Source organism: Lynx canadensis, chromosome D3 (assembly GCF_007474595.2).
Source record: "Lynx canadensis isolate LIC74 chromosome D3, mLynCan4.pri.v2, whole genome shotgun sequence".
In the NCBI taxonomy this organism is placed as follows: Eukaryota; Metazoa; Chordata; class Mammalia; order Carnivora; family Felidae; genus Lynx; species Lynx canadensis.
The window spans coordinates 50,140,736-50,429,093 of record NC_044314.2 but is presented as its reverse complement, the minus strand read 5'-3'; the positions used below and the strand labels follow the sequence as shown (position 1 = coordinate 50,429,093).

Genomic DNA, 288,358 nt, shown 5'->3' with positions numbered 1-288,358 from the left:
TAAGCCTATATTGTATGAAAGATCAAGAACTGTGGGTATACAGCAGCGATTGAGAAAGCCATGTCTCCTGCCTTCCTGGCACATGAAAGTGTTTCTATGTGATTTTAAAGGCCGGACAATAGGGATTCAATTGTAAAACAAAACAAAAAGCCATTTCTCCTTCTTATCACCACCAGGAATGCAATGATTTTAAAGGAAATGGCAGTTGAGTGTGTCTTTCCAGTGCAGGAGGGAGAGAAGACAAATTAAACCACAAACAAATCGCTTGCCTAAACTTTTCCACCACTTCCAGGATGGAGCTGTTTCTTCCAGAGTGTGGGCAATTCAGTAAAGGCGTTTAGTAGCCTATCTCTGGCAACGACAGTTTTTTAAATGGAGCTACATCTCTAGTAACAGGAACCACCAGCTGTGAAAAGTGGAGCTAAATCTGTCACTATCAGCCGAGCATCTCTTGAGAACGTTTGCTCCTGCAGCACGCTTCATGCTCCAGGACCCATTGGATGTGGCTGCGGGTGGGGCGGACTATCCCTCCTGGTCCCTGAGGAGGCTCAGGACTAGCCCCGGCGAGCAGGCAGCCTCCCCCTGCTCTCGCAGGGTCCGCGGGCCGGAGGGCGGGCTCATTCGGGAGGTGCAAAAGTCGGCTCTGGCCGGGAGCTCCCGGGTTTGTTTGGTTTTGTCCGCGTCCTGCCCCCCGCCCTACCCCCCTTCGTGCAAAAGGCCAAGGGTTTTTGACCCACCATTGCCCAGGCCGAGTTCACACTTAGGGCCCTTTAGCCGCCGTCCTGGGACAGAGAAAGCAATCGCGTAATGAAGCGAGAGCACTCTGTGAATGAACGCGGACTCGGCGAGAAAATAATTTTTCTTCCTGGCTGAGTGCGTCAGCTGCACTTTAGGGGGCGATCCTCTTTCCCAGAAGACCCCCTTACGCCACCACCCTCCACGCCCCACAGTGGCCACAGACATCATTTGTGCCGTGGAGTTTGGAAATGGAGGCGGGAGCACAGGGGACTGAGGAGGGGTGGGGGCGTCCTTGGAGGGGGCGGGGAGGGAAATGTGCTCCGCTACACTCAAGGAGGGCAAGAGAGCCCTAAAGGCCACTCGCGGGCGCGAGGGCTGCAGGAGGCCGAGAGGCGGGGCGGGGCGGGGGGGGGGGGGGTCCCCGTCGCGGAGGTTCTGGGGAAGCGGGAGGGGCAGCACCTGAGGAATCCGCCTCCGGCCTCGGCGGCCGCCGCCTCGCTCCGCCCCGGGGAACTGAGCGCGCGGCGAGCGCGCCTGCCAGAGAGACGCCAGCCACCGGCGGCGCTAGCACCTCGGAGGAGGGCGGCCGGAGCGAGCGCAGCGCAGCGCTGGGACCGGGACTGGGGGTGGGGAGACCAGCCCCGGCCGAGGCGAGGGCCACCCCCTGGTCCTCTGCCCTAGCGCCCCGCCAGGGCCAGGTGAGCGGCTGCGGGGACTGCGGGGCGCGGGGGCGGGGGGGGGAGAGGGGGGTGGCGAGCGGTCGCGAGGCGGGCGTGAGCGCACGCCTCTGCCGGGCAGGAGCTGCCCTTTGGCGGGCTGTGGACACCCTGCCTGCGCAGGGAAGCGCTGCCGCTGACTTTTTGTGGAGGACCAGGAAGGCGGAGCGGCGGGTGTGAGCGCCACCGTGTTTGTGTGGCGAGGGCAGGCGCCAGTGGCAGCCCGGGATCCGAACCCCTTCTCCCCGCCGCCTCGCGTCAGCCCGCTGAGGGGACCCAGCCCGTGCGGTCCGCGCTCGGAGGCCAGAGGCCTGTCACCGCGGGCTCTTCTCGCTCCCTTTGTGGCGGGAGCGAGGAAGCCCGAGAGTGGGATGAGAGAGGCTGAGGCGCCGCGGGGAGCGCTGAGGCGGAGGCGGCCGGGGGCGCGCCGCGAACCGGCCTCCCCGCGCCTAAGGGGCGTGTGAGGGGGTCGCCCGGAGGGTGGACTTCGGGCGGGGAGGCGTGGAGGTGACGGGGGGGGGGGCGGGGGGAGGAGGATGGGGAGAGCTCAGCTTGGGAAAGTTGAGAGCGTCCGGCGGTGGCTGCGCGGTTGCTCCGCGTCCACGGGCTTCTTTTCCTCACATCCAATGTCACTTCGTCGCGAGCGCGCGCGCGGCTCCAGCCATCATTTCCATTTTTCTGTGAGTGCTGGAGGACCACTCTTAACCGGAATGAGACACAAAGGGTTGTGTTGACAGCTGACCCGGACACGAGTAGACAGCGAGGTGAGGTGTGTGCCCTGGCCTGCGAGGGTGGTGATGAGGCGGCTTGTTAAAGTAAATCAATTCCCTCAGTCCGTCTTCCGAGCTCCGTTAAAGTAAATTATCTGTACAGACCTCGTTCGTGGGGCTTCTGAGGTAAATCGAGCCCAAGTAAGGTCCAGAACGCGATTCATCGGTACGGGGACAGCTGCTGCCTCCAGCTGAGGTGACCGGGTCCTGCAGAAACTCATTCCATCCTGCTCCTTTCCTGTATGAATGCGACTGTCGCAAGGTCCTTATCCACCCTACCCTAAGCCTCTGTCTCCTGTCCAAAAGATAGAAACCAAATTTTAATTTCTACCTTTCACACCTTTACAACCGCTCCCCTCCCCGAAATCTCACTTAAATCTCATTTTAAAACCTAGCCATTTAAATATGGGGAAGAGCTTTTCTGCAAAAAGCTTTAAAATTAAATGCCCCCCCCCCACTTAAGAAACCTCTCATCCCTCTGTACATTTTCTTATGCTTTGGATCCTGGAATTCCGTTTTGAGTTTTGTGACTGTGCTGGTTCTTTTTCTTTCTGAATATTTCTATGTGATGTTCCAAGTTGCAATGCTGAAATGTTATGTAAAAGAGAAAAATAAAATAATTGTTTCGTTGAAAATACTTAATAATAGAATTCCATGGATATAGGCATGCGTTTAAAGGAAAATTTTAAATTGATATTGAAAAGTAATATGCAGTATGGAAACCAATTTGACAATAAATTTCATATATTGAAAAAAAAAGAAAAGTAATATGCATAAGGTAAGAATTTCAAACAGTGTAAAGTAAGTCTTCTCTCGCCCACTCCATACTCCCAATGTCCTCCTTCCCAGAGGCAACCACGGTTGTCCAGTTTTGTATATTCTTCCGTGAATCTTCTATTAAAATGGAATTACATTATGGAAATAAAGGCTGAAAAGAAATGGAGTACAAGTAGAGACCAACCTCCGTATCAATGATGATGACTATGTGATTATCCACTCATGATGACTTTAGAACCGTTTATTTGGGCTAAGGCACTTATAGTCGAAGATCAGTTAGAGTGCTAAAAATCTTGAAACATGTACACTGTGGAAAGCAGGACTATTAAACCATTATCCCTGCCCCTACCCCCCCACCCTCACTAAATTCTCTACACTGGTTTTTTATAACCTTTTTTGAATTTTTCCCTCCATTTTGGAACTCCTTATGAAGTAAAGGCTGAGCACTGTAGCTAACTCTGTCCAGTGCAGTGTATTATTAGACTTTGAAAAGACATAATTATACACTCCCATTGGCACAATATGAAAACTTAATGGTAAGGGAGAAATACGGAGGCCAAGTTTAAGACATTTGGTCACATCTAGTTCCAGGCTTGCATTTACCATAAACTAGCTAAATGAAATAACTTTCTTGGAAATGCTTTTTTTTTTCCCCCTCCTCAGTTAAATAAATGAAGTGAACTACTTGGTTTCTAAGAGTCCTTCTAATCCAAAATTTTGTGATGAAAATAATAGTTCTGCAGGTGTTCTAAGACTAGCTAAGGATAACCCAGTTGGACCTGTGTGTATTAGACAATAGAGTGACACACAAAAAAAATCCTGATTTGTAGATTCATAAAAAGGAAGTTAGAGGTGTTTAAACTACATTCCTGTTCTTATGAGATTGATATCATTGAGGAACAGCTACTTCACTTTCCCACAAAATGTCTGTTTATGTTACTGATAGAGGCTGAACTCTGCGCTGAATGGGCCTCTGTGTATCACCTTGTATGGCTAAGGAGAGTGAAATTTTTCCCTAAAAATGGTGCCATTTTTAGGGAAATTACTCTTACTAAACTCTTAACTTTTCTTTTTGGTAAGTGGAAATGAAGTTCTTTTACCTACTTCAAAGAAAGCTGACATAATTTAATTAGTAATTCTCAAAAGCATTTAGAATGTGAATATTCTTATAACTATTTTAGTTGTAAGTATTCACTTAGAGGTCATGTTCTTAACAGGAAACTTTTCTAATCTCTAAAATACCTGCAAACTCTGGGCAAATGATCCCTGATGGGTGCAGGGAGCTGAAGAGTGATTGCAAGGTTATGAGAGTAAAAAAAAATTAGTTGATTTTAGTCGCTATATATGATCTCAACTAAGGGGTTTCAAAAGTACACTGTAAATGGTGATTGCAAAAATCGTAGATGTTAAGAAGGAGGTTTCATACTTTAAAGCTTCAGAGTCACCAATAAGGAGTATTATGTAATTATTTTGAATAAGTCTGTAATATGAATACATTATTAGTGAAGTTTTAGGAATGTTTGGGATGGTAAGAATATAAGTTAGAAGAATGAGTTTGTAAGGGTGCTTAGAGTAATCTTGATTGACAAGACTGACAAAAACAAAAGAAAATTAAGTACTAGCAGTGAAGTTCTTCTAAAATGGTAATAGTTTTTGTTTCTTCCAGCTCCCTTCTCAGTCTTGCCATATGAAATATATATTTTTACAGATGTCGTATCATACTATAGTTATATTTCTACCCTGATTTTTTCCATAAACATTTTTTTACAATTTAGTCCCTATTATTTGTAGTAATTTCATAATAGTTTATCCAGTTAAGGTACCATAAGTTACTTAGCCCTTCCTCTATTAGGGAATTTTCCAGTCATTAAAAAAATATGATGACTGTCCTTATGAAGGTAACTTTCTTTTTCTTCCCCTTCCCCTCATTCTTCTCCTTCTTCTTCTTATTTTAACTTCTTTAGGATTATTTTTTTAGAGAGGGAGTAATGGTATTGTAAATAAGTGGGCTCTAAAATTAAAGGTTCAGGATTCAAAAAATAGCCCCATCACTTATTGGCAAAATTGGGCAAGTAGCTTATTTTATTGAAACCTTAGCTTCCTAAGTTATGTAGCATTCTACAGAGTTGTGAAGATAAAAAGCAATAGCATGATGAAAACACAAGTAAATGTTAGCACTTATTTTTAACAGGACATTTCCAGATTCCTGGTAATTTCCAAATTACTTTCCGAAAGGATTTTATAAATTTATACTGTCATTAACAATCTATGTGTGTGCTTATGTTGTAGTAAAACATATATGTTATTGCAACTAATTTGATCAATGTAAAATTGTATCCCTTTGTTTTAATTTGTATTTCTTTGGTCTTGTGCAAAGTTAGAGGTGGTTTTTTTTTCAGCAGTATTGCTACAGTTTTCTAAATGGAGTGGTAGACATTTTATGGCCTCAGTCATTTTGAACTAGACTATAAGACAGGCATATAGGACGGGTCAGTTACAACACCAATCAAGTGTCCCAATAGGTTCTTTCAAATTAATAGTACTGTTTTTTGTTTTTTTTTGTATTTGCCATCTATGTATCAGTATAACTAATTGTTATTAGTTATTATTATTTTAAATCTTAGAAAAGTACCTGTTAAGGTTAGTAATATATCAATTCTACTTAAGTGAAAATGCAGTCCTTTTCTTTCCCCATTGAAGGGCTGATTTATAATTAGTATTGTGATCACAATTTGGTGGATTTTTTTAGGAATGCTTCTCAAAACTTGGGGAAAAAATCAGAGAGAAAGTTTCACGAGCTCTAATCATGGTATCTTTTAGCTACAAATGGATAATGAAGTTATTCCCTCTGACTCGAGTTCTTATATAGTCAAGGTAATTTAGACTACACAAAAGCATGCCCTTGTAAATTCTGGAGTTCCAGCAGCCCTGATATTTCTGGCAAACACACACCCAATGTGGATAACAGCAGCTCTTTGTGCTGCTGAGCCCCAGGAGGGCTCCCTATTGTGTACTCTTCCTTCCCTCCCATTCTTGACTGACTGGTGATAGCAACTCCTCCAAGTCCAGATGTGAAGCTCCCACAGCAACTCCTCTCTTTTACCCAACTCTGTATTTACTCTTACTACCTACTCCTTCAGCATATTTGATTTTGTCCTATGATATAGAGAATTCAGTATCTTTTCAAGGTTGTGGTTTCAGATTTTATTTTTCAAATTTTCTGTGCTTTATGAATGTCTTCAACAGTCTTCTGAGTAGAGGCTATAGGCATGATTAACATAGATTAACACATAATCAACACTTGATAAATGTTTGTTGTTGTGAACCATCCTTGTATGGTCTTTTCCCTTCCTGGACATGGTTCTATTTTTATGGTACCAATCTGGAGAAGCAAGTTCCAGTTGTGTCCTGGGTTGCTGTGTTTGCCTGTATTACCCAGGTTAGGAGGTGGGAAACATGTTTGTTCTAGCTCTTTTAATTTCTTATGTGTTTGGGTAAATTCTTAACCCCGTGCCTTACTTTTCTTATGTAAAATGGAACTAACAATGACTGCTCTAATTGTCAACTTTCTGCATAGGATTATTGTGAAGATAAAATGAAATAAGTGTGGACATGTTTTGGGAAAAAAGGATGTACAAATTCATTTTAAAAAGGTTGTTAAAATTACACACAATCACTACACTTCTAGGAGTGTCCACAATTTTGAGAAAACCTCACCTCAATGTAGAGCTGCACTCACAGGTTGGAGTTAGATGAAAATTCTTGGGGCCCAACCCAACCTATTCAATCAGACACTCTGGGGGCAGGACCCACCAATCTGCACTTTAAGAACCTTTCTGGTGCTGAACCACTGCTCTAGGGAGTAAGAAATGTCAACAACCACTAGAAAAGTATTCTTCTGCTAGTTAAATATTAGCTATAAAATGACCCAGAAATATCATAACATTGCTTTCTATGAAATAAACGTATGAAATGAAATTTAATTATTATGAGTTGCTGTTGCCTTTTAATCTCTCAAAAGTTAACTCAGGGGAATTGTAAACTCAGGTGCCTGTAGGGGTCACATAGGTAATCTGAGTGAGTGAAGCAGAACACCTGTAAAATAATATGGGCTGATTGGTTCTGGTGGACAAAGAAGTCTGAAGGTGGCAGAATTTCTAAGGCTTCACTGATTTTGCTCTGTGGGAGTATGTGTCACTGTTGCCAGATCATTTCATTTTTCAAGTGGAGCTGAGAATTCATATTTTGTTATGCATTTAAATGTTGGCAAGAAATTTGTAAGAAAGCATATGGATCCAACAAAACAAATTTGGAAGCCAGATAATTTCCAACCTCTGAGTTAATTAACATGGGTGAAAATAATTTGCATTTGAATGAGTATGATGGCAGAAGAAACAGCCCTGTTCAACATTATTAATAAAGAAATGCATATGAAATGCATATGAAACCACACATTTTTAAACTTTCAGATTATAAAGATTCAATAGATCATTAACATCTAGTGTTGGCAATGGGGTAAAGAAATGGTTATTATTATATACTAAGAATGAAGCCAAATACTTACAACTTTTCTGAAAAGCAATTTGGCATCATGGATCAAGACTTTAAATGTCTATCCCTGTCCTGTCCAATATGGTACTTCCTTGTCACATGTGGTTATTTAAGTTTAAATTAATTAACATCATATAAAACTAAAGCTTTAGTTTCTCAGTTGTGCTAGTCATATTTCAAGTGCTTAATACCAGCATGTAGTTAGTGGCTACCATATTGGACTGTGAAGATAGAGGATTTCCATCATTGGTGAAAATTCTGGTGGACAGCTTTGGTTCAACTCTTTGACCCAGAAATTTCCCTTCTAAGAATTTGTTAGAAAGAAATAATTAGACACATGCACAAAGGAATATAACAAAAGCATTATTATTTATAAGAGTAAAAACTTAGAAACAAATGAAACATCATGTTTTTATTAAAAATTAGGTTGTAGGGGTTCCTGGGTGGCTCAATTCAGTGTCTGACTCTTGATTTTTGCTTGGGTTGTGATCCCAGGGTTGTGAGATCAAGCCCTACATGGGGCTCTATGCTGGGCATGGAGCCTGCTTGAGATTGTCTCTTTCCCTCTGCTTCTCTCCCCCACTCATGCTTTCTCTCTCTCTAAAATTAAAAAAAAAAAATATATATATATATATATATGTCATAGTATATATTCATGATATATTGTAAAGCAAAAAATATCCTTGTAGACTCATTTTATTTATTAGATACAGATATCTTGGATACATAGAGAGTAGGAGAACAATTTTTCCCTACTGACTGGCATATGTGTAGAATGAAGCTTTCTGTCTTTCAGCCTGCAGCTCTTCTCATACAGTAGAATGGGTTGCCTTTCACTAAAAAATGGGCACAGGCATTATCAGTATCACACAGGTTCCTGTTAGAAATTCAGAATCTCAAATTTTCTTCCGTGGTTAAAAAAAAAAAAAGAAAAGAAATTCAGAATCTCAGGCCCTAGTCCAAGCCTACTGTATCATCAGAATCTCTGGTAGGGCCCAGGAATCTGTATTAACAAGCTGTGCACCTTCTGGTTGTATTTGCCTCCTACTGCTGAAGGTCTCAAGCTTTATTTGTTTTATCTTGGCCAAGTGAAATCTCCTTGAACTCTAAGTACTATTCTAGGTGCTGTGGAAACCACAGAGAAGAAAACTAACGAATATTCCTGCTCTTTTGGTGATCAAACAATAAACAAAAGAATATGAGTAAACTCTGTTGTAGTTTAGATTGCAAGAAGTGCTAGAGAGGGAGATGAAGCAGCAAAGGGGAAGTAGAAAGTGAGATAGGCATTGTGATTCTCTACAAGGTGTCACTGAGAAGTGACACCTGAGTGAAGACCTGAAATCTGTGTGAATCATTGGAAAGTTGAGAGGAAGAGTGTTCTCACCTATTGTGGGAGGGCTAGCTAGGAGGCCAATGCCACTGAAGGGGAGAGGCAAGTGAGGGAGTGAGTAGGGGATTAGGTTAGAGAGGTAATCTAGATTTTTTGACTTCAAAATTCTTTGTTCTCTCTACTGTACCACACTTCTCAAATTCTTTGGTTAATCAGTTTGTAAAGAGATCAGACATCCCTAAATTCACTGTTTTTCAGGGCGATCTGTCAACACCTGCCTTATTCGCCTGGGGTGCTTGTTAAATGCGGATTATTGGTCTCTTGACCTAGTGAATAAGAGTTTCTGGGGTGGGACCCTGGAATGTGCATTTTAACAGTCTTCTCAGGTGGTTTTATGGACATAAAAATCTTAGAACCACTCCTCACATTTGTCATCCTGGACATTTAGTTTCTGTAGAACAAGTATGCCTAAAATTATCACTACTGTGACCTCTACTGTCTGTGGAGGTCACTATGTGAAAGAAGATGTAATTGGTATAATGTCTCATTTATTTCCTGCATTTTAAAACCAATTAAACCAACAGTACTTATACTTATGTCTACAGACATAGAGATTTATGTCTATATCTATATTGGAATATTCAAGGAGACTGTTACCATCATTCTTATCCATCACAGAGGGTGGGTGAACCTTTCTACTTGAAAGTCTGTCTCCCCCTCATCCAGTCTGTTCTGTTTTTTCAAAAGGGCAAATTTAAATTTATTTGATTTTTTTTTTTTACCATGTCTTCATTTCTCTCTCCTTCTCTTTTAACCTCGTTTCTTCTTCCCTTCTTGAAATCTAACCTTCCTAAGTTAAATACCATTAACATTTTGGTGGCAATTCTTTTATGCATCCCAAAGCATATTTATATATATTCACCAACACAAATAATTTTACATCATGGGATAATATTCTGTTTTGCAAAAAACTGTAGTCATATCTTTAAAAAAATTTTTTTTAACATTTATTTATTTTTGAGAGATAGTGAGAAACAGAGCATAAGCTGGGGAGGGGCAGAGAGAGAGAAGGAGACACAGAATCTGAAGCAGGCTGCAGGCCTGAGCAAGCTGTCAACACAGAGCCTGATGCGGGGCTTGAACCCACAAACTGTAAGATCATGACCTGAGCTCAAGTCGGATGCTCAACCGACTGAGCCACCCAGGCACCACTGTAGTCTCACACAGTTTTGACTATAGAGTCAGAAAAGCATTCATTTACTTCAGGTTAAACTGAAGAGGGTAGGTCCCTTTAGAGGAGGTACTGTGGCATTATATAGTCTGTGTTTTCCAAAATGTTTAATACAGTGTTGGATGCATGGTGAATACAAAGTATTCCTGATTAATTACAGAACTGACAGTCTACATTTTATATTTAATTGGCAATTCTTTGAAAAATCATAACACTGTCTGAAATATTGGAGATGGAAGATATATGATGATAAGAATATTTCCACAATATTCTTCCTCAATTTCATTTGCTGAGAATACACCTGAAAACTCTACATAGATTTCTGACACATATTATGTGAAGATATTCCCTATAAGGTTTAGATGTGCAGCATTTTTTTTAATGGCTGTTTTAAAAAGTGCTCTGATCCCTTGATTATCTAGTGGAACATAAGCTAATCAAACCTCTGGAGCCAAAGCTGATAGAGAAACTTGCTGTTGCAACTGAACTAAAGGTTTATCTCCTACTCAACTAGAGAATCCCAGGTAGTTGTTCACTCTGATGATTTAGTAATCACTTGAGAATTTTTGGAGCAGAGGTTAACGTCTTGGCATATTAGAGAATGGCTAGACCTATATCTTCACAAGTTGGGGCACCGTGAAAGATCAAAGTAGACTAGTAATATTACTACTAGTAATAGTAATAGAACGGCAGCATTTCACTTAGGACTAATATAGAAATGTTTTACATTCTCTCGTGCATAATTTCACAGGTTGTATTATTCCATGGGTAGATGTGAAAACAAACAACTGCATTTTCTGATAGGCTCATCATGTTATAATACAAAGTCAATCTAATTTCTTATTTAAGAAATAAAATCTCTATTGAACAAATAACTATTTTCCTCTGAAACTCTTGATATAGTTTTGACTCTGAGACAGATGATTCATAATTTGATTCCAAAACAGTCACATTTCCAAGATAATGGATCAACACACTAAGCACAATGCCTGGTACAAAATAGACCCTCAGGAAATGTTAGTTTTTTTTTTGTTGTTGTTGTTGTTTTGTTTTTCTCATCAGACTTGCTGAATTGCAGTCCCCCGACTTCATCAGAGAGTAGCAATTTATATTAACTGGTTTGCCTCTCCACTAATATTACCAAGTTCTTTATTTTCTAGAAAAGTTAGACCATGTAAAAACCAACTTTTCTCCTCCATGTTCATATAAATGGAATGATCTAATAACAGGTATGGTATTTTCATAGTGTTTTGGTCGAAGGATGTATAGAAGTTGTTTGATATTGCTATGTATTAAATGGACCATTTGCCCAATCTACTGAAGCTATGTTGGAGTCTGGAAGTAAGAGTGTCTGGGTTATGGTATTTCAGATATTTTAAATGTTTGAGGTTTTTTGTCATCATAAAAACTCATGAGTCCGTGGTATGCCTTATCTCAACCTCTCCCTCCAGAGCAGGAACTGTGACTGAACAGTGTAATACATGGAGTGGTGGCATATCTGGAATTTCAGAGAGTGTATGTATACATCAGAGAATGTGTGTATGCATAAAACATAGCCTTTAATAAAAAAACAACCATAAAAGTCTTTAAGACTCATATATGCTTCTCTGCTTAGTCCTTTCCTATTATTTAATCATTTAATTTATAGCAGGAATGAAGAATTTGATCCAGTAACTTAATTAATAAAAATTAACGTGCCCTACTTCAGGTATTGTGCACATATAATTTCTAATCCTCACAACAGCCTTGTAAAGTAGACATTGTGATTCTTATTTTTACAGCTAAGAAAACTAAGGCTCAGAAAAGTTTAAGTAAATTTCACAAGAGTCCATAGGTAGTAAGTAGAAAGATCAGAACTCAAACCTAGGGCTGGCTGATTCCACAGCCTTTGTTCTTTCCTCTAAGTCATACTCTTGGGTAAATGTCTTATTACTCAACTAGATTGTAAGATGTGGATGTCAGGAGTTGTACCTTATGTTTTGTATTATCCAGAAAGATAACTTTTGGCAAATGTTGCTGCTCCTGCTGAAGGTGGTGTAGAAGGTGCTAATGGGCATATTAACTCTTTCAGAGCACCAGGGCACCAGTTAGCACCTTATTTTGGAGAAACAGACTGTACCAGGGCTATAGCTTGGTTGGTAAGGAATGTAGTGGGGGGTCAAATCTTGGATGTACTCACAAAATGTGAATGAACACTCCATGAGTGCAAGTAGTTTGTCTCTTTTGCCCACTATTCTGTCTCCACACCTAAAACAAGCACATAATTGTTCCTTAATGAATATTTGGTAATGAATGAATGAGTCAGTGAATGACTTCTGTAGGGACATGTTCCCTTTTTTCCATGGCTGTGGAATCCATTCTTAACTTGAGCCAAACTTCTTTCATACTTAAGCCACTGACTCCAAGGGAGCTGGGAGAAGGGAGGGTAGACAGAATAACATAAGCTTATCACCTCTATTGGAAATACTGAAATGAAGCCCAGGCCCTGTGGAAACTAGGTCAGTAGCATTATCTTTTGCATAAAGGATGCTAACAAAAAAATAAATCCAGAACAATTCTGTGGCAGAGATGTATGGAGATGAATTTAATTTTCTCTTCTTTTTGAGTTTTACAAAATGATGTCTTTGTAATCCTTCATACATGATCAGTTTATCAATAAATTTACTTATTTACAAGTTACCTACATATTTTAGGTAATATGGGCTTTAAATTTGCCAAGAAGTGGCCTAGTTAATAAAAAATAATTGAAAGCCATTTATTTTCAGGATAATAATACATAATGGAATAGAGTCATGGTTTTAAAAGTCTGGAAAAAATGTTTTGAAAAATGTGATAAATCTCTTGTACTGTATAGATGTTACAATTAATTTTGCTCATTAGATTTCAAATTGATAAGACTTCTAAAATCAAGTAGCATGGGTTTACTTTAGGTACTGTTACAAGGGAGATTACCAGACATCTGTATGGTGTTTACCCTTGGGAAGCTAAAGTTCATGAATTGCAAACAGGCACCATAATTCTATCTTAGAGTAAAGTTTGTGTTTAACCTGTACTGATTTTTTTTTAAGGCTTTGAAGTAGTAATTGGCAATAGCAATTATAATATCAAACTTCCTCTCAGTTCATTTGGATAAAAAGTAATTACTGCATCAAATACATTTGTCATTTCCTTAAAAACAATTTTTCTCTTCATAGTTTTCCTAAGCAAAATGTTTATATTCAGAATTCTCCATTGGGCAGGAAATTAACAATGAAAGTCAACTTAATAAGTCTTTATCAAGTACCTATAATTAGAATTGTGATATTAGAGAAAGAGAAAGGAAAATAAAGAACTGTCTCTGACCTTAGGGTAGCCAACAATCTAGTTAAAACATAATTATGTGGCTTGTGGTTTTGTAGATTCAGATCTAATTTTGTTTTAACCGTGTTCCTGAAACCATTACTAATGTAGTAGATTTATATAACATGATATGTAAGTGTGCCATTTGTTCTGTTACCAAATACAAAAATTGTGAAAGAATTCAATTGCACTGATATCTAACAGAGATTTAGTATCCGTTAATTTTTTAAATTAGAAGACATTTTTAACTTTGTTCATAAAGGATTGAATGTAAAATTTGAAAGAGTGCTGGCGATGTCAAGGAAATCATGGTGTGAGTCTTAAGTTTGTTAGTGACACTTCATGGACATTAAGGTATCTATAAATAAAACCAAAACTGTGATATATATTTTGTGTGTGTATGAATTTGGTCACTACTCAGCTCATATCTTTTTTTCTTTAGTCTTATAGAGCAGAAACTAATTTTAGTAAATGAGCTCATTTTGGGGTGTTCTTTATATGGTAAATTTAAGGTATAAGAAATTATCATTTAGAGAGACAATGAGTAAAAGCTTATTTTGACCTTCAGTCTATGTTTAAAGCACATTTACAGTTATATGAGATTACTTACTAAATTGATATATTACTATTTTATTAATGCATATAGACTATATTGAGAAATAAACATTTAAAGATCAAAAAGCATTCCCTTATAAATACAAGTCACTCTTTAGAAATTTGGATTCTCATCAATTTTCATCAATGAAACGTATGCACACTCTAACTTGGCTCTTGATATATGTGTCTCATTATTATATACAGTAATAAAAAATAAGAGTAATCAGGACTATATTTACCATACTTTTGACTTGAATGGAATTGAATTTTATACCTGAGTTGTGGATACCAGAGAAAGGAAGATATGTATTAAGGAAAGAAAAAAAAATAAAGACTTAAAGGATTACTAGAGCTCCATGCTATCTATAGTAGTTTAGCTTTAAACTCTGTTATTCTTTTATATTAGGGCTTATTAAAGAACAAGATCATAATTTACTATGCTGAATTTTAACTCATTACATTTATCTAGTCATTTATTGTTGTTGATACAGTGTTTGTTTTTATCTTATCTAAAACCTGGTTTTCCAGAAACTTATGTGCATGAGAACTCTGTTCTGTGTTGACTTTTGTTAGTAGTTCTATTTTGATCTCTTTAGATCTGTTCCCTTAACTCTTATATTAAGTTAAATCATTAGCATATAAATCCTATTACAATGATGTGTAAATAAAACAGACTAAAAATAGTTGTGTAGTCACAATTTTCTCTCTCCTAAGAATTAGAGATTTAAATCTCTGAAAACACTAATGTGTGTGGGATGGTTATGATAGTCCAGCTGCCTTTGTGTGTGTTTCATTTAAATGCAAATTTATCTTAGAGACTCTAAAGATGAGCTCAGAAAGTAGAAAATTTTAATTTGAATAGTCATTTTCTTCTTTTTTTTCACAAATACTGAAATAAATCCTTATTTTATACTAAAGGAGAAAGCTTGTTAAACAGCCAAAACTCAACTACCTTACTTTAAAGGTTCTTAATGGATTATTAATTTTTTCACATTAACAATTTTGCCAAGATTATGTAATTATATTAAAAGAAAATTAATTTAGATGCTGTAAAAGCACAATATAACAACAGTTCAACAATTTCCAGTATGATGCTGAGTTTTATTTTGTAGTCAAGGAAGACAATAGTGTTTTAAAAAGAAATCAGGTTTGGAAATACATTTTAAATCATTAAATCTGAGATGTTGAAAAAAAAACTGAAGTATACTGACATGTATCACACATGCACATATCTGCATACTATGTTTATATTTAGATTATATTTTTAACCACTGCTTAAAACTTAGTCTGATACCATAATTATAAATCAATTTTCAGGAACAATTTCTGAGGGCAAGTTTTTGAAAAAGTTTCCACTTTTCACTATTCCCTTAAGACAGAAGGTCAAGATTCAAAGCTCTAATTTGGCTTAATTTTATACTCTCTTGTTGGTGTTGTGTAAGCTAGAATGCTCCCCTAAGGGGGGTTACCTTGTATTGACTTTAGCAGCTTTTTCTACTTCCCCTCAATAAAACAGACCATTTCTGTGAGTTGCTGTTGATTACATATTTTGAAGTCATTTTTGTCTTTAGCCATTGCATTACCAGCCTGTGATTATCTTGTGTAAAAAAACAAAACAAAACAAAAAACAGACAAAAAAACTCTTTGATCTACCCTAAATAACCTTTCTATATGTAAATTTTGGAAAAGTAGCTTCATAGCATGCCCATAAAATAATGTACTCCTGCACTGGTATTTTCAAAGTAATTATAAAAAGGATTATACAATTTACTAAAGGAATCACTCTTTGTTGGTTGATAAAATTTACTTAGGTCACATAAATGTAAATATTTCCAAGCAACTGCTATAGAGTCAGGGTTCTCTTCAGAGAAAAGACCTTTGTTTATAACCCAAATATCTTTCTTTTAGACAGTTAGGAAAAGTAAAGGAGTATTTTCTAAATATTTTTATTGAGAGATCTTGAATTTTTATTTATGCCATTCTTTAATATCTATGTTTCCATAGAGTGCTTGCAGATTTTAAGACATAGTTCTGTACTTTTAGCTTTAATTAATAGTTGCTGTTGAGAATTCAACTCTGAGTTTTATAGCAAGGGTGTGAAATGTGTATTTATAGCAGTATCATAATTTATAGATTCTGTGATATCAGGTCAGACACATTGGTTTATAATCAAAATCAGTAATTATTTTGTTGGTAGTTTGTCATTGGTAAAATCATGTCTGGGTTATAAACCACAAAGCTCTTTTTCAAGGTTGTCAGTGGTGGATCTGTAGAAAATTAGTGTAATAAGTTTTCTCTAGGTTAATTTCATTTGATCTCATGGTTTGAGAAAAAAACAGTAGATGAGAACAAATTAGTGTAAATATTTTTAATCATTCCACTTGGTAAAACTCCATGCCATGACTAAGAAACAAATGTTGGGTTTCAGAGGTATTTTCCTTTCAGTAACTGCTGTGTAGCAATTTCCTCATTTAACTTTTTATAAGGACATTCTATTTTAGTAAATTAGATGGTGTTGAGGTGGGAGGTGGTATAGGTAATTGCAAAAGGTTCATACCTTACATGTAGGGTTATTACCTGGTAACTGAAAATGATGTCTGAATCTATTTTTGTAGTGCCAGGGAGGGTGGGGGATGGGGAGAATGAAACTTGAATCAGTGACCATCTGGCCCAGATTTGGCTGATTTCCTGTGCACTGCCCTTTGTTTCAGCCAGACAATGGATTGTTCCTTTTACAGATAAGAACTCTGTTGATGACTTTGTGCTGAATCAGCAGGTTTGGTTTGGGATTTCAAGTATAGACTCATATTGAGGGGTTTTCTATTGTTCTGACATCACTGTCTTCAGGTATTATAAACATGTACTTAAGGTTGTTTTCTATAGTTTAATAGAGGGGTGGGATTGCAGACAAGTGAAATAAAATAATTGGGAAAGTAGCTTTCTGATTTGATATTGCCTTTCTCAAACATTGAAATTTTCCTTGTCCGTGGTTTCCAAAATTAATATCTCCCTGATTGTGATTTTTGATAAATCTTTATATAGCCTCTTCTCTATGTCTGAACTTGAATTTTCCACTTGAATCTTTGATGATTTAAATTTAATGTTGTCCTAAATCTGGGTTAGGCTTTTATGGTGTGGTTATGCAAACGGTAAATTTTCTATGACATCTGTTGTCATATATCTGCAAATTACATCTTAGGGTGTTAAAGCTATTTTCCTTACTTTAAACTCTACATAATCATCAGAGACTGTTAAAAAAAAAAAAAAAAGGTTATTGACTAGAAGCAGGGACCTTTGTTGCCCAGCATTCTAAGTAAGCCAACTGCAGTTTCTGTAGGTTATCTCAGAAGCAATAGAGATCAGAGTGTGGTTAAGTGTGTCACTTTTCCAGAAGACAAGAGGACGTTTCAGTGCTACTGTCTTGTTGTGTGGCCAAGAAGTATAAAAATAGTAGTTTTTACTTCTGAAATTTTAGAAGGATTATTGGCAGAGTTTAAGTCAATTTTTAGTTTAACTCATCTCTTTACAGCCGAATTGCCAGCTAGCACTCTAATATAGAATTTTCTTCAGACAACTTTTTCTGAAACTACTTATAACTTTGAAATTAAGCATCTGATCAAAATGGACAGCTTTGAGATCTAATCTGTAATTCTTTTGTGTAGATTTAGGAATGTTCTTTAGGTAAAATCAAGGGAACTGATTGTAAGAAAAAAGCTTCTTAATAGTTCCACAAGGATCTAATTATGTAGCAGATGGGAGCACACAGCACAGTGCACTGTCATTTGATGTAAGTAATTTTAGGTCCACATGCAGGAAAGGTGAATAACAACAAATGGCACAAAATGTTAGTTTGTATTCATATGGAGCACTGTCTATTCATATACATTGCTTTCCTTCTCTTTTAGATCTTTTTAATCGACTGTTTGCTCTATTTGAAACTAGTAGAACCTCAGAATTGCTTGCTTGACTTAAATGCATGAGTGGTTTGGAATATGAGGATATTATGGATTTTGATTGGAATAGCATGTTCAGATTTAGAGAATTAGTTAAATCTAGAATAGGCAGAGTTAAAAAGTGACAATGACAATCACACCAAGACAAATTCTACTTTATTTTCCCTCTTGCTTTAATCAGACTAGTTCAGGGAACTAGTTCGAGGTAGAGGATAAGGTCTTATCCTTCTCCCCCTCCCCCCTCCAGGTCACCCTTTACCCCCCAACCTCTGACTCTCCTTCAAATCTCACCGAGGAATTATAGTCTCTACAGAGGCTTGGTTGCAGATGCCTGGAAAGTTTACACTGCAGAGAGTTGTTTTGTTTGGCATAGCTAATCAGGAGCCAGGCTGGAATTGCTCATAGCTGTCATTCAGGTTTTGTTTCAAAGTCCAAGGACCTGCTGGGAAAAACAAAAAGCTAATGAAAGCTGACTGTATTTAGGTCTCAAATCTGTGGAATCTGAAATGATGTCCTGACAGTGTATTCTTATTCTTCCACATTCTTGCCGTTACTAAGGTAACAGATTTTTAGAGGCTTTCCATCTTCATTGTCAAGTATTTGCTACACTTATTGTTGTTTTTCAGATTAGAGCAATTCAGATTATCCCCTTTTGAGATGAAGGAAAAGAGAAAATAATGGAAATAAAATGTCTGAATCAATTACCCTGAATGCTAGTAAGATCTGTTTTGTTTTGTTTTGTTTTGACACCTTAAAATTTTTAGATTCATAGCACATATTAAAATTTAGGACAAGATCTCAATTTCCCCAAGTTTGTAACGGCTACATGTGTGAAAATCACATTCCTATAATATGAAATAGTAAATATTCATGTAATCACCAATGAATACATTTTATGGGAGAAAGAGATACTGGAACACCCTATCTTTAAGATCTTCCCTCTTGAATAACAAACCATATTATATGAAACACTGATGTGCTTCAGTTCCTGTCTGTAAATGGGAAAATTAAGTAACATGAAAAGATGGACTTTGACCAACACATTTAACAAAAAAGTGGCCTTTTCATATTTGTTTTCACAGGATGTTTTGCCTTCGTGGGTTAGCACTCATATATATGAAAATGCTGTTGTTTTTACAGTCAGGAGACCATTTGGGGCATGTATCACCTATGGTTTGATAAGTGACAAGTAAAAGATAATTTTTTAGAGAGAAGGTGTTCTTTGGGTTGACTTTAGATTTGAGAATCCTCAGGGATCCTCCTCAATAGTACTATAACCCTTATGAATCTTCTTGTTGAGATGTTGACTCATTGAAAGATGACATACTTCTTTTCAGACTTAATCATGCATCTTCACCAAGTACTTTCTCTCCTGTGGCAATAACTACAATATTGAGACGATCTAATTTTAGTGCTGCCCAGATCATGTTCCTCGTTTGGTATCAACACAACAGAAGCCTAAATTCATGGAGATAAGATCTGGCTTAATTTTCTTCTGAGAAATATAAGAGAGTGGGCAGCTGGCCGAGTGGAAAAGAACCAGTTAAGAGTCTGGAGGAGAAGTATTCAGAGTGTGTCAGGAAGACTCTCATTTTAATTTTTTGTATCTTTGTTCATGCTGGCTTCCCAGGTTGGAATTTTATCTTCTTTCTACCTAAAATCTACATTTCTCAAGGTCCAGCTCAGGTCCTTCTTCATTCACTAAGCCCTCTTTAACTTCCATTGCTGCCCCAAGAGCAAGAGAGACAGTATCCTTAGCTGGTCACAGTATCTAAAAAATTATGGTTTCTCCATTTTCAGAGGAAGAGTGACCAGGATGGGAGATATTTGGAAGAAAATTACATAAAGGGAATAGACAGTTTGAAAGGGGCAAGTTTAATCCCAGAAGATTTAGAGAGAGACAAGATAGCTGTTTTCAAGGGCTGATATGTGCAGCTGGAATCAGATTTTCTCTGATTACCTTTAAAGCAGTGGTTTTCAAATTTTGTTCTGCAGAGCTGTAGGCATTCTTGATGTGCCTTGGGCTGGAGGAGGGTAGAGCAGGGAGTACTAGGCGACATACTGAGGACCCCTTGCAGCTCCCTAACAGAAGAGTTCTACTTTTAACTGCTTTATATATTGGGCTTGTGCTTGATATTGCTTTTAAAGACATATCACACTGCTTTAAGGTTTTGAAATCATTGCTGTATAGAATAATAAATAAGGTAGAGTTTGCATTTAATGTAGTATAAAATGTTTTAGCTATAAGAGACTTCAAAAAATTAAATGGAGTATTATGTGAAATGTGAGCTCCACATTAATCAGAAGTTTAACGACCCCTGACAAGGATTTTGGAAGATTTTTGCGTACGAGGAGAGGTTGGGTTGGGTCCTCTCTTCCTTAGGTTTCCTTCAGTTCTAAGATTGTGTAATTGCTTTCTTCTTTTATTGTCAATATCAGATGATTTGATACTTAGCTGTTCTCAATTGGGTTTTTGGGTAAACCCTACCTGCCCATTAAATCATAGGTCTCCAGAGTAGGAAAAATGTCTTAACTGCTTTTGGATTCTTCAGATCCCAGCATAGATGTAGGGGCTCAGTAAATACCTGTAGATACAAGAAATAACTGCAAGAAGCACATGCTTGATTGCCTTATGACCTCTTCCAATCATAAAGTGTGATAAGGGAAGGTATTTGCAGGGATTTTTTTTTTTTTTCCACTATTGCTTTCTGCCCTCCGGGAATAGTAGAAATCACAAAGGAGATTTAAGATAAGCTTTTGGTGTTTTTTTGTTTTTTTGGATTTTTTTTTTTTGGACCAGAAGGCCAGAATACTACTGTGTCTGAAAAAGTGAACATGACCTCTCCCTTCTCCTCCCCCAAACCCCCTGAGGTCTAACAGGTGAAACCTAGAATGTGGAAATCGTAACTCTCCAAATTGAGAAACTGAGACACAATAGAAGGGCATAGTGAAATTTCCAGGTATCCCAAGTGCAGATAGGGAAATGTGTTATAAAAGGATTACATCATTAGCCTGGACTTCAGGGATTTATTGCTTTATGATTCATTTGATTTTGGTGTTGTTGAGAACTGGAATTAAAGGGTATGAATTAAAAAAAAAAAAAAAGGCAGGGGCGCCTGGGTGGCGCAGTCGGTTAAGCGTCCGACTTCAGCCAGGTCACGATCTCGCGGTCCGTGAGTTCGAGCCCCGCGTCGGGCTCTGGGCTGATGGCTCAGAGCCTGGAGCCTGTTTCCGATTCTGTGTCTCCCTCTCTCTGCCCCTCCCCCGTTCATGCTCTGTCTCTCTCTGTCCCAAAAATAAACGTTGAAAAAAAAAAATTAAAAAAAAAAAAAGGGGTATGAATTACAGGAAAAATTTCCAGATACAAAATTGAAATCCAGCAATTGTGATAGAATTGATAGGGGCAGACAGGTGCTTGATGAGCACAGTGTAATCTGAAACAGCCCTTTCATGCTTAGGAGACCTTTTCTATTTCTTCTCTTTGTAGTGGGTGGAAAAGCGGAGTGTTTCTCTAAGTTCCTGGTGCACTGTCTTGTGCCTAGTGGACACTTAAGAAGTACTTATTTAATTGAGCTGAATTTTATTAACGGGACTTTCAGAGCCAATTACCCGTTTCGGTGCACACCATTGTTGGTGATGGTATTCATCATTACTTGAAGTCTCCACCATACTTCTCCAAACTCAGGACCTGAGTTTAGGGACAAGTTTCATGATGTTAATATCTTACGGTTCAAATGGGGTGGCATCTGAAAGCAAATGGGCTTGTGAAAGGTCTCTGCCCAAGTTGTTCATTGTTGATAAATGACAAGGGGAATGCCTGGAGCTAGTAATGATTCCAGCATTAAGGAAGTCTTGCTATACCCTCAGGGAGCGGGATGCTTTCATTGGGTGAGTAGTTGGAAATCTCAAATATGTGTGCTATACTATCTGAGTACCTGTTGGGGTGAAGATGTCTTAAACAGAAAGCTAGATGGGTAAGGGCTTTCAAAAACAGTCTAATATCCATGCCTGTGTTACTGATGGAGAAGGAATTGGGTGTCCAGAGGTACTTAAAAGCCGGGATTAGAATATAGGTTATTTGATTCCTGAGATAGATACTTATTCATAATAATGAAAGTGTATCTTTATCCATTGTATAAATTTTTCATAATATTTAAGCATGCCCTGTCTTCTCAAGGCTGTTTTGAAATTTGGGGATTGTACAGAATTCTGCAACTGTTAATATATCCTTAAAGCTGCTAAACATGTCTTAGAGCTTTAGGCAATAAGAGGGCACTGCACATATTAAGAATGTCACAAAGCTGCTCATATAATATATAGGATAACATTAGGCAACAAGTATCTTATGCTGCTTTGGATGAAAATAGAATAGAAGACCTATGGAAACAATGTGAGGCAATTAAGATAACTGATTTGGAAATTGTGTATGTAAAAAATATTGTTTAAGCATATTAAAGCATATATCAGCCAACTTTTAACTCATTTAAGAGAATATGTTATTTTTAAGGGCTTTAATAGACCTTAGTTGAATGTGCCTATTTACAAGATTCTTAGCAACAGTTCATTAAAATGTCAGTTAATCTGCATAATTAAGTAATGTTGAACAGCTCCAGAAGCCATAAATAGGATCAAGATAAAAGTTTAAAACAGGAAGATTTAAGTATATAACAAGAAAGAACTTAAAACATATTTCACTTATTTATCATTAAATATACCAAAGAGTCTAATAGTGAAAATTAAGTCTTTTTCCATCTCTATCTTCCAGCCACCCAAATTCCCTGTCCAGAAATAACCCCAGTTTCTTTTTTTTTTTTAATTTTTTTTTCAATGTTTATTTATTTTTGGGACAGAGAGAGACAGAGCATGAACGGGGGAGGGGCAGAGAGAGAGGGAGACACAGAATCGGAAACAGGCTCCAGGCTCTGAGCCATCAGCCCAGAGCCCGACGCGGGGCTCGAACTCACGGACCGTGAGATCGTGACCTGGCCGAAGTCGGACGCTTAACCGACTGCGCCACCCAGGCGCCCCAACCCCAGTTTCTTATATATCCTTCCTGAGATATTCTGGGCAAGTACATGCATACGTAACAGAACATAGTGTTTGATACTTTGCATTTTTACTCACTTAGCTGTACTTTGGAGATTAATGGAAACCTTTCTATTAACTAGTACTCTTCAGCACTGGAACTCATGATTTAGCTGAGGAGTATCACTCGAGTGTTCAATAAAGGCTGGAGGATCAGCTCTGAGGAATGTCAAAGGGATGCCCATCCTGGATGGGAGTTGGCAATACATGATCTCAAGGGCTCCCCCTCTCAGATTCTGTAATATATTTTAGTGTCTACTGGGGACAAAAGGGAAATATAAGGAACTTACATTTTAGCTGGGAAGATAAGATATATGCTTACATATGAACCATCAGTGTAAATGTGAAAAATTCCATGAGACAAAATTAATCTTATCACAAAGCTACAAACAGTTATTGAATAAACCCAGTAGATGACAAGAGTACTATGAGTTAAGCAAAGGGTGGAGAAGTCTAAGAACATTTTACTTAGGAGGTATGACTGTACCTAAGCCCTGAAATTCGAACTTAGATTGCTAAGGAAGAGAGATAAAGAGTGCAGTTTCTCATTGAGGAACACTGGAAATGAATGCAGGGACAGTGGGTAGAACAGTACAGAAGTGGAGGAAATAAGTCGATAGGGAGTAGAGCTGTTAGTTGAGGCCATGTTATGGAGTAGGTGAATTTTAGGCTCTGAAGTGTAGCCAACATTGAGTAACAAGAGCCCACTGAAAGTTTCTGAACAGGAATGTGATAGTATTGTATTTTAGAAAGGTGAATCTGAACTATTGTCTAAATGTGGGCTTAGGGAAAAAAGGAACTGAATATTAGTGTTGACAATAAAAGAGAAAGAGATGCAAAATAAATAAATAAAATGAAAAGAGCTATGATTGCTGGTGGAATTTTGGAGTCAAGGAAACAGAGTGGAAGATTGATGATTCCATATTTTCAAGCCCAACTACCAGGGAGAAAAATGGTGCCATTGACAGAAACAGGGAAGACAGCAATTCGTGTTTTTGGGGAGACAGGTGATGAATTTTACTTTAGGTTAAGGTGACATTATGGGAGAGATTCAGATTAAAGTGTGTATTTGGAAGAATGGAACTAAATAAAATTCTTGAAAGAAATTAGAACTGTGTATGGCAATGTCCCCAACTCTGTACCATTAGGCCCACACTGTTCCCTCTAAGTGTACCACCTTCCAACACAAGAAGGTGAGCTATTTTCCTTCAGCTGAACTTGCATCAGCCTCCATTTTAGGAGGAAATTGTTTGCTAGTAGCAATGTAACTTCCTAATAGGCAAGTGTAAAAATAAGTGTACTTTTATCACTTTCCTCAGACGTTACATTCATCTCTGTAGGATGTACACAGTGACTGTCCATCCTTATTAAATCCTATTTCAGCTTGTTTAATTCTGAAAAAGCAATCTAGGATGGTGTTTTGGTAAGTTACCCTTCAAGATAGCATTATTGTCTCTATTGTTATTAATAAAATGCATTAGTTATATTTAAGGAGTTTGAAATTTAGTGAACTAGTTTGTATCCTATTATACATGCCTTAGTTTTAACAGTATCCACATTGAAATGTAATTATTTGAAACCTCTGTAACAATCCAAGGGTGGAAGTATATGATACTTTAGGGTGAGAGATAAATTTTATTTGCTTTGAGGAACTGGTATGTATCTTCTTCTGTGCTGCTAAGAGAATGTTGTGATAAAAGACCATTATGTTTCCCTTTTTATTTAGCCTGGTTCCCTAGGTGCTACAGTTGATGCTGAACTGTGTTTAATGGTTAGTATATTTGATTCCTTCTCTCTCCTGCACCTGAACTTTCTTTTGCTATTCTATTACATAGTATCTCTTCTTGGAGCCAGTGCATATCCCGTTGGGGAAGAGAGAAGGTACAAATAAATTCAATTTATTATAAACATTAAACTATTCCCAGAGAGTCAAGACCATGCCCCTCAGCACAATGAGATGGTTCCAAGGTCATAGCAGGTACTTGAAAATGCATTTTTGAATGAATGAAGCTCAATAAGGGTTCAAAAATGTCAGACAGACTATTTGAGAGGGAAAACTAGAGATGCTATCTTGAAAGAGGAGGTATTTGTAGAAAGAGGAGGTATTCATTTCTAGACTGAGAAATGAATAGAGTTTTGGTGAGCAGAGATGGGCTGGTGAGTTTGTAGGGAAGGGAATTGCATGAGTAGAGATGTGGAAGCAGAAAAACATGGCCCATGTCCTTGTAATGGTGAATAATCCATTTTGGAGAGGCACAGGGAAGATGAATGGAGTATTGAGAGGGAGCCTGGCCTACTACAGCTCCTGGAATGGCCACCTTGGCCATTACTAGCTCTCATGTCTTTATCATCTTGTCTGAAGGGAGCTTCCAGAGTCCATAAGCCCAAGAGTTCCCAGGGTAGGAAAGGGCACACAGACCATCGTGTCCTCTAGTGTCCCCTCACATCCTGCCTTTGACTCTTAGTCATTGACTGTAATCCTTTACTTAACACAACTTAGCTGTGATGTTATTTTAACCCTGCTTAAAACCCAAGCAGTCCAAAGGCTGTTGTGCATCTTAATTATTCTTTAGTTTACTTACCAGGAGACCCTGAACATAAAGCATATTACACCATAGGAAGAAGATACCCTCTCACAGACAATGTATTATTTCAGTACTTGAAGCAGTATGGCTGAAATTTAGAGGTAATAACAAAAAAGTATATATTTATTTAAAATTTTTAAATTTAATTTATTTTTTTAATTTACATCAAGGTAACATATAGTGCAACAGTGATTTCAGGAGTAGATTCCTTAATGCCCCTTACCCATTTAGCCCATCCCCCTCTCACAATCCCTCCAGTAACCCCCTGTTTTTTCTCCATATTTAAGAGTCTCTTATGTTTTGTCCCCCTCCCTGTTTTTATATTATTTTTGTTTCCCTTCCCTTATGTTCATCTGTTTTATCTCTTAAAGTCCTCATATGAGTGAAGTCATATGATATTTGTCTTTCTCTTACTATTTTTGCTTAGCATAATACCCTCCAGTTCCATCCATGTAGTAGCAAATGGCAAGATTTCATTCTTTTTGATTGCCGAGTAATACTCCATTGTATGTATGTATACTACATCTTCTTTATCCATTCATCTGTTGATGGACATTTGGGCTCTTTCCATACTTTGGCTATTGTTGATAGCACTGCTATAAACATTAGGGTGCACATGCCCCTTCGAAACAGTACACCTGTATCCATTGGATAAATACCTAGTAGTGCAATTGCTGGGTCCTAAGGGTAGTTCTATTTTTAATTCTTTGAGGAACCTCCATTACTGTTTTCCAGAGTGACCGCACCAGTCTGCATTCCCACAAGCAGTGCAAAAGAGATCCTCTTTCTCCACATCCTCGCCAATATCTGTTGTTGCCTGAGTTGTTAATGTTAGCCATTCTGACAGGTGTGAGGTGGTATCTCATTGTGGTTTTGATTTGTATTTCCCTGATGATGAGTGAGGTTGAGCATTTTTTCATGTGTCAGTTGGCCATGTGGATATCTTCTTTGGGGAAGTGTCTATTCATGTCCTTTGTCCATTTCTTCACTGGATTGTTTTTTGGGTGTTGAGTTTGATAAGTTCTTTATAGATTTTGGATCCTAACTCTCTATCTGATATGTCATTTGTAAATATCTTCTCCCATTCTGTCAGTTGCCTTTTAGTTTTGCTGATTGTTTCCTTCGCTGTGCAGAAGCTTTTTATTTTGATGAGGTCCCAATAGTTCATTTCTGCTTTTGTTTCCCTTGTGTCTGGAGATGTGTTGAGTAAGAAGTTGCTGTGGCCAAGATCAAAGAGGTTTTTGCCTGCTTTCTCCTCTATGATTTTGATGACTTCCTGTCTTACACTTAGGTCCTTCATCCATTTTGAGTTTATTTTTGTGTATGGTGCAAGAAAGTGGTCCAGGTTCATTTTTCTGCATGTCGCTGTCCAGTTTTCCCAGAACCATTTGCTGAAGAGACTGTCATTATTCCATTGGATATTCTTTCCTGCTTGGTCAAAGATTAGTTGGCCAAACGTTTGTCGGTCCATTTCTGTGTTCTCTATTCTGTTCCATTGATATGAGTGTCTGTTTTTGTGCCAGTACCATACTGTCTTGATGATTACAGCTTTGTAATACAGCTTGAAGTCCATAAAGTGTATATTTATTAAGGATTATGTGCCAAATACTTTACTAAGTACTTATACTGATTGTGTAGTTTAGTTCTTATTGCCATCCTTAGCATATGCTATTATTATTCTAACTTAATAATGAAAAAAAATGGACAGAAGTTTAGTATCATTTAAGGTCACACTGTAGATGCCAGAGCTGGGATCTGAATCTGGGAAGTCTGACCCCAAAGCCTAAGCTCTCAGTCAATATATTGTACTGATTTAAAGAAGCACATTAAGAAAGTATGAGAAAAAAGAAAAAAGAAAAAAAGAAAGCATGAGAGATAAACATGTTTTTCTGTGTTCAATAGATAATGACAAAAAATTAATAGTTAGTGTTAGTAGGCCTTTATATTTAAACTTTCATGAACTGAGTATCCATGGACCCATTGAGGCCTTTGTCATTTCAATATTTAAATTAAAATTATCTTTGAATGCCTTTAGATAGGGCATGTACTGTTCTTTTCATGTATATTCTATATCAGCCCACAAATTTATGGCATTGGCGAATTTGTTACATTAGTTCAGAATGCAGCCCCAGTTTGAGTCAAAGAAGAGGAAGAAGGGATGATGCCAGCCATGCAGGTCCCCTGTTATTAGGAAAGGAAAACGTTTTCTAGAAATCCTTGCAGGACACTCCCTGTAGGTCTCCTGAGCTTGAACTGGGCTGCTTGGCCATCCTTCACTGCAGAGAAGGCTAGAAAGGTAAGGAATAGGGTTTTCATGGTGCGCTTAGATCGGATCAGTCAAACTCCTTTACCTGGAGCTGTATGCACTGGCACCCCAAACAAAATTTGGGTCCTATCAGTAAAGAAGAAGGGGGTGTGAGTATTTGGAAAGGGACTAAGGGTATTTGTCATCCTCATGTTCTTAAAAATTCTGACTGACTATATGGGCGCCTGGGTGGCTTAGTTGGCTAAGTGTCCAACTCTTGATTTTGGGTCAGGTCACGATCACACAGTTCATGAGATTGAGCCCTGTGTTGGGCCTGTGCTGACAACGTGGAGACTGCTTGGGATTCTTCTCTCCCATTCTCTCTCTCTGCCCTTCCCCTGTTCACGCACTCACTCTCTCAAGATAAATAAACATTAAAAATAAATAAATAAAATTCTGGTTGACTGCATACTACCCTCAGCCTACCTTACCCTCACAGTAGAATGATTCATTAGGATAAGCTAACTTCTTGAACAAAATCTTCCAAAAATCAGTGGCTTAATTAGCTACTTGTTTGCACTGCAGTCCAACATGGTGAAGTGCTTCTTCTTGCAGTTGCTCAGGGATCTAGGTCTCTTTCATCTTCTGTTGGCATCTTCAAATTCCAGCCTCCAGGATCCCTCTAGAAGGATGAGAGTTTAGGGAAGGCACACAACACTTAACTGTCTTGGCCATCATGTCAGACACATTCCATCGTGAGAACTAGGACATGCTGTTTAGCCGTGTCTCCAGGGAGAGGAAGTGGGTTTGGTGAGCATGTTGTCAGCCTCTGCCACACTATGGTTGAATGAAATTTAGTTGTCTTGAAACGGTTGACAAATGGATAAAGAGATTCTTTATAAATGTGAAAAGTGAGTTTCACAAGAAGTTATAAATAAATGAGACTTACTAGCTTTTGTTATTTCTTAAAGATATTTCACCTAATATTCCTCTTTATAGACAGTTTACTATGTTTACTTTATAGACAGCTTACTATGGATAATAAAGTCTCACACCCATCATTTCCAAAAAACCTTCCCTGACCTCTTCAGATGACAAGGAGCCTCTGTATTTACTTCTGTGTGCTGCTCCTTGGCTGCAATAACTGGTTGGCATGTATCTCACTTGGCTATAAGCTTTCAGAGGGCATAGACCATGTACAATTTATCTTTCAGTCACCAGGACTTAATGCCTACAGGATAATCAACAAACTTGTGATTAATGATTGATTAAATGGATAAATGCATGAATGATGTATCAATAATAGTAAAACTTCAGACTAAAAGGATAAAAAACTGGTTTTGAATTCATAAAAATTTAGAATTTTCATAAAAATATGTTAAAAATTTTTAATGTTTATTTTTGAGAGAGAGAGAGATATATGAGTGAGCGGGGGAGGGGCAGAGTGAGGGAGACAGAGAATCTGAAGCAGACTCCAGGCTCCGAGCTGTCAGCACAGAACCCAACATGGGGCTCAAACTCAGGGACTGTGAGATTATGACCTGAGCCGAAGTCAGATGCTTAACTGACTGAGCCACTCAGGTACTCTTAAGTATATGTTTTTATCTGCAGCATAAATGATTATTTGACTAGCTGCTCACAAGTAAGTAACATATATATAGTCATAGTATCTAGTTATATATAAATGATTATAAGGCAAAAACCTTAAAATTTTTTCAAATATAACTGTATATTAACTAACTGGAATTAAAATTAAAACTTAAAAATTTATTTCATAAATAGATTAAGCATATAGTTCAATCCGAGTGACCCTAAATTTCACATATGTGGAGAATAGGTTAGTGAGATTTTTATTTCACTTGTAGTATTTGTATACTTATTAATTTTTTATTCATTAACCAATATTCAGTGAGTTCCTACTCAAAAAGAAGGTACAAATACACACACTAGTCTATAATTATGTAACTGTATGATTTAAATTTTTTTTTAACGTTTATTTATTTTTGAACAGAGAGAGACAGAGCATGAAGGGGGGAGCATCAGAGAGAGAGAGACACAGAATCTGAAACAGGCTCCAGGCTCTGAGCTGTCAGCACAGAACCCTGATGCAGGGCTCGAACTCACGGACTGCAAGATCATGACCTGAGCCCAAGTTGGACGCTTAACCAACTGAGCCACCCAGGCACCCCTATAACTGTATGACTTAATAACCAGGATGGGGGCTAGAAAGTCAAAGAGTATCCAGAGTGCATAATTTATGCTGGAGATGTAAGGAAGTTTTTGAGGAGTTACTGTCTGTGTTGAGATGGAAAGGAAGAGTGAGACAAAGGTAGAGAAGAGTTGGGGGAAGAGAACTTCACAGTGTGTGAAGGCACTGAGAGAGAGTACTTGACCTGTGGGAGGAGTTGAGAAGGAAGGCCAGGGCCATCTTGTGGAAGGGACTGGGGAGAGGCACAGAGGTAGGCAAGGACCAGGCTTCTGGATCTCAAGGCCCTGTTAAGACTTTGGAAAGAAAGAGAATGTACTGTTTGAGATGGCAACATGTAATAAATGTTTCAGCTGAGAAACATTTTGGAACAAAATACATAAATACCAAATATATAAATACAATTTTTATTTTTAAATTAAAAAAAAAACACTTAGGGGAACCTAAGTGGCTCAGTTCGTTAAGTGTTCAACTTTTGGTTTTGATTCTGGTCATGATCTGAGCCGGGTTTGTAAGATGGAGCCTCACATGTGGCTCTGCGCTGACAGTGTGGAGCCTGATTGGGATTCTTTCTCTCCTCTCTCTGACCCTCCCCCATTCCTCCTCACTCTCTCTCAAAATACATAAACATCAAAAAAATGATAAAAATAAAGCCTATTGAAAAATACCACTCTTGGAACAATAATGAAAAAAAATTAAAACTGTTGGTTATGCCTCATGAAGGAAGGATGAAAACCAACATTGACAGAAAGGTGGTAGGCGATGGATTTTCAGTAAGTGGGGGGCGGGGGAGGGTGGAGTTCTAGCTCCATCCCACTTTCTAAATCAGAGTAATTTCCAGATGACTTAAAGATATTAAGCTAATAATAGCTAACATTTGTTTAGCTTGTGTTATATGTCCAACCCTGATTTAAGCACTTTTTATTATATTGTACACATTTTGCTCATTCCATCCTTACAGCAGCCCTATAAATTAGGAGCTATTTTCCCCCCAATTTTAAGGCAATAGACACTTAGAGAGATAATGAGTAGTGCTATAGGCACTATAAACCTTGGCATTTTAGCTCCAGTGTCTGTGTTCTTATCACACACACATTCTCTCAAAAAGTTCTAGGAAAAAACAAAGGTAAATATTTGATATTAATCAAATATTTAGAAGTTCATTCTAAACATGATTATAAAACCAAAAGCAAGGAAAAAATTGATAGATTTGACTACCTGAATATATTTATTTAGTTTTGTTTTTAATGTTTATTTATTTTTGAGAGAAAGAGACAGAGTGTGAGCAGGAGAGGGGCAGAGAGAGAGGGAGACACAGAATTGGAACCAGGCTCCAGGCTCTGAGCTGTCAGCACAGAGCCCAATGTGGGGCTCAAACTTAGGAACCAGCAGATCATGACCTGAGCCGAAGTCAGACACTTAACTGATTGAGCCACCCAGGCACTCCTGAATATATTTATTTAAACTTTTACATTTCCCCCAAGTATCCAAAACAAAAAATATAAATAAGAAGAAAAAATACTGGCAGTATATATTATAGACTGTTAATAGTCTTCGTATATAAAGCATTCTTATGATCAATAAAAAAGAACAAATTCCCCAAAAGAAAATGGTCTAGAGGTCAACAAGACTGGTCCTGGACTAAAGCCCACCAGCTTTTTGGAAAATAAAGTTTTATTGGAGTACGGCCATGCTCATTTGTTTAATGCTCGTTTGTTTACATATTGTCTGTGGCCACTTTTGAGCTACAATCCAGAATTGAATAATTGTGACATCAAAACCTGCAGTGTTTGCTCTCTGGTCCTTTACAGAAAAAGTTCTCTGACTTTTGATGTAGAGGAACATCCACTTTCAGTGGTCTTGAAAGATAATATAGAATCTCTTCTCCTTGGAAGGTTTGGAATGTCCTGATTGGAGGTCAAAAAATGGAGTAGTTGGTCTTTTGAGGTCCCTCCCTTAACTCCATTCTGTTTCATTTTGAACTCATCTTGGGTTGAATTATTACACATGAGTTCCTGTAGGCATCTGTTTTTTTGTTTGTTTGTTTGTTTGTTTTCTTATGTACCTATTCCCTTTGGGTCAGTGTTCCTATCTTTCTCTTCTTTCTCTACGGTACCACCTCTTTCATGGTAAACAAACCCTAGAGTCTTCAGTGTTTTCAAGACACATTCTCTGGCTTTCATCAATACTTGACTCCCCAACCATCCACTTTTCTCATCCCTGTTGTTGACTTTTGCTGGAGAAATTCAGACAACTAGGGCAAATGATAACAGTACATTTATGGTCTCTCATCTCTGTGAGGAACTGTGTCCTCGTGAGGACATGATCCTACATGGACAAAATCCTACATGATCCTAAATCAGCTCCTCCCCAATTATATCTAACAGCTGGCCTGCCTAAACTTTCTTCTCTTAATTCAGCACCCCTGTTCCCTTTCTAGCTCTCTGAAAACGAACTTGCCTTCTACTTAACAGAAGAAAAGGAGGCCTTCCTGCAGTAAATACTGGGTTCCAACCTCTTCTGATTCCTCAGAGTGAGGAAGGCATCTGTGATACTGCTTTATCTTCAACATTTTGCCTCTAAACTGTTTTTCTTTCTTATAGCTTACAAATTAATTTCTATTCTTTCCACAAAAATGAAAGAGAGAAGAAAAGGAAGGAGGCAGGAAGAGAAAAATAAGAGATGAACAGAAATAAAGAAGGAAAGAGAGAGAGAGAGAGAGAGAGAGAGAGAGAGAGAGAAAGAAAGAAAGAAAGAAAGAAAGAAAGAAAAAGAAAAAGACAAATGAGATAAAGACAAAGAGAGGAGATGGAAGGAGGGAGGAAAAAAGGAAAGAAAAGGAAGAAAGAAAGCTCTTTGATATATTTTTAGGCCTTATACTCCTCACCAGCTGTTCCTGAACATCTCTCTTTCCCTTCACAGCCCAGTTTTTTGAACACATTCTCTCCTTGTCACTCTTTCCTCACAGTGTCATATGATTGAGTCTCCTGTGAGGCTTGTGAAGGTGCCCTGGCCAAGTTGCTACACTCAGTGTTTTCTTTCCATTCCTGTCCTGTTGCACTTATTTGAACTTATGATACAGTTGACTGTTATAATTCATTCTTAAAACCTGCTTTACTTTCTTTGTTGATTTTACCCTTTTCTGGTTTTTCTCTTTCTTTTTCCTCAAGTGCTTTGCATGCTGCCAGTCATTTTCCCACCTCTTCAACAGAAGACTATCCTCAGTCTTCCATTACATATTCTTCCTAGGCAGTCTCATTATCTCTATGCTAATGGCTCACAAATATCTATCCCCAGCCTAGATCTATTTGCAGACTTCTCCATCAAGTGCCTACTAGAGTTTCCACCTATCTAAATGTTCTAATGTCATCTCAAACTAGAACATAGCAAAATTCAGCTCCCCATAACCCCCTGCCATGCCATGCCATACTGTACCCTGTCATACTACCTGAACCACTGTCCCATAATACACTGTGACTTCTCTGTCTTCCCAATTTAATTTGGAGCTTCTTAAGAGTAGGGACCACATGTTTCATCTCTGTATCTTCAGTGTTCGGTACACTGAGTTTGTTGAGTCGGTGTATGAGAGAATGGAAGTAATAAAGATAAATGAAAACAAGAAAGGATGAAACTTATTTTCGATTCAGGTGTTCCTAGCAGAAATAATAAATAGTCCATCAGTAGATTATCTTCTGAAATGAACTGAGTCTAAGAAATTGGCTGGATGGTGAAGTACCAAAAAACATTCTCCTTACTCTAGAGCCTGTTGATAAAGCACAACAAAAATTCATGAGTCCTGTTGAAACTGACAAAGTAGCTGTGACAGATGACTTTTTATTCAGTATTTAAACCATTTAAGCTTATAGATTGTAGGATACTAAGACTACAAGAGCATTTTCCTCAAAATATGAAGTTTAGTATAAACATCAGAAATTTTACATTTAGCACAGAGCACAGTTTCATCTAGTACCTGAATTCTTGGTACTTGGCGGCATTGAGAACACTTAGTACAAAATGTTCTGGGTGTAAAATGTTCTGGTATCTTGAAGTGTTTAAGTCAGAATACTAATCCTCAAGCAATTCACAACACCAGCTACAAAAATATGCAAGAGAGAAAACACCTGTCACACTGTATTATAAAGTAGAGAAATTATGGTCTTCAAAGTACAGATTTGAATTAATAAAGTGGCAATCAGATGTCATAAGGAAAAGGTAATGTATGCCACACTCAGGCCAGAAACTGATCAATTATATAGTTTAGTTTTTTTTAATGTTTATTTATTTTTGAGAGAGACAGAGTGTGAGTAGAGGAGGGGCAGAGAGAGAGGGAGACACAGAATCTGAAGCAGGATCCAGGCTCTGGGTTGTCAGCACAGAGCCTGATGAGGGGCTTGAACCCATGAACTGTGAGATCATGACCTGAGCTGAAGTCGGATGCTTAACCGACTGAGCCACCCAGGTGCCCCTCAATTATGTAGTTTAAAATTCAGATTATCTTAATGCCAATAACAATGTTTTATTTTTTTAAAAGTCAAGTCAAGACTTTTGGAAATTTAAAATTAATGAACATTAAAATAGCCTAACTGTCACTTCCTATACAACTGAACACATGTCCTATAAAGTAATCTTATCTACAACTAACTCCATGTTTTTCTAAATTTTTCTGACAAATATTTTATTGTAAAAATCATTCAAGGTTTACATCTTCCGTTGGGTAAAAAAGTATCATTAAGATATTACCAAATCCGGGGCGCCTGGGTGGCGCAGTCGGTTGAGCGTCCGACTTCAGCCAGGTCACGATCTCGCGGTCCGTGAGTTCGAGCCCCGCGTCGGGCTCTGGGCTGATGGCTCAGAGCCTGGAGCCTGTTTCCGATTCTGTGTCTCCCTCTCTCTCTGCCCCTCCCCCATTCATGCTCTGTCTCTCTCTGTCCCAAAAATAAATAAACGTTGAAAAAAAAAATTTAAAAAAAGATATTACCAAATCCAATATTTAATTAAAATAATACTAACAACAGAGTTTGCCTCATCACTTCAAACCCTTTCCTTATTTAAATAAAATGTAACATTTTGGAAAATTTGGGAAGTATAGAAAAAGGGAATCTATAATCCTACTGACTTCACACTGCAGAAATATTTTTCATAATTGTAATTATTATGTAATTTTGTATTCTGCATTTATCCATCCTTCTTCCTTCCTTCCTTCCCTCCTTCCTTCCTTCCTTCCTTCTTTCCTTCCTTCCTGCCTGCCTGCCTTCCTTCCTCCCTCCCACCCTCCCTTTATGTAATCTCTGTACCCAACCTGGGGCTCAAACTCACAACCCTGAGATCAAGAGTCATATGCTCCTCTGACTGAGCCATCCAGGCACCCCTGTGTTCTGCTTTTAAAATTAGTATGTCGGGGTGCCTGGGTGGTTCAGTAGGTTAAGTGTCCGATACTTGGTTTTCTCTTAGGTCATAGTCTTGTGGTTCATGAGTTTGAGCCCTGCATCGGACTCCACAATGGCAGTGCAGGACCTGCTTGGGATTCTCTGTCTAACCTCCCTCCCTCTCTCTCTCTCTCTCTCTCTCTCTGCCCCTCCCCCTGCTTACTCTCTATCTCTCTCTGTCAAAATAAAGAAATAAACATTTTAAAAAATGAAATTAGAGGTGCCTGGGTGGCTCAGTTGGTTAAGCATGTGACTTTGGCTCAGGTCATGATCTTGTGGTTAGTGGGTTCGAGCCTTGCATCGGGCTCTGTGCTGACAGCTCAGAGCCTGGAGCCTGCTTCAGATTCTGTGTCTCCCTCTCTCTCTGTACCTCCCTTACTCCTGCTCTCTCTCTCTCTCTCTCTCAAAAAAGAAAAAAAAAAGAAGTAAATAAAATTAGTGTTTCTCTCATGAATGTATTTCTGTGGTGCTACTAAATAATTATGATTATAATTGTTTAAAGCAGACTGATGCCACCTAATGCTATACTATAATTTACTTAACCATTTACCCAATGGATAATTTAGATGAGATGCAATGTTTTACTTGGTGCTTACAGACCCTCCCCACCATACTTTGTACTTTTTTCTTATGGTAGATTTCTAAAAGTAAAATTGCTCAGTTGAAAGTTACTTTTAAAGACATAGTAGCATAAAGATCTCCCAAAGGAGATCTTTGAATTTATAGTTCCCCCTGTAATGTAAGAATACCAATTTCATTGCTAATTTAGCAGTATTTTAAAAGAATACTTTATTGGCTATTTTGTTTTACACAACAGACTATTTTTTTTAGAGCAGCTTTAGGTTTACAGAAAATGGAGCAGAAAGTACAGAGGGTTCAAAGATATCCCTCTGTACCCTTCCCTGTAGTTTCCCCTATTATTAACATCTTGCTTTAGTGGAGTACATTTGTTACAATTGATGAATAAATATTGATACCTTATCATTAACTGAAGTTCATAGTTTACAGTATGATTCACGGTATCTTACAGTTCTATGGATTCCCCCCCCACCCAAGTTCCAAAAAGGCCTTATTACAGAGGGGAGGGGTTCGGTCCTTCTTGGCTGCTGCTTTCCTCATTGCTGCCAGGACATTGCTCAGCTCCTCTCTCTTCCTCTTGGCACGGACGTGTGTCCCCATCCTTTCCTTGATGAACTTGAGAATGTGCTTGTCCTTAGAGACCTTGAGCAGCTCCATGGTTCGCTGCTCGCTCATATGGGGCAAAGCTGCACACCTCTTGGACCATATCCCGCATGAACTTGGTGTGCATGGTGAGGCGCCCCGGGCAGTGTTTGGGCCTCGGCTTTCTTGTGTTCTTAGTCACCTTGTGGCCCTTGTTGAGGCCCACGGCCATAGGGTAACAAGGGTAGTGCAGAGCCCTGGCTGCTGGTCCTCAATGGGTCCCCACAGCAGAACGCAGAGTTCTATGCATTTTAACCAATGTTTAATGTCATGTATCTACCATTACCATATTATACAAAATAGTCTGCCTGCCCTAAAAATCTCCTATGCTCTACTTATTCATCCTTCCATCCCACAAGCCACTGGAAACCACTGATCTTTTTACTGTCTGTATAATTTTGCCTTTTCCCGAATGTTATATAGTTGGAATCATATGTTAGGAAGTCTTTTCAAACTGGCTTCTTTCATTTAGCAATATGCAGTTATGTTTCCTCCATGTATTGATAGCTTTTTCTTTTTATCATTGAATAAATATTCCATTGTATGGATGTAGCACAGCTTATCCATTCAACTTTTGAAGAACATCTTGGTTGCTTCTAGTTTTGGCAATTATGAATAAAGCTGCTATAAACATTTGTGTGCAGGTTTTTTGTGTGGATATAAATTTTGAACTAATTTGAGTAAAGTATGTTTTCATAGCCACTTGTTATTGTTTTATGCAGGTATTCTATTCTATCTCTGAATATATTTATGAAATGAATGTTTAAACACACTTTTTTCTCCCTTCAGAGTCTCTATTTCTCCAAGTTGCTTTTTGTTTGTCTATTTTGATCACTATAGTCTGTGTTTGAGATGTTCTGCGGTTGTTTCGTGATTCTAGCTGCCTGTTCTTATTTAAGAGCAGTGCCCCATAAAGATGATAAGAAGCTGTGATCCCATGGTGAGACTTGCTACCTATGGGCCATTTCACTAAGAAAAGCTCACTGTGAAATATTTCATCTTGGACTGGTTAGATTCCCCAGAGTGAAATCTTCTGACTTCCTCCCTTGATGGTATAGGACTGGTTACCATCTTTCTAGAAACTGAGTTGGAGAAGAGGTTTGGAAGTAGGTGGACTCTGCTTTCAGTTAACAAAATGTTCACCTAATTTCCTTGTTTGTAGAATGGTACCCCCACTTTGAATTGTGCATGTCTAGTTTTCTGAAGAATCAGGGAGATATAGTTGCCTACTTGGACTTGGGGAAAGGATCTAAGGATTTATCTGATTCTTAAAAGAGAATTCCAGTTAATCCTCCTGTTTCTACTGTCACCTTTATCCTCATACCTGAAACCTAATATGGCAGTGCCTTTGGGGGAGATATGTGGTTTGCCGTGTAAACTGCTTGTTTCTAAGCTTGACTTGGGATTCAACTTTCTCAATGCTGTGAGGTCATCTGCTTATCCATCTGCTTTCCAGTTTGAAAATTTTGTTGGTGATCCCTTGCTTCTCTGTTCTTCTTTGTCCTTACAAATTCATGCCTTTAAAAAATCCTGTGCAATACTTTTAGTTAGGTTTTGGTAGGAAGTGAAAGTAAATGCATTTGCACAATCTGCCATAGTTCTGTGAAATTCTCATATATCCTTTTAAAACAGAAATCAGGGGTGCCTGGGTGGCTCAGTCGGTTAAGCCTCTGACTTCAGCTCAGGTCATGATCTCATGTTTGTTTGAGCCCTGCATCAGGTTCTGTGCTGACAGCTCAGAGCCTGGATCCTGCTTCGAATTCTGTGTCTCCCTCTCTCTCTGCCCCTCCCCTGCTTGTTCTCTCTCTCTCTCTCTCAAAAATAAATAAAAATATTAAAAAAAAAACCCAACCAGAAATCAAAACCCAAACCCTTCTCTATAGTCAATAGATGTTAATTGGTTAAAATTTTCAGAAAAAATATTTTAAAAATTTTTAGTTAATATTATCTATAAATGGACCACCACGTAAAATTTTGGTACTTGTCCATTATGACTTTTCTGTGTGAATACATAAACATTTGATTTATTTTTATTATTTTTTCACTTGTATAAAAAAATACAATTGTGTCTACAGAGATAGCAGTTCAGTGGGGAAGGGAGAAAGGATGTGAGTAGGAATTGACTGCAAACAGACATAAAGGAACTTTGGAGGGGTAATGGAGGTGTCCTAAACCTGGATTGTGGTGATGGTTGCTTAACTCTACAAATTTACTAAGAACTATTGATGGGTATATTTTATGGCATATAAATTATAGCAATAGATTTGTTTTAAAAATTCCACACTAACCAGCAAAAACCAAAAATATGATTTACTCAGACCATATCATACATCTTTGTTCACTTAAAAATTTATTATGGACGCCTTTCATGTCAACAAATTTATACCTATAAAACAAAATTGTAATTGTATAATTAACAAAATGTGTTTCTCCCAGATCTTTTCCCTTCACCTTGCAAATATAGAAGATCCCACTTTCATAGTACATTTTTTGTTTGCCTTTTTACATTCTTACTCATATATTTATATATTGATGCATAGTTGTCATTATTACATAGTTTAGCACTGTGGTTATAAAACACTATTCTAGCCATTTCCCCATATGTTACATAATTATTGTTGATAGTTACATAATCCTTCATAGGGTACATATGTCATGCACTAATTACCATATCCCTGTTTTGGGGGTCTTGAGCTATTTCAGGATTTCTGTTGTTAAAAATAATGATATAATAATAATAATAACTTTATGCATATAGCTTTTCCTTTCCTTTTTCCTTTTTTTAATTCTTTACTTAGGGTAAAGTCCTAGAAAGCCTCTACTGCTTTTGAACTAAAATAAACACAAATAACTTCAGAATTAAAAAAAAATTGGCTTTTATATAATTTCTTTTAGATGTGTTTTGGAAGATTCCTTATATGGAGAACCTATCATTTGTTACTATTACCTTTTAAGATCTATATTATGGCCTCTGATATTTTGCTGAACATACTTTTTTTTTAAGGTTTTATTTATTTTTAAGAGAGAGAGAGAGAGAGACACAGAGTGTGAGTTGGGGGGCAGGGAGTGGCAGAGAGGGAGGGAGACACACAATCCAAAGGAGGCTCCAGGCTCTGAGCTGTCAGCACAGAGCCCAACGCGGGGCTCGAACCCACAGACTAAACCGTGAGATCATGACCTGAGCTGAAGTCAGAGTCTTAACCAACTGAGCAACCCAGGTGCCCTGAACATACTTAAAAAAAAAAAAAAAAATCAGATATACTTATTTGAAGTGAAGACAGGCAGGAATTCTGTGAAGAAACCCAATACTGTTGTCTCTTGTGGAAAGGTAGCAGCAACCTCATAGTGTTTTCATCCTATTTAAACTTTACAAATGGAGGATTTTATAATACAAACTACAGAATCTAACTTTAGGTTGGGTGGCCTCAGATTTCTAAAGCCTATTCACCTTAAATAATTGTCTGTATTGGGATGTCTTGTTACTGATTTGCAGCTGTGCTTTTCTGGATACATGCTGAGAAGCCTTCTTTTAACTCAAAATGTTAGTTAAAAATTTTTAAGTTAGCATTAATGGCTTACCACATGACCAAGTAGGAAAGTGACTAGACATTCTAGGGAAGTCTCCAGGAGTTCTTAGAATCCAGGAAACACACGTTACACATACTCAGGTCACTGGGGACAGGCAGTCTACGGATTTTGTTCTTCTGAAATGATCAGCCACAACAGACTAAATTAACTGGCTTTAGGATACTGTGCTCAATGGATGAGTTAGATGTAGAATTTCAGGAAGCCCAAGGTCAAGTTAGTTCCTAAGGAACAATGCATGCTTTTTATAACCTTCCCTACATTTCCCTCTGTGCTATAACCAGGTCATGACAACTGGGACCTTGTCACCAATACTTTCAAAGATAATTTTAAAAGACTATTCAAACATTAAAGCTAGCCCCCTCCTTGGCACATACTCCCCCTTCTCTCCTCTCTTTAGTCCTTGGGTGGCCAGGAAAACCCAACATCAAGGGCAAGGGGCATTCCTTTTCCTACCCCTTTGTGTGTGTGGTACCTATCAGGCCCTTACCCTCTCATCCCCATTTTACCCCCAAATTGATTCAAGGACCAGTTTTTTTTTTTTTAAACAGCTTTATTGAGACTTAATTCACATACCATAAAATCCACTCATTCAAAATGCTTTTGAGTATTTCCACAGAGTTGTGCAACTATCACTTACCACAGTCAATTTTAGAACACTTTCATCACCTGAAAAAAGAAACCCATACTCATTATCAGTTAGCTGCATTCCACCCCCCAAATCTCCTAGCCCGTAGGTAATCACTAATCTGTATTCTATTACTATAGATTTGCCTAATCTAGACATTTCAGATAAATGGAATCATATAATATGTGACCTCTTGTGACTGTCTTCTTTCACTGAACAGTGTTTTCAAGGTTCATCCACATTGTAGCATGCATTGATACTTCATTTTTTTTTTTATTGCCAAATGCTATTATTTTGTATGGTTATACCACATTTTCTTTATCCATTCATCAGTTGATGGGAATTTTGGGTTGTTTCCTCTTTTTAGCTATTATAAATAATGCTTAACCCTGCTACCCACAAAATTTTATACAAAATTGTACAAAATTTTGTTTGATGTATGTTTTCATTTTTGGGGGGTATATACCTAGGACTGGATTTTCTAGGTCATATGGTAACTCTATGTTTAACATTTTAAGGAACTGTCAAACTATTTTCCAAAGTAGCTGTATCATTTTATGTTTCCACCAACAATCTATGAGGGTTGCGATTTTCTGACTTTTGTTATTGTCTCTCTTTTTTATTTTAGCTATACAAATGGATATGAGGTATCTCATTGTGGTTTTGATTTACATTACCCTAATGGCTAATGATGTTGAGCATCTTGTATGTCTTTTTTGGAAAAATATCTGTTCAAATCTTTGATTGGGTTGTCTTTTTAATGTTGAATTGTAAGAATTCTTTATATATGCTGAATACAAGGCCTTCATCATGTACATGATTTACAAACGTTTTCTCCCATTATGTGAGCTGTCTTTTCATTCTCTTGATGGTATCTTTTGAAGCATAAAGGCTTTTAATTTTTATGATTTCAAGTTTATCTGCTCATTATTTTGTTATTTGTGCTTTTGGTTTCATGACTAAGAAAGCATTGCCTAGTCAAGGTTCGCAGAGATTTACACCTATGTTTTCTTCTAAGAGTTTTGTAGTTTCTGCTTTTACATTTAGGTATATGACTCATTTTGAGTTAATTTTTATGTATAGAACAGTGCAGGGGTCCAACTTCATTCTTTGTATGTGGACATGTAGTTGTTTGGGCACCATTTGTTGTAATTCCTTCTCAATTATCTAGATATCATCAAATATCAACTGACCATTGGATGCCTGGGTGGCTCAGCTGGGTAAGCATCTGACTTTGGGACTTCAGCTGAGATCATGATCTCACAGTTTATGGGTTTGAGCCCCACATCTGGCTCTGTGCTGACAGTTCAGAGCCTGGTGCCTGTGTCATATTCTGTGTCTCCCTCTCTCTTGGCTCCTCCTCTGCTTGCACTCTGTCTCTCTCTCTCTCTCTCAAGAATAAACATTAAAAAAAATCAATTGACCATAAAGATAATGTTTTTATTTAAAAAAATTTTTTAATGTTTTTATTTATTTTTGAGAGAGAGAGAGACAGAGACAGAGACAGAGAGAGACAGAGAGAGTGTGAGCAGGGGAGGGGCAGAGAGAGAGGGAGACCCAGGACCTGAAGCAGGCTCCAGGCTCTGAGCTGTCAGCACAGAGCCCGACATGGGGCTCGAACTCACAGACTGTGAGTCTATGACCTGAGCTGAAGTCAGATGGTTAACCGACCTAGCCACCAGGCGCCCCAAGATAATGTTTTTTTCTGAACCCTCAATTGTATTCCATTGATCTATATGTCTACTTTTATGCCAGTAGCACACAGTCATGATTACTGTAGCTTTGGAGTAAGCTTTGGAGTAAACTAGAAGTGCAAGTCCTCCAGTTTTGTTCTTTTTGAAGATTGTTTTGGCTATTTTTGGTCCTTTGAATGTCTATATTAATTTTAGGATCTGTATGTTACTTTCTGCTAAAAAACCAACTGGGGTTTTGATAGGGACTGCATTGGATTTGGGGATCTCAAGGCCTATTTTGTGTGATTGCTTTGAACATCCAAATGGTACCTCCTGACTGTACCTTCCTTGTTCTTCTCCCACAAGACAGAGTAATTATTGCTCTTAGTCCTGAGAGAAAAGGAAGAATCTGTTCATAAATATTCATAATTAAGTGTGTTTTTTCTGCCTTCATTCTGATGTGAGATGAGGTCAGTAAGTGTACTTATGTCATAAGGATGTTGTGAACATTAAATAGGAAAATCCATCTGAAGCACCTAGCAAGCACTCAATAAGTGTTACCCACAATAATAACAATTATACTCCCAGGCATCTTTGGATCGAGATTGATTCTTGACATCCTTCATGCATTGACCTCGTCTCCCACTATTCTCTCAGGTATGATCTGAACTTCAGAAAAATCCACATCTGTCTGATTCTCAAAAGCCAGTGTGCTTCCAATTATATTAACAGGTGTTTGATAGATTAAAACAGAAAATAAGAGGCTGGAGCACCTGGGTGGCTCAGTTGGTTGAGCATCTGACTCTTGATTTTGGCTCAGGTCATGATCTCAGTTCGTGAGATTGAGCCCCACATCAGGCTCTGCACTGAGCATGGAGCCTGCTTAAGATTCTCTCTCTTTGTCTGTCTGTCTGTCTCTCTCTCTCTCTCTCTCTGTCCCTTTCTCTCTCTATCAAATTAAAAAAAAAGAAAAAGATAAGAGGAATTTTGCAATATGTAGGAAAAAGGAAAATTTCTATTAAGAAAACTTTAATGGAAAAAGTATAATTTCTAGGCTCCAAGTAAAGAAATAGCTGACAGATTTTTTTTTAATTTAGTAGATATTCATTCTTAGTAGACCAGGATGCTCATGACTTAAAACCAGTTGGGAGCTGACAGATACAGGGGAACCTGGGAGGTCTGCTGAGGTGAAGCATCAGGTAGAAGAAATTATGTCTGTTGGTTAGTTTTGTTGTAACCTGAATGTCCACATGTTCTCTAGCTTGGAGGGAGAGTTCCCACCCTTTAATACCCAGTTAAGTCTGTGGTCCAGTCTGGACACCTCCACAAGAATATGATAATCCTAGGTGATACTGACATATTCTCTTCTGTGTTGTCATTTCTCACTCTGGAATATAGATCTGGGCTTCTATACCTCTGATCAACCTGAAGAAGATGATGTTAATATTTTATAACTAAATGACCTTGCTAATATTATAAAATGTAAACTGGAATTTTCTTTTAGTGGACTATCCTTTTCCCGGCATTGGAAACTGATTTCTTACATTCACTTTTTGAGTTAACAATCACAAAATACAATATAATCCAGTGGTGAGTGAATGGATTTCCTTAGCAGTTTACAACTTTTATGAATGATGTAATAGTTTTTAGCACTAATGTTACAGACTTGAGAAGGATATTCATAGGTAATAAACTAATGAGTTGTGTTTGTGTGTGTAACTAATTTCATGCTCATTTTTTCATTCTCTTCTTAATCCTACTACTTATTGTCTTATCATCCTCTTAAGCTTCTCTCAATGCACTCTATTCCATAAAACCTATCCAGATCCTCCCAGCTAGATATGGGATTGTGTTCTTTGAACTTCTGTATAAACAGATGTTTATAAATCTCTCACAGCACCTACTAGATGTCACTTTGTGTAATAGTTATTTGTGTACTTACATTATTCCCCTGCTAGGTTGTATGCTCCTAGAGTCCAGGCTTAAGTGTGTGTTATTAATCTTGCTATAACTTAACCTCCTAATATAATTCGTTGAATACAGTGAGTGTTTAAATATGTTTGTCAAATTACATTTCTGGGTTAAGATGGGAGGAACTTGGCTAGCTACTTAAAAGGCAGCCATTTTTTATACTTGACTGGGGTAGCTCATCAAGAATCTTGAGGGGCGCCTGAGTGGCGCAGTCGGTTAAGCGTCTGACTTCAGTCAGGTCACGATCTCACAGTCCGTGAGTTCGAGCCCCGCGTCAGGCTCTGGGCTGATGGCTAAGAGCCTGGAGCCTGTTTCCGATTCTGTGTCTCCCTCTCTCTGCCCCTGCCCCGTTCATGCTCTGTCTCTCTCTGTCCCAAAAATAAATAAACGTTGAAAAAAAAATTAAAAAAAAAAAAAGAATCTTGAACAGAAGCTTACTGTACCTGAGCACCTGACCTGGACACTGGCTCTGTACCTGGGTGCTGGGGTTTATAATTCATGTAAAACACACAGGTAACAGTCCTTTACAGATAAAGAGATAATGTTGATGAATCTGCGCTACTAATAAAAGAACAAATGACCTAGAACTTCTCAAAATGTCCTCAGGGTTCGTGCAGTAGGAGCACTTATTTAAATATTTTTCTTTTGATACTTTTAGCACACTTGCCTGAAGTTAATTTCTAGCTACAGCATCTCATTAGAAGAGTGACTGAAAACTTAGGGAATGTTTGAAAGGGGCCGTAAATGGACTAACGTTATACTAAATTCCATGCCATAGTAAAGTGGTCATTTAGCAAAATCCAAGCGGGTAAAATTACAACTAGCACATGTATGTAAATAGATCACTATATTTGTCCTGAGATAGAGTAGGTTCTATATGGCTGAGTGTAGCCTTCAGTGTTCAGATTAGCTGGAATTCACCACATTGAGTAGGGGACTAGCTGTGACCTAGTTGCCTAGGAAGATAGCATTTAATAGAGCAGTGCTTCTTAAACTGTCTGTGGTGAAGCACTAGTTTATTTTCTTTGCAATTTAGGTAATTAATAATTTTGTAAAATACAATAATCATAAAAACTAAAAAATGAAATTTAAAAAGACATGCAAAGCACAACCCCCAATTTTTAAATATTATATTCAACAGACATAAAATTATTCTGTCAAATTGCTGTTCTGTACTTACCTGATCAGGGAACACCTCCAGTCCATGGATCACACTTTGAGTAACACTGGCTTAGAGGATGGACTGTCCTGATATGCCCACATAAGGGTTTAGATTGCCTGTCCATTAACACAATTCGGAGGTCTGTTTGATCCAAATGAGTGCTCAGCAGGGTGGGGCGGCGGTGCTTAGATGGATTAGTCAGTGGAACATGCAACTCTTCATCTCAGGGTTGTGAGTTCAAGCCCTATGTTGGGTGTAGAGATTACTTAAAAATAAAATCTAAACGTACATACATACAGGGGCTCCTGGGTGGCTCAGTTAGTTAAGCATCCGACTTTGGCTCAGATCATCATCTCATGGTTCATGAGTTTGAGCCCCACTTTGGATCCTCCTCTCTGTCCCCTCCTCTCTCTGTTCTTCTCTCTCTTTCTCTCTTATTCTCTCTCTTCTCCCCCCCTCAAAAAAATGAATAAACATTTAAAATATATATATATTAACAAAATTTAAAAAATACATATATACATACATAAAAAATGAATGCTCAGGGATAATAGGAAAAAATGCTATGTCTTGAGGTGAGACCAGGTCAAAAATTGAGCTTATCCCTCATTCTGTAGGGTGAAAAGACTTGAAGCAGAAAGGAGAGGGTGTAATATAATTGAAATGGTATGGTTAATGATTTTTGGTTTAAGATAGTTGGTAGGGGTAAGATGAAACAGTAAGACTTCCAAAAAAATAAGTCCTAAGAGTTCAGGCAAAAGTGAACAGTAAATCCCTGGTCAGATCTGAGGCTGTGGAAGTAAAAACGGAGCAGTAGCAGAAGTATTTACTGAGCCTCTTTTATGTCCTAAATATTGTACACACTAAGCACTTTACATATATATGCTAGCTCATTTAATCTTGACAACAATCCTTTGTGGTAGTACTATTAACCTCATTTTTCAGATGAGGAAACGGGCTCCAAGAAGTTGAATGACTTGTCCCAGGATTTTCAGATGGTTGTGATGTGTAACCCAGAGCCCAGATTTGTTAGGTTCTTAAATAATTGTCTAAATACAGTGCTTTTGCAAATCTTGCTTAACATTTTGGGCTGTTGAGTTGAGAGTTATCACTGTCCTTTGATACCAAATAGCCTGTTAACCACTATTATCAGCCTTTCAACTGCTTTGCCTGAACTTTTTTGGAGATTTGGCCTTAATTCTGATCAACCTGGTTGCTCCATCATTGGAGCAACATAACCCTGTGAAGTGGATTAAACCTAGGGTGGATGCTAACACTGGGGCAGAGCTGCTCAATTCTAATTTTTAGGTGGCATTTTATAAATCTGACTCTAATCATGTAGTTTTCTACTGTCTTCATTGCACATGGTAAAGTATTTCATGTAGGCTGCTTTAAGTCCTGGTGGTGCCATGGTTTTTAAAATAAGCTGACCCTTTGGGCACCTGGCTGGCTTAGTCAGTGGAGTGTGAGATTCTTAATCTTGGGGTTGTAAGTTTGAGTCCCCCATTGGGTGTAGAGATTACTTAAAAAATAAAAAAATTAAATAAACCGACCCTCTAAAAGATTAATTTTATGAAACTTTTCAGTGTGAGTTTTCTGTTTAATAAATAGAATAGTAATTATGTACTATTTTTTTCCCACACCAGATTGTAGAATAAGAACTTGCACACATTGTTCTAAAGAACTGCATACTCCATGCACCATTGGCACTCTATAAATGTTAAATAGTAACTCCTTGGAGAAGAGGGGAAGTCTTTCATTAAAACAGAATACAAAATGTTTTGGGTGCTTGGGTGGCTCAGTCAGTTAAATGTCTGACTCTTAATCGCAGCTCAGGTCATGATCTCGCAGTTCATCAGTTCGAGCCCTGCATTTGGCTCTGCACTAACAGTGCAGAGCCTGTTTGGGATTCTCTCTCTCCCTCTCTCTCTCTGCCTCTCCTCCACGCTCCCTCTCTCAAACTAAATAAACTTAAAAAAATAAAATACAATGTTCATTGCCAGTTGAAAAACACATTCCTAATAAATGAGCCAAATATTTGCAATTGTCTGTTATCCTACATTCATATCCTACATACATATCCTATGTTCTTTGTTGAAATTACCTTTCCTACATGTTACTAAAAATGAATTTTGATTTAAAATGTAGGCCCAGTATTTTTTGTTCTCTGTAACAGCCAAGTACCTTTTGAGTCATTCTTATCTTTTTTTTCTTTAAGTTTATATATTTATTTTGAGAGAGAGAGAGAGAGAGTGTGTGTGTGTGTGTGTGTGTGTGTGTGCAAGTGGGACAGGGGCAGAGAGAGAGAGGGAGAGAGAGAGAATCCCAAGCAGGTTTCATACTACCAGTGCAGAGCCCGAATCGGGGCTCAAACTCATGAACCATGAGATCATGACCTGAGCTGAAGACAGGCACTTAACCGACTGGGCCACCCATTCTTACCTTTAACAAGAGAAATCCTACCCTTGAATATATTTCTACGCCAAGCATGAGATTTAAAAGTTACTGTCTTTTGGGGCACCTGGGTGGCTCAGTTGGTTAAGCATCTGGCTTCGGCCCATGTCATGATCTCACAGTTTGTGGGTTCGAGCCCTGCATCAGGCTCATTGCTGACAGCTCAGAGCCTGGAGCCTGGAGCCTGCTTTGGATTCTGTGTCTCCTTCTCTCTCTGCCCCTACTCTGCTTATGCTTTCTCTTTTCTCAAAAATAAACATTAAAAAAAAAGTTACTGTGGTTTTTTTTTGGGGTACATTGTTAGTCTAGTGAAATGGAAGAAGAGTCTGTAATAGGCTTTGACAGTTAAAATTACTTCAACTTATTCAAAGCCAGTTTAATATTGTTCCTTTTTTTTTTCCATAGACATTTTGGGTCATGTTAGTTGAAAACAGCCCAAAAGAATCCCACCCCACCCCCCAGGTGAGCAAGACTATCCAGAAAAGAAAGAGCTATGCTATGGTTTTTCTGTCATTTGGGAAAATGGATGTGTGTCTGTCTGTGGAGGGAAGTTCTTTTTTTTTTTTTTTTAAACGTTTATTTATTTTTGAGACAGAGAGAGACAGAGCATGAACGGGGGAGGGTCAGAGAGAGGGAGACACAGAATCTGAAACAGGCTCCAGGTTCTGAGCTGTCAGCACAGAGCCCAATGCGGGGCTCGAACTCACGGACCGCAAGATCATGGCCTGAGCTGAAGTCGACCGCTTAACCGCCTGAGCCACCCAGGCACCCCTGTGGAGGGAAGTTCTATAGGTCCCTCATTTCTCCAATGAACATGTTTGTGCTGCTGCAGGGCTGTGGCCAGATTGCTGCTTTTAGACCAAGTACACTCCTCTGAGCTAACTAGTCAGCACTGCATATTAATGAGTGGTGGTAAGCTCAGTTTTGAAAAATGCCAATGGGATTATTTTTTCCTTTGCAACAACAAATAAATATGAAAAGGCTATATTTCATATTAATTGGAATGATTATTGTTTTCATGGTTTGTCTCTGAGCATATATTAGGAGAATTTTGAAAGCTGAGCTAAAAATGCCCTTTTAGCTATAGTATAGGTTCAATTTTTAGATGAATTGTGAGGATATGTGGGAAGTTATATTTAAGAAAAGCAGCTTTAGGGGCGCCTGGGTGGCGCAGTCGGTTGGGCGTCCGACATCAGCCAGGTCACGATCTCGCGGTCCGTGAGTTCGAGCCCCGCGTCGGGCTCTGGGCTGATGGCTCAGAGCCTGGAGCCTGTTTCCGATTCTGTGTCTCCCTCTCTCTCTGCCCCTCCCCCGTTCATGCTCTGTCTCTCTCTGTCCCAAAAATAAATAAACGTTGAAAAAAAAAATTAAAAAAAAAGAAAAGCAGCTTTACTGTACTTCCCTGGCCTGCTCTGGGTGACTTTTAACCTATCTTGACTTTAGCGGAGTGAATTAAATTATAAAATAGAACTTTAGGTAGTGGTTAAGAGCCAACTTTTTGGCCAGTAAATATTATAGCACTTATGTAAATGGACAATAATAAGCTCCATGCAGTTTTTTTTAAAGCAGTTAAAAATAATGGAGGGATGCAGAAATGTTCTGTTTAACTTTGTAGTGCGTACTCTGGGAGATTGATAAAGTATAATGCTAATAAGGTGACAACGAAATGTCTGTTCCAAGGCATCGTTACACTCATAAATAACACTTGAGGCAGTGTTTTATAAAAAGTGATTTATGCTAAATTATTCCTCACAGCAACCTATGTGAGGTAGATATTACTATCCCACTTTCAAATGAGGACATTGAGAGTAAAACTCAGCTTATCTGTAATGGAGCAGTGGTCATCATGGCAACCTGGCCTTTGATGAAAACACATATACCCATACACCGTGCGTCCCGAGACTGGTGTAATGAGGATGGTGGGGGCCATGTGGTAGCAGGGGGACTGCAAGTCTGAGACACAACAGGAAAGAGTCCTGCTTCCCAAGTAGAAAGACTCATCTCCACCTTGTCATTTTTCCTTCTTCAGGGGGCAATGGACATGGGTCCCTTTCTTCTCTGACTTCCCATTTCCAAGTCCATTCCTGGTGGGAAGTTTGGGGACAGCTCCCTATTAAAGAGGCTTGCTGTGACTTTAGAAATTACTCATGTTATCAGTTAGAGAGGGAGTCACTATAATTGATTTGTGTAGACTTAGTTCATGGTGACTTCTTGACTGAGGAATTGAAACAAGTGGTGTGGAATTTTGTAAGGCTGCCATGCTTTCTTTCCCTTTCTTGTTCACTGTCTCAGGGCTGAGGAGAAGACGATGAAAATTGTGCATCACACCCTTGGGTCAGAGATTGAGCTACCCAACTATACATTGAGGGGACACTGATTAACTGAAAGGAAACTACCATTTCTTTTTCCTTCAGTTACCCTGAACTATAATGATAAAGATTCACCAGAGGGAGCTTCAGCAAAATATGCTTTTTAGTCTTGACCTTAATACACATACCTATTCAAAAAAAATACATGTACCTCTTTGAATACAATGTAAATTACCACTTTGCTGATACTGGCTTACATAATTATTTTGTGCAGGTTGATTCCAGTTTACTTTGCATTTAGTCTTGTCCTTGATTCAGGATAGGAAGGGGAACAATCCATGTTTATCTGGATAATAAAAGTACAGTCACTATGATAATATGGTTTGTTTTCTGCTTTACCTTGGTGATTAAGTCCAAGTTGTATATATTTGGTGATAGTTTGTGGTGGTATGCCATTACCATAGCAATGGGCTATATTCTTGGTTGCCACTAATTGCCTCTAGAATTATGTGGGTATGAAGGTTTTCTTGTTGAGAATGCATAGTATTTATAGAAAACACAAAAGGGGCTGTATCAGAGCTACTTTATACAGAACCAACAGTTCCCTGGCTACAGTGACTGAAACAGATGGGTTGGAAGAGTTTACTAGTGACTTATTGCCCTGTCTGGGATTGCTGACAAATGCATATGCCACTACCTGGCTTCCGGGAAATGCAAAAGGTAAAATGGGCTTTGGCTTTGGAGTATTTCCGTGGAAAATATAGTAGCATGAATGCCTGGTTTCCTGTCCTACTTCTTCATTCAACTACCAAATGGATCGTTTTAATTACCTTCCAGATATAGCCAAAAAAGAAGTGAGGCAAGCTTCCATGAATGCTAATGGTAGTCCCACACTCCTTTCAAGGATAAAGTAAGTTGTTTTAGCTTTTATTTGTCAGATCAGTTGCTTATATTTTGTATGAAATGTATACATTGTCTTTTCATATTTGAGCCAGTTTGTTTTACCTTGATATCACATTCATCTAATGTAAATGTTGTTCCTTTAAAAAATTGTTGCTTATGTAGTGCTTATCTGATCCTTAACTACTGGGCAGATGGCTCTATTTCTCTTGCTAAATTGTGATTTGGATTATTTATTTATTTATTTTTTTGCCAAAAAAAAAAAAAATCCAGTTAAAATAGAACATCTCAAGTTTATGGTGAAGCTTTACTAGGCTCAGGGCATGCAATGCTTAGCAACCCTATATAAGTCAACATTTATAGCTGCCATTCATATAAAGAGACTTTCCCTTTTGAAAGTGCTTTATAATGAGCGACATTTGTCTTGTTGTAGGATTTTTTTTCCAGCCAAACAATGTATTTTCTCAATGAGTTCTATCACTCCATTGTCATTAAAAATGAATTTTAGCCTAATATTCTATCCTGTTCTTCAGCCAGGTGATCATTCATCATAATCTGGCCCTGTTTCATCTTTTCTCCCACCCCCCAGGCTATGTCCTAGCTACACTGAGGACTTGCCCCCCTTGTTCTTGAAACCCAAGCATTCTCATGTCTCAGTGACTTCACACACACTCTCCCCTCTGCTGGCCTGGAAAGAGCTCTCTGCTCCTACTCTCACAGGTCTGTTTGCCTGAGGAAAGCCTGACTTAGTACAGCTCCAGCGATGCTCTGTGGTGAAGGCTTCTCTGACACAGTTTACCCCCATTGTAGGGACATCTGAGGTATTTCCCTGGTGGGCACATGTCTGTTTTACCATTACAGAGTAGGTTCTTTTTCTCTTCTGTGTTCCCAACACCTGGTGCAATACCAGGTACTCAGTGTATATTTAGGCTGAGAACCCATAACATTTTTAGACTTTGTTTATTCCTTTATATTGCTAAAGAAGGAAAGAAGGGTGGAACCTATGTTACTCGAAGATGCTGTGAATATGGCTTTGTATTAAACAACATACTGAAATCATGAATCAATGAACCTGAGACAAAACTGTGAAGCAGGTGAAGAAGCTGGTTCCCTAGGCTTCCCTTGTAAAACTGAATTCATGCATCTCACTGGGGACTAAAACCTTAAAGAAAGAGTGGGGCGCCTGGGTAGCCCAGTCGGTTGAGTGTCTGACTTCGACTCAGGTCACGATCTCGCGGTCCATGAGTTCAAGCCCCGCGTCAGGCTCTGGGCTGATGGCTCAGAGCCTGGAGCCTGCTTCCGATTCTGTGTCTCCCTCTCTCTCTGCCCCTCCCCCGTTCATGCTCTGTCTGTCTCTGTCTCAAAAATAAATAAACGTTAAAAAAATTTTAAGAAAGAGAATAAATTAAGTATAGACTACTTTTGGGGGTGAGGTATGGAATTTCTGGGGGCCCTGAAACAACCACACCCCATGTATGCAGATATTTCTATGTAATGACACCAAAATTCTGAAAGATTTGTTGAGAATAACAGAACCCATACTGTGAAGTGAGAATCACTGGTCTACGTGGTTTACTCTAAATGTTTCTATAATATGAACTATAGAGTACCCAGGATAGATTTTGATGTTATTTTCGGTTTCTCTTCTCTGAAGCTGGTGATAGCCCTGAGTAGCCAGAGAACATTCTCTGTCATGATCTGGGTTGAACCGTCTTTGCGTTCCACACCACTGACTCTCAAGCCTTCTGTGTGGGGTTATCTGCTGCTTGAGAGTCTTAATTACAAATCATAGAAAAGTAGAAAAGTCTTTGTTTTTTACTGATTTCCTTGCCCACAGCAGTCTCAAAAACCATTTCTTTACACTAGATTTCTCTAGAAAGCTGTCATTTCCATAAAAATGCTTTGCCCAGTGCTGGTTGTCCACATTATCAGTTAATGGTGCCATTCTATGCCTTTCTCTTTTCAGTGGTGTCATGGTTAGATCCTTTTTTTTTTTTTTCTGTGAGATGAACGTGCTTTGTGCACTGTGGCAATAAGAGGGGTGTTTTAAGCCCTTTTTGAGAGAAGTGCCATTTTCTATTTCCAATTCCAGTTGAAAGCAGATCCCTCCGCTCCAATGCATAAAATCATATTATGTCCTGCTTGGCACCATTAGCTCTGCTCCAATACCAGTAGCTTCTGAGCATCCCTGTTTGAATTTTCTATGCCCAATACCATCTTGAGATATGTGTTTTTTGGTATGGTGGAGACAAGTGGAACAGAGAAGCTACATTTGTACATTGGTTTTAACTATGGAGCAACATTTGAAGAGTTATATTATCTGCTGGGCAGATTTTTTTAAGTTTTTAATTTTAATTCTACTATAGTCAACATACAGTGTTATATTAGTTTCAGGTGTACAAATAGTGATTCAACAATTCTATACATTACTCAGTGCTCATTATGATTAGTGTACTCTTTAATCCCTGTCACCTATTTCACCCATCTCCCCTGCCCCCACTTCCCCTCTGGTAACTATCAGTTTGTTCTCTATAGTTAAGAGTCTGTTTCTTGGTTTATCTCTCTCTTTTTCTTAAAAAAAAAAATTTTAATGTTTTATTTATTTTTGAGACATAGAGAGACAGAGCATGAGTGGGGGACACAGAGTCCAAAGCAGGCTCTCGGCTCTGAGCTGTCAGCACAGAGACTGATGCGGGCTTCGAACCCACGAACCATTAGATCATGACCTGAGCCAAAGTTGGACGCTTAACTGACTAAGCCACTCAGGTGCCCCTCTCTTTTTCTCTCTTTTTTTTCCCCTTTGCTCATTTGTTTTGTTTCTTAAATTTCACATATGAATAAAATCATATGGTATTTGTCTTTCTCTGACTGACTTATTTCACTTTGCATTGTACCCTCTAGCTCCATACATGTCATTGCAAAAAGGATTTCATTCTTTTTATGACTGAATAATATTTCATTACATATATCACTCTTTATCCATTCATCTGTCAATGGACAAGGGCTGCTTCCATAATTTGGCTATTGTAAATAATGCTGCTATAAACACAGGGGTGCATGTATCCCTTTGAATTAGTGTTTTGTATTTTTTTGGTAAATACCTAATAGTGCAATTACTGGATTGAAGGGTAGTTCTATTTTTAACCCTTCGGGAGCCACCATACTGTTTTCCACAGTGGCTGCACCGATTTGTATTTTTACCAACAGTGCACAAGCGTTCCTTTTTCTCCACATCCTTGACAACACTTGTTATTTCTCGTGTTTTTGATATTAGCCATTGTGACAGGTGTGAGGTGATATCTCATTGTAGTTTTGATATGCATTTCTGCTAGGGAAGTTTTAAGGCAAAATTTTTAAAGGCACAATGGAAACAACAGAATGAGAAGAAAACAAACTCTAGGTGTGATATGAATAGAGACAAAGTAGAATGATTTACTTGGGAAATCTTGTTAGATGCCACTAGGGTCAATAAGTAACTCTCTCCAGGGGTGCCTGGATGGCTCAGTCAGTTGAGTGTCCAACTTCAGCTCAGGTTATGATCTCCCAGTCCATGGGTTTGAGCACCATGTCGGGCTCTGTGCTGACAGCTCAGAGCCTGGAGCCTGCCAGATTCTGTGTCTCCCTCTCTCTCTGCTCCTCCCCACCTCACACACTGTCTCTCCCTCTCAAAAATAAACAAAAACATTAAAAATAAATTTTAAAAAAGTAACTCTCTCCAAATAAGTTTAATGAACTTCCTTTAAGAGGCTTTCCCTTGGTGGCTCTGAAACTTGTACAGAAAACTGTACTCCCAGTCAAAGGAAATAACTTTAGTTCTTTTTTAAATTGAGATATAATTTACATGCCATAAAATTAATCTTTTCAGTGGCCTTTCATATATTCATGAAGTTGTACAACCATTACCACAGTGTAATTCCAGAACATTTTCACCACCCCACAAGGAAACCCCATTTCCATTAACAGTCACTCTCCATTCCTGCCTCCTACCAGCCTCTCATATCTTCTATCTTTATGGATTTGCCTATTTTGGACACTTTATATAAATGGATTTATATGGTCTGTAACCTTTTGTATCTGGCTTCTTTCACTGAGTATAATGTTTTCAAAGTTCATCCATTTGGAGCATATATCAATATTTCATTCCTTTTTATGGCTGAATTGAAAAACATGTTTTTTTTTAATAAAAAATCAAAGCCAAATACATTCTGTAACTTTCTGCTATGGAAAATTTTATGGAGTGAAATGAATGTTGTTACAGGATAGGACCTAAAGCTTGGTCATAGGGAAAGACTGTGCGAATGCTACTGTAATCATAGATTTAGTAACTTGATGCAGCAAGGGAGAGATCGCAGCAGCAGGACTATGGGCATCCAGGAAGACAAAAATCTTTTTATAGGGTTTAGACTTGTGCTGAGTGATTCTAGAAGGGACTGGGGAAGAGGCAACCAACACTGGATTGAGTGGCATCATGACACAGGGGCAGTTTAGTAATTGGGTATCTCAGCAGTCTTTGCTTAGGGTGGGGGAAGAATAAAGAGGGGCCAGGGAATTCATTGAGAAGAAGACAGGATCCATAGTAGGAGTGGTTTTGCAGCTCTGGTTTGGCCTTAGGAGAAATATTGTTTTTTGTTGGCCATGCCTCTGGCCTTAACTGAGTCTACCAGAAATACTGCAGCGCAGATTTTCATGCTCTCACGTTAGGGGGATATGCTCTGGTTCTGAGATTATAGAAAAGATAGACTTGGCATGACTAGACAAGTAAGATGCAACCAAACGACCAAATAGGACTGACCATTTAACCATTGTCATGACAGTCCTTAGATTAAAATCTCTTTAAAGATATTCTGGCAGAATAATTAGGAATTATTGGAGGGTAGGGAGTAGGACTTCTCAACCAATTTGCTTGTATGATTAAGCACCTTTTATTCACTGCCTGCCTTGTGATGACCTTCATGCTAGGCATTTTGTATGTATTTTCTCTTGTAGGTTTAAACAATAATGAATAGTTCATCTTTCTCATTCAGCCAAAAGAGTGTGTATAAACATGACTGAATTAGTCTATATTGTCATTCATTTGTAAACACTTTAGTGAGTGCTAGGCTCTAGGAATGAATAAGACATGGTCCCTGCCCAAGAGATTGAACAGTGCTATTCAATAGAACATTCTGTGATAATGACAATATTTTGTGTAGTCCAATACAAGAGTAGCCACATGTGCATCTCAAACACTTGAAATGTGGCTCATGAGACTGAGGAACTAAATTTTAATTTTTATTTATTTTTGATTAAACATTAATAGTGGCATATGAGGCTAATGGCTATCACATTAGACAGCACTGCTCTAGAAATTCACAAATGAGAGAAAGAAACACAAGTGCTCACAATTCATGGTGTGATGTGGCTCCAACACAGGTTCTAGAAGCTCAATAAAGTGTTCTAGAAGCTCAAAAGACAGCCTCTGGTGGTAGAGACACCAGAGAAAACACCCAGGGAAGGGGAGGGAGCATGAAAAATGAGACTTGAGGGGCGCCTGGGTGGCGCAGTCGGTTAAGCGTCCGACTTCAGCCAGGTCGCGATCTCGCGGTCCGTGAGTTCCAGCCCCGCGTCAGGCTCTGGGCTGACGGCTCAGAGCCTGGAGCCTGTTTCCAATTCTGTGTCTCCCTCTCTCTCTGCCCCTCCCCCGTTCATGCTCTGTCTCTCTCTGTCCCAAAAATAAATAAACGTTGAAAAAAAAATTAAAAAAAAAAAGAGACTTGAAAACAAAATAAAAATAATAGTAATAACAATAATTATTATTTTGTCAGAGGATGAGGAGATGTTGAGTGGGTTCATTCTAGGCAAAAGGCATAGTCTGCAAAAACATTGAGGCATTAAAAATGTGTATACAAGTTCAAGAAAAGGTGTGTGGCTTGGTAGGGTCTAAATGTAGGTTACTGTAATGTTACCACAATATGACATAGCCCCTATGGCAAAGGTGTAATTGAACAGATTAAGAACAAATTTAACATTTTTGGCATTTATTTTGTTGTATACATTGTTAGAGAAGCTACCACATTTATCATTTAAAATAGATACATAAATTGCCATTATGATCCTCATTTCACAGAAAACTGAGCCGTACAAAGGTAAAGGAATTTGCCTGAGGACACAGAGTGAATGGAAAGAGCTAGGATTTGAATCAGGCTTATTTGATTTCAGAGATCAATCCTCTCCATCAATGACTCTACATTTCACAATTTAAATTTTTCTTAGTTTGAAATTGTGATGCATTTCCTTGGGTATGCCTTCCATGATTCATTCAGACCACACTATAAGTCTTCTACAAATTTTTTCTTTAATATTCTGATTTCATATTTAACATTTTTTCTGGCTAAGAGACTGATGTTATAACATATCTATTTTGTTTGTATATCTAAGCATTTCACAAGCTTGGGTTTTGGAAATAGCTGTCTTGACAATTTCCCTTCTTTTTCAGTATATTTATGGCACTAGGAGCCTTTTATATCGTAAAATGGGGTGGTTAGGGAATTAGTTAAATTGGAGGACCCAGTCCATTCATGCCCAAATTTGAATGAGCTCCTATGACCATCATGCCCAGAGAATTCTTCCTTCCGTGGGGAAGGTTGGAAATGGCTTGTTATTTGAGCCTCTCCACATCTTACCCTAAAGGTCATGACCCTGGGCTCTGACTTCTTTCTTCCTTTTTGCCCTTTCCTCAAAGTGAATCTTAGTGACTCGGTAGAGGCTTTGCTTTTCTTAACCAAGAGGAGCTAGATCTCTGCACCTGTTTGGCAGGCATGGTCATGTCCTGAAAATACCCCTTCCTGGCTGAGGAGGTACTTGTGATCTGCAAGGACGTTTTTGTTTTGTTTTGTTTTGTTTTGTTTTGTTTCCTTTTAGACTCAAAAGAACTCACTTGATGTTACTTGCTGAATTTCCCTAAAAGTCCATCTCAACGTCATAGCAAGGTGTAGCTAACATTTATACTTGCCAGGCCTGGAGAATAAGAAGTGTAATAAATAGCATCTGCTTCAAGGGGCACACCCTCCACTGCTAACACAGGACAGAGACTAAGGAATAGAACAGGCAGTACTAGAGGATCTGAGAGGATATAGCCAATATCCAGGGGTGGAGACAGCTTCACAGGGGAAGAGGGACTGACGTCAGGTCTTACAAGAAGGGCAGAACTTACCTGAGCAGAGAAGGGGTGGTCTGTATGTGGAATACGGCCTGGGCAAAGGTAGGGAGTAGAGGGAATCATGGAAGAATGGTTTGGCTGAAACAGAAAATGCAACCCTGGTGGCAGATTAAGATCACATGGAGAAGGGGCTCCTGGCTGGCTCAGTTGGAAGAGTATGTGACCTTTGATCTCAGGGTTGTGAGTTCGAGACCCACATTGGCTGTGGAGATTACTAAAAAAATTAAGTAAACTTGAAAAGAAATCGCAAGGAAAACTTTAAAAACTCCCCTAAAGATTCTGATTGAGCTGCGAGGTAGCCTAGGCATCCAGATTTTTTTAAAGTTTTACAGGTGATTTTAATGTACAGCTGCCATGGAAGACCATTGCAACAATCTCTTTACTCTGAGTGTGCTCATCAAACCAGCATACCCTGCCCCACCTGGAGGCTAGTTAGAAATTCTGAATGAATCTCAGGGAATTGGAATTCACATTTTTACAGGAGCCCTGGTGGCCCTATGCGCAGTAAAGTTTGACAAATACTGCGTAGAGAAAATGTGAGAAATACGGTTGAAGGTGGTAGATTACCTAACCAGATTTTCCCAGCCCCTGTGCTGGGCTAGGAATGAATTATAGGTGGGCAGTGATGTTGCTTTCCCCTCAAGCCATTAGGGAAGCTTATACTTCTTGTTGGCAAGAAGTCTCCTCTGGTTATCTGTAATGTGTTTCACAAATACTCTTGAATTTTCTCTGGGTGCCTTGAGGGAAAAAAGGCAGGGAATCACCAGCTAGTGCTGGACTGTACTCTGTCAGTAGTGGGAGATGCCCTGAAGATTTTTTATCAAAGGATGTTTTGTGTACCTCCTTTTGTTCTAGGAAGATTTTCCTGAGAGAGACCTATAGAATGGACTGGGAAGGGGTGCTCTAGGGTGAGAGGACAGAGGACAACTGCAACAATTCACATGCAAGGTGACAGTGGACAAGAGTAAAGAGTGTGGTTATGTTTAGGAATTTGAATAACACTTTAAAACCCATCCCCAAATCTTCAGAGCTTGGAAAGAACTACAAAGATTCTTTCGTACCTTTGTGGAGACACCTTGTAACTTTTTGTTTTGTTTCCATTTTTTCTTGTGGGGCATTCTCCCAAAGCTTGAGGAAAGTTTCTGATGATTAAAATCTACTTGGCATAAATAAGGTCATAAACATTCAGCCCTCACTCTGCAGGATCCCCTAGTTCTTGGTGGGTGGGATCATCTGACTTGAGGGTTATTAGTGATTTCAAAGGAGAAAGGAAAACAATGATGGTCATCATTTGGTGAATAGGCAGCCAGGGAGGATTTCAGGAAATGGAGAGGTTAAAAGTCCAAGTGTGAAAGACTTGCTGTATTGGGGGACTCAGAGCCATACATTTGATTTGGGACAATACTTATGGGGGAACCTGGATATTCTAGGAATAATTTTGTGAAAAAAATGTTTAAATTATTGGTGCAATAAATTGCTTATTCTTCAAGGCCAAGCTTAAGTTGTTCCCTTCCATGAATTCCTCCGTAACGCCAGTTTATGGCTTGTTTTCTCTCTCTCTCTCTCATTTTCTAAAATTCTCTCTAATGAGTCAACAAGTGTATTTTTTAGTCCTGATACTTGAAAAGTACTGTAGTGTGTACTTCTTTTCTAGCAACTCACTTAGGGTTGATTTTATTTTTCTCATTTATGAATGTATATTTATGAATGTATCCTGTCCCTCTAAACAAAATATAAGCTCCTTGAGGACATGGACCATGTCTAATTCTACTTTGTTTTTTCTGGGAATTTGTGACTTTACGAAACATCTGTTTTCATGGGTGCTCATAATTGAATATGAACAATTAAAAATAATTTGCCATATACTTCTTTGTTTTCCAAATTTGTTGATGTTTCTTCAGAAAAAAAAAAAGGCTAAAGAGTCTTCCAAAATATGTAAACATGCAGTGTGCATTTTAAACTATATTCTGTAGTTTAAAATTAAGCTAAAATAGTACTATTAGATAAATGTTGGAATCTTTCTGTATTTTTAGTGATTCATTTCAAAAGAGGAGGTTTTAAAAAATTATAGAAGAGGGGCGCCTGGGTGGCGCAGTCGGTTAAGCGTCCGACTTCAGCCAGGTCACGATCTCGCGGTCCGGGAGTTCGAGCCCCGCATCGGGCTCTGGGCTGATGGCTCAGAGCCTGGAGCCTGTTTCCAATTCTGTGTCTCCCTCTCTCTCTGCCCCTCCCCCGTTCATGCTCTGTCTCTCTCTGTCCCAAAAATAAATAAACGTTGGAAAAAAAAAATTAAAAAAAAAAAATTATAGAAGTATAGTATCCTAGTATATATCCCTGGTTTTGTAATCTTTTTATATGGTGCCTATTTTTCCTTAGTTGCTTTTCTCATCTTGCCATTTGGGTTTCCTTTTCTTTTTTCTTTCTGTTTGAAAGTGATACCATTTGTTGTAGGTTCCTGGCCATGTTTATAGTCAAGAGTGTCAGTAGTCATGTGAGTACTGGATATGACCCACTAACATAGTTAAACAGAGTGTATTTTATGGAAAGTCTATTGAATGGAAGTGCTTTAACAATTTTGTTTAGCTTCAAATTGTGACATGCCTTTTTCATGCCTTTTCTTGGAATTTTCTTGCCCAAATTCAAAAGCCATATTTATATTTTGAAACTTGGAACGCCGAAAAATTGTGTCACCTGAATTTTGGGGGGAGGGGGAAATTATTTTAATTCTAGTCAATCATGATACTTGACATTATGGGAAAAGAAGTGTGCATTACATATAGAAAACCAGCTAGAGCTTGACCAAAAAGAGTGAAGCTGCTATACCAAGATACCAAGATGAAATTAAAAAAAAAAAAAAAAAAAATCCCAAGATGGGGAAAACCTTTTTAAAGAATTCCTTAATGAATCAATCAGTAGTTTATATCCTTGAAGAATTTTTTATGGTATAATAATGAACATTTATAACAGAACAAAAATAACCCATTTCCTAACATTAGCCTCTCTGCCTACGGAGGTCATAAAAGTTGTTAATGCAGATGAGGCTGCCTTCTGTTGTGGGATGCTAATAGGAAATGGATCATTGCAGTTTATGGGGCACTTAGCCATTTTGGTTCATGATAAATGACTGACTTCAAGTGACATTCCTTCACTGGTTTCTCACTATTCATCACCTGAAAGAATGGAACCCAAACATGAAGTTGATTTTGAAGTTGTCAAGAGTTTCACTGTGGTATAAAATCTACCATAAGCCAATGTTTTAATTGATTTAGGAAGAAATAGTATGAATGAAGATGCTTATAAATACTTTATGCTCCTATTTTCTTTCGTTCAAAAGCCAGTTTTGTAACTCTGTTTTATCCTGCTCTAGCTTCTGTTACCTTGTCCTCTTCCCTTCCCCCTCTCCAAACATTCTCTGGTTTTGAAAACTCCCTAGATTTTATCTTCGCAGATGCTTTGATGTAATTACATTGTTTTGTTCTATAAAATCAGTCCAAAATAAGCAGAAAGAATGGAACATATTTCCAACTGATATGTTCACCTACATGCCAGACATTATACAAAACTGGTGTGGAAAACTTCTTTTGTGTGCTATTTTCACTGTGTTCTTGCTGTTGTCTATTTTTTCCTCTTCTCTTTTTTCTTGGAATATTACCCCTCACCCCAACACACAACAACCATGAGTAGGGAGGAAGAAGGCTACCTATTTGAATAAGGTCATGTTACCACATTATCCTACAATTAGGCTCTTGCTCTTAGAAAATTATTCTCTAGCTTATTTTCAGGGAGGCCCTGCTGGCACTGTAAGGGTTACCCAAGACCTAGTCAGGTCTAATGTATGCTTAAAGGATGCTTGAGTTTTTCCTGTATTGTCTTTATGTTTGGAATGGAGAGCCTGCATTTAACTCAGTATGCATGATGCTGTCCATTTGCTGGCATTTGGAGAGTGATATCTGGCAGAATGCTGTTTGGAAAAGAAAATGTAAATGTGCTTACAGATTGCCTAAGAATCATTTAGTGTAATTGAGATAAATTTGCCATTTATTTTATTGGTTCTTAAAGGAATTTTGACCTCCCTTATCTGTGTGCATTGTTGGAGTGTTGGTGACGACAGGTTATTTAGTTTGCTTTGTAGAACTGAACAGGAGGAAGCAAGCACATCCTTGGTGGCTTTACTTGAGGTGCTGGTATCCTGGAAGGGAAGCCTGCAAAACTAAACTCCAAGAGGCTGTCTTTTGACACAGACATTTTAGTTCATAGGAGATTCCCCTGAGAGCCCAACCACCTCTTTTAGCAAATGTTACCTGAGTATGCATTGTTCACAAAGAACTTTAGGCTAATAAATTGAAAGTATTGGAGTTGTCTGAACTCTTTCATGTTCTAGAATCCCAGGCACTGGTGACATTTTAGGAGAGAGCCTAGAAGTGGTAGAACTGAAATATTAATTAGGTCTCCTATGGTCACTTTTTTCTACTGAAAGCCTAGGAATGGTTCATGGGACGTAGTTTGATTACCTGGTTTTAGTTAAATCCTATCAGTCTTTTATGGCTGGCTGTGATACCTGATTAGAAAAAACAACACATCTTGTTTTCACATTTGTTGAATGAGCAGTCACTAATTTAGAATACTTATTTAGCTTGGCTCACACCAATTACCAAATCTTTAAAATGGCCAGTTCTAATATGCTCACTAATCTATTAAGATTGTTGAAACATATCCACAATTTAATTTTTGGTCTGCTTTTACATGGTGTGGCCACTGGTGGCACAGAGGCTGGGGCTGGGAGGAAGTTGCTAAAGGGAGGAGACAGAAGGAGAGATAAGAGAAAGAAGCTGCAAGAAGATAGGCTAAGATGCCCTGGTAGACTAGAAACTTCTGGCAGCATTAACCACTTCTTAACTCTGGCATATTAAAGTGAGCATTGATGGCCTTTACTTTCTTCCTTTCTCTTCTTCTTCTTTTAACTTTCTCTCCTCCATATGTGGGTATAAGTCTGTTGAAACTAAGGAAAAACAGACTAAGGTCTAAGATGAACAATTATTTCTGGGAAAGGAGGGGAGTAGATCAGAAGAAACATACCTCACCACCCAAAGAAAGTCTTTGGAATGAATTGTAGTGTTAGGCTTTTTCAAAGAGATGGAAGTTTTCTATTCACAGGATTTTAATGATCACTTTTCATCTGTGTAGCCAAGCCTTTTTTGAATGCAGTGTGTTCTTGAAGTCTAGGCCATCACCTGGATACCTTGAAGGTAAAACTTGCAGGTATTGTCATGTATTAGACTCATACAGAAACCACCAAATTATCTCTCAGAATTAAACTAAAAATAGAAAAAAAGGTTTCCAATGGAAATTACTGTTCTGTGGGAGTTTTTAAATTCTGAAATTTATTGAAAATAAAAGGACTAAACTATTAAACTATTTTAATAACTAAACTATTTTTCAGAGGCTTTCTAATTGGTTTTGAAATTCTCACTAAAAATAGGTTAGCTGTTAATGATTTTCTCTCTTCACTTACTGATTTGAAGGTGTGATGTTAGTTTTACCCTGTAGGCTGTGACTTTGCTTCTTTGCACTTCAAAAAGATCTGAGGTCACTGATTATGACTTTGCCACTTCCTGCCCTATTGCCCTTACAAACGGGTTTTGTGAATTTAGACCTTACTGTAAAGAAACCAGCCCAAGGAAAAATTCTTGATATTTGCATGTCTATTATATTCAGCATTTTTGGTTTTTATTTGAATCTGTTTGATTGTACAATTTATAAGAATACTTACTGAGACTTCAGAGTTCCTCTTAAGAGAGCTGAAATGCCTTTCGCTTCTTTCTTTTCATAGTGGATCAGTGAATTATGGAGTAAGAGCCAATCAACCAGGAGACTGTGGAGAAATGACCAGTTAGAAGATGTTTACATTTCTATGAAATTCTGTTGACCTATAACTCCCCTGCCAAAGGGGTAGGGGGAGCATTATTAACACCTTTGAGTCAGTTGCTCCTCATAGAATTTGGTCTTCTTTTGATGTAGCAGGACTGATAGACCTTTCCTGCATGCCACTTCGTAGATATCATCTGTGAGCCACTATTGTGTTCAGGCTTGAGCTAGTAAACTAGTGCATCTGGTTCTGACTCAGTCAAGTATTTCAAATCTTCATTAGCTAAGCCTGGATTACTGTTTTCCTCACTGTGGTAGTTCTCTGCAACAAATAATTATCAGGCATATAGTTTTGGTGGAGGAATACTTGAGCTAAGTTGGTAGGAGCATCAAGCAAACAAATCAAAGGTGATATTTTGGTTTTTGGTTTTATGATGACTACTTCACATCATCTTGTCTTTTTTTTTTTCCAGCACTTCAGTAAGTGAGGCACAATAGCCTATAAATTTGAACACACAATCCCCACTTCTCCAGTGTATGCTTCTTTTTTGTTTTTTAAAGTTTATTCATTTTGAGAGAGAGACAGAGACAGAGAGAGAGCATGAGAAGGGGAAGGGCAGAGTGAGAGAGAGAGAGAGAGAGAGAGAGAGAGAGAGAGGGAGCAGGGGAAGGGCAGAAAGAGAGGCAGAGACAGAATTCCAAGCAGGCTCTGCACTGTCAGCAGAACCAGACATGGGGCTCGAATTCATGAACTGTGAGATCATGACCTGAGCTGAAACCAAAACCTGGACACTTAACTGACTAAGCCACCCAGGTGCCCTTGCCTGTATGTTTCCAATAACATTTTTCATTTAGGATTAAAAAAAAAAAAGTATCGGGGCTCCTGAGTGGTTAGGCATCTGACTTTGGCTCAGGTCATGATCTCACTGTTTGGGATTTCAAGCCCCACATGGGGCTTGCTGCTGTCAACGCAGAGCCAGCTTTGGATCCTCTGTCCCCCTCTCTGCCTCTCCCTGGCTCATGCTCCCTCTCCCTCAAAAATAAGTAAACATTTATAAAAATAATAAAAATGAAAAAAAAATTAAAAAGTATGTCTGACCTTTCCCCAGAACTCCAGAAAAATAGATAACAACTGTCTACTTTATATTTCCATTTGAATATCTAAATAGGTATCTCAAATATTATATATACAAAATGCAACTCTTGATTTTTTTTTAACATAACCACCCCACCAACTTTATACCTCCTTTCTCCCATTTTTACCCCTTCAGTTTATAAAAATGACTAGTTGCTCAAGTCAAAAACCTAGGAGTTATTTTTTAATTTTTTTTCTTTCTTAGAACATATCCCCTCTTTCAGTCTGCTGGCAGGAATATCTCTAGAATAGGTCCCCAGTCTGTACTCATCTTCCCACATAATATTTTCCCCATCATGGTTGCAGCTACCATCTTCTCTTACTTGAGTGATCTGCAATGGCCTTCTCCCTCCTACAATCTCTTCTCTATTCAGAGTCAGAGTGATTCTTTTAAGGCAGAGATCAGATCCTCCCTGTCTCAAAAGCCTACAGCAACTTCCCATCACTCTGAAAAAAAATCCAAATTCCTTGCCTTTGCAAGGCCCAGCATGGTCTGGTTTCTGGCTACCTCTGCTGTCTTATCTCCTATCACTTTCCTCTTACATACTGACCTTCTTACTATTCCTCAGGCATCCCCAGCCTATTCCCACCTCAGGGCTTTTACCTCAGCTCTTCTCTGTCCTGGAATGCTCTTTCCCCAGGTCTTCACATGACTGACTCCTTCCTACTATTCAAGCTTTACCTAAAATGTCAACTCCTCAGAGAGGCCTTCTTGAACATCTCATCTAAATTATGTACCTCTCTCCCGTTACTCTTCATCCCACTACCTATTTTATTTTATTCCCATCAAAAATTATTATCTGAAGTTCTTATTTATTTACCTATTTATTATAGTTCACCCTCTCCCTTAGAATGTAAGCTCCACAAGGGCAAGGAACCCCTTATCTGTCTTGTTTGTTGATGTATCCTCAGTATGTGTAACATTGTCTGATATGCGCAGTATGTGCTCAATAAATATTTATTATTGTGAGGTACCTGGGTGTTTCAGTGGGTTAAGCATCTGACTCTTGATTTCCTCTTGAGTCATGACCGCATGGTTTCTGAGTTTGGCCTGCATTGGACTCTCCGCTGACGGTGTGGAGCCTGCTTGGGATTCTTTCTCCCTCTTTTCCCCCTTCCCCGGCTTGTGTGTGCTCTCTCTCTCTCTCAAAATAAATAAATAAACTTAAAAAAAAAAAGGAGTTAATTTAAAAAATATTTAATGGTTGAATTAGTGAATAAGAATATTTAGGCCCATGAAGAATATAAGCTACTAAATCATTATGTATTATATTTTAGTGAGAATGTTTGTGTCATATTTTCATGGTAATTAAGTGGCCCAAAGGCAAGGGAATGATTTTCTCTTCCAATTATTCTAGTAATCTGGAACAAGGCAGAAGAGATTGGCAATCACAGTCAGTTGGCTTTCCTTCTTGCAGTATCTGTTCATATAAACCGGACATCATTTATCAGTTGTGCATATCTTTTGTTTGTAACTTGGTGTGAGTGTTGTATGCTTGAACAACAGTACAAAGCGTACTCCTTGTAGATAAGAGTCTGAAATTGTGGTAAGTACTCATTATGATGAGAACAGCTTGCACTGAACAAGCAATAGCCATGCATATGTCTCTCTCAAGAAAGAAAACATCAAATTCTAGATTGAGTCTGGTAAACAGCAATAAATTTAATTGTACATGTTCTGAATATTTAGTTATTTTCCAGGAATTGATAAATATATAGATAACAAATACATATTTATTTTGTGAATGTAAATCTCTGCAAATCAAGTATAATTAATTGGATGTATGGCTATAATTAAGACAGGAAAAAACAGAGATATTTTTCTTTGCTTTGCTGTATTTTGATAATAAATGTCAGTAGGCCACAGGCCATATAGACTCATCAAAATTAAAATATGGTAAAGATGAGCTTTTCTCACTGACTTTCTTTATAAATTTCCTAGTCTTCAAATGTCTATTCTGCATGGTAGTAATTTTTCCTTTAGGAATTTTGGATTCCCTCCCTCCATTCCACTGGCAAAACCCCAAATACTGACTTCTGCTGTGTTCTCTAATAAGAGATGCTTCAGTTATATGCAGCAGTACAATAATCCTTTGATCAATTCCCCTGGTGGGAAGAACCACCATTTTCGTCTTTTCCCGGGAGTCTAAAGTTGTGGCTGAACTTCAGGTCTGGCAGAATTCAGGTGTAATATCTCTGTAATTTGAGCTTAACTTTCCTTTTAATTGGGATTTGATTTTGACCCAGATGAAATCTTATTTTTAAATTAGTGCAGTAATCCTAACATTCAGATTTTAACCATCAATAATGAATTTAAAAGTGATTCTTTCTCATGAGATCATGGATAAATTGATCATGAATTGGCATCTTAAAGATTTCCAAACACTACCAGTGCAGGGATAGCAATCACCTATTGCCCCTTCTGATCTCCTCGCCACCCTTCTCTGCCCTCCCTCTTTCTACCCAGGAGGCTGCCTGTGAGGGCTACACAGGGGCTCCTGTGCCCTCTGACTTCCGCCAATGGCAGAGTCCCAGCAGGAGATTCAAGGGAGGGAGGAGAATGAGGTCAGGCTAATTATTCTCCTGGTTCCCTCCTTGTGGGGTTGCCTTGGGCTGCCTGTGCCCCTCGACCTAAGGTCATGGTTCTTCACTATATGACTTTTCTCCTTTTGGGTTCCTGTAATCAATCCTTCCTCTCTTTTCCCTTAGGAGTGGTAACAGTTCTGCTGCTACCAACCCCAAATTACAGCTGTATCCCTTGTAGTTCCCCTACATGGATCCATAGCTTTGCAAATTGTCCTTTTAAATAAGTTTCTGGAAATTATCCTTATTTGAATGTGCCATTGGTTTACTGTTAGATTTTGGATACTAGCAACTATTTTTGACCAATTACATACTATACAGAGATCACCTAAGTAGTCAGTGGAGCAGACACAAAATAAAAGAAAAGGTCTGCCTTCTGGGGGATCTATCATGTGAGATAGACAAGCTTCTCCTTTACCTTATTCAGTATTCAATCAACATTTATTGAATAGCTGCTATAAACCAGACATGGTATATGAATCTGAAGCAAATATAGAGGTGAACACTGTTTGATCTTTGTTACTATGTATCTCTATTTTAACTGTGTATTTACTATTAAATACTTGAGAGCTTGATAAGAAAGTATAAAATCACCAGCCTGTCTGGTCGTGCCTGATGCTCGGTCCTGACCTGTTCTGTTCTTACTTCCCAACTCTTTAGTTCTGTACAGTGACCTCTGTGATTTTCAAGCATGACTATTTCCTGAGCCCATAACAGGACCTCTTTTGTGCCTTCATCTCTCTGAATGGAATCTTGTAGAGTGTCAAGGAAACCCTTCTGGAAAGAGACAGAAGATTTCAGTAGAGTATAAGTCTTTTCTTTATGTTAGCATTGGGTACAACATATTTGGTTGGGAGCACTTCGGAAGAAGGAGTGTATGATTAAATAGATTTGGGCAATTGTCTTTAAAAATTTTCTTCACTGTAGAAGACTGGTGACTTTTGGGGCATTTTGGGAAAACTTGCTTTGTGTAATTGAGTTGTTTCCACTAGAACCTCAGGTTGTAGTAATTTTTCCCTGTATGCCTAATAACCCAGAAGAGCTGGAAGGGTCAGAAGACACAGAATTAGGCAGGTCAAGAAGGATGTGGCACTCCTATCCTGTGCTGGGGAGGAATGTATATGAGTGACCCTGTGTAGTTAGTAAGGCCTTGTGGTCATCTTTAACATCATCATGTGATGATGTTCTGGCAGCCCTGTACCTCGTGTTCCTAACAGGAGACATCAGCAATTTACATGACAGCCACTGTTCTTCTGGATATTTCTGGGGATGGGATGGGGGCTTTGTACCCTATGATGACCTAGTCTGAGTAAATTCCAAGTGCCATAGGGGCACCAGAAGGAAACTCACTGCACCTTCCTGAAGGACTAGTGCTTGTTTTGTTTTGTTTTTAAGATTTTATTTGTAAGTACTCTCTATACCTAACATGGGGCTCAAACTCACAATCCCAAGACCAAGAGTTGCATGCTCCTCTGACTTGTGATGAAAAAGTTGTGATAGGCTGTGCAAGGGTTTTGTGGAAACCTTTTACTCTCTAGTCTCCTTTTGTTACTCTACCTCCTGTTCCAAGTGTTTCTCAACTCTTTTTTTTTTCTTGACTTATCTTGCTCTTTCTTTGTGGGTGAACAAAACATGATCGGTAGTTGTATGGTTTCATCTAAACCAGAGTCTGGGAACATCTGGAGACATTTTTGGTTGTCGCAAACGGGAGAGTGCTACTGGCATCAGTGCATAGAGGCCAGGGATGCTGCTAAACAGCCTACAATGCACAGAAAAGCTCCCCCCCCCCCATGAAGACTCCTCTGGCCCCAAACATTAATAGTTCCAAGGTTGAGAAATGCTAATCTAGACTCTAATCTGTTCAATAGAACTTTCTATGATGATGGAAATGCTCTATACAGTACTCATTACTTTTTGTGGCTATTGAACATTTGATTTGTGGCTTATAAAACTGAGGAACTAAATTTTTAATTTAATTTTATTTTAGTGACACAATACCTAGAGGTTACAATAGACAGTGCAAATCTAGACCAGGGGTTTCCTGTCTGAATATGTTGGCTTACAAATGATGAGCAGAAGATGGTGGTACCTGAGAGCAGGAGGGTCAATAAGAGAATTTAGGGGAAGCTGCAAGGGGAGCGTCTTCCAAAAAGCCCTGATTCTGAAGGCAGTTTTGGTCTCCGGTGGACAAGATGGAAGGTGTAGAGGGGCCCTGTCATCAGGAAATTTATCTGAGGCAGAGCCCAGAAAGTCATGTAGTGCCTTGTGTTTGAAAGATTAAGCCCATATTTATTTCAGAATGGACAGAGAGTTGGATAAATTGTCTAGAAGGAAGAAGAAACTTAAGTTAGTGCATAAAAAATATATATAGAGAGAGAGAGAAGAGAAGAAAGTGGCCAAAGTAATGAGGAAAGAGGATAAAGAGATGTGAAAGGGGAAAAGATAACCCATGTTGGGAGTGGAGCTGGAAGAAAAATGTGGACCAGGTAGGTGAAGGGCAGCTTTGTGGAAGAAAATTAGTTATCAGTTCTCCACTCCCTCCTCCTTTCCTCCATTTAGCTTCACTAAATTTTTCTTCTTTTTCTCCTCCCCTTCCTCCTCCTCTTCTTTTTCTCCTCCTCCCCCTCCTCTTCCCTCTCCCCTCCCTCTCCTCTACCTTCTCCTCTGTCTTCTTTTGTAGCCAGGTATATCATTTAGGGTTCCAGGAGGAAACACATGCCATGCTCAAACTGGAATGGTTTGTGTTCATAAAGTGGCTAGTTATGAAGGTGTAGGCAGAATGTAGAGCAGCAAAGGGGTAGTACAGGACCCCAAGCTGGCCACAGAGGTGTGTTCTTATCACTCCTAGACCCAACGTGCTAGGGGAGGGAGCCACAGAAGTTTCAGAGATCAAATTAGGGGAATCTCTGGTGTTCTATTAGGCTAGGGGGAATATGGGAGGAGTAAAGAATAAGAATTAGATAAGAAAGGGCACCTGGGTGGCTCAGTCAGTTGTGTCTGACTTCAGCTCAGGTCATGATCTCACAGTTTCTAAGTTTGAGCCCTGCATCGGGCTCACTGCTGTCAGCTCAGAGCCCACTTTGGATACTCTGTCCCTCTCTCTCTCTCTCTCTCTCTCTCACTGCCCCTGCCCTATGCATGCTCTGCCTCTCAAAAATGAATAAACATTAAAAAAAAGAAAAGAATTAGATAAGTAGAAGGAGAGTCTGTGCTATGCCATGTTAGCCAAGCCAAAGGTAGCAGAGTTAAAGTATGAAGAAGGAGGTGGGGGTGTGGAGGGAGTCTTGAGAATGTAGCAATTAATAGTATTAAATGCTGTAAAGCAGAGGTTCCCAATTTTTGTGGTCTTAGGAGTTCTTTACATTCTTAAAAATTATTGAGGATCCCAAAGAATTTTTAAGTGAGTTATATCCACTGGTGTGCTGGTAAAGCAATTCTCCAAAATGAAAGCCCTGATTTGTGGGTTTGCCAATTTCTGTGGTGTAAACTCCCAGCATGGACTATTTCAGGCTATGGACAGCTCTCTGAAAACTGGCAGGAGTCATCTCTAACACACCACTGTATATCTACTGATATTTACCATAATGATATCTAAAACTAAGATTTATTTCATTTGAAAATAACATAATTTATTAGATGCTAATACAAATAACGTAATTTTATGAAAAACTCTTCCAAAAGAAGAAATGTAATGACAAGAACATTGTTTTACATTTTTTTACAAACAGAGAACAAGTGTCTTCTCACATCTACTTCTGCATCAATCTATTACAATATCACATGTCAGATAGTCTCTGGAAGACTCCACTGTATATGGGAGAGAATGAGTAAAAAAGATAAGTTCCATCTTAGTAGTATTATGAAAACAGTTTTAATCTTGCAGACATCCTGAAAGGATTACAGATACCCCCAGAGGTGCCTATATCATTCTTTGAGAACTACTGCTCTAGGAGTGAGCCCCCAAATTTTATTGATTACATATATTCTTTTAATGTTTACTTATTTATTTTTGAGAAAGGTTGAGAGAGCACAAGGGGAGGAGGGAAAAGAGAGAGAGGGAGACACAGAATCTGAAGCAGGATCCAGGCTCTGTGCTGACAGTTCAGATGCGGGGCTTGAACCCACAAACTGTGAGACCATGACCTGAGCCAAAGTCGGATGCTTAACCAACTGTGCCACCCAGGTGCCCTAGTGATTACATATAATATTAATAAGGTTGAGTAGTTATTAACCACTTTTTCAATATGTTATACACGTTGTAAAACAATATACATATTAAAAGTTTTAAGGTTAAAATTTAAAACATTAATAAAAGTCCTCCAAGTATTGTATTGCATAGCACACATCCTTTAGAGACACGTTGTTGTGGAGGATGAAGATGAACATAAGGCCTCTGGGTTTGATAAGTAGAGGGCCTGTAATGTCAAATTCTGAGAAAGCAATAGCCTTATAATATATAAGTAATGTTTACAAGGAGTGGAGGGTAAAGAAGTAGAGACAAACTGCTCTGATGCTTGGTGAGGGGCAGAAGGACAAATTATTGATTTTCTTGGTCAGGCAAGGACTAGATAGACATTTGAAGCCCTTGAAAAGAATGGAATAGTCAGGGGTACCTAAGTGGCTCACTTGGTTAAGGGTCTGACTCTTGATTTCGGTTCTGATCATGGTTTCACGGTTCAGTTCGTGGGATTGAGCTCCACATCGGGCTCTGCACTGACAGCATGGAGCCTGCTTGGGATTCTATCTCTTCTTCTCTCTCTGCCCCACCCCCACCCCAGCTCACGTGTGTGTATGTGTATGTGCATGTGTGTGCATGCGCCTGCACACACTCTCTCTCCCTCAAAATAAGTAAATAAATAAAAAAGAATGGAATAATCAAGACCCTTTAGAGAAACCAATCAGCAATCAGTTATCTTTGATATCTCTTACAAGAGCAAAATAAACAAAACAAAGATATTTTGTTTTGAGAACTGTTTTTATAACAGAATCAGGCAATACAAATAGTTAATACTTGAGTAGAGCTTTGTTTATTTTAAGTAGGTCAGAACAAGTCATTCTAATGGTTTTGAATTGGCATGAACAGGCAGGACTGGCCTCTCCTTTTGCAGTTACTCCTCTTCGCACAAGAGCATATTTCTGCAAATGAGCCATTGGAGATAAATCTCAGCAAAATGATAAATTATGCCTAAAGTGGCACCTACCCACTTGTCTGCTAAATATTTCTTTCCCTCCTCCAGGCACATGTGCTCCTCAATACAAGAACTTTATTCTAAAGGCATTAGACTCAGCTAGATACCACTAATCCCAGGAAAGAGCTCAGCTAATAACATGTTAAGATGTCAAGCATTGGAGGCATATCCATTTTTGCTAGCTGCTCAGTGGGAGAGAAGATTTCAATAGCCATGGGAAGACATCTTTATTACTTGAATGTTAGTGAGTGTGAAAGAAAAATAGGAGTCAGGCAGATAATTGCCAAGCCAAGCCACAGAGGCAAGTGTCTAGCCCACTAACTCTGAGAAATATGTTGTGCGGGCTTTAACATATATTGTAAAATTATGACAACAACTACAAAAATATGTTTTATTTAGTATTGACTAAATGCCAGTAGCTGTGTTATGAGCTGACGTGTGTTACCTCCTTTAGTCCATGAAAGAACCCAGCAAAGTAAGTGATATTATCAACATTTTGCAGAGGATGAGGCTCTGAGAAGTAGAGGAACTTACACAAGGTTGCTCAGCTTATAAGAGAAGGAAGAGAAGGGCAAATCGACAAAGAATCTTCTCTTTTACCCCAATGACAATAGGATAGTTGTACCAGGGATGGTCCAAGACGACAGAGCAGTCAAGACATTTGCTTGTGGTTTGCAGTTTTCTAATGTAATTTTATAAAATTAATTGTGCCAAGAAGAAGTGAGAAAGTATCTGGGTTGTAAATAATTTCTTCTCCCGTTTATCTTTCCACTAAAACTAAAAAACAAAAACAAAAACAAAAAAACTCTCCTCACACTTGGATCCAAACCACATTTCTTCTGAAATAGTTGGCTCAGGCTTGTATCTTCTCTCAAAGCCAAATTACTCTGTTATTGTCCCATCTTTATGGAGAGTAAAACAAGAGCAATGACTTATTTCTCTTTACTCACTACACACACGTGGACTTTTTCTCATAAATACGAATTTTAATTTTTAAGTAATCAAATAGCCATTTACCAATCTTTTGCTCATCCTGGTGTCAGAAAGTGGGCAATTTTTTTCCCTGACTGGCTAAAGCTGAAACATCAAGGAAATTTCTATAGGAGGGATTACTTGATACATTGAAATTATTTGTTTTACCTACTCTTCCTGCACCTGCCATCAGTGATTTTTCACCAAGATAGCCTAATTATTGTGGTTCAGTCTCCAAGCTGCCTTAGTAAAGGTGCTTCCACTCTCTGCCACAGTTTCTTTATAATACTTGCTTTTTACACAACCCAGTTTTAGAATCTCAGAAGTGACAGGAGATGTTATAGGAAGACTGGAATGATCCCATTGGCTTTGTGAAATCTTGGACACACACACTTGGAAAACCAGTAAGCTCTTTGAGGCCAAAAACAATGAATTATTCTTCTGTTAACCTGGCATAAGAACTCCTTGACATATAACAGGCACATTTATCAACATCTTTAAGACAAAAATAATTAATTATCCTTGCAAAAGCTCTCACCACCTGGTGTAAGGTCTGCTGGATACATAGTAGGCACCTGGGAAATGTTTGTTAAGCAGAGGAAATATAAGCTGCTTGATCTGCAAGAATACCAAAGCAAACCTGGTCAGGCCAGGGCATCTGATTTGTGAAATGGGGGAGAACGTATTGTAAATGTATGACTACTCAGTATCTAATTTCCTGTTTCATGGTTTGTATTCTGTGATAATTTTATTTATTTTTTTAATGTTGATTCATTTATTTTTGAGAGAGAGAGTATGTGAGCAAGGGAGGGACAGAGAGAGACACACAGAATCCAGAGCAGGCTCCAAGCTGTCAGCACAGAGTCCAACACAAGGCTCGAACCCACAAGCCCTGAGATCATGACCTGAGCCAAAGTCGGATGCTTAACCGACTGAGCCACCCAGGAACCCCTGTATTCTGTGATAATTTTAGATCAAAGTCAGCAAACTTTTTCTCTAAAGGGCCAGATAGTAAATATTTCAGGCATTGTGGGTCAACCATATGTCGTCTCTGTTGCAACTACTCAGCCCTCCTATTATAGTCTGAAAGCAGATGTACACAATTTGGAAATGAAGGACCATGGCTGTGTTCCAATGAAACTTTATTTACAAAAACAGGCATTAGGCTGGATTTGGGCCAAGGGCCATGGTTTGCCTACTCCTAATTTTAGGGCTTGAAAGTTAATGGCTTTTTAAAAACGTATCAAAAAAATACTTAGTGGTTATTAACTGGACTTATCGTGGTGATCATTTTGCAACATATACAAATATTGAATCATTATGTTGTACACCTGAAACTAATATGTTATATGTCATTTATACCTCAATTTTAAAAAGGAGATACTGGGACACCTGGATAGTCAGTTAAGCATCCGACTCTTGATTTTGGTTCAGGTCATGATCCCAGAGTCATGGGATGGAGCCCCGTGGCAAGGCTTAAGATTCTCTCTCTCTCCCTCTCTCTCTAAAATTAAAAATAAATAAATAATCTGTTATTTAAATAAAAAGATACTTTGTGAGTCAGTTTCCTATCTTGAAACAAAATGACCATATGTAAAAGTCTTTAAAAGTAGACATGGCCTCTATAATCATTAATATAGGTCAATGGATTCAGCATGTAGGTAGAGGATAGAGGACATCTCATTTAGTGAGATGTCCCATTAATCTACTCATTAGTTTAAGAGGTTGGTTGTTAAGAGTCGGTATTCCTTGACCCACTAATTTTTCTTCTCAGACTGTATTGTAAATAATCAGCAATTAAGGTAAACATGTACAGATCTTTAACATATTATCACTTAAAAATTTATAGGAACCATTTAAATGCTCAATATTAGAAGAATAGTTAGGTATATTATGATATACCTACATGCAAAAATACATCATTACCGGCCTCCTGCCACATTTTTGGGTCCCAGGGCTAGAGGACAAATGGAGGCTCACATAACATGTCTAAATAAATATTTAAAAGTTTTAAATCAAGCTAACAGACTCTTAGAGAATGTTTCATCCTCCTACTTTGATAAATACACCTTCTAAATGGCCTAGAAGGCCAGGTTTAAATTTAGAATTCTCAGATTCTTTGGAATGCCATACCAGAATATATGGCATGGGGGAGAGCCAGCCCCCTACTCCTTCTAGTTCTGTTTCAGTCCCACCAAGAAGAGACTTACACATGCTTGTGAGGACACTCAACTCTCATCCAAAGTCCATCAACACCCTTGGACCACTTGGTTACTCCTTAGGTCTAGAGTGTATAGTGCTATGTAATCAGCCCTCAGGGGATAGACTAGAGAAGAGGTCTCAGCAGGGCCTTTTGGTCATGGAATTCCAGGATTCCAAGTACCTTGAGAATAATCTGGAAGGTTGACATAGATTCTGTGTGTATACATCCTCCTTTTTCTATGAACCCCTTATCTCAAGCTGGAGGAAGGCCTGAGCAGGGCTGCTGTAAAACACAGGGTCCCAGGCAACCCGGTTTAAGGGCACTACTGTCCATATGTTTAGTAAAAGGTTTTAGTAACATGATTTAGTAACATGAAAACATGAGAAATGTTTTCACTATGGTTTTATGTGAAAGAGGTTTAATGGTAAATATTCAGACTGATCTCAATTATGTGGAGAAAATGTACACAAAAAGAACTAGAAAAGTAGAACTAGAAAGAAACATGCTAAAATGTTAAATGTAATTGTCTCTGAGTCCTGAGGTTAGGGTGACTTTTTAAGTATTTGAAATGTTCCTCTACTCACCATATTTCGTATAAAGAGTATGTGTTGCATTGATAATCCAGAGAAAATGGCTTATGAAACGCTCCCTAAAATTTTGACCAAGAGTCTTAATAAATGCAGTAGAGTACTACAATAATTGTTTTTCATTATCATAGTTCTGAGGAGGCTGGAAAAGCTTACTTTTCACTCTCCTTTTGACCTTTAAAGTAGCATTTATTGCCTTTCTTTGGTTTAGATCTCATCCTGAGTTTTTACTAGCTGTGTAACATTAAGGAATCTTCTACCTTCTCTAAGACTCAAGTTTCATTTTTGGAAAATGGGGGCAATAATAGCTATATCATAAGATGTTTGTGGGGAGTCATGGTAATAGCATATGAGGAGGACTTGGGGTGCAGGAAGCCCCTTGTGCTGCTTTGCTATCCTTACCAGCCCCTCCCCCATTCTATGACCTGTGGGCTAAGGGCACAGCAGAAATAGAAGTGCTCTCTCAGGACATTTGCAAATTAACAGGAAAGATAACACGTAAAGCTTATAATGATCATCTAGAGAACAGTATTCAAACAAAATCTAAGTACAAAGAGTGAAACAAAGACGGTTGTGACTAGTGGTGGTGGGGCCCATCAGCAATTCATTTTTTCTGCAACCTGTGACAGTTTCACACACACACAGAAATGTTTATGCATTTATGTTAGGGTAACTTAAACGAGGTTTAAACCCAGAACTCCCTGAGACTATGACTGGAGTTTCCATGATCTTGGATACATTTGTTAACTGGATAGAAAGGCACACACAATAGAGACATCTCTTCAAAATTCACTTGGAGGCTGGGTGGAGGATGCAGCTATTAATTTTACTGTAGAGTGAGTTCCTACCTATAGTCTGCTTATGGCAGTAACCCAGAGAAGCATATATTTGTGACAAGCAAAAAACAAATCTGCCTCTTTTAGTACTTGTGTTATTGAAGGCATCAGCAAAACTAGGACATGAACAATGTCCTTTTGTTCCAGTCTTTGTCTAAGTGATGGAAGAGAGCTCTGTTTCACATTATAGAAAATCGGAAAAGGTGCAATATTATGTTTAAAACACTCTTAAGATTACAGCTGAAATTTGTCTCCCAGATCTTTTTGTCTCTACCAAATAGCAGTGACTCATTTTGATGGTGACTGAAGAGATGAAGCCGCTACTAATGGATAGAACACCAGGCACAGAGATTATTATTCCCACTTTATCCACAGGCTTTTGTGTTCTTGGGACTTCCTGAGCTTTCTTTCTCCCATGTTTACTGGCAGTAATAACCACCCCTTGCTACTGGGCTCTTATAAAAGATAATAAGTAATGTTTCCAGAAGTTGTTTTAAGTTGTTGAAAAGAGAGTGTCTATAGAAATGCATAGTTATATTGCCATTATTGTTACCATCACTAATTAATATGACTTTTTAAAAATTGATTTTATTACTGTTTCTTAGCAATTGGATATAAGTTTGTTGAATTAAACACCTTCTTTCCTAATACATTTTTAAAATTCTCCTATCCCAAGTTATGTAATGTTTAAAAAATAATCACAAATTCATTATACAATAATTTTGTAATAGTAAAACAATTATCAGTTTATTGAGTGTATTTCATGGGACTAACGATTATGATTTCATACTCCTATTCCTTCCAGCTCTGAAGTGAAAAGCACTGAGAGCAGACCTGGAGGCAGTTGAGGCTCGACTGTTTATATCTGAATACCCTTGGTTAAGTCTCTAACTTGGCTGATCTGTTTCTTCATGTAGAAAATGAGATTAAATCATGTCCCCTAGGATTGGTATAAGGGTTAAATGAGATGATACTTGTGAAAATGGACATTTTCAGAATTTAGTATGTATTAAGTATTCAACAAATATCTAGAGAATCTAAATCTGTTTTATCAGGCCACAGGAAAAGAAGGAAGTTAAGGCTAAAACAACTAATGGTGTACTAGTCCTGAAATTCAGATGAAGACTTCATGGTCTATAGGGAGTCTTGTGGGTTTTTTGTTTTTGTTTTTTCCCTGAGATATAGGCACCTAATGACCTTAAAAACTCTACCTATCCTTTCTACATTCTTGTAAGTGTATGCCTCTTAAACTGGTCCAAATTCTTCCAAGAACTAGTGTGACCTTGACTAGAAGATGCATATGTATGGGTAAAAACCAGTTATAATTGGTTTCCAGTTCCAATACCTAAAATTTAGAAAATTCAAAATAATGTAAATCTAATGCACATGAAACTCAGATACTTTTTTGAGCATATCCTGCTTTCTACCTTCATGAAGAAGGAATAAATGATAAGTTAGCATGCCAATGCCAGAGATTTATTCTAAAAGCAATATGTGGGATGTGTCAGATTCAGATTATAGTGATTATACTTTTAACCTTGTAAGAGTAACCAAGGCTCTCCATCTCATATGTAAAACATGCTTGCCAGATGCCCACAGACAGCACACTGATAGCTGAATGAATAATCATGGCTATTACCTAGTAGTCCAGGATTTTCTCTTTCCAGGTGTTATGTATGTTTGTTCCCAAGCATGTATTTGTTAGTTATTGTGCACAATTTACACAGTAAATAACCAATAAAATATAAATTTAAAAAATAGTTATTATGTCTGTGAAAACTAGGTTAAACAATTTGGACAGACACAACAAAGGTGAGTTACCAAAACAATTCCTGTTGAACAGGTGTGGCGAAAGTACTGTGAAAGGTCTTGATAGGGAGAATCATAAAAATCTAGAAGTGTTCTGGACTTACATCATTTGATAACTGTATTTGAATTCTTATTTCACTCTAAACACATGGAAATTAGAAAGTATAGATAATTCATGAAGGATGTAGTTCATCAGAGGAACCACCAAACTGTTGACTCATACCCAAAGTACAAGACCTTTCCTTTCATTCAAAGATTGGTAAATGAATTCATATTTATGTTTCAAGTTAAATGTATAAATGGATCTTTGCGTGTATGTGTGAGAGGGTTTCTTTTTTACAGTTAGGGTTCAATCAGGGCAACAGAGCCACTATGAATGTTACAGGAAAAAAGGAATTTATCCTAGGAATTAGAAATTACACAAATGTAGAGGGCCTGGGAACATGAAGTTCTGAAAGGAGGAGCAGAGATTCATGGAGTCACTAACCAGTCATCCTGAAACACTGGTATGCGTGAACAAATAGAAACTGGTAGAAACCAACCATGGGTTGCTCTTAAAGCAGTACTTCACCTCATGGAGAGTCTGTTGCCTCATTGTGCTGTTCTGTGGAGCCACATCCAGAATCAGGTGGCAGACGTGAAGTCACTAATGGCTAGCAGTCCAGACAAAAAGCTTAGATGAGGAGCAGAGGAGAGCAAGAACAAGCAGAGAGCCACTTTGGTACCTGTAACATCTGTTGCTGCTTCTGAATGCAGTGACATTCCAAGGGTAATGGCTGTTTCCTCACTTCCACCTCCCCAAACTCACACCAACCCCCTCCACATCTGCCAACTCGATACAGAGAAGGAGACTCTGGGAGACATACTTTCTAAGATAACCAGTTGGCAAAGCCCAATCTTGCACACCCACTTACTGATTCTTTCAGCCAATCAACCAATCATGGTCCCTAGTCATGCCAAATTAAGAGGCATCCTGCTATTATAAGCTCTACCATCTACAATTAAGTAAGTTGATAAGTGATGGTAGGAAATTATGCCTTAGGCCCTATAATCTTGTATCTTCAGAATTAACAGATAAAATTTGAATTATTAGATAGTTTTAGAATTAATTTATTGGGTAGGATTTCCAGTTTTATTTTTTTTTTTTTAATTTTTTTTTTCAACGTTTATTTATTTTTGGGACAGAGAGAGACAGAGCATGAACGGGGGAGGAGCAGAGAGAGAGGGAGACACAGAATCGGAAACAGGCTCCAGGTTCTGAACCATCAGCCCAGAGCCCGACGCGGGGCTCGAACTCACGGACCGCGAGATCGTGACCTGGCTGAAGTCGGACGCTTAACCGACTGCGCCACCCAGGCGCCCCGGATTTCCAGTTTTAGTTACAGAGTTTTAGTTCCAGTTTTAGTTAACAGATAAAATTTGAATTATTAGATAGTTTTAGAATTAATTTATTGGGTAGGATTTCCAGTTTTAGTTACAGAGGAAAGTTAGTATTTTTTACCCTCTTTTCTTAGAAATCCCACAATGGCAACTAAGAGGAAAAAAAATTTCCCAACTTGGACAAACCTAGAAGACACCTGAAACCCCTAACTCCAATATAGGAGAAAGCATTGCCAAATACAATGAAGGTAAAACTAGGGCATAGGTAGATACTTAGGAAGACCCTATGGCTGCAGATCTGAAACCAAGCTGACAGAACAGTTTGAACAGTTAAGTATGTGGGACAGTCTTGTGGGCAAAACCAATAATTCTTTGTTTGGAACAATGAGAGCCGGTATACAAGCAGATGCAAGAGCTTCCCTGGAACTGGTTTGGCTAAAGAAACAAAAGTAGCCGAACAAAGAATGCCAGGGAAATAACATTTGTACAAAACAGTCTGCAAGTGAGACAGAGTAAAAAGAGACAATAATTTGAATAGGCCTTAACTACTGCTCTCTTCTCATTAAGGAAAAGTTAAAGCATAAAGTTTGACACATAAATTGTGTCAAAGTGTAAATTCCTGCTAGCTCAAAATATGATCCTAGTTCTTTTCCCATATGAATCTTTTATGAATTGTTGATCCTAGAAGAACTCATCTCATTTAAGAATGAAAAATAATCAAAAAGGAAACTACACAGAATATGTACAAAGTTATAATTAGTAAAAGGGAGAAAAATGATAGAGAACAAAGAGAAGAAAAAAAATATTGCCTCAGATGAACATACATAAGTTGTTAACAAGCAACCCATACATTAAATATATGTACGTATTTATTTAAGGTTATAATCACTGCTAAAAAACAAGTGTTTCAGCAAAGATACAGGAGCTCAGGAACTATATAGCAAGTCAGGAGAAGGAATGAATATGGTAAAACTCAGAAAAGAAGCAGAGGAGAAAAATAAAACTATTTTAGCAAAAAGGCCTTGACAGTACCCCACCCCCCCAAAAAAAAGACATTCTAAAAGTACAAGAAGGGACAAGAAGGAGGATTGAAAGGGAAAGCAAAATAAAATAATAATAATCTAGAAGAATTATGGGGAAAATAATAAATATGGAACATAGGAAAAAGAAATCGATATCCGTGTAACTGATGCCCCTTAAGGAGATTTAAAATAAAAATAAAAATAGGGGCACATCATAAAAATGGCTGGCCCAGTTGGTAGAGCATGCTACTCTTGAACTTGATGTTGTAAGTTTGAGCCCCACGTTGGGTGCAGAGATTACTTTAAAATATTACCATCAACTGATGAATGGTTAAAGAAATTGTGGTTTATATACACAATGGAATACTACGTGGCAATGAGAAAGGATGAAATATGGCCTTCTGTAGCAACGTGGATAGAACTGGAGAGTGTTATGCTAAGTGAAATAAGTCATACAGAGAAAGACAGATACCAGATGTTTTCACTCTTATATGGATCCTGAGAAACTTAACAGAAGACCATGAGGGAAGGGAAGGAAAAAAAAAAAAAAAAGAGGTTAGAGAAGGAGGGAGCCAAAACATAAGAGACTCTTAAAAACTGAGAACAAACTGAAGATTGATGGGGGGTGGGAGGGAGGGAAGGGTGGGTGATGGGTTTTGAGGAGGGCACCTGTTGGGATGAGCACTAGGTGTTGTTTGGAAACAAATTTGACAATAAATTTCATATTTAAAAAAAAAGTACATGAAAATAAATAAATAAATAAATAAATAAATAAATAAATAAATAAATAAAATATTAAATGGGGAGCATTGTCAAACAAATGATGATAAACCTCCTTAGGTTGTACTATATGGGTAAATGCTATAACTGTTACAGAAATTATATGAAATCCCTAAAGCTTTATTGTAAAGCTGTTGTTTAACATTCTAATTACAATGTTGTGTGTCACAGAAGTAATAAATATATAAAATCTTAAAAAATAAAAAGAATGAAAACAATACAAGTAGTATTTAAGAAGCCTCATCAGAAACTAAAGAAATATTTGATCAACAGATTGGAAACACTGCTTCCTAGCTTAAAACAATTAAAGCACAGTAACAAACATAAAGATATATCCTAATAAACTGAATGGCTTTTGAAGATCAAGAAAGGCAAAAGGAACGAGTCATCTATAAAGGGGAAAATCAGGCCAGTCTGAGACTTCTGAAGAGCAGTATTCAATTCTAAAAGACTAAAAGATAGATGATATATATAGATCTGCAGGGAAAAGGTATAACTACCTACCCCCAATTTTATACTCAAGCAAACTATCACTTAACTCAAAAGTAATAGGCAGATATTTTTAAACATGTAGGGACACAGGAATATAGCTCCTGAGAGTGTTTTGTGAATATTCAATAAACTGTCACAGAATCAACTAGAGGAGCACATTAAATCTGTTAAATTGTGGAACTACGACTTTAAAATATTTGGGAACAGAAATCAATTTAAAAACCTAACAATGAGGGGCGCCTGGGTGGCTCAGTCGGTTAAGCGTCTGACTTCGGCTCAGGTCATGATCTCACGGTCTGTGAGTTCAAGCCCCACATCGGGCTCTGTGCTGACAGCTCAGAGCCTGGAGCCTGCTTCAGATTCTGTGTCTCCCTCTCTCTGACCCTCCCCCATTCATGCTCTGTCTCTCTCTGTCTCAAAAATAAACATTAAAAAAATTTTTTTTTTAAAACCTAACAATGATATTTAAAAGAATTCAGGGGAAACAGAGAAAGAATGTTGTGTATGAATAAAGAACACTGAAATCCTCATTTCTTATGGCTAATGGTCAAAAGGTATAATTTAAAGCTGATAAATCAGTGATTGTTGCTTGAGGAGTTAAGATGGTGGAGCAGTATGGGGACCCTGAGCTTGTCTTGTCCCTGAAACATAGCTAGATCAGCATCAAACTATTTTGAACACCTAGGAAATTAATCTGAGGATTAATGCAACAATCTGCATAACTTGAGCCACAGAACTTGGCAGGTACAAGGTGCGGAGAGGTGAATTGGGGGGAAGAAAAGCTGCAGAGCTGTGGAGCGTAGGGAGCCATTTTTGCAGAGAAAGCTGATAAGTCAAGAATAGAGAAGTATAATTAAAACTATAATTAAAACTAGAAAAATATCAAAATCAGGTAGAAGAGTAAATTATGGGAAGAAAGACACATGTACTAAACTTGTCATTACTCACAGTTTGGAGTCAGTAGATATCATATAAATAGAAGATTAAATATAATCTATAAAGTTATACAAACACAAAACAAACACAAAACACTTTAAAATTGCCAAAAGAAACATACATGTGCACAGAAAGCAAGATAGCTCACATAATAAAAGATTATTTTTGTTTTAAAAAAAATTTTTTTTTAATTTTTAATGTTTATTTTTAAGAGAGAGAAAGAGAAGGAGACGGCACAAGCGGGAGAGGGGCAGAGAGAGAGGGAGACACAGAATCTAAGCTATCAGCACAGAACCTGAGGCAGGGCTTGAACTCATGAATAGTGAGATCATGACCTGAGCTGAAGTCAGACACTTAACCAACTGAGCCACCCAGGTGCCCCCATGAAACGTTATTTTTAAAAGAAAGAAGCAATAAAAACATAATGTGAAACATAAATAAGGTTAATTTAAGGTTAAAATTAAACATATCTATAATGTAATTAATTCATTCAGGAACCAGGGCACCTGGGTGACTCTCAGTTGAGAGTCCTTGATTTAGGCTCAGGTCATGATCTTGTGGTTCGTGGGTTCGAGCCCCACATCAGCTCTGGGCTCCATGCTAACAACCTGGACTCTGCTTGGGATTTTCTCTCTCTCCTTCTTTCTCTGCCCCTGCCTCACTCACACATGTGTGCACACACTCTCTCGCTGTCAAAATAAATAAATAAACTTAAAAAATTCATTCAGGAATCACTTAAGCTCCTACTATGTGCCAGACATTGCTCTCAGTATTGATCCATTTAATCCTCATGATAACTATTCATTCAAGGACCTGTTGTTATCCACATTTTATAGATGAGAAAATAGAGTCACGGCAAAGAATAGTGACTGCTTCCTATCTCACAACTTGTAAGTGAAGTAAATAGGATTAGCATCCAGGTAGTTAAGAACCTGTGTTCTTAAACACTGTACAGTGTAGCCCTAGAAACAGTTAAGGCAGCATTCAGAGAAACATTTATTGTCTAACATGTTTATTATTAAACAAAACAGAATAAAAATAAGTGAGTTGAGCAATCAGAACAACAAAATAAATCCAAGGAAAGCATAACAAAGCATAAAAAAAGCAAAAACAGAAATAAATTAATTAAAACAAAAAATGGCAACACCAATAAAGTAATGCAAGGACTTGATTAGAAGGACGATAAAACTTCAGATAATAGCATACAAAAGAGGAAGAAAGCATAAATCACAAAATAAATGCTAATGAGGAAACAAACATACACAAAAAAGAGCTGGTTAAAAGAATCCTAAGAGACAATATTGATAAACTATACAAAGAAATTTTAGACTATACTGGAATAGTTATATCTATTGGCAAATATAATTATCAAAACTGAGCTCAGAAGATCAAGAGAATCTAAACTCTAATCACAATAAATAAAATAGAAAAAAATGTTGAAGAGCAACTCTCCAAAAAAGCACCAATCCCAGATGTTTTCATGGGACAATTCTACTAACCTTCTAAGAAATAAAAGTTTCAGTTCTATTTAAACTATTTGAAAGAGGGAAAGCATTAAAATTCTTTTTATGATGCTATCATGACAATGGCATCAAAAACCTAGCAAAAATAGCACGAAATGGAAAACTATAGATAATTCAAAAGCATTCTAAAATGATGATATACTATTACCAAGTGAGGTTTATTCTAAGAATTCTAGAGTTGCTCAAATAATTTTCTGCGTTAATGAAAAAGCATGTGATTATCTTCATTGATGTTGAAAAGGTTCTTTATAAATTCACATCTGCCCTTGGTTAAAACTCCAAAAAAACAAAAACAAAAACAAAAAAAAAACAAAAAACAAGAGATGGATATTTCCCTTTCTCTTTCTTTCTTTTTCTTTCTTTCTTTCTTTCTTTCTTTTTTTTTTTCTTTCTTTTTTGCATAACACACTATTCCTTTTTTGCATGGTACACTATGTGTTCAACCCCAAACCAGCATCATGTTAAATGGGGAATATTAGAAGCATTAAAAATAAGGATACTCACTATTACCAACTTGATTTATCATCATTGTGGGCTACTAGACAATGCAGTTAGAAAAGAGAAAGGGATTAAAAATTTTTTAATTTAAAAAAAGCAAGTGATAGGGGCGCCTGGGTGGCGCAGTCGGTTAAGCGTCCGACTTCAGCCAGGTCACGATCTCGCGCTCCGTGAGTTCGAGCCCCGCGTCGGGCTCTGGGCTGCTGGCTCAGAGCCTGGAGCCTGTTTCCGATTCTGTGTCTCCCTCTCTCTCTGCCCCTCCCCTGTTCATGCTCTGTCTCTCTCTGTCCCAAAAATAAATAAACGTTGAAAAAAAAAAATTAAAAAAAAAAAAAAGCAAGTGACTTTATAATTTTGCAGATGATGTGATTACCTCATAAACGCATGAGAATCAACTGAAAAGCTATTATAAACAATAAGAGAATCCAGAGAGTAATATATGGATATACGTATATGTGAATATAAGTAACGTTTGTACATACAAACAACTAACTATGTGATATACTAAAGGAAAAGATACCATTTAGATTAGCAAAACAAAAGGTAAAAAACAAAAAACCTTGGTATTAAACTTGAAGAGAAGTATGCTTGATCTAGATCAGTGGTTCTCAGCTGAGGCTGATTTTGTCACCCATGGGACATCTGGCAATATATAGAGACATTTTGATTGTCCAGTGTCAATAATGCTGAGGTTGTAAAGGCCTGATCTAGGTAAATAAAGCTTTAAAATGCTACTCAGGACCATAGGGAAAGGCTAATCCTTCTTGGATAAGAAGCTCCAAAATGGTAATATATATAAATTTTTCCTAAATTAATATACAAATTTAATGAGATCTCAATAAAAATAACAAAATGATTTTTTTGAACCAGAAAATCTGATTCTAAAGTTCATATATGAAATCAAACAAGGAATTCAAGAAAATTCTAAGTAAGGACAGTAACGGTATGGAGAACAATCTGTCAGATTTTTAAAAAAATGTTTATATTTGAGAGAGAGAGACAGACAGACAGACAGAGAGAGACAGAGTGCGAGTGGGGGAGGGGCAGAGAGAGAGGAGACAAATAATCTGAAGCAGGCTCCAGGCTCAAAGCTGTCAACACAGGGCCAGCTTGGGGCTTGAGCCCATGAACCATGAGATCATGACCTGAGCCCAAGTCGGACTCTTAACCGACTGAGCCACCCAGGCGCCCCTAATATGTCAGATATTAACAAATATAACATTGAAGTCATTTAAGAGACCCAAATACCTACTGGAATTTAGATATAATAAAGGAGACCTTTCAAATCAAAAGGAGAAAGATGTATTATTCAGCAAATGGGGTTAAGTTCATCAGATGCAAATGGAAAACAAAGTTATTCATGTTCATGTCTTGTAACAAAATAAATTGCAAATGAATTAGATATTTAAATATAAAAGAGTATAGTAGTAAACCGGATGTTTACTACTTTTTCAGTTTGAAAATAAAAGATTGATATATTCAACCACATAGAATTAAAAATTGTGTAACAATGTAGCTGAAAGTCAAAGACAAATGATAAACTGGAAGAATATTTGTAACTCCTATCATGGACAAAATGGCTAGTTCCTTAGTTTGTGATAGTTAGTTACATCAGCTCTAACGTTCTTTAAGTGATCCTTAAACTTGAGAGGATGCTTAACCTCATTCATGCTAAGGAATAATTAAACAAATTAAAACTGTAATGAGCTACTATTCTTCCAAATTTTTAAATTTCTGTTTCCAGTGAAATAATACTGTTTTTGCAATTCAATTTTCAATTAATCAAAAATATAAAAGTTATGATTCTGTGGGTAAAGGTATGGTGAAACAGGCTGTCTTATACATTGTTTGGTAGAAATTAATTTCTATGAAGGGCAACTTGACAATATCTATCAAAAATTTAAATTCATATACTTAGCAATTCCATGAATAGGAATTTATCCTACTGAGATAACATGTTTGAGATGGTTATGTATAGAATTACTCATGGCAGACATTTTTGGTAATAGCCAAAGGTTGAATACTCACTAGTGAACTGGTTAAATCAACCACACATTGCTGTATAGCCATGAAAGAAAGAATGTGGAAGCTTTCTATATTCTGATATGTAAAGATCTCCAAGATTTATTGTGAAGTGAAAAATGTGAGCTACAAGAGTGTTGTTGTATGCTAACCTTTTGTGGTAATGCATACATTCATGTATATGCGTGTATATTTATATTGCAATTCCATTCCATCTTCTCTCAAAAGAATAAACAAGAAACTAGCAATAGTAGTTGTCCCTAGGGAGAAGTATTATATACTTTTCACTATACATACAGGCATATCTTGTTTTATTGTGCCTTACTCTATTGCTCTTCACAGATATTGCATTTTTTGCAAATTGAAGGTTTGTGGCAACCCTGCATCGAGCAAGTCTGTTGGTGCCATTTTTCCAACAACGTTTGTCCACTTCATGTCTCTGTCCATTTTGGTACTTCTTGCAATATTTTAAATTTTTTCATTATTATTGGATTTGTTATGGTGTGATTAGTGTGATTAGTGATCTTTGATGTTACTCTTGCAATTGAGGCATGATGAACTATGCTTACATAAAACCGTGAACTTAGTGGATCAATGGTGTGTGTGATCTGACTGCTCCACTGACCTGCTGTTTCCCCATCTCTCCCCCTCTCCTTAGGCCTCACTATTCTTTGAGATACAGCAATATTGAAATTAGACCAATTAATAATTACTCTATAGTAGTCTCTAAGTGCTCAAGTGAAAGGAGGAGCTGCATGTCTCTTATTTTAAATCAGAAGCTGGAAATGAATAGTGAAGAAGGCAGTCAGAAGCCATGATAGGCTAAAAACTAGGCCTCTTGTGCCAAACAGCCAAGTTGTGAATGCAAAGGAAAAGTTCTTGAAGGAAATTAAAAGTGCTACCCAAGTGAACACACAAATGATAAGAAAGTGTAACAGCATTATTGCTGATATGGGGAAAGTTTGAGTAATCCGGATAGGAGATCAAACTAACCATAACATTCCCTTAAGCCAAAGCCTAATCTAGAGCAAAGCCCTAACTCTCTTCAATTTCGTGAAGGCTGAGACAGGTAAAGACTTGTAGAAGAAGAGTCTGAGGCTAGCAGAGGGTGGTTCATAATGTTTAAGGAAAGAAGCTGTCTCTATAACATCAACGTACAAGGTAAAGCAGCAAGTGCTGATGTAGAAGCTGCAGCAAGTTACCCCGAAGACCTAAAGTTGGCTACAATGGAGAAGACATTTTCAATGTAGATGAAACAGCCTTCTATTGGAAGAACATGCCATCTAGGCCTTGCCCAGCTAGAGAGGAGAAGTCAATGCTTGGCTTCAAAGCTTCAAGGGTAGGCTGACTCTCTTGCTAGGGGCTACTGCACCTGGTGACTTTAAGTTGAAGCCAGTGCTCACTGACCATTCTGAAAATCCTAGGGCCCTGAAGAATTATGTTAAATCTACTCTGCCTGTGCTGTATAAATGGAACAATAAAGCGTGGATGACAGCACATCTGTTTACAACATGGCTTACTGAGTATTTTAAGGCCACTGTTGAGGTCTACTGCTGTGAAGAAAAGATTCCATTCAAAATATTACTGCTTAGTGACAATGCATATGGTCACCTAACGGCTCTGATGGAGATATACAATGAGATGAATGTGCTTTCCATGACTGTTAACACCACATCCATTCTGTAGCCCATAGATTATAGAGTAACTTTGACTTTCAAATCTTATGATTTAAGAAATATATTTTGGAAGGCCATAGCTGCCATAGATAGTGACTCCTCTGATGAATCTTGGCAAAGTAAATTGAAAACCTTCTGGAAAGGATTCGCCATTCTAGGTTCTAGGTGATTAAGAACATTTATGATTCACGGAAAGAGATCAAAATATCAACCTAACCAGGAGTTTGAAAGAAGTTGATTCCAACCCTCATGGATGATTTTGAGGGGTTCAAGACTTCAGTGGAGGAAATCACTGCAGATGTGGTAGAAATAGAGAACTATAATTAGAAATGGGGCCTGAAGATGTGACTGAATTGCGATATTCTCATGATAAAATTTTAATGAATGAGCAGTTGCTTCTTATGGGTGAGCAAAGAAATTGGTTTCTTGAGAAGGAAACTACTCCTGATGAAGATGCTGTGGAGATTGTTGAAATGACAACAAAGGACTTAGAATATTACATGAACTTAGTTGATAAAACAGTGGCAGGGTTTGAGAGGATTGACTCCAATTTTGAAAGAAGTTCTACTGTGGGCAATATGTTATCAAATAGCATTGCATGCCACAGAGAAATCACTCATGAAAGAAAGGGTCATTCACCATGGCAAACTTCATTGTTGTCTTGTGTTAAGAAAGTACCACAGCCACCCCAACCTTCAGCAACCACCACCCAGATCAGTTGGTAGCCATCAACTTGGAGGCAAGACCCTCTCCCAGCAAAAAGTTAATGACCTGTTGAAAGCTCACATAATGGTTAGTATTTTTTAGCCAGAAAGTATTTTTAAGTTAAGATGTGTACATTGGGGGTGCCTGGGTGACTCAGTTGGTTGAGCATCTGACCCTTGATTTCAGCTCAGGTCATGATCTCATGGTTCATGAGTTCAAGCCCCACATCATGCTCTTCACTGACAGTTTGAAGCCTGCTTGGGATTCTTTTCCTCTCCCTCTCTCTGCCCATCCGCAGCTCATGTGTGCATGAGAATTTTTTAGTTGTAGGGGATCTCTAGAATTTATTCTCTGAAATGCTTAGATTTTAAAAAGGAATAATTTGACAGAAATTTTTCAAAAAGTTACTATAGATTATTAATTGTTTAATAAGTCCAACTTTATCCTGATGATTTTGGTTATTTTCAATGTCTTGCTATGTACTAGAACCAAGCTAAATACTAGAACTATGTATAGAACTCCTAAACTCAATGGCTCCTGATTGTTGCATATTTTAAGTTCCTCTGTATCCTTTTTGAAGTTGTTTTTCTATCTTCACTGTCAGTGTCAATTTTAAGTTTCACTTCTTTTTTTTAATTGTCATTGTTCTTGCCCCTGGATCTCACGTCTTTTAATCTGTCAAAGCTAAGAATCATATATCCAAACTCCCTCAAACTGTGTCTTAAATGAGAGGAAACAAGTTTGGGTGAGTGCCTGATGGCTCGCTCCCCTTGAGTGAAGTGCAAATACATTTAAAATGTGAACTTTGTGCAGTCTGTTGTGTCTGTTTGTATACTTATCTGCTTGTATGCTTATCTGTGTTTCCAGTAGTTGAGAATTCTGGGTCAATGACCCCTAGAGAGAGAAGTTGTTACTGTACTTGAATTGTTGGAAAATTTGGGCATATACATACTTATGCTTCTTGCTAATACAGTTTAATGAAATGACTGAACACTAGCACATAGATAGATGTCCAATTCATGTTTGCTGAACCTAACTGAAGAAGCACTGTATCATCCTATCATTTTGGATTAGAATAAAAGCTGTATAAGAGTTTACTTTGTGGGAGGTTGAATGCAGATGTATCTTTCTTCAGTGTCATTTGGTTCCTAGGGGAAAATTAAATCTTGATTAAATATGAAAGGCATTAGTCATATAATAAAATAACAGGTTACTGGAAATTTTATGTGACTGGCAAATTTTGTCTCTCTAAAAACCAACCAAAAAACAAATTTTTGTTTTAACCCTTATTGTTGAGAGTGTGTCTAAGGGGAATTATTCCACTTTTCTGCTCTAGGAGACCATTTCTGGCATAAGCTAGTCTAGGCCTGAGATTGTGATACATGATATCAGGGATCTGGGCCCCTTCTGTCTTTTGCTCCTCTATGTGTGGCTGTCATTCCTGAAGATGCCTCCTGGTCCAAGAAAGCTGACTGCTTGGGGTGCCTGGCTGGCTCAGTTAGAACAGCATGTAACTCATGGTCTTGGGGTCATGCGTATGAACCCCACGTTGGATGTAGAGATTACTTAAATAAATAAACAAACTTTTAAAAAGTGGGGGGTGGGGTGCCTGGGTGGCTCAGTTGGCTGAGCGTCTGACTCTTGATTTGGGCTTAGGTCATGATCCCAGGGTCATGGGATTGAGTCGGGATTGTGTCGGGATTCGTACTGAGCATGGAGCCTGCTTAAGTTTCTCATTCTCTCTCTCTCTCCTTCTACCCCTTTCCCCTGCTCGTGCTCTCTCTGTCTGTCTCTCTCTAAAACTAAAACTAAAAAAAGAAAAAGTTCCCCTAAAAATATGTTTCCTTAAAAAAAAAAAAAGGGGGGCACCTGGGTGGCTCAGTCAGTTGAGCATCCGACTTTGGCTTAGGTCATGATCTTGCAGTTTGTGGGTTTGAGTCCCATGTCGGGCTCTGTGCTGACAGCTTGGAGGCTGGAGCCTGCTTCAGATTCTGTGTCTCCTCTCTCTTTATCTGTCTCTCTCTGCCCCTCCCCCACTCATGCTCTGTCACTCTCTCAGAAATAAATAAACATTAAAAAAAATTAAAAAAAAAGATAGTTGCCTGCTTGAGCTCCAACTACCTTGTCCACAATCCTGCCCCATTCTCAGTAGTAATTTTATTTTATTTTTTTATAAAAGTGAAGCAGATTCTTAACTGTAGAGAACAAACTGTTACCAGAGAGGAGGGGAGTAGGGGGATGAGTGAAATAGATGAAGGGGATTAGGGAGTGCCCTTGTGATGAGCACAGGGTGATGTATGGAAGTGTTGAATCACTATAATATAACATTGTATGTTAACTATACTGGAATTAATATTTTAAAAATAATAAAATAAAATAACAATATAATATTTTTTAAAGGTGAATGTGCTGGGTAATCATGTAGTTTAGTGAGTAAACCAAGTTGCTTTTCATTAAATGTCATATTAATTTTGTTTATATTTGTTAACACTGTAGTTAATCATTAATAAAAACCATCTTTTAATCTGATATAATAGATGCCCCAAAAACAGTAGTAGAAGAATAAGACAGCTACTACCTTCTGAAAATGACTTGTGTTCTCTTTGATGTGGACCTCGGATATATGAAACTGATCATGAAACAAGTTCTTCCCCTTTAGAAACTTTCCCTAGCAGTAAAATAGGGGTATTTAACCCCCCTGTTGTTTCTTCTTCCTCTTTCTCTAAATGTGCTCTCATTTCCCATTTGGCACATGTAGCCTTTTGGCAGATGTCTGCTCGTCTTTTTTTCTTTTTTCACCTCTCTGTCTCATACTTAAAGACAGGTCTAGCCACAAAATCCATTGAGCCATTCAGCTTATGGAGTAAATAATGGAATTTTGCACAATTGTTAAAAATTAGAATTTATAGTAGGTGTCATAGGATTCCTTTGGTAAGGAAGTAGAAATAAAAGAATACCTTATTAAAAACCCACTGGAAAATAGTATTTTTCTAAGTTTTCAATCTATTCTTAAATTCCCTTCTGGAGGGTCCGGGTGTTAGTGACATAGGGTAAACAAAAGGCCTTCAGACACATGATTCTACAAATTCACACACACAGAAACAGGGCAACACTTCCTTTACCACCCCTATCCTAATTAATGGCATGGCATTTACTCAAGTACTCCAACTAGAAACTTCCCTGTTATCGAAGGCTTTTCCTCCCCTCTCACATCCCACGTCCAGTGTGTCACTAAACCCTGCCAATTCAGGAACCTGCAAAAGTTGAATAAATGACATTGCAGCTCCACTGTCCTTTTAGTTCCTCATTGCCTCTTGCCAGACCATTTTAATCATCCCCTTCCAAGCGCTATGACATTTGACTCCTTTTCCTGTTCCTAGTCCCGTGTCTTCCATTTGGTTCCATGAATTGTCTTTTTGAAAAACAAATTCTATCATGTTACTCTTTTACCTAAAATCTTTAAAAACTCCTCTTTATATGGGGAAAAAATTTTTAAAGCCTAATCGCCTTTCTTAATGTCACTTCACTCTGTAATCTAACTTCTTGCCATTCTGCCTTCATGCTTTCTAGGACTCAGACACACACAAAAGTGACACCTACTTCTTTGGCCCCACTGTTTTCTTTATGTGGAATGTCTTCAACACTACCTTTTCTCTGTCATGCAAACTCCCCCTCATGTTTTAAGTCCTAAGTGCCACTCCCACCTAGGCTTCTTGTATGTTCTCTGTTATGCCATGTATGTTCTCTATTTCACCATGTGTGTGCTCTGTTGCACTATGTGTGCTATTATAATATGTGCATTCTCTATTGTACCATGTATATTCTCTATTGCACCATGTATGCTCTATATTATATCAGGTCTGTTCTCTATTGTACTATGTGTGTTCTTTGTTACACCATGTGTGTTCTGTATTACATCATGTATGTTCTCTGTTGCACCACGTGTTCTCTATTATGCCGTGTATGTTTTATATTATACCATGTATACTCTCTATTATATCATGTCTGTTCTTTATTACATCATGTTTATTCTCTGTTGCACCATGTGTATTCTCTGTTGTACTATATGCTCCCTGTTCTCTGTTATACCATGTATGCTCTCTATTGCACTGTGTGTTCTCTGTTATACCATGTATGTTCTCTATTACACTATGTACGTCCTCTGTTGTACTATGTGTGTTCTCTATTACACTATGTTCTCCATTGCACTGGAATGCTCTCTATTACATCATGTATATTCTCTGTTACACTATGTATATTCTCTGTTGCATTGTGTATGTTCTCTATTACACCGTTCATGTTCCCTATTACACTACATGTTCTCTATTATACTATACTCTATTGCACCATGTGTGCTCTGTATTACAGTGTATGTAGGTTGTCATATAAGGCCCTCTGAGGTATTAACCTCTTTTTTTTTAAATATAATTTATTGTCAAGTTGGTTTCCATACAACACCCAATGCTCATCTCCACAAGTGCCCTCCTCAATGAACTGTGAATTTCTAAATTATAGTCTTATTCACAAATGTATCCTCAGCATGTAGCAATGCTTGGCAACTACAGGAACAAAATAGGTATGCATTGAACTGAATAGAAATAAAAATAAGTACAGAATGTGCTTTGTGTATCCCAGTAAGACCCCAACTTGAAGACAGTGTAAAGGTAACCAGGAAGCCAGGTGGTGAAGCTGAGCTGGATGAGGCAGAATGAGGCACACGCAGGCCTGCAATAGTTCAAATAGAGTTCAGAGAAATTGTCTGTTTCCAGCCCCTGTGTCACCTTGGCCTGCTCTGTTCTTTGCTTGTTCTGCTTAATTTACTCATTCTTTTTTCTCAGTCATTCAGAAGTGACCATTTAGCTCAATTTACTGGGCCTACTCCTTTCTTAGCACCAAAATCTGGTAGTGTGTGTGTGAGTGTGTGTGTGTGTGTGTGTGGTGATAAACTCCCAGAAATAGAGCTGAATGTACCTACTAAGAGAGTTGCATGAATGAGGGGGCAAGGGGGCAATAGGGAATGAATAATAATCTGTTGGTATGTACTGAGTGTTTGCCAAATGCCAGGATTTACATTTAATCCTTACAACACCTTATAATATATAGGCACCATTATTATCTCCACTTTACAGATGAAGTAACTGAAGCAAAGAGAGACTGAACCATATGCACCCATGGAAGCAGGGGAGCTAGAATCCAGTAAATGCCTGTCAATCCAGAGTCGGTTCTGTGAACACAATTAGTGTTAAATATTCATGATGGACCACATTACAACTGATCCTTGTCTTACAAAGATATCTCTGAAGGGCAAAAGAATGAAATGTTTGGTTTCCCCTGTGTTTTTGTGAGTACTGGTAGGGTTTGTTTTATTTTGTTTTGGGCTTTTTTTTTTAATGTAATTTTTTAGAGCAATTTTAGGTTCATAGCAAAATTAAGAGGAAGGTACGGAGATTTCCCATATACATTGGTAGGTTTTTCTCATCAAGGATTTAACTCTGGGGATCATTATAGGCAAGAGAGAATTCCTCATGAACTTGGACTTAGTCTCAAGGTCCCCTTCTCAGGTATTATACACCTGGCCTTGGGCAGAACTAATAGCCTGTTAATCAATTTCCATTCTAACTAACTAGTAAGTGTTTATTTATCTTGACAAGATGCTATATGATGTATGATAGACAAACAAAAATGATAAGGACTGGTTCTTGCCACCCACCCTGCTCTGTCCCAGTACACACACAATCCTGTTGGGAAGACAAGCCATTCACAAAAGAACTGTCAGCCAGCGATGTGGAGCTCTTGGTGATGTGAGCCCTGGTCAGATTTCTGGGTCCTTAGCTGGTGAGGGAACGCTTCAAAGTCCCTTCTGAGCTGTATGTCTGAGTTCCCCATCTGGCCCTCCTCCTGTGTTACTTTTACTACCAGTTCATTCTCAATTGATTTCCAGCTTCTCTAAATTCAAACTCTATGATATTCTGCATTCAAACTGGTTAGTGTCCCTCATTATCCACAAAGATTTTCCTAGGTCTTTATCCTGGATCTAATTCTTTTCCCCTAAATCTTCAAAGGGGTAATCAATCCTGAATATAACTCTGCAATTTAAGAAAAACCATTTTAAGCTGCTCATTGCAAAACACGTGGGTCCTGGCTGTGGACCAGCCATCAGTCGTTCTCCTTGGCCGGAGGAGGCAGGTCAGCTGGAGAAGACGCCCCATGATAGGTCAGGCAGCAACAGTCTGTCCTTCTAAAGATACAAAGGGAAGCACCAGTGAGCTGGGGCTGGCCTCAGTGTTTGGGGATTGGAAGCATAAACAAATATTTTCACAGGGTGCGTCCAGAACTGAGTAGTCAAGGTCATTGTGGTGCGAACAGAACACATGGTGTCAGTGTGTCCTAGTGTCTGGGCTCAAGTGGCCTTTCTTGGCAGCATCTATAAAGAACACAGAGCATACTGTAACCTCTACTGTTGATATTGGGTGTGCTTTTACCAGAGCTTAGTGAGATTTCTAGATTTGTTTCCATTTCATATAGATTACTTTGCAAATGGAGCCAGGCTTGCATTTTCTGTGGATTGGGCCTTTGCTCAGTGTGCTTTGCTCCTCCACTTGAAACTGACCTACAGTGCTCTTCTTGTTCATTAGTTCCACCCAAGGAAGTAGGAGGTCCTCACAAGGAGTCTCAAATAGCCTTCCATTTTCTTTCACAGATGGGGGTGAGAGCACCTGAATATACCAGAATCTCTCTTTGAAAAAAAAACTTTACTATGATGAATCTGAAAAAATAATTTTAAGGGAGTATTGGTACCACTTTCTTCTTTGACACATCTCATTTTTCTTGATGGTAACATAATGCAATTTTGTTTGTTTGTTTGTTTTCCTAAATAGCCATGATGTAGGTGAGAAGTACTGAGTGACTGTTAAGATAAAGTTTCAGATGTTTCTTGTTTTTTAATGGGAATGTCTATCTACATACAGTATAGTGTATAACACTTTCTAATATACCATATATACTGTTTCATGACTTTGAGAATATTCTTTTTTTCTGAATAGGCACCAGGACAACTTATCTGCAAAGTTTAAATCAGTGCCTTGTCATTAGCAAACTTCACTTACTAGTTTTAGTCAAGTCTAAGCTGCACAATGGTTGAATTGGTGACTATTATATTTGTTTAACTGCTGTAAAGTAAGTTTGCAACAATAGATGCTTGCACTTAAATAGCCTGCAGAGCATCAGGGCCCTATCAATCATGCAGAGATTTCCCTCCTGCTGTCTCTTCTGATGGACAATTCTGCTGATGTGGATATTCAAAAAGAAGGGATCAGGAAGAACAGATGATGGATAAAGACAATCTTCTGTCTTGAGAGGAAATCGGAGAAATCCTTTTAAGGAATTTCTTTGTCATGGTGTCAGAAGATTAATTATGCTCGTGTGAGAACAGCTTTCTCATTGGGTGAAAAGAGACATTATCCTTCTGACTTGTGACAGAAGATTTTTTTCAAAGGAAGAGAGTCAAAGATTTCAGAGTATCTGAAATCTTCTTATTCTGTTGTTTTCTAAGCATCCTCCAGGACCATTGGATTACATCCATGACATTGCGGTGTTCAACAAGTAATTAATGAATCAAGAATTTTTGTTTCAAGTTTTAAGTAATTCCTCCTGCTGTTCCTCATGCAAATCTCTTCAGAGGTCTTAATAACCAAGACTGTACATCAGATTTTAAAATCACATCATAATAGTATAGGTGATAACTTATTACTAGCCAGGAGTGGTAGCTTATTACAGTCATATGGAAGAAGAGACACTGCAGTGCAACCCAAAACTTGTACACACAATTGATTAACACAATTTTTAACAAGGCAAATATAATTGGAAAAGGCATCCTTTAAAAAATTCAACTCTTAATTGTATAATTTAATCTAGTTGTAAATAGTGATAATATTTAAAATATTTACATTCCTTGGAACTTCTTTGAGCATAACAAATGAGTATTCAGAAAAACCTTCGAAAGTTAGAGGCAAAATACATTGCCTAAAGCATAACAATAGTAAAGTTTTTCCATATGACTTTATTTTCCATGTAACTGAAGGCTCAAAAAAAATCAGTTATTTCATTGAAAGATTTTCCTATAATATATTACTTAGTATTCTGCCTTTTATTTTTTTTTATTTTTTATTTTTTTTTCAATATATGAAATTTATTGTCAAATTGGTTTCCATGTATTCTGCCTTTTAAATAGCACATATTTGCTGACTCAGGGTCCTAATTATAAAGATCTGCTTTTGGGGTTCACTGAATTACAGCGTTGCCTGCAGTGACTATTGAAGTATTTAGTATAGGGTCATTTGCCTCTATAATATCCTGAGTATTTAGTACATATGTGTGTGTGTGTGTGTGTGTGTGTGTGTGTGTGTGTGTTTGTCTACTTTTGTAGATATGGAGTCTCTTCTCTTTAGGTGAGTTATCACTTCTCCCTGGAACCAGTGTGTCATGTTGCTGGTAAACTGCTGTTTTATGTTATACTTGAGGGTGAGTCTGCACCTACAATACAAATTAGTCACATTTCTTTCTTTATTTCACTGTGAAAGTTTATTTTCCTCTTATTTCTAGGTGCCTGACTGGTTCAAGGATAGGTAGTTGAGGTTTCCCACAAATCCGATGTCTGGAAGGTGGCTTTACTGTGTACACACACACACACACATGCACACAAATGCACATATAAATGTGTTCATTTACTAATCGTATCAAATGTTAATACTCTGTTCAATGTATTATTTTAGTGATTCTGTGAATACTGAATCTTTTACATCCCAGCATGCTTTTACATCTAAGCCTTGAGAATAGACTTGTAGTAACCACTCCACTCTAGACACCTCTTCCCTACCTTTCCTGGTCTCTAACACTACTGCTATGAAATGGTAGCTACATCCTGGTTTTAAATAAAAACAAACTATTAGATTGCATGAAAAAATCTTCAAACTGAGCATTAAATATTAGCTGATGTTAGCAATTGTAATTTTTGCAGTAACTATAGTAGTTGAAGGGCCAGATTCAGATCTTTGTGGAGAGTTCATAGCAAAGACCAAATGAGTAAGTGAGTCTTACTTTAACTCACACTTGATAGTGATACTTAGAAGAACAGATTTAAGTTCAAAATTTAGGATTCTTGAATTTCACACAGTATCTAGAATTTGATATATTACCAATTCTATTTTTGGTTGTTTTTAATTTTTTTTTTCAACGTTTATTTATTTTTGGGACAGAGAGAGACAGAGCATGAACGGGGGAGGGGCAGAGAGAGAGGGAGACACAGAATCGGAAACAGGCTCCAGGCTCTGAGCCATCAGCCCAGAGCCTGATGCGGGGCTCGAACTCACGGACCGCGAGATCGTGACCTGGCTGAAGTCGGATGCTCAACCGACTGCGCCACCCAGGCGCCCCTTGGTTGTTTTTAAAGATGATAAACTAGAGTGATAAACAGAAAGTATTTAAGAAACAATCCCAGGAAATAGAAGTCCAGAAGTAGATCAATCCCTTTTCTCCTTCATTTAGAAAGAGGGACCACTTGCATTTTGTCTTACTCAAAGAAAAATCATCCCATTATGCCACTCTTGCATTTTAGCAGGATGAGTTTATCTTTGAGAGGGCTTTAATTAAAACTGGAGGTAATTCTTCTTGATGACATAGGGCACTTAAAGAAAAAAAGTTTACTAATTAATAAAAAATATAGCCAGTTATAGAAAATGTTTCTCTCTTTGTCTTTCTGACCCTGCTGTTAAAGGAGAACAATCAATTTATCACCACCAGCTGCATGGATTCAATGGAAAGGAACTTGAGGTTTTCTTCTTCCTAAACCCTTGCTGAATTGTTCTGGCAGTACATAAAAGTGGGTCATTTGTACCTAAAGTACTTTACCAATGCTCCATTAATCTCAGTGATGGTGTTCTCTTTTTTCCTGCAAGAAGCAGGATGAGAGGATATTATGGGGGAGGAAGAGGAGTTAAGCATTTTTTTTAATGGATGTGTAAATGAAGAGGGAAAAGCCATTTAATATTTTGTGGCCTGTTTTTTTTCTTTTTGCTAATGAATACATGATCAAAATATCAATGATTGTTTTGTGGTATATTTTATATTATTTTTATAGCATTTAATACCTTCAGGATTAAGAGGAATGTTTAACAATTTGTGAAAAAGATTGTGTTTGTCTTTGGATATATACCAAGAAGATCTTCAGCTGAGAAACAAATGATGTGTCAGACCAAAATAATGTGAAAAGATAGATGAATCAAGGACAAAAGATGTTTTCCTTCAGTTATTTTGTTTTAAATGTAAAAGTTCTATCATTGTGCTGCCTAATCACAATGATTAAAATGGAAAGTAAACTAACCTAAGACTTGAGGGTTTCTCAGCTGCTAAATGAATTTTATAAGGGCCTTGATTACAGTCTATACTGTGCTTTGTATTTCTTAAAATAATTTCTGTAATAAATTGTTTTCTATCGAAACATTAAGAGAATGCTAGATGGGCAAGGCTGCATTGACCTTCCCTGTTGGTCTTGTCTGCTGATTGGCAGGTTTCAAAGGTTAAACTAGCTACAGATGAAATGTAATCATTACTGACTTGGTTCCTTTCCAGATCTCTCTGGAAACTGCAGTAAGCCAATTTTGTTCATTTATAAAGAAGAAAGAAAAGTAATTCCCTGAGTAGTTTGGAATGGGAAGCAGCCGCTGTCTCCTTCCTTCTTACTTAAATAAACAAACTAAATGGAAAAATAAACTTTACTTTTTCACATCTGGTATAAAGCTTCCTCTTTTGTTGAAAGTTCACATGCTCCCTTTGCTATACTTGGTCATGTGAATCAGGTGTCTTCCTTCCTTCTGTAAAGTGACTTGTCTAACTATAATAAGGAAAGACCCTGACCGATTTTAACAGCCCAAGAACATCATTATATGGAAACAAACAAAGCCCTCATATTGAGAATGATATCAGATGATGTTTGACCCAGCCTCCCATATATCTGTTAGTAGTAAAGAAACAATAGGACCTTATGCCAGCAATACAGCAGAAAACTTGAATAAGCAAACAAAGTCTGCTGGGTCTTCCTTACATCAAGTCAGATTATACTTATTTGTGTGTGAGCTCTTCTTAATGTGACTAATTTTTCACTTTTCCTTTATGGCATACACTGACTTTGAAAACGCAGAGAAGGATGTCACAGACAGCCATACCATGATTCTGAGGCACACTGGCATTTACTAACCACCAGCATACCACTAATCGTCAAAATTTACCTTTGCAGACTCCCCATATGTCTTTCTATCCTTACCTCCACCCTTCTATGCTCCTGTGTCATTTTCTCAGAACTCCCCTCCATTCTGACATCTCTTCCCTAGTGAGCTACTTTAATAATTGTACGTAATAATATTGCAATTTTTCTGTTTAACTTTTCTGTGAAATGGGAGCATGATTTGCAGTCTTCTTTACCCCAGGATTCACAGGCTTGATGCCTCTTATTACAGAGTTGAACATTCTAAATATTCTTCTAATACACATTTGTCATGTAACACAGAATCCAATTACCATTAAAGCTTGGTTAGAAGCTTTTTGGGAAGGGGGGAGTGGAATGTAAAACCTAGAGAAGTTAGGTTTAACAGTTAAAAACCTAGTTGATAAGCAATGTTCCATTTTTTTAGATGCTTTCATTCCCTGCTAGGGCCGGCCTCAGAGGAAGAGGTAAAGGTCAAATGCCACAGGCATCTAAACAGTGGTGGAGGTGTACACAGTACTCATCCCAGTAACAAGTTGCTGTTGTCGTGGCAAAATGGCCTTTCTAACTCTCTTGTGCTTTTAGGTACCTTCTTTGAGCATAACCAGAGTGGCAGGGGGCTTAGTAGGAATCATCATTGGTTTGTTTCCACTTTCCAAAGGAAGAGATTGAAGCAGAGAGTAGTCAAGGAGCCAGTCCTAGGATCAGACAGTGAGGTTTCTTTCTTTTCTTTTTAATATGTATGGCTAATTGTTATAAATAAGCATCCCATTTAACAATCATACACAGTTTTGATCCCCTCCCCCTCTTTTTTTCCAAATAAGTGATTTTCAAACTGTAATGTCATAGAATCATCTGGGGCTCGCGTTGTCTATTTGCTAAATCTAGCAACACTTTCTGGGGTATTCAAATTGCAGATTCCTGAGTCCTTATCTAGAATTAGTGACTTGTAAATCTCTGAGAGAGAGGATAAGGAATCTCCATGGTGAGTACCATTCGTCAAGTGATTCAGATGCAGTCCTTGAACTAGACTTTGTGAGAAACACTGATGTAAATGATGCGAAACTTTAACAGTGTCTCAATGGGCACCTTGGTTTCATCAAGAAAAATCAGTAGTAATTCCAGCCAGATTTTCTGTTTAGTTACATTCAGGTCAAATATAACCCATGCTATAGCAGTTGCTGAAACAAATAGGAACTTCCATTCCATTCTTCCTCATAATGTCCTGATTTATCATTCAGCACTTTCTACCACCACCACCATTACTATTCAACTAGCAGTGACTTTAAAAAGAGCCTCTCAGGGGCGCCTGGGTGGCGCAGTCGGTTAAGCGTCCGACTTCAGCCAGGTCACGATCTCGCGGTCCGTGAGTTCGAGCCCCGCGTCAGGCTCTGGGCTGATGGCTCAGAGCCTGGAGCCTGTTTCCGATTCTGTGTCTCCCTCTCTCTCTGCCCCTCCCCCGTTCATACTCTGTCTCTCTCTGTCCCAAAAATAAATAAACGTTGAAAAAAAAAATTAAAAAAAAAAAAAAAAAGAGCCTCTCTGAGCACCCAAACTGGCAGGACTGACCCACTCCATCTCTCCTGAATGTTGACTATCTGCATCCATAGCTCTGGTGACTTGTTTCTTCACGCAGATTTTTTTAGGGTTCTTCTTAGTTTATTCACTTTTTATCCCCAAATAAAGAGCACTTTGTCTTTCAATTTACATGCCATCGGTTCATATATCTCAACTCCATTAATTAGGAATTTCCTTATATTTTGATTCTCAACAAAGATTTTTCTAGGTAGGTAATAGAATGAAAAGTAATAAGAGTGAAGATCATATCCTTGGGTGAAAAGTTGTCATTCTGGTTTAAGCTGTAAATTTCTCTTAGAAAATTTTAAGTTAAAAAAATGCAAATAGTAAAGTCAGAATATGATTGTATATAATCAGACTGGAATGAGTTAGGAATCCCATTTTCTTTCAGTCTGGCTTCCGTAGTAGGCCAGGAATGACTTTAAAAATTTATTTTCAAACCTAAACAATGGATGTCATTCTGACCTCAGAAGTCTCTAAGTAGGATATTTACAGTCTGTGTATGTAAACTCATGTTTAACCAACCTGACATTTGTTACTCCTCTCATGAGTTTTAATTAACAATCTTGATTACAGTTTAGACCATTTCACATATTCTTTTCTGTTACTGCAGAGAACATAATGTGACTTAGCTTGAAAAATACACATGTAGGGTTTAAAGGATGTAGGTCTGGGTAACAGCAGTGCTAACTTTCTCAAATAAGTCACTCAATCTTTTGTTGTCTGTATTCTCATAATGAATACAATGTATATCTCAAGATGTTATTGTGAGGATTAAAGGAAGTAAAAGTGTATAAAAGTAAAACTCATAGTTCTGAGGTACTTTAGGAAATTTTGGCTAATTTAGATATTAGTTGCATCTAATGACAATTAGGAAAGCTTTCTCAACCTTAGACAAAAATAATATTCTTAGGTCTGTTATTTTCATAAGTTTTTTTTTTTGACCAACTTAATATAATCACATTCTTATAAAGATCTAGCACCCAGGACATTATAATTATTTTTCACTTTCATTCTTTCTTTTTTTACCATAAAGGATACTTTATTGATAAACACTAAGGGCAGTTTCTCTCTCTGGCAGTTACCCTACCAAGTGGTATGGTTTTGTTTGATTGTATTTTTTTTGCTTCATTTACTTACTTCTAAGATCCCTCCCAGTTCAGCCCATGCGCCACATCCCTATCCACAGGCATTGATGATATAGGAATATGATGTGATCTCCACCACCACAGCCCCTCACATAGTAGCCCAATAGAAAAAAAGTTGGTTCTGGCGTCAGAGGACATGCATTTGAGTACTTTGCTACTTCTGAGTGTGGTAATCTTACAAAGATTAACTGAGATAATATACATGAAAGAACACTCTGTAAAAGCATAATTCTTCCTGTGGTTAGGGATTTCTATAAGGAAGAGTATTAACATTTATTGTATGTCTAATACATGCCAGGTGCTCTGCATACACCATCTACTATAACCTGATGAGGTAGGAAATCTTATTCTCATTTTATAGATAATAACTAGCCTCAAGCCACGTGATTGCAAAGTATTAGAGCATGATCTGACTCAGATTTATCACCCCCACACCACTTGTCTTCACTGCTTTAGGGGCTCGCAAGTCAGGCAGTTCTTGGTCCTGTCTCTGAGCTGCCAAGGAGAGAGGGAAGGGATAGATGAGACAATGAAAGGAGACACTCCATGAATGCAGTCAGCAAATAAGGAGCTGTCTGAGAAAATACTGTTACTGACTTGATAGGGCATATGTATGCCACCGTCGATGTGACAAAACTGAAAAGGCTGGAGAAGCCACAGCATTATGAGGGTTTGAGGGAGTGGGCAATGAGAGTTGTGCCCCTCATCTGCTATTGCAAACTTGAAATGTGGCTCAGCCACCAGTGTCTTTATTTTTCTACTTCATTTTGCCTCTGTCAAACAAGGGTGATTGATTATATTTTTAAATAAATAGTATAACAAACTTTAATCTTATTATAATGTTATTATCATTATATAATTTTTAAGCCTAGGGGAGAGGTGAAGCCAGAAAACTGTTAGCTCATACTCACTGTACTTTTCCAATGTTTTTCCACTTGAACATCAATGAAGTCAAAGTTTTCACCTGGCCTTAAAAGCTGCAGGTGACCTCAGCTCATTAGTTGTGAACTGTTTCCTTCTGTGTCAGTGAAGCCTTGCTTATGACCCTATTAGGGTTTGACAAAACAATGGGAGTACCTCTAAAGGGAAAGTGGGAGCTGAACTACTTTTGTTCTTGGTGAGGGATGATTATCAAATTGAGGTATGATGAGAAATTAATTTTCAAATACAAATTACAGGAAAAGGTTCTCATTATTATATCTCAAGTTTGGCTTATAGAATTTTAGGACTGTTTAAATGATCAGAACCACTTTTGCCTGTCTGCTTATCTGCTATTGATAGAGGGTCTTTAAATACATTTGTAAAATTTCAGACTGATTGATGGTCTAACGTTGAATAGAAGGCCATTTGATCTAATGTTACACATATTGTCAGTGACCATGTCTTCTTACAGGACTTTCAATAAGTAATTCTACCTCACATCAACATTATTAAGCCTATCACTATGGATATCTAGTGAATAAAACTGGCAAACAATATTGGCAGTTATTAACTTTATTGAACATAATTCCCTAATTCCACCCTTAAAACAAAAGAAAACAAACAGCAGCTAATATCAGCCTTCTTCACATGGAAGTAAATAAGGTTTTACTTCCACATTTTCAAATTTAAACATCTAGACTGTATTTGAGTCTAAACTTTGTGACAACAGCCAAATAAGCACAGGAAGTGATAGAAAATGTCCAGGAAATTATGCCATGGCCTGATGTTTTGTTGCTTTTCATTTTGGCAATTCATACTTAAAAGTATTACAACAACGTGGAAGATTGGAAAGATTCAAGTTTTTCTAGTTGGTGCTTAAAGTAGCAGTACTCATGGCAGAGTGGTCCATTGAAATGGTGTGTATAACAAATTTTAAAGTCATTACAGGGCTTTAAAATGTCAGGAAGATTAAAAGGGAAAAAGGCTAGCATGTGTAGTTCATTAATTTTGGTCATGAACATGTTATATTCAAGAACCATGTTTAAGTCCCCGTTCTTCCAGGACAACTTCTTGAAACACAACTTAAATGGAATTATTATTATTTTTTTAATGATTACACTTAAGCACCTGATGATCTAATGAAGACAATTTCTTAATGTGTCAAAATGGGTTCTTTGTATCTTGTTTGAATCTTTTGTTGCCTTAAACTAATCTGCTTTAGGGTTCTCAAATCCAGGCATTTTACAATGCAGTCTCTAGCAATGGCATTCATTTGGAATGCTGCCTTTTGTTTACTAGCTTTCCCAGACCCTCACTGCTTCCTTTGGTCATCTGGTGTCTTCACTAATGTGATTGGTACTCCTAGGCTCTGCAGGTAGCCATGAGCCTTTATAAGTGGGATTTACAATGGGACTCACCACCCTGCCTGCTAATGAAGGGAACCGCAGGGATTTTTTTTTTTTCTGTCTTCCAAAAGAGTGAAGGAAAATTGAATTCTGGGTTTGTTAATTCTCTTTATTTTCCATTTACTTTAATTTTTACAATTGATTTGCTAACTTCAGTGCAAAAATACAAATATTTTTGTTTAGGAGTTAAATGTTTCATCTGCCAGCCCTTCATGCTAATCACTGGAATTGTTTATTATTGAACCTGGAAAGAACAAAGTGGGGTCTCTGTTTAAACTCAGTCAACTGGCATTTCACTTTCATCTGTTTTTGTCTTTCAGGAGATTTTTGACCAATTTGGTTGTTTAAAAAAAAAAAAAAAGCATATGACTGGAAGCCTTGGATTCTACTACCAGCCTTGCCATTTGGTACATCTATAACCTTGAGTAAGTCACTTCCACTCTTTGATTTCTAATCTGAAAAAAAGGAAAGTGTTATCCAAGGTACACATGAGATTTGAGATGGTGTTTCACATTCTAGCCTTCTTGTCTTTTTACTAGCAAAGTGAATAACAGTGCCCTTTTGTTTGATTTTTGGATAAATCTACCACTGAAAAACATCTTGCATCTATTAAATGTTTTAACCAGTGGTCAAAGCAATAATTAAATATAAAATGCCAGTGTCTTCATTTTAGAGGCAATGTGCTCTGTGAGGATTAAAGGAAGTTCATTGTAGCCCAACTTTATAGAGATAGGGATTTGTTTGACATTTTCTAATTGTGAAACATGGCACCCATGTGTTTTTTAATTTAAGTATAGTTGACATATAGTATTATATTAGTTTCAGGTGTACAACATAGTGATTTGACCATTACATACGTTATGAAATGCTCACCATGAAAAGTGTAGTTACCATGTGTCATCATACAAAGTTCTTACAATATTATTGACTATATTCCCTATGCTGTACTATTCATCCCTTTAACTTATCTATTTTATAGCTGGAAGTTTGTATCTCTTAATCCCCTTCACCTATTTTGCCCATCACACGAACCACCTCCCCTCTGGCAACCATCAGTTGTTCTCTGTATTTATGAGTCTGTTTCTAGTTTTTGTTTCTTTGTTCATTCATTTATTTTTTTTAGATTCCACATATTTTTTAAGTCATAGTGGTTTTTGTGTCTCTGACTTATTTCACTTGGAACCCATGTTTTAATTGTGCTTTATAAGGCAGTATTCTTAAGTGTGGTTTAAAGGTCTTCTGGGGGGGGGGGGTCATGAAATCTTTGGATTTGATTTGATTTGATTTTTATCTACTTGTTTTTTGGTGCTGGTCACTTCTTTTTTAATCTTTGGATTTTAGAACAGAAAGGGACATCTGCAATCATCACATCCAATCCTCTGAGTTTTATTAAACTGCTGAGATTCAGTAGACCCAGAAATGCTGAGTAGCTTATCCATGGTCAAAGAGCCTAGAGAGCTGCCTGTAGGGTCCAAACTCCAAAGACAAAATGTTATGTACCTGGTGGAGGTGTCCTAGCTACTTCTTAATGAAAGACAGAGAATGAAGGCTGAGACGAGGGGATTGTTTATTCCAAGTCTGAATAAAATTGCCAAGTCTTAAAAATTGCTGCTTGATAGAATTAGATAGTTGGTTAGTTTTCACATTGCAGCTTCCAGATTAAAGTCAATCCAGTCCCACAAATGTTTAACAAAATACTGTGTCTGAGGCATTGAACTACGGTGATGCTCCTATAGAACTGTGCAAAATCACAGTCCCTCCCCTTAGAGACTCTGCAGCCTAACATGGAGATAAAACAAGTACATAATAGGGAATAAAAACAATAAAAAACAGATTTCAAAAGGAAAATAACTTTGGAGTTCTCAAAGTCTCAAAGAACTTTGAGGATTTCAAAGTCCAAAGGGGAGGTGGACTTAAATAGAACCTAATAGGTCAAGTGTTCCTTAGCAGATCAAAGGTAAAATCAGGGTGCTCTGGGAACTCACAGGCAAGGTCTTGAATCAGAGTGAGACAAAAGAAAGGAACTAGTAAAATAATAAAATTTTGGCAAGTCTTCCTATTCTTGAGTTGGTTATTTGTTGCTGGAGAAAATCCCTCAGTCATGCAGATGGATATCAACTATAAATTCATTCTCTCTAACCCTAAATACAACTTAATTATCTTAAGTTGAGTACCCTTGGTGAATTCTTTTTTTCTCTAATCAATTATCCTAAATCTACTCCACTCTCTTTAAGCCTGTACCCTGCCCTTTTCTCAGCAGGCTGCTCCTCTTCTAGGAGCCCCTGAAGAGTCCCAGTAATTGCCTTAATTTAGCTGACCTATAAGTACAAGTGATGCCAAGTGCTTCGTCTCCAACCCTGCTTCCCTCCAAACTTCAGACTTGTCTGTCACATTACTGCTGGGTATCTCCACTTGGATGTTTCAGAGCCATCTCAAAATCAATATATATCTAAGGCCTGAATGTATCTATCACCTTCCATGCAAAGCCTCATCTTCTTCCTCCAAGTGCCCTCAATTAGAGGAGGTACCACCATTCTCCCCAGTTTGCACTTTAGAAACATACAAATGCAGAAAGAATGTCCAGTTGGGAGGCTGCAGTGATCCAAACCACCATACTTCTTGTTACAGTATTCAATTCATTGTAATTGCATGAGAAAGAACATAGTCAAGTGATTAAAAACATGGCTCTAGGTGGCACATGGCTGGCTCAGTCCATAGAGCATGTGACTCTTGATCTTGGGGTTGTGAGTTCAAGCCCCACATTAGGTGTAGAGCCTACAGAACAAAACAAAACAAAATAAAACCATGCCTTAAAGTAAGGTGGATTTGCATGTGATTCCTGGCACCACCATTTACCAGCTAGCCATATGACCTTGAACAAATCATTAAACTTTCTAAGACTGGGTTATCTCATCTGAAAAATGGGAACATAGTAATTCTTACATCAAAGGGTATTTGGAGGATTAAATGAGATATCACATATGAAGCTTTCAGCAATGGTATTCCTGTTTAAGATCTGGGAGAGCAAAGACCATTTCTGTCTTGTTCACCATTGTATCTGCAGGACCTGGCACAGAGATGGCACTCAATACATATCTACTGAATGAATATATGAGGTAGTGGCATGCCTGAATTGAGGTACTAACAGTGAGGATGGAGAAAAGCAATGTAAGATAGAGACCTGGGCTTCACCCTGAATCATTTGCCCATGCTATTGGTCACCAATTCCTATTGATTTAATTCCTGAGTATTTCTCAGGTCTCTCCATCCCTCTGTAACCCTTCCATAACTGCACCCATGCAGGCATCATGATCTCTCACCAGGACTATTAGTAGAAGTTTCTAAGCACTCTCCCTACATCCTGTTTTGCCTCCACATCAGCCCCTTCCAGACTGCCACAAGAAGAATCTATCCAAAGCTGAAATGGGGGGCATGCCATTTCTTTGTTTAACATCCTTTCATGTGGCTACTTCTTATCCATAGGATCCAGTCTCAACTCCTCACAGCCTGGGTCTACATTTTCATCTTCCTTTCCTACTGTTCCCTCTCTCACATTTGATAGTCTAGCAATTGCAGACTGGTCTTGTCTTCAGAACATACTGTGCTATTTCATGTCTTCATGCTTGTGAGAGGTACTTGCTTGTTCTTTGAACTCCCTTCTCTCCTGTATCAGTTAGGAGTTCGTTTGTCTGCTTATGACAGGAAGCATTAAATACCAAGCTGGAAGTTTATTTCTTTTCCACATAAACAGAGTTTGGAGGTAATTGTCTATAGCTCATAACACATTTCTGCTATGATCAGGGACCCAGGCTCCTGTCCTGTGGTTCTGCCATTGATGTGTGTCTTTCATCTGTTCCTCTCTCCTTTCTCTACCCCTCCAGCACCTTATTCCATTAATCATCTCCTCTCTTCAGTATCACCACCTCTCCATTTCCTTGGAGGGAAGAAACTCATCCTGTGAAGATCCCTCATTCTAGTATCTTTCCTGCCATTCTACCTTTCCAACAGCTACCAATGGATTTCCATCCTAGTTCACCACACTTCTTGAAAGACTAATTGCTACCCGGCAGATTTTCATTCTTGATCCTATTTGACCTTCCTTACCTGTTGAAACTGTTGACCACCTCCCACTCTTCCAAAGTCTCTTGTCCTTTGGTTTTCAAAACCCTTCAGGTTCCTGGTTTCCTTCCTGCTTCTCCTACTGCTCCTTCTGCAAAGTGGTTTTCCTCATCCTTTGACTGACTCTCAAATGACGATGTTTCTCAGACTCCCCCCCCCCCCGCCCTTGACCCTTACTCCACATACTTTCTCTACAGTGGCAGTCCCTAGTAATCTCCCCAGTACAGACAACAGTTTTCCATGTGGCAACTGTCTGTCTCCAGGGTCTGTTTGTTGAGTTCTCATTCCTGAACTTGAGTCTTGAATTTCTAACTCCCTACCTAAAGGGCAGCCCTGATTATGTACAGTCCCCATCAACTCCTCCTAGATTCTTCAGAAAGCTTTTATCTGGTCTCTAACTTTCACATTATTGCCAGAGTTACCTTCTATTTTTAAAAATCTAATTATGTTAATTTTTTTTTTTTTTTTTTTTTTTTTTTTTTTGGAAAGGTTCCATTGGCTTTCTCCTGCTTCTGGGACAAAATTCAAATTCCCAATTTGGCATATAAGTTCCCTTACAGACTGCCTCCAAGCTACTTTTTGTTTGTTTCCACTGCATTTATTACTTATACAAAAAATATTCAAAAGAAAAAAATTTATTCTCACTTCTCCAATGTCTGTCATCCCTGCCTCTTGCCCACACAACTCCTAACCCCTTTCCTCAGGGCCAGTTCAAAACTGAACCTGCTCACTGCCATTTTCACAGAAAACAGCCAGTTCCAGGGATGTGGGGGGAGAAGGTAGGAAAAGGGTGACAATACTGTCCAGGTTCCACCCAGAAGTGGGCCAGGTGGAGATTGACAGAATTCAAACAGAAGGGCTGGTGGCCTCACAATGATGTAGTCTAACTAAAGTGGGCTGGAAAGGACATGGCATAGCCTGTCAGAGGCTTTAAAGGGTGTCTCATGGGCTTGTGTCAAACCCAGAAAAACTGACATCAGGAGAAGAATGTGGAGGACCAGGGAGGCAGTCTTGCAGAAAGTTTCCCAATTCTCCCAGGTTGAGAGGTGCAGAAAATCTAGAGGGCACCATTTTGGCAAAAAAAAACTTACTCTACTATTAGGAGGTTACAAAAGTGCCACAGACACTGAGAAAGGCTACGAGGAGATACAGTTTCACAAAGCACAGTGATGACAGACCAGAGCAGTGGGGTTCGTGTGACTGATGCAGAAACTACAAAATCTGGAAAGTAGGGAAAGTGGCCTTTCAGGGAGTGACTCTGTACGAGTCATACAGAATTGACCCCAGGTCAGACAACCTGGTTAGTCTCACAGAGCAGCTGGCAGCATTGGGGGCCTGAGGGGGAATCACATAAAAAGAACTTAAGGAGCACCTAGGCGGCTGTCAGTTAAGCCTCTGGCTCTTAGTTTCAGCTCAGTCATGATCTCACAATTGTGAGATTGAGCCCCACATCGGGCTCCGCGCTGAAAGCATGGAGCCTGCTCAGGATTCTCTCTCTCTCTGTCTGTCTCTCTCCTCCCTTGTTCTCTCTCCTTCTTTCTCTAAAAATAAATAAATAAACACTTTTTTAAAAAGGACTTAAGGGGCGCCTGGGTGGCGCAGTCGGTTAAGCGTCCGACTTCAGCCAGGTCACGATCTCGCGGTCCGTGAGTTCGAGCCCCGCGTCGGGCTCTGGGCTGATGGCTCAGAGCCTGGAGCCTGTTTCGGATTCTGTGTCTCCCTCTCTCTCTGCCCCTCCCCCGTTCATGCTCTGTCTCTCTCTGTCCCAAAAATAAAAATAAAACGTTGAAAAAAAAAAAAAAAAAAGGACTTAAAACAAGCAGCTAGAAGAAAAGAATGGTAAGAAAAGAAAGAAAAGAAAAGAAAAGAAAAAAAAGAAAGAAAGATTCCATGGCTCTCAGGAATCAAGGGCAGTACTGGGGGCTGGGAGGACACATGCACAAGAAATAGCACCGAAGAGGTTTCCTATTCAACAGTCAGTCAGTTGGTGAGGGGAAGAAGATCCAGGAGGCAGGTGATGGGAACAAAGTTGGGGTCCTGTAGTCGAGTTTCTGGAGGCTGGAACAGAGGGCACACTGTAGACCAGTGATAGAACATAATTCTGGACCCCAAATGGGGGAGGTGGCAGATGGGATTGGGTGTCATTGATAGAGTGGTGAGTGGAACAGCACAGTTCACAGTACTTTCTAGGTAAAAAAATGAAATCAGGAAAAAGGAATAGCTTTTACTCTAATAATTATGAGGTTTTTTTTGGACATACTAATTTTGGACATATGAGTTTGGGTGGAGATCAGCAACTCAGAAAAGATATTATGGCCAATGATGTAGATGTGGGAGTTACCAGCAAAGATGGTAACAAACACTAATTGGCTCTCATGTTTTTCAACTATGGACTAAAGAAAGGTAGAAAGTTTATAGGAGGTAGAGAAAGGGTTGGGAGTTAGAATTTGGGGTATGAGGGAGAAAATCCATTGTTGGATTCTCTTGTTAGAAAAAAAGAAACAAACCATAGTTAACGCTTTTCCTGGGATCCTCCCCTCTACCAGAAGTATGCAGCCCTTCCACCAATTTAAAGTCCAGAATCAAGAAATAAATGGATCTAAAGATGTTCATTCTCTTTCTTCTAAGAAGCTACTGATTCAAACTTTTCATCCTAAGCTCCTGTTGGCAACTTCAAACCCTTATCCATTCATCATCTCCACCTCTCTTGTTTTTGTGGTGTGTGTGTGTGTGTGTGTGTGTGTGTGTGTGTGTGTGTTTCTGCCCCTTTTGCAAAAGCAAGAGGAAGTAGGTAAGGTGGAAATATCTATTTCCCCTAAAAAATGATAAATAAACTGAAAAAACTGAAAAACTTTTTTAAATAGAAAAATAACATCTTTGGGGTTCTATTTATTTAGATTCTTTTTCTTTTATTTTTTATTTTGAGAGAGAGAGAGTGTGTGTATGTGTGTGAGAGAGAGAGCTGAAGGAGAGGGGGAGAGGAAGAGAGGGGGAGAGAGGGAGAGAGAGAGAAGGAGGGGAGGAGGGGAGAGAGAGAGAGAGAGAGAGAGAGAGAGAGAGAGAGAGAGAGAAACTTAAGTAGGCTCTATGCTCAGCGCACAGTTCAACACAGGGCTCAATCCCACAATCCTGGGATCATGACCTGAGCCAAAATCAAGAGTCAAACATTCAACTAACTGAGCCACCCAGGTGTCCTGAGATTTCTTTTTCTTAACTTACTCTCCCTCTACTCCACGCCTTTGCTTTCTTTTTTTTTTTTTTTTTTTTTAATTTTTTTTCAACGTTTATTTATTTTTGGGACAGAGAGAGACAGAGCATGAACGGGGGAGGGGCAGAGAGAGAGGGAGACACAGAATCGGAAACAGGCTCCAGGCTCCGAGCCATCAGCCCAGAGCCTGACGCGGGGCTCGAACTCACGGACCGCGAGATCGTGACCTGGCTGAAGTCGGACGCTTAACCGACTGCGCCACCCAGGCGCCCCGACGCCTTTGCTTTCTTAATGCTTCTGGGAAGTAAACACTTACATAGATCATTTAATTAAACAAGTAAAGTGAATTATGTGTTTCCATGCAACTTTTTAACATATTAACAATTGATAAATTTGATTACATAAAAATTAACCTTTTTTGGGGTGGAAAAACAATAGCAAACACCAAAAGCAAAGGCAAAATGGAAAACTGGCAGAAAATGTTGCACCCCATATCATACACAAAAGACAAAATTCTTTAATATATAAAGAACTTCTACAAATCAAGAATGAAACCAACAACCAAATATAAAAATGGATAAAGACTGGACTTTTCAGAGAAGAAAATTCAAGGGCTTTTAAATGTTTGAAAAGATGTTCAATTTCATCCATAGTAAGAGAAATACGGATTAAAACTACATTGAGATACCATTTTTCATCTGTCAGATTGACAAAGATCCAAAAGTAGATAATATTCTACACTGTTGAAGGTATGGTGATCCATAAATTGCTAACGGGAGTGTAAATTGGTTCAACGATTAGTTCAACTCTCACTTGGTACCTAATTATCAGGGATTCTTTCCAACCCAGCTTTTCTGTGCTTTTGGCGGTTTCCTATCTGGTGTGGACCTTAGAGAAACAGAACTGTAATTGAAAATGTTTCTAATGTGTAGAAGAAATGAAGACTGCTTTGTGTGTGATAAAACAAAACCAGGGAAGTTTGGCAATATTTAACAAAATTAAAACTGCATATATCCTTTGACTCAGTATCCATCATTAAGGGACTAGCTTAAAATAATCATGGTATATACATGCCAGGGAATTCTCTGCAGCCACAAAAAAGAATGAGGAATATCTTTACATGTTTATACAGAAATATCTCCAAAATATTTTTTATTATTATTTTTTCATTATGGTAAGTGTATTCTTTAAGCCACATCACCTATTTCCCCATCTTTCTACCCACCTCCTTTCTGGTAACCATCAGTTTGTTGTCTATAGTTAAGTGTCTGTTTCTTGGTTTGTCTCTCTTTCTCTCTCTCTTTTTTTTTCCCCTCTGCTGATTTGTTTTGTTTCTTAAATTCCACATATCAATGAAATCATATGGTGTTTGTCTTTCTCTGACTTATTAAACTTAGCATAATACTGTCTAGATCCATCCATATTGTTACAAATGGAAATATTTCATTCTTTTTATGGCTGAATGATATTCACATCTTCTTTATCCCTTCATCTATCAGTGGACACTTAGGCTGCTTCCATAGTTTGGCTGTTGTAGACAATGCTGCAATAAACATAACGGTGCATATATCCCTTTGAGTTAATGTTTTTGTATTTTGGGGGTAAATACCCTGTAGTGCGATTCCTGGATCATGGGACAGTTCTATTTTTAATTTTTTTGAGGAACCTCCAAATGTCTTCCACAGTAGCTGCACCCAGTTTATATTCCCACCAACAGTGCACGAAGGTTCCTTTTTCTCCAGATCCTCGCTAACACTTGTTTCTTGTTTTTTATTTTTGCCATTCTGCCAGGTATGAGGTGGTATCTCATTGTGGTTTTGATTTGTATTTCTCTGATAGTAAGTGATGTTGAACATCTTTTCATGTGTTTTTTGGCCATTCATGTCTTCTTTGGGGAAATGTCTGCTCATGTCTTCTGCCCATTTTTAAATTGGATTATTTGTTTGCGGGGGGGGGGGGTGAGTTGAGTTTCAGAACTTCTTCATACATTTTGGATACTAACCCTTTATCAGATATGTCATTTGCAAATATGTTCTCCCATTCAGTAGGTTACCTTTTAGTTTGTTGATTGTTTCCATTGTGCAGAAGCTATTTTGATGTAATCTCAATAGTTTATTTTTGCTCTTGTTTCCCGTGCCTCAGGATACATATCTAGAGTGATGTTATTACAGCCAATGTCAGAGAAATTGCTGTCTGTGGTCTCTTCAAGGATTTTTATGGTTTCAGGTCTCATGTTTAGATCCTTGATGCATTTTGAGTTTATTTTTTGTGTACAGTGAAAGAAAGTGGTCTAGTTTCATTTTTTTGCATGTAGCTGTCCAGTTTTCCCATCACCATGTATTGGAGAGACTTTTTTCCCATTGTATATTCATTCTTCCTTTATCAAAGATTAACTGACCATATAATTGTGGGTTTATTTCTTGGCTTTCTATTCTATTCTGTTGATCTATGTGTCTGTTTTTATGCCAGCATCATGTCATGTTTTAATTACTATCACTTTGTAATAAACTTGAAATCTGGAATTGTGATACCTTTGCTTTTGTTTTTCTTTTTTCAAGATTGCTTTTACTATCTGGGATCTTTTGTGATTCCATATAAATTTTAGGATTCTTCTGTGAAAAATGCTGTTGGTGTTTTGATAGGGATTGCATTAAATCTATAGATTACTTTGGGTAGTATAGACATTTTAACAATATTTGTTCTTCCAACCCATAAGTATGGAATGTTTTTCTATTTGTTTATGTCATCATCAATTTCTTTCATCAGTGTTTTATAGCTTTTAGAGTACAGGTCTTTCACTTCTTTGATTAAGTTTGCTCCTGGGTATTTTATTATTTCTTTGTGCAATTGTAAATGGGATCTTGTTTTACATTTTATTTATGTATTTGTTTTTAAATTTACATCCAAGTTAGTTAGCATATAGTGCAATAATGATTTCAGGAGTAGAATCCAGTGATTCCCCTACATATAACACCCAGTGCTCATCCCAAAAAGAGTCTTCCTTAATGCCCCTTGCGCATTTAGTCCATCCCCCAACCCACAACCCCTCCATCAACCCTCAGTTTGTTCTCTGTATTTAAGACTCTCATATGTTATGTCCCCCTCCCTGTTTTTATATTATTTTTGCTTCCCTTCCCTCATGTTCATCTGTTTTGTATCTTAAATCTGTTTCACATATGAGTGAAGTCATATGATATTTGTCTTTCTCTGACTAATGTTGCTTAGTATAATACACTCTAGTTCCATCCACGTTGTTGCAAATGGCAAGATTTCATTCTTTTTCATTGGTGGGTAATACTTCATTATATATATGTGTACCATATCTTCCTTATCCATTCATCTGCTGATGGACATTTCGGCTCTTTCCATACCTTGGCTATTGTTGATAACTCTGCTATAAACATCGGGGTGCATGTGCCCCTTCAAAATAGCACACCTGTGGGATTGTTTTCTTAATTTCTCTTTTTTTGCTGCTTCATTATAGAAATGCAGTGGATTTCCATACATTGATTCTGTATCTTCCAACCTTACTGATTTATCAGTGTTAGTAGTTTTTTGGTGGAGTCTTTAGGGTTTTCTATATATAGTAATATCATCTGCAAATAGTGAAAATTTTATTTCTTCCTTACCAATTTGGATGCCTTTTGTTTTTTTTAATTTAATTTTTTTAAATGTTTATTTTATTTTATTTTGCGAGTGAGTGAGTGAGCGAGGGAAGGGCAGAGAGAGAGAGGGAGAGAGAGAAATCCCAAGCAGGCTCTGCACTGTCAGCATAGAGCCTAACATGGGGCTCGAACTCACCAACTGTGAGATCATGATCTGAGCCCAAACCAAGTGTCGGGTGCTTAACCAACTGAGCCACCCAGGTGCCCACCTTTATCTGTTTTTATTGTCTGATTGTTATGGCTAGGATTTCCAGTACCATGTTGAATAAAAGTGGTGAGAGTAGACATCCTTGTCTGGTTCCTGACCTTAGGAGAAAAGCTCTCAGTTTTTCTCCACTGAGTATGATGTTAGCTGTGGGTGTCATATAATAATTCTTATAGATAATAAAGTTTTCTTGGACTGTCTCTAATGAGCTTCTCATTCTTGTGCTAGCCCTGCATTTTAAATTATTAAATTATTCAAACAGTATTTATGAGTACCTGCTCTGTAGGAGGGCACTACAATAGGTGCTGCGATATCAATAATAGGCAAAAACAGAAAAACATAGTCCCTACCTTCATGTAACTTAGAATTTAATAGGGAAGACAAACATTAATACACAAGTTATATAGCTCATCAGTGAATTAAATGCTGGTAAGGATATGAATAAGGTCCTATGGGAGCTTTTAGCAAGGACTAAGGGGATCAAGGAAGCAATGCTTGAGATCTAAAGGATGAGGGGATTTATTTTTAAAAAAAAATTTTTTTTTTCAACGTTTATTTATTTTTGGGACAAAGAGAGACAGAGCATGAACGGGGGAGGGGCAGAGAGAGAGGGAGACACAGAATCGGAAACAGGCTCCAGGCTCTGAGCCATCAGCCCAGAGCCTGACGTGGGGCTCGAACTCCCAGACCGCGAGATCGTGACCTGGCTGAAGTCGGACGCTTAACCAACTGCGCCACCCAGGCGCCCCAAGGATGAGGGGATTTAAACTGGCAAAATTAAAAGATAAGATGGGTGAAATTACCGGCAGAGGGAACATAGGTGTTTAAAGGCTGGTCAGTGTTGCTGGAGCACAACATTTAGGAAAAGAACAGTTCAGGATAAGGCTAGAGAGATGGGCAGGGATATTTACACTGTTGATTTTTATACTCAGAGTAATATAAAACCATGAAGGGCTCTAGCAAGGATTGACAGGTTATATTTGCACTGTAATGCAGAGAAATGATTGGAGAGCACCAGACAGGAGGCAAGGAGATCAATTAGGTAAGTTCGTGCTGTCTCTTGGCAGGAAACCTCAGGTCCCACCCCCAGAGCTGTTTTGAGGGTCCTTATAGCATGGTGACTGCCTTCTCCTAGAGCAAGTGATCCAAGAGGTCAAGGCAGAAACTGCAGTATCTTTTATGACCTTGGAAATCACAGGCTGTCATTTGTTTGGTATTTTAGTGATCGCACAAGTCAACCCTGATTCAGTGTGGGGGCGGGCATACACAGGAGACAAGAATCATTTAAGCCACCTTGGAAGATGGCTACAAAGACTAAACCTTGTGGAACTCCAACATTTCATTTCTGGGTGGTATATTGTGGGAGTGCAAAGGAAACTGAGAAGAAGCTAGGGAAGGAAGAATACCAGATGAAATCCAGCCGAAGAAAAGGAAATTTCAAGAAATCTACCAAGAGGGCATGTTAGAGGAGAGCCAAAAATATGTTCATTGGATTTAGTGACATAGATTTAATGACTGAAAGCTCTTTCCTCATGATATAATTTAACATTTATTTTGACTTACCTCCCCTTATAACTTTTATTGAAGAGACTTTTTCCCCATCTTTTTTTTTTAGTAATCTTTTAACATCCCTATGGATGTTTTCATAATGTTCCCCTAAAACTTTGATACTTTGAGTGGAATTGTGTTAACTTTATGATTTTGTTTGAGAAGCATATTTTTACAACAATTAGGTTTCTCTTTAAAACACCTAGCACATGTTTCAAAGGGGCACATGCACCCCGATGTTTATAGCAGAGCTATCAACAATAGCCAAGGTATGGAAAGAGCCGAAATGTCCATCAGCAGATGAATGGATAAGGAAGATATGGTATACATATATATAATGAAGTATTACCCACCAATGAAAAAGAATGAAATCTTGCCATTTGCAACAACGTGGATAGAACTAGAGTGTATTATATTAGGCAACATTAGTCAGAGAAAGACAAATATCATATGACTTCACTCATATGTGAAACAGATTTAAGATACAAAACAGATGAACATGAGGGAAGGGAAGCAAAAATAATATAAAAACAGGGAGGGGGACATAACATATGAGAGTCTTAAATACAAAGAACAAACTGTTGCTGGAGGGGTTGTGGGTTGGGGGATGGACTAAATGCGCAAGGGGCATTAAGGAAGACACTTGTTGAGATGAGCACTGGGTGTTATATGTAGGGGAATATGTATGGATTCTACTCCTGAAATCATTATTGCACTATATGCTAACTAACTTGGATGTAAATTTAAAAATAAATAAATAATGAAAAAGATGACGAATTAAAAAAAAATTAAAACCTCAATTCTACCTTACACTCAATAAACATTGTTGAATGACATTAATTGCTCTACCACTCTGAGATTAAATCTGTAATTTTAAAATAAAATAAAAATAAAAAAACACGTAGCACATTCCTCTATGTGTGTAAAATTTCACTTAAATCACCTAAATAAAGATTAGCAATTTAAAAAATGTTATCATATATCTGTCATTAAGTTGATCCCTGGGTATTATTTTTGTTGTTGCTACTGTGAATGGGATCTCTTCCCCTCCCCCATTACCACCATAATGTTTTCAATCTAGAAATGTATTTACTTTATTCCCCATTTTATAGATAAGAGGCCCAGAGAATATCGGGGACTGGGCTATGGTTATAGAGTGGGAGAGTTGGGGACTGCAGATTTTGAACATCTGAATTTTATTGTGCTACAATAGGAAATGAAGTTGCTTATCCAGTCAAACTTTATTAAAATTAATAGTCTCTTAAGTATTACCTTCTTTGTTTTTTTTTGTTTGTTTTCTATTTTTTTATTAAGTTTTTTTATTTTAATTCCAATATAGTTAACATACAGTGTTATACTAGTTTCAGGTGTATAATATAGTTATTTAACAATTCTATACATTACTTAGTGCTCATCATAATAAGTATCACTTTCTTTGTATCAGATTTCAAAGTAGTACTATACGTTTTATACCACATCTCCAGTTTTTAGCATTGTCAATTTGAAATACAGTGTCAGGACTTGAGAAACTGCCTCTCATCTCCATTCAATTCTCCCAAGACCTGATTCCTACCAGACAGGAACTATTTTTTCTTTGAGGTCTACATAGACCTAACAACCTATTGCACTGAGTAAATATTTAATGAAAATTGAATATTTCCTCTGTGGTGGATCAATTTACTCTTGTTGATTATCTGAAGAAAGCATTTTTTTTGTTTTTATTTTATGTCCTGTAGTAGGTTAAGAAATTTGTTTTCCTGAATATTGTTACTAATGCCAAAGTTTGTTTCAGTGATATAATCCATGTCTCTTAGTTGTTTTTTTTTAGCCGTCTATTTTTCCTGGTTTATTTATGCAATTTGAATTATTATGTTATCTCAAATACACGTGTGAGATTCATTGACTTGGTACCATGCAATAACGTCATTTGCTGTGAGGATTGTTTTTTCTTGAATTCATGGTAGTTGAAGAGCTCTGAAAATGAAAAATATTTGCTAATGAGGTATAAGGATGTTGATGGTACATTTTTTAATGGCAGAAATATAATTTTTATTGATAAATATCTCCAAAAACATAAAAAATTTTTAGTTGACAAAAATGTGTCTTTCTTGTATTTTTAACTATCAGCATATATTTAATTGTATTATTCAAAATTTTTCTTAACTGATTTTAGGTTTCAGTGAAATATATATTTGCCTGTGAGTCTTTAAATATATGAAGTTAGTGACATAACTTGAAAGTTTCAACTTGTAAAAATGAAATCACTATAGTGGAATCATTTAGTGCAAGTTGTTAATGTGGCATTCAATTGGAATTTATCAGAATCAATTAGAAAAACAAACTTCTCATTTAATGAAAAAAACAACAACAAAGAAAACAGGGAAAACTGTGCATATGTATTTCATCCTCTTTCCACACTAAGACGCATGTGAATGTAATTTTGAAATAGAGAATTCATGCATACTGACAAAATATCCTTCATTTTTAAGGAATAACTTCACTGTGTTTCACATTTGATGACTGCTGGGACCTATATTTCTATGTAAATAACTGTTGACATTGTTTGATGTTTATTTCACTAGAGGAAAATTGTATGATGACAGTTATAGTACATATTTGATAACAAGGGTAGGTAAGATAAATCAGTTGAGTCATAGTGGTCTGATATCTGTTTTTAAGGTCTTTTTGACCCAGGAGTGTATGACCTGTGAAATCTGTACTTTGTTGGATAAGATATTTTACAATGCAAGGATTTAAATTTAGATGAACATCACTGCAGGAAGTTGGCTGATGTGGCCAGAAACATTGAGTATCAAAGTATAAACTGGAAAAAGTTTAAGAAGTTCTGACAACAATTAACATATGTGAGAAGAGAGAAGCTAAAGAAAGTTTCTTTTCTTCCCCCACTTATAACAAAGAGAACCTGAAATTTAACCTGGTATTTTCAAAGCTCTAATTACTCAGCAGCATTCCATTTTGTGAAAGCTTTGCCAAGAAAATGTACCCAAATCTTGAGTTACAGACCGTTCTTGCATCTGATTGGAAGGGGCATAGGAGTTGTTTGTAAGGTTGCAGATCCAAAGCCGCACAAATGAAGGTTGAGACTTGGGGGAGGGTACGACTCAGGGAAGGGAAGTTTCGTAGACATTACAGCCTCTGTCCAGAGGCCAAATGGGAGATAAATCACCTCTGGCCACCTCTCTTATTATTGAAATGGTTCAGCCCTGGGGTTTAACTGAAGGACTTACAGGGTTTTGAAGTGCAAATAGGATGGTGAAGGGTAAACCCTTTTAGGGTTTCATTTTGATGGATTTTTTTCCTGTGTGGATTTCTGGCACTGACTGTGATCTGGAAGGGGCCCTTAAAAAAGAAAAGTTTTGTTTTGTTTTTGATCAATCAGGCAATAAGAACTTTCCACAGGGGTGTACTTTTCCTGCATGCATATCGATCCTATTGTGTTTAAAAGTAAGTCATTTAAGTGGGCTTTTTTTTGGGGGGGGGGAGCCTTCTGCAATGGAACTGTCATTTCAAGGTCACGTCTCTCTTTTTGGTATTAATGCCAAAATTTGAAAGTGTTGAATGATATGGTACTTTTGGATCAGTAATTCTGGGTGAATTACTTAGGATCATGGTGTGTTAAACAAAAAACAAAATGATCTGGTTTAAAGATCAAGTTTATATTAGAACAAGTCCTTTTTATATTGATAAGCAGTCTCTATTTAATCTTTTTCCCATTTAGTTACATAAATTGTGCATATTCATTTAATTATTTTGTATGCATTCTGTTTTGCCAGCATTAAAATAAAAACCAGAAAATTCTGAGATTCTGAAATATTTGCAGTATCTCATTTGTACAGATACACTGAAATGTTTGAGGAAATAAGAGAAACATTAAAAAAATGTTTAAAAAACAGATATGTTGATTTATCAGGTTGGACATTTTTCTGTTACCCCACAAATAGTTCAAACCCCGGAGATAAAATATCTTTTAAGTTTTATATTTTTTTAGTAAAATGGGACTGAGAGGACAGTCACTAGTGACTTCAAAGAAAAATAATTGTAACTAAAGGCTTTTTGTGCAAAAATTTTAAAGGAAAATTAAAATACTTGTATCAAAGAAATGCCACGGCAAATGCTTACATTTCTTTTTAGAAGTATAGTTGACAGAACTTTTCTTAAGCATTTCACTCTTTATTTTAGATTTAACATAAATATTTGTATCATTTACCTGGTTTGAAAATGATAATTTAGCTGTAGCAGAGATTTTTCTTCCTTGTTGCTTGATACCTATTATAAAAAACAGTTGTTAATCTCTGTAATTGACATTGATCACATGATGTTCTTAAGTGACCTTCAAGTCAGGTTTTGTTTTTCTATTCTTCAAAATTTTCCCTTCGCTGTATTTATGTAAATTTAGAGTTAAACTAAAGTTAAATGTTAGAATTTGCATTTACCTATTCCTGCATGAAGATTTTAAACAAGATGCTTAAAAAACGAAAAACAAAACCCTAGATGGCATCAGGCAGCATCCCTGTATCTACAGCGTCCCTGTCATTAGTTTGTTGCTGGGAGATGTTAATATAACCCTTCCTTTGTTAGAAAAGAGATCTGTAGCCCTTCCCAGAATCCTCTTGTTAACTGTCTTTTTAACCCAAGTTGGAAGTTGTCTGATGAATGAATGGTGAGCCATTTTTATGAGCTACACATACTGTTGACATTGTGTCACACGTTGCTTTTTAATTTCTAAATGTGTTTTTAATTTGCAAAGCATGCCTGTGCCTAGCAGTAGAATTGAGTCAGCATTTCTGAGTCCAGATATTGCTTTATGCAAGCAGGACAGGTCAGGCTTACAAATGCTCTGTCATAAGCCTTAGTTTTACTGAAACACACATGTGAATAAATTTCACTTCAAATATGGTTGAATAAAAGAAGATACTTGAGAAAGGCTCTTTTTCCCAAGAACTTCTCTTGCCTCTTGGCAAGTGAATTGCCCCAATATAAAGGCGTTGGGAGGGAAAAGTGAGCCTCGGAGTGAAAAGGCAATCCACAAATAATCACTCTTTTCTGCCTTTGATTTGTGTCAGATTTTGTGTGTGTGTGTGTGTGTGTGTGTGTGTGTGTGTGTGGCAATTGTTTTGTTTTGTTTTTTTTTCACTTAGAAGAGGTTTATGGTCCAGTGTCTGTCAAGTCAGCCCCTGTCTTAAGGTTGTAGTTGTATTTCTCTCTGGAGTTCCTAGAGGTGATGTTATCTTTTGTTCACTCAGCAGTGTGGTGGTTCCTGAGAGCATCTGTCACTTTAGGCATTACAAGATGGATGGGTCTCCAGTGAACTGCTGGTTGAAGCAAATGGTGAAAATAAGAAAAGACAAGGGGTTTCGGGGTCTGCAGAAAGGACAGACAACAAGGAAACACTGTTAGAAATCAAGAGTAAGCTGAGCAATAGAGAAAGAGAGAGCAAAGATGGATCATATGTCATTTTATAAACATCTTGGAAATCAGAGGCTTTTGGTGGCTACTGTGATCTGAGGGGCACGACTGCATCATGGTAAACAATTCTGTGCTTTGGATTTGCAAAATGTATTTGGACAGTTAAAAAAAGTCTGGGGGAAAATGTTGGGAAATTGCAATGATATACATTGTTTTATGTGACAATTTTGCTGTTTGAGAATTAGTAGTCTTAAAATGTAAAGATTTGAAATTTTTTATTTAAGAAATTTGTTTTCTTTAAAAAGTTTCCTTATATTTTTGCTTTTCTTTCTTTCCTTTTTTTCTTGTAAGCATTTGAGCAACTGTAGATATTAAAATGTTGGAAAAGTAATAACCACATAACCAACATCTTTACTGTTAAGTTTTTTGACATTTTTGCGGGGGATTCTGAAAAATCTATGCTCATGACTTAGTGAGACTGGGGGCATATTTTAAGTAAACTTCCAGTTAATTTAATGGTCCTTTGATGAAAGAAAGAAATATAATTGTTATTGATCTGTCAAAACAACATAGAAATTTTGTATTATACTTAGAAATTCAATTTGTTGGTGAAAGTCAAAATTTGTAAATTTGGACTGATGCAGAATCATTCCTGTGTAAAAGAAGGAACAGGAGAGAGGTTGGCCAGGGAGTAGGAAAGGGGAAGGGGAGCTGGGAGGATGTGGTTGAAAAAAATGATTTTGTCAAACTTTCTGGCATTAGTCTATGAAAAAGACCATAGGTTGAAAGGCAAAGAAATTAAGATGATTAGAAGCTTTAAGCTATACAAATGGTAGAGTCTCTTCCTTCTCTATGGGTGTAAATAATAGATGAAAGAGTAAGAGTGACAACAAAGGATCAGGTCGTTTAAGAGAATGTGTGCAGCCTGAATAGGGGTCTGTGGCCCAGGGCCAAAGGTCTTAGCTTTGAGTGTAATTAGAAGAAAATACAAAAATGTCATTACTAGCAGGTGAAGTGTGTAGCACGTGGCCAAAAATTAGCAATTTTAGACTCTGAAGCTATTGGAATTGGATTACTGACCTTTTTTAAAAATCATTAAGGTCCTTGTGGAGTCATATAGTTTCATTGGCAGTAATGCAGTTTGACCTTGTTGACCATATGGGGTAATCTTGGGTTTAGTTGTAGGTAGCAAGACTCCTGACTTACAAAAAGATGTCTATTTGTGGGTGGGTGGGTGGGAGATACATAAGTTTGAAAATCTGCGTCTTGCCCTTTTTTTAAAATTTTTTATATTTTTTTTGCGTCTTGCTTTTTAAATTGTTCTTTTGCCTGAAGACATTCTTCTGACAGTAGGAGAGGTAAGATAAAGATTTTTATTTCAAAATCTAAAATGGTTTTCTCTTTTCTCTCTCTCACATTGGAATAAAAGGACAATAAAATGAAAACTGTCTTTAGAAAGCATAAGTTAATATTACTTTTAATATTTTAGTGCTATAAATATGCATATTGAAATTAGTATATTCTTAGGAAAGTCCCCTTTTGTTTTCCTTTAGACACAATAACACAGGAATAGAAATATTTCTAAGTTACATATTAAAATCATTGACAAATAGTTTTTATTTCACTTGATATTTTATAACTGTATTTCCTGTTTTTCACCCAATAGTTTATTTTGAACATAATCTACTTAAAGGAGAGAATAATATGTACCCTATAATTTTCAACCAGTTATATGTAATTATAATTATTTAGTTTAGTTACTTCTAGAAATACACTACTCAAAAGGGTAGAAAACAGTAGCTCTTTTTCTTCTTGCAGTCTCTCTTTCTCAGAGATTATTAAAGCATTAGTTTCAAAAAGTAGAAAAATTATTTTAAGCAATATGAGTTATGTCTTCAATTTTTGATAGTTCTTTGAGGAGATAAATTTTGGCTGAGAATCAGAGATTATGAAATTCAAACTCCCTAGAATAAGAAAACTGCCTTTCATTATTTTCATTCCTAAAATAAAAATAGTCTGTGGGGCTTTTAGCATGTGGTAACACTTGTGGAAAATGCAGACTTGACAGATTTATTCAATTTAGTAGGATGAAGAGGGGGAAATATTAAGAACAAGAGAAATTATTTTTGAGTGTATGTAATTAAGAATGATTATTTGGGAATATTTAAGATGGAGGAATATCTGTATTTGCCAGTTATGAGGTATATGGAGTTACATGAGACTTTGATAATTCATTTCTAATTGTAATTTTTGTAGAATTGTAAATATTTAAATAATTTTCTTCTGGAATGTAATGAATTTGGAAATTAATTCATATCTTTACATATATTTTTATTTTTTTTATGTTTTTGCAGGTGCAAAAAAGCTTTAAACAAGTAAAATCTAGACAACAGGCTCCCTGAAGTATTGACAGCCCAACTTAATCATGACCGTGATTCAAAAATGTTAATAAATAAACCAAGGTATTGTACAATTATAGTATCCCCCCAAATTTTTCAAGATCAAATTTGTTTTAGGAAGTTATATTTAGAATTTAAATAAAGTTATTGTATTTGGTTCTTCAACTGATTAAGGAGATATTTTCTATGAGCTCTTCTTCCATTTCCTCTCCTCTGCTTTCCTCTCCCCTCCCCCATCCTCTCCACACACACAAAAAAAGGGGGCAAAAAACCTTATTCAGCAATAAGCTTTTGCTTACTCAGTATTGCTGGATAATTATTTTTTTCTGACAACAGCCTTTGTGTTGTATTTCCTGTATACCTAAATTAATATAAGAATTCAGTTTTTGATTCCTCTTTGCTGTGGTTTTTATTTTTTTAAGTTGTCTAATAAGAGAGACATCTAGATTATTGGCATCTGCAGAAAAACCCAAACGGTATGTAGTGACCGTATAAAAATTATCATATAACACTATCCTGAGATATATGTTTTAAAAGGTTTTTTTCCCCTATTTTTAGGAGGCTTTTAATTTAGAAAAGGAAAAGGCAATACTGGTTTTTTTCTCCCTACATCAAAGAAAATTAAAAGTTGGCTTGGAATTAAGGATTTAGGGATGCTGTTTAAGGAACTCTTATCTATCAGGGCATAGCCCAAGACTGTCTTTCCTTTCGTACGTCACAATGTGTTTGAGTAGCCTGGCATTTCCAAGAAAGGGCAAAGATCTTTTCCTCGTGCTGAATCCTTTTGAGGCCAAAAAGAACAAGAGGGTCATTGCCACTTCAGCGTGGTCCCTGTTTGTGCCTTCGTGACCATGCAGACCCTGGAACCTAGTGTTGGCTTAACATTTGGGCCTGGAACATCTGGAAAATGATCAGAGAAGGAGCAGAGGAGACAGAAGAGTGGAGAACGGTTTTGTTACACCAGGTGCTAGGAGTTAGCAACATCCCCTGTTTGATATGGGAGGCAAATTCTGTGGGCCTGGAGTTAGGCTTCAACAATTGAAGAGGTCAAAGGACAGCTGAGTGGGGTCAGTGAGACACCACGGGGTGTATTTTGTTACTCAGTAAAAGGAGCAGCCTCCTAAAACCTTAAAGGATTCTCTTGAAAATCTGTGTTGTGAAAAGGTTTTATGAGTCTCATGGCAAAAACTCCTGATTTATCTAAGGAATGCTTGCTTTTGTCTAATGGTAGGATAATCCTTACCAAATGTTGGCAACTAGCATAAGAGTCAATATAGGTCTGAAAGAACAGTGAGGGTTTGAAGTGTACTTCACTTTCCAAAATGTTTATCATTTTAATGTTTGTCTCTCAGTGAAGAATTTTGCACTGTTGAATTACCACCCTTTTCTTTCCTCGGAGCTGAAAGTGGGGGGGTGGGAGGGAGACGGGTAAGGTGGAGCCTACATTAATTTAAAAATTATTCTAACAAGATTTTGACTGATCTATAAACAGGATATTATATACCTTTAACAACACCAAGACGTGTGAACTCTAAAAAGTTTCCTTAGAATTTATTTTAATGTATAAAGAAAATAAATGACACATGAAATATGTTTCTAGATTACAGAAGATGTTTTAAAAATTTAGTTGTATTTCATAGAAGTGGGTATCAGTTGATGAATAATCATAAACCTGTGTTTCTCCCTGAATGTGTTTCTTGTCCATTTTAGTAGAAAGAAGAAAATCAATGTCAGAGTCAAGAATAGAGAATGGGAAAAGAAATATAGTAAAGGATTTTTCTCTTAGAAGGGAAATGGGAAAGTGGGGGCTGGGGGGCGGAATCTGCATGTTGTGAGAGCTCTCCTTACCAGAGCCCAGGACCTCAAGATACCATTTCCATGATTATGGGTACCTTTGAAAGGTCTTGGCCACTTGGCAGGTAGTAAAAGAGGACTGTTAGAGGAATTTGGCAGTATTTGGATGTTCCAGTTGATATGCTATATACATGTACAAACACATAGAGAGTATATGTTACTATATATATAGTAAGAGAAAGATTAAATGATGAGTAGTGTGTAACAGGCTTTGTTAAGCATTTTCTTACTAATTTGTGAGTTTACAATATTTGTGATTTTTTTCAATTTCTGTTAACAATTACTCGTTTTGGAGCAACATATACATAAATGTAAGACTTAGTGTGCTTAGTGTCTATTTTCTCAAGGTTAAAGTGCCTTTCAACAACTAATTTAGAAACCTAAGTGTAGTGACTGATAATTGCCTAGAGAAAACCCACAGCTGTTTAAGTAGCATTGAAATTGTGGCAAAACTGACAAATACAATTAGCAATGTTAATAAGATAAGAAGGTGGAAAGATGGGCAGATGACAGAGTGGAAAGATGAAGGTAGCAGGAGTTAACAAATCCATATAAGAACACAATGTTCACAGTTGCTTTGTATTTCCAGCACTGTCTCTTCTAAGTTAAGTCTTTTTACTACTCTATGAATTAGCAGCAGAATGGGTGTTTTGCAAATTAAATTCAGATATATTTGTTCAGTCCCTAAGTCACATCTAATTTTGAAAGAACATAGCTGTTTGGTGGTCATATCTAAAAACAATCAAATTTTGCTGATTCTAAAGAGGCCCAATTTTCTGTGTGGTGCTTTTTAGAAGTCAATTTTAAATGTACTTCTGTTGTACTGTAATTACCATGAGTGGGATTACCCTACTTTGCACCCTTATAATTCTTATTGGCCATCTCAATACATTACAAAAGAGACCAAAGCAAGCCCTGTTTCTGGATCCAGGGACCCAGTATTACCAAAACAAAACAAAACAAAAACCTGCAGAAGTCTTCAATGTATTATTACTGATTGTATTTATCTGGTTAATGTTTATAGCCCACTTTGTAGACAACTTCTTGGGAAAAATAAGTGGCGATTGGAAATAAGAGAAATTAGGTGAATGTTATATGAAAAAGATTTAGTCATCTGTACTGTTCCCATTATACTTTTTAACGCATCCAGTGAAATTTGGAAAATTATTGTGGTATCTTTTGAAATTCTACTCTGCATTTGAGAAATTGGTTTTTGCCTCTGGTGTTTTACGTAGATTTGAATAATTGGTGTGATAAATCCACACAAGTTTGTTCTCTGAAACCGTAGAGACTGAACTCTCTGAGTGTGGCAGCCTTGATGGATGCGGTAAACCACACTTTGGAAGCATTTCTCGTTATTTAATGTTTTCTGTTCTGGATTATTGACTCTTCTCCCTGTTGAAAAATTGGTCTCTGGTGACATGGTAGAGGTCACACATTGCCTATTATTGTTTTGCTTCTTTGATCTTACACAGGGATTGCCTCTGGTAATTATACTAGTTCCAGAGAGTCTCCATGAGATGTGTTTATTTTACAGAAGAATTTCTGGTATTTCAAGGAAGAAAGTAAAGATTTCTAGTAGTAACATGTGACTCTTTGTTACAAAGAAAAAAATAGCATCATACTTTATCTTTTAATTATGACACTTTTTAATAATTGTGAAATTAGTTGGCATATTACAGTAATTATTTCCATAACAATTTAAGACATATTTCATATCCATAAGTATATTGGTAAAATGGTTAATTTTAGAATAAAGTTACTAGGGCTGGGTTTTTATTTCAGTACCTAAAATACTTTTGGCTTCAGAAACTGTCAAAAGAGATTGATCTAGATTTAAATGTACAGAACTGTTTAAAATGGTTGGAAATTTCATCTTTTAATCTATTTGCATTTTCCAAAGTTTTCAGCAAAGAGGATGAATAAAAATGAAATAAAACACTTTTGTTTTGAATGCATGATTAGCTTTGTGCTTTTTTGAAATGTGCTTGGGAAGCAATAATATCTCTTTAAACTCATTTAATGTATAATTAGATTAGACACACAAAAAGCTCAATGTATTCTTTGTTTGTTTGTTTGTTTGTTTACTCATTCTAATTTTAAACAAAATATTTCCCCTAAGAACTCACAGTCTAATGGGGGAGTCAGACAGACACTAGACCCAACTAATTATAATCAAGAGCAACAAATGTCAATTTCAAAGACTAAATGAAATGCAAAAACAGACAAAAGAGAAATGTGAATATATGCTTGCTTTTAGTTTTGGATTATGTATAGATTGTGAGAGTTTGCAAGAACCATGTTTGATTTCCTTGTCATTATCACTATCATCGGCAAATATTTTTAATAGAGAAAAGGTATGTGAACAGTAATGCTATATAACAAGTAATGTTCTTTTTATTTTCATGTTTCAAGTTTTTATTTAAATTGTAGTTAATTAGGGGTGCCTGGATGGCTCAGTCGGTTGAGCAGCCAACTTCAGCTCAAGCCATGATCTCACGGTTCATGAGTTGGAGCCCCGTGTTGGGCTCTGTGCTGACAGCTCAGAGTCTGGAGCCTGCTTCAGATTCTGTGTCTCCCTCTCTCTCTCTGCCCCTCCCCCCTTTCTCTCACACTCTCTCTCTCAAAATAATAAACAAAAAAATTAAATTCTAGTTAATATATAGTGTAATATTGGTTTCAGGAGTAGAATTTAGTGATTCATCATTACGAGTAATTTTCTTTTATTTTTTAATATTTATTTATTTATTCTGAGAGAGAGAGAGAGAGAGCAAGCACAACATGCAAGCAGGGAAGGCGCAGAGAGAGAGGGAGAAAAAATATCCCAAGCAGGCTCTACGCTGTCAGTACAGACCCCTACATGGAGCTCGAACCTGCAAACTGGGAGATCATGGCCTGAGCTAAAGTCGAATGCTCAATCAATTGAGCCACCGAGGTGCCCCTACCAGTAGTTTTCTTATACAAAGTCAAAGAATCTGAGAACTGTGAGGGACAGTAATAATTTATATATGTGACTGTAAAATTTCTTAATAAATGACCAAGTAACTTGTCCAATATCATAGAGGTAGTGGGAGTGGGATTTGAATTAAGGTCATCTGACTCTACAGCCTATGTGCTTACCCACTTCACTTGTAGGATTTCTATAAATGTTGCCTGGCTGCGTGGATAACTGTTAAAGTTTGGAGAGGGGGTGACAACATCTATAAAGTAAAAAGGTAACAAAACTGACAAGTTACATGAAGTTGTCCTTTTAGTACTATGTCTGGCACGCAATCAATAAATTGGGCCTTAAAAGCAAAAACCTCACACTAAAACCAACTATACACACACACCACAAACAGAATGTATCATTTTTATGCTCACCTTTTTTCTATGTCCAATAGCATGTTTTAGTGGGGAAAAAAACACGGGGTTTTTAGTCTAAATTTGAATCCTAGTTCTATCATTTATAAACTAGATAAGCTTAGGTTGTTGCAAAAAATAAATTGTTCTGTCCACCTGTCCCTTGTTCTGAGTTTGCTTGTTTCCATGTGGTTTCTTGTTCCTTCATCCTATAAATGCAAGTTAGCTATAGGGGTTTGACTATATTCACTACACCCATTGGCAGAAGTACTTTCTACAGTGTGTGTGCTTCCTTTTCTCTCTTATGGGGAGGCTCATGGCGTCTCATGGCTTGACTATTAGTGATACTAAACTTGAGCAGTGAGCTCAGGAGATGTCAGCCTGACCCCTCTATTATAGAGTTCCCCCATTATCATTGAGTAAATGAATTTTGCATCAAGGGTTGCAAATTGGTAATTTTATAATTCTGTCATTCTTTCCACATTTATTAGCTGAAATTCTTCATTAAAAATATTAAAAGTCTCATAACCAGGACAATTTGGTTACTCTGAAGTACAGAAAGAGCAAAATAAATATTTCCTTCTTTCCTTTTCCTTTTTGCAGCATTCACTTAGATGATTTATTTGGGTTGTATTGTTGTTGTTATTTTTCCCCAAGCAGAGCTCTCTTCTTCACCTTGAGTAGCAAAAATTAATTTGTGAGTTTTCATATTTTAAATATGCTTCACTCCATTGAATTAGTTCTCTTTTATGTTCAATTTCTCTAGTCTTTGGTCTATGGGGACATTTCATATTGACTCATGTCTTTTGACATGATCCATCACCCCTCAATAGCTTCTTTGCTCTTTGTTCAAGGCTCCTCTTGTGTATTTCCTGCGTCAGACCTGGAATTGGCTATAACTTCAAGGAGCTTTGATGCTTTTCAGTGGGGAATGGTAGTAGAAAACCACAATCAGGGTACTAGGAAGTGCTTATTGTTACTGAATTGTCATTGCTTCTCAGACTTCAGTAGACAATTCTTGGAAATACAAATCTAAAATATTTTTTAAATAAATTATTAGTTTAAAAAATATATATACCCATCTATCTTTTGCATAGACTGTCTTGCTGTTAAAATTAGATTAACCCTGAAGTAGTATCTTAGATTTTCTTTTAGCATGTACATGATTTTTTTTAAATCAGTGTTTTTCTTGTTCTTTCTTGTCATTAACTGTAATGATCCTTTTCCCCTATACATTTTATTTTTTTAATGTTTATTTATTTATTTTGAGAGAGAGGGAGATAGCAAGGAGGGGAGGGGCAGAGAGAGAGAGAGACAGAGAGACAGAGAGAGAGAGAGAGAGAGAGAGAATCCCAAGCAGTCTCTGATGTGGGGTTCAATCCCACGAACTGTGAGATCATGACCTGAGCCAAGATCAAGAGTCCGATGCTTACCTGACCTAGCCACCCAGGTGCCCCTCCCCCCATACATTTTAAAGTTAATGTTTATCTTCTCCACATAATTGGTATTAAAAGTCAGCTTTTATAAACAGCCAAGTGTAGTACCTTGAAAATATTTATTCGTGGTCAAAAGAGGAACTTGTTGAGGGAGATGGTTGGGCCAATACCAGTATATCAAAACTGGGGGGAAATAGTTTGGAGTAATTATGATAGAAAGTAGTAGTGGAAACTCCAAATCTTGATGAGAGGTTCTCAGTCTAAGTGCTGGAATGATCTGGATTTTCCCTGGAATCTTGAAGCACCAGGAAAAGGTGAAGAGTGTTCACTTTGCAAACCCAGCTATTAAGTAATAAGCCTGTTTTAAACTGCTTGTGTTCAAGGATAGTCATAGAGTTGGGATTAGCTCACGTGCTATATGATATTTTCCTTTTCCTTTATTATATTATGCTATAATACTGTTCATTACTTTAAAAATTAGAAGACATTAATAAGACAAAAAAGATAGGTTTTTTTGTTTGTTTGTTGTTGTTTTTTTGTTTGTTTTAAGTAGGCTCTGCCTAACGAGGGGCTCAAACTCAGGACCCTGAGATCAAGAGTCACATGCTCTACTGATTGAACCAGGCAGGTGCCCCCCAAAAAAGACAGTTTAAAAACCACACAGTATCAATAGATAAACATTACTAATAGATTATTGTGTGTACTTCCCAGGTTTTTGTGTTTTTATAAACATAAGAAAAGTTGTGTTTATAAAATTTCCAGTAAATTCATATCATATTATTAAGGTCAGATTTTTTTTTCTTCTACCTACCTGGATTAAGTGGTCTGCTTCAGATGGAAGAGGGTAATAGAAATTAAATTGTGTTACTTTTTCAAAAGTAATATATTGGACCATATCTCAAATCTAGTACTTTTTAAAAAACTGATTTGAGAAGAAAGTCAAGGAAGATATACTCTCAGGTTCCTTCTTTCTTTTTATCATTTGAGTTTTAGGAAACTTTTTCTTGTTCTTAATAGAAGAAGAAACTTTTTTAGACGGGGAAATATTGGAGGGAAATAAGTTATATAAATATTCCTAATATTTTAGGGAGTTGATAAGAATGTTTTTGATTTCTAGACTTGCCACATAATGGATTAATGAAACATGACTGAGTCTTCCAAAATTGGAAGAAATGGGAAGAAAAAGGGTATGGACAAGAGAGTTCTCAAAATCAGGGGACACGCAACCCATGCATCAGATACTTTGGAGTCCAAGGGCGGGCCTATGCTTCCTTCCTTATATGTGTGTATTTATTCTTTGTTAAATAATTTACCCTTTGTTTGTCTTTCCCTTTCATCTAATACAGGGAGGTTTGGGTCTTTTTATTCAGGGGAGGGATAGTTTTATTTTGCTTTAAAATTTTTATTTAATGTTTATTCATTTTTGAGAAACAGAGAGACAGAGTGTGAGTGGTGAAGGGGCAGAGAGAGAGGGAGACACAGAATCCGAAGCAGGCTTCAGGCTCTGAGCTATCAGCACAGAGCCCAACGTGGGGCTTGAACCCATGAACTGTGAGATCATGCCCTGAGCCAAAGCCAGACGCTTAACCAACTTAGCCACCCAGGTACCCCGGTTTTATTTTGTTTTGACTTTTTTTTTTTTTAATTTTTTTTTTCAGCGTTTATTTATTTTTGGGACAGAGAGAGACAGAGCATGAACGGGGGAGGGGCAGAGAGAGAGGGAGACACAGAATCGGAAACAGGCTCCAGGCTCTGAGCCATCAGCCCAGAGCCTGACGCGGGGCTCGAACTCACGGACCGCGAGATCGTGACCTGGCTGAAGTCGGACGCTTAACCGACTGCGCCACCCAGGCGCCCCTGTTTTGACTTTTTAAAATTATTGCTCGGCTTTGTGCCTATTAGCCCATATCTTATGCTAAAACTCTTTTTTCAGCCTTGTCTTCTTGCCACTGTGACATATACAGACAAGGACAAATAAGCAAACAAAAAAATTCTTCCTTGGGTTGTTCTGTTTTGTGTTTTTGTGGGTGTTTTGTTTGTTTTGGCAATTTAGTAATACTTTATAGAATACCCATTTACCCAATTAGATCATTATAGTAGGTGGTTAAACAGCTTAATGGTCTAAGTGATTAAGATAGCCTAAGAGAGCTGTTGTGTAGCCAAACTGACTAGATCCTACTCCTGTCTTTGCCATCTCCTTTTATTTGTCCTTGGGCAAATTCCTTAACTTTCCTAGGCCTCAATTCTCTTAAAAGGAGGCAATAGAGTATTATCTGGCAATTAGTAAGTTCTCCATGTTACCAGTATTGTAATTGTCCAAAGTAGAATGTTTCCTTTCACTTTTCTTAACAATGACAGCAAGGACCACCACCACCAGTAATATTAATGACAGCAACAACTATTATTATATCATCTGCCTGTTAGATGCCTACCATTGTGATAGGCACTTCACACATAAAGTTAACATTTGAAAAATAAGACTATGTATTCTGAAGTCTTATCTGATGCTTTAATTGTAAGAAGTGTTTGGGAAGCAACTGAAAGGAACATTTTCGTCCTGTGTCTTCTGTACTTGATAACTTCTATAAAAGTAATTACTACATTAATAATACAGTAACTATTAACCATGAAACACAATTACCTCATATTACCACAATTACCTAATAAATCCAACTTCAGGTCAGATAATGTAGAACTACTTTTCAGAATGAGTTGTACAACATACAAGAAGAAAGCAAACTTGCAATTTCTACATATATATGTATCTTTTATATATCTGGCTGACATTAAGGACTACAGACGCTGAGATGCTAATGGATACTCTTGTGACACTACAGAAATCTCTAAGAAAGAGATGGTATACAATATGGGCTCTTTCTGCACCACTAATTAATTGCTCAAAATGCAAATGGGATCAAGTACAAACCACCACACCATTGTGGTTTGGTGCCTTTCTGCTCTAGCCTTTTGCCTTTTCTACAGAAAGATAAAAGGGCTGGCATAGAACAGGCAGCTTCATTCACTGGAGGTTTTAGGAATAGGGACTGGAGAAGTAAGGAAAAGAGTAGCCTGGGAAACTGGTACCTGCTAATGGCTCCATGGCCTTTCCCCAATTCTCCTTTTTCTATTGAAAATGGAAAGGAGAAGGAATACAATTTGAGGGAAACCGCTTCTTGATCTGCAATGTTTTTATTTCCCTTTTGTCAAATGTTTCATGGTTAATAGTTACTGTATTATTAATGTAGTAAGTACTTTTATAGAAGTTATCAAGTACAGAAGACACAGGACGAAATGTTCCTTTCAGTTGCTTCCCAAACACTTCTTACAATTAAAGCATCAGATAAGACTTCAGAATACATAGTCTTATTTTTCAAATGTTAACTTTATGTGTGAAGTGCCTATCACAATTATTATACACTGACTTTTAGTGTATGTTATGCCATCTCAACTACTGGGGGCTCTTTGAGATTCAGAGGAAGGGAAGGCCAGTAGTCTAGGTAGATAATGCCAACAGTTTCAGTGACCCTAAATATCTTTTTAATTTTTTTAATGTTTTTATTTATTTTTTTGAGAGAGAGAGACAGTGTGAGTGGGGAGGGACACAGAGAGAGGGAGACACAGAATCCAAAGCAGGCTCCAGGCTCTAAGCTGTCAGCACAGAGCCCGACACGGGGCTCCAACTCACGAGCTGTGAGCTCATGACCTAAGCTGAAGTCAGACACTCAACTGAGCCATCAGGTGCCCCCAGTCACCCTAAATATTATAGCATATGATATTAAACATTTTTTTAATTGTTTATTTTTGAGAAAGAGAAAGAGCAAGCAGGGGAGGGGCAGAGAGAGAGAGAGAGGGACAGAGGATTTGAAGTAGGCTCCAGGCTCTGAACTGTCCATACAGAGTCTGAGGCAGGGCTCGAACTCATAAACTGCGAGATCATGACCTTAGCCAAAGTCAGATACTTAACCGACTGAGCCACCCAAGTGCCCCCAGTGACCCTATATCATATAGCATATGATATATTTTTTTATTTTTAAATGTTTGTTTATCTTGGGAGAGAGAAAGAGTGAGCAGGGGAGGGGCAGAGAGAATGAGGAACAGAGGATCCAAAGCAGGCTCCATGCTGACAGCACTAAGCCCAATGTGGGGCTCCACCTCAGGAACTATAAGATCATGACCTGAGCCGAAATCAGACGTTCAACTGACTGAGCCACATTCTTAATGTATTAAGAATACATTACACTAAAAAGGCTTCCTTGAACTCTACCCTTCTTTTGAGAGCATTGAACTGGAAATTGGGTAGCATTGAACTTGAACTGTAAAGGGAAGAACTCTGTACTCAGCACTAAAAAAGTCTGGGGTCAGTTTTATAATTCTTCATATTATCATTATTGTTTTTAAAATGTCCAGTTATGTTTTCATCTGGAATAATCAGTCTCTTCCTTTTACTCTTCCAACTGTTTCCTGGGTACTTCCCTTTGTCATCTTGAGTATTGCTAATGTTCTTATAGCATTATGTATATCCTCTATGATGGTGAAACATGATTATCCATTTTTATGCTGATTTAATATTTTTATTCAGCACAATATTTATTTGCCCTACATATACATATTTTTTATATTGCTCCTTAAACTATAAATCAAAGAGATTGAGATTATGTAGTCCTCCATGTACAATTGGGCATTTCTTTATTAAACTAAAAAAATCTCTTAGAGAATATAGTTTTCAATGATGAAAGGAAGGTAATTTGTTCAGCAGGTAATAGTTAAAAAGAGGCAAGATTTCCAGGCATTTGGTGCTCTGGAGAAAGGTCCACCTTTGAAGTTATTCCATTGTTCTCTATGGTTAAGAAATCCCATGGTTGACTGTGCTGGTAGTTTTCTCCCTTCAGCAAAAAAGAAAAAAAAAAGGTGAAATGGCTATTGAATTTTGACTTAGATGCATTAAATGGTAACACAACATATTTCTCCTGCAAACTCACCCTATTTTGATCATGTGTGGTCTTGAGCTTTAGAAAATTTAAATGTTTATAGTTGTCCTAATGGAGAGTCTTAGAAGGTTGGACAAAAACTTGGTGTTTCAGGAAAACTTTATTTGACAGAGTTTGTTGATTTTGCTTCTACTTATAACTTTTAATTGAGTATCATACATATTTTTGGGTATGTACTTTTTGAAAGAAAGGAACCTAATAATTGAAGAAATCTAGTTTATTTTTTCTAGTTTTACTGAGATAAAAGTGACATATAACATTGTATAAGTTTTAGGTGTACAATATGATGATTTGATATAGGTATATCTTGCAAAGTGATTACTACATATAAGTTTAGTTGATATCCATCACCTCATATAGTTATAAAATTTCTTTTACTTGTAAAGAGGAATTTACTAATTTAAATCCATGGTATTTAGCTTCTTATTACCTATTTTGAGAAAGATTGCTAAAATATAATTCCAGCTTTTCCTCCAAATCATAAGAATCTCCAACAAAGCTTTACTAAACGCAGCCACTCTGATGGAAATCTCTGAATACTACTCATTGCTACCCAGAATCATGTAAACAGCCTTCTTTGCTATATAGAGGCAGCTCAGCAGCTCATAGCCACCAAAATCCTTTGAAGCTCATGAATATAACTCTGGGAAGCCTGATAGTAAGGTTGTATGCATTACCCCTTCCCTGCTTAGGAGTGACTGGATCTTGGCTTCCTTTTCCTGCTGAGCCCAGATGCATGCTTAGGGTCCTTCTCAATGAGTCCTCTAGGGACTCCCTTCAGAGAGGCCATCACAGTTGGCTTTCCAGGTGAAATTTAGTATCTGTCCCTCTCTTTGATGGGATAAGTGGAGCTATGATATTTTCAAACTGCCTTTCTTGAAATGAGATTTATCCAAATTGAGCCTATACTGTAGGAGTATAGGATTTATCCTCACACAGCTAGATATTGAGTTCTTGTTCTGATCTTTACCAGCTGGGTGATAGGGGGCAAGTCACTTGGCTTCTCCAAGCCTCAATTGTTTCATTGATGAAGTGAGACAAGTCCTACCTACTTCTGAATACTAAGGATTAAATAAAATATATTTTTGAAGTTTATTTATTTTGAGAGAGAGAGAGTGCATGTGAGAGCACAAGCTGGGGAAGGGCAGAGAGGGAGAGGGTTAGAGAGAGAATTCCAGGTATGCTCCACACTGCCAGCATGGAGCCCCATGCGGGGCTCAAACCCAAGAACCATGGATCATGACCTGAGCTGAAACCAAGAGTCGGAAGTCTTAATCAACTGAGCCACCCAAGTGCCCTAAATAAAATAATTTTTATAAAATATTTAGGGTACTGTCTAGCTCCACAGCTCTCACATTTTTGATCCCAGAATCAAAATTGAGTTTTGTTTATGTAGACTATATTTATTAGAAACTAAGAGTAAGAAATGTTTAAAATATATATTAACTTTAAAAGTTAAAATTATAACCCATTATATGTCAACATATATAACATTTTGGGGAAAATAACTATATTTTCCCAAAAAAAGTTAGTGAGAAAAGTGATCTATCTGCTTCTAATTAAACCTGTTGCAATATTACACATCATGCAGCCTCTGTAAAATCCTACTGTACACGTATGAGAGTAAAAAAGGCAAATACTATCTTAGTAATAAGTTTGAAAAGAGTTTTGATCTCATAGACCCCAGAAAGGGTCTTGGTGACCTCAGAACATACTTTGAGAATTGTTGGTATAGCCAGTAGTTAGTACCCAAAGAATTGTAGTTATTATTGATATTCATGGAGATTTTTGTAACTAGCAAGAACTATACAAATATCGGTTATGAGAAGTAAAGGCCATGGCTTTCGAACTTCTTACTCTATACATTCCTAGAGGGTCTCAAATAAGATTGTGATTCAGATTAAGGAAAAAAAAAAAACTGTGTTTTTTTTAAATAAATACTAATTATGCATAAATGACTTCTTTGGGTTTAAAAGGCTCAAATCTTGCTTTCAGGAATTTGTCAAATATAGTATCACAAAGCTTTCTTTCTTTCTTCTTCTTTTTTTTCCCCCCCAAGAGAAGAATTTCCCCCTATTCTGCCAGGGTAAGAAGATCTTAGTAGAGAGAGCAGTAACTAGATATTTACTCTGAAAGCACTGATAGAGTTGGAATGGGATCATGGTAGCCCACTAGTTTTAAGGAGGAGTGGCCCCATTGTCATCATGTTAGGCTTCATGATTGACAGGTCAATCTTGATTTACTGGTCAGAGAACCTTGACTTAAAGCATTTATTACTGTTTGATTCTCAGACAGAAGATCCTCTAAAGGGCCTTTTTGAAATGGATTTGGATTATGAAAACAAAAAGCAAAAGTTATGTAACAGAGAATTTAAAACAGGTTGTCTTAGGAAATATAGGTAGGGTTCATATATGAATCTTAACAAGATATATGGGTATAGTTTATATCAGCTCTACGTGTACTTTGCAGTCATAGAGTCCTCTAATTATATAAATTTTCTCCTTTCTTCCTCTTTTTCTTTGGGGGGGTGGTGTAGACCATGGGGAATTCATATGCTGGGCAACTGAAATCTGCTCAATTTGAGGAAGCTCTCCACAACTCCATAGAAGCCTCTCTCAGATGTAGTAGTGTGGTTCCACGGCCAATTTTTTCCCAGCTGTACCTGGACCCTGACCAGCATCCTTTCTCATCTGCAGGTAAGTTTCTCAATCCCACACATTTCTAGATTTCTTTTAAAAGAAGTGGAAATTCCAAATCTGGGGACCTCTGAAATAAATTGATATAATATTAGACATTGCTAGTCTTCCTGTCCTCTGATATCTTTCAGAAGTATGAATTTTTCTTTTGGTTATTTTTTCTATAAGCATCTTTTTATTAAATTAGTTGTAATTTATTTGCTCACCCAGATGTAAAACCCAAGGTGGAGGATCTGGATAAAGATTTGGTACACCGCTACACTCAAAATGGAAGCCTGGATTTTTCTAACAATCTAACAGTTAATGAAATGGAAGATGACGAAGATGATGAAGAAATGTCTGATTCAAATAGCCCACCAATTCCCTATTCACAAAAACCTGCCCCAGAAGGGTCTTGCACTACAGATGGTGGGTTTCTTTTCTTTCTTTCTTTCTTTCTTTCTTTCTTTCTTTCTTTCTTTCTTTCTTTCTTTCTTTCTTTCTTTCTTTCTTCTTTCCTTCCTTCCTTCCTTCCTTCCTTCCTTCCTTCCTTCCTTCCTTCCTTCCTTCTTTCCTTCTTTCTTTTCTTTTCTTTTCTTTTCTTTTCTTTTCTTTTCTTTCTTTTCTTTTCTTTCTTTTACCAATTCCTCTTTATTGTCTGGCTAGTTTTCAATCATTACATGTGGTGCTGAAGGCTGGAAACCAGTAATTACAGAAAGGAATGAGGAATGATTATGGTCTCACTGACATTATCTTCTGTGACTTCACAGCAGGTGTCTATAAGAAAGACAGGTATTATTGCTTCATCTTATAGATGAAGAAAGTAAGATTCACAGCAGTTGAATGACTTCTCTGAGATGATATGTGGCAAAAGCAAGCCTAGGCCCAAGTCAGGGCTTTTCCTGCAAGAATGCTACTATCTCAGGTACTTTTTAAGTGTCCTGTCTTCCTACTTCTTTCTGTTCCAACCTTAAAAACATTAATAGAGATATCAGATGTTTTATATTTACCTTTTTCATTTATTCTGAACACTCATGCAATATAGTGTTATCTGTAGAAGATAAAAATGTACATATTTTGATAATCCCATTTTATTTATTTTGTGAACCTCCTCTTCCACCACGGCTTTAACCACACTTTAAAAAGGAAATCCTAATATAAAACATTCTCAGTATTTCATGGTTTTGATGATGTCACAACTTTAAAATATACTCTCTTCCTTACATTCAGTATTTACAGTGCTATTTTCTGGTAATCCCAACCTAATTAGTATGTGGATTCTACTTTATCCATATTAGCCAGAGTGCAGTTTTTATACCCTGATTGACTTGGACCTGGGGTGTTTACAATGCATGCAAATCCTAGGGGTGAGGAGTGAGGCGGAAAGGGGTAAGATTTCAGGACATTATCCCTACACAGCTTGAATTGTAAATAATTTGGGGTAAACTAAAGATTCAAATGTGCAAATCCAGATAAATGAGTTTGCACTGCTTGGAAGTTTTATTATTTCTTGACTTTCTTTTCTCTTTCTCTTTTACCTTCCCTCCCTCTTTTCTTTTTTCTTTTTCTTTTCCTTTCCTTTTCTTCCTTTCAAGAATTTGATAAGCTGTAAAGAGCTCAAAATCCTTAATCCTATCTGCACTATTTCTTATAAATTTGCTTCCAGATGTGATTGATTTATTTTGCCCAGACTTAATATTATGCATCAAATTTACTCATTATTCTTGGTATGATAGGTAGTTGTGTAGCAAGTGACTGGGTTAGGTTTCCACTTGGCTGTTCTATATCCATTTTTGTGCCTTTTATTTATCAGTCAAGTCATACTTAACAGTTAATGACCAAATATTGAAATTGTGCTTAAAATATTGTTGGCTTGTCATTGAGAATCTTGTTATATTTAAGAATTAAATAGAACGAGAGTCAAAGCTTTAGGGGATAATTCTGAAATATCAAATTTTATACCAAAAATGGAGGAGGGGCTCTCCTGTTTTTCCTGTGCTCTAAATATGTTTTAGTTTGCCTTTTGGGGTGCTGACACTGGTATTACTAACAATCAGGTATATTTAGTGTTCACCAAGATACAAACTCAGTGATCTAACAGAGAGCAACTATTTCTTGAACTTTAAAACATGAGAACACTACTCTTACCATGAGGCGATTATGTAAAGTTTAAGGGAAGGGTAATAGTTAATTTTAGATATGAAGGAAAAAGATTTGGAGATGCAGTTTTTCTGGGGGGGGAAACAAATATAGCACCCAAGCATAAATTCAAATTCCAAGACAACCTGAAGACACAGGTCATAGACGTAGATTCCTACATCAGCTACTTTGGTTTCTTATAATTAATTGCATGTCCATATTTTTTCCCCTTTAATTCACCTCAAGGTGGCCATTAAAAACAAAAAGCATAGTTCATAATTTGATAGTTTAAAGTTTGTCCATAGCTGTTTCAGTTTGGCTCATTCTAGGGTAGTTCTAAGAACCCTCTCACCCAAAGACAGAACAGTTGTGAAATTTTTCTTATAGAAATGACAGTGAATTAGGACAATGTAATGCCTGGACTTGTTTTAGCATACCACCTTCCCTTCATGGGAAATCCTCTATTTACCTAAGACTTAAAGGAAGGTAAAGCTATTTTTAGAGGCAATTTAGATAAGCAGATACTTAATACCTGATGGGCTTCTGGGGGTTACCATTCAGATGTAAATTTTGGTTGCTAATTTCTTATGTAAATTATTGGAATAGTGTAGGTTCCCACCCTGCTGGGAGGCAGTTGATTGTCTAAAGGGGTGAAGGGCAACCAAATTTGAGGCTTCCAAATACTGCTTTGATTACTTTAGTTTGTGTTTACAGCTGTTTCAGTAAACTTTCCCCTCCCCCCGCTTAGATTACTCTGTAACCTTCAAGTTGGAGATAATTGGAGAATGCAAATCTGGTTCTGTGAAGTGAAAACCTTGGCTATTTTCTTAAGGAAATGCAGATGAAGTTTACAAAGAAGGGCCCTCTACCATTATTCCTTTTTTTAAATTAAAATAATTTGCTGCAAAGGTCTTGGGGTTAAGGCAGCATTTCAGTATTATTCTCAGAAAATGAAGCTATTTAGGGACAAGTTTGTTATTTGTGTGCCAACATCGATAACTTATCTTTCCTTACTTGCATACAGTAAACAGGCATAGATCCTTCCTTAGGGCACTCTTCCCCCAGGTCTTCCAGAAGCCCCTAAAAAAAGATTCTGTCTTTCAAGATTAGTTCAGATGTGATTCAAAATCACACTACAGGGTTGTAATAAGGTTTCTTTTCATTTTGTTTGAGGTTTTAATTGAGATTGAGTAGTTGGTCTTTATTATATTAATAATCTGACATATTTCTAGAGACCAGAACTACCTGTTACACTAGATATTTGGATCCTACAGACCTTCAAATATAATCACATTTCATAGATTCTTTAGCTACCCACTCTTTTTTTCTTTACAGACACACAGAGCTTATTTTCATTCTTAAAAAAATAAATATTGTTCTTTGCATAATGTTTTTTCTTACTTGGGGATCCCTCATAATATATTTTGTATATAATTTGCTGATCTGAATCCCACCCCCCCAAAATTAGGATTTAGAAAAGACAGGTAAAAGGTGTCACAGCAAAAAGCCAAATCTTTGCCAGGTGAGTGTATTCTCAGAATAATTACAAACTCAATTTAGGAAACTTTCTTGATGTTGCCACCATTTCTGGCCTTGAATTGATTTATTTCTTGAATTACCCTGTTGCTGGACTCAGCCTTGCCTTCTCTTTCTCTCCTATTTTCTTTCCTCTTAATCAAATTGGCTGAGTGGCTTGTGTTAGCGAGTAACATGAAGGCAAGAAGATAAAATTGGACATTGTAAAAATAGACTTTACTTTTTAAGAACAGTTTTAGACTTAAAGAAAAATTGAGACAATAGTATAGGTTTCTATATATTCCTGCAGTTTCTCCTATTATTATCTTACATTATTACTAATTTTAATAATAATTAAAGTTCATAGTTTATTTAGGTTCCTTAGTTTTTACCTAATATCTCTTTTCTTTTCCAGAATCCCTTCAGGATACTAAAATAGAGTTAGTTGTTTTGTCTCTTTAGGCTTCTCTTGGCTGTTACAGTTTCTCAGACTTTCCTTGTTTCTGATGACCCTGACAGTTTTAGGAATTATTGGTCAGGTATATTGTAGGTGACCCTCTACTGGAATTTGATATTTTTCTCCTAATTAGACTGGGGTTATGGGTTTTGGGGAGAAAGATCACAAAGGTAAATTGCCATTTTCATCATATTGTATCAAGGGTACATTCTGTCAACATGATTTATGAGGGTTGATGTTGATGTAGATCATCTGGCCGAGGTAGTGTGATCTCCACTCTTTCCCCCACTTGCCATACTGTGGGAGAAAGTCACTATGCTCAGCTTATACTTTAGGAACAGGGAATTATGCTCCACCTTCTCGAGGGCAGAGTATCTACATAAATTATTTAAAATTCTGTATGGGGATTTGTCTCCCCCCCCCACTTACTAATTTATTCACTCATTTATTTATATTATTATGTACTCATGGATATTTATTTTATGTTGAGTTATAAGTCAATACTACTTTACCTCACTGCTCAGATTGTTCTGGTTTTGGACATTGGGAGCACCTTCAGTTGGTTCCTGTACCCCTTTTACATACTCTCATCATTGCAGCTTTTTTTTTTAGCATAAAATAGGACATTTTCTCTTTTTATTGTCATGAGCATCCCTTAAAATTTTTGTGGGGAGGAGACTAGAAAACATGCTTCTCTGAGGATCCAGTCATTTGTTGAATAATTATTACTTTTGACCTCTAGGTGTCCTCATACTAAAGGCTGTAGTAAAAACTATTTGTATTTCTTAATTTGAGTGGACTGTGTAGTTCTCCTTTTTTGCCACAGAAATCACTCTGAAATCATCTCTCTTCTACAGAAAATCCTGCTTTCTTCAGATATTCTCCACACTAAGTCCTCTTGACTCTATCTCTGTTAAGTCAAGAACAAAAATTGTACTTTCCCCCTTGGTCTCCTTTTGCTGCAATGTATTGCTTTTAGAGATCTCATCAGAGGGGTGCCTGGTGGCTCAGTTGGTTAAGTGTCTGACTCTTGGTTTCGGCTCAAGTTATGTTCCTGTGGCCTCATGGGTTTCAGCCCCATGTCAGGCTATGCTCTGGCAGCACAGAGCCTGCTCGGGATTCTCCCTCTCTCTGCCCTTCTTTGCACTGTCTCTGTCTCTCTCAAAATAAATAAATAGCTTTTTTAAAAAAAGAAAACTCATCAGAAAAATAATGAATTTTAAGGACTCATCAGCAAGTATGAGGTAGGTGAGTGCCAATAGACCAAAGATTCAACTTAGAAAGTTGGGTAATAGGACTCCAAAAAAAGGCAAGGAAGAAGTAATAGGAGAGTGTCCTACATCAGACTGAGGGAAGGTGAAGCATTATATGAGTCAGAGATGTTAATGAGGATGAAGGAGTATCTAATTTGGAGTCCGGAGACTTGGGTTTTAGTCCCACTTTCTCCAGTTACTGAATATTTTAAAAATTGGACCATTTTCTTAAGCTTTATAGGCCCCAGTGTCCTCATTTACATATTAAATAGATTAGTGTTACCCAATCTTTGACTCACAAATTTCTTTTATACTAATATATAGTCTTTTGAACTTTTTAGGAATTTAAAACCTAATTCTGTCACTACATGGCATATGATAAAGAATTGATTTTAAGTAGAAAGTATTTATTTTAGACCAGTATGTTAATATACTCTTTGATATTATTCATGCATATGAGAAAAATTGTCTACATTTTATCATTCAGTAATTGCTACTTAATGTATTTAAAATCGGTTGTGTAAGAAAAAGCATATTTTATTGACAAATTCAAAAATAAAATATTATAGCTTTTCAGGGGGCTGAGTCTATTTAAATGTTTTCCAGCATCAAATAAAAAGAAAATCAAAATCTACTTTTAATACCCAAAATTTGAAATTTTAGGATTAAAAGGATATGCTAGTTTATTTTTATAATTTTTACATCATCTATATGATGAAAAGATTTCAGGCTGCTGTGTGCAGAATTTCTGCTACTGAACATGCTGCAAAATGAGGTAGGCTTTTCTCTCCTACATGAAAAGCCAAGTTGGATTGTAATCACCAAAATTTTACCTTGACATTGCTTTTGGGGGTGGGGTGCCCAAAAACATATTGGTGCATTTTATGTAATTTTATAATTTAATGAGTGGGGTTGGGATTGAATCTAACTTTCATAAATCTAGCAAGAGCATCTTTAGACACATTTGTAACATTACTGTGTTCATTAACACAATCAGTGCTTCCTATCATTAACCAACAATGTATGATGAGTATAAATTAAGCACAATATCAATACAAATGGCTAAGAATAAAAACAGTTGTGTGAAAATCAAAGCCATACACTGATACAGGGTTCAAACAAGTGAGTCCTGAATTCATTCAACTGGTTTCCACTCTCCCTCTATGTGTAGCAGGGAAAGCACTCAGAACATTCTTTAATATTAGAATAATTATTTGTTAGATTTTAGAAATTGGTAACTATTTGATTTTGTCTTATAACTTCAAGTATCATGGAATACCTGTAAGTCCCTGGGAGTTTAATAACTGCCTGTTGAGAGATCCTATATCAGATAATCTTAAGGTTCTATATAGCTCTGATGTTCTAAAAAGCTGGTAATAATTTGAAAATTCATACAAATTGGTACAGACTATCATTTCATCTAGTCCACTCTTTCTAATATGGTGTGAGTCAAAGTCGTAGAAAGGTTTGTTACTACTTCTTAGTGACAGAGATAGTTCCCCACGCATCCTGTTTTTTGTCAATAGACAATCATGAACTTCTTCTCATCACTGAATTTATCTGCATCTTTTGGGAAGATACGTGTTCTGCCTTTTGGAGCAAGTCATGATAAAGTGTTATTTCTTTTCTTTTTCTTTTTTTGAGAGAGAGAGAGCGAGCGAGCATGTCCACAAGTGGGGGAGGGGCAGAAGAGAGAGAGAGAATCTTAAATAGGCTCCACCCAGGCACCCCTTGATCTGTCTTTATATAGCAAACTTACCATGTCTTACATCCTGAACATTACTGAACTCATTATATAACACTGCACAAGTTCCCTAACCTTCCTGAGCCTCAACTTCTCCATCTATGGAAAGGAGTTGGTAGTTGTTCAGAGGATTAAATAAAATAATCTGTACAATGGTTAGTACCATGCCTGGCTTATATTAAGTTCTCCGTAAATTTTACTGCCATTGATACCATCATCATCATTTCCCCACTTTCAAACCTGAGTTCTGTCCCTTAAATGGGGTGGGGGCAGCAGAATTTTTTTTAGGGCTTTTATGTATCCATAGCTTCCAAAAACTGTGTGTAAACTGAATAAATAATATGACCTGCATGTATAAATGACTATTTTTCAAATAAATATAGATGATATTGTGACTAATAAAATATAGATTCATTCAAAATTGTTAATTCACAATAATATTCTGCTTTTGTTTTTTTCAATTAACAAACACTAAAAGTTAAATTTGAATTATTTTAGTGTTAAAGGGAGCCTATAAGCTTGAGATGGTTGAACCCCATTATTTTATCATTTTATTCTTTCTTCTGTTGACTTCCTCCAATTCCATTATGTCTGCTTTTGAGGTTTGATGAGCTCAACCATGCAGTAGATTCATGGTAGATTTATGTGCGCCACAACTTCACACAATATTTGGATTTTTTTTCTCTTATAATAACTGATTGCATCCAATTGTTTGTTGGCATTTGGTGAACATCATACTATAAATTGATACTGGCAGAATTTAGCAGGGTCTTTCTCTACTTTGTATTGGGTGATGATAGTCTCCTCAGGTTTGTGTGTGGAGATTTAGGTGTCCATCGTTTACCTTCTGCAACTCTCTGAAATAGTATTTTTCATACTTGTATTTACCCTCTTTTGGCTGCAGGTGAAACCCAACCCAACTGAAATTAGCTTTAGGTATAATGAAGATATTATTCAAAGAATTCCTAAGCAAAAGGTTTCACAATCCGACCTTGGGAAACGCACATACAGCTGGGTTTCAGGGGTCCACACACTGCTGGAACATTTCCTTTGAGCCTCCTGTCTGCTGACAGACTTCTCTCACAAGGCAAGGAACTGAGCTGCCACAGATCAAACTAAGTCATACTCTTTCTGGCTCCATATTTGGAATTCCTTGAGAAAAGGCTTTGATTGTCCCAGTTTATGTCAGGTGTCCCTGACTAATCAACTATGGCTGGAAAGGTGGGATATTATAGTGGCCAGCTTGGATCAGGTGCTACCTCCTGTCAGTCTAGAATATCCCCATTCTCCAGAGGAATCACGTGATTAGAGTTCAAGGAGGTTTGATTATCTCCCAGAAGATGTGAAATAGGTGCTTTGCAGTAGAAAATAGCTGTCCTCTGTAATATTGTTTTGTGATTATTGGTTCCTCATACATTCTTCCAATTAGACTATAATGTAGGTTCTTGGGGGAAGATATATTTGTTCAATTCTATCCCCAGGCCTAGGGTAGCATCTGTTGCAAGTGATTTTTAATAAATGATGAACTAATTAGTGTAATATGTTTTGGTACACAACGTGGTTATGTAAGGTTTTGTTATGTGTTGTTCTGTTGTAGCTTACAAAAATGACTTCACGGTTCTGAGTTCTAGTTCTGGCCCATTCATTTATGAGCCACATCTGAAGTGCAGTCTCTTCCTATGTGAAATGGAAGCCTCTCTCTTCTATGACAGTCACCATTTATAGATATAAACTTGCTTTGAAAGTATAAAAATATTGTACTACATACACATAAAAATTACATACATTTTTCAAAGCTCTGTGTGTATTTATCATTTGCTTACTTGTAGATCAGAAAATATAAAGTCATAAATGTTGGCTGAACTTGTCAGAAATACCTCCTTTTTGTGTGTTTTCAGCTCCACTCGGGGGAAGGGGATACGTATGATAGATTTGTCTTCAGGTTGGAGTATATGGACTTTAAATTTAGTCCTGGGGTGCCTGGGTGGCTCAGTCGGTTGAGCGTCCAAATCTTGGTTTCAGTTCAGGTCATGATCTCGCAATTCCTGAGTTTGAGTCCCGCATCAGGCTCTGCACTGAAAGTGCAGAACCTGCTTGGGATTTCTCTCTCCCTCTCTCTCTACCCCTCCCCCAGCTTGCTCTTTCTCTCCCTCTCTCTTTCAAAAAATAAATAAACATAAAAAAATAATCTACTCCTTAATTTTTTATGGGATTATGCCTTTATGGGATTTCCCATAGGCAAATCCACTCTCCAGATGGGTGATAAGGAGATAGGACCTTTCTAAACATTTTACTGTGTCCTTTTTACCATTTTTAGGTTTTTGTCAAGCAGGAAAGGATTTGCGTTTGGTATCTCTTTGTATGGAACAAATCGACATCCCAGCAGGATTCCTCCTAGTAGGGGCCAAGTCTCCCAATCTGCCTGAACACATCCTCGTGTGTGCTGTAGACAAGCGATTTCTACCAGATGATCATGGGAAAAATGCACTTTTAGGTGAGTATTTCACACCTATAAAATTCCTTCCAAGATGAAGGAGTTAAACTACAAGTTTAAATTATCATAGGGGTGCCTAGGTGACTCAGTTGGTTGGGCGTCTGACTCTTGATTTCAACTCAGGTCAAGATCCTAGGGTTGTGGGATCAAGCCCCACGTGGGGCTCTGTACTGAGCATGGAGCCTGCTCAAGATTCTTTATTTCTGCCCCTTTGCCCAACGCTCGCTCTCTCTCTCAAATAAAAAAACAAAAATTAAAAAGCATGTTAAATTATCACAGATTTTTTTTTAGATCACAGAATTGGGAATTCTGTAATTAACTCAAGTATGAAACATTTTTTTTCTTTTAGTAACTTCTTAAAAATTAGCTTTTATTTTTTATTCATTCCCAAAACACCCGCCTTGAAGAGGCCGCCTTTTCAAGCCAAGCTAAAGGATGGCATGCGATTTATCAAAAATTAATTCTGTGTAAAGCAAAGTAGGATTCACTCTGTACAGAGTTATTGATCTAGACCTGATGTCCAGTCAACTCTCAGTAATTCAGCTGCAGATTATCTGCTTTGTAAGTTTTTGGTAGTTTCTCCATACTACCCATCATTCCTAGCTATATTTGATTGATATGATTCCCATGTTATATTTAGCATTAGTTCAACCAAAGTAACTAGGAATATACATATGATGTAAAATGTATTACTGTATCTCAGAATTGTTTTTACTCTCTGGCTTTACTTTGAGTCTGGACTTTTTTTTTTCACAACCTAGCTTCCTTACATCATGGGAAATAAAGACTGGATTTATTTTTAATTAAGAAGACAAAATGGCACATGAGATGTCTTTGGTGAAAATAATAAAAATGAAAGGAAAGAGGGCAAAGAATTCAAGAATTGTATTGTTCTTAAGCTGTACTTGTTTAGTTAGATACATTTTTCTGATGTATGTATGACACAGTGTCATCAGAAAGTCTGGAAATATATACATCAGTATCCTGAGTTAGAAAGTAACCCTATCCATGCTTTATAAAAGTTCCTTAACTTATAATTCAAAGCTTTTTCTTGGTTCATAGGAAAGTGATAATTTCCATAGGCTTTCATAAAAAGATGATGATTTTCTTTTAGTGAAATTGAGCAGATGGTTTAACACAGAAGCCTAATGGTAAAGTTTATAAGTTGGACTAAATTAGCAAAGAAGTTTCTAAGTATCTGTTCACTCATTCATTCAACACTTTGTTCAAAATGTACTATGTGACAAAAATCATACTAGGCTGTGTTGTGGGGGCACAAAAATGTTAAGACACAGAGCTAGTAATCTAGTTGGCTGTGGTATAACAATTTTGGGAAACTTCTTTTTAGCATTTTAAAAGCATCATAGTGTTGAGGTGCCTGGCTGGCTCAGTCAGAAAAGCATGCAGCTCTTGATATCAGGGTCATGAGTTCTAGCCCCACATTGGTTGTAGAGATTGCTATAAACAAACAAACTTTTAAAAAATAAATAAAAGCATCACCATGACATCAGATGGAATAGTTTATATGTGGCTCTGACCACAGACACAGAAAAATATCTCATGATGCCTTTTTGCCTAATGATTCTTCATGACTAGAGGAATCCTCCTAGAATACATCATGAAAGGATACAAGAAACACCATCAGAATAATAGATTTTCAGGGTGTCTCAGTCGGCTGAACGTCTGACTCTTGATTTCGGCTCAGGTCATGTTCCCAGGGTCATGGGATCAAGCCCTGCATTGGGTTCTGCACTGAGCATGGAACCTGCTTAAGATTCTCTCTCTCTCTCTCTCTCTCTCTCTCTCTCTCTCTCCTTCTCCTTCTCTCCCTCTCTCTCTCTCTCTCTCTGCTACTCTCCCCTACTTACACGCTCTGTCTGTTTCTAAAAAGAGAAAGAAGAAGAAGAAGAAGAAGAAGAAGAAGAAGAAGAAGAAGAGATTTCATGATTGTGTATAATAATGAATATTAGATCAAAGACCTTGGTCATTGGAGTTGGAACTGGGATTAAAATCCCAGATTTGCCACTTAGTATTTTCAGAACTGGGGCAAGCTACTTATTCTCATGAGGTCTCAGATTTCTCATCTATAAAAAGAGGCCAATGATGCCTAACTTTCAGGGTTGTAAAGATCAAAAGATATGATGTTTATAAGGCAACCCATCCAGCACAGTGCCTGGCACAGAGCACTTGCTCTTTAAATGGTTATTATTCTGCCATTCTGTCATATTTATTAATACCTTTATAGAAATGGAAGTTTGTTTGCTTTCTCTAGCCTTGTGAATGGACATAATTTTTTAGTAACCACTTTCCAAGTGAAAGTGTAGTGCAGCAAGATGGTAGAACTTTTCTCTTAGATAAGCGTGTTGTTGAGATTTTTATATGTTAATACCCATCCAACATTTCTTACTGATGATAGATTATTTTAGTATGCATTAAAGTATAGGGGGAAAAATTTTAAGCTTCGAATATGTTATAATCCCAGTGAACTCCAATATCAATTTATAAACTTTTTATATAAATTATGCTGATTCAAAAGACTGTGAGTGAAGGAATTGGTTAAAAAATATATTGAGGGGGCATTTGGGTGGCTCAGTTCGCTCGGTGTCTGACTTTTGATTTTGGCTCAGGTCATGATCTCACAGTTGTGGGATCTGGTCCTGCATTGGACTCTGCACTGAGTGCTAAGCATGGAGACTGCTTGGGATTCTCTTTCCCCCTTTCTCTCTGCCCCTCCTCCACTCATTCTCTCTCTTTCTCTCTTTCAAAATAAATAAACATTAAAAAGTATATATTGATCCAGTTGGCAGTTCATTCATGTGTCCCAAATCTACTGTGCAATTGGAAGACTTGGTTGACAGAAACACTAGATAGGTAATTTAGCTGTAAGAGGTATTATTTTTTGTGATGATGACAACAAGAACTTTGGGCAGATAAAATCTCTCTTGAACGAAGACTGATACTGAAACTGTACAGAGTTTTAAAAATGAGCTGTAGGATTCTTTGTCTTTAATATTGTCAGTTCTCATCATTAATGTGCCATCTCTGTTCTTTGAAGATTGTCCAGATCCTTTGCTTTTCTTCCTTTGTATATTCTCTTGCTTTTCACCTCAGAGAATAAGCAAAAGACAAAAGATAAAACCTCACCTCAGTAATTTGTTAATTTTAATTCTCACACTAATCTTTTATGAACTACTTGGATCTACCAGATAAGCCTCTTTTGGGAGGCACCATCTTTAATTGTTTTGACTAAAATGTTCTTATATTATTTTACTGGGTTCTACATCTGCCTGGCAAGCCAGGCACTTTTCTGTCAAGGCATGATAATCGCACTACAATGTAAGTTACATGGAGGCAGTGGTTTTGTCTCCTTTGCTCCGTGCTGAAAACCTGGTACCTGAAAGAGTGCCTAGCATATGGTAGAGTATATAAGTATTTGTTGGATGGATGGATGGATTTGTTGGCTAGATGCATGGATGCATGGAGAAATGGATGATTAGATGGCTTGGGAACTCGGTGAAAAAAATTGGCTTTTTTTTTTCTTTTTTTGGTTTTGGCCTGTAGCTATAAAGCATTGGACAGATAGCCAAATGCTCTCAAATTCAGTCCATCTTTGAATATATTTTAAATAATTTATGTTTATATTTCTATAAAGTAACAGTAATAAACTAATTATATAAATTACTAATTTTATGTAACCGATCAGAAGATATGACTATCTCTGTTTTTCCAGTTTTGCATCATGCCTGGTATATAGGTGGATGCTCAGTAAGTAATTGTTGAAAAAATAATAAATTGGACTGCCATTTCTATTGATTGTCAGAATTGACTGTCTGCGATTGGTATGTTGTGAGATATTCTGTCTTTAATCCTGGTGGCCTTTCTCTTCTCTCCTTTTATATCTTTGTTAATTAGATAACAGGTTGGTTTAGGGGTTTAAAAAGAGTATCACTTCATCAGTGGATTGATTTTAAGTTAGTCATTTATATAGAGAGAGATTGTACGTGTGGAGTTTGGAATGCCTTTTCTCATTTCCACCTATCTTGTCCTTGTTCACTACATGGCAGTACATATGATGCTTCCTCCTCAGTCACAACCAGAGGAACTCACATTATTTCTGTGTGACTTTTCTCTGTGTATTACGGGATTGATTTCCAATTAAGCAAAGGATAGCCTCACATCCTCTTAGCCTCCTCCATTTCTTCTTTCTGTGCCCACTGCTCTAAGCAGGTCACTGAAAGTTTTATTTTGTTTGAATAATCTGAGTGAGAATTGTTTGGATGTTTGATCTAAAGGGATAATAAGCTAGTTTGAGTATGGGGGGGTGAATAAAGAGGAAATGGGACTCTCGGGGCACCTGTGTGAGAAATTACAGCTAGCTGTCATAGGAACTGGAAAGTTGACAGCACCTGGGCTTGCCCATCACTGTCCATGCCCTCCTCTCTGCAGACAACCTTCACAGTTGCCAATTTATTCTCTCCCATCCCTTAGCTGACAGGTGGTTGGACATAACCCCCAACTTGGGTTCCAATTTTACAAAACCTTACAAATTTAGGGCCCAGTTCCATCTGACTGATTCTATTTGTATTTATTTTAAAATTCCAGGAAAGGGGCACTTGGGTGTCTCAGTCCTTTGGGGATCTGACTCTTGATTTCATGATCCCAGGATTGTGGCCCTGAGCCCTGCATCGAGCTCCATGCTGGGTGTGGAGCCTGCTTGGGATTCTTGTTCTCTCTCCCTCTGCCCACCACCTCTCAAATAAAAAACAAATAATAGGGGCGCCTGGGTGGCGCAGTCGCTTAAGCGTCCGACTTCGGCCAGGTCACGATCTTGCGGTCCGTGAGTTCGAGCCCCGCGTCAGGCTCTGGGCTGATGGCTCAGAGCCTGGATCCTGTTTCCGATGCTGTGTCTCCCTCTCTCTCTGCCCCTCCCCCGTTCATGCTCTGTCTCTCTCTGTCCCAAAAATAAATAAACGTTGAAAAAAAAATTAAAAAAAAAACAAATAATAAAATATTTTTAAGTTGAAAAATAAAATAAAATAAAATTCCATGAAAGAGACTCTGACTGTCCCAGACTGGGTCTGATATTAGCACAATCTAATCATCTGTGACAGTGCACGTGGTGGGTAGGGCAGAGAACCAGGGCCAGCAAGTTCTCTAAGAAGGGAGTGTGTGGGGAGGAAATCATGGGCATCTCTAGAAGCAAACTTTTTCATATTTTTATGTCAACTGTATGAATTCTATCACATGCTACTATCCACTCTATTTTCTTAGCCATTAAACTTAGAGCAGAATTTAAATTACTTTCAGTCTTCCACTATTATAAAATAATTCTGCTAAAAAAAATTGGTGTTTTTCCTTGAGGTTAGGAAATTATTGGGTCAAAAGCACTGAATATTTCTATACTTTTCATATGTAAAAGTATTGTATCAATTTACAAATCCACCAGTAACTTTGGTTTGTCTTCTTTCAGGGTTTTCTGGAAACTGTATCGGCTGTGGAGAAAGAGGATTTCGGTATTTCACAGAATTTTCCAACCATATTAACTTGAAGCTCACCACCCAGCCAAAGAAGCAGAAGCACTTAAAGTACTACCTAGTCAGAAGCTCCCAGGGTGTACTGTCGAAGGGACCTCTTATCTGCTGGAAAGGTAGCGTCAACTTCTGGGAGGGAAAGGGAAGGGAAAGGAATGAGGATGTTACAGTAAGGACAAGTGGCCTTCTGGGGTTCAGAATCAGGTATGATGTATGTAAATATCCCAAGTTCAGAAGACTATCCAAAGATGTGAAGCTCTCTGGCAGGTTATTTGACTTGCTTCTTTCTTTCTTTTTTTTTTTTTTTTAATTTTTTTTTAACGTTTATTTTTGAGACAGAGAGAGACAGAGCGTGAATGGGGGAGGGTCAGAGAGAGAGGGAGACACAGAATCTGAAACAGGCTCCAGGCTCTGAGCAGTCAGCACAGAGCCCGACGCAGGGCTCGAACTCACGGACTGCGAGATCGTGACGTGAGCCGAAGTCGGACGCTTAACCGACCGAGCCACCCAAGCGCCCCAACTTCTTTCTATTTTCAGTAGAGACTATCCAGGTTTAGAAAAAGTGCATGTCTCTTTATATTTGTCTCTTGGGAGGGTGGAGTACAGGAGGACTCTTTTCAGCTTTCCTGTCACTTAGAGAGGACCTCAAAGTGTCATTTTTCTGGTTAGATGCTCTTTCTATTTTATTTAGGTTCTTTGGTAATTCTCAAGCATATAGTTTTCTGTTTTCATTAGAACTAAGCATACTTTGAACAAATAACGCTTCTTCATAATACCTTAATACCTGGGGGAAACACATTATTAAGTTGGCAAAGTTGTTTTTTTTTTTTTTAAGTGTAGAAGAACTTAACTAACTTATTTGTGGATCTGAATCCAGTTGAAATCTCACATCTGCATGTAGTTGATAGGATTTACCACAAGTTCTATTCATTGTTCTAATGCAGTGGAATATCTAATCCTTATTCTTTTGAGCAGTTACTTAGATGCTGAGATTTTTCTTAATTATCAATATTATTATATTATTAAAGATGATATAATAATTGTCTTTAATGCTTCCATTTGTTGTCTGTGCAAGATTTTGGCCTGACCATAAGAAATAGCATAATAAATCCAAATTATAAATGACTTCAGATTTTCCTCTGAGTTTTCCACTGTAATTACTCTTGGGTGCATTTGAAATGACATTATATAATTCCTTAGGAAATAGCTGCATGTTCCAAGACAGGCACAATCATCCTGAATGGCTTTTGAAGGTTCACATTTTTAAAAAATCTTTTAAAAGATTTTATTTTTAAGTAATCTGTACCCACAATGTGGGACTCAAACTCACAAACCCAAGATTAAGAGTCACACACTCTACCAACTGAGCCAGCCAGGTGTCTGAAGCCTCACATTTATAGAAGTTACTATTTTAGAATTAAGATTGTATATGCATATGTATCCATATATGCAGATATGGAGATATGCAGATATGCAGACATAGAACATCAATATAAATGTATGCATACGATACACATAATGTGGAGGTATCCTTGTAGGCCAAAGTACAATTGCTTTTCAAGGAAAATCCTAGCCAAGGTGGTCATAGAAAACTGTGTCCAACCTTGCATATATCTGATAAACTTGGAAACTCTCTAAAGGACCCTCTATAATTAACTGTCATTTACAACCATTTATATTTCTTTTTCACATGCTACCTTTAAAAACTAACATAGTGTAATGTGTGGTATAATTTAGTTAGAAGTTATAGCCCTACATGGTTTCTTAGTATTTGCTATCTACTTGATTCAGTTCAAAGTATTATTAAAGTATCATGTTAGAGCTCCATTAGTATTGGCTTACCTAAAATGAAGCTTGGTGTTGCATGATCAGAAATCACCTAGAATATTGTGTACCTATTTCCTTTGATACAAACTAAGAGTAATAAGAATTTGAGCATTTCTGGGACACCTGGGTAGCTTAGTTGGTTGAGCGTTGGACTTTGGTTCAGGTCATGATCTGTTCATGAGTTCAAGCCTTGCATCAGGCTCACTGCTGTCAGCATCAAGTCTGCTTGGGATTTTCTATCCCCCTCTCTCCCTGCCCCTCCCCTGTTCTTTCTCACTTAAAAATAATAAGTAGGCTTAAAAAAAAAAGAATTTGAGCATTTCTAATTTTTCTCCTCTGACTATAAATTTTTCTTTGCTTCAGCTTTTGGACATAAATTAAGGTTGAGGTGAGAATATTGAAGACAACCTATATAGATTCCTGTTCCACACTAAATTGATCCTTGACGGGAGGTTAACTGGTGTTTGAAAGCTTATTTTTTTTAAAACAAATTACTGATATTTTAGCCTGCCTTATCCATAAAACTAGCATGATTATATTGGTTATGAGTAATTTTTCCCCTGGGAGCTAGTCTGTGAAGAACAAAAGCCGGATCTTTTTTCTTTCTTTCTTTTTTTTTCCTTCTAAACATGACATCTGGCCCTAGGAAGACAAAGTGAATTCACCATCTTGAACATTCTGTTGGAGTCAGGATTAGAGGAGGGGAAACCGCCAATAAGGAACATGGTTGCTACTTAAGGAACAGTAGTTTATTTTAGAGATTTTGTGGATTGTGTTCTCATCACCTGCTTTGACAGGGTATTGGTCTCCTCCCATAATATAATTCTTACTCCTTCCCAGAATGTAGAAGCCGACAATCCTCTGCCACTTGCCACTCTATGAAACCAAACTCTTCAGTATCATCAACTGTGACACCAGAAAATGGCACAACTAATGGATACAAGTCAGGATTCATTCAGACAGGTATGGGATATTTACTTTTGGAATTTCAAGCAGCCAGATGTATGTTTAGTGGTTCACTTTAAAAATGACTGTTGGCTGGTTTGAATAGAAATGTTTTAAAACAAGTATTACCTGAGTTACTATTAGAGTTAGAAGCCAGCACTGAGATGGGTTAGTTCATGGATAAGAAATTTAGCTCAAGCATAGGACCTATCCCTAGAAAAGTCTAACAGTGGGCAATAAGTAGAAACCCAGACATGAGGAAAGTCTGTCTCATAGCTATCAGGTGGCATATACTGGGGACATAACTCATAAAGACTGGAGTTCTAGGGTAGGGCTCTAAACTAAGCCCACAGAACATTACAGGGAGTATTGCACCAACTGGTATATTAAGTAAGGTCCCAAGGTAGGACTGAGGATCACAGTGGAAGAATCCACTAGTTTCTAGTGGTTCAAGATGGAGGCTGGGTTACAAATAACCAGATAAAATTTTAGTGCCTGAAACCAGGTTATACTATCAGGGCAGGATCAGCAGAAGGGCCACACTGATAATGAACAGATAAGTTGCCAGTCTAAGGCTTCTAAAAATTCCTCCAGTGTAGAGAGTTGTACTAGCCCAGGCCCCAAGGACAGGATAAGGCTCCAGGTGGGACTTAATGTTTCCAGGTGGCTGGAGGGCTGGAGGGCTGTAACTGAAAATATCACTGCAGATAATATTTAAGAAAATTATTCATGGAATGCAAGCTGGTGCAGCCACTCTGGAAAACAGTATGGAGGTCCCTCAAAAAAACTAAAAATAGAACTACCCTACAACCCAGCAATTGCACTAATAGACATTTATCCAAGGGATACGGGTGTGCTGTTTCAAAGGGACACATACACCCCCATGCAGCGCTATCAACAATAGTCAAAGTATGGAAACAGCCCAAATGTCCATCAATGGATAAATGGATAAAGAAGATGTGGTATATATATGATGGAGTATTACTCGGCAATCAAAAAGAATGAAATCTTGCCATTTGCAACTATGTGGATAGAACTGGAGGGTATTCTGCTAAGTGAAATTAGTCAGAGAAAGACAAAAATCATATGACTTCACTCATATGAGGACTTTAAGAGACAAAACAGATGAACATAAGGGAAGGGAAACAAAAATAATATAATAACAGGAAGGGGGACAAAGCATAAGAGACTCATAAATATGGAGAACAAACAGAGGGTTACTGGAGGGGTTGTGGGAGGGGGGATGGGCTAAATGGGTAAGGGGCAGTAAGGAATCTACTCCTGAAATCATTGTTGCACTATACACTATTTTGGATATAAATTTAAAAAATAAAATTAAAAATAAAATAAAATCAGAAAAAAAAGAGAAAATTATTCAGAACCAGTCTAGGTTATATCTTAGGCAAGAAGGAAAGTATTTTAAAAGAATCTGTGAATTGTTTTCCAGTTCACTTGTTTTTTGTAAAGCATCATTTTACTCATCTGATATGCAAATGTCGTAGTATAATGTGCTTTGCCAGCATCCCGTTACCCACAAGTTGAAAAGAAGGCTGTCTTCATTTATTTCACTACTTAACATTCCTCTTTCAAGTTCATGTGAAATTTTGATGAGTTGATAAATTTTTTCTACTTACTTTCAAGAGGTAAGTAGTTATTAGAAGGCATTTGCAACAATAGCAATGGTAACAAGGCTAACCTTATTTGGGGCTCTTCTAGCTATGTTTCTGTACTCAGATTTAAAAGGTCTGATTTTTAAAGTGTCCAAGAGATTTAGATAGAGGCTCTAATCTAAGAGAAGAGAGCATATCTCTTTAGAATAAATGAGAGAACATTGTGTTACTAGGTATTCAAGAAAGAAAAAAGTTGGCACTTGGCTCTAGGCATTGAAACATTAGTTAGCCTTCATTACAATAATGATAGACCTATATGTCTTTCCTAGAATATTATTTTAGTAACTTGTTTGATTCCATGGTATATTTTCTTCCATTAGACCTTGGGACTACTGAAATGTAATTTTAAAACTACACTATTAAAAATGAATAGTTACTTAATTACAGTAAAAACTTATGAAATATTTACTGTGTCCTAAAACCCTTGTCACATACTGGAAGGCAGGGTTCCAACACTTGACCAATGGCTCTGATGATTTAAAACCACTCATGTAGGGGATAAAAGCACAATAAAACATGTTACCTTTCTTAAAAGGGACAGGTAGATATGTAAATAATCAGTTGTACCTGAAAACAATGAAAATATATTAACATGCTAATAAGCAGTAATGCAGTTTTAATTATATTAGGAAATATATTTTGAAAACAAATACTGCTCTGAAATAGAGGAAATCAAGTTTTAGGCTTTAGCAAAGCTCCATCAATTGCCATGAAGAGACAGACAAGGCACTGACTGCCTCACAGTGAATACAAGTGGCCAAGATTCATGCCCATATCCTTGAGTATCCCTTGTGGCGATTTGACCATGAAATTAGCTGTTAACAATTTTAGGTGAGATCCATAGAATTTAATAGAAGAAAGTAGCTTTAAAAGTGAGACTTTGTGGGGCGCCTGGGTGGCGCAGTCGGTTAAGCGTCCGACTTCAGCCAGGTCACGATCTCGCGGTCCGTGAGTTCGAGCCCCGCGTCAGGCTCTGGGCTGATGGCTCGGAGCCTGGAGCCTGTTTCCGATGCTGTGTCTCCCTCTCTCTCTGCCCCTCCCCCGTTCATGCTCTGTCTCTCTCTGTCCCAAAAATAAATAAACGTTGAAAAAAAAAATTAAAAAAAAATAATAATAAAAGTGAGACTTTGTATCTAAAATTTTCTTCTTGACAAATTAGGTTTATGACTCTTCAACAATAATTTCTTTCTTCCTACACATGTTGAAAGCAATAGGCTTTAAGACTTTCATGTTAGTATTATGAAATCATTGCAATCATAAGAGTGTGTAGCATCTCCTTAGCTAATAGAGATTCATCTTTCTATAGAAGATTGGCTTATTTTTAAAAATGTTTTTAATGTTTATTTTTTGAGAGAGAGAGAGAGAGTGCACAAGCAAGGGAGGGGCAGAGAGAGGAAGGAAAACACAGAATATGAAGCAGGTTCCAGGCTCTGAGCCATTAGCACAGAGCCCAATGCAGAGCTTAAACCCACAAACCGTGAGATCATGACCTGAGCCAAAGTCAGACACTTAACCAACTCAGCCACCTGGGTGCCCCTAGAAGATTGGCTTCTTAATCTGCAGTCAATGACTGCCTGTAATCAACATTTCTTAGCCTGAAATGTAAGTAGGCGCGTTGCATAGTATTTGAAGAAAGGATTAATGTGCCATTTACACAGTTTTGTCTTGAATTCCACCTGCCAAGCTCCGGATTTTATGTTCTGGCTGGCTTGCCACTTTTCCTTTGCATATTATTTTCAACATATTTATGTCATTGATAATTCAAACTTTAGTCAACAATCCCAGTAAAACAGTTTCTCATTGTGGCTGAAGATGGCTGTGTAGTTACCTACCTATACTATACCCACATACCACATATAAATACATACACACGTATATATTTTGTGTTTAATCAAGACAAGAATTCAAGAATCAATTAAAAAAAAACCCTTGCCTACCTGAAGATCTTGAGTTTATCTTCCATGTTTTCTTCTGAAAGTTTTGTTGTTTTATCTCTTGCATTGAAATCTATGAGCCACTTTGAGTTAATTTCTGTGCACAGCGTGAAGTGGGCATCTAAGTTCATCTTTTTGCATGTGGATATACAATTGTTCCTATCTTTGAACAAACTACCGTCTTTGAACAAACTACCTTCTTGTCAGTGAATTGCACTTGTCAAAAATCAATTGACCATAAATATAAGGATTTATTTCTGGAAAATGGATGAAATGGACTTCATCAAAATTCATGACTTTTACAGTTAAAAAGGCAACATTAAGAAAATGAAAAGACAAGTGGCAGAATGGGGGGGAATGTGTGAAACACATATTTGACAAAGAATTTGTATCCAGAATTTACAAAGAACTCTTATAACTCAGTATTAAGAGGACAATAAGTCAAAACATGAGCAAAGGATTTGGAATAGACACTTTTCATGGACTATATACAAATGGCTAACAAGCACATGAACAGATGCTCAACGTCACTAAGGAAATGCAGATCAAAACCACAATGAGATACTACTTCACACCCACTAGAATGACCATAGTCAAAAAAGATGACAGTAAGAGTCTGTGGATATGGAGAAATTGGAACCCTCCATACATTGCTGGTAGTAATGTAAAATGTGGCAGCCACTTTAGAATACAATTTGACAGATTCTCAAAAGTTAAATATAGGGGTGCCTGGATGGCAGTCAGTTGAGCATCTGACTTCAGCTCAGGTCATGATCTCGCATTTGTGGGTTCAAGCCCCACACTGGGCTCTGTGCTCACAAGCTAAGAGCCTGAAGCCTGCTTTGGATTCTGTGTCTCCCTCTCTCTCTGCTCCTCCCCTGCTTGCACTCTGTCTCTGTCTCTCAAAGAGTAAATAAAAAGTAAAAAAGTAAAAAAAAAAAAAGTAAAAAAAAAAAGTAAATAAAAATGTAAACAAAAAAAAGTTAAACTATTATATAACTCAGGAATTCTACTTCTGAGTATCTACCTAAGAGAGATGAAGACATATCCTCACAAAAAATTTCATGCAAATGTTCATAGCAGCATTATTCATTATAGGTGAAAATGGGAAGCAACCCAAATGTCAATCAGCTTGTGAACAGATAGACACAAATGTAGTGTATCTATACAAGGGAATACCATTCAGCAATAATAGAGAACAAACTGCTGACACATGCTGAATCATGGATGAACCTCAAAAACACTGTGCTAAGTGAAAGAAACCAGACAAGAGAGACCATATACTGTATGATTTTGTTTATGTGAAATGTCCAGAAAAGGCAAATTTATGGTGACAGGATATAGATTAGTGGTTGCCTGGGACAAGGGATAGGAATAGAAATTAATTAAAAAACAAGCATTCAAGTTCTTATTGGGGGAATGAAAATGTTCTAAAACTGATTTATGATGATGATTGCACCATGTAGTAAGTTGCTAAAAATAATTGAATTACACATTTGAAATGGGTAAATTTTATGATATATAAAATATACATTGATAAAGTTGTGGGGGAAAAGATTAAATAGTTGCTCTGAGAGAAAGATGAAATCCTTTGGAGTGGCACTATTTCTTATTCAATGCAATACAGTCTAATTTATTGAATATCTACTATGGAATGAGCACTGTTTCAGACCAGGTAGTATATAGCACAAGACCTGGAGTCCAAGTCCTGGTATTCAAATACTTCATCTGAGTATATTTGTTGATGCTTGGGATAAGCCATTCAGTTGTTCTGTGCCTTGGTTTCTTTGTTTGAAAAACCAAAAATAACATCACCTATTTTGCAACTAAGGATTAACTCAATCTTGCTACCATACTTCTATTTGTATGACATTCTTCCCAATTATAATTGTTAACCATCTTATATGTTAGAAGCTCTATGTTCATTTGTTTATCCCTGTAACCCCTAGTACCTGGCAAATGCCTGGATAGAAATATTATCTGAATTCTATTTTTTATTCAAATTTAAAGTTAGCCTTTGGGGGATTATTAATTTACTGGTGTGTACAATTTTCCCAAATGAAGATGATATACTTACCTATGATCAAGAGGAAACATGTTTTTATGCCCTAGCCTATAGGGCAGTGTATGGATGAGCCACCTAATCTCTGCCCTTATGATTAATAGGATAATTTTTAAGAACACTATCAGACAGGGCCATTTAAAAAAATTTTCTTTTAATATTTATTTATTTTTTTAAATTTTTTTTTTGAACGTTTATTTATTTTTTTGGGGACAGAGAGAGACAGAGCATGAGCGGGGGAGGGGCAGAGAGAGACGGAGACACAGAATCGGAAACAGGCTCCAGGCTCTGAGCCATCAGCCCAGAGCCTGATGCGGGGCTCGAACTCACGGACCGCGAGATCGTGACCTGGCTGAAGTCGGACGCTTAACCAACTGCGCCACCCAGGCGCCCCAATATTTATTTATTTTTGAGAGACAGAGTGTGAGCAGGGAGGGGCAGAGAGAGAGAGGGAGACACAGAATTTGAAGCAGGCTCCAGGCTCTGAGCTGTCAGCACAGAGCCTGACGTGAGGCTCAAACCCACAGACCGCAAGATCATGACCTGAACCGAGGTTGGGGCTTAACCAACTGAGCAACCCAGGTGCCCCTCAGGCAGGGCCACTTTATGGGCTTTGGGCACATTTGCTTATGTGGGCCCTTTCTCCCTAGAACAGTATTTAAAAATACGTTTTGGGGCACCTAGGTGGTTTAGTTGGTTAAGCGTCCGACTTCAGCTCAGGTCTTGATCTCACAGTTCATGTGTTCGAGCCCCACATTGAACTCTGCGCTGACAGCTCAGAGCCTGGAGCCTGTTTCCGATTCTGTGTCTCCCTCTCTCTCTGCCCCTCCCCCGTTCATGCTCTGTCTCTCTCTGTCCCCAAAATAAATAAACGTTGAAAAAAAAATTAAAAAAAAATATGTTTTATGACTGTGTTAATATAAAAAGGAATATTTAGTATTATATACTAAAATACTTCCTTCAGCCAAAAGCTCATTGTTTTCTTCTGATTTTAAAATAAATTAAAACATTTTCATGAGCCCCTAAAAGTATTATGGACCCAAAGAGTGGTGGCTTCTTGTCTAATGGGGAAGTTGGCCCTGTTATTGGAGACAGAGGTATTATACATGAAATGGGCTTTTCTTCTTTGTGAACCATGGTAGGCCCAAAGTAACATAAGCCCTGTACTGTCTTACTCTTGCATATTATAAGAACTAAAATTAATATGGGTGGCTCAGTTGGTTAAGTGTCCAACTTCGGCTAAGGTCATGATTTCACAGTTCATGGGTTTGAGCCCCACGTTGGGCTCTGTGCTGACAGCTTGGAGCCTGGAGCCTGCTTTGGATTCTGTGTCTCCATCTTTCTTTGTCCCTCCCCCACTCCTGCTCTGTCTCTCTCTCAAAAATAAACATTAAAAAAATATTTTTTAAATAACAAATGAAAGGACTTGCCCTATACTGTATGAAGCTCATGAACCTTTCCTAATAAAGACAGAGTGGACCTGTAATGGGAATAGACACAGAGCCACAGAACAGAGTAGAAAGTATAAAAAGCAGATTCACATGACGTATTTCATACTTAACAGAGGTGACCTGAAGATCAGTGGGACGTTTTCTTTCAATAAATGGTGTGCGGAAACTGTATATCCTATGTGGAAAGAAAAATAAAACTGGACCCCTATTTCCCACGATACACAAAATCAATTCCAGGTAGTTAGAAAATCTAAATGTGAAAGGCAAAACTGTCAAGCTTTTATAAGATATTGTAGAATATCTTAGGCATTATAGATACCTTAAAAACAGAGACAAAAAGTACGGCACATAGAGGAAAAGACTGTTGTTTCATTACATTAAAATTACAACTGTTGAAAAAAATGTTTATTTATTTATTTTGAGGGAGAGAGAGAGTGAGCAGGGGATGGACAGAGAGAGGACAGAATCCCAAATGGGCTCTGTGCTGTCAGTGCAGAGTCTGACGCGGGGCTCAAACATGAGATCATGACCTGAAGTCGGATGCTTAACCAACTGAGCCACCCAGGTGCCCCTAAAATTGCAACTTATAATTATTAAAAGACACCATGAAGAGAGTGAAAAATCAAGCCATGAACTAGGAGAACCCATGTAAAACATAAAACTGACGAGTATGAAGAGTATGTAAAGAATGCCTATGAAGGAATAAGAAAAAGATACAGTAGCAGAAAAAATGAGCAAAGTCTTCACAAAAGTGGAAATACAAGGGGCCAACAAATACATGAAAAGATCATTAACCACTTTGGTAATTAGGGAAGTTACTTTAAAAATACAATGAGAGGGGCGCCTGGGTGGCGCAGTCGGTTAAGCGTCCGACTTCAGCCAGGTCACGATCTCGCCGTGCGTGAGTTCGAGCCCCGCGTCAGGCTCTGGGCTGATGGCTCAGAGCCTGGAGCCTGTTTCCGATTCTGTGTCTCCCTCTCTCTCTGCCCCTCCCCCGTTCATGCTCTGTCTCTCTCTGTCCCAAAAATAAATAAACGTTGAAAAAAAAAATTTTTTTTTAATAAAAAAAAAATAAAAATAAAAATAAAAATACAATGAGATACCATTATACACAGACCAAATTGGCAATAAGTTGAAGTATGACAGCAGTAAATGCTGGCCAAGATTTCAAGCAACAAGAACACTGCTGGTGGTAGGAGTGTTAATTGGTGCCACCACTTTGCAAGTAATTTGCAACACATAGCCAAGTAGAAAATGTGCATATCCTGTCTTCCAGCTCTTCTACTCCATAAAGAAATTCTTACACATGTGCACCAAGAGATATATACAAGACTGTTCGTAACAGTGTTCTTCACAACTGGCTCAAAATGGACACAACTCAATGTTCATCAGCAATAGAATGGTTAAATAAGTTGTAACACATTTATACAATGAAATATCACTTGGCAATGAGAACGAACAAAATATACCTACGTGCAGCACAATAGAAGAATCTTACAAACGTCATGTTGGGCAAAAAGCCATTTACAAAAGAATTCCTTTTCTAATAAAGAAAATGCCACTATATAGCAAGTATAAGGAATATGGCCCACTTTGTGGAAATGAAGAAACTAGGTAATAACAATGAAAAGTCATTTTTACTAATTATGTTAGCCACGACATTTTCTTTTAAGTGATATCCTTATCTAGGTTGACACTCTTAGCTAGGCTGGTAGAGGTGAACAGTGGTATAGTCTTTCAAGAGAGCAGTTTGGCAATATGTAACAAGAATATTAAAAATATTTATATCCTTTACTCTAGTAATCTCACTTTAGGGGATTAGCTGAGAAAATAACCTAAAATGGAGGTCAAGATAGTCACTGAAGTTATTTTTTATACTAACTAAAAAGAGGTTACCTTCATATAGAAACAACTGAGTACATCGTAGCATGCTCACATGACAAAGATGTTTAAAAATATAATTATGGCACTATGCAGCCACATAGAATGTAATTCTGTTAACTAAAGTAATATTAAAGTGTTTTTTTTGTTATATCATGTACAAAATATAATGCAAATAAAATGTAGAAGAGTATATACTGACAGAAAAGAACACTGGTTTGTGGGAGAAGTGAAATTTTTAGCATGTTTGTTTCTATTTTTCAATTTTTTTATTTTATATTTTTAATAGTTAAAAATTTTAAATTCTCAGGATTAAGCCAAATGTATAGCTCAGTAGAAAATATCTGCTTTTCCTGATCTTTCTTCAGCTTTCTACGCATGTGTAGAGAAAAGGACCGGTATTTAAGCATAGACAAGTCCAAGATACAGCTAGAAGGCAACAAAACCAGAATTTGAACGTTCTTTACTCACTACTGACAATTTTATTAATCAGTTACTAAGGACTAGGATCTGGGAATGTAAAGATGATATTGATTTCTACTTAGAATTCTGTAAAATTTTCCTGTGTCTTAGATTTTAAGAGTAAGAGACAGGAGGAGCAGAAGAAGAGGGGAAGAACTAAGGTTGAAAAATCAATAGCAGATCAACTTAATATTTGCTTCTGGCCAAAATGAATAAATAGGGACTGAATTTGGCCTCCCACCTGAAATAACTGAAAAAAAAAAAAACCCAGACAAAAATACATGAAAAATTAGTTTGAAGACACTTTATATCAGGCAATAAAAAACTGGTATCTGAGAGACAAGAAACAAATAATGTGAGTCTTACCATCACCTCAGCTTAGTGCTTTGAGTTTCCAGACCATGATTCAGGGAGGGGGAATTCTTGGGGGGCCTAGTAGATCCCTAAGTTAAGTAGAAGGAACTGAGAGAGCATAGGGAGACCAAAATAGCCAGAGTTCATAGGACCACGTACCAGAAAAGAGAGATGAACAGAGAGAATGTGCAGAGGGTTCCCTCAAATGTTTAGCACAGCACTGATTGATGCATACCATGCCAGGCTGGTAAAAAGGACCTTCCAAAACAATGAGAGGAAACATTGCTCAGCATTTACACAGGGCCAGGAACAGGGACTATTTCCACCAGCTAGACAGGAAAACCTCATAGTTCATCAGGCATTGACTAGAGTACTTAGAAAGGTCTTATTCCCATGAGGGAGAATACTTGGTTGTAGACTGAATACTGACTGCTCCAGACCTGCCTAAAAATGCCAAAAAACAAAACCTCAAAGGATCAAAGGATTTTCAAGTAACTTAACTGCATTCCAGGACCAAGTTCAAGAATATTTATAGGAATTCAAAAAAATAACCCAGCCTCCAACAAGAGAATATTAATAATACCTGACATCCAAACAGAGATTACCAGGCAAACAAAGAGGGAAGAAAACACAATTAATACTGAGAGGACTAATCAACCAAACCAACCAATAACTGGCATAGATGTTGGTATTAGCAGAGAAGGACATCAAGACAGTTATTATAAGTATATATCGTATGTTCAAAAAGTTAAGTAGATATGTAAGATATCTGACTTACAGCCAGTCTGCCTGGCTGACTCAGTCAGTACAACATGTGACTCTTGATCTTGGGGTTATGAGTTTGAGCCCCATGTTGGGTGCAGAGATTACTTAAAAATAAAAAATAATAAGTAATAGGGGCACCTGGGTGGCTCAGTTGGTTAAGCGTCTGACTTTGTCTCAGGTTATGATCTCACAGTTCGTGAGCTTGAGCCCTGCATCGGGCTCTGTGCTGATAGCTCAGAGCCTGGAGCCTGCTTTTGATTCTATGTCTCCCTCTCTCTCTGTCCCTCCCCACTTCACATACACTCTCTCTCAAAAATAAATAAAAATATTTTTAAAATAATAATAATAAGTAATAAAAATAGAATCCATAAAAAAAAGCCAAATCAAACTTCTAAAGATGAAAAGTACAGTGTTTGAAATGAAAAATACACTGATAAGGATTAACAATGGATTAGTCATTGCAGAAGAAAAGATTAGTAGCCTGCAGTATTATGCAGTAGCCTGCATAATAATAGAAACTGTCTACAACGAAACATGGAAAAGAAATAAAAAGAAAACAAAAAGAGCATCAGTGAACTGTAGGACAACTTCAGGCAATCTAATATATTGGCTAGTGGAGTGCCTGAAGAGGTGAGGGTGTGGGAGAGAAAAGATATTTGAAGACATAATGACCAAAAGCCTCCCAAACTTGATGAAAATTATAAATTCACAGATCAAAGAAGTTCAATGAACCACAAGCAGAATAAACATGTAGAAAACTACACCAAAGCACATCATAATAAAGTTGCCTAGACCAACAAAAAGAGAATATCTTAAACACAGCAAGAGAAAAAGACACACACACAGGAACACAAGTAAGCATGATTTCATATTTCTAATAGGAACAATATACATAAGGAGATAGGGGAGCAACATCTAGAATTCTGTACTCAGCAAAAATATCTTTCAAAACTGAAGGTGAAATAAAGATATTTTCAGACATACCGAATATGAAAGAATTTACTACCAGCAGTTTCACACTACAAGAAAAGGAAGTATTTAGATGGATGGACAATGATACCAGACAGAAGAGAATCTGAATCTTTAAAAAAGAAGGGAAGAAAACCACTAGAAGTGATAACTACATGGGTAAATGTATATAATTTTTTCTTATTATTTAAATCTATTTAAGTGATAGGTGACTTATACAAATATAGTAATACATTGTGAGATTTGTAAAATATGTAAAAGTAAACTACATGAAAGCCAGGAAGGGAGATATGGAAGGATACTATTGTAAAGTTCTAGTACTATATGTGAAGTTGTGTAGTATCACTTAAGATTAGACTATGATAAGACATATTCTATAAATCCTGAGGCAACCACTAAAGAGCCCCAAGAGTTATAGTTAATAAGCAACGAAGGAGATGAAATAGAATAATAAAAAATAATCCAAAAAAGGCTGAAAAGAGGAAAAGGGGGACAAAGAATAGATAGGACAGGTAGAAAGCAAATAGAAAGGGACACCTGGGTGACTCAGTTGGTTAAGCATCTGAGTGTTGTTTTGGCTCAGGTCATGATCTCATGGTTCCTAAGGTTGAGCCCTGCACCAGGCTTTGGGCTGACAGCCCAAAGGGAGACAGTCCCTCTCTCTCTGACCCTACCCCCTCAAAATGAATAAATAAACCTCAAAAAACAACAAATAGAAAGATGAAAGACCCAGACCTAATTACATCAAGAATCACATTAAATGTAAATGATCTAAACACCCCAATTCAAAGGCAAATATTATGAGATTGGGGTTTGGGGGGAAGTAATATCTAACTCTATGCTGCTACCATGAAGTTCAATTAAAATATAAGCACAAATAAGTTAAAGGTAAAAGTATTAAAAAATGTACCATGCTAACAGCATTCAAAAGAAAGTGGCTATATTAACATCAGCAAAAATAGATTTCAGAGAAAAGAATGTTACCAGAGATCAAGGAAGTAATTTCATAATATTAAAGGGGTCAAGTAATCAAGAGAACAGAGCAATCTTAAACATCTATGCACCTAATGGGAGAGCTTCAAAATATAGGAAGAAAAAACTAATAGAATTGTTTTAAGAAATACACAAATCCGGGGCGCCTGGGTGGCGCAGTCGGTTAAGCGTCCGACTTCAGCCAGGTCACGATCTCGCGGTCCGTGAGTTCGAGCCCCGCATAGGGCTCGGGGCTGATGGCTCAGAGCCCGGAGCCTGTTTCCGATTCTGTGTCTCCCTCTCTCTCTGCCCCTCCCCCGTTCATGCTCTGTCTCTCTCTGTCCCAAAAATAAATAAACGTTGAAAAAAAAAAAAAAAAAAAAAGAAATACACAAATCCACAATATAGCCAGGTATTTGAATACCTTTCTCTCAGTAATTGGTACAACAGGTAAACAGAAAGGATATGAAATATTTGAACAGTATCAACCAACTTGACGTAATTGTTATTTATAGAACATTCCACCAAACAGCAAGATACACATTCTCCTCAAGTTCACATAGAACACTTACCAAGCCAAAGAAAACAGAAATGTTACATACAGAGGAATAAAAATAATCATGATATCATGCTCATGGGCCATAGAATAAGTCTTTTTTTTTTTTTTTAGTATAGTTGACGTGCAATGTTACATTAGTTTCAGATATACAATATAGTGATCCAACAGGTTTATACATTATGCTGTGTTCACCACAAGTGTAACTACCATCTGTCCTGATACATTGCTATTACAATATTATTGACTATATTCCTTAAGCTGTGCCTTTTATTTCTGCAATTCATTCATTCTATAACTGGAAGCCTGTAACTCCCCCTCCCTTTCACCCATTTTGCCCAGCCCTTCATCCCCCCTCTTCTGGCAACTGTCAGTTTGTTTTCTGTATTTATAAGTCTGATTCTGCTTTATTTATTCATTTGTTTTTGTTGTTGTTTTTTAGATTCCACTTATGAGTGAAATGTAGTATTTGCCTTTATCAGTTGGACTTATTTCACTTAGCATAATACCCTCTAGTTCCATCCATGTTGTCTCAAATGGCATGATCTCATTGTTTTTAGGGCTGCATAATATTCCATTGTGTATGTGCATGCACGCATACACACACACACACACACACACACACACACCATATCTTCCTTAGCTATTCATCTATTGATGAACACTTAGGTTGCTTCCATGTCTTGGCTATTATAAATAATGCTGCAATACACATAGGGTGCATATATTTTTTCAAATTAATATTTTCATTTTCTTTGGGAAAATACCTAGTTGTAGAATTACTAGTTGTAGAATTACTTATGGTATTATTTATGGTATTATTACAGAATACCTAGTTGTATAATTACTTATGGTATTTCTAATTTAATTTTTTTAAGTTTATTTATTTATTTTGAGAGAGAGAGTGTGTGTGCAAGCATGGGAGGGGCACAGAGAAAGGGAGAGAGAGAATCCTAAGCAGGCTCCATGCTGTCAGTGTGGATCCCAACACAGGGCTTGATCTCATGAACCATGAGATCATGACCTGAGCTGAAATCAAGAGTCAGATAGATGCTTAACTGACTGAGCCACCCAGGCGCTCATGTAATTTTAATTTTTTGAGGAACCTCCATACTGTTTTCCACAGTGGCTGCACCAATTTACATTCCTACCAACAGGGTAAAAGGATTCCTTTTTTTTTTTTTTTTTCAACGTTTATTTATTTTTGGGACAGAGAGAGACAGAGCATGAATGGGGGAGGGGCAGAGAGAGAGGGAGACACAGAATTGGAAACAGGCTCCAGGCTCCGAGCCATCAGCACAGAGCCTGATGCGGGGCTTGAACTCACGGACCGCGAGATCGTGACCTGGTTGAAGTCGGACGCTTAACCGACTGCGCCACCCAGGCGCCCCCAAGGATTCCTTTTTATCCACATCCTCACCGACACTTGTTACTTCTTGTCTTTTTTAGTTTAACCATGCTGACAGGTGTAGTTGTGATTTTGATTTGCTTTTCCCTGATAATTAGTGATGTTGAACATCATTTCATGTGTTGGCCATCTGTATGTTTTCTTTGGGAAAATGTCTAGTTGGGTCCTCTGTCCATTTTTAAGTTGTGTTGTTTTTTGGGGGTGTGTAGTATAAGTACTTTATATATTTTGGATATTAAATCCTTATCAGATATATTTGCAAATACCTTCTCCTATTCAGCAGATTGTCATTTTGTTTCACTGATGGTTTCCTTTGCTATACAAAAGCTCATAAAACAAGTCTTGATACATTTGAAAAGATTCAAATAATATGAAATATATTCTTTACCTAAAATGTAATTATATTACAAACCAGTAACTGAAAGATCTCTAGAAAATCTCTAAATATTTGGAAAGTAAATCATACACTTCTAAGTAATTGATGGGTCAAAAGAGAAACCCAAAAGGAAATTAGCAATATTTTGAATTGGATGAAAATGAAAAACAACATACCAAAATTTTGAGGATGACACTAAAGCACTATTTTGAGGGAAATTTATAGCACGAAACCTACATTAGAAAAGAGAGATCTTGAATCAGTGAACTCAGCTTCCATCTTAAGAAAGTAGGAAAAAGAAAATTAACCCCAAAGTAATAGGGAGAAGTGAAGTAATAAAGATCAAAGTGGCAATCAGTGAAATAAACGACAACAACAACAAAAAAAAAAAAACAGAAAAATTTTAATAAAACTAGAAACTCATTCTTTGAGAAAATCAATAAAATTGATAAACATGTAGTCACACTAACAGGGAAAAAGAAGAAAAGATACAAATTACTAATATTAGGACTGAAAGAGGTGACATCACCCTCCATTTGAATGATATTAAAAGAATAATAAGGGAATGTTAGGGACATTTTACACCAAAAAAAATTGATAACTTAGATGAAATAAACAGATTCCTTGAAAGACAAATTACAAAAGCTTACATGAAAAGAAATAGATAACTTGAATACCTCTATGTCTCATAAATACATTATAATGTGGTTAATAGGGGCACCTGAATGACTCAGTTGAGTGTCTGACTTCAGCTCAGGTCATGATCTCATGGCCCCACTTTGGATTCTCTGTCTCCCTCTCTTTCTGCCCACTCCCGCCCCACCGACCTGACTCTCACACACACACACACTCTCTCTCTCAAAAATAAACATTGAAATTTTTTTTAATGTGATTAATATCTTTCCTAAAAAAAAAAACAAAAAACAAACAAACAAAAAAAAAACAACAAAAAACCTCCAGGTCCAGATAGCTCCATTGGTAGATTCCACCAAAGTTTTAAACAAGAAATAATACCAACTCTACACAGAATCATTCAAATAATAGAAGAGAAGGGACTACTTTCCAACTCATTCTAGTTAGCATTACCTTGATACCAAGATCAAAGGTATTAAATAAAAGTTCAAACCGATGTCCCTCATGAAATAAATACAAAATTTCTAAATGAAATTTTAGTATATTGAATCCAACAATATGTTAAGGATAATATAGCATGACCAAGGAATGCATGGTTGGTTTAACATTTGAATATCAGTCAATGTTTACCATGTTAACAAATTAAAAAGTAAGACCTCAGTAGATACAGGAAAAAAACATTGACAGAACTCAATATTTATTCCTGATAAAGATTCTTAACAAACTAGAAAAAGAAGGGTGTTTCCTCAGCCTGGTAATGAACATCTACCAAAAACCCACAGCTAGCTTAAGATAAGAACAAGACAAGTATGTCTGCTCTTACCACTTCTATCCAATTGTGCTGCAGATTCTAGCCAGTGGAGTCAGGCAAGAAAAATAAATAAAAAGCTTTCAGATTGGAAAGGAAAACATAAAACTGTCCTTATTTATATACCACAGGTGATCTTTGCAGAAAATTCAATGAAATCTACAAGAAAGCTGTTATGCTCTTGCTCTCTCCCAAAACAAATAAATAAACTTAAAAAAATAACTCAATAATAAGAAAATAATACATTTTTTAATACTTATCTATTTTGAGAGAGAGAGAGAGAGATAGAGAGCAAGCAGGGGAGGGGCAGAGAGAGAGGTGGGGAGAGAGAGTATCCCAAGCAGGCTCCACACTGTCAGTGCAGAGCCCAACATAGGGCTTGAACTCGCAAATTGTGAGATCATGATCTGAGCTGAAATCAAGAGTTGGATGCTTAACCAACTGGGCCACCCAGGCACCCTGAAAATCATCCATTTTTTAAGTTTTTTGTTTGTTTGTTTGAGAGAGAGAGAGAAAGAAAGAAGGAGCATGCACATGTGAGCAGGGGAGAGGCAGAGAGACAGGGAGAGAGAGAATCTCAAAATGCTCCTCACTGTCAACACAGAGCCTGATGCGGGGCTCAAATTCACAAACTGTGAGATCATGAACTGAGCTGAAATCAAGAGGTGGACACTTAGCCGACTAAGCCCCCAGGCACCCCGAAAATAATCCATTTTTTAAATGGACAAAAGATATATGGATGGCAAGTAAGCACATGAAAAGATGCTTAGCACCATTAGTCATCAGAAAATGCAAATAAAACAATGAGATATCTACACATTTATTAGAATAGTTAAAATTGAAGGACTGACTATACCATGCATTGATGAGGATGTGGAGGAATTGGAACTCTAATACACTGCTGAGAACATAAAATAGAAAAACCACTTTGGGAAACACTTTGGTAGTTTCTTAAAAAGTTAAACATATACCTATCATATAGTCTAGCCATTCCATTCCTAGATATTTATCCAAGAGAACAGAAATATATATCCATATAAACAGTTGTGCACAAATGTTGATAGCAGCTTTATTTGTAATAGCCAAAACTAGAAACAATCCAAATGTCCATCCAGGTGGATGTTTATACAGGTGACTGGATAAAGAAATTGTTATATGTCCATGCAATGTAATACAACTCAGTGAACAGTAATGAGCTATTGATACTCATAACAACATGGATGAATCTCAAAATAATTATGGTGAGTGAAAGAAGACAGACAAAAGAAAAAATATTGTGTTAGTCTGTTTATATGAAACAAATAATCTATAGTGACAACAGGTGAGTGATTGCTTGGGGCTTGGTGAATAAGGAATACACACAGGAGGGAGGGATTACAAGGAGGTGCAAGGAAATTTGGGGGTGATGAATATGTTCACCTTGTTGACTATGGTGATGGTTCAGGTATGTGTGTGTGTGTGTGTGTGTGTGTGTGTGTGTGTGTATACCTGTAAAAACTTACCAAATTGTTTACCTTAAGTATATGCATTTATTGTCAATTATACTCAAAGCTGTTTAAAAAAATCAAAGGCATAAGAACAGATTAGGGAGGTATCTTATTTAATATTAATTTTAGGGGGAGTTGTGTTTCAATTGAGTGAAAAGTAAAACACAGCTGACAAAAGTAATTAATGCAGCCTCAGAGTGCATTAAATAGGAATATGGTGTCTTATTAGAAGAATGTTACTCTAATTGCAGTCTGAATGTGAAAATAGATCAGTGTACTTTACTTGGGAAAGAAGCAAATTATGTAATCCACATTTTATACAGGTGTCAAGGGCAAAAAGAGAGATGGTGAAGATTTAAGTTCTCAATCATCTGGAAAATGCTTAACAAGATTTAGCAAAAACAGGGACGCCTGACTGACTCGGTAGAGCATGTGACTCTTGATTTCAGAGTTGTGAGTTTGGGCCCCACATTGAGTGTGGAGCCTACTTAAAAAAATAAGGTTTATGGGAATGCAAGCTGGTGCAGCCACTCTGGAAAACAGTATGGAGGTTCCTCAAAAAACTAAAAATAGAACTACCCTACAACCCAGCAATTGCACTACTAGGCATTTATCCACGGGATACAGGTGTGCTGTTTCGAAGGGACACATGCACCCCCATGTTTATAGCAGCACTATCAACAATAGCCAAAGTATGGAAAGAGCCCAAATGTCCATTGATGGATGAACGGATAAAGAAAATGTGGTATATATATAATGGAGTATTACTCAGCAGGCAAAAAGAATGAAATCTTGCCATTTGCAGCTATGTGGATGGAACTGGAGGGTATTATGCTAAGTGAAATTAGAGAAAGAGAAAAATCATATGACTTCACTCATATGAAGACTTTAAGTGACAAAACAGATGAACATAAGGGAAGGGAAACAAAAATAATATAAAAACAGGGAGGGGGACAAAACAGAAGAGACTCGTAAATATGGAGAACAAACTGAGGGTTATGGGAGGGGTTGGGGGAGGGGGGATGGGCTAAATGGGGAAGGCGCATTAAGGAATCTACTCCTGAAATTGTTGCACTGTATGCTAACTAATTTGAATGTAAATAAAAAAAAATAAAAAACAAGTTAATAAAAAGGTTTAGCAAAATAGATATTTACTGAATATCTACTGTGTTTCAGGCACTGTGCTAAACATAACTGTTACAGTGAGGTAGGTATGTGCCATTTTTCAGATTATGAAACAATCTCAGAAAGGGTTAGTATTTGGCAAAAAGAGCTAGTAAATGGCAAAATCAGAATTCAAACTCTTTCTACTTACTACTTAAATGGCTCCTTTTTTTTTTAAAGAAAGTATTTCCCCCCTAGGGATTTTGGGCTAACAGAGTTTTTGAACTATTGCATAAAGAGGATAAGGAGATTGTTTTGGCTTTTTTTTTTTTTTCCATTTTATTTCTTTAGCCACGATATGACAGACATTTAGCCAGGAGCTGGGAATGCCTCAAGGAGCTCATGACCTAGTGGGAGAAACAAGAAGTTACAAACCACAACATAGAGACCAGAGCTGTGACTTGCTCAAGGAACTTGCCCAGTCTGTGATTCCTCCAGTGCTTACAAGTTCCTCCTTTTAATGGATGTGAAATCACTGGTAGAGAGAATCAGGCAATCAGCTGCTTACTCATTATCTAAGCTAAGCACCAGGTACTACACAACAGCCCAGGGTTTGAATTCCTGCCTGAGCATGAGCAGCATCACAGGCTGTCACAGTTTGGAAATTTGGGGCTACTTCCAAATAATCAAAACCACTAACGTTAAATGCTAAATATGCCAATGTCCACCATCAACAATAAATTAAAGAATAGAAGCATATACAAGGTGGCAAAGATTAGGAAAATAACATAATAGGATTTACATTTTGAAGAGTTTACTCTGACCTTATCTAATGCTCATCTATGCTTTCTGATTATTCTATAATTGGTATGTTCCAAAATTTATGTTAATGAAATGAAATAAAGAATATATATGAAACAAATTTTCAAAAATTAAAAATGAAACCATGGAGTCTGATCACATTGTCTTGAGATAAGTAAGAGTTTAGAACACCGATACTTTAGTAGACAGAGGAAAACTTGCACAAGAACGATGCTTGCCTTGTTGACCATTTTACCCGTAGATCCCACCAAGTTACTTAACACATAGTAAGTGCTCAATAAATAATTGTTAAATAAATAAATACATAAATAAATACAGCAGTGGGATTCAGTATGATAGGGACTGAAACATGTGTTCTGGATTGGGAATTAAATCATTGGTGGCTTGGCAAAAACAGTTTCATTGAAATTGGATTATCCTTTAAATCACTGTGTGTAATCTAATACTGCAGTAAATTCTCACTTTGTACAATTTAAGCCATACTTCTGATGCCAGTTGTCAGTCTCCATGTAGCTATTTTCTGTCTTTATTTTAGAAATTCAATTATTACACTGTTTTGAAACATTTACATTTTTCAAAAATGTACATGTGTAGATATTTGCTACATCCATATATACACAGTGAAGTTTCTCTTCCATCCCCCCTCATTTCTGCATGCCTCCACCAAACAGGTAACCATGTGTCTTTCTAGATTTTCTTTATATCTATTCAAGCAAGCACAAAGATTCTTATTTTTACACATTTCTTACTCTGAAGGCAGCATTTTGTGCATACTGCTCTGCACTTCACTTTTTCATATTGCTGTTTCTTAGAAATCTTTCCAAATCAATAAAGAGCTTCCTTGGTATTTTTTACTGTTGCAAGCTATTATACTGTGTGCCATAATTTATTTCACCTAGCCCCTATTGATGGTCATTTATATTGTTTTCAAACAGTGCAACAATGAATAACCTCAACATGTATTATTTCTCACATGCACATAAATACCCAGGAATTACTGGGTCAAACATGTACTCATTTGTAATTCCTATAAATGCTGTAAATTACTTTCTATGGAGATTCTACCAGTACATGTGTGTCAGTTTGTATTTCCATAGCAGCTCACTGACAAAGTTTATTATTGAACTTCTGGATGTTGTCAATCTGATAGGTGAAAAATAATATCTGAGTGTGGTTTTAATTTACATTTTCCTTGTTGACATCGAGCATCTTTACATTTTTTTAAAAGCCATTTACATCTTCTTTCTATGCACTGAAAGTTCCTTTACCTTGACTTGTGTCATAGTTTGGGTTCTACTGGAATAATAACCCAAAGAAAAGATTTGGATGCCATTGGTTTATTTGGGAAGTGATGCCTGCAAGCAGGAGTAAGCCAACCTAAGAGTGTATTTTCTGTGTTGTTGCTATAAACCAGGAGGGTTGGAATCTACCAGGTTTTCTAAGAAGCATGCAGAATGCCTCCCAGAATTATCCTTCCAAAGAATGGAAGGCTAGGACATTTATTCTTAGTCCTTCATTAGTTGAGGGCTGCCCCAGAGGTGTCATAGTTCTTCACACTTCTGGACCACAACATAGGGCTCAGAGCCTGATGGCCTTGGAGAAGCCCTTGAGATAAAAAGCTCAAAGAAGCTAGATATAAGCTTGAGGTAAGATGCTGCCCCAGGAATTGGAGCTCACATAGAACTGTCCACCATAGCACCTGCTGAAATCAAAGGTGGGCCAAAAGGATGTGGTATGGGGCAACAATGTATCTCCAACAGTAATCTATTCTCTTATTGACTTCTGTTGATAGGAGCATAGTGTAATTGTAAGTTATAAATATTATCCCTGGTTTATAATTTTGCTTGTACTGTTTTTAAAATAATAGCTTTATTGAGATATAATTCATATATCTTACAACTTACCCATTAAAAGTATACAATTAATGGTTTTTAGTATATTTGCAGAATTTTACAGCCATCACCACAATAAATTTCAGAACATTTTCATCCAGGAGAAACCCTGTATCCATTATCAGTCATTCTCTATTTCAGTCCTCTGCTCCCAGCCCCTGGGAACTACAAATCCACTATTTTTATGAATTTGTCTATTCTGGGCATTTCATATAAATGGGATCATACAACATATGGCCCTTTGTGATTGGCTTCTTTAATTTGGCATATTGTTTTCAAGGTTCATCCATAGTTCAGTATGTATCAGTACTTCATTCCTTTTTGCTGCTGAAAAAAATCCCATTTTATGGATATACCGTATTTTATTTATCCATTTATCAGTTGATGGACATTTGGATTGTTTCTGCTTTGAGGCTATTATTAATGATGCTGCTATGAACATTTGTGCACAGATTTTTGTGTAGACATATATTTTCCCTTGTTTCTCATTTCCTACCTATGAGTGGAATTTCTGGGTCATATGGTAACTGTATATATCCATTTGAGGAACTGTTTTCAAAATGTCTGTACCATTTTACATTCCTACTAACAATGTGTGAGGGTTCCAATTTCTCCATATCCTCACCAATAGTCTTTACTATCTGTCTTTTTTTTTTTAGTTTAGGCATTCTAGTGGGCATGAAGTAATATCTCATTGTGGCTTTTTTTTATAAAGCATTTTTTTTAGTATTTATTTATTTTGAGAGAGAGAGCATGAGTGGGGGAGAAAGAGAGGGAAAGAGAAAATCCAAAGCAGGCTCCACATTGTCAGCTGAGAGCCTCACGTGGGGCTCAATCTCATCAACTGTGAGATCATGATCTGAGGCTGAAATCAAGAGTTGGATGCTGAACTGATTCAGCCACCCAGGCACCCCTCATTGATTTGTATTTCTCCATTGGCTAATCATCAGTTATTTGTTTCATGCACTGTTGGTCATTTGTACATCTTCTTTGGAGAAATGTCTATACAAATCATTTGCCCATTTTTTAGTTATGTATCTTTCTAATTTGAGTTATAAGGGTTTTCTATACATACTCGATACAAGTCCTTTATCAACTATATGAGTTGCAAATATTTCTCCCACTTGATGGGTAGTCTTTTCACTCTCTTGATGGTGTCCTTTGAAGCACAATTTTTTTTTTCGTGAAGTTCAGTTCATTTATTTTTTTCTTTCGTTACTTGTGCTTTTGGTGTCATATGTAAGAAACCATTGCCTAATCCAAGGCCATGAACATTTACTCTTATTTTCCTTCTGAGAGTGTTATAGTTTTATTATTTTTTTAAGTTTTTATTTAAGTAATCTCTACACCCAATGTGGAGCTTGAACTCACGACCCTAAGATCAAGAGTTGCACAGTCTACTGACTGAGCCAGCCAGCTGCCCCTGAGAGTTACAGTTTTAGCTCTTACATCTAGTTGTTTTTTGGTTAATTTTTTGGTTAGCTTCTGTATATGGTGTGAAGAAGAGGTCCAAGTTTATTCTTTCGCATGGGGATTTCCAGTTGTCCCATAATCATTTGTGAAAAGACTGTTTTTTTTACCTATTGAATTTTTGTGGCACCCTTGCCAAAATTTAACTGCCTGGGGTACCTGGGTGGCTCAGTCAGTTAAGTGTCTGACTTCAGCCCAGGTCATGATCTCACAGTTCGTGGGTTTGAAGTTCATGGATTTGAAACCCGCGTCAGTCTCTGCACTGACAGCTCAGAGCCTGGAACCTGCTTTAGATTCTGTGTCTCCCTCTCTCTCTCTGTCCCTCCTCCCCTTGTGCACTCTCTCTCTTAAAAATAAATAAACCTAAAAAAATTTAATTACCCATAATATGCAATGACTTATTTCTGGACTCTAAGTGCTATTCCATTGATCTGTATGTCTACCCTTTTGTCAATGCCACCCTGTGTGTTAATTGTAGCTTTATATGAAGTTCTGAAATGATGAAGTGTGAATCCTCCAGTTTTGTCTTTCTTTTCCAAGACTGTTTTGCGATTCTGGGTCCTTTGCACTTCCAAATGGATTTTATGATTAGCTTGTCAATTTCTGCAAAGAAATTAGCTGGAATTCTGATATGGCTTGCACTGGAATTTTAGAACAACTTGGGGAATATTGCCATCTTAACAATAATAAGTCTTCTGACCCATGAGCATGAGATGTCTTTCAATTCTTTTAAAATCTTTAAAAAAATTATTGATAGTTTATAGTTTTCTTAGTATAAGTTTTATAGTTCTTGTATTAAATTTATTCCTAAGTATTTAATTTTTCTGATGCTATTTAAATGGAAGAAGCTTTTTCTTAATTTTACTTTTGTATCGTTTATTACAAGTGCATGGAATACAGTTGATGAATGTATCTTGATCTTCTATCCTGCAATTTTGGTGAACTCATTTATTAACCCTAGTAGTTTTGTAGTGTATTCCTTAGTATTTTTTTTATCCACTTCATTTGAGTTATATAATTAAATGTCTGTATGCCAGGGCTGCCATAACAAAATATCACAGACTGAGTGGCTTAAACAACAGAAATTTATTTTCTCAAAGTTCTAGAGGCTGCAAGTCCAAGATCAAGGTACAGTAGGGTTGGGTTTTCCTTGGCTTGCAGATAGCTGCCTTCTTCCTACATTTTCATATGGCCCTTCCTCTGTGTGTGTGTACATCCCTGGTGTCTCTTCCTCTTCTTATAAGAACACCAGTCAGATGAACACCCAACCCTCATGACCTTCTTTAATCTTAATTACCTATTTAAAGATGCTATCTCCAAATTCTGTCACATTCTTTATATATATATTCTCTATTTTTTATTTGAGAGAGAAAGAGAGAGAGAGGAAGAGAGGCAGAGGGAGAGGGGTAGAGGGAGAGAGAATGAATCCTGACACAAGACTCAATCCCATGACCCTGGCATCATGACATGATCCAAAATCAAGAGTCAGATGCTCAACCAGCTGAGCCACTCAAGTGCTCTAATACTGTCACATTCAAAGATACTAGGCATTAAGGTTTCAAAATATGAGTTTTTGGGGGGAGGGAACACAATTCAGTCTGTAATAATGGCATAGAAAGTTGCCAGTGATACCCTCTTGTTCATTTTTTATTTTAGTAATTTGCATCTTTTCTTTTTCTTGGGCAATCTAGCTAAAAGTTTGTCAACTTTGTCTACTCAAAAAACAAACTTGGTTTTGTTAATTTTTGCTCTTGTTTCTCTGTTCCCTACTTCATTCATTTCTGCTGTAGTCTTTATTATTTCCTTTCTTCTGCTTAGAGTTTAGTTTGCTCTTCCTTTTCTAGTTTTTTAAGGTAGAGGTTAGTTGAGAGTTTTCTTCTGTTTTGATATAGGCACTCACAGCGATAAATTTCCCTGTGAGCACTTCTTTAATGGCATCTCATAAGTTTCCATATGTTGTTTTTTCATTTTCATTTATGTTTTTAAAAAATGTTTATTTATTTATTTTGAGAGAGAGAGAGAGAACGCACACAAGTGGGGGAGGGCAGAGAGAGAATCCCAAGCAGGCTCTGCTCTGCCAGTGTAGAGCCTGATGCTGGGCTCCATCTCATGAACCACGAGATCATGACCTGAGCCAAAGTCAGACGCTTAACTGACTGAACCACACCAGCATGCCAATCTTTTTTTTTTTTTTAAGTTCATTTATTTATCTTGAGAGAGAGAGAGAGAGATTTGGCGAGGGGTAAAGAGAGAAGAGAGAGAGAATTCCAAGCAGGCTCCATGCTGTCAGTTCAGAGCCTCATGCGGGGCTCAAATTCATGAACCGTGAGATCATAATCTGAGCTGAAGTTGGACACTTAACCAACTGAGCCACCCAGGCACCTCTCATTTTAACTTATATTAAAGTGATATCTAGTTTCCCTTGTGATTTCTTCTTTGACTCATTGGTTATTTAGGAGTGCCTTGTTTAATTGCCACATATTTGTGAATTTTCAAATTTCCTTCTGTAATTGATCGCTCATTTGAGGCCATTGAGGTTAGAGAATGTCGTTTGTAGGATGTAATTTCCTTTAAGTTTATTGAGGCTTATTTTATCATCTAACATATTGTCTATACTCGAGAATTTTCCCTGTGCACTTGAGAAGAATATGTGTTCTGCTTTTGGTGGGAGAATGTTTTATTGCTTTCAGTTAGGTCTAGTTGATTTATAGTGTTGTTCAAGTATTCTGTTTCCTTGTTGATCACCTCCCTACTTTTTCTATTCATTATTGAAAGTGGCATATTATAGTCTCAGTCGATTACTATTGAATTGCTTATTTCTCCCTTCAATTCTGTCAGTCTTTGCTTCACGAATTTGGGGCTCTTTTTAGGTGCATGTATATTTTTAATTTTTATGTCTTCCTAGTTAATTAATCCTTTTATCAATATAAAATATCCTTCTTTTTCTCTAATAACAATTCTTGTCTTAAAGTCTATTTTTTTCTGATACTAGTATGGCTACTCCAGTCCTCTCTAGCTATTGTTTGCATGGATATAGTATGTTTTGTCATACATATTTTTTTTAATTTTTATGTAGCTGAATTATATATATAAACCTTTTTCTTTTTTTATTTAAAAAAATTTTTTTTTACGTTTATTTATTTTTGAGACAGAGAGAGACAGAGCATGAACGGGGGAGGGTCAGAGAGAGAGGGAGACACAGAATCTGAAACAGGCTCCAGGTTCTGAGCGGTCAGCACAGAGCCCGACGCGGGGCTCGAATTCACGGACCGCGAGATCGTGACCTGAGCCGAAGTTGGCTCCTTAACCGACTGAGCCACCCAGGTGCCCCTATATAAACCTTTTTCTAATGGGTTCTGTGTTTTGACCAATAGTTTGCCCTTTTCCATTTTAAGGTGATAACTCTTCCACATTGTGTCTTATTATTTCTATATCTTCAGTTTTTGAATTTATATCTATTGTCCATTTGACTTTGTTTGGTGCTTAGTCTTAAGATGTGGGTCCATCTTAACTTTTTTCTTGTATATCCAATGGCCTCAATACAGTTTATTGAATGCGTTCATCTTCATTGTGGCTTTGAGCTACTTTTATCTTATATAAATTCTCTTGTGTATTTGCATCTATTTCTTACTGCCTTTTTTGTTATATTATTCTATTTGTCTACTAATGCACCAAAACTACATTATTTATTGACTGAGGTTTTATAAGCCTTATTATGTCATCATATTAGGCTCCCCTCATTTCTCTTATTTTTCAGAACGTTTCCAGCTATCCTTGTATGTTTCTTTTTTTCCTTATCAACATTACATCAATTTACCTACTTTATAAACATTCTAAGAATTCTAGTAGTTATTCTAATAATATCTAAACCTGTTGGTATTTTTCTAGGATCACATTAAATTCATAAATTAACCTAGCTTGATTTCATCTTTTTTAAAGTTTATTTATTTTGAAAGAGAAAGAGAGAGCATGCATGAGTGGGAGAGGGGCAGAGAGAGAGGGAGAGAGAGAATCCCAAGCAGCTCCATGCTGTCAGCACTGGGCCCAATGCAAGGCTTGATCTCATAGACCATGAGAGCATGACCTGAGCCAAAATCAGGAGTCAGATGCTTAACCAACCGAGCCATCCAGCTACCCCATGACTTAATCTTTTTGACATTGAATGTTCCTGCTCAGAAACTTGGTATATCTTGACATTTGTTCAAGTCTATTTTCATGATATTCAGAAGTAAATATTTTTTAATTTTTAGAAATCTTTAATATGAAAAGTTAAAATACATATAAAAATAGACTAGCAATCAACAAAACTAAAAGGCAGCCTGTGGAATAGGAGAAGATATTTGCAAAGGACATATCTGATAAAGGGTCAGTATCCAAAATATATAAAGAATTTATAAAATTAAACATCTAAAAAATGAATAATCCAGTTGAAAAATGGGCAGAAGACATGAATAGACATTTTTCCAAAGAAGATATACAGGTGGCCAACAGACACATGAAAAGATGCTCATCATCACGTATTATGAGGGAAATGCAAATCAAAACTACAATGAGATATCACCTCACACCTGTCAGAATGGGTAAAATCAACAACACAAGAAACAACAGGTGTTGGTGAGAATGTGAAAAAGGGGAACCCCACATGCACTGTTGGTGGGAATGCAAACTGGTGCAGCCACTGTGGAAAACAGTATGGAGGTTCCTCAAAAAGTTATAAATTGAACAACCCTAAAATCCAGTAATTACACTACTAGGTATTTACCCAAAGAATACAAAAATACTAATACAAAGAGATACATGCACCCCAGTGTTTACAGCAGCATCATCTCCAAAGCCAAATTATGGAAACAGCCCAAGTGTCCATCAACTGATGAATGAATAAAAAAGATATGATGTGATATAGATAGGTAGATAGATAGATAGATAGATAGATAGATAGATAGATCATAGAATATTACTCAGTGATTAAAAAAATGAAATTTTGCCATTTGCAATAACATTGATGGAGCTGGCCAGTATTATGCCTAATGAAGTAAGTCAGAGAAAGACAAATACCGTATGATTTCACTCATGTGGAATTTAAGAAACAAAGCAAACAAGTAAAGGGGAAAAAAAGAGAGAGAGAGAGAGAGAGAGAGGCAAACCAAGAAACAGACTCTAAACTCTAGAGAACAAACTAATGGTTGCCAGAAGTGGGTGGGTGGGGGAATGGGTTAAATAGGTGATGGGAATTAATGAGTGCATATGTTTTGATGAGTACTGGGGGTTGTGTGGAAGTGTTGAATCACTATATTGTACACCTGAAACTAATATTACACTGTCTGTAACTAACTGGAATTTAAATAAAAACTTAAAAAAAATAGACTAATATTATGAACCAAAACCATAGACCAAGCTTTAAAATTATGAGCACATGAGTGGCAGAGCATTTGACTGCAAAATTATGAGCACATGGCCAATATTATTTAGTCTTATTTCCTTTCCCCTTCCTTCCCTCAATATTTTACTTTAAAATTTTTTTTAATGTTTATTTATTTTTGAGAGAGAGAGACAGAGGGCAAGTGGGGGAAGGGCAGAGAGAGAGGCAGAATCTGAAGGCAGACAGAATCTGAAGCAAGCTCCAGGCTCCAAGCTGTCAGCACAGAGCCTGATGTGAGGCTTAAACCCATGAACCATGAGATCATGACCTGAGCTGAAGTTGGACACTTACCTGACTGAGCCACCCAGGTGCCCCCTTCCATCAGTATTTTAAAACAAATCCTGACTATAGAAAGCTTATGAAGGAAATTGAAGAAGATACAAAGAAATGGAAAAACATTCCGTGCTCATGGATTGGAAGAATAAATATTGTTAAAATGTCAATACTACCCAAAGTAATCTACACATTCAATGCAATCCCAGTCAAAATTGCACCAGCATTCTTCTTGAAGCTAGAACAAGCAATCCTAAAATTTGTGTGGAACCACAAAAGACCCCGAATAGCCAAAGTAATATTGAAGAAGAAAACCAAAGCGGGAGGCATCACAATCCCAGACTTTAGCCTCTACTACAAAGTTGTAATCATCAAGACAGTATGGTATTGGCACAAAAACAGACACATAGACCAATGGAATAGAATAGAGACTCCAGAATTAGACCCACAAATGTAGGGCCAACTAATCTTTGATAAAGCAGGAAAGAATATCCAATGGAAAAAAGACAGTCTCTTTAACAAATGGTGCTGGGAGAACTCGACAGCAACATGCAGAAGAATGAAACTAAACCACTTTCTTACACCATTCACAAAAATAAACTCAAAATGGATGAAGGACCTGAATGTAAGACAAGAAACCATCAAAACCCTAGAGAAGAAGCAGGAAAAACCTCTCTGACCTCAGCACCAGCAATTTCTTACTTGACACATCTCCAAAGGCAAGGGAATTAAAAGCAAAGATGAACTACTGGGACCTCATCAAGATAAAAAGCTTCTGCACTGCAAAGGAAACAATCAACAAAAACTAAAAGGCAACCGACGGAATGGGAAGAGATATTTGCAAATGACATATTGGATAAAGGGCTAGTATCCAAAATCTACAAAGAACTCACCAAACTCCACACCTGAGAAACAAATAATCCCATGAAGAAATGGGCAGAAGACATGAATAGACACTTCTCTAAAGAAGACATCCAGATGGCCAACAGGCACATGAAAAGATGCTCAATGTCACTCCTCATCATGGAAATACAAATCAAAACCACACCAAGATACCACCTCACACTGGTCAGAGTGGCTAAAATGAACAAATCAGGAGACTATAGATGCTGGCAAGGATGTGGAGAAACGGGAACCTTGTTGCACTGTTGGTGGGAATGCAAAGTGGTGTAGCCGCTCTGGAAAACAGTGTGGAGGTTCCTCAAAAAATTAAAAATAGACCTACTCTATGACCCAGCAATAGCACTGCTAGGAATTTACCCAAGGGATACAGGAGTGCTGATGCATAAGGGCACTTATACCCCCATGTTTATAGCAACACTTTCAACAATAGCCAAATTATGGAAAGAGACTAAATGTCCATCAACTAACAGATAAAAAAGATATGGCTTATATATACAATGGAATACTACTTGGCGATGAGAAAGAATAAAATCTGGCCATTTGTAGCAATGTGAATGGAACTGGAGAGTATTATGCTAAGTGAAATAAATCAGGTGGAAAAGGACAGATACCATATGTTTTCACTCTTATGTGGATCCTGAGAAACTTAATAGAGGACCAGTGGGGAGGGGAAGGGGGAAAAAAAAAGTTACCGAGAGGGAAGGAGGCAAACTATAAGAGACTCTTGAATACTGAAAACAAACTGAGGGTTGATGAGGGGTGGGGGAGAGAGGAAAGTGGGTGATGGGCATTGAGGAGGACACCTGTTGGGATGAGCACTGGGTGTTGTATGGAAACCAATTTGACAATAAATTATATATATATAATAAATTAAAATAAATTAAATATGTATTACAAAAATAGATTTGACCTTACAGATAATTGTAAACGTGGCTCTGGTAAAATAACTGGAGAAATGACACTTTAGGTGTGCAAATGAATGCAGTATGGTTAACATAAAACGATGGTTTTTGCTTGGAACAATTGTGCTAAAACATGCAATAAAGCAGGTTTGATAATAAATAAATAAATAAGCAAATAGATGAAACAAATCCCGGACATTATATTAAGAAGTTTCGTAAAGTTTTCTCCATATAGTTTTGTACATTTCTTATTAAGCTTATTCCTAGGCATTTATCTATTTATTGTTGTTTATATATATGAAGACTGATTTTTGTACATTAATTTTTTTCCTTTTCATTATTTTAAAAATATTGGTCTGTGCTAATTTGCATTCAGTGATTTGAAAAAATAAGGTAAATCACAGCCCTTCATAATTGATCAACTACTTTTCACCTATATGTTTACCTGGACTATTAGAAATATGCTAAAATTATAGGTATAAACCACTATAGTAAGTTACTAGCCTTGTTCCAAACAATACAATTGTGGCCCAAAACATAATGACTAACCTATATAATAGCACATCAAACTCCCCTAGGATTCCTATCCTATAAGACATAAAAAACTGTCTTCAGTTTTCTGCAGTGTTGTAATGTATATGCAGTTGCTGGCCTCTATTCTTCCTATAGACCTTAAATTGCTCCTGGGTGGTAAGTCTGGCCCCTAGAGAGGCACATTAACTCTTTTAAGCCAGTTGAAAACTCAATTTTTTTTTACTTTTTTTAGTTTTTTAGTTTTTTGAGCCATTCAAAACTCAATTTTTTGAGTTCTTATGAGGAACACTGATTAGATGTATCAGTAATCAAATTGTATACAAATACTATCTTTTAGATAATTCCTAATGTAGTACCATCAATATCCTGTTCTTTAGAACATTTTTTTCTTTTCAAATTTTCACAATCCCTTTGACCCTTGCTGGTACTAATTGATTAAGCTTTCTGGTAGAGTAGAGTCACTGATTGGGGGTCTATACTTATTTTGGAAAACTCTATTTGGCTTTAGTCTTTATATCCCCCATGGCCTGTTTCTGAAATGGCATGTGTTTTTTCTGAGCTGCATTATTTTCTGAATCCAAATGGGAACCACCTTTTGGATGTACCTAGCATTATATAGGTAAATTAATTCAAGTTTATTCCAAAAGTTAAAGCAAACTCCTTCAGCAAAAGTACTTCTTCCTACGTTGCAATGACTTAGTTTGCAGAACAACTTTTAAATAACAAACTCATCTGAATAGAATTAAATATATTTAATTAAAATACAACTTTAAGGGGAACTGTGAAGATTTTTTTAATATTTATTTATTTATTTATTTATTTATTTATTTATTTATTTATTTATTTATTTATTTATTTATGTATTGAGGGAGAGAGAGAAGGAGAGAGAGAGAGAGAGAGAGAGAGAGAGAGAATCCCAACCAGGTTCTACACTATCAGCACTGAGCCTGCCTCGGGGCTCGTTCTCACGAACTGTGAGATCATGACCTGAACTGAAGTCAAGAGTCAGACATAAGCCGACTGAGCCACCCAGGCACCCCTGAGATAGTTTTAATATGGCACATAATGATATCCTTGATGCCACGTCATATGACTTTGACCAAGTTAAATGACTACTACTCCTTAAAGTAATACTACCTATCTCATTGAGTTTTTATAGGAACTCAGTGAATTGATATATTTAAAGTACATATACTAGTACCCAGCACATAGTAACTTATAGTGTTTGTTAAATACATACAAAGAAAGTGAAACCTGAATACAGAGAAAATGACTTTCTTAAAATAGGTCAAGGATAAAACTGGTATTTTACAATCTGCTTTCTCTCATTTCTTTCTTGATGAATTAACTTTCTTCCTGCATGTAAAATAGTTTCTAATTTGAACAACCTGTTTCATTTTCAAGATTCACCGATTCTCAGTCCAGCTAATTCTGCAATCAATTTAAGTGGAGCTCAGGACCTGACCCGGAATAAGAATGTTGTGAAGCCACTGGCTTTATCTTTGCAGGTTGTAGGGAAGACTTTTGCTGCAGGTGATGTTTTCCTCATTTATATTTCTTTGGTAAATACATAGTCTATAAAAGACTTATGTGAAATCCAGTTGACAATTTGCTACAAGAAAACAGAAGCTCTTTTCCTTCCAGCTGAAGACAGAAGTGGGGCTGTCTCTAATATTGTATTATTATACAAAGCTTTGTGTTCTCTGTGCTCCAACCAGAAGAGTCAAGGAATGACATTTGGCACATGGGAAGACAGAGCAGGTTGGTTTTGTTCAGCAAACATTTCTTGGGTACCTGCTATTTTGAGGAACTGAGGATACAAATATAAATAATGCTCAATCCCTGACCTCTAATGAACTAATAACCTAGTTGGGGGGATAGACCTATAGGAAGTTATTTTCAGTATACTACAGTAAATACAGCAATATGCTGGGGGAGCACAAAGGAAGGAGAGTTTTAGCCCCAACATTTTAGGGAGTAATGAAGAATGAGTTCTTGGAGGAGCTTGGTCTTGAACTATGAGGAGATATTCACTGCACAAAGGAGTAGGGGAAAGATACTTCAAATTCAGGGAAAATCCAAGATCAAAGCTTGAAAGGAAAAGGAAAGAAAAGAAGCAGCATGATGTGTGCAGGAACTTCCACTGGTTTGGACTTGTTAGAACCATAAAATGTAAAACTCAGGGAGTGGCAGGAGGGGAGCAAGTAGTGGGCAAGGAAAGGGTCACAAGAGGCCAAGCTAAGAAGAATGGATTTTACTCTATAACTTATGGAACACAGGAGTTGATCTGGTCTGATTTGAACTTGAGTTAGATCACTTGGGCAGGAAAAAAAAAAAGGTAGGAAAACTAGTTGGAGGTCATTTCAGTAGTCTAGGTGAATGAGGTCCTTGACCTGGATAATAATAGGTTGTAGAGGAAGAGACATATTGAAGAACTACTCAGGAAGTAAAATCAACAGAATTTGTCTGATTAATGTAAGCATGAAGTGTAAGAAGGGGTCTCGGGTCTACATCCATCTTTCTGCTAATGGTGATGCAATTACTTAAGACAGAAAATACAGAAGAAGGAGCAGGTTCTCCAGGAGGAGATTGTGAGTTCAACTTTGGACATGTTAAGTTTGAAATGCCCAAGTGGAATAATCCAAGTGGAGCTGCTCAACAGTCATCTAATTTATTGTACATGAGGTTAAAATCACCGGTAGGGCGTTGCCTGTGTGGCTCATTCAGTTAAGCGTCTGACTCTTGTTCTCAACTTGGGTCTTGATCTCAAGGTTCTGAGTTCAAGCCCCATATTGGAGCCTACCTAAAAAAAAAATCACCAGGGTAAATAGTATCTGCTAAGGGGAAAGGTAGGAGAAGGCAAGCTGTTAACAAGGATAATATTTTCGAAAATTCCAGTGTTTAAGGAAAATAAATGGTCAGAGAGGCAGAGGAAGAATGAGAAGAGAGCTTATCATTCTTGGAAACTTGACAAGTTTCTTATTCTGTTCCAACAGTTCTTGTAGAATCTACCTTCTGGTTAGATTATAGACTTGAACAAACTGAATCCAAGTTATTACAATATTTTAAAAATTAGTGAAATTATAGATCTTGGCAGTAACCAGCATAGTTGCTAAAACCATCAGATGGACTGATGGACAACTTAAAAAAATTTTTTTAATGTTTATTCATTTTGGAGAGACAGAGAGAGACAGAGCACGAGCAGGGGAGGGGCAGAGAGAGGGAGACTCAGGACCTGAAGCAGGCTCCAGGCTCTGAGCTGTCAGCACAGAGCCCGATGCGGGACTTGAACCCACGAGCTGTGAGCTAAGCCAAAGTCAGATGTTTAACCAACTGAGCCACCCAGGCACCCCTTGATGGACAGCTTTATAATTTGAGGATTAAGATAACAGCTCTTGAACCCCCTGCTCTTTCTTAACATGACAAGAAGAGAGAAAGCCAGTTATTATGTGCCTGCTGATGGAACAATATAACACTATTTATGAGATATGCTTGCCCCAAAATTCAATCCTGAATCTGAGCCAACCTCTGTATCTAACAATTAGTATATAGGAAAGAGGGGACATTAAATGATGCCATAGCTAGTCAATCAGCAAAATTCAGAAAATGAGAAATTCTGCCAGATTTTCAGCAAATTAACTGGAAGAAAGAAAAAGAAGAAGGGGAATCCTATAGATTAAAGGAGGTTTAAGGAGAGGTGGGGGTGGGGGAAGGGATATAACTGACACCCTAAAGAGTCTGGGAAACTCAGCAAAAATTACATAATCTTAAGTCTACTTGCAGTGTATGACCTTACCCTGATTCAAACAGATTATTCTTTTTTTTTCAAATTATTCTTAAAATTTGTGAGACAATCCATGAAATGTGAACACTGTATTTTTATTATATGAATAAATAATTGTGAACTTAAAAAAAGAGGTTTAAGGGACATAAAAACTAAACAATGTGTAGATCCTTTTTGAACCTTCCTTTTTGAAGAAGTCCGCTGTAAAAAAAAACTATTTCTGAGATAACTGGGGGGAAATTTGAATATTAATGGGATATTTGATATTAAGAAATTATTAACCATGGATAATTTTAAGTATAATAATGACATTACAGTTATGTTCTTAAATTTTTTTAATGTTTATTTGTGAGAGAGGGAGAGACAGAGTACGAGTTGGGGAGAGGCAGAGAGAAAGGGAGACACAGAATCTGAAGCAGGCTCCAGGCTCTGAGTTGTCAGCACAGAGCCCGACATGGGGCTTGAACTTGAGAACTGTGAGATTATGACCTGAGCCCAAGTTGGACGCTTAACCAACTGAACTACCCAGGTGCCCTTATTACAGTTATGTTCTTAAGAGTTCTTTTCTTTTAGAAACTCATTTAGAAATATTTATGGATGAAATGATATAAATAAGTTTGCTTCAAAATAATCTAGAGCAAGTATATGTGTATGTTGGGTGAGGGGGAAGGGAGAGGGAGTATAGATAAAGCAAGATTGGCTATGTGTTGATAACTGTTGAAGCTGGGTGATAGGTATGTAATTTATTATACTATTTTCTCCACTTTTGTATATGTTTGAAAATTCCCAAGATATAAAATAAAAACAAAACAAAACAAAACAACTTTCTCTTTCTTCCACCCACCATCTCCAAAAGCTTCACTGAAAATGATTGTAAAAGATCTCTTAGGATCCCAGAAAATTATTTTTAGGTGACATTTCGTTTTGAAGAAGGTACCAGTCTTATGGTTGTAGTCAGTTTTACACAACTGTACTGTCCAGTCCGTGAGATGTCTTTGAATCCTGCAGTGTGCGGTTTATCAAGATTGCATGTGGAAAAATTCAGTGTCACAGAATGCAGTGTTCTGCTCAGCCTCTGTTCTGAGTCTTCCTCTCATGTGGTACAGATGCTGCTAATGGAAACAGTAGCCATGGAGGGAAGAGCAGTGCCTCCAGCTCTACTCCAGCCCGCCCAGGAAATTACTCATTATCACCAAGACCTAGCTATGCATCAGGAGACCAAGGTACAATACCCATCTTAGAGTTTTGAAAGAATGTACCTAAATTATGGAAGAAGTGCTATGGAGTTTGGAGTGATGAATTATCTGACAGTACACTCCCAGTTTTTCCTTAGCTTCTCGTCCAAAGTTTTGAAGGTTTATGATTGGTGTGAACAATGATGATTAAATATCTTGGTGATTTACAAGGATGAACCTCACTAGAAAATAGTGTTGAAACAGATGTAAAAGGAAATGTCTTGAAAAACCATGAGCCTTGCTGACCAAGATACAGAGTTCAAGGTTCTTCTCTATAGTGTGACTCTGGGCAAATCTGAGCCTTCCTTTAACCACCTACAAAATTGGTATAAAAATATACTTATCCTACAACTTCACAGGGTTGTTGGCAGAATTAAATGAAATAATCTGGGTAAAACTGTAAATTGTAAAACAGCATACAAATGTGAGGTGGTATTGTTAGGGTGACTTTTTCTAATTTTATCTTTACCTCTAGAAGAGTGGCTTAGACTTTCTGAGTATAATCAAATTAAAGGCCCCATGTTACTCTGAATTCTCATTTCTTCCACTAGTAAGGACAAGGCTCATCTTTCTTTTTGCCTTCAGCTACCATGTTTATTTCTGGGCCACCAAAGAAACGACACCGGGGATGGTATCCTGGGTCACCTGTCCCCCAACCTGGTTTAGTTGTACCTGTTCCTACAGTTCGCCCTCTTTCAAGAAGTGGTAAGATGGGTTTTAAGTTTTTTTGTTTGTTTGTTTTTTTAATTAGCAGAGGTGTCTTCTATTCTTTCCCTGAACCATTGGAGATAAATTTCCTTAATCATTATGTCCTGTATTATGTAAGGAAATTAATAGTAGCTGATATTTTGTCCCCATCACATCTGTCTTCCCTAAAAGTACATGTGTCATCACAATGGATCTTAAGTTAGCATCTGGCTTTGTTTTGGCCCATAGTATCAATAAGCCATTCTTTACATGCGGCATGATGCTAGTAGCCCACCAGCACAGGTCACAAATGGACTTGTTTTGCCGGTTGTGCTATTAGATATGTTCTCCTGAGCTCTGGTTCCTTATGTGACCTGCACCTATTATTTCTGGTCTAGAAACCACCCCCACCCCCCCAAAAAACCCAACTTGTTCTCCTTTATAATAACCAAGCCATAGCCATTGGGTACCTACTGTTAAATGTTCAAACACTAGTCTACCTTGCTGTATTAAGCACAGACAAATGTAAACATGCCAATTCTAAGACATGGATGGGATTCTTCAAAAATTTGTTTAGTTTTAAAGATTACATAGAGATTCTATATATACAAAGAATTATGCCCATATGTTACTGTGTTTGACTCTAGATAGTACTGATTAGTGATGAGTTTGACCTTCTTCACTGTTTTTGGAATTTTCCAATTCTCTATAATGAACAGATAAGCCACGATAATTGGAGTGGAGGTGGGGGAGTTAAGTATGAAACAGAATCCAATAGATTACATGTGGAAAAACAACTAGGAAAAACTATGAAAATGCTAAATAGTAGTTATCTCCAGAATGTGATTTATGGTTGATTTTTTTTCCTTTTGTTTTTGTCACTTCTAATTTTATATAATAAACCATGAATTACTTTAATTAAAGAACAATGGACGGTTAGACTTCTAAAACTTCTATATTAAAAGTATTAAGACTGTTGATTTCAGTTGTATTTCACTTAGCTTTCATGTCTAATCCTTCTTGTCAAACAACTTTTTTTCCAGAGTCCCTTTTATCTGCCCCAGTTCCACAGACCCCATTAACTGGAATTTTACAACCTCGACCCATTCCTGCAGGGGAAACTGTAATTGTTCCTGAAAACCTGCTGACTAACTCAGGAGTTAGACCAGTAATTCTGATAGGTAAGGGGAAAGAATTCCAAATTGCCTGTGTCTGCTGGCATCTAGTACTGTTTCTTCATTTCATTCTTCATATATTTATCCATATTTGTTCATGCATGTATTCATTTATCCATTTATTAATTCTTTCAGCTTTTATTGGCCAGCTCTCTCATGCTATATTAAACATGTGACTAGAAGTTGGAAATAAGGCAGTCTATTTGCCTGCAGGGAATACTGTTAGGTAGGGAGTCTATCATTTAAATAAGTACAACATTGTGATACTTGAGCTAGTACAGGTTCACAACCAAGAACTACAAGAACTCAGAGGAGAGAGAGCTTAACTTTGCCTGGAGGGAGTCTGAAAAGACTTCTCAGAGGTGATGTTTCAGTTAGTTCCTGAAGGGTTGGCAAGAGTGGACAAGGTGGGGAAAAGGGAGCCAAACCACAGAGAAATGAAAAAACAAGCTGAACCAGCTAACAGGCCCCATTCAGGAGAACAAAGAAGTCCCAGAGTTGCATATCTGAACCATGGAGAAGCATCTGTGAATTAGTATGTTTATAGAGTCTGAGTGTTTCCAAGATGTCTATAAGTAGAGGTGCAGACATTTAGAGGTCTCTAGATTCCAGGACTAACTTAGTGCTTTTCAGACTCACATCAAGAGTCACCTCATTTGGGTGCTATCCTAGATCAGAAGGAGACTACCTGCTTTACCTTTGGAACTGAACGGATAGGGTGTATAAGCTCCACTGGATCTTTAGGGTATGTCTATGTGAGGTGTTATCTGCTTCTTTTGGTTGACTGGAGCCTACTGACATGGATGGTTTTGCTTCAAGCCCTGTCCTTTATCAGGCTGCCCTATCCACTGCTCTTGGGCCTATAGGCACTGGGAGAACCCCAGTTGTTTAAATTCCATATGGTCAGGAAGTTCTTATTGAACACCTGAGTGGCATGCATAATGCAGCTAAGCCTTGGAAAGATATTTGGAACATGGGACCATTTGGTGTCTGCCTTTTAGAAGGTCTCACAGAGGGACTGCGCTCTTTACCACACCACCAAAATAGGGTACATTTCAACATATTTTTGTCCTATCTACTTCTAAGATAATTTGAGGCTGTTTATGGACATTTAAGAAGGGAAACATAAAAATAACTAAGATAGCACAAAGAGTAGGAACCTGCAAGTACCAGTGACTAGAAGAATATTGCTGGTGATCAATGAGTTTAGCTTTTTAAAATGTTTAAGAAAACCTCAGGAAATGAAACATGTTATTGTAGTTTTGTGTTCTGTCGTCTTATGTGGAAAGAAACTTGATCAAGAATTTTATTGGGAAATATTTTATCATTGCAGTTTTACAAAAGGATACAGAGATGTTTTGCAAATTCTCATCAATTCTCTGTGGCAGATATAATATTAACATGTCCTTTCTGTGGGTAACAGAGATAATATAATCTGAGTCTTTTGCTTCCTGTTCATCTGATTTAATATAAGTGAGAAGCATCTGAGTGAATTCCCTAGGATATTTGAGTGATTTGTTTGGTAGTCACCTAAGAGGGCAGGAAACTTTGTTAAGCATCTTTAATCCTAGTTGAGCAAGTATACCTGGTTGGACCTCAAAAAGAAATGTTGAACTTTATTGACCTGCTTCTATTGGGGCAGGCTATGGCACTTTACCCTATTTCTATGGAAATGTTGGTGACATTGTTGTGAGTCCTCTGCTGGTGAATTGCTACAAGATTCCACAGTTGGAAAACAAAGATTTGGAACATTTAGGGTTGACTGGCAGCCAGCTCCTGAGTGTGGAAAACATGATTCTTCTGACGATACAGTATCTTGTGCGACTGGGTAAGCAATTTTTAATAATTATTTGATGGTGACGATTTTTATTCTTTTCACAACATGGTTTTTTTCCCTTTCTTTCCCCACTTTCTCATATTCGTCTATTTGTCCATCTCTTACTTTCGCTTTCATTTCTAACATTCTTTTCCTTCAGCCCCACTCTCTATGACTGTTCCCTTTCTTCTCCCGTTTCTTTTCTTCTCCTTTCTGCCACTTGCCTGTTTTTTTCCCCACTTCTCTCTTGCCTAACCTCCCTACCCTCTGGCTTTGCTTGTTTCCTAGAAGAGATAAATTGCTCCACCTAGTGTCCAGTTTCATGATGGTCCTAAGGTCTCCAGAGTAGTTAATATAGGCAGAACCTCAAAGGGCTATGGCCATGGTTACCCTCCTCCCTTGGGGAGTCTGCCCAAGCCACCTTTCCAAAAATGCACCTATCATCTGGACTGAAAATGTAGCCATTGTCTTAGACAATTATTTTACAGTTTTCCACTTAGCCTTTTTATCTTGTTTATCCACTGTCCCTACACCCATTTTTTTTTTCTTCTGCAGCTACACCCCTTTGATGTAGTCCCATCATGTTTTCCTTCATTGAGGCAGTAACTGTGGACCTCCCTGGAAGGCTCTGTAGGTTGTAGGGTAAAGGAGATACATAGGTCATGAACCCTTCACTTCCTCTCTTTGGTATATCCTCCAGAGGCCCACAGTGGGTGTGTGCAGGTGTCCTGACAATACTGTCCTGGCTCAGCAGCATTTACATTGCAATGTCCTTTATTTTGCAAACTGCAGCAGGTCATCTAATATGCAGCCTAATTATACACTCAGGACTTCAAGCCACTGATTTACTTAGGAAAATGTTCAAGATGTAATATTACATAGAAGAAATTTTCCATCTGCATTCTTAGGAATTATTTTAATGTTTGAAAATATATAAGTGTTAAATAATAAAAATACTGGGCTAACCAATGCTAAAAACAAAACAAAAGCTTCAGCCAACCGGATTCAGTCTTTGGAGCATCAGCTAGCACCTGTGGCTGTAAGTGTTGGTACCCTGACAGTGAAGGCCTGCTTTGACATGGGCTTTTGAAACGTGGAAGGCTTCAGATATCACTTTGATGGTAAACATAGGACTTGCTAATCATATTGATTAGTGGGTAATAAAATTATAAAAACCACCTCTGTCTGCAGCTCATTTGATGTCATAATTTTAATTGCTACATACACTTTTAGCTATGTTCTAAGATCTAAGAGCGACCTCCAAATGCATCCAGAATTAGTAAAACAAGCCTGCATAGAGTAATTCTATTGGCAGGCCAAGCCAGTCAGCACAGCATTTTTTTCAATCTTAATAACAATTTATCAAAGTCCAAGTTAATTAAATGAACTAAATGGTCAAGACAAAATGGCTTCCCTCAAATTACTATAAAAGCTCTTATCTTAAAAAAAAAGGAAAAGAAAAATCTCCATTCAATCAGACCTCTTGTCTGCCTTGCAAGATCAGTTCTTTCTGGAGTTTTACTGGCAGCCAATTAATATATCTCTCAATGTGCAACATGACTGGCTATTTCTTTTTTTTTTTTTAATCTAAATTTTGCACGTTAGGATACCTATTCTCAACAACTCCCTTCTTCTTCTCAAAAACTCCCTTGAGTTTTTGTTTGTTTGTTTTGCCTTCAAGGTTTTGAAGAAGGCAGCAAGAACATTTTCATATATACTGTAGATTATAGATAGACTTTTTTTTTTTTAATCCAAACTTTTAGAAGAACAGGTCTAATACTTTGATGGCTCAGCTACGTGGGTGTAACAGAGAAGAGAAAAGCAAGATTCTTCAAAATGAACAGGTCTTTCCACTAGAGTCGCTTCAAAAAAAAAAATCCATCTATTATTTCACAGTCTGAAAACCTTTTGAAGTAGATAATGAAATCAGCAAATCCAGTGATTATTGGAAGGCTCTGAGTCTGTTGGAACCTTGTCTTTTCTTAAGGTAGCTCTATCTGAAAAGCCATCAAAAAAAAAAAAAAAGCCATCAGAACTGATGCTTAGGCTGAGTTGCTGGAGACCAGCAGTTGATGGGAAAAAATTACTATTATCAAGCTTGTGGGAAGTGGAGAAAAGGCTCCTGCAATTTGGCCATAAAGGCTGAGGATGAGGAAATGATGGGAGGTGATTGGAAGCAAGGCATTTTGCTCTTTTACCTCATTTAAACTTTGGTACATTTTTCTCCACTTCTCAATTCCTAACAGTAGTTCCTTCGAAACTCTGTAAAAGTGAATTTTAAGGCAGTAGAGAATGCTATGAACATGTTTGATAATTTTATTTTCCCAGAATGCCTTTATATTTGAAATTAATTATACTGCTTCATAGAACATGTTACTCAATCACGGTTTGGAGTGGATCTTATGGACACACCTATGAACCAGGCCTCTGAGCCTTCAGGTGGTCTGTCTGTGAGAGGCAGTAGGGGATGGCAGACAGAACCACTTGCTTTTGGGCTGTCATTTATTCTGATGGAAGAAAGCTTTAAATAGACAGCCACCTTCCCTTCATCTCACTTGTACTGTGCATTTGTATAGTTGATACAAATCTATACGCTTTGAGCTCACCACCTACTATGTACCTAATGACCACTAATCATGATGCTAATTTGATAAAGCAAAATGAAGATAGAAGCTTTGGTGGTTCCCAGGTGATAAGATGGCATCCACCTCCCTATAGCAAGCAATTGGGGAGGGCATAAGAAACATTAACATAATGTATGCATTGCAGTGTTCTTGCCCTCTTTCCATGGACAGCATTAAAAAAACTCTGTGAGGATTTAATTTTCCATATCCTTAAAATATTACTAAACCTTCATTTTCTTACTTTCCCAGAGAACATGGGTGGTGGCCTGGGAGGCAACTTAAATCCCTATTAGTGGAAGGAGAGATTTCTGACTCATTCAAGGTGCCTCTTCTCATACAGAAGTGCAGTCCCTTAAACCTGTATTCTTTCCCAAGGGGATTTTAATACTGGATTCTGAGGCTATTGCTTGATCTCGGGTCACAGACACTGAGGGATCTGTATCTGTCTACTGGAGCCTGACTTTCAAATCTCAGGTCTGCACAGCAAAAGAAATCACTGAAGAGAGGTAGTGAGCATAGGAATTCATCTGAGTCACTTGGATGCCAAACATTGACTTGCTTGCTTTGTCCTACAGACTGGCTGAGTTTTAAAGAGAAGCAGAGAAACAAAACACCCCTCATTCCAGGGACTGCCAGTCACCCACACAAATTTAGCCTATCATAACCACAGCTGGAGGAAAGGGCCAAACACCATTCTTAACAATCCAGAATGCTGGGGGAACAGCTATATGACAGTGACATTCTCTATTTAGGGGAAGTGTGTGGCTGCTTAAATATAAGCTAAAATAAAAAACACTTAAACTTAATTTTCCTAAGGACAGTATGCCTTAGAATAGATACAGATGCAATACATTAAACTGTTTTTCAAAGTAGCTATAAATAAATTGAGAAATGGGTGAAACCTAAAGTTTAGCTTCTTCCCTCCTGAGTCATTAACCATGTCTGTAACACCACGTTTAACAGGTCAACGAATATACCACCTTCAGGGACAACCCCCTAAGGAATTGATACTCTCTCTCAGTATATCCTCTTTTAAAAATATCATGAATAGGGGCGCCTGGGTGGCGCAGTCGGTTAAGCGTCCGACTTCAGCCAGGTCACGATCTCGCGGTCCGTGAGTTCGAGCCCCGCGTCAGGCTCTGGGCTGATGGCTCAGAGCCTGGAGCCTGTTTCCGATTCTGTGTCTCCCTCTCTCTCTGCCCCTCCCCCGTTCATGCTCTGTCTCTCTCTGTCTCAAAAAAAAATAAATAAACGTTGAAAAAAAATTAAAAAAAAAAATAAAAATATCATGAATAGCATAAAGGAAAACAGAAGCCTGCATTTTTTTTTTAATATTGAAGCAGAGAGAAGGTAATTTCACAATGGAAAATGGTTAGTTGGGGTCCATACTTGCGGCCCCAACAGGAAAAAGAGCCCATTTGCCCAGTTGGAGTATGGTGGAAGGACCGTACACGGACATATGTGTGTGTTTCTCTCCTTTCTAGCCGTGATATTTTTAAAATTCTAGCTGTAATTCTCTTCAATTTAGGTCCTGATCAGATACCTCTCAGGGAAGAATTTGAGCAAATCATGCTGAAAGCTATGCAAGAATTTACTCTGAGAGAGAGAGCCCTGCAGATGGGTGCTCAGTGTGCACCTGTGTCTCCAGGACAGCTCCCCTGGCTGGCTAGACTAATTGCCAGCGTATCTCAAGACTTGGTTCATGTGATTGTGACCCAGAACTCTTTGGCAGAGGGCATTTCAGAGACGTTGAGGACTCTCAGTGAAATGAGACACTATCAAAGACTACCAGATTATGTCGTGGCAATTTGTGCATCGAAAATCAGAGGAAATGAATTTTGTGTGGTAGTACTAGGTGAGTCATGTTTTTTTAGGGTTTTTTTTTAATCTATTCATTCAATCATCTGTCCATTTATTGGGTGTTCAAGCATCCATGTAATTAATCTCTAATTGCTCCAACTTGAGTTCTTCCTCCTAATTTTAACTTTTGTTTTTCTCCTCAGATCAGATTTTTGTAGCCCTTAGTTTGACTGGTGTCCCTGTCAGCTGGTTGTGAGAACATTATTTCAAAGCATACCCTAGTAATAGATACCCTTGTCTCAAGTAACTTCTGTTCTTAAAAGGTTTTGGAAATGTTACCACTCTAGCATGTGATAAAGCCATTGCCACAGGTGGCCTAAGCCAGTTAATCAAATTTGGCAGGAACTTAGCTCATATATTCACCTCCTCACTAAAGAGGATACTTATGTTGTAACATTGACTCTAAAGAAAAGGTTCAGGAGGTTGGTACATTACAAAATGTGTTTTTGTTCTTTGTGCAATTTTCTGTCAGGCACCATCGTGAGTAGCCAGCCATCTGAATTAAATTTGCTTTTTTTCTCTCTAGTGAAAGGCTCTCACCTGTTCCTACTAAAGAAGCCAAGCGCCCTCACTTTGGCAAAACCTGCCTGCCCATCTCTCTATGACATATGACATAAATCTCTTTCAGAAAGTATAATACATTATTTTTTTTAATTTTCATTTGAGAAAACAATTAAACGTCTTAAACTTACATTTTTAATACAGATATTCATAATAGCCATGCAAACACCGTTCTTAAAGGTTTTTCACATTCTCCCCTAGTCTTTAAACACATGTACAGTATGTTTTCACTTATGTTACAAACATAAGGTATATCATTTTTGCCCTTGATCATCTAACATTTTATTATAAACATTTTCTGTTTAAAATTGTCATTTTAAATGCTGAGTAATTGTCCATCTTTCTATGTGCCCTAATTTCCTTAACCAAGTCTCTGTAGTTACTTACTTCAGTTGTTTCCAATTTTTGCTATTATAAATCATATTTTAGTGAGTATTTGTTCACGGATGCATCACCTCCTCTCCCTCTGTCCTGCAGGTCAGCATCAGTCCAGAGCTCTGGCAGAGAGTATGCTCACCACAAGTGAGTTTTTGAAAGAAATTAGTTATGAGCTCATCACAGGAAAGGTCAGTTTCCTGGCATCGCATTTCAAAACCACATCATTAGGTGAGTGGTTGTAGGATTCAGCAACACTGACAGCCCCTAACTATGTGATTTTCTGAATTTAAATCTTAGCCTGTCAAGGAGATGAGTGTGGAGCTTGAACTTGCCAGCCGACCTTCCCTCATTCGGAATGGTTTATCCTCAGTATTTTGTTACTGACACAACAAGGGGTCCAGAGGAAGGCATGCAGGCACTAATATGGAGGGCCTCCGCTCAGCCACTATTTAGTGATGTGACCTTGGGAGAGATTCTGCTTCCCCAGATCTGTTTTCTAATATGTCAAATGGAGATAGAATGATCCCATCCTGCCCGCTTTGAGTATTATGGAGGTCAAGAGAGATATGCCATGTGAAAGCATACAAATTGTAAGCACAATGCAAATGAGAGTAGCTCTGGCTATAGAGATACTCTACAGGCATGGCCAAGTGTAAACTCAGACATAAAAAGCTGGCTGAGTAAACCCAGACAGGAAAAGCTGGCTGACTGACAAATCTTGATGAGAACCCAGCTTAGGTGCCCAATTTGGAGACTGATAGAAATGTATCATTCCTTGTAATCTTCTTATCTCCGCTTTATTGTGTAATAGGCGATGACCTGGACAAGCTTCTAGACAAAATGCAACAAAGAAGAGGAGAGAGTGTGGTTACGCCCTTCAACGGAGACCTTCACGAATGTGTGTCAGCTCAGGAGGCTGCCACTATGATTCCCACACAAAACCTGGGTAACGTCACCTCAGACCAAAAGGAGGAAATAGAAGCTAAGTCATTCTGAGGATTTTTGAGGTCTTGTCTTAGAGTCACAGACTATGACAGGCTTTTCCTCATTGTCTACATGATAAATAGGGTCCAAATTAAAAACGTCTTACTATGGGGCCTGGATCAAGCACCTTGTCCTTAGTAAATGTCTTCTAGAATTAAAATCAAAGACTTTACTATAAGCAGACTCTCTCTTTTTTTCCCTCGAAAAATTCTGGGGTCCATGGGGTACTTTCCTTAGCTCCACCAGCTATGCCCAGAGAGCTTTCAGTGTTATCTGAGGCTTACAAAGAACTGCTTGAGTGTGGAATGCAGTCCGTGCAGGACTCCTGGCTCTCCACCCCCTTCATTTACTCTCTGACACGTAAAACACACATAATTTCAGTGATTGCAAGGCGTTCCTGGCAGATAGCTCAGCAATACCAACACACCATCTTCCCTGCAAGCCTCCGGGACATAAGAGAGGATGGTGGGACCAGGACTGAGGAGCTCCATCATTCAATTGGATTCCTTTATGTTCAGATTCCTTTCCCAATTCCCTATTTGACAAGGACAACATCGGAGAGAACCGAGATAAAAAAGATAGGACAAAGGGTAGACATGAAACAGAACCATAGAGCTGCTGCTGACAGCCTTCTGGCCTTCACTTGATAGGAATGTATAATTTATATATTAGGATTGCCTCAGCAATAAAAGCAGCATGGCTTGGCATCGGCTCAGTCACACAAACAAATTCAAACACACACAATAAAAGTTACTTACTTCTGCGTGTTATTTGGTAAGAAAATGATCACCCAGAGGATCTAAAATATGTTCATAGTTTTTGAATTATTAACAAAGTTAGAATTTAAAAGTTCTTAAAGTACTTAACAGATTTCCATGTTCATATCCTCAATTCCCTGCTTAAGAAACATTGCTTAAAGAGATTTTTAGATTTCCTCAAACTTCAAAATTTACTAGGTTAAATTCTACAAAGTTATGCTATCATCTGTGCTAGTCCCCATCTATTTAACCTATGACATGAAAGAAATAATAGCCTGTCAAAAGACAGATTTATTTTGATTGGTAATCTTTGCGGGTCAAAAACCATTCTGTTATTGTAAGTTTGCAGCTTTGGGCTTTTCTAGTGGGTTCTCTCAGCCACCTGTATAAATCTCCACTCACTCTCAGGGTTCCATGTGGCTAGGGTACTGTGACTACTGTCTTTGCCTTGGCCGCACTGTAGTTTGATTTGAGAAAACATTAATTAGTGCAGGTTAATTGGGCCCTTGTGTGTTTCAGTGAGACTTCCACATGTGTTCCCAATAAAAAGCAGCCTCGTAAAGAAGTATTAAATGTTGCCTGCTTGAGTTCATTGTTTGTGTGTGCATGCATGCACGTATGAGATTGCTTGGTTATAACTTGTAATAAAAAGCTACTGGCATGTTTAGAGTGTTTGGGCAATGTTTTTCTAATACGTCACCTCTTGAGTGGCCAGCTGGCCATGTCATGAGTCAGGTCTCTTCAGATAGTACAGGCGTCAGCATTGAAGTTTACCACAACCACCTACAATTGCCAGGTCACAAACACTGGCAAGTCAAGTGGGAAGAGAGGTGAAGGTAGTATCTCTTGACCTGTGTCATGCATTCCCCAGGGAGGAGAATTTCAAATCATGTTGCAACTGACTTGGAGAGGAAATGTGTACTGTGGTGCCATCCAGAAAAGTTCAAAGGAACTCAGCATTATTATGGTTACAGCATCACCTCCTTCCCTGAACGAGGTCTGGGCTTGGGCACCTGACCTTGCTGATAGTGCGCAAGAAAACTGGAAACTCTTGCTTCTCCTCTCCAGAGAAGAGTCCCGGCTCTCGCTGAGAGAGTGTAGTCTGTCCCTACATTTCTGGGTGGGGGAGGGGTGTTGAGTAGTGATTTGTGAGACAATCAGTTGATTTTAAAAGAATACATTTGTACAGTTACCACATTCACTCTTGGACACATCCTTTCAGCCAGGTTTTCAGGGAAAATAAGCAAATCTATTAAAACTCAACAGAGAGTGAGACTAGACAGTGAGAATGCTTGGTAGAGAGCATTACTTCACCATGTATGTGTGTTGTGTGTCCCCTGTATGGATTCATAGTGGCCATCAACAGAAGTGAATTAATCTTGTTCTTATGACTTTTTTATTTTAGATTTAGATATTGAAACCTTCCAAATTTATCAACCACAGCTAACGGTTGCCAGAAAACTCTTATCCCAAGTGTGTGCTATAGCAGACAGTGGCAGCCAGAGCCTGGACCTCGGCCACTTCAGCAAAGTGGACTTCATCATCATTGTCCCAAGATCGGAAGTTCTGGTCCAGCAAACTCTTCAACGGATTCGACAATCAGGTGAGATTGAACTTTCAAAGAACACCCTATGAAGATCCACACTTAGATTCCCTCTGCCTCTTGCTTTTGCTTAATCCAAATGTTTATAGAACAATTCCATCCTTTTTTTTTACAGTAATACAAATGATAAGAGCACTTTAAACATTATTTTAAATTTATCTGCAAGTTTTACCTCGAAAGTACTCTGACCCTTTTCCCTCCTAGGTCAAGGGTAAATTGATGTGCATGTTTGCCTGATACTGTTAAGTCCATGATGTAATTGGTGGACTAGAAACTGGTCGTTCATTTATGAAGAGAAATTTTCTCAAAGGATAACCCTGCATGGGGCACTGGGGTCTATGCCACCTGAGCCCCTTCTGTGGCATGGATGGGTGGCTTCTTAGATATTTAGCACACTTCCAGCACATTTTCAAACTGGAAACCAGATCACCATTCCCCCATGTCAACAATGATAACACCTCCTTAAACAACTACAAAGTTAGAATTTCTTCTAATGACTTTAAGAGAATGAGTAGGGAAGAAAAAATATTTTTCTCAGAAAATGGAAAAAAAGATAGGAAGGAAAGATTTTAGAAGTTTGTGGTAAATAGTATCCCTTCCAAATATAAAATTTGCCTAGAATTAGAAGATGCAATAAATAATTCGGAAAACTGGGGCAGCTAAAAAATGCTTGCCTTTGTAAGCTAGGTTTGAAAAGGAAATTATAAATGTCATCTTTATAAGCTTCTGAGTACCTTAGCTGAGAGAAACACATACATACATACACACATACACATGCAGATTTTACCTGGAGGATGAATCTTTAGCCATAGTAATAAAATTTGATTTTCAATATAGTTGAAAAAAAGTAAGAAGAAGAAAAATTCAGGAAATTAAAATGTAGTTTATTATGTTTCACGCCTATGATACAGTGCTCTTTAAACTTTAGTATTCATATAGATCACCTGGGGATCTTATTAAAATGCAGATTCCTCTTAGTGGTTCTGGATGGGCTCATTTCTTTTTTTTCAACTGAGGTATAGTTGACATATAACTTTGTATTAGTTTCAGGTGTACAACATAATGATTCGATAATTGTATATTTTGTGAAATGATCACCACAGTAAGTCTAGTTAACATCTGTTACCATACATCCTTGCAGAAATTTGTTCTTTTTCTTTCCTTGGGAGGAGGACTTTTAAAATTTACTCTCTTAGCAACTTTAAAACATGCAATATAGTATTATTAACTATAGTCACCATGCTGTACATTACATGCCTGGGATTTATCTATTTTACAGCTGGAAGTTTGTACCTTTTGACAACCTTCACCTGTTCCCCACTACCCCATCCAGCAACCACCAATTTCCTCTCAGTATCTATGAGCTTCTTTTTGTTGTTGTTTTTTGTTTGCTTATTTGTTTTGTTTTTTAGATACCACATGTAAGTATGACTGCATGGTATTTGTCTTTCTCTGACGGACTTATTTCAGATTCAACATTTCTAATGTGCTCCCAGGGGATGCCAGTGCTGTTGGTGGGAGGACCACTCTTTGAGTAACACACTCTATAAGAAATCTTTCAGTGTTAGTTCCATGGGCTAAACGAGCTGAATGACAATAGATTTTCCCCTCTTTACATGTGACTGACGCTCTACATGTGACTTTCCATGCCTTCTGGAGGCCCAAGTGCCTGGTCAACAGTGTGATATTTTTTGCAGCCTCTAAAATTCTGAATGACAAGTTACAAAATGACCTGTTGGAAATATTGACTTATAGGTGATTAGCCAGAGAAGGTCAAACGCCTTCTCTTACACCTCTGCCAGAAACCAGAGTGAGTTCTAGGCCCCCTCAGCTACTCGCCGTTTCTGCACTACTTTCTGCTCCTATTGTGGGAAATGGATGGGCTATAGTCATAGCAAGCAGTCACCAGATTTTTTTTTTTCATGGATTTTTCACTTCCTTACCATGGAGGGAATGCCTTCTCTTATATGTCTTTTATTTGTACCAGTTGGCCTTTGTGGCCTTCCTGAGTTTGTGATCTGATATCTGAAATCATGCTTGAGCAAACACATCATAGCACCTGTTTCAAGTGGTGAAATCACCCATGGTCAGCAATTGTGCTCTCTGCAGAGGCTTTTCCTAAAATAACCTCTTGGTGACCTGTATTTTCACCTTTCTTATTAATGTAAGACCCTAAATAAAACCTTGCATTTTTGAGATGAAATTGTATAGGTCCTTCCGTTTCCCTTCTCAGTGTCCTCAGATTTTTAAATTGAGAATTTCAAGACTATAACACCTCAGCAAGGTACCAGAATTTGACCAATTACATAAGCTTGGAATCTGGAAAAACCAATGTTATGGACAAATGTGGAAAATTCAAAGCAAAGCATATTTTTAAAATTATTCATATCTGGCTTTGGAATACATACTTAATTTTATGCTGCAAAAGCAATCACTTCTATATATTTAAAAATAACTTTGTTCATTTTATTATAAAAAATAGTTGCATTCTTTATTTTTTAAAAATAGAAGAATCAGGGGCGCCTGGGTGGCGCAGTCGGTTAAGCGTCCGACTTCAGCCAGGTCACGATCTCGTGGTCCGTGAGTTCGAGCCCCGCGTCGGGCTCTGGGCTGATGGCTCAGAGCCTGGAGCCTGTTTCCGGTTCTGTGTCTCCCTCTCTCTCTGCCCCTCCCCCATTCATGCTCTGTCTCTCTCTGTCCCAAAAATAAATAAACGTTGAAAAAAAAAATTAAAAAAAAAAAAAAAAGAATCAAAGTAGGAAATTTTAAACATTTATAATCCCACTATTCAAGGATAACTAGTATTACAATCTGGGTGTTAACAAATGAATTAATACCTAGTGTTTCAGGCTTTCTTCTCTACCTCTGTCTGTTTTTTCACCTTACATTTTAGTATGCACATTTTTCTGTATCATTAAAAGCTTTTGTAAACATCATTGTTAATGAATATGTAGTATTCCATATCATGATGGCACCAGCATTTATGTACTTTACTATTTAAATACCTTCATATTCTTGGAACATATAACAACTGATTGTATGAGAGCAAGCACAGTTAAGGTATAAAGAGAAATTGTCCACAGCAGAGTAGTAAGCACTACTAAAACAACTATTATCCACTAAAACAACTCAAACATCAGAGCTATGAAAACAGAAAGGATTCTCAAGAAATCATCTTGTTCAGTTTCCTCATGTTTCACCATATGAGTCAAGAAGAGCTTCATTTGCCTAAGGTCACAGAGGGCAGTGCCTTGGGGACAAGAACTGCTTTTTCATTTCTGCAGGCCTGTGCCTCACTTGTGCCTCTCTCCAGCCAGGTGCAAGTAGCTTCCCAACTAATGTTTGAATGAAGGGCTGGAGGGAGAGAGGGGAGGGATAGACAGAGGGGAAAACAGTGTCCAAGTGCTCTGTTTTCTGGTTCTATTTGCCTTTCCCTAAAGGAAGCATTTCAGCAGCTAGTCGGCCAGGAAAAACATCGGGCAGGGAGAAGCAGCCAGGGCATGCAGAAAGGCCACATCCTTGGCAGTCCTTGTGTGGGTGAAAGAAAAAGGTGAAAATAGAAACCATCACATCGTTGCAGACTCAGCTCTAAAGCAAAGCATGTGATACCTCAACTCACATTCTAATTATGGAAGGGAGGCAGATAGGAAAAAAGAAAAAGAAAGAAAACATGGAAAGAATTGGAAGGTAAAAAAAAGAAATTAAAGGGGTTAAACATTTTTAAGTTTGACCAAAATGGATTGTAACTGCTGGAATGATCAATGGAGAAGCAGCATAAGGAATTTTTAGACTATAGGAAATACTTCTGTTGTAATGTCATTTAAAAACTTTTTGATGTGGGAGCATAATTCTTTTAATTCTAAGGAGACCCCAAATTCTATAACTTGGAATACTAGGGTATCAGTGTGATCAAAATGCAAGCCACTTTCAATTCAAGGTGATTGGGATGACAACAGGAAATATTAGTGACCGTAAATATTTTGTTCCTCCCTGCTTTTAAAATGGTGTCTGTGGTGGTCTCAGTGAATGAGAGCAGATCTGGCAGCTTCCAGGCAAGGAAGTTTTATCATGCTCAGGGAATTGATACAAATTTGACGCCTCAACACATGCCTGATTATGAAAGAAACAGAGAAACCTTTCTGTCTCTGATATGTAAAGTAGCTTATTCTGTCCATATGGAGGCAAAGAGATCTTAAGGAAAGGGTAGAGATTAGGAAGGGGAGTGAAGAGATAGTGGAAGGCATTTTTGCTTTCTAAATAGGTATTCTTGGTCTCATCAACTTCATACCACCTTGTCAGTCACCTAAAATTTTAAAAAACTATTTATTGGGCAGTGACAGGCAGCAGGGAATCAAGTACCTAAAGTTAACGTTATTTTTTTTAAGGTTTTTTTTTTTTGTTTGTTTGTTTTGGTTTGGTTTTTTTGAGAGGGAGAGAGAGAGAGGGCAGAGAGAGGAGGAGCAGAGAGAGAAGGACAAAGGATCTGAAGCTCTGCTGACAGCATAGAGCCTGACGTGGGACTCAAATTCACAAATGGTGAGGTCAGACGCTTAACTGACTGAGCCACCCAGGTACCCCCTTAAAGTTAACATTCTTTTTTTTCAAAAATTTTTTAATGTTTTATTTATTTTTGACAGAGAGAGAAAGAGGCTCAAGTTGGAGAGGGGCAGAGAGAGGGGGAGACACAGAATCTGAAGCAGGCTCCAGGCTCTGAGCTGTCAGCACAGAGCCCCATGTGGGGCTCAAACCCACAGGCCATGAGATCATGACCTGAACTGAAGTCAGATGCTTAACTGACTGAGCCACCTAGGCACCCCTAAAGCTAACATTCTTAAAACCAATTTCCAACCAAGTAGTTAGCTGCCCAGTGCCCAACCCTGGTTTATAAAAGATGTTGGCACCTGGCTCACAGGCTCCACCTCCCAACCCACCATCATCTGGAGGTACTGTCTATACATCCAGTATCCTAGCTTCTCTGTACCTTAAGCTCTTCATTCCCAGTCCTCTTCAACTGCCTGTTCCCAAGTCACATCCCAGTTCCTGCTGGATCCTGGAATCAGCATTCCAATATCCCCAGTGTCAGTCCACAAAATTTCTTCCTACATATTCACAATGTTAGATACTATAGGGGGAAAAAAGTCAACACTTCCAACTGATATCATCATATACTTTGGTTCTCTAGTTGGATCTCTCTCCCATTCTTCACAGGGCTGACTATTATAGATTCTGTTTCACCAACCCTTATGTCTTCACCCTTCTCTCTTAGCATATGACCATGCCATGTACTTCTCCCTTCCCCAACCCCAAAAGAAGAAAACTTTGGATAAAAACTTCCTGCTTCCAGGGGTGCCTGGGTGGCCAACTTCGGTTCAGGTCATGATCTCACAGTTCATGAGTTTAAGCCCCTCATTGAGCTCTGTGCTGATAGCTCAGAGCCTGGAGCCTACTTAGGATCTGTCTCCCTTGCTCTCTGACGCACTCTGCTTATGCTCTATCTCTCTCTGTCTCTTAAAAATAAATGTTAAAAAAAATAATAAAAATTAGAACTTCCTGCTTCCAGATCTAGAAACCTAACTGCATACACACCTATCTTTTCCCCTTACCTCCTATCAGTGAAAGAGCTCTACTTAAGCCTGATTTTAGATGCATCCCTCCTCATTCTCATGGACTTCACACAATTGATTACCTCTTCACTTATTGCCACCTTCAACTTCTTTCTTTCCTAGGGTTCATTTCATCCATTTAAACCTGCCCCCACTCTCTCAAAGACAAAATGAGCCTCTGTTAATCCCACCTAACCCTCCAGCTCACCCTCCTCTAGTTAGCTGCCCAAGTTGTTAAGAGAGTCATCCATTGGGGCGCCTGGGTGGCTCACTTGGTAGAGTGTCTGACTTCGGCTTAGGTCATGATCTCACAGTTTGTGAGTTCGAGCCCCACATTGGGCTCTGTTCTGACAGCTCAAAGCCTGGAACCTGCTTCGGATTCTGTGTCTTCCTCTCTCTCTTCCTTCCCTGCCCATGCTCTGTCTCTCTCTCTGTCTCTCAAAAATAAATAAACAATTGATTGGGGTGGGAGGGAGGGGAGGGTAGGTGACGGGCATTGAAGAGGGCATCTTTTGGGATGAGCACTGGGTGTTGTATGGAAACTAATTTGACAATAAATTTCATATAATAAAAAAAAAAAGAATGACACACACACACACACACACACACACACACACACACACACAAAGAATTTTTAAAATCAGAGACACCTGGGTGGCTCAGTAGGTTGAGCCTCCAACTCTTGATTTTGGCTCAAGTCATGATTTCACAGTTCATGGATTCAAACCCTACATGACAGCGTGGAGCCTTCTTGAGATTCTCTCTCTCCCTCTCTCTATGCCTTCTCCCACTCATGCTCTCTCTCTCTCTCTCTCTCAAAAGTAAATAAACATTAAAAAATTAAAAAAAAAAAAGAGTTGTCCATTGTCATCTCATTTCCTCATCTCCCCACTCACTCCTCAATGCCCTAAAAACTTGCCTCCACTTCCCACCCTCACCCTTTTAGGACTCACCAATGTTACCAATGACCTTTTCAGGCCAGCACAGTTGACCTCCACTTCTTCCTTTAAACACTGCAGTTCCTTTGGCTTTCAGGACACATTCTTACCCAGCTTTTCTTCCACAGCTCATGCACTCAGTGCTCATCTGCACCCTGTGGTGCTCCAGCCGTGGCACTCAATACTGTGTCATGGCTGTGTGTTTATTAGTGTTTTTTCTCCACAACTAGAAAGTAAAATATTCAGGGAACATCTCTGTTTATGGATGGCACAGCAGACACTTAATATTTGTTGAACTGAATTTTTTGTAACATTTTGTGGAATTGAACTGTAACTTGAAATCTGTTCTAAAAGGAAGACATAGAAGCAATATTTGAGATTTGGCAGTCCTCTTGGCAAAATCTTATTTGGTCATTAAACCCATATTTCAGAAATCTACTTTGGCTACAAGTAGAAGCCTTAAATGTATGTGTATTAGGTGTGTCTGCCTGTCATTCAGGACTCTGAAGTTGTATCTGTGTGTTCAGAATGCTGTTCTTGTACAGTTCTAATGCTGCATTCAAACTGCACAGTAGTAAAGACTCACACAGACAAGTTTCACCAAACACAGATTAAAGAATCGTGTCCCAGAGGAGAACAGAAGGGAGCCAGCTGGGCCACCAAAAGACAAAGGGACCCAATGCAGTGAGCCCTGGAAACAATCAGCAGGGATTTTAACCAGCTGTTTCAATTCAAGATTATTTATCTGCTGGAAAGAGATTGCCAGGGTGAAGGAATGCCCATTGTTATCATAACACTTAAAAACTCAGCATGCTCTAATGATTTAACATTTTCTTGATTTTCATTTTCTCTTAAGCAGTAGAATATTTTTGCATACCAAAACTTTGGAGAAATTGATTCCATCCACAGAAAAGATAAACAGCTAAAACTGAGAGTAGTTGTATTTTTGTTTGGCGTATCTTCCTGATGAGAAGAGCAAGAACTAAAAATTAGAAATAAAAAATTTAGAAATAAACTTCTTTGTTAAAAACCATCAAGATTTGGCTGGGTGGCTCAGTTGATTAAGTATCCAACTCTTGATTTTAGCTCAGGTCATGATCTAAAGGTTTGTGAGATCGAGCCCCACATCAGGTTCTGCACTGTCAGCGCAAAAATTGTCTTTCTTCCTCACTCTCTCTGCCCCTCCCCTGCTTGTGCACATGCATGCATGCTTTCTTTCTGTCTCTCAAAATAAATAAATAAACATTTAAAAAAAACATTTAAAAACGTCAAGGGATAAGAATGTACAAACCAGATGCATTGTTCTCTCCAGACCAACAGGCAGTGTAGTAGGACATTGTTTTGAGTACTGGCTCATCTTTAATGATACCTGCACATTTTAGATTTCCCTGACCATTATCAGTCTGATGTGCTATTCAGGCTGATCAGCTCCTTCTAGTGATGGGTGCTGGCCACTCATTAGTTTTTCCATCTTTGTGGAAAGGCCTTTGACATTGGTGCTCATAAAGTATCATGGACTTGGTACATAGATTCTTGGTTTTATTCCCCTCCCCCTTTTATTCTCAGATGGTAGAAAAATTGCTGCTTCCTCTTTAAAGGTTTTAGAGTAATGGCCTCAGAAGACATGATGTTGTTTCTCTTTAATCCCAGAGAAGGGAATACAGGCCAGTGCTCAGGTTTTCCTTAAACACATTTGGCTGCTATAGCCTTCAGTAACGAGAAGGGGGAACAAATGGCTACAATCAAGCTGCTTGAAGTCCTTGGCGAGCCAAGAAGTTTCCTTTCCAGGGACCTTTCAACTTGGTTATCTGCATGGAAGATGTTTGTGACTGATGCACCACCTGTGGTGCCCCCCAACTTCAGATTAATCACCTTTAGGGAACACAGTGATTTCCAATCACCACTGGCTCTGTTCTATAACTCAGTGAGTTGCAAAATTCATAAAATAAGAAGAGTTACTGATGCCTTCTAAATTTTCATTCATGCTAAGAGTAAGGCTTATTATTTAAGCAGACATGACCCTGAATCTCTCAGGGCCACCTTCAGTACCCCAGGTGGGCCTGGCTGATGTTCATTTTTATTGTGGATTTGAAAAAATGTGCCAGATTTGCTTATAATTTGTTAGAGTATAAACTTTTATTTAATCCTATATAACTGTGATAAAGAAATTATCAAGACAGAAAGTGACCTTTCTCAGACCAGCCATTTCATAGCAGTTCTGACCATCTTCAGATTCACACTTCTGTGCATATTTTTGAAAAATGAAACAAAACATGAAGGCTAAACCAGAAGCTAATGAAAACATTGATCTATATCAGGTAGAAGAGATAGGGATGAGATGAGTATAACTTTTCATAGAGTTTTAACTTTTGAAGTACTTAGGTGGCTCAGTCAGTTGAGTGTCTGACTCTTGATTTCGGCTCAGGTCATGATCCCAGGGTTGTAGGATGGAGCCCCACATCTGGCTCTGTGCTGACAGCATGGAGCCTGCTTGTGATTCTCTCTCTCTCCCTCTCTCTCTGCCCCTCCCCCATTCATATGCACACACACTCTTTCAAAATAAATAAACTTACTTTTTTTTTAATTAAAATGGGAAAAAACTTAATATTGAATGCAAACAAAAGTAAATGAAACTAACTGCATATCAAATTAGGGGCGCCTGGGTGGTTCAGTCAGTTAGGTGTCTGACCACTCAGGTCATGATCTTGCAGTTCATAAGTTCAAGCCCCACTTCAGCCTCTGTGCTGACAGCTCAGAGCCTGGAGCCTGCCTCAGATTCTGTGTCTCCCTCTCTCTCTGCCCCTCCCCTGCTCATGCTCTGTCTCTGTCTCTCTCCCAAAAATAAATAAACATTAAAAAAATATTTTTAAATAATATAGCCACACACCAAAAAGAATGAATTCAAGTATTTTTAACACAGTTTCCTTAGTGTATACTTTTTTTTTTTAATGTTTATTTTATTTTTGAGAGAGAGAGAGACAGAGTGGGAGTGGGAGAGGGGCAGAGAGAGAGGGAGACACAGAATCTGAAGCAGGTTCCAGGCTCCAAGTTATCAGCACAGAGCCAGATGTGGGGCTCGAACTGCGAGATCATGCCCTGAGCTAAAGTCGGTCGCTTAACTGACTGAGCCACCCAGGAGCCCCAGTTTAGTGTTTACCCTTAATATGATATATCCTAAGGGCAAAAGGAATTACAAATAAATTTTGAATTTTAATCAGTATGTTGTTGAGAGTGGTGTTGATAATTTTAAAATATTTTGTGTATATCACAGGGTAGAGCAAATTAGTAAATATTTTAATGTTGTTGAACACCAGGCTTCTCCCATGAGAGAAGGGAGTCTCAAATATGGAATGGGGAAAGGTTCCTTTTAGATTTAAATTGGATATAAGTACGAACTTACAATTTGAAGAAAATTAAAAATATTTCCTAACTGTGCACTGAAAGGTCTTAAAAACAGTGAAATCTCAGTATCTGTATGTACACGTAGTCTCTGGATCTTGGCTTATAAATACCATCCTAATGTCTCAACTCTGAGGTGGGAGAAGTCTGGAATCTTGTCATATCAGAAAGTGCTAAAGTCCTCAAAGATTGATGAGGACATTTCAAAAGAACATAACAGCCTACTTGAAGGGGCATTTACTATCCAAATTTAGTAATTTTGAGTATCAAAAGGAATGATGCTAATGGATTGTAATCTATGGAATTTTTTTAAATCCATGAACCCATAGTAATACTAAAAAAAAAATTAAAGGGTCAGGAGATGTGAGGGGTTGGGGGCAAGCCCTCCTTTACAAAAGAGTACCAGGTAATGAAGGTAAGGAAAATATATAGAATTAGAACATCTCTGTTTTGCACTACCAATGTAATTATTGATTATAACAAATATCAATGGATACTAAAAACATTAAGTAAAATGTCCTTTGGGAACAAATATTCCCACAGTCACAAAGTGTCATCCCACATATTAAAAATTACACAAAGGTGGGGCGCCTGGGTGGCTCAGTCGGTTAAGCGGCCGACTTCAGCTCAGGTCACGATCTCACGGTCCGTGGGTTCGAGCCCCGCGTCGGGCTCTGGGCTGATGGCTCAGAGCCTGGAGCCTGCTTCCAATTCTGTGTCTCCCTCTCTCTCTGCCCCTCCCCCGTTCATGCTCTGTCTCTCTCTGTCTCAAAAATAAAAAGTTAAAAAAAAAAATTAAAAAAAAAATTACACAAAGGAAGTGTATCTTTACAATGGAAAAGTTTGGCAATAGGTACTACCATAACCAAGTGATCAAACTTTGCCCTCTCCAGTTCTGGGACAGATAGACATTATGAGCAATGTCACCTACGAGGTATCATTGTTAAAAATGTTTAAACTGAATCTAATCACAAGGACACTCCCAGACAAATTCAGATTATATGGCATTCTACAAAACAATTAGCCTGCATTAAAAAAATATCAATGAGAAGACCAATGAGAAAAAAAGGCAGGGGCTTTTTTAATTATGAAGAATAAAGAAACATAGAAACCAAGTGCAATGCTTAATTCTTGATTGGATCTGAGATCTAAAAAGAAAAAGAAAAAACACAGCCCTGGGACAATTAGTGAAACTCAAATGTAGGCTAGGTATTAGAGAATATTATACCAGTGTTAGGTTAATTCCTAGGAGGTAATAAAGTTAGGTAGGAGACTGCCTTTGCTTTTATGAACTGCCTAATGAAGTGTTTAGGGGTGAATATTATGATATGTTACTACCAAATTATTCAGCAGTAACACGAATAATAACAGTAAAAGGCAATAAAGAGAAAAAGCAAATGCAGCAAAATATTAACAACTGGTGAATCTAATTTAAGGGTATTGCACTAGTCTTTAAACTCTTCTATAATATTCAAAATAGAAAATGAAGAGAAAATAGTTGTGTTTCATTGATGATATATCTATCAGATAGAATTTAGTATAGTTATTAATGTTTTCAAATGGTTTCTAAAAGACGGATAGTTATTTGCATTCTTCCATTTTAAGAAATTTTAAATATTGAGTAAATCAAATTTATAAAATTTATAAAAGGTATTAAAAATCACAAGATAGTAAAAATTTATGTACCCATTAAAATAAGGAACACCGGGGGCGCCTGGGTGGCTCAGTCGGTTAAGTGGCCGACTTCGGCTCAGGTCATGATCTCGCGGTCCATGAGTTCAAGCCCTGCGTCGGGCTCTGTGCTGACCGCTCAGAGCCTGGAGCCTGTTTCAGATTCTGTGTCTCCCTCTTTCTCTGACCCTCCCCCGTTCATGCTTTGTCTCTCTCTGTCTCAAAAATAAATAAACGTTAAAAAAAAAAAATTTAAAATAAGGAACACTGAAGACTCTTGTTTCCCTCCCTAATGTTAATGTTTCTCTTCTTTCAAAGGTAACTATTATTCTGAATTTCTATTCATTATTCTCTAGTTTTATTTATAGTTTTGCTAACTCCTAAATAATATATTAATTAAATTAATATACATAAACAATATAACTCCTAAACAATATATTGTTAAATTTCACATCATTTAGACCTTTTTGTAAATGGAACTCTATGCATTTGTCTGTAATTTACTTTTTACATTCAACATTATGTCCCTGAGATTGATCCTGTTGTTATGTATAACTAATTCATTCATTTTACTGCTTTGTAGTATTCTATTACATGAATATATCACACGTTTTAAAAACTCATTTTACTACTGATATAAATTTGAGTTGTTTCTAGTTTTTTTTTTACTTTTTCAAACAGTGCTGGTACACAAATAAAGGAGTGTCTCTGAGAGTAGAATTGTTGTGGCCTAGGTTATGTATATAAACTTTACCAAATAAAGCTAAATTTTTTTCCTAAGTGGTTATATTTACACTCCCACCAATAATGTATGTGTTTCAGTTGCAAATATTTGATATGGTCATGCTTGTTTTAATTTTTTTAATTTTAAAATAATTTTAGATCTACAGAAAAATCACAAAAATTGTACAAGTAATACAAAAATGAAATTAAGAAAACAATTCCATTTATAACAGCATCAAAAAGAATAAAACACTTAGGAATATATTCGACAAAAGAAGTATAAAACTTAGAAATCATTGTTGAGTGAAAATAAAGACCTAAATAAAAAGAACAGCATCCTATGGTCATGAATTAGAAGGCATTAATATTTTTAAGATAGCAATGTACCTTAATGGATCTACAGATTCAGTGCATTCCCTATCAAAAGCCCAGATGGCTTCTTTGCAGAAATGAACAAGCTGGCCCTAAAATTCATACAATACAAAGCTCAAGTAATCAACACTCTGTGGCACTGGCATAGGGATAGACCTATAAATCAATGCGATAGAATTGAGAGTCCAGAAGTAAACCCTCCTATTTGTGGTCAACTGAATTTTGGCCAGGATGCCAAGACTATTCAATAAAGAATCTTTTCAACAAATGGTGTGGGGCAACTGGATATCCATATGCAAAAGAATAAATTTGGACCCCTACCTCACAAAAAGTAACTCAAAATGTATCAAAGACTTAAATATAAGAGCTAAAAGTATAAAAATTCTTAGAAGAAAACATGGATGAAAACCATGATTTTGAATTAAGCAATAATTTCTTATATATGACTCTGAAACCACAAACAATAAAAAAAATAAACTGAACACAATCAAAATTTAAACATTTGTGTTTCAAAGGACACCATCAACAAAGTGAAAAGGAAACCCTCAGAATGGGAGAAATTTTTTTATTTTTTTAAGTTTTTATTCAAATTCTAGTTAATGCAGTGTAATACTAGTTACATGTGTACAATATAGCGATTCAACACTTTCGTATATCACCCGGTGCGTATCATGACAGGTGCAGTCCTAAAGATCCCCATCACCTATTTAACCCATCCCTCCCCACCTGCCTCTCTCTGGTAACCATCAGTTTGTTGTCTACAGTTAAGAGTCTGTTTCTTGGTTGTCTCTCTGCATCTTTTTCTTCCCCTTTGCTCATTTGTTTTGTTTCTTAAATTCCACATATGAGTGAAATGATATGGTATTTGTCTTTCTCTGACTGACTTATTTCACTTAGTGTAATACTCTCTAGGTCTATCCATGTTGTTGCAAATGGCAAGACTTCATTCTTTTTATAGCTGAGTGATATTCCATTGTGTGTATATGCCACAGCTTTATCCATTCATCAATCAATGGGCACTTCAGCTGCATTTATAATTTTCTTCTATTGTAGGTAATGCTGTATAAACAATGGGGTGCATGTATCCCTTTGAATTAGTATTTTTGTATTCTTTGGGTAAATACCTAATAGGGCAATTGCTGGGTCATACGGTAGTTCAATTTTGTAAAAAATATAATTTATTGTCAAATTGGTTTCCATACAACACCCAGTGCTCATCCCAACAAGTGCTCTCCTCCATGCCCATCACCCACTTTCCCTTCTCCCCCACTCCCCAATCCTCAGTTTGTTCTCAGTCCTTAAGAGTCTCTTATGGTTTGCCTCCCTCCCTCTCTGTAACATTTTTTTCTCCTTCCCCTCCCCCACGGTCTTCTGTTAAGTTTCTCAAGATCCACATTTAAGTGAAAACATATGGTATCTGTCTTTCTGTGCCTGACTTATTTCACTTAGCATAATACCCTCCAGTTCCATCCACATTGCTACAAATGGCCGGATTTCATTCTTTCTCATTACCAAGTAGTATTGCATTGTATATATAAACCACATCTTCTTTATTCATTCATCAGTTGATGGACGTTTGGGCTCTCTCCATAGTTTGCCTATTGTTGATAATACTGCTATAAACACTGAGGTGCATGCACCTCATCGATTCTGTATTTTTGTATCCTTTGGGTGAATATCGAATAGTGCAATTGCTGGCTTGTAGGGTAGTTTTTAGTTTTTTGAGGAACTTCTATACTGTCCTCCAGAGTGGCTGCAGTTTGCATTCCAACCAGCAGTGCCAGAGGGTTCCCCTTTCTCTGTGTCCTCACCACCACCTATTGTTTTCTTGTGTTGTTAATTTTAGCCATTCTGATAGAAGTGAGGTGGTATCTCATCATGGTTTTGATTTGTATTTCCCAGATGATGAATAATGTTGAGCATCTTTTCATGTGTCTGTTAGCCATCTAGATGTCTTCTTTGGAAAAGTGTCTATTCATGTCTTCTGCCCATTTCTTAACTGGGTTATTTGTTTTTTGGGGGTGTTGAGTTTGCTAAGTTCTTTATAGATTTAAGATATTAACCCTTTATCAGATATATCATGTGCACATATCTTCTTCCATTCCATAGGCTACCATTTAGTTTCATTGATTATTTCTTTCACTGTGCAGAAGATTTTATCTTGATAAAGTCCTGGTAGTTCATATTTGCTTTTGTTTCTGCTGCCTTTGGCAACATGTCTAGTAACATGTTGCTCTAGCCAAGGTCACAGAAGTTTCTGCTTGTGTTCTCCTCTAGGATTTTGGTGGCTTCCTGTTTCACATTTAGGTCTTTAATCCATTTTGAATTTATTTTTGTGTATGGTGTAAGAAAGTTGCCCGGTTTCATTCTTCTGCATGTCACTGTACAGTTTTCCTAACACCATTTGCTGAAGAGACTGTCTTTTTTCCATTGTATATTTTTTCCTGCTTTGTCAAAGATTAGTTGACCCTATAGTTGTGGGTCCATTTCTGGGTTTTCTATTTTGTTCCATTGATCTATGTGTCTGTTTTTGTGGCAGTGCCATACTATCTTGATGACTACAGCTTTGTAATATAGCTTGAAAGCTGGAATCATGATGCCTCCAGTTTTATTTTTCTTTTTCAGGATTGCTTTGGCTATTAGGGGTCTTTTTTGGTTCCATGGAAAATTCCATACAATTTTAGGATTGTTTTTTCTACCTTTGTGAAAAATGCTGGTCGTATTTTGATAGGGATTGCATAAGACATTTTAACAATGGTTCTTCTTCCAGTCCTTGGCATGGAATGTTTTCCATTTCTTTGTGGCTTCTTCAATTACTTTCATAAGTGTTCTATAGTTTTCAGCATATAGACCTTTTACCTCTTTGGTTAGGTTTATTCCTCGATGCCATATTTTTTTTTGGTGCAATTGCAAATGGGGTAGATTCCTTGATTTATTTTTCTGCTGCTTTGTTATTGGTGTATAGAAATGCAACTGATTTTTGCATTGATTTTATATCCTGTGACTTTGCTGAATTCATATATTAGTTCTATCAGTTTTTTGGTGGATTCTTTTAGGTTTTCTACATACAGTATCACGTTGTCTGCAAACAAGTTTGACTTCTTCCTTGCTGATCTGTATGCCCTTTATTTCTTTTTGTTGCCTGAATGCTGAGGCTAAGCCTTCCAATACTATGTTAAGTAGTAATGGTGAGAGTGGACATTCTTGTCTTCTTCCTGACCTTGGGGGAGAAAGGCTCTCAGTTTTTCCCCATTGAGGATGATACTAGCTGTGGGTCTTTCATATATGGCCTTTATGATGTTGAGGTATGTTCCATCTATCCCTACTTTGTCGAGGGTTTTTATTAAGAATGGATGCTGTATTTTGTCAAATGCTTTTTCTGCATCTATTGACAGGATCATATGGTTATTATCCTTCCTTTTATTCATGCGGTATACCACATTGATTGATTTGTGAATATTGAACCATCCTTGTAACCAAAAATAAATCCTACTTGATCGTGATGAATAATTCTTTTAATGTACTGTTGATTTTGATTTGCTGATACCTTATTGAGAATTTTTGCATCCATGTTCGTGAAAGATATTGGCCTGTAATTCTTTTTAGTGGGGTCTTTGGTTTTGGAATCAAGGTAATACTGGCTTCATAGAATGAGTTTGGAAGTTTTCCTTCTGTTTCTATTTTTTGGAATAGTTTGAGAAGAATAGGTATTAACTCTTCTTTAAATGTCTGGTAGAATCCTCTGGGAAGCCATCTGGCCCAGGACTCTTGTTTGTTGGAAGATTTTTGATTACTTATTTAATTTCTTTGCTGGTTATAGGTTGGCATAGCCACTTTAGAAAACAGTCTAGCCTTTCTTCAATTAGTTAAACAAAGAATAACCATGTAATACAGCAATTCCACTCCTAGATATGAAATGAGAGAGAAGTGAAAACATATGTCCACATATAAACCTATACACAGAAGTTTATAGCAGTATTATTGACAATAGCCCAAAAGTGGAAAGAGTCCAAATGTCCATTATGTCCATGGTGAATGGAAATGTAAAATGTGATAATCCATACAATGGGATATTATTCAGTAATAAAAAGAAATAAAGTATTGATGCATGCTGCATGGATTAAACTTGAAAACATTACTCCAAATGAAAGAGGACAGTCACACAAGATCATATATTGTTATGATTCCATTAGTATTAAATGTTCAGAATAAGCAAATCTATTGCGAAAATAGGTTGGTGATTGCCAAAGGGCTGGGGGGCTCAAGGGGGAATTGAGGGGTGATAGTTAAAGGGTACGAGCTTTCATTTGGCAGTCATGAAAATGTTCTAAAATTGATTGTAGTGATTGTTGTACAAGTCTGCGAATATACAAAATCTATTGAAATGTACATCATAAATGAGTGAATTGTATATGAACTATATCTTAGTAAATTTGCTTAAAAATAGTAGGGAGTTCACATATACCCTTCACCACCTTCACTTAAAGTTGACAACTTATATAAGTACAGTACAGTTATCAGAAGAGAAAATCAATCCTGGAACAATATTCTTAACTAAAGACCTCATCAGTTTTCCCTTAATGTCATTTTTCTCCTTCAGGATCTAATCCAGGATCCCACGTTGCATGCAATTATTGTGTCCTCTTAGTCTCCTGCAAATGGACACTTCTTTACTCTTTCATTGTTTTGCATGACCTTAACACTTTTGGCAAATACTATCCAGTTGTTTTGTATAAAATCTTCCAATCTGGGAATGTCTGATGTTCTCTCACAATTAGATTGAGGATATGTGTATTTGTCAAAAAGACCACAAAAATAGTATTATGTCCTTCTCAGGGCATGATATTGGGGAGAACTTGATGTCGATATGTCCAATAGGTGATGTTAACCTTGGTCACTTAATTAAGGTGGTGTCTGCCAGGTTTCTCCACTATAAAATTACCGTGTAGCTCTTGGTGGTTGATAAAAAAATATTGGGAGAATACTCTGGCATTTTGCTAATATACCTTCAATTATGAATTTTAGCATCCATCAGTGGATTCTACATGCAGCTTATTGTGGTATTTGCATAATGATGATTTTGCATTTCTACCATTTTTCCTACATTTATTTATTGAGTCCTTTTGTAAGGAGCTCTTCCTCAAATTTTATTTAAAGCAGCAAGGATTTGTGAACATTTATTTTATTCTATGGGTCATTTCCAACACTATCATTATTTATTTTGGTCCCAAGTTTTCTAGCTTTGGTCACTGGGAACCCTGTTGGCTAGGCGCTTGTGTCTTTTTTTTTTTTTTTTTTTTGGTTTTTTTGTCTTTTTTTAAAGACTATGTTTTTAAACAGGTTTAGGTTCACAGCCAAATTGAAGGGAAGGTACAGAGATTTCCCATACTCCTAGCCCCCACATATGCAAGGCATCTCCCATTATCAACATTCCCCATCAGAGTGTCTTTTTGTTATAATTAATGTGGCTTCATCGCTAGTGTTCATTTAATATGTTATGATCCCTTTTTGTATACTTATTTTTTGGAACCACAGATCTTCCAAAGTTATTTTTAATTTCCTTGCCCCAAACCTTAAGTTAAACTCTTCTCCGAGGAACTCTCTGATTCCTGTTATTGAAGAATGCTATTTAGAAAGCAAAATCCAGGCTAAGTGTGCTTATTGTTACTGGGGTGTCATTGTCCCTGGACTTACTCAGCAGACAGAGGTAGGAAATGTATGTTTATTAACCTATGTGCGCGTGCACACACACACACACACACACACACACACACTTCTTTATTTCTGTGTCAACCTATATATCTATATTTTAAAATATGTTTGTACTGAAATATGGACACCACAGGGTTCATTTTAGTCTTTCCTCTTTCTTTATTTGTAACTTCTTTCTCTGATGGGGTAAACCTAGTTCTCATTATTTACAATATATTCACTTCTTTGATTTTTTTTCTAGCAGTTATACAATTGCTAACCCACACTCCTGTGAGAAACAGATTTGCTAACTAAAGTTTTTGAGTCTTTAGTATTGTAGTATCCAGCCAAAACACTGATTTGCTTTACTTATGTTTGTTCTTTTCATCCTCATCCCCTTCAGTGTAGTTATGTTAGGTTTCATTTGTAACTGTTTGGGTTCCATTTTGCCTATCTCTGCACCCCCTGCCCTTATCCTTGGTTGATTTTGTTTATTGCTATGGTTCTAAGAGCCAAAACTATACAAAATGGTATATTCAGAGAAGCGTCTGTCCCTCCTGATACCTACGCTGTTCCCATTCTCCTTTCTGCCTCTTTTCCACTTACCTATAAGAAATCAATCTCTTTAGTTTCTAGTCTATCCTCTGCATTTCTTTTGCAGAAAGGAGGAGATACATGTGATTTTCTTCCATCAACTTCTTTCTTACACTTATATTGTTTTAAAATTTTTAACTAATTTGATATTATTCCATTTCATTATGGTTTTAATTTGTATTTTTCTTATCACTAATGAAGTTGAATATCTTTTCATATTTTGAATAGCCTCTGGATTTTTTCTTTTAGGAAGTATTTATTAAATATTTTTGCTCATTTTCTCTTGGGTATGTAGGAGTAATGTATGTATTCTGAATACAAATTCTTCATTAGTAATACTTGTTACGGATTTAGGAGTCTTGTCGTTTTATTTGTAATGTTTTTGATGAAGAGAAGTTCTTAAGTTTAATTTGTCTATCCTCTGGGGTTTGTGCTTAAGAAGTCCTCTATGAGTTCATACAGTTTTCTCTATGTTGTCATTTAAAAGTTTCAGAGTTCAGGGGCGCCTGGGTGGCTCAGTCAGTTAAGCGTCTGACTTCAGCTCAGGTCACGATCTCGCAGTTGTGAGTTTGATCCCCCCCATCAGGCTCTGTGCTGACAGCTCAGAGCCTGGAGCCTGCTTCAGATTCTGTGTCTCCTCTCTCTGCCTCTCCACCTCTCACATTCTGTCTCTCTCTAAAATAAACATTAAAAAAAATTTTTTTTAAGTTTTAGAATTTTGTCTTTTACATTTAAGTTTTTAATCCACTTGACCTTTTTTTTTTTTTTTTGCATATTAGGTAAGGTAATATTCAATATAATTTCTTGGTTCTTCACCAATTATTAAAGATCCCATGCTTTTACCACTGATCTGCAATGCAAGTTTTATTATGAAGCAAGTTTCCATATGTATGGGGGTCTCTTTCTGGGGTCTATCCCTGTGCCAAAACCACTTTGTCTTATTAATACAGCTTTATAATTCTTAGTCTCTGGGAAGCGAAATCTCTCCCACCTTTTCTACTTTAGGACTGTCTTGATTCTGCCATATACATTTTTAAAATAATTTTTCAAGGTGAAAAAAACTGTTAGAATTTTTATTGGAATTACTTTGTATCTCTAGATAAATTTGAGAATTTATTTGTAACTATATTTTATGATATAGCTCTATTTAGGTCTTCTTTAATGTCATTAATAGTTTTATCACTTTCTTCATAAAGATCTTATATACCTTTTATAAGACCTATTTCTAGATACTTAATATTTTTTATGTTATTGTAAATGTTTTTAAAAATATATATATTTCTTAACTGTTTGCAGCTAGTGTATAGAAATGCAACTAATTTTTATGAAGTGATTCTGACTCCATCACTTTAATCAAATTCTTATTAATTTATTTATCTGTGGATTATTTTGTGTTTTCTACACAGACATATTATTAGTAAATAATGATAGTTTTGTTTCTTATTTTATAGTTACAAGTGAAAAATATCAGAATATACAATCACAAAATTCTAGGTAGCACAGTATGCATAGGAAAAAACACAGGAAGGAATGCAAAGAAATGTTCACAGCTTATTTTGAGTTAAAGAATTATGGATAAATTTTTCTTTTTAATATATCTCTATACTTTCCAGTTTTTCCAAGATGACTATCTATCACTTTCATAACCAGGAAAGAAACAAAACTTAAAAATAAAAGCAAGTCTAAAACAAACTTTAAAGGTAAGGATTCCTTACTAAAAATGCCCAGTTAGAAATTAAAAACTCAAGTACCTCTGATGTGCCTGCTCCCCACCAAGATTCACCACTGCAGAGCCAGATGGTTGTATAGTTATGAACTAATACATGTGTTATATCTAAGAGAATCTCTTAGATTCATGGAACTTTGTCTTTACATTAGGGCATGTATGAAATTGACCTGTCAAAAAGGTCTTTATTCATTTGTTTTGAAGTATAGTCAATTCTTAATTATCCATAAGGAATATTTTTATTCTTTATGAATTATTTATGACCTTTTCATATTGAGTTACTATTAACTTGCACTGCTTATTTCCTAGGGATAAACTTAGGAAATGCAGACTAATTTTCAACTGTCACTCCTCTCCCTATTATACAGATAAGATAACAGAAACCCCCCAGAAATTAAGTAGGTTTTCTCTCTATTTTTCTGCTCACCTCCTCCATCCCATGGTACTTGTCTCCCATCATGACACCTGTCAAAATTATCTGTCCTCTCCATCATAAACTCCATAAGGTTAAGATCTTTGTCTTGTTCTTCTGTGTATCCCTACACTTAGCACAATACCTGATATAGTTCCTGATACATAGTGGATTCTCAATAAATCACTATGGAATGTTGAATGAATTTTGCAAGCAATCCACTTTCAAAAAAAATCAGAATACTCACCACATTAAATATTTGACTGATTGCTTTTGGATATAGTCACAATAACATTTGGCTTCATGTGGGTGGAAATTGAAATCAATGTCTGGGTAAAGACTTCTCATGAAAAATGTTTAAAAACAAAATGAACTTTCTGCTCACCTCATCTTGTGTGATGAATTTTTCATATGGTAAAACATTTTTCCTATTTTCTTTTATACCATTTAGAGCTATTACTATTACAGCATCTAGATGCTAATTGTATGTAATTGTTAATTGAGCTGATTCTATCTGAAAAGAAAAGCTAGATAAACAAAAGTAAGTCCTCATAATTTATAAAAGTCTTTTAATTTAACTTGTTTCTTCTTTTTAATTTTGATTTTTTTTTTCACATAGTTGTGGCTGGTGGGTATGGCTGATATTGGATGCTAAATATATATTCTCTAGCTCTTGGAGCCCAGGCTGGTCCTCAAGGGCCCTGTGGCTTATCTAACCCCTAAATCAGTCTTCTGGTTCCTTCTCCTTGTTGGAGGACCGACCATGGGCTTGGGTCACAAGGCTCTCTCATCTCAGGGGGCTTAAGCCCTCCCACCATGCAGCTAAGTGTCTGGAGGTGGGGGTTGCCTTTGGTTTGGGGGGCTTTCTCCCAGATTTATTGAGAAATAATTGCCATATAACATTGTGTAAGTTTAAGGTATACAGTGCACACCTTGATAATTTGATACCTGTATATATTGTGAAATGTGTATCACAGTCAGGTTAGTTAACACATCCTTCACCTCACATAATTTTCATTTTCATTTTCATTTTCAAAGAGGATTGGTTGTTTTAATTGATTATCCCAATAACACCTTCATGTGCCTCAAACTATTTAGATGTTTGAATGTGGAAGTAATTATATTATAGACAGATAGAATGATACAGTACTGAAGTTTCTATTTCTAACATTTTGAGAATATAGTAATTTTGGGTAATGCAGTTCATTTTATAAATTTGTTATGTAATCCAACATTCATGGAAGACTGCCCATACTCAGATACTGTGCAAAACTGTCACTATATAAAATGAGTAAAATACTACCTAAAAGAGCCCACAGTGTAGTTGTGGTATATTTGGACATCTTATGTTATTATCCTTTTTTAATATTATGTTTTGTTGCTAAATTTGGGATAAAGAAGGTTATGCGAATATATTAATTTGGCTAAGAGCTGTAGCTCTAAGTGACCTATAGTAGCTATTAGCAGCAGCACTTCACTATAAGTAGGATTTAATTAGACGCCTCATACATTCGACTGCTTCTACTTAATGTATCAGATCATTGCATGTTGTCCTTTGTGTGACATGTAGGAGTGGGCTAAGGTGTTCTAAAGAAGAGAGAATCTGATATTTCCTCATCAAAATTGTGGTGGGGAGTATGCAAAATGAAAAAATATCTGCTCTGTAAATTTCTATGTACAGCCACTACCCAGTATATCAGGTGACATTGAACTTTAGTTTATCTCATTTATTTATATGTATGTGAAAAGGTAAACTCTTTTTTTCTTCTTGGCAGGTGTCCTTGTAGACTTGGGTCTGGAGGAAAATGGGACAGCTTATCAAAGAGCAGAGAAATATGTTGTTCGTCTAGACAATGAGATTCAAACCAAGTTTGAAGTTTTTATGAGAAGGGTAAAACAGAACCCGTACACACTGTTTGTGCTAGTTCATGACAACTCCCATGTGGAACTAACGAGGTGATTGCTTCAGAGTGAGCAAATATAGTGTTTCTTCTAGCACAGCAATGGTTTTGTCAAAAATTCCTGAAAAGTCCAGAGACCCTAACACTTGGCATCTTCTTATTGGTAACTTATTCCTACTCTTTCCCTGCTCTTTCAACTTTCCCTACCAATTTAGTGTTGACTTCATTTTAACTATACTATGAGTGAATTTATAAATCCCCATTAAGGGGCACCTGGGTAGCTCAGTCAATTGAGCAACTGACTTCAGCTCAGGTCATGATCTCACTGTTTGTGAGTTCAAGCCCCACATCAGGCTCTATGCTGACAGCTCAGAGCCCACTTTGGATTCTCTGTGCCCCTCCCCCACTTGTTCTCTCTCTCTCTCTCTCTCTCTCTCTCTCTCTCTGTCTCTCTCAAAAGTAAATAAACATTTTTAAAATCCCTGTTAAAAAGCTGTCTTCAGGGCATTGTGGAACTCAGCGGCCTCAGAGAAAGGGCAGCAGCAGGGAGAGTGAGGATAATGAGCTCCAAGAGCCATATGCTTTCCTTTCCCTGTCCTTCCTCCTCCCCAGTTCTTTACCATTTTTTTTCCTCCTTCCTCTTCTCTTTGTTTCTCCTCTTCCATGCCTTTCTCTCTATCCACATAACTTTAAGCAGTAAAGATGCCACTTAAAGATTTCAGAATAGGGTGCCTGGCTGGCTCAGTCAGAGGAGCATATGACTCTTGATCTTAGGGTTGTGAGTTTGAGCCCCACGTTGGGTGTAGAGACTACTAAAAAAATAAATAAATAAATAAATAAATAAATAAATAAATAAGCTTAAAAAAATAATTTAGAAATCTGAGCATATCTGAAACATTCCCCAATTTACCAGTTTAAACAGAGAATATCCTATTTCTTTTTTTTTTTAATTCTTTTTTAACGTTTACTTATTTTTGAGACAGAGAGAGACAGAGCATGAATGGGGGAGGGTCAGAGAGAGAGGGAGACACAGAATCTGAAACAGGCTCCAGGCTCTGAGCTGTCAGCACAGAGTCTGATGCGGGGCTTGAACTCACGGACCGCGAGATCATGACCTGAGCCGAAGTCGGACGCTTAACCGACTGAGCCACCCAGGCGCCCCGAGAATATCCTATTTCTTAGGTGGGCTTACAGTGAAAGAAGAGTAAATGGGGCATGATGGTGCCAGTTTGGCCCCCTGACCAAATTACAGTAATTATCTGTTAAGGGATGTCTTTGATCCTATGGGTTTAAAAGCCAATTTCAAGCATCATCAAGTGTTTATAGATTTTCCTTTCTTCAGAACACACTGAGGTTGAGAATATGAAAGATTTGTAGTATGTTGTAGAAATATCGGAATTGCAAAAGCACTTGTTCAAAAGCCAGAATGTATTTGGCACTCCACAATCTGAACTCTAGAGCCATATGTAGGTATAAATAAGATGTTAGTTTTAGAAGAAAAGAAAGAAAGAAAGAAAGAAAGAAAGAAAGAAAGAAAGAAAGAAAGAAAGAAAGAAAGAAAGAAAGAAAAAAGAGGGAAGAAAGAAGCAGAGAGAGGGAGGGAGGGAAGGAGAGAAGGAAGGAAAGAAAGAAGGAGGGAGGGAGAGAGAGAGAAGGAAGAAAGGAAGGAAGGAGAGAGGGAAGGAAGGAAGGAAGGAAGGAAGGAAGGAAGGAAGGAAGGAGAGGGGGAGGGAGAGAGGAGAGAAGGAAGGAAGGAAGGAAAGAAGGAAGGACTTTGCCCAGATTCTCTTCAGTTGTTCCTAGTGTTCTTTGAGCAGAAATAACTCAGTGACCTGATATACCTCATGTTTGAAAGTTTGGAGTAATAGCTGTGAGGATGTGTATTGGATCTCTCTATATTTAATTCCCCAGGGCACTGAGATTATTTCTTTGACAAAAAAAAATATGTGGTTTTGAGGCTGCATAACAGCCTGGTACATTCAAATTGAACATAATTTAAAATGATTTAGATGTAAAAATTTTGTTCATACTGAGGGGTAGGAGGACACTTTGTAACCTCCTCATAGTCTAACATCCTCAAGGGAGGAAGAATAGTAGCATTAACATAGAGGGGATCCCTTGCCTCTCTGGGGTACCGATTATTGCACACTTATAAGCATCATGTTTTGATGGAGAAACTCATTTAGATGAGCTTTCAGACCAAAGTGATCCATCTCAGCTACAGATTTAGATATCCTTGGCCTAGATGTAGAACTTGGCCAGTGGTAAGTGGAGTGTAATTATTTCTCTTTCAAATTAAATGTTGGTTGCCTCTACTCCTTCTCCCAGTTAAAAAGAACTAGAAAAATAAAAACTAAAACATTATCTCCATTTTGATGACTATTTCTGAATCTAATCTGTTAAATTATTAATGTGACTTTCAATATTTCTACAGTGTCATTTCGGGCTCTTTGTCACATGGTGAACCTAGTCATGGATTGGCTGATAGAGTCATTAACTGCAGAGAAGTTCTGGAAGCTTTCAACCTGCTGGTGCTCCAGGTTAGCTCATTCCCATACACACTACAGACACAACAGTCTCGTATCAGCTCCAGCAATGAGGTTCACTGGATACAGCTGGACAACATGGTGAGTCTCTATTCTGCTCTCTTATACACAGTCATTATTCTCAGTTCCCCCGGGAGCAGAATCTTGTAATAAAATATGGTTATGGCTTTGTAAAATACCGTAAGAGTTCAAAACTCTAACTAACATAAAGCTTTATCTCCTAAAAGTTCCATGTAATTACAATTATTATAAGACTAAAAACTAATGAGTGTGTCCAAAATAAATCTAATTATATTGTTCTTTTTAAGGTTATCATACAGATACAAAATTGTCCATCCTATATAGTACCCCCCCTCCAAAATGTGATGTTATTTTATACAGTCACCAATAGCCTGGACTATCTTTGTGCTTTTAAACCATTAATTTCAATCTGAGACTTGGAAATTTATTATCCTTTTGAAGTCTTATTGATCTGTATGACTATAAATTATGCTCATGTTCCCCCAGCAACTGGATTTTTTTCTTTTAATCAGTTCTCAGTCTTCTGGTTAAAACATAAGATTATGATACTGTTACTTTAAATTACTCAATAGCACTTAATATGTTGAGCACCATCTCAAGGTTGTACATATTCAAGACTATATATTTTTTTTGGCTTCAGTCCCTAAAACCTGGAAAATATTTTCTATGACCTATACAATGCATGACAAACATACTACCAAAAAAAAGAAATAAGTGTTTCATAAAAACAAAGAAGATTAGCCATTAAGCAATGGATCCTTTGTTTAAAAAATATTAAACATGGTGGGAACACCTGGGTGGCTCAATCAGTTGAGCGTCTGACCCTTGGTTTCTGCTTGGATCATGGTCTCATGGTTCGTGGGTTTGAGTCCCACATTGGGCTCTGTGCTGACAATGAAGAGCCTGCTAGGGATTCTTTCTCTCTCCCTCTCTCTCTACCCCTCCCTTACTTGTGCACTCTTTCTATCTCAAAATAAATAAACTTTAAAAAAAATTAAAAATGAAAAAATGTTAAACATAATGGATATTTTAAAATAAGCATGTTTAAGTAAAAGATGCCAGATATGTCTTAAGTAAGAATAACATTTATTCAGGGGTGCCTGAGTAGCTCAGTCGGTTGAACATCTGACTTTGGCTCAGGTCATGATCTTTGTGGGTTTGAGCCCCACATTGGGCTTGCTGCTATCAGCACAGACCCAGCTTCAGATCCTCTGTCCCCCACCCCCCCTTTTGCCCTCCCCCGCTCATGCTTGCTCTCAAAACACACACACACACATACACACATAAAAAAAATCATCCCTATGAGGTGCCTGGGTGGCTCAGTCAGTTGAGCATCAGACTCTTGATTTCAGCTCATGTCATGATACCAGCGTCATGAGATGGAGCCCCATGTCAGGCTCTGTTCTGAGTGTGGAGTCTGCTTGGGATTCTCTCCCTCTCTCCCTTTGCCCCTCTCCACTGCTTGCATTCTCTGTCTCTAAAATAAAAAAAAATTTTTTTTTAATCATCACTGTGAAATTGAGATCAACATAGAAAAAAGATAAAAACTTCAAACTTGAATCTAATTTACACCCTTACACCCTCACCCTTACACATTAGGAAGAAGCTCCTAACCATTAGCCTCCTTTCATTATCCTGAAACCAACGTCCTCAAAAAGGAAAAATTGGAAAAAGCAGGGTAATTCAATTAAAAAAATACTAAGCACTTGTTGGGCTTGTGTTAGATCTTTCCAAGAACACAAAGAGAACTGACCATTTAAAGGAAAAAGCAAAGTACATATCAAAGTCACTGTTATCCAAAGTAGAATAAGATATACATAGAGAAAAGAGATCAGTGATTGCCAGAGGCAGGGGTGGGGTGGATGAAATGGGTGAATGGGATCAAAAGATACAAATGTTCAGTTATAAAATAAGTTAATCCTCAAAAAATTAAAAATAGAACTACCCTATGATCCAACAGTAGCACTACTAGGAATTTACCCAAGGGGTAAAGGAGTGCGGATGCATAGGGGTACTTGTACCCCAATGTTTATAGCAGCACTTTCAACAATAGCCAAATTATGGAAAGAGCCTAAATGTCCATCAACTGATGAATGGATAAAGATGTAGTGTATATATACAATGGAATACTACTTGGCAATGAGAAAGAATGAAATCCTGCCATTTGCAGCAACATGGATGGAACTAGAAGGTATGATGCTGAGTGAAATATGTCAGTCAGAGAAGGACAGATATCATATGTTGTCACTCATATGTGGATCTTGAGAAACTTAACAGAAGACCATGGGGGAAGGGAAGGGGAAAAAATAGTTACAGAGAGGGAGGGAGGCAAACCACAAGAGACTCTTAAATACAGAGAACAGACTGAGAGGGATTGGGAGGATGGGGGAGAGGGGAAAAATGGGTGATGGGCATTGAGGAGGGTGCTTGTTGGGATGAGCACTGGGTGTTGTATATAAGCCAATTTGACAGTAAATTATATAAAAATAATAACAAGTAAGTCCTGGGGATGTAATGTATAGCATGATGGCTATAGTTAATACTGTATGGTATATTTGAAAGTTGCTAAGAGAGTAGGCCTTAGAAGATCACATCACCAGAGAAAAAGAATTATAACTATATGTGCTGATGGATGTTAACTGGACTTCCTGTGGTGATCATTTTGCAATATATATATGTATATTGCACACATATATAGGCATACCTTGTTTTGTTGTGCTTTGCTTTATTGTACTTTGCAGATATTTCATTTTTACAAATGAAGATTTGTGGCAATCCTGTATCAAGGAAGTCTATTGGTGCCATTTTTTCAAACAGCATTTACTCACTTTGGGTCTCTATGTCACATTTTGGTAATTCTCACAATATTTAAAATTTTTTCATTATTATTGTATTTGTTATGCTGATCTATAATCACTGATCTTTGATGTTACTATTGTAATTGTTTTGTGGTGCCACAAACCACACCTATGTAAGAACGTGGACTTAATCGATAAAAGTGTGTGTGTGTTCTAACTGCTCCACCAACTGGCCATTCCCCTCTCTTTCCCTCTCCTTAGGCCTCCCTATTTCTGGATACACACCAATATTGAAATTTGGCCAATCAATAACCCTACAATGGCCACTAAGTGTTCAAGTGATGGGAAGAGTTGCACATCTCTCACTTTAAATCAAAAGCTAGACATGATTAAGCTTAGTGAGGAAGACAAGTCAAAAGCTGAGACAGGCTGAAAGCTAGGCCTCTTGCTCCAAACAGCCATGTTATGCATATAAAAGAAAAGTTCTTGAAGGAAATTAAAAGGCACCTGGCAGGCTTAGTCAGTTAAGCATCCGACTCTTGATTTCAGCTCAGGTCACAATCTCAGGGTTGTGAGATCGAGCCCTGCATTGGGCTCTGTGCTGGACATGGAGACTGCTTAAGATTCTCTTTCCCTCTCCCTCTGCCCCTCCCCAACACTCGCTCTTGCTCTCTCTCTCTCTCTCTCAAAAAAAGTGCTAACCCAGTGAACACATGAATAATAAGAAAGTAAAACACCTTATTGCTGATATGGAGAAGATCTGAATGATCTAGATAGAAGATCCTATCAGCCACCATGTTCCCTTAAGCCAAAGCCTAATCCAGACCAAGGCCCTAACTGTCTTCAATTCTGGGAAGACTGAGAGAGGTAAGGAAGCTGCAGAAGAAAGATTGGAAACTACCAGAGGTTAGATCATAAAGCTTAAGAAAGCTTATGCCTTCTGCATAACATTAAAGTGCAGCAAGTGCTGATATAGAAGCTGCAGCAAGTTATCCAGAAGACCTAGATTATTAATGAAGGTGGCTACGTGAAACAAATTTTCAATGTAGATGGAACAGCCATCTATTGGAAGAAGACGCCTTCTAGGTCTTTCATAGCTAGAGAGAAGTCAATGACTGCCTTCAAAGCTCCAAAGGACAATCTGACTGTCTTGTTAGGGGCTACTGCAGCTGGTGACTTTAAGTTGAAGCCAATGCTCATTGAGCATTCTGAAAATCCTAGGGCCCTGAAGAATTATGCTAAATCTACTCTTGTCTGTGTTCTCTAAATGTAACAACAAAGCCTGGTTGACAGCACATCTGTTTACAACATGGTTGACTGAATATTTTAAGCCCACTGATGAGACCTACTGCCCAGAAAAAAAAGATTCCTTTCAATATATTACTGCTCATTGACAATGTATATGCTAACCTAAGAGCTCTGATGGAGATGTACAATAAGATGAATGTGGTTTTCATGACTACTAACACAACATCCATTATGCAGCACATGGGTCAAGGAGTAACTTCTTATGATTTAGGAAAATACATTTCATTAGGCTATGGCTGCCATAGACAGTGATTCCTCTGATGGATATGGGCAAAGTTAGTTGAAAACATTCTGGAAAGGATTCACCATTCTAGGTGATTAAGAACATTCATGATTCATGGGAAGAGGTCAAAATATCAGCATTACCAGGAGTTTGGAAGAAGTTGATTACAACCCCCGTGGATAACTTTGAGGGGTTCAAGACTTCAGTGGAGGAAGTCACTGCAGATGTGGTGGAAATAGCAAGAGAACTAAAATTAAAAGTAGAACCTGAAGATGAGACTGAATTCTTGCAATCTCATGATAAAAATTGAATGGATGAGGAGTTGCTTCTGACGGGTGAACAAAGAAAGTGGTGTCTTGAGAAGGAAACTACTCCTGGTGAAGATGCTGTGGAGATTGTTGAAATGACAACAAAGGATGTAGAATATTACATGAACTTAGTTGATAAAGCAGTGGCAGGGTTTGAGAGGATTGACTCCAATTTTGAAAGAAGTTCTACTGGGGGCAAAATGCTATCAAACAGCATCACTTGCTACAGAGAAGTCACTCATGAAAGGAAGAGTCATTCAATGTGGCAAGCTTCATTGTTGTCTTGTGTTAAGAAATTGTCACAGGCACCCCAGCCTTCTACAACCACCAACCAAATCAGTCAATAGCCATCAAAATCAAGGCAAGACCCTCCACCGGCAAAAAAGATTATGATTTGCTGAAAGTTCAGATGATGGTTAGCATTTTTAAGCAATAAAGTATCTTTTAATTAAGGTATGTACATTGTTTTTTAAACATAATGCTATTGTACACTTAATAGACTATAGTACAGTGTAAACATAACTTTTGTATGTACAGGGAAACCAAAAAATTCATTTGACTCATTTGATTGTAATGCCTGTTTATTGTGGTGGTCTGCATCCAAACCCTCAAATCTCCAAGGTATGCCTATATATAAACAGAATCATTTTGTTGTACCCCTGAAAACTAATACAGTGTTACATGTCAGTTATGTCTCAATTTCAAAAAAAGAAAAAATACCACATTGTATACCTTAAATATATACAACTTTTATTTGCAAAAATAATAGACTGGAAGAAAACAATTTTATAAATTAAAAAACAATTTTTAATGTGTATTTATTTTTGAAAGACAAAGAGAGACAGAGCATGAGTGGGGGAGGGGCAGAGAGAGAGGGAGACACAATCTGAAGCGGGCTCCAGGCTCTGGGCTGTCAGCACATAGCCCAACGCAGGCTCAAAGCCATGAACTGTGAGATAATGACCTGAGCCGAAGTCAGATGCTTAACCAACTGAGCCACCCAGGCACCCCTGGAATAAGACAATTTTAAAATATCAAAATGCTCTGGGGATTGAAATGAGGGAGAAGTCCCACCCACTTAAGAGCATTAGAAAACGCGACATGGAGAGAGCACAGTGGCTGGGCCTTGCAAGAGAGGAAGGAAGGAGCAGACAGACTGAGGTGTGGGCTCTCCTGACAGCAGACAGCTCGGGCAGCACCACAGAGGAGGAAACAGGGATTTTTCAGCGAACACTAGGAGGATGAAAAGAAACTTGGGAATATATACACGGAAGCTTGAAGTCCCAGGCTGGAAAAGTTTACACTTATTACAAAGGCATTAATGATTTTCTTGTAAGGGCATAGTATTATTAAAAATATGGTTGGGGGCGCCTGGGTGGCGCAGTCGGTTAAGCGTCCGACTTCAGCCAGGTCACAATCTCGCGGTCCGTGAGTTCGAGCCCCGCGTCAGGCTCTGGGCTGATGGCTCGGAGCCTGGAGCCTGTTTCCAATTCTGTGTCTCCCTCTCTCTCTGCCCCTCCCCCGTTCATGCTCTGTCTCTCTCTGTCCCAAAAATAAATAAACGTTGAAAAAAAAAATTAAAAAAAAATAAATAAAAATATGGTTGAGCCTTGAACAACACAGGGTTCAGGAGGACCCACCCCTGCTCAGTCGAAAATTTGCATATAATTTTGACTCCCCCAAAACTTTACTAATGGGCTACTGTTGACCAGAAGCCTTACCGATAACATAACACCTATTTTGTATGTCATATTATTATATAATGTATTATTACAATAAAGTAAGCTAGAGAAAAGAAAACATTAAGAAAGTTGTAAGGAAGAGAAAATACATTCACAATACTGTAAAGAATCTGCATATAGGCAGAGCGACTGCCAGTCCTGCAGATCTGTCTCTTGCTTCAACAGTGTTTAGACATAACAGACCCAGGGATGCCCCTTCTTCCACCCTCCACCCGCCTTCCAACCTCTTTTCCAGTCACAACCTCCAGAACCATCTTCTCACCACCTTCTGGCTCCAGGAGTAGCTAGGACCAGTTTTTGAGCTTAGCTCCTTCCTTATTGCCAATCAACCATGAGCTCCTGGATTTGTCAGAATGATTCCATTAAGGTGGAGGCCGCCTTCAACTGCCTGGCCAACATTCATCTGCAGGGCTCCAACACCTACATCTCTCTGAGCTTCTATTCCAACCTCAACCATGTGGCTCTGGAGGGCTGAGAGTCTCTTGAAGATACAAAATCAGCATGGCAGCCATGCCCTTTTTCAGGATGTGCAGAAGCCCTGTCAAGATGAGTAGGGTAAAATCCTGGATGCCATGGTCTTGGAAAAGAATACGAAGCAGGCCCTTCTGGATCTGCATGTTCTGGGTTCTGCCCACACAAATCCCCATCTCTGTGACTTCCTGGAGAACCACTTCCTAGATGAAGAAGTGAAACCCATCAAAAAGTTGGATGACCACCTGAGTCACTTCTGCAGGCTGGCTGGCCCCCAAAGCTGGGCTGGATGAGTATCTCTTCCAAAGGCTTATTTTCAAGCATGATAGCTGAGAGCCTTTGGAGCTCAATGGCTTTTGAGGGACCCATGTGCATCCCACTGGATGTCAGGACTTCTGCCTGAGCCTCTCCCTGCAGCCACTAGGCAGGTTTTTAATCCCCCTGAAGTCCTCCCCCAAGCCCTGCACCGAATGGAAACAAAGCTTTTTGCAGAAAACAAAACAAAACCTTGTGTAAGTGGACCTATGCAGTTCAAACTTATGTTGTTCAAGAGTCAATTGTATTATCAGAATGCACATATTTCTTTTATTCTTATACTAACAATGTAAATGCACAACTTGATGAATTTTCACAAACTGAAAGCACCTTTCAGCACCCAAGATGAAAAAATAGAGCATTACCACTACCCCCAGAAGACAGGCACTACCCACCAAAGGATAACACTCTTCTGGCCTCTTCCACCCTACATTTAGTTTGCCCAGTTTTGAACTTGAAAAAAATGGAATCATGCAGTTTGCATTCTTTTGTATATAGCTTCTTTTACTCAGCATTGTTTGTGAGATTCTTCTCTATTTTGCATGAGTCATAAAACATTCTTATTGCCATATATGGATTACACTGGGAGAACACCACAATTCATTTATCCATCCCATTCATTTATTTCAAATAGTGCTGCTATAAACATTCTAGCACATGCCTTTTAGTAGACACAGGTATGTATTTTTGTCAGGTGTATATGTGGGAATGAACACATATGTTCAGCTTTAGGAGATGCTGAGAGGTTGCATTTTAAGGCACTTCATTAATGATAGAAGTCAAATCAAAGTGATTAAAAATAGAGATCAGTTGGGGTGCCTGGGTGGCTCAGTCTAAGTGTCCGACTTCAGCTCACGGTTTGTGAGCTCAAGCCCCACATGGGCTCTGAGCTGGCAGTGCAGAGCCTGCTTGGGATTCTCTCTCTCCCTCTCTTTCTGCCCCTCTCCTGTTTGCACTTTCTCTATCAAAATAAATAAATAAACTTTTTAAAAAATAGGGAGATCAGTCATTTGACTTTTCTGATCATTCAGATTAAAATTAACAAATACATAGTGGTCCTAGCAAGAAGAAGAATGGGAGAAATGGTGAATTTTTTAGGATTTTTTTTTTAGTTTATTTATCTTGAGAAAGAGAGTGTGTGTGTGCTTGCTAATGGGGGAGGGGCAGAGAGAGAGAGAATCCCAAGCAGGCTGCACACTGTCAATGTGTGGGGCCCTTGGGGCTCAATCCCACGAACATCATGACCTGAGCCAAACCCAAGAGCCAGATGCTTAATTGCCTACCTGACTCAGCCACCCAGGCGCCTCCCCTAGGATTTCTTTATTGGGGAAGAGGCAACAGTCAGAGATGTCTTTGAGGTGATGCCTTTAGTTGAAGAAAAAGTTCAAGAGGAACAATGATCTGTGGAGAGCAGATGAGGTGGAATTTGAATGAGTTAAGACTGAGATGAGTGCACTATCACATATGCACATTTGGAGTTTCTACTTTATGGCGCTTTATGACATAGTTTTGGAATATTTTGTCAAGAACAATGATCACGGCAATCCCTATCAGAATAACACCAGCATTCTTCACAGAGCTAGAACAAATAATCCTAAAATTTGTATGGAACCAGAAAAGACCCCTAATAGCCAAAGCAATCTTGAAAAATAAAACCAAAGCTGGAGGCATCACAATCCCGGACTTTAAACTGTATTGCAAAGCTGAAATTATCAGCATGTACTGTACTGGCACAAAAACAGACACTCAGATCAATGGAACAGAAGAGAGAACCCAGAAATGGACCCACAAACACATGGCCAACTAATCTTTGATAAAGCAGGAAAGAATATCCAATGGAATAAAGACAGTTTCTTCAGCAAGTGGTGCTGGGAAAACTGGACAGCGACATGCAGAAAAATGAACTTGGACCACTATCTTACATAAACTCAAAATGGATGAAAGACCTAAACATAAGACAGGAAACCATCAAAATCCTTGAGGAGAAAGCAGGCAAAAACCTCTTTGATCTTGGTGGCAGCAACTTCTTACTCAACCCGTCTCTGGAGGCAAGGGAAACAAAAGCAAAAATGAACTACTGGGACCTCATCAAAATAAAAAGCTTCTGCACAGCGAAGGAAACAATCAGCAAAACTAAAAGGCAACCGACAGAATGGGAGAAGATATTTGCAAGCGACATATCAGATAAAGGGTTAGTATCCAAAATCTATAAAGAACTTATCAAACTCAATACCCGAAAAACAAACAATCCAGTGAAGAAGTGGGCAAAAGACATGAATAGACACTTCCCCAAAGAAGATATCCAGATGACCCACTGACACAAAAAAATGCTCAACATCACTCATCATCAGGGAAATACAAATCAAAACCACGATGAGATACCACCTCACACCTGTCAGAATGGCTAGCATTAACAACTCAGGCAACAACAGATGTTGGCGAGGATGTGGAGAAAGAGGATCTCTTTTGTACTGCTGGTGGGAATGCAAACTGGTGTGGCCACTCTGGAAACCAGTATGGAGGTTCCTCAAAAAACTAAAAATAGAACTACCCTATGACCCAGCAATTGCACTACTAGGTATTTATCCAGTGGATACAGGTGTACTGTTTCGAAGGGGCACGTGCACCCCAATGTTCATAGCAGCGCTATCGACAATAGGCAAAGTATGGAAAGAGCCCAACTGTCCATCAACAGATGAATGGATAAAAATGATGTAGTATATGTACTACGATGGAGCATTACTCGGCAATCAAAAAGAATGAAATCTTGCCACTTGCAACTACATGGATGGAACTAGAGGGTATTAATGCTAAGCAAAATTAGAGAAAGACAAATATCATATGACTTCACTTGTATGAGGACTTTAAGAGACAAAACAGATGAACATAAGGGAAGGGAAGCAAAAATAATATAAAAACAGAGAAGGGGACAAAACGTAAGAGACTCTTAAATATAGAGAACAAACAGAGGGTTACTGGAGGGGTTGTGGGAGGGGGGATGGGCTAAACGGGTAAGGGGCCTTAAGAAATCTCCTAAAATCATTGTTGCAGTATATGCTAACTAACTTGGATATAAATTTAAAAATATATATATATATATATATATTTAAAAAAAAAAGAACAATGATCACAGAAGCAGCTGGTGTGGATAAAATCATTGAAATAGACAATGAAGAGAACTACCTAAAGGGCAGTGAGGTCAAGGACTGACAGGTACACACCACTGGATTTGGCCTCAGGAGTCTTTGGTGACCTTCCAGGTAACAGTGTCTGTAGAGCAGAGCATTTGGCTGGAGGAAAAGCAAGGATAGCAGGGAGAAGACAGGGAGAGCTACAGGATGAGGGTCATTAGGAGGGCAGGACTTGGGGAGGGATATTTATTTATTTATTTATTTGCAGGAGAAGGGACATTTTTCCAAAAGACATAGTGATTCAGTATGATTTGTGATTTGTGACTCTCGGGATGCATGTTTCTTTTGAATAACATCATTCAGAGTTTTGTAACATTTTAAAAGGGTGGTCCCATTGACGTCTATTACAAGGTTTATAATACAAAACTAGAGCTATAGTTTAATGCAAACTTAATGATTGGGGAAAGTTTTCACATCTAATTCCCATTTTTAGTATCTCTAGTTCTTGATCTACAAAGTCTTTGTAGATTAATAAAATACTGGCTCCAACTGATCACAAGCCATCTGTTTAATAACCCACCCCATAATTTTGCTAAGAAAGAAATTACACTGAGGACAGGTGGATGCATCCTATCCAGCAAGTTAAAATGCTGCATTTTAACTTGGAGCATTAAAATGGAGCACTAAAATGCTCCAAGAACAGGCTTGGAGTAGGATTTTATATTTTCCCAAAGAAGCAGGACCAAAGACGAGAAGGAAAGTGAAGACCACATACACAGAAGAGAAAGCTTTTCCACGGACTCTGTGCCAACAGCCGGATAAGGAGAGAATGCAGATGAATGACTTTTCATCCTGAAATGACTCATTTGACACAATTATCCAGAACTCAACCAAGAACCCAGAAGGAAGGAAGCAAACAAATAAACAAAATGGCTTTCAAGCCTCCAAAACAGAGGCTGCTCAATGTATGTTTTAAGGCTCTGCTGTTTCGAAGAACATACTCTGGTCCTCTAATAAAGCATTTTTACTCTTGAAGATCCTATTCCAACAAGAAGGAATAACTGGTTTGGGGGGCCACGAAAAAATAATTAAAAGCTGTCAATTAAATATTGCTTTATTTTCTATCTTTCAGGCCTTTTGAATCACACAGTTGCTTATCTGTTTGGGTTACCAAAGAGCTCAGAAACAAATTTGTAGCCCACTTCTAACAAAATGTGCATTTTTGAGAGCACTAGCTTCATCCCTGGCCCAATCTTATTTCTCTTACCCTTGCTTTTTCTTCTTCTGACTGCTTAATTTATTTGTAATTTATTATATTTATTATATTTAAGATGCTGTATTACCTTTATGAAATGAGTTTGTGGGTGTTTAAAGAAAAATGCCAGCAGCACTTATGTGGGTCAGTCAGTTAAGCATCTGACTCTTAACTTCAGTTTATGTCATAATCTCATGGTTCATGGGATTGAGCCCTGAGTAAGACTCTGTGCTGACAGCATGCAGCCTGTTTGTGATTCTCTCTCTCTCTCTGTCCCTCCCCTGCTCGTGCTCTCTCTCTCAAAATAAACATTTTTAAAAAAGGAAAAATACCAATACATAATAAGTAACAAATAGAGACTAAAACACATGGGCCACAGGACAGCTAGGAGAAATGACTGGGAAAAATTAATGTAGAAAAGAGGAAAGAAAACCATTGTTTAAAAAAACACATGGGGCGCCTGGGTGGCGCAGTCGGTTAAGCGTCCGACTTCAGCCAGGTCACGATCTCGCACTCCGTGAGTTCGAGCCCGGCGTCAGGCTCTGGGCTGATGGCTCGGAGCCTGTTTCTGATTCTGTGTCTCCCTCTCTCTCTGCCCCTCCCCCGTTCATGCTCTGTCTCTCTCTGTCCCAAAAATAAATAAACGTTGAAAAAAAAATTTTTTTTTAAATAAAAAATAAAAAAACACAGATGCATGAACTCAAAAAGCTTGCTGAATATTTTGGGACTATTTACATTTAAGGACATCTTGTCATACATCTCAGGATCCTCTGAGGGAATCTTTGTGTCACATCCCAAAATAGTTATTCATTTTCACAGTGATGACTGAGTCATCATGAAGGGGGGATAAATTAAATACAGGGAATTCTGCTTATGAAGGCAGAAAAGCATAGATTCCATTTTTAAATAAATATTTTTTTTGTAAAAGACTAAGATTTTCTGAATTACCATCATTAGATAACATCAGAAAAGTTAAGTTTTTTGTAATAGGATTTTTGAGTTTGTTAATCTCCGGAGAGTTCTATATATAGCATATGTATCAGTATAGAGAATTGCTTCATGAGGGAAAAGTCTGACCTGTGACTGTACCAACCTAAAAAATGCTATTCTTCAGAACATGCCTGAACAAAGCAAAGAGAAAACAAACCATCTGTTAAGTCACCATCTGCCTTAAGAAAGCAGGTCAACATTAACCACATATTAAGTTCATTTGAAGGGAAAAAGAAGTTTGGTTTCTGTCCCCAAGATAACTGTGGAGTTGATATCAGGTTGTATAATGAAATACAGTATTTTCAGCTTTATTGAGGTATAATTGACAAATAAAATTATAAGATATTGATTTTATTTTAACAATTGGTTATTGTGTTTATTTACTTATTTTTAATTTATTTATAATTAACATACAGTATTATGTTAATTTCAGGTGTACAACATAACGATTCAACAATTCTATACATTACTCACTGCTTACCATTAGTGTAGTCACCATCTGTTACCAAGCAGCAGTATTACAACATTATTGGCTATATTCCCTATTCAGTACTTTTCATCTCAGTGACTTCTCTGTTTTGTAACTGGAAGTTTGTACTTCCTAATCCCTTTTATCTACTTCATCCATCCTTCCATCCCCCTTCCCTGTGGCAATGAACCAGTTTGCTTTATTCATTCATCCATCCATTCATTCATTCATTCATTCTCTCTATATTTAACAGTCTTGGGTTTTTGTTTGTCTCTTTGTTTCTTTGTTCATTTATTTTGTTTTTTAGATTCTACATGTAAGTGAAATCATATGACATTTGTCTTTCTCTGATTTGTTTCACTTAGCATTATAGCTTCTGGGTCCATCTATGTTGTTGCAAATGAATTCCCTTTTTAGTTAACATACAGTGTTATATTAATTTCAGGTGTATGTAGTAATATAACACTTACATACATCGTCTGGTGTTCATCACGACAAGTGCCCTCCTTAATCCCCATCACCTATTTCACCCATCCTCCCACCCACCTCCCCTCTAGTAACCACCAGTTTGTTCTCTGTACTTAAGAATCTGTTTGGGGCACCTGGGTGGCTCAGTCGGTTGAGCATCCGACTTCAGCTCAGGTCATGATCTCACACTCCATGAGTTCGAGCCCTGCGTTGGGCTATGTGCTGTCAGCTCAGAGCCTGGAGCCTGCTTCAGATTCTGTGTCTCCCTCTCTCTCTGTCCCTCCCCTGCTCATGTTCTGTCTCTCTCTGTCTCAAAAATAAATAATAAAAACATTAAAAAAAAGAATCTGTTTCTTGATTTTCCTATTCCTCTCTTTTTTTGTAAAATCTCATTCATTTTGTAATTGTAAAATTGTAAGATATTTAAAGTGTACATTGTGATGATTTGATATACATATACACATACATTGTGAAAGGACTCCTCCCTTCTAGTTAATTAATACATCCATCATCTCACATATTTATATATACATATAAATATGTGTGTATTTTTTAGTAAGAACATTTAGTTTCTACTCTCTTAGCAAATGTCAATTATATATTATAGTGTTAACAACTATAGTCACTATATTATACATTAGACCCTCAGACCTTATTCATTTTATAGCTAAAATGTTATACCCTTTTACCAACCTCTTCCTATTTCCCCCACCTACCCCCTGCCCCCCCACCCGTGGCAACCACTATTCTACTCTCTGCTTTAATGAGTTTGACTTTTTTTTTTAAGATCCTTTATCTGAGTGAAACCATGAAGTGTTTGTCTTTCTCTAACTTATTTCACTTAGCATTATGCTCTCAAGGTCTATTTGTTACAAATGTCAGGATTTCCTTCTTTCTCATGACTGAATAATATTACATTGTGTGGACATATACATATACGTACTATATCTTTTTTATCCATTTATCCATTGACAGACACTTAGTTGCTTCCATATCCTGGCTATTGTGAATAATGAACATGGGAGTGCATATATCTCTTCTATATCCTATTTTCATTTTCTTTGGGTAAATACCCAGAAGTGGATATTTATTGATCAATGATTCAATTTTTAATTTATTTGAGGAACCTCCATATTGTTTCCCATGGTGGCTGTACCAACTTACACTCCCACCAACAAAGCATGAGCGTTTGCTTTCCTCCACATCCTTGTCAACATTTGTTATCTTTTTTCCTTTTGATAAACAGCTATTCCAACAGGTATGAGGTGGGGTGCCTGGCTGGCTCAGTCAGTCAGTAGAGCAAGAGACTCCTGATCTTGGAGTCATGAGTTCAAGCCCCACGTAGGGCCTAGAACTTACTTAAAAAAAAAAAAAAAATGAACAGGTGTGAGGTGATATTTCACTACAGTGGTCACCAAGTTGTTATACATTAGATCCTCATTCTGATTTGCATTGCCCTGATGATTAGCGGTGTTGAGCACCTATTCATGTACCTACTGGCCATGGGCATGTCTTCTTTAGAAAAATGTCTATTCAGTTCCTCTGCCTGTCTTTAAATTGGATTGTTTGGGTTTTTTGCTATTGAGTTATGTGAGTTTTTAAAATATATTTTGGATATAACCCCTTATCAGATATATGATTTGTAAATATTTCAACTATACTATAGGTTGCCTTTTCATTTTGTTGAGGCTTCTTTTGCTGTGCAGAAGCTTTTTAGTTTGATATAGTATCACTTGTTCACAATTTTTTTAACCTTCCAGGAAATAATATATTGCAGGGATTTCTCCATCCCTAGAAAACAAGACACATTGCATCCTCTCCTCACTGGATTTTGCTCTGTTTTGAATCAGGAGGACATGAGCTGTGAGGAGAAGTTGTACTTTGGCCTGAATGAATACAGTAAGTCTCTACAGTGGGGAATCACAAGTCCACTTTTGAGATGTGATGAGACTTTTGAAAAAATGGTGAACACACTCTTGGAAAGGTAAGTAAGGACCTTCAACTTTTACTTTAGCCATACTTGTGTATCTAAAATAGCCGAAAGTCTCTTATGTCACTGTCACAGGAAGTTTGGTGGAGCACCGGCTGTGCAGATCCCATGCAAAGGCAGAATAAAAATAACATCACCTAAGATGACCTTTTACTCACATAGGTTTTCTGTGATCATCCAAGACTAACAAAGGAAACTAGTGACCCAAAGTGGGACTTATCATGCTCCACTTTTCATGCTCTGAGTCATCTCCCAAGCATGTGACTACCAGGGGATTAGATGGGCAGAGGGATTTACTAATTAAAGACCAGTTCCTCTGAGGTGTGGCCTCCCCCACCGTATACCCTACACTTTTTCATTTTCCCCTCTTTCCTCCTCTATTCACACAGGCAAGTACCCTTAGATGACTCAGTAAAAACTGAACTTTACTATGAGAGTGGGAGTATAGACTGGAGAAAATTAGGAGCAATTAGATCATTGAAGTGAGTTCAGTTCCAAGGGTGTCTCCTTCAGTCCCTGACCTTGGGAGTTAAAGATCATTACTTTTCTGTCTCTTCTGCTTTCTTTTTATTCCCCAAGTCCAGGTCAAACTCCAGAAGAGTAAAGAGTTTTCCTATTTTTTTCTCTCTGATTTTGGATCATAGACTTGAAGCATCACAGAGGCATTAGAATTTACGTAACCTAATACACGGCCCTCCCTGCCCTCCGCTGCAATAGTCTGTCTGACCTTCCAGTGATGGGGGCAGTTGGACTCTTTTTGATGAGGCACATTCTAATTTTTAGTAGCTTTCATTCTTCAAACTGGCCCCAGTTGATCATAAGCCACCTATTTAACAACCTGCCCTATAACTTTGCTAAGAAAAAAGAAAGATTAAAAATGAGGACAGGGGGGGGCGCCTGGGTGGCGCAGTCGGTTAAGCGTCCGACTTCAGCCAGGTCACGATCTCGCGGTCCGTGGGTTCGAGCCCCGCGTCGGGCTCTGGGCTGATGGCTCGGAGCCTGGAGCCTGTTTCCGATTCTGTGTCTCCCTCTCTCTCTGCCCCTCCCCCGTTCATGCTCTGTCTCTCTCTGTCCCAAAAATAAATAAACGTTGAAAAAAAAAATTTAAAAAAAAAATTAAAAAAAAAAAAATGAGGACAGGGAGATACATCCTATCCAGAGAGTTATTATACTGTGTCAAGAAAAGGAACAGCCTTGGAGTAGGATTTTATGTTTTTGCAGCTGTGGGATTTAAGAAGACTTAACCGACTCTGTGACATTAATCCTTCCACAGCACATGTGATCTTACTTTCCAGAATCATCCCATGAGTCTCCCTTTTAAGTGTTTCCCACCCACTGGCTTCATCTACCAGCTTGGAACGTACCCTCTGTTCTGGTAACATCATTCAGAGTCAATCCTGTCAACTTCTCTTACAACCTTGGTAATACTTACAAAACAACAATTACAGTTCAGTGCAAACATAACAGCTTGTGAAGACTATTCACTTCTAAATTCATACTTCTTTCAGAGTATGAGATCTAAATGCCTATAGATCAAAGTTACCATGTATTCTAACTTTGGTTTTCCTACCTGGCCCATCAAAAAACATTAAGCTTTAAACATGGATCTTGTGTGCTCACTTCTTCCAACCCAGTCACTCAAACTAATACTAGCTATAGTTTATTGAGTGTTTGAAGAACTTGCCCAGCATTGAGTAAACTGAAGGATTTCTTCACTTTTCCCCAATCTACCAAATCCTTGCAATGTAAGGAAATGTTGTCAGAGACCGGAATGAATCCAGACACAGCTCTGTCCCTGACCAGTTGCATGATCTTGGGCAAGTAGCCAGGTTTCTCTCATCCTTTTAACTCATCCTCCTTCTGGTAGAAAGGGGACTGGTCAAAACCAGGCCATCCACGGTCCTCTCCAGCTCTAAAGCACTTCAAAACCACGCTATTCATTTGATGACCCTAATTGGTATTTGACCCTGGGTTTTTCTGTGCACGCCTGGCAGACCACTTGTCTTACTTTAAATAGAATTATAACGTGGAACAAAGGCAAACCACCCCATGGCCTACCCAGCTGCATGTGCTGCCAGCTGGAGACCAGAAAGCAAGTTCACAGGCTCATCCTCATTTCGCCAGCACCTCCTTTCTTGACCAGCACCTCTTCATGCCTGCAAGAGGGTCCTCTTTGTCCATTTGTACTTAACTGCCAGCAGGCCTGGCTTTCTGAGGAGTAACACACAAATGAGAGATTTATTTTCTGCCTGCTCTGTAATTGTAAAAAGTTCCAATTTGAACAAAGTGACCCTCTTACTTGGCAGTCCAGGCAGGGTGGGGTGGGGTACCAATGGGTATTGGGATGATTCAAGGACACCCCTATTTGCCAGGCTCCCTTCACTAAGCAGTGCTCAGGTGATAGGAGGCTTCACCACTAGGGGATGCTATTTCCCCACTCAGCTCCAAGTTTTCTCCAGCACCAAGGTACACTTTATGGGAAGATGCAGTTGTCTTCTTTATTGGAAGATAAACTGCTGTCTGTGGAGTGGCTACCCTGAAATTAGTAATTATTAGTAATAATTATTATTTGTATTTCTGATATTTTTCAAACATGTCTCAATTTTCTTTACTGTAGTCAAGTATCAGAGAAATAAGCTGACAATACCACCATGCTAACTCAGGGCCACCAAGAGGTTAGAATCCAGGAATGATCCATTATGACTGTGTCAACAATTAACCTGACAAGACCAGTGCTTCTCAAAATTTAATGTGTATATAAACTACCTGGGGATCTTGTCAGGATGTGAGTTCTGATTCAGATATCTGGGGTGGGGGAATTTGGCATTTCTAACAAACTCCCAGGTGATACTGCCACTGGATGCTGCTGCTGGTCCATAGACCACACTCAGGGAAGCTAGGGGTTGCTCGACCATCCCGAAGCCTCTTTAGCTTGCTGTGCCTATCCCAACAGGTTCTGATTCACAGGCGTTGAAAGCTCAGCTTTTCCTTCTAGTGATGTGGGTTCCAAGGTCATGCTAGAGCTCAAGCCTTCCATTGACCAGTAACCCCTTCCCACCATGCTTAGCCTGTATTTCTCCCACAAAGACCTTGCTGTCTCAGCTGGTCCTGCTGCCTGAGTGCGAGCTCCCTGTGTTCTGTTGAAGGTACCCCAGGCTACACAGCATGGTCGTCCGCTGCTACCTTCTCATCCAGCAGTACTCAGAGGCTCTGATGGCCCTCACCACCATGGCGTCACTCCGAGACCACAGCACACCAGAAACACTCAGCATTATGGATGACCTCATCAGCTCCCCAGGAAAAACCAGAAGTGGGCGGGGACACATGCTCATTATCAGGGTGCCCTCTGTGCAGCTGGCGATGTTAGCCAAGGAGCGGCTGCAGGAGGTGCGCGACAAGCTGGGGCTGCAGTACCGCTTTGAGATCATCCTTGGGAACCCTGCCTCTGAACTCAGTGTTGCAACTCACTTTGTGGCACGATTAAAGGTCAGCAATGGTCAGACATCTCTCCTTTGAAATACCATTTTTTTCTGTTTTCTACAAATCCCACATAGGTGGCTCAGAGGCCTGAGTTTAATAGAGTTTTGCACATGTGTTGGTTTGATCTTCATGACAATGTTAAGACTAAACAAAGGGACATGTTCACTTCCCAAATTGGGAAGCCAGTTTATTAAGATTCTGTCAAGCTCCCTTTTTATCATGTGCATGCAGTTGGTCTTCCATGCTCTCCAACTGCAGGTGCAAAAATGAGATGACCCAATTTGACCCCATGTTTATTGACCTTGTTCAAGATGCATCTAGCACACGGCCATCTGTTTTCTCAGAAAAAAAAGGTAAGTTGTTCTCTCAGACCTCTGTGGGTACCATCAATTCACTAATTCTTTTCTGTCTACCTAGCCTGTCATCTCAGGTCTAGAGTCGGTAAAGTATTTTGTTTTATCTTTAGTACTCATATAGAGCTATTCCCCACCCTCTTGCATGTGGATTCTTCAACAGTGTTGTTTCATTGAACTTGCTTTGACGCAGCCCTGAGGCTTGCTGGTCTGACTTCTCTAAGCCTACTACAGAGGGCTTAGTGCATGAGCACGGCCCCCTCCCCTCGCATGGCAGCGGGACTGACTACTTCTCCTAAACCCTCCTGTTAGGCATGGAGAGGGTGGGCCAGAATTCCTAAATCAACTAACCTAACTCCCTCCTTTATGCCCTGCTCAGGTTTTTCTGGGGGTCTTTATAATCCAATGTGCTCTAGCTATTAGGAAGCATTTAATAAAACAACTGCATATCTATCTACATATGACACCAAGCTAAGTGTACTGTATGTCTGAGTTAGACCGGCATGGTATGTGTGCCCTGCACACTAAAACCTGAGCTAAGTCGGGTTAAGAAAAATCCAGTTTGGCACAAATTTGATGAAAAGAAAGCACATAGTCTTGGGGAATTTTCATTTTCATCCTGGGCTTCAGTTTCTCATCTGCAAAATGAGAGAGTTGGATTGTATGATCTCCAGGAGCTCTAATTTGAAGATATTATTTCGTGTTCATAAAGCATTTTGCGGCACACCTGGATGGCTCACTTGGTTGGGTGTCTGACTCTTGATTTATGCTCAAGTCTTGATCCCAGGGTCATGGGATCGAGCCCCACATCAGGCTCTGTGCTGAGCATGGAGACTGCTTGGGATTCTCTCTCTTTCTCTGTCCCTCTCCTTCTACCCCTCTCCTGCTCTTGTGCATGCTCTCTCTCTCTAAAAAAATTAATTAATTAAAATTGAAATTAAAAAAATAAAGCATTTTGCAAATATAAACCTTTTATTGTATTCTATTAGTTAACCTAAATTGAATAATCCAAAATGCAAACAAAATATCTTGTATTAGCTTGATAAGCAACTAGAACAAATAAATCTAAAAATAGAAACCCTTTATTTAACGGAAATTATAACAAAATTTATATTTCATATGTTGATATAATGTTCACAACGTTTTTAATATTTATTTTTGAGGGACAGAGTGAGACAGAGCATGAGTGGGGGAGGAGCAGAGCGAGAAGCAGGGACACAGAATCCGAAGCAGGTTCCAGGGTCTCTGAGCTGTCAGCACAGGGGCTTGAACTCATGAGCTGTGAGATCATGACCTAAGCCTGATGTGGGGCTCGAACCCACAGACCAGGAGATCATGACCTGAGCCAAAGTTGGACGCTTAACCAACTGAACCATCCAGGCACCCCATTTTTATTTTTTATTTTTTTAATATTTATTTATTTTTGAGAGAGAGAAAGAGAGATGGGGAGGGGTAGAGAGAGAGGGAGACACAGAATCCAAAGTAGGCTCCAGGCTCTGAGCTGTCAACACAGAGCCTGATGCGGGGCTTGAACTCACGAACCGTGAGATCATGACCTGAGCCAAAGTTGGATGCTTAACCAACTGAGTCACCCAGGCACCCCTAGTGTTCACAATTTCAAGTGATTATTATAGACCATATAACTATGGAATTTCTAGGATGGATAACAAATGAGAGTCCTGAACTCTTCTTACAGTATAATTCATTGAGACATATGTCTTGAGACAATTTGAATGATACTAATGATTGGAAAATCTGGAAAGGCAAATAATCAGTGCCACTGTGTGAAGCCTCACAAACCTATTGCAGGGAGATGGTTGAAAAGGATGTGAGGCTGCAGAATCTTCTCTGGGCCTCCATGACACCGATCAAGTATAGCTATTTATAGTCTAGGTCATTTGTTCAGTCTTCAGAAATGCCAATTACTAAGTCAGTATACATCAGCAGGTCCTAAATAATTCGCCCCTCTGGGTCATAGTTTGAAAACCACAATCAAGACCTCAGGTTCCTTTCTTTTCCTTTCTTTTCTTTTCCTTCCCTTCCCTTCCCTTCCCTTCCCTTCCCTTCCCTTCCCTTCCCTTCCCTTCCCTTCCCTTCCCTATTTCCTTAAGTAATCTCTATGCCCAATGGAGGGCTTGAACTCACAACCCCAATGTCAAGAGGCCTAACTGGCTGCTAGCAATCAGAATTACCTTTGGGGCTTTTAGACAGCAGCTGTTTTGCGAGCGCTGTTGTGAGAGCATGCCATACATTAAGAGGGGGCCCAAGTAATTCTCAGAGAAGTTATATCTCAATTTGTATGAGTAGCTGCCAGTCACCAACCACACAAAAGAGATTTTTGTATTCTCAAAACTGCTGGACTGCATCAATGCATCCTGTTTATACTCTCTCTTTGTGTGGAAGTGAAAATATGCACTCCTATTGAAATGTTCATATCCTAAGCAAAACTGCCACTTGCCAGGTGATTTCTGCTTCACACATTTATTTCTAAGTCACCAACCTCCCTTACCATTGTTGGGTTGGCATGGGTTGCTGGGTGTGCCTTTTATCTGTAGCCTTGAGTAACATCCTCTGCTTCTTCTCCAATTGGATGGCCTTATTTCTGTGCTTCCCTCTAATTATCCTGTTATGTATTATGACTAACTTACAAGTATGATAAGCATTTTGAAAGGATACAAGGCTTAAATCTAAATAAGCCAGTTTCTCCAGAAGGCTTGTGAAGCTTTCATCAGATTTCTTTAGCCTTGAGCCCCATTTTTTCCTTGGAACTCAGTGCCCACCCAGTCTTTTGTGTTTGTATTAAATGCTCTGCACTGAAGAGGTGCCTGGGTGGCTCAGTCGGTTGAGCAGCCGATTCTTGATTCTGGCTCAGGTCACAATCCCAGGGTCGTGGAATCGAGCCCCACGTCAGGTTCCACTTTCGTGGAGCATGCTTAAGATTCTCTCTCCCTCTGCTTCCCCACCCCCCACTCCTGCTCTCTCTCTCTCTAAAATAAAGAAAATGAAAAAAAGTATAAATAAATGTTCCATCCAAGAACTGTGACCATTATTCATCAGAAGTAGCAAAGGGACAGAAAAGCATGTTGTAGTGGTTTGGCTAGCTCTGATTGGTCAAGAGTAAAAATGAGATTTCTTTAATAATCTTTTGAAAATAAACCTTTTGTAGAGTAAAACATCCCTTATCCCATCATTATAACTTGACCTCATTGTTGATGGAACCATGACCTCTGGATGGTTTCTGGGAGGAAAATCCATTCAGGGAGAACCTCAGTGTCAAGAACATCATGAGTCCAATGTGAGGGTTATAAGTAAAATGATTCCTATTCCCAAAAGTGTTTATTTTATTTTTTTTTAAATTTTTTTTTCAACGTTTATTTATTTTTGGGACAGAGAGAGACAGAGCATGAACGGGGGAGGGGCAGAGAGAGAGGGAGACACAGAATCGGAAACAGGCTCCAGGCTCCGAGCTGTCAGCCCAGAGCCTGACGCGGGGCTCGAACTCCCGGACCGCGAGATCGTGACCTGGCTGAAGTCGGACGCTTAACCGACTGCGCCACCCAGGCGCCCCTTTTTTTTTTTTTTAATTTTTTTTTCAACGTTTATTTATTTTTGGGACAGAGAGAGACAGAGCAAAAAAAATTTTTTTTTTTTCTTCAACGTTTTTATTTATTTTTGGGACAGACAGAGACAGAGCATGAATGGAGGAGGGGCAGAGAGAGAAGGAGACACAGAATCGGAAACAGGCTCCAGGCTCCGAGCCATCAGCCCAGAGCCTGACGCGGGGCTCGAACTCACAGACCGTGAGATCGTGACCTGGCTGAAGTCGGACGCTTAACCGACTGCGCCACCCAGGCGCCCCCAAAAGTGTTTATTTTAAATTAGATAATGTTATTATTCATTTTGACATGACAGTGTATATAAAACTGAATTCTTGTAGATACCTTTCTTTTAATATTAAAAAAAATATTTTTGATAGGGGGCCTGGGTGGCTTAGTCAGCTTAGCGTCTGACTTCGGCTCGAGTCACTATCTCATGGTTCGTGAGTTTGAGCCTGTCATCAGGCTTGCTGCTTGCTATCAGCACAGAGCTCGCTTTGGCTCTTCTGTCCCAATCTCTCTCTCTGCCCCTCCCCCGCTCATGCTTGCTCTCTCAAAAATGAATATTTTTTAAATATATATATTTTTGATAGATTGGTTTTTCTAAGACAAGAAGAGTCTCTCAAATTTGTAAATCTGTGTAGGTCCATTGATTTCCCCCTGGTATGCAAATATATGATAAAAGACTGGGCAACAAGGTCAGAATGCCTCCCGGTTTACAAATTATATATACTTTATTTGAATAATTGTGGGTATATTTATTTCTAAAGACTGTTTTATCTAGACATCAACAAATCATTAATCAAACCCTATTACATTATGTCTTGCATATTAAATTTCTTTTTATCTCTTTTTGTGTTTGGCAAAGGAAGTACCAGCCTATTTTTAAAATAAATTGTGCATTACTTAATAACCTCACTTCTTACTCTTTGTTCCCTAAAGCATTATCAGAAATGTCAATCTATTTCCTATAATTCCTGCTAGAAAGCTGTTATGAAGCACAGATACTAGATACTTTATAAAAGTAGTAGAAACCATCTTATCTACTTAAGAGATAGTCTGTTTTCCTTCTGCTCTAAAATAAAAATCTATAAGATCTTTTCACTTTTGAACATCTTTCAAGTTGGTGGGATTTTTTTCTTCCCACTGATTGACGTTCCATTTACTAAAGATATATATATACATGTGTATATATGTGTATATGTTAATCTGTATCAGAAGTTGATGATTAATAGATTATTTCTGGAACCATAAAACTAATTGCATTCCTCTTCTAAGTAAGGGTCAGCGTTGTTTTTTTTTTTTTTTTTGATTGGTCTAGATTTGGTTATATTTTTAGCCTTCTTGAGAGAGACTTCTAAGAGCCCCAAGCCAATTATTATTTGCCACTTATTTTGACAGTCAGTATGGGGGAGGGGGGGTGGGAATAACCATCAAGGGTAGCTAACTTGATGATTTTCTGGTGAATATCTGTTTTCATAGAGTTGAGATGCTTTTATTTGTCAGTCATAATTGAAACTGTCTTTTTCAGTTAATCAGCCCCGAGAGTCTGTCCATTATATGAAGAAAATATATTTAAAAGTCTTGAGGCAGGTAGTTTAACCAGGGTTTCTGTAAGGTTTGCATCACTGGCAGGGTATTTCATTGTATGTTTCTTTGATTTGTGTGACTAATGCATGATGTATACCAAGATCTTCTGTTTTATCCTACTGAGATAAAACTAAAGGCCACATTCTTCTAGAGTGCTTCATTATGCCAATTTGTAGTAGCAATTTAGTATACACACACATATATGATACACACACACACACACACACACACACACACTCACACCGGAAGTCATTTGAAACCACAAATGCATATAGAATGTGGACCTAGAAATCTTTTAAGAGGTGGAAACTTAAATAAGAGGTTTTAATTTTATCATATGGGTCCCTTTCTACAGACCTGGAGAGGAAATGAACCAGAAGAGTGGACCCCTCGGACATACCAAGATTTAGAAGGTCTGCCTTGTATTGTGATACTAACTGGCAAAGATCCTCTTGGAGAAACCTTTCCCAGGTACATTATGAATAATTATTTCTCGTTTTTCCTTAGTTATCTAGCTAAGCTGATGGTTAAAACTTGGCTGACGCTTAACCATTTCATTCATTTAGCAAGGGGGAAGAGAATAATTTTCCTCAGAGATATAAGAAATATAGCCTGCCTTGACTATTTTGACTTTCCAGAGATTGCCTAGCAATTTGGGAATGGAAGATAGCCACAGTGAGAAGTGTTTATACATCAAAGCAGAGAGGCAGAGAGGAAAAGCATGTGCCCCCAAACAGGATTTTTTTAATTTGGATGAAGTGTCTCTTAATCTGCTGTTCCCAACCCCTTTAAGAATCCAGGGCCTGCAGACAGGAAGGCAGCAACAACAATAATAACAGCATGAGTTGAATGCTCACTGTGTGTCAGGCATTGCTATAAATGCCTTACCTGTGCCATCCATTCATTCCTTACAATAACCATATGAGCCAAATACTGTTATTCTATTTTATACTTGGAGAAAATGAAGTGGCTGCTGTGAGGTCATAACAGCTAGGAGGTGACAAAGCTGAGATTGAAACCAAGGCCAGATGGACTCACCCAAAACATCATTACTTTTGTGTAGGTCTTTGAAGTACTGTGACCTCCGGCTCATCGACTCAAGCTATTTAACTCGCACAGCCTTGGAGCAGGAGGTGGGTCTGGCCTGCTGCTATGTCTCCAAAGAGGTCATCCGAGGGCCTGCTGTTGCCCTGGACCTCAGTGGGAAGGAGCAGGAGAGAGCTACCATCAGTGAGAACGACTCTGATGAGTTGCTGATCGACCTGGAGAGGCCACAGAGCAACAGTAGTGCTGTCACTGGAACCTCAGGTTAGTGCTTCCTTTTCTCTCTCAAGGGGTGAGGAATGGGAGTGAGGAGGCGGACAGACATAGGGGAGGCAGAGGCATTTACTCCCTCACACCTCTCAAGGCTGTCAGAGGAGCCTTCAGGGACTCCGGCAACCTGTCCAGACCTCAATTCCCAATCCAAAGATACTTGGAAAACATAACTACTGAGAGCAGTCACAGAATTCTCCTCTGGGTAAACATTTAATGAAGATCTTGGTAATAAGCAAAGTATAATAAATGTTATAAACCCTAACCTGCACCACTTTCCCTAGTCTTTTCTACCCTTTATCACCTCAAGGATAATATACATCTGGTATTTGCACAAAAGCCCTCATTTCCTTCTAGATCTGAAAGCTGTAAGTTTGTGTTAATTGGCTCAGTACGTGGCACAGTGTTTACCTGTTTGAATGAAGGAATGAGTGAATGACTTTTATAAGTAGTTAACGGCAAATGTTTGTATACTCTGGGGCCACTGCCTGTGCAGACCCACCATGCAGCCCGCCATCCCCTTTCAGAGCATTACTGTATGGCCTGTGGCAGTGCCTGGCATAAATTTTCTTCTGAGAAACTGTATTACAGAAAATGCAGCACTATTTCCATTTTCTTCAGATTGGGAGAGTAATAAAACTCCATATAGAAAACGTGCAGAATGTAAAAAAAGAAAAAAACTTGGGGAATGTAACAAAGGATAAAGAGGACATTAAAAATGAAAACTCTGGGGTGCCTGGCTGGCTCAGTCAGTACAGCATGTGACTCTTGATCTGGGGGTCATGAGTTTGAGCCCCATGTTGGGGGTAGAAATTACTTAAAAAAATAAATAAATTGGGGCCCCTGGGGGGCTCAGTCAGTTAAGCATCCAACTTCGGCTCAGGTCATGATCTCATAGCCTGTCACTTCAAGCCCCGTGTCGGGCTCGGTACTGACAGCTTGGAGCCTGGAGCCTGCTTCAGATTCTGTGTCTCCCTCTCTCTCTGTCCCTTCCCCACTTGCACCCTGTCACTCTCTCTCTCTCAAAAATAAACAAACATTAAAAAAAATGAAAATGAAAACCCCTCTCTACCAGAGAAGACCACCATGAACATTCCTCTTTCCCACATCTCCTCTCTTCCATCACCATGACACATGCATGCAAACACACACACACACACACACACACACACACGCGTGCAACTTCATGTCAAAAGCAGCATGAGTGTGTCTGTTCATTCTGGCAGGATGACTGTGGGAGTCAAAGAGGCAGTCATCTACGGGGCTTTGTGTCTTGAGAGGGACCCTCAGCCTGGAAGAGCATGCATGAGCTGCTCGCCTCAGCCAGGGGTCAGGACTGCACCTTCGCTCACCTCACCGCTCCAGGCTCCCCCTCCAGGCTCCTCTAAGACCAGTTCAGAATAAAGCCAACAGGTTTAGGGAATAGTAAAGAGTAACAGAAGAGAAGGGGAAATAGCACATTTGAAAGTTTGTGGATAGCAGCATCAGTGACAGGGAGGCAAGGGGGTGTTTATGTTGTTCTCATGGCTCTTTCTTTTTTAATTTTTTTTTAAAATGTTTTATTTACTTTTGAGAGAGAGAGAGAGAGAGAGAGAGAGAGAGAGAGAGGCAGAGTACGAGTGGGGGAGGGGCAGAAAGAGAGGAAGACTCGGAATCCAAAGAAGGCTCCAGGCTCTGAGCTATCAGCACAGAGCCCGACGCAGGGCTTGAACCCATGAACTGTGAGATCATGCCCTGAGCTGAAGTTGGATGCTTAACCAACTGAGCCACCCAGGCGCCCCATCATGGCTCTTTAATCAGACTCCTCCTGGAGCACCTGGGTGGCTCAGCTGGTTAAGCATCCGACTTTGGCTCAGGTCATGATCTTGCCATTCCTGAGGTCGGTTCTGTGCTGACAGCTCAGAGCCTGGAGCCTGTTTCAGAGTCTGTGTGGAGACAGACTCTCTTTCTCTGCCCCTCCTCACTCATGCTGTGTGTCACTCTCCCTCAAAAATAAATAAAGCATTTTTGAAAAAAATTAAATAAAAATAAAATAATCAGATGCCTCCATTCCCTGCACTTGCAGAGCTGCCCCAGAAGGCTCACATATTCTTGGCCTTGCTCTCATTAACCACAAAGGTAATGGCTTGCCTTCTGCTGCTTAGAGTTTCCCTCCCTTTGAAGACAACCTAAGCTAAGGGCTATGCTCCCACCACTGAGCACACATCCCTCAGCCTTAGGTGGACTTTGGGGGTCCTTGGGGAGGCTCACTGCCCCAAGTGTGCAGGCTGTAAAGGTCAGGGACATAGGGGGAAAGGTAAGCTCTCAGACAAGACGGAAAGACACGAAAGTCAGATGAGCAAGTGGAGTGACTTGGTTGCAATGACCTCCGGTTACTGGCTATTCCTCTAGGATCTCCTGAGGTTGGGATATGACCTACATGCCGGGGAGCACCAACCCCAGGTCAGAGAGGGCTTTCAGTCCTGAATGAAACCAAACCAAAGAGTGGGACCTATCAGAGGGGAAAACATATTTGGATTGGCCAAATCCACAGGGACCTCTGGGGGAAAGCAAGACCTCACTGAGCATAGATTATGCCTTCCATCCTCGCCACATGGAGCCGGTTCCCCACACTGGTTTGGGCATCCATGGAAGTGGCTACCCCCTGGGGAACTTTTCCACAACCAGAAGTGTGAGGCCCTTGGACCCCAGGAGGAGGGAAGTGCCCTGGAGTAGGAAGGACTTGGCTGGGGAGCTTGTATTGGTCCAGAATCTGGAATGAATCAGACCACATCGCCAAACGAAGTAACAGAGGAGAGTTTCATAACATCACAGGCTTTACAAAGCTGGGGGTAGGAATTAGAAAAGGACAAGGAGGTATAGTTACCCCCCGGGGCGCCAGGAGAGGGAGCAGCCCTCATGGAGACAAGGCAGTCCATCCTGGCTCCGTGCAGAGAGGGGGCCAGGGAATAAATAGCCGAGTCCTGCTCATGGCCACGGGTGGGTTGTCCTCTTTCAGGCTCCATCATGGAGAACGGGGTGAGCTCTTCCAGCGCGGCTGATAGGTCCCAGAAGCTGTCGCTGACCCCCAGCTTCCAGAGCCCGGCCAACAGCATGGGCCTGGATGAAGGGGTCTCCGCAGGCACAGGGGGAGCCGGGGAGACCCTGAAGCAGGAGTGTGATTCCCTGGGCCCCCAGATGGCCAGCAGCACCACCTCCAAGCCGTCGTCGTCGTCGTCCTCCTCCTCCTCGGGACCCCGGGCCGTGTCGTGGCCCGGGCAGCTGCCCCAAGGCTGCAGGGGCCTGCACGCCGCCCTGCCCCCCATCGTGATCTTATCGAAAGCGGCCTATAGCCTGCTGGGCTCGCAGCGGGGAGGCAAGCCGCCCGCGTCCTCCTCGCTGCTGCCACACGCCGACGTGGCCTGGGTGAGCTCCCTGCGGCCGCTGCTACACAAGGACATGAGCAGCGAGGAGCAGTCCCTCTACTACCGGCAGTGGACCTCAGCTCGTCAGCACCACGCCGACTTCAGCAACCAGCCAGACCCCGCCTCCGGCGCCCGCGCCTGCCACCCTCGGCGGCTGCTGCTGACTGGGCCCCCCCAGGTAGGCCCCGGGTGGCAAGAAGGGAGCCGGGGAGGGGGCGGGGGCCTCAGGGTGGGCTGAGGGTGACCCAGAGCGATGAGGCCCTCACTCAGGCCTCTCAGGGGCAGGAGACATCCAAGAGCCCAGGTGTGAAATCTCGTCTCTCTTCTTCCCTCTCTTCCCCTCTCCAATTAAAAATACTTCCTCCAGGTGGGAAAGACGGGCTCCTATTTGCAGTTCCTTAGGATCCTCTTCCGCATGCTCATCAGGCTCCTGGAGGTGGATGTGTATGATGAGGGAGAGATCAACACGGGTGAGTTCCGAACCCCGGCATTGCCGGGGAGGAGTGGGGGCCCAGGTAGAAGACACACTGACACCGAGTTTTGATATTCTGGATACTAGGCCTTTGCTAGCTAGTCAGAAAGTATCTTACTCTTTTTTTTTTTTTTTAAGTTTTTATTTGAGATGAGAGCGAGAGAGAGCAGGGGAGGGAGGGAGAGAGGGAGAGAGGGAGAGAGGGAGAGAGAGAGAGAGAGAGAGAGAGAGAGAGAGAGAGAGAGAGAGAGAGAGAAACCCAAGCAGGCTCCTTGCTGTCAGCACAGAACAGAGCCCAGTGCAGGGCTTGAACTCACCAACTGTAACATCATGACCTGAGCTGAAATACAGTCCCACGCTTAACTTACTGAGCCACCCAGGAGCCCCAGAAAGTATCTTCTATTTTAACTGCAGGCTGTGAGCTAAGGTATATGGATTACTATAATGAAATTAAAACCTCATGCAGAACAGAAACCTGGAGCCATAACCAAAGCCCTTCACATTCAGTAAAATGCAGAAGCTAGTGCTTGACAGGGTTGTGGGGACTGGTTTTCAAAGAGACCATCTTCTGCCCTCCTCCTCCTCCTGTATCCAACCCTTCCCCCCAGCTGTCACCTGTGGGAGGGTTCCACTGTAGTCCGATCAGCAGGGCCAGAAAGAGAACATGAGCAGGAATCAGCCAGCTTTAGCTCTATAGCTAAGGACAATGTGGCCTCCAAACTGTGGCTTCACATCTTGGAGCATTCACCTGTGCTGGAAGAGACCCATGGAGGCAGGGGAGTAGTGGTAATCAGCTAGAAGCTCTTCTAAGCCCCTCAAAGAGGAGTCCAGAAAAGGGAAAGGCCTTGGCATCTTCTGTCAGACTGGCCCTCAGATCTCACCCCACTTGCTTTTCCTAAGTAGTTGGACCTGTTCTATGACAAGTCCAAAAGACTAGTTCAGTCTAGAGCAAGACTAGGCAAGATCAGCTGTATTGAATCATTTTATTATCACCTTCAGCCCTATTTCCACTCCTTACCAGGTCATATTCATGATTCCAGACACACACACAATCCCGTCTTCCCACCCACATCTCCTTGTTTGTGTCCCCACTTGAGCTGACCCCAGGCCCACCAAAGAGGGGACCCAGAGCTCCAAGTTGGCCCGGAAACATTCATAGCTGCCTGGAGGGGGGCTGGGACCAGGAGGGCAAAGGCAGAACTAGGCAGACCAGGAATGAGAGACCCATCATCCCAGCAACCTTCCCACAAAGCCCCTGGGCTCCACAAGAGAGTGATGCCTGTAATTTTCTCCTCGGATCCCACCACACTGAACTTTAATCTGTGTGATGATCTGTGAGAGAATCTACCACAGCTGGTGCAACAGGCAAGCCTGGCCTTTGTAGTGAGAAGTGCCATCGGGCTGGCTTTATTCCTTCCACCTCATTTTAGTGCAGGTGAATGTGATGGTGCTCTGGAGAGGCACACTGACATCTTTGTAAAAATCTAGAATAAGCTTTAGGTTGTAAATAAAATGCAAACTTTAGCTCAGTGATATAAAAAATAAACATGATTGTGTTAAAAAGATATTAGCTGTACTTGTAATCTTTAGGCTTTTTAAAAAAATAAAACTTTTGGGGGTGCTCAGTCACTTGAGTGTCCAACTTCGGCTCAGGTGATGATTTCACGGTTCATGAGTTTGAGCCCCTGTCGCACTCTGTGCCGACAGCTCAGAGCCTGGAGCCTGCTTCGGATTCTGTCTCCCTCTCTCTTTGCCCCTCCCCCGCTCATGCTCACTCTTTCTCTCAAAAATAAACAGTAAAAAATTTTTTTAAATCTTCTCCCTTTGAAAATTCTTAAATTTTTTCATCTTATAAATTTTATTAATAACAATAAATCCTCTATTAGACACTCACCACGTGCCTGCCACTGAGCCCTTTAAAACAAATTGTTTTAATGTTTATTTTTGAGAGAGAGCGAGCATGAGCAAAGGAGAGGCAGAGAGAGACAGAGGATCTGAAGTGGTCTGTGTGCTGACAGTACAGAGCCCGATGCGGAGCTCCAACCCATGGACCCACGAATCATGAGATCATCACCTGAGCCAAAGTCAGATGCTTAACCAACCAAGCCACCCAGGCATCCCTCACTGCCTGAGCACTTTAAATGCACCATCTGGAATTCTTGCAATAACCCAGGGTCCCTGAGAGTTAAGGGTGGTGCCTGCAGGTGTGGAGTAGTAGGGGGCGGTCTGAATTCAAACCTAGGACTACTAGCTGTCAAACTTGACTGCATATTGGAGTGACCTAAGCAGCTTTAAATGCCATGATGGGTGCCTGGGTACTAAAGCAGATTGTGGGGGTGGTAACCTAAGCACAGGATTTTTTTTTTTTACAAGCTCTCCAGGTGATTCTCATACGCAGGAGACACTGGGTATCTTGCTCAATGCATCCCTCAAATCTCTTAGGCTTTCAGTGTTTTATAACCCCACAACTAAAACTGTAAGGGAGAATTTAGATGACCCAAAATTAAATAAGCTTTAAGGCAATTTGGGAGGCTGGGGTGGGAGATCAGTTGATCTCATAGTGTGGGAGTTTGTGGACCAGATGTGTAGAGGGTAATGCTGGAGCCAGTGAGGGCATGCGTCCCTCCCAGCATGGACCTGAAGGGATAATTCTGGGCCCCTCTGCCCTGGGACGTGGCAGGTCATCTTCCAGAAATGTCTCTGTCCTCCCATCTGGGGGTTCATGTTTCATAAAACCTCTCATTCCTGACACTTGGGTGGGAGGCTGGGAGGCCAGTCAGCCTGCCTGCTCTGCGCACTTTCTTTCTTCTTGTCCTAGACCACAGTGAATGCAGTGGAGTCAGCCAGGCAGAGGGAGAGCCCTGGCCTGACATCGAGAGCTTCAGTAAAATGCCCTTTGACGTCAGCGTGCATGATCCCAAGTACAGTTTGATGAGCCTGGTATATACTGAGAAGCTGGCAGGGGTCAAACAAGGTCAGTGCAAGCAGAGCCAGGCGCACCTCCTCTGAAGGTCAAGGGGCCAAATCAGAGCAGGAGGCCTGGGGCAGTTTAATCTTTGAGCGCAGTTTAAAGTAATTCTGCTTTTCTCTTGTACACATATGTATCACCTTTTACTTTTCATACCTGACTTTCAGAGCATAAATTATAGACTCCTTAGAAGAGTCCTGCAGGGAGTGGGGGACTTTCTTCCCAGGAGTAGGGGCTTCATGCACATCATGGCAAGGTTTTTGTCCCTTTATACACAGAAGCAATAAAGGATTCCAAAGTTGAGGAGCCCAGGAAGCGAGGAACCGTGTCCATGATGCTGACCAAATACGCGGCCTACAACACCTTCCACCACTGTGAGCAATGTCACCAGTACATGGACTGCACCTCTGCCTCCCAGGTGTGGCCCCCTGTCCTTGCCTGTTACCCAGCATGGTATTGTATATATGGAATGAAAAATACGGCTCCCAGTTTCGGGCCCTAGATAGAGGTTACTTGATTTATGAGATGGAGCCACTCATTTGTGAGCAAAATGTGTGAAGCCATTAATTAAAATTACTTTGGGTTTATTAGGATTGGGGGGGGGGAAGAGAGAAAGAAACTTGAGTTTTAGTGTCTGAAGTCACTTCATTGAAATGGTTACATGTGTCATGTTTAGGTTACCTGGGATGTTCTCTGTAATCCTGAAAAAACTGGATATTATAGTATATTTGGTGAAAGGTTCTTTTCACCCCCTGCTTTGGGTTGTTGATGAGAATGGTGCTCTTTTTTTTAAGATTTTTTTTTTAAGTTTATTTATTTCATTTTGAGAGGGGGCAGGTAGACAGGGGCAGAGCCCAACATGGGGTTCGAACTCACGAACCATGGGATCTTGACCTCTCGACCTGAGCCAAAGTCAGAAACTTAATAGACTGAGCCACCCAGGCGCCCCAGGAATGGTGCTCTTACCTCTAACATGCACAGGGTGTGCCCTTTGAGCTGTGAACAGGTCAGCTGATTTGCACTGACCAAGTCATATTCCTACTCCAGTGTGGGGTGGTTTTGATCATTAGGCATACAGAGGAGTCAATATTTGATCTTTTATTTAGAGAGAAGTGAGAGGAAGGAACACAGAAGGTGAGCCAATACCCCACTGTCTTTGTTTCTTTTTGGCCAGAGCATCTGTAAACACTCAAGATGGTAAAGGCAGCAGGTGACAGTGGTCCAGAACCTATGTAGGGGAGAAGTTCTCTGTTGCTTTCTCCCACTTTAGCTTCTTGATTTTTATGACTTAGTTCCGAACACCTAAAACTCTTCCTATGGGACATGCTGATTAGACTTCACCCAAACTTGCTTCTGCTCTTAAGGATCAGGTCTCCACCCTTTTCCCACAGGGGCTAGAAGTGATATACTGAAAAACTGGGTTGGTCATTCTGCTCTTGTAACACAAATTACCTTTTATGTACCATTTGTTTTCTTGGTGTTAACCGAAAGCTTTTGGTGGGCTAATTTGTAAACCACTCATGATGCTTTACAGAATATAGAAGATTCAAGTACCTGGTCTACAAATCATAAGCTTCTAGATAACATTAAAAATCCTCTGTTTATATAGTTTCTGTGATCATTGTACTCACTAGTATATTCCAATGCTTGTGAAGCAGAATGAACCAGAATTCAAGGGAAGAATTATACTATTTTCCTAGGAAATATAATATTTAGGTTAAAAATCTTAGGAAATCTACCTGGACTCTAGTTGCTGCTGAAAATTGATGCTATCCTTTCATTAAGCCAAGTACTGTCTGCATTGTAAAGCACATAAATTATGTAATTACTCATTGAGCTGGGTTACTGAGCGAGCATGTGAACTTTATAACACTTTTTTTTTTTTTTTTTAAGTAAGCTCTGTACCTAACGTGCAGCTTGAACTCCTGGTCCTAAAATCAAGAGTCACATGCTCTACTGACTGAGCCAGCCAGGTGTCCCAACTTTCTGGCAACTTTAAAAATAAGTTAGATTTATAATTGGCTTCAGTGAGTCAGATGGTCTCTCCTGGAAGCCAGAGTTCTATGCTAAATGACTTTAAAACTTCTTCAGCTTCCACGGTAGCCAGGAAAGATGGGACCATGGAGGCATTTTAATGATGTTGGCCCTAATATTTTACTTAGAAAAATGATACTCATTTAGCCTGATGCACACAGATGGAAATGATTTTTTCCCCTATATTTGGGCACCTTTGAAAATGTTTAGCGAGCAGGAATATTTAACCTCTGCATAAGACTGAGGAGTAGTGGTTCTAAGAACATAAGGAATGCAAAAGACAGTGTCAAGCAACAGAAACTTCACCCATGGAGAGGCTGTGTAGGGGCAGGAGGCTTGGCTCTCAGGTCAATGGCAGCTACTAAAAGATGAAATGTTTGCGTTTCCAACTCTTCCGACATTTCAGGGACAGCCAAGTCTGATGGCATGTATGAGTTCAGGTTAGTTCGCTTCTCTTAAAAATGTTAACAAGTCGTCGAGAAGTTTACAAACCATGAGCTTACATCCCCTTCCTTCCTTCTTTACAAATCTAGATGTCTGACTCCACCCTTCATGCATTCACATTCTCATCCTCTATGCTGGGAGAAGAGGTGCAGCTCTATTTCATCATTCCCAAATCCAAAGAGAGTCATTTTGTCTTCAGCAAGCAGGGTAAACACCTGGAGAGCATGCGGCTGCCCCTGGTTTCAGACAAGGTGGGTGACAGTGTCTGGATGCCAACACTGCTTTCAGACTGACAGGCCCAAGGTACTAGATCAGGGTCTCTAAACTTCTTCAATCTAAGGGTTTTAACTTCCCTTTTTGGTCTCTGGTTCTTTCTTCTTTTTTTTTCCCCTTTCAGCAGAATTTGAATGCAGTCAAGAGCCCTATTTTCACTCCTTCCAGTGGTCGCCATGAGCATGGACTCCTAAACCTTTTTCACGCCATGGAGGGCATCAGCCACCTGCATCTTCTGGTGGTCAAAGAATATGAGATGCCGCTGTACCGCAAGTACTGGCCCAACCACATCATGCTGGTGCTTCCTGGCATGTTCAATAATGCAGGCGTGGGTAAGGGGCCCCCTGGGACACGGAGAAGGGCTGAAAGATAAAGCGAGCTCATTGCCTGGACATGAAACTTTCAAAGGTTCCCCAGCCCCCGAAAAGGGTCCTGCCCCCCTGACCAAAGGACTTTTGATTTTTCTTTAAATTTGAGTTTTCCTTTTCCTCTATCTGCTGCTTTGCAGAATTTTTAACTTCTGAGGGCTAGTGACTAAAGAAGTCACTGGTACATTGAGTGCCCCGGAAAGGGTTTGGGATTCTTCCCAGTGATGGCTGGGTCCGCTGCAGCAGGAACAGAACAGTGAGAAGGATGGTCTTGGGGGGAATGGGGTGGTGGAGCTAGTTCACTGTGTTCAAGAGGGATCTAGAGGTGTCCCTAAGCCATTGCTAATCATTTTAAAGGCACATGGCAAGTTCCAAGGGGTTCTGTCCAACTGGAAATTGGAAGTATCACTACTGCCTATGGCAGTCATCTTAAAAGTGCCTGGAAAAGTCTCGCTTGCTTTTCCCCCACGGAGTGTAAGAGCAATGGGCTGATTTGTCAAAGGGGCATATGGTTCTTCAGCATGGAACAGAGACGTTGGGGGGCAGGAAACCTCCAATTGGATTCAGAGCTGTGTGTCTGCTCACTTCTTGTATGGTAGTTGTTAACCACTTTCTCTAATCAGCTCCTGTGGGAGTCCGACTCTGTGTAGTCTCAGAAGAGTTTAAGTTCCAAAAGCTGCTAATTGACACATTAGAGGGAAGTAGGAACATCCCAGTCCAGAACTAGAGTGAATACAGATGAGACCTGAGTAGTTTCCCTAACTCTGCACTCCTCCTCTCCCAGGTCTCACTTTCCCTTCTTTTCCCCCTCAGCCTGTTTCTCCCTCTGCTGATCTGTCCATCCCTCTCCCTTCCTTCTTAGAGCTTTCCTCTTGTTCTCCCTTCCATTCCTTTTTATGTCCTTAAATATATATAATTAAAATATTTTCAAAAATTTGTTTTGAATACAATTTTAGTTTCCATGTTTATCACTTTATATCAAGTGAATTAAGGCTTTTACATATTTTTGGTTCTTTGTCCTCTCCAAAACCACATATCCCCAGACTAACTAAAATCTTTTTCTATAGGAGTATGACCCTCAAATCACCCCCTCCTATGCCTTACCAATCGTTAGGTGACTTTCCTCATCCCAGATCTGATGAATTTGCATAGTTATAGTTTTGCCACTTCTGCAATAATTTGAGAAGCTAACATATATGCAAATGAAATGCAGATTATTTTTTATTTGTTAAAAAACACATAAAATTTACCAGCTTAGCCATTTAAGTGTACGGTTCAGTAGTGTTCAATATATTCACATTGTTTTGCAACTAATCTCCAGAACTCTTTTCATCTTGCAAAACTGAAACACCATACTACTGAAGATTAACTCCTTAATCTTCTCCTCCTTTCCCTGGCAACCACCATTCTACTTTCTGTCTCTGCATGACGAGTTTAGGTACTTCAAGTTTAATCTTACAGTATTTGCCTTTTGTGTCTAGCTGAGTTCACTTAGCACAGTGTTCTCAAGGTTCACCTATGTTGTCCATGTGTCAATTTCCTTCCCTTTTAAGGCTGAGTAATATTCCATTGTATTTATCCATTCATCCACCTGTGGACACTTGAGCTGCTACCATTTGGCTATTGTGAATAATGCTGCTATGAACATAGATGTACAAATATATCTCCAAGAACCCTGATTTCAGTTCTTTTAAGTACATACCTACATGTGGAATTGCTGAATCATACGATAATTCTATTTTTAATTTTTTGAGGAATTGACAAACGGTTTTCCATAATGGTACATACACCATTTTACATTCTTCTCAACAGTGTAAAATGTTTTTTCACATCCTCACCAATACTTATTTTCTGTTTTTTGTTTTGAGTTTTGGGAGATTTTTTTGTTTGCTTGTTTTTGATTGTAGCCATCCTAATGGGTAAGAGATGCTATCTTACTGTGATTTGATTTGCATTTCCCTAATGATTAATTATGTTGAGCATCTTGTTGTCTGTTTCTTGGCCATTCATATATCTGTTTTGGACAATCTATTCAAGTTCTTTTCCTATTTTAAAATTAGGCTTTTTTGTTGTTGATTTGTAGGAGTCCTTTACGTATTCTGGATGCTAACCCCCTGCTAATGATTTGTAAATGTTTTCTCCCATTTCATGGGTTGCTTTTCATGTTAATTATATCCTTTGCACAGAACTTTTAAATTTTGATGCAGTCCAATTTATTTTTCCCTATTGTTGGCTGTGCTTTTGGTGTCATATCCAAGAAATAATTGTTACATCCAGTAGCAAGCTGTTTGCCTGTTTTCTTCTTTATTTTTTTTTCTTTATACTTTTTTCTTAAATTTACATCCAAGTTAGTTAGCATTTAGTGCAACAATGATTTCAGGAGATTCCAGTGATTCATCCCCTACGTATAACACCCAGTGCTCATCCCAACAAGTGTCTTCCTTAAAGCCTCCTACCCATTTAACCGATCCCTCCACCCAACCCTCCAGCAACCCCTCAGTTTGTTCTCTGTACTTGAGTCTCTTATGTTTTGTCCCCCTCCCTATTTTTATATTATTTTTGCTTCCCTTCCCTTATGTTCATCTATTTTGTATCTTAAATTCCATATATGAGTGAAGTCATATGATATTGGTCTTTCTTTGACTAATTTCGCTTAGCATAATACAATCCACGTTGTTGCAAACGGCAAGATTTCATTCTTTTTGGTTGCCAAGTAATACTCCACTGTGTATGTGTGTGTGTATATATATATATACACACACACATACACACACACACACACATACATATATACATACACACACACCACATCTTCTTTATCCATGCATCCATTAGTGGACATTTGGGCTCTTTCCATACTTTGGCAATCATTGATAGTGCTGCTATAAACATTGGGGTGCACGTGCCCCTTCGAAACCACACACCTGTATCCCTTGGATAAATACCTAGTAGTGCAATTGCTGGGTCATGGGGTAGTTTTATTTTTAACTTTTTTAGAAACCTCCATACTGTTTTCTAGAGCGGCTGCACCAGTTTGCATTCCCATCAGTGGTGGAAAAGGGTTCCTCTTTCTCCGCATCCTCACCAACACCTGTCGTTGCCTGAGTTGTTAATGTTAGCCATTCCGACTGGCGTTAAGGTGGTAACTCATTGCGGTTTTGATTTATATTTCCCTGATGATGAGTGATGTTGAGCATTTTTTTCATTTGTCTGTTAGCCACCTGGATGTCTTCTTTGGAAAAGTGTCTATTTGTGTCTTTTGCCCATTTCTTCACTGGATTATTTGTTTTTTGGGTATTGAGTTTGGTAAGTTCTTTATAGATATTGGATACTAACCCTTTGATATATCATTTGCAGATATCTTCTCCCATTCCAGTGGTTGCCTTTAGGTTTGCTGATTGCCTGATTTCTTCTAAAAGTTTTATAGTTTTAGCTCTTGCATTTAGGTCTTTGATCCCTGTTAGTTTTATGTAGTGTAAGTTAAAGATCCAACTTCATTTTTTGCATGTGTATATCCAGTTTTCCAATACCATCTGTTAAAGAGACTGTCCTTTTCCCATTCAGTGGTCTTGGCACCTTTGTCAAAAATCATTTGACCGTAGGCCTTAGGGCTGGACCAGAAACACAAGGGCATAGTGCTGGGCTCTGTATTCTTATCCCATTGGTACCACATTGTTGTGATTACTGTGGTTTTGTAGTAAGTTTTGAAATCAGCCGTGAGACCTCCAATTTTGTTCTTTTTCAAGGTTGTTTTGGCTATTGAGGGTCCCTTGAGATTCCATATGAATTTAAGGATGGGTTTTTTTTTTTTTTATTTCTGCTCCAAAAAAATATCATTAGGATTTTGATAGGGATTGCATTAAATCTGTAGATCACTTTGGGTAATATTGACATCTCAACAATATCACATCTTCCAATCCATGAACACAGATGTCTTTCCATTTACTTATCATCTTTACTTTCTTTCAGCAAATGTTGTGTACTTTTTCATGTACAAGTCTTTCACATGCTTGGTTAAATAAACATTTATTCCAAAGTATTTTATTCTCTTTGATGCCATTGTAAATGGAAGTTTTTTTTTTTTTAATTTCCCTTTTAGATCACTATTAGTGTATAGAGAGAACAGATTTTTTTAGTTTTTGTATCTGCAACTTTGCTGAATTCACTTATTTCTAACTCTGTGTGTGTGTGTGTGTGTGTGTAATCTTTACGGTTCTCTACATTGAAGGTCATGTTGCCTACAAACAGATAATTTTACTTCTTCCTTTCCAACCTGAGTGCCTTTTATTTCTTCTTCTTGCCTAATTGCTCTGGCTAGAATTTCCAGTAGTATGTTAAATAAAGTGGTAAAGGTGGGCATCCTTGTCTTGTTCTTGAGCTTAGAGGAAAAGCTTTCCATCTCTTACCATTACAGTGTTAGTTGTGGGCTTTTCATATACGGTTCTTACTACATTGAGAACACGTATTACATACATCCTGTTGTAAGGCAGATTTTCCTTCCTACTTCCAAACTATTTTTCTCTTTCCTCCATAGATTCAATAGCTTTTTTAGCCTCTTCATTTCATTACCTACATTTTGTTTCATTTTCGGATGTGCAAATTTGTCTAATAAAATGTGTCTAATATGTGATCTTTTCTTAAAATTCTAATTCCAGTGTAAAACATATGGTCTTATATTTGTTTCAGGTGTAAAATATAGTGAATCAACAATTCTATACATTACTCAGTGCTCATCATGAGACGTGTACTCTTAATCCCCTTTACCCATTTCACCCCTCCCACCCTCCCACCTCCCTTGTAACCAACCATCTCTTCTCTATAGTTAAGAGTCTGTTTTTTGGTTTATCTCTCTTTTTTCTTCATTTGTTTTGTTTTTTAAATTCCACATATAAGTGAAATACGGTATTTGTCTTTCTCTGACTGGCTTATTTCACTTAGCATTATTTACAATAGCCAAATTATGGAAGCAACCTAAGTGTGCATCAATAGATGAAAGGATGAAGATGTGGCATATATACACAATGGAATGTTCACTATTAGAAGAATGAAATCTTACCATTTGCAACAACATGGATGGATCTGAGGAACCTCATCTTAATATTCTCTATTACTGAGTACTTACCACATTAGGCACTGTCTTGAGCACCACACAACAATCCTGTGAGATGGACATTACCATTGCATTCTTACAGGTAGAGAAACCAAGGCATTCACTCACAGCTAGAAAGTGGCGGTATCAGGATTTAAATGTAGGCAGCTTGGCTCCAGTCTTTTACTAGACCATATTGCCTCTGGGGGGGGGGGGGGAGGTGCGGTGGAAAAGACTGTCTAAGAAAAGGATGCCAGTTTCCAGAATCTTCTTCAAAGAAGACATCGCTGTCAATCTCCTAAAGGTATCCAAAGCAGGGGATACTTTAGGTTATTGCAAACTTGGCTACTCCCTAGTGCAGGCAGGACATGTGAGTGGCTGCTTCCAAGACTGAGAGCACGTATTATCTTGGCTTTATAGAACCAGTAATAAGTGTTTCCTCTATGTGGTATCCTCTGTCCCATCAAGGAAACTGGATTCTTTTCCCCTCAAAGTGTACTTCATGAATCATCTGCATCATCAAAGACAGCTCTGGTTTCTAGGCCCTTATCAAACCTAAAGTGAATCTCTGGTGATGGGCTCCGGAAATTGGCATTTTAAAGAGACTCCTTCAGTGATTCTTACTTTTACTCATTTGAGAACCACTGCTCTGAACAATTGGTTGACCCTCCCATCCCACATGGCCACCATGTGAATAGGCATGCCTGCGGAGAGAATGTGAGCTGTCTGTGGGGTTTGGGTCAGGCCTGGGTGAAGGATGTACAGCTGTGGCTATGTTGCCTTCCAGGTGCTGCCAGGTTTCTCATTAAGGAGCTGTCCTACCACAATCTGGAACTGGAGAGGAACCGCCTGGAAGAACTGGGAGTTAAACGCCAGTGTGTCTGGCCTTTTATCGTTGTGATGGACGACTCGTGTGTTCTATGGAACATTCACAGTGTTCAGGATCAGACCAGGTAGTAGTATTTGCCAAGCAGTTCTAGGGGAGTATGGCCTAATGCTATGAAGGAGATGCTTTCCTTGGCTTATTATGCATGGAAGTAAATGAGAGAGGGACAGCTTTACAGAGCAATTATCCAGAAGACAACCCTCACTAGCACTTTTCTTTAGATATTCACTGTGCCGTTAAATTTCTGGACTATTTCTGCATCATGGCTTTGGTTTGCTATAAAGTCTGTTGAAAGGCGCTATGATTTATAAAGTCCACTAGCTTCTGAACCACACCTGGTTTTTAATCTCAGCTCTGCTTGGTAACCTGCCTGGATGAAAAGGAAAAGTTATTTCATCTCTTTGTCTCAATTCTGTCATCTGTAAAATTAGGGCTGGGCCCAAATCAGTGGTTCTCCTGGTGAAGGGGCTCCACGAGGACCAGGGAATGTTAAACCTGGAAAAGTCCTATGCAGTAAATGGTCCCTAAATACCAGTAGCACCCCCACTGATGACCTCTCGGCCCTTCCTTCCAGCTCACACACTATGTTTCCACTGTGAATATGAAGCCAGTGACATTCTCAAATACTCCTTTACTTTACCAGAATTACAACACTGGGAAGTATACTTGTGTGCTTCTAACCTCTGGCTCCCTTTCTTTGGTAACTTCTTGTTCATTAGTCATTTTGAGTTGGGCTGTTTTTTTCTGTCTTAAAAGTGGTAAGCCCCACCCCCAAAAGACCATTTCCTTAAGTTAGCAGTGACAGGCATCATGAAAACTAGGCTTGACGTCCTTTTCCATTCCAGGCTAATATAAAGCAAGCCAGCTAATTATATCTTTATGGACATTAATAGTGTATAGTAGTGTTATCCCTTCAAAAATGATCCTCTCTCCGGTAATATTTATTGCTCTTATATAAACTAACTTGACATTTCATAGCCAGCCCATGGAAGCAGGAGTTTCCAGTAAGAATGTGTCCTTGAAGAGCGTCTTGCAGCATATTGAAGCAACACCAAAAATCATCCACTACGCAATCCTTGGCATACAGAAATGGAGCAGCAAGCTGACTTCTCAGAGCCTGAAAGCCCCATTCTCTAGGTGCCATGTGCATGACTTCATTCTCCTTAACATAGACTTGACTCAGAATGTGCAGTATGACTTCAACAGGTAAGTCGGGCCTCCTGGGTGCAAGCATTCCAGGCATGTTTGCTTCCGCCCAACAATGACCCCTATAATATGTTTGTTCCTCTGTCTTCGAAAACCTGAGAATCTCTTTTTATGGACAAGGAGGGAGAACTGGGATCACAAACCCCAAAGCCCCCCTTCATCCTCCTTCAAACTGACCCGGACCCTTAAATAATAATAATTACAACATGAAATGCTTAGAAAATGTATTTTAGCCATCTCAGTATTCAGCAAGAACTACAAGAGGGACAAAAACTATTACATCAGTACAGATCAGTGTGGGTGGGTCCTTAACCCATTGAAGGTGAACTCTTCCATCCTCAGAAATCAGAAGTTAATCCTTCCCCTAAATGTTAGTAAGATCCAGAGATCTGGATCCTGTAGGGAGAAGCCAACAGGTGGGAATAAGCAGACTAGCCCTGGTCTTGCCTCCTGAATAAATAATGTCCACATACTGGAAAATCCAAGATGGCCAAGTGAGGAATGTCAGGAACCATAAAGTCCTCGTACGTCAACCCCCAATCTGTAGCTATTAGAATATTCTGTAGCTATTTCATGGCAGATGATGTTTCATCCTGTTTGCAGCCAGGATTGTTAAACTGGGAGCACCTCTGCATCTCTGTCCCACAAGAATACACAGAATGTGCAGTCAGTCCTGTTTCAGCTTAGGAATACCCAAGGCCTCATGGAATGTCTGGGTCCTAAGTCCTCTCACTTCCTCCTCCTTTTAACTCTGGCCTGTGAGCCCCTGAATTGAGCAGAGTTAAGAGGGTCAGCTCCACGAGAAGGCAAAGTTGATTCTGAGTCTGTCTCCTAACAGACTTTATGTATGTAATTAACATGGCTGGGATGTAGGGGCACCTGGGTGGCTCAGTAGGTTAAATGTCTGACTCTTGATTTCAGCTCAGGTCATGATCCCAGGGTCGTGGGATCGAGCCCCGCATCAGGCTCTGTACTAAGCATGGAGCCTGTTTGAGATTCCCTCTCCCTCTGCCCTGCTTCGATGCTCACTCCCATGTTCTCATTCTCTCTCTCCGTCTCAGAACAAAACAAAACACAAATATGGCTGGGACGCGACAGGTAGTCAGAGATCTATTATTGTGATTATGATTTAGGTATTTCTGTGAAGATGTTGACTTTAACCTGAGAACAAACAGTAGTGGCCTGCTCATCTGCCGCTTTAATAACTTCAGTCTCATGAAGAAACATGTTCAGGTTGGAGGGCAAAGGGACTTTATCATTAAACCAAAGATTATGGTAAGTTTGCAAGCTTGATTCTACTGTTCTTTGTTATTAGGTACTGGCATTAAGTACTTGCCACTTGACTGGAAAGTGAGATAACACAAGGGAGTCAGTTCTTAATGCCAAATATGCAGTCTGTCTCCTTACTGAGGATTCATCTAGAGTAAAACAAAAGATTTGAAAATTCAACAGATTTACATTTCTTTAGATTTAAGGCTTAACAATTCCTCCATCAAATCTTGTTTCAAACTTAACATTCTATCTTTATAAACTGGCAAAACTAACATTTTTACATTCTTTAATACATAAGAGAAATGTAAATTAAGATGCTTGTCTGGTCCTTTGCCAGTTTTGTTGTTGTTGTTGTTTTAAGAAAGTAAGACCAATCAACACTTATTGAGGGTGAATTCCATGGACCTACCCTTTTCTGTTTAAGACATTTACTGTCTTAATAATTTAATTTATAACATGTGAACTCCCCAGTGCAGCTTAGAAGCCTCTTCGCTTTTATTTTTTGGATGTGCTGAGATGGGACTTAACGTGTCCACATCTAGCAGCACTGTGAAAGGCTTCCTGTTGGTCCTCACAATGTTGCTAAATGCAGTAACTGTCAAAGAAGCCAACATTTCCATTTTCTCCTGCCCTGGCTGTGCATTAAGTGAGACCCAACCTATTCCCAAGGGGGAAAAAAGTCCAGAACCCAAGAAGGACAAACTAACCTCTGAGCCTAGCATCTGTCACTGTGCTACTACTACTATTTGGGGACCGTTAGTGTGCAATGCCATTTTTCCTTGCCCGTTTCATCCAGTGACAGACCTATTTCCCATGATAATCTCGGCTCTGATTTCAGGTGTCAGAGAGCTTAGCACCCATCTTGCCCCTTCAGTATGTCTGTGCTCCCGACAGTGAACACACACTACTGGCAGCCCCTGCGCAGTTTCTCCTGGAGAAGTTCCTTCAGCATGCTTCCTACAAACTCTTCCCCAAAGCCATCCATAACTTCAAGAGTCCTGTGTTGGCCATTGACTGCTACCTTAACATTGGACCAGAGGTAAAGGGAAGAGGGCTGGTATTGTGCTTTTACCCATTTCCATCAATTTCTTTCCCATTTTAGCTCCCATTTGAAAGCTTAAATGGAGACAAAAAAGGAGCCTGTGACATACTCATACTGCAAAAGGCTCACACAAGATGTGATGGCAACTGTCCCTCCCCATCCCTACTTCTGCTGTCCACAGTGAGCCAGTGAATATGCAAAGCTTAGCTCAGAGGTCAGTTCCACTGAGCCTACCTCAGTGACTGTGGACAGAAGCAGTTGCTTGCCGTCCTGAAACGTATCAGACCGTATTACAATCACGTGATGATGCTTCTCCACAAGACACAGTTCAAAGGCACACAGTGTCTTAGCCACTGTTTTAGGCAAAAGAGAAGCTCAGTGACTGCTGGACAATTTAGGGTATCACAGGAGACCTTTGTAGCTGTCACTTCACCACTTCCCACTCTAGGATTTCTTTCTTTGCCATTGTTTCCTTATTTTGCATTCTTTCTCTTGTCTCAAATTCCCCATCAGTGTTAGTTTTTGCCACTTGCACCTTTGACCACTGATGGCCTTCAGGACTTTATTTAAGGGCTTCTGCCACAAAGCTTTCCTCTACAATTATTAGTAATATTTTAAAAATATTTAACTGTTCACTAACATCCTCTGTAAATAAAAGGTATAAAGAAAAAGAATCACTTGTAATGGGAACAGTGACATTTTGGTAAACCGTATTTTAGGTTTTCCTCTTTGTATGTATTAAAACATACACACATTCCTCTTTGTATGTATAAAACTCTTAGGTTTTCTTCTTTGTATGTATTAACATATACAATATCTTCAGACTGAAATCCAAATGTATTCAATTCTGGAAACTGATTTTTAAATCAATTTTACTGAAATTTCATAAGAATGAAAATGTAATCTACACCATGAGTTGTAGAAGGTACCTTAAAAACCATTAGTATCTCTAAGTCATGTGTCTAACCCAGGCCTCTAGACTCCTCCACCCCAGGGTCCAGGGTTCAAGATGTTAGACAACACAGTCTCAACACTACTACTAACAGCAACTAACAGTGAATACCTACTAAGTGGTTTACAGTGTTTATTTCATAAAACAGTCCTATGAAACAGGTACTACTACTATTTCGCCAGACAGAGAAACTGAGGTATGGCAAAATGAAGGAAGCCGCTCAGTGTTACCCAGCTACTAAGCAGAGGAACCAGTATTTGGATCCAAGCCGTCAGGTGCAGTCATTAAGCCATGCCCCTGTTCTCAGGGTCTCCCAACTATCTTACCTCCGTGTAATTTTTATAAAGCTATCTTCTTTACATGAAAGCCATATAGAACTAAATACTTAAAATTATGCACTGCTTGAAGCTTCTGTCTGAAAATTTAAGTGTATTTAAATGAAAAGCTGATTACCTTATTGATGAGAATTTAAAAAAATTAAATTTCATCCCAAGTGTGCCTTTTTGTGGAAGACCATTTTTCATTTTTACAAAGACATTTAGGTGGAGAGGCCTGTTTCATTTCTTACTACTAATTCTCTCGTAACTGTCCTTTATCAAGAGAAACAAGATGTAAATAGGTTAAAACTTGGCACACTAAATAAAAGAGGTGCAGAATTTAAATAACCAACCTATTTCAGTTTCAATTAAAAAAATGTATGTCCTTTACCTTACCCTGGAATAACTAAATAGGCAGGTACTGACTTATTCAGCTGAAGTGCAGATGTTTTGCCTGCTTTTTGAAATGTCCGTGCTGTCTGCTTGATGATTCCAGGTGGCCATATGCTACATCAGCTCCAGACCCCACTCCAGCAATGTCAACTGTGAAGGGGTGTTTTTCAGTGGACTTCTCTTGTACCTCTGTGACTCTTTTGTAGGTGCTGATCTTCTGAAGAAATTTAAGTTTCTAAAAGGTATACCAAATTTAGTGTCTTTTGTTTGTGAATGCCATTGTTCCTGCTGAACAAAATAGGGAAGTGAGCCAAAAAGCACTTTAATAATCTTTTTTGCCAGTGAATACCCTGCTTATTTTAAACGAGGGCCATGATTTTCTTAACTGGGGTGTGGGTGGAATCAAGTCCATCATACCAGGACAAAATACAGATAGATGGCCAGAAATGTGACCACATTAAATGTTTTTACCATTAATTCTAGAAAAGAATGATGCAGTGCAAGAAGAGAAATAATGCTTTTCAAATAATCTCATTGTAATAAAACTCAGCTTAATGAGATGTGATTCTGGTATAGAAGCTAAAGTTGCTTCAACAGGTATGCACTGTACAAAAAGATCTGCCCAAGGACAAACTGCAGATTATGTATCATGAATAATCCTGACAAGATGACCTCTGAAGTCGGTGAACAAAGTATGATTCACCATACTGTGCACAGGCCACTGTGAAAAACAGTATAGAGGTTCCTCAAAAACTTAAAATAGAATTGGGGCACCTGGGTGGCTCAGTCGGCCGAGCACTGGACTTCGGCTCAGGTCATGATCTCACTGCTCTTGAGTTTGAGCCCCGCGTCGGGCTCTGTGCTGACAGCTCGGAGCCTGCTTTGGATTCTGTCTTTCCTTCCCTCTCTCTGCCTCTACCCCGCTCACACGCTGTCAATCACTCTCTCAAAAATAAATAAACATTAAAAAAAAAAAAAAAAAGAACCATATTATCCAGTATTCCACTACTGGGTATTTAAAGAAAATAAAAGCCCTAATTTGAAAAGATATATGCAACCCTATGTTTACTGCAGCATTATTTACAATAGCCAAAATATGTAAGCTACCCAAGTGTCCCTCCATAGATGAATCAGTAAGGAAGATGTATTTGTATATAATGGCATATTACTCAGCCATTAAAAAGGAGGTCTTGCTTTTGCAACAGCATGGATGGACCTGGGTATATGATGCTAAGTGAAGTAAGTCAGAGAAACAAATACTGTATGATTTCACTCATGTAGAATTTAAGAACAGATGAACATGTGTATTTACATATGCATGAAATACATATGGAACAGTGAGGGAGGGAGGTTGCCTCTCAGGACATTTGGCATTATCTGGAGACATTTCAGACTATCACACTGGAAAGTGCTGCTGGCATATAGTGAGTAAAAGAGAAACCAAGGATGCTGCTAAAATATCCTATAAGAACAGAACAGCCCCCATAACAGAATTATCCAGTGGTGCCGAGTGGAGAACCCCTGCTCTAGACACATAGAACATTGGTTTTACCATCGGTTACCACAGGGGAAGGGAAGATTTTTCACTTTACACTCTTAACTTTTGAATCTGATAACTCAAAACTTGAGTTTATTTTTGAACTCAAATAAGATGAAAATTATAATGAGCAGTTGTGACAGGTTACTTACCTATATGTTGGTTCTCAGATGTGTCAGCTTAGAGGACATAATCAGAAAAAGATGATAGGCTCTTCGTAATTTCAATCCCTGAACCTAAGATGCACTTCTGCCTTTTTTTCTGAAGGTGCTACCCTGTGTGTCATCTGCCAAGACAGAAGCTCCTTACGCCAAACAATTGTCCGCTTAGAGCTGGAGGATGAGTGGCAGTTCCGCCTCCGAGACGAGTTTCAAACTGCTAACAGCAGTGATGACAAGCCCCTCTACTTTCTTACTGGCCGCCACGTATGACCTTTCGGAGACACCAAAAATAGCAAAGGGATGCCTAGGTGGGGTGGGGCAGAAACATTTATTTGGGATTTTTTTTCCTTTAAAGTACAATCACTGTGGAGCAAAGTGCAACATATTTGTTCTCCAAAGAAATCCGCCCCTCCAACCCCAATCTGAGGCAGGTCTCTGAGGTATCACTCTCTTTCAGTTCCACTTTTGGGACCTTCAATTCAGGTTAACTCCACCCTAGGCAGTTATGCAATTACTTAAGACATGGTCTGCCATGGGAGCCTGAGGAGGGTGTACTTTGGAGAAATAACGTGGAGTTTGCATTGTTTTTTTCTACTATACTGTGTTAGGGGGAAAACGGACTCTCAGCATTAGCTAGCCTGAATGTGTTACATGAGACTCACACCACTGGTGTGGAATTAAATGAAGATTAACGTTTGAGGCCTGAACCCTCAGTTTCTCTTCAGATCTGTACTTTGGTACAGTACTACTCAGGGGTCTGAAATGATAGAATGTAGAAGATATTTGTATTTTAAAAAAAAAGAAGTAGCTTTGTCTTTGTGCAGTGTTAGTTTAAGATTTATAATCTTATATGTATTGAAACTTTTGGCAAAATTTCCACACGAGTTAAAAGTTTACTATTTAAACTGAACAAACAAATCAGTAAATGCAGAGCAGGCACTGTATGCATTTATGCAGCTTCTCCTTGCTGAAATTCCTTAGGTTTTTTTCATTCTTTAAAAACCTTTCCAGTCTCTAAGCACACTATGTCTATGAGAATATGGAACAGAGATTAAACTTGTACAAGGAGAACCTAATTCAGTAGTTGAGCCAATTAAGAAGCTTTCAGCAGTCACCCCATACCCACCCTGTTTGGTTGGGATTAAGCAGTTGGCACCAGCAAAGCTAAATGTCAGGCTCTGGTTCTGTGTGGAATGGAACTAGTTTGTTTCTTTTCATGGCCTCAAGCAAAGCTTCCTTTAATAAAAAATACACTGAATAAATATCAGCTACCTTATATAGACAACAACACAAAAACTGCTGAAATGGGAAACAGAGCCATAGGAAGACCACTGTTTTAATCTTACCAGTGATTCTTTTGTGAGGAGTAAGAAAGATTCCATTAAAAGTCTCTGACTCACTAAAATCGGTAGGGGGTGTTTTTTCAGTACCAACAGTGTAAGTTTCTCACCATGTATTTTAATCAAACCCAGACTTTTAGAAAATGTTCTAGAACAAATGAAGTCCTTTGGAAGTTTGTGCTTAAATTACTCTAGTTCTCATCATTCAACAATTTGACATTTTTCTCATGAGCCCACACATACCACTTAAAATGGCCATTTTTACTTGAATTGAAGTCTTACTTATGGCCTGAAACTACTGAGAGGTGGCTGACTCAGCCTGCATTTACTTAGAACAAATAACGTTAACTGACCAGCTTTATTAGCTTGTGATAACAAGGAGTTTACAGTAGTGAAAAAATGGAATGTACTAATCTGAAAATGGTTTGCAGATCTCTTGGTTTTAATATAGCTTACGATGCTTTAAATGTATTTTGAAATGAACAATTCCTTTAAACCCCATTTTAAATTCTCCTTCAACGAGGATCTGCCTTATGTATACTTTAAAAATACTCATAATTTCAGTACAGAATTTTTGGTAAAGAGGTACGTTTTGAAGCAGGTTGATTTAGATATGAATGTATTTCAATTGTTCCTGTTTTGTTGAAAGGGCCTAATGCAGAGGATATCAAAAAACCCACTGTGCAATATTCCAATATTTATAGGGCAAATAAAATACTTGAAATAATCCCAAAACACTTGTAACTGGGGCAGATGGCCTCTCAGGGTTTCTTCTGGCTTTATGGCTTCAAAGTCTTTATAAAGTGTGTTTTTTTAAAGTAGTAACCTTAGATGCAGGTACTCCATATTAGGGCTGTACTCTGAAAAATCAAATGATTGTGATCTCTTAAATACTATTAAACCCTGTGGAAGAAAAATGCCAGAACAAAGCCAAAGACCATCACCCCAAAGATGGAGAACTCAAACTGACCTGCCTATTCTTCTCAATGCCTATCTTACTAAGGTTTGGATCTTTTAAAATCATCTTATCAGTATAATTCCTTAGAGAACGTTAGGTCCTTCTCCTTTAAGGATAAAATTGCACAAGCACAGGACACCATGATTTGTTAATACATACCTTGGTGTGTTCAGCTTCAAGCCTTGCCATCCTTTAAAACATTGTGGTATGAATGTGTTTGCTAGGCCTGCATAATAATTGATCTATAGACCTGTTGAACCTTGCCATGTATGACAGTTCACACAGGTTAATACTGAATGTAAACTAAAATTAGAATAAGAATTGTTGTATTCAATTATTTTGGCTGTAATTTATGCAACTGCTTTTTGTGATTCTTAGAAAAGGAAGCACCTGTGTTACCTTATTATTGTAAAATTTTCTTAACCAAAATTTGGTGAATTACACTAGTCGGTCTACCTCACATTTTGTTTATGATTCTAAATGGTCTTTTAAGTTGTGTCTACCGTATGTTGTCTTTTCATTTAATTTGGTGAATGTATTAAAATTCTCTCCCATCCCCTTAAACAGGAAAAGTGTTTTCTTTACCCTGATTTTCTGGTATGTCCAAAAAAGACTGGAAGTCCACAGATCACAGGCTGGATGACTCTAAGATTCAACTATTCTCACCTAACAGTTCAAGAAAGTGTTAAATAAATACTTGAGTGAAAAGCTGTAGCTTATACAAAGAAGATGTACACACATATAAAGTATCCACACATCATGCCCATTTGCAGAGTTCCATATTATGGATGACAGATCTTACAAATGATGACTATTAAAGAGGCATTAGAAATATTCATAGTATAACCCCAATCTTTTATAGATGGCAACTGTATTCATTTTGGTGTCCTTAGAAACAGAACTTTGGGGTGCTAGAACTGTGTAGTATGACATGAGGTGTTCATCTCCATTTCCAAACTACCTAAAGAATAACTTTATTTCAGAAAAATGGCTTTCAGTTCTATTAAGTAAAGAGTGCTAGCATAGTAGACTTTGCTACAGAACCATGAAAACTCTCTTCTAGGGGTGTCTGGGTGGCTCAGTTAAGTGGCCGACTCTTGATTTTGGCTCATGAACTCACAGTTCGTAAGAGCAAGTCCTGGGTCGGGCTCTGCACTGACAGTGTGGAGCCTGCTTGGGATTCTCTCTCTCTCCCCCTCTTCCCCTGCTCCTGCTTGCACACACTCTCTCAAGCTTTAAAACAAAACAAAACACACTCTCTCAAGCTTTAAAACAAAACAGAAACACTCTTCTAGGCCAAGGACCCCTGGCTGTTACCTCAGGAGAGACGATAATAAACATTTGTTGAGTGTGGTGACAGATTTGGGAGCAAGCAGAAACTGCCAGAGATCCACTACATACTCCAAAGCAGCTGCTCCATTGGAAAGACTTAAAGCTGTGGATCTGATTGCTATTCCTTTGGATTCAACTACCTAAAGCTGGAATAACTTTCAGTTTATTCCAGGGAACAAATATCCCTCAGGCCTCTCTTTAGTCATGGAAACTGGCCCTTAAGCTTTTTCCAGGTCTAGGAGAATTCTGCCCTAGCACTGAAACCCTGGTTTCACTGAAAGAAACCATCACTAAAGATATTTCAGTAAGGGCCTCTGAGGCCAAGGGTTAAAGCCATTCATTCACACAATAAATTCCTTCTGCTCTTAACTTTCAAGTGCTGAGCTAAGGAAAGCATCTACTTCAGTGACTATGACAAAAGATGAAATAAGTTCTAAGAAAAAAAGCAAGTTGTTTTCTGACCACTTCTTTGTTCTATTTTATTTTTACTAGAATGGTATGGCAGGAGGAGGGGTTATTATAAGACAGTTATCTTCCCTTTATCTGCCCAAAGGCCCAAGAGCCATGAGAATAGGTCAAAGACATACATACGTCTACCTTCCATAAATCAAATCAGCAACTGTAACTCCTGGTGACATATGGTTAGGCAGGTCTCTATCTGTGTTCCTATCCAGACACCCTAGCTGGGCAGCCACGCAATGTAAGCAAGAACAATTAAAATATCAATGCATGTCTATTATACTTACTGTCCTTAAGGTAGTCATACTTCACCCAATGGTAAAATACTGATTTTTTAATAATTTTGCAAAATAAAAACACTGCATGTCCTTGTAAACAAGGGCATAACCCATAAAACCTTGTGGTTCCTGTCTATACTTGTAGTTTCTAGAACATCTATACAGCAGGTATTTTTATAATGAACCAACAACTATTCAAGGGCAGCTGACAAATTCATAGGCATCTTTAGATGATCACAATTACAGAATCAACTTATTTTGAAGTTTGACTGTGGCCATTAGTGGATACTCACAGTGTCCATTACTGCCTCCACCACTCTGAAAAGACCACTCTTCTTTTTCTAGTGTCACTCTTCAGCCTTCAATTGTGATATGACAGTGCTGACCATTCTTGATTCTTGAAATTCTTCCTTTGGTTTCTACCACTCTCTTCTGATCCTCTGACCTCTTCCCAGGTACTCTTCTTCAAGACTCTTAAATGATGGTATTCCTCACAACTCTCTCCTACCATGTCATTTTACAAACCTCAGGGTGGGGACATCTCCTCTAAACCTCTGAATAATTATTAAATTTCCTTAGTTCAAACTTCTCTCAAACTCTAGATCAACATATCCAATTATATACCAAACAGGTGTCTCCCCTTGGAGATTCTGCAACCACGTCAAAATCTTTACCAAAATTGAGCTCATCCTTCCTAGTCCAACTCTCCCAGTAATTCTCCAGTATTCCCTTCTGAGCCAATCCATCTATTCAGTTACTCAAAATTCCAAATTATCCTAAATTTTTTGCCATGATCCTTCTGTGGCCAGTTATCAACTCTTTCGATTCTTCCATTTTGTCTCCTCAAAGTTTATCTGTTTCCTCATCTTCATCAACACATCATAACTTTAGTTCAGTGTTTCAACATTTTTCACCCAGACTCCTATAAAGCAGTCTCTTAATCTCTAAATTCCAGATTCACTTGAGTTGTCATGACAATTAAATAAAATAATGCAGCACTAAAGGTGTGACACATAGCAAACACTCAAAAGTTAGATGTTACTAATACTATTCTTACAGAAACACCTAGATTGTAAAAGCTATTTGAGGGGCTGTTTCTTCAATATAAACATGAAAACAGTCTTCCTAGTAATTGTAACATTTAAACCAACCAAAAGATATATATTCTCTACTCCCAGGTCCCCTAGAAAACACCAACTCTGGCTCCCCAAAGCAGCATACCATGTTTCTATGCAAACTGGATCTGTATTATGAGATTA

At 38.3% G+C, this 288,358-nt stretch overlaps 1 protein-coding gene and 1 pseudogene across 3 annotated transcripts; both read left to right on the top strand.

Annotated features, from left to right (window-relative positions):
• Nucleotides 1–107,500: 107,500 nt before the first annotated feature.
• GREB1L (GREB1 like retinoic acid receptor coactivator) lies at nt 107,501–283,482 on the top strand. 3 transcript variants are annotated; one of them, XM_030336350.1, is made up of 34 exons: nt 107,501–107,598; nt 127,700–127,807; nt 141,901–142,060; nt 142,271–142,468; nt 151,465–151,641; nt 157,112–157,288; nt 159,840–159,962; nt 192,456–192,584; nt 195,942–196,058; nt 196,656–196,775; nt 197,801–197,938; nt 199,575–199,760; nt 203,901–204,227; nt 205,271–205,399; nt 205,983–206,117; nt 208,319–208,516; nt 231,421–231,601; nt 233,981–234,173; nt 249,442–249,575; nt 252,728–253,067; nt 258,956–259,071; nt 259,664–259,908; nt 262,913–263,496; nt 263,686–263,788; nt 266,609–266,764; nt 267,037–267,176; nt 269,326–269,487; nt 269,637–269,841; nt 275,754–275,919; nt 276,831–277,058; nt 278,192–278,333; nt 279,169–279,369; nt 281,138–281,276; nt 282,839–283,482. In XM_030336350.1, exons 3-34 carry the CDS (start codon nt 141,904–141,906, stop codon nt 283,000–283,002), a joined length of 5,910 nt encoding a protein of 1,969 aa, XP_030192210.1. In that variant the 5' UTR covers nt 107,501–107,598; nt 127,700–127,807; nt 141,901–141,903; the 3' UTR covers nt 283,003–283,482. The 3 variants fall into 3 exon arrangements, with proteins under 3 accessions (XP_030192210.1, XP_030192209.1, XP_030192211.1); XM_030336349.1 differs by having other exon boundaries at nt 269,634–269,841; XM_030336351.1 differs by lacking the exons at nt 276,831–277,058; nt 278,192–278,333; nt 279,169–279,369; nt 281,138–281,276; nt 282,839–283,482 and having other exon boundaries at nt 269,634–269,782; nt 275,754–275,855.
• On the top strand, nt 240,824–241,369 carry LOC115528315 (annotated as a pseudogene).
• Nucleotides 283,483–288,358: the final 4,876 nt, after the last annotated feature.

Excerpts from the sequence above, each read along its gene's own strand:
- GREB1L (XM_030336349.1), top strand. The coding sequence starts at position 141,904 with ATGGGGAATTCATATGCTGGGCAACTGAAATCTGCTCAATTTGAGGAA. Across the intron at positions 259,909-262,912 it reads TGCTGTCACTGGAACCTCAG|GCTCCATCATGGAGAACGGG; the intron begins GTTAGTGCTTCC and ends GTCCTCTTTCAG. Across the intron at positions 269,488-269,633 it reads TGCCCCTGGTTTCAGACAAG|CAGAATTTGAATGCAGTCAA; the intron begins GTGGGTGACAGT and ends TTCCCCTTTCAG.